At 40.3% G+C, this 288,358-nt stretch overlaps 8 protein-coding genes and 1 long non-coding RNA gene across 21 annotated transcripts in view; 2 read left to right on the top strand and 7 right to left on the bottom strand.

Moving 5' to 3' along the window:
* Positions 1-2,449, bottom strand: part of LOC120433412 — a 101,503-nt gene extending 99,054 nt beyond the window's left edge. For all 4 annotated transcript variants that reach the window (XR_005608536.1, XR_005608534.1, XR_005608537.1 and 1 more), the window contains exons 1-2: positions 2,131-2,449; positions 1,443-1,527 (exon numbers count right to left, since the gene is read on the bottom strand). This is a non-coding gene — a long non-coding RNA (uncharacterized LOC120433412). The remainder of the gene's footprint in view (positions 1-1,442; positions 1,528-2,130) is intronic.
* Positions 2,450-28,443: 25,994 nt separating this feature from the next.
* On the bottom strand, positions 28,444-50,274 carry kcnj3a (potassium inwardly rectifying channel subfamily J member 3a). Its single transcript, XM_031743248.2, has 3 exons — positions 49,130-50,274; positions 47,915-48,131; positions 28,444-29,515 (listed from the first exon to the last, which is right to left on the bottom strand). Exons 1-3 carry the CDS (start codon positions 49,805-49,807, stop codon positions 28,920-28,922), a joined length of 1,491 nt encoding a protein of 496 aa, XP_031599108.1. The 5' UTR covers positions 49,808-50,274; the 3' UTR covers positions 28,444-28,919.
* Positions 50,275-58,862: 8,588 nt separating this feature from the next.
* Positions 58,863-97,110, bottom strand: galnt13 (UDP-N-acetyl-alpha-D-galactosamine:polypeptide N-acetylgalactosaminyltransferase 13). Of its 4 annotated transcripts, none has more exons than XM_039600476.1 (12): positions 91,162-91,303; positions 86,743-86,911; positions 84,216-84,382; positions 83,136-83,343; positions 79,948-80,118; positions 79,213-79,330; positions 77,071-77,251; positions 75,251-75,390; positions 73,155-73,253; positions 71,336-71,470; positions 67,986-68,208; positions 61,902-62,022 (listed from the first exon to the last, which is right to left on the bottom strand). In XM_039600476.1, the coding sequence occupies exons 1-11, from the start codon at positions 91,301-91,303 to the stop codon at positions 68,023-68,025; spliced, it is 1,716 nt and encodes a 571-aa protein (XP_039456410.1). In that variant the 3' UTR covers positions 61,902-62,022; positions 67,986-68,022. The 4 variants fall into 4 exon arrangements, with proteins under 4 accessions (XP_031598911.2, XP_039456410.1, XP_031598910.2 ...); XM_031743050.2 differs by lacking the exon at positions 61,902-62,022 and adding an exon at positions 96,721-97,110 and having other exon boundaries at positions 68,023-68,208; positions 91,162-91,442; XM_039600477.1 differs by lacking the exon at positions 61,902-62,022 and adding an exon at positions 91,584-91,644 and having other exon boundaries at positions 68,023-68,208; positions 91,162-91,442.
* A 2,217-nt stretch (positions 97,111-99,327) lies between these two features.
* rprma (reprimo, TP53 dependent G2 arrest mediator candidate a) lies at positions 99,328-100,484 on the top strand. The gene has a single exon (XM_031743065.2). It carries the CDS (start codon positions 99,595-99,597, stop codon positions 99,901-99,903), a length of 309 nt encoding a protein of 102 aa, XP_031598925.1. The 5' UTR covers positions 99,328-99,594; the 3' UTR covers positions 99,904-100,484.
* A 22,956-nt stretch (positions 100,485-123,440) lies between these two features.
* Positions 123,441-151,234, top strand: prpf40a (PRP40 pre-mRNA processing factor 40 homolog A). Of its 3 annotated transcripts, XM_031743167.2 has the most exons (27): positions 136,881-136,997; positions 138,440-138,520; positions 139,521-139,664; positions 140,430-140,513; positions 141,137-141,155; positions 141,248-141,267; positions 141,395-141,436; positions 141,551-141,661; positions 142,005-142,125; positions 142,431-142,455; positions 142,578-142,793; positions 144,202-144,307; positions 145,437-145,501; positions 145,602-145,766; positions 146,762-146,870; positions 147,027-147,177; positions 147,305-147,438; positions 147,600-147,714; positions 148,069-148,160; positions 148,287-148,403; positions 149,131-149,268; positions 149,402-149,497; positions 149,594-149,680; positions 149,940-150,030; positions 150,131-150,192; positions 150,292-150,447; positions 150,677-151,234. In XM_031743167.2, exons 1-27 carry the CDS (start codon positions 136,995-136,997, stop codon positions 150,764-150,766), a joined length of 2,640 nt encoding a protein of 879 aa, XP_031599027.1. In that variant the 5' UTR covers positions 136,881-136,994; the 3' UTR covers positions 150,767-151,234. The 3 variants fall into 3 exon arrangements, with proteins under 3 accessions (XP_039456501.1, XP_031599027.1, XP_031599028.1); XM_039600567.1 differs by lacking the exons at positions 136,881-136,997; positions 138,440-138,520 and adding an exon at positions 123,441-123,458; XM_031743168.2 differs by lacking the exon at positions 138,440-138,520 and having other exon boundaries at positions 136,885-136,997.
* A 983-nt stretch (positions 151,235-152,217) lies between these two features.
* Positions 152,218-204,782, bottom strand: fmnl2a (formin-like 2a). 4 transcript variants are annotated; one of them, XM_031743121.2, is made up of 27 exons: positions 204,067-204,782; positions 187,613-187,696; positions 184,254-184,334; positions 178,868-178,944; positions 173,934-174,017; positions 172,185-172,340; positions 168,835-168,943; positions 168,567-168,643; positions 167,670-167,763; positions 166,390-166,464; positions 165,020-165,130; positions 164,606-164,755; positions 164,186-164,287; positions 163,719-164,040; positions 163,418-163,615; positions 160,715-160,839; positions 160,423-160,625; positions 160,061-160,295; positions 159,892-159,960; positions 159,722-159,802; positions 159,507-159,636; positions 158,265-158,428; positions 158,012-158,113; positions 157,788-157,883; positions 157,237-157,360; positions 154,570-154,666; positions 152,218-154,131 (listed from the first exon to the last, which is right to left on the bottom strand). In XM_031743121.2, coding segments are annotated over exons 1-27 (3,261 nt in total). In that variant the 5' UTR covers positions 204,181-204,782; the 3' UTR covers positions 152,218-154,130. The 4 variants fall into 4 exon arrangements, with proteins under 4 accessions (XP_031598981.2, XP_031598982.2, XP_031598980.2 ...); XM_031743122.2 differs by lacking the exon at positions 154,570-154,666 and adding an exon at positions 156,050-156,169 and having other exon boundaries at positions 204,067-204,180; XM_039600565.1 differs by lacking the exon at positions 152,218-154,131 and adding an exon at positions 156,050-156,169 and having other exon boundaries at positions 204,067-204,180.
* A 4,916-nt stretch (positions 204,783-209,698) lies between these two features.
* On the bottom strand, positions 209,699-213,771 carry sumo3b (small ubiquitin like modifier 3b). The gene is made up of 4 exons (XM_031743254.2): positions 213,616-213,771; positions 212,921-213,049; positions 212,747-212,818; positions 209,699-209,875 (listed from the first exon to the last, which is right to left on the bottom strand). Exons 1-4 carry the CDS (start codon positions 213,634-213,636, stop codon positions 209,813-209,815), a joined length of 285 nt encoding a protein of 94 aa, XP_031599114.1. The 5' UTR covers positions 213,637-213,771; the 3' UTR covers positions 209,699-209,812.
* A 1,019-nt stretch (positions 213,772-214,790) lies between these two features.
* pttg1ipb (PTTG1 interacting protein b) lies at positions 214,791-218,929 on the bottom strand. Of its 2 annotated transcripts, XR_005608575.1 has the most exons (8): positions 218,752-218,929; positions 218,375-218,430; positions 218,162-218,270; positions 217,540-217,642; positions 217,136-217,201; positions 216,571-216,669; positions 215,777-215,823; positions 214,791-215,324 (listed from the first exon to the last, which is right to left on the bottom strand). XR_005608575.1 is itself a non-coding variant. In XM_031743253.2 (7 exons), exons 1-7 carry the CDS (start codon positions 218,870-218,872, stop codon positions 215,281-215,283), a joined length of 546 nt encoding a protein of 181 aa, XP_031599113.1. In that variant the 5' UTR covers positions 218,873-218,926; the 3' UTR covers positions 214,791-215,280. The 2 variants fall into 2 exon arrangements, 1 of the variants encoding a protein (XP_031599113.1); XM_031743253.2 differs by lacking the exon at positions 216,571-216,669 and having other exon boundaries at positions 218,752-218,926.
* Positions 218,930-220,826: 1,897 nt separating this feature from the next.
* myo10l3 (myosin X, like 3) lies at positions 220,827-278,388 on the bottom strand. Its single transcript, XM_039600191.1, has 41 exons — positions 278,120-278,388; positions 264,552-264,650; positions 253,139-253,297; positions 252,160-252,347; positions 251,550-251,684; positions 251,175-251,299; positions 251,060-251,073; positions 250,831-250,915; positions 250,536-250,642; positions 250,191-250,320; positions 248,863-248,981; positions 245,780-245,926; positions 244,640-244,740; positions 244,246-244,312; positions 243,574-243,666; positions 241,713-241,781; positions 240,118-240,200; positions 239,916-240,024; positions 239,004-239,084; positions 237,118-237,242; positions 236,875-236,989; positions 234,019-234,125; positions 231,972-232,412; positions 231,220-231,250; positions 230,302-231,114; positions 229,369-229,492; positions 228,847-229,090; positions 228,631-228,726; positions 228,350-228,443; positions 228,014-228,069; positions 227,734-227,876; positions 227,028-227,222; positions 226,660-226,817; positions 226,168-226,291; positions 225,479-225,776; positions 224,790-224,997; positions 224,490-224,626; positions 224,194-224,317; positions 223,652-224,107; positions 222,729-222,920; positions 220,827-222,545 (listed from the first exon to the last, which is right to left on the bottom strand). Exons 1-41 carry the CDS (start codon positions 278,138-278,140, stop codon positions 222,441-222,443), a joined length of 6,318 nt encoding a protein of 2,105 aa, XP_039456125.1. The 5' UTR covers positions 278,141-278,388; the 3' UTR covers positions 220,827-222,440.
* Between the last annotated feature and the right edge of the window lie 9,970 nt (positions 278,389-288,358).

Genomic DNA, 288,358 nt, shown 5'->3' with positions numbered 1-288,358 from the left:
TGCTTTTCTTGAGAGATCCATTTAATTCTTACAAGTTGCTAAGGGCCACTTAGATACGCAACTTCACAGGATTAAAAAGCATGTGTACCACCTCTTCAAAGAATGGTTCTGACACGTGTTGATAGCTGGGTGAACTTTAACTCCATCTGTTAACTGGAATTAGTTATAGCTGTACTAGAGTCTGCTAGCCCTCTGTTAAATGGTGAAATGGACCTCTCCACTGCCTTCGTGCTTGTGGTGCCCTTTGGAGCAATTTGGAGTCATTTTACAAATATATGGCCTGCTGTTTGGTTCAAACTGTCCAAGAATTTTACTTTACTTGAAAAAAAGAAATAAAAATGAGGGACTTTTGTTAGCTGTCCTTGATTTTACTTCTACTACTACTTTCCAGTAAGGGTGGCAAAAGTACAGACTTCCTTTACTTAATTAGAACTACAGATACCTGAGTTTAAAAATACTCGATTAAATATTGAACTACTGAAGCAATTTATTTACTTAAGTAAAAAAAGTACAGGCTCTGAAATGTACTCACAGTAGGAAAGTAAAAAGTAGCTCTTTGAATGACAGTTCTAATAACCCTTTTTGTAAAACAGTAACTGAACTTGTGCTATAGTAATATAATATAAAACAATATTAGTACATGGAAAGGAAAATATTATTTCAATCTAAATTCTAATTCTCACGAAAGCTTCAATCTGTTATGTAGGACTCATATGGTGAAAGAGATTTTTTTTTTTAAACAGCTATTTTCTGTTGCCTGTGTTGTAGAGGGTGACTCTGCCTCCACAACTAAACAGGAAAATTTGTACAGTCAGGGGTTACAGTTGGATGCCTCAGCATAGGGAAGAGAATCACAACTCACAGTAATTTCTAATGTGAGCTTCAACTGGTTTTCTTAGTGTACATGCTGTGATCAACTGACCTGCTGCTCTTTGTGGATTTACAAAGCTAATTTCAACAATATGTAAGCAGTTTCATGAGCCAGCTTGACTGATATCCATCCCCTAAACTGACACTATACTATTTATACTATCTTTATGCTAGATAATATACAGTTGGTATAAAGTTGCAATTCAGTTAATTAATGGAAGCATCATCAGCGTAAATGCAAATTTATCTCTGCTACACTTGATGTAACCAAAATCTGACCATCAGCACCACAGCCACTGTGTGTCAGTCCAACACAGAGCTTTACTGTGAACTCACCACGGTATTGCAAACTACCCTGTTCATTTTGGAAAAACCTACCCAATGTTTCCATGCAACACTGAATAATAAAGTTAGTATAGTTTGTTTTGCAGGACTTTTGACAAAATGAACATACATAATTTATCAAAACACATGATATAGAAATCAAATATATGAAAATTTTAAAAAGTCTGTAAAAATATTTAAAATTTTAATCTGCAGATTTAAATCACGTTTGACTGAGTAGTCCTTACCATTAAATACAACCCTTCTCTTCCTCTCCAGTCTTTCTTATCTTTCTCCAACTCTGATTGAAGTTAGCTCTTTTTCTTTCTCTCCCTGTGAAATACAGCAGATGGACTTTTAGCTAGCAGCACACTGTGCGAGAAACTGCACACAAACAGTTTGCTGAGGTTTCTTGAGCAGACAGAAACGTTACATTTGAAATTACAGTATCGCCTAATTTTAAAAAAACTCCCCTCATGCATCCCCAATCTTCTGTAGAGCTAGCTAGATGCTAGTAGCGCAAACACAACTTGGACACCTACACTCCTTCCTGCCTCCTTTAACTGCCCAATATAAAAGTACGAATGATACTGTTGAAACTAAAGTAACAACTCCGCTTTAAGGAGTAGAAAGTACAGATACGTGTTTAAAAATGTGGGGAGTAAAAGTAAAGACTTGTCAATAATGCTCAAGTAAATACAGATACCTGAAAAATCTACTTCGTTACCTCCCATCTCTGGAAGTATGAAATTACTTCCGTTGTAAGTTTCTTCACTTATCTGAGGGATGGGGATGCACCCTACAACGTGCTGATTTTAGTTCCTGTGTTCAGGATGGTGTCACCCTTACACTGTCAACACAACTTTGCACAGACGGAACGCTGACTCAAAAGTAACCTAAAATCCAGAATGATATTAAAGCTCCGTGATTACTGACCTCAGCCCAGCAGTCAGACCATGAACTTCAACAGGCAACGAAGGCAGTGATGAGCAGTCAGGTTTGTAGCATAGCCTCCATTTCCGCCTGTTCAGTGCATGTTTCTACGGAATCACTCTGGATGTCGCTTTAAAGTCTCGGTGGGCTGGTTTTAAACTTGGCTTTTTGTTGGCCGTTTTGTGTCCACACTAAAAACTAACAGACAGCTATGTTCCCTCATTAGTCCTCCTCAGCAACAATTATGTAATCGGCATGACTGAGGAGGACACTGAGCAGATGCGCCTATGCAGGTCAGACTTTTGGTAGTACTCCTCATCAATGTTCCCTCTAAGCTGCGCACGTGCGCAATTGCGCACTGTTGGCACGGTCTCTGCGCAGAGAAAATCTGCGTTGCGCACACAAAAAAAATTCTAACCTGAATTGAAATTAAAGTAAATATGTGCCAACACCGGTGTTTTAGCTAGCAAAGCGGCGTGGCTGATGTGGAGTTAAGCCACATTAATGACAACGTGTACAACCATTGGAGATGTGAGCAGGACAGACGGAACAATTGACGGGAAAAGTGTGGACTTTATACCAGTTTTTAAATTGTGTTGATAGGCCACGTAAAACCAGAGTTATGATAAAAAAAAATGCAATGTTTGGTTTTCTTCCTGAATACTATTGTTGTTCATATTTATTGCGGGAAGAAACGGTAAAAACGGTGTTTTATAAGGAAAACGCTAGAAAGCACTCTCCGCCTGTGAGCAAACCAAAACACCCCCCACCCTTTCCCACTGGTCGAAAAATGTACCATGTCGACCAATCAAAACATGGCATCTAGTTGTTAAGAAACGGGAGGAAGTTTTAGAAGTGACGGCGGTGTTTTGAGATGTAAGAGATTTGCGACGTTTAGCGCAAATCTTGTGTAGTTAGTGTGTAGTGTAGTCAATAGTTTTGTTGTGTGTGCCAGAACAATGAGGCGGCTGCTGAATGTTACAGGTGTTACAGGAGTGATACATCTGTTGTCAGGCCTGCAGGTATCAGGCTGTTGTTCTCCTTTATGTCATAGTGGACAGAAATTATTTTTTGGAGTGGCACAAATAATTTGTGTGGCATCAGATTTGATGCAGAACAGCTGATTGTTCTGTAAATAGTTTTAAATGTTTGTTTAAAAAAAACCGCCTTGGCTGCATTTTTAGGCAAACAGCTGCAAAAAACTTTGTTGTTTGCAAAACTCAGTTACTTTTTTGAAGAAGTAACTATATAATTAATTGCCCAACATTGGTCATTATATACTGTATTTTGCAGACAGAGTTACAGGACTCTCTCCCGGACCACAGACTCATAATACAAGTCAGAGCTTTATTTTTTTTAAAAAAAAGAAAGTTGTGTTTTCAAAATTGGAGTTCAAGTTATTTTTACTTCCAATAGTGTTAACATACTACACAGGTCATGAACAAGATTTTTTTTTAAACTTTCATTGTAAGTGGGCTAAAGCAGTTAATTAAAAGTAGTCTAACATAAATGCTGTAATTTGATTATTTTAATAAACCATGTAACTTGGATGGATTCAATGCTGGCGTGACCACAGTGCACACGTCTGCTGTTGCTCACAGTGGTCCAAGGGATCGCTCAGGGAGTTTGTGTGTTCGCTCAGACACATGAAAAATTAGAGGGAACATTGCTCCTCATAATTATGCAAATTCTCATGACCATTGATCAACAATCACTGACCAAAACCCACTGATCAAAGACCACTGATCAATGGCCATGAGTACCATTCACAGAGATTTGGAGAATGGCTGCAATCACAGCATTGTAAGATGGCGAAAGATGTACCCTTAGGCCCCCTCCTCGATTCAGAGATGGTCTTTCCCTTTTCACGTAAATGGCCTCCTTGACTCCGTGCTCAAACCAGCGTTCTTCCCTGTCCAGGATGTGTACATCCTCATCCTTGAAAGAGTGTCCACTGGCCTGTAGGTGTAAATACAGGGAGTGCAGAATTATTAGGCAAATGAGTATTTTGTCCACATCGTCCTCTTCATGCATTTTGTCTTACTCCAAGCTGTATAGGCTCAAAAGCCTACTACCAATTAAGCATATTAGGTGATGTGCATCTCTGTAATGAGAAGGGGTGTGGTCTAATGACATCAACACCCTATATCAGGTGTGCATAATTATTAGGCAACTTCCTTTCCTTTGGCAAAATGGGTCAGAAGAAGGACTTGACAGGCTCAGAAAAGTCAAAAATAGTGAGATATCTTGCAGAGGGATGCAGCAGTCTTAAAATTGCAAAGCTTCTGAAGCGTGATCATCGAACAATCAAGCGTTTCATTCAAAATAGTCAACAGGGTTGCAAGAAGCGTGTGGAAAAAACCAAGGCGCAAAATAACTGCCCATGAACTGAGAAAAGTCAAGCGTGCAGCTGCCAAGATGCCACTTGCCACCAGTTTGGCCAGATTTCAGAGCTGCAACATCACTGGAGTGCCCAAAAGCACAAGGTGTGCAATACTCAGAGACATGGCCAAAGTAAGAAAGGCTGAAAGACGACCACCACTGAACAAGACACACAAGCTGAAACGTCAAGACTGGGCCAAGAAATATCTCAAGACTGATTTTTCTAAGGTTTTATGGACTGATGAAATGAGAGTGAGTCTTGATGGGCCAGATGGATGGGCCCGTGGCTGGATTGGTAAAGGGCAGAGAGCTCCAGTCCGACTCAGACGCCAGCAAGGTGGAGGTGGAGTACTGGTTTGGGCTGGTATCATCAAAGATGAGCTTGTGGGGCCTTTTCGGGTTGAGGATGGAGTCAAGCTCAACTCCCAGTCCTACTGCCAGTTTCTGGAAGACACCTTCTTCAAGCAGTGGTACAGGAAGAAGTCTGCATCCTTCAAGAAAAACATGATTTTCATGCAGGACAATGCTCCATCACACGCGTCCAAGTACTCCACAGCGTGGCTGGCAAGAAAGGGTATAAAAGAAGAAAAACTAATGACATGGCCTCCTTGTTCACCTGATCTGAACCCCATTGAGAACCTGTGGTCCATCATCAAATGTGAGATTTACAAGGAGGGAAAACAGTACACCTCTCTGAACAGTGTCTGGGAGGCTGTGGTTGCTGCTGCACGCAATGTTGATGGTGAACAGATCAAAACACTGACAGAATCCATGGATGGCAGGCTTTTGAGTGTCCTTGCAAAGAAAGGTGGCTATATTGGTCGCTGATTTGTTTTTGTTTTGTTTTTGAATGTCAGAAATGTATATTTGTGAATGTGGAGATGTTATATTGGTTTCACTGGTAAAATAAATAATTGAAATGGGTATATATTTGTTTTTGTTAAGTTGCCTAATAATTATGCACAGTAATAGTCACCTGCACACACAGATATCCCCCTAAAATAGCTAAAACTAAAAACTACTTCCAAAAACATTCAGCTTTGATATTAATGAGGTTTTTGGGTTCATTGAGAACATGGTTGTTGTTCAATAATAACATTATTCCTCAAAAATACAACTTGCCTAATAATTCTGCACTCCCTGTAGACTGCAGAGTCCTGGCCTGACGAGGTACCTCTTCTGTGTTGTGCTATGTTACTCTGTTTGTGTCGGGGGACCCCCAAGGATCGGGTCCCCCGACACAAACAGAGTGACATAGTGTACGCTGTTAAGTGCCAGGAGGATTGCCAGGATTTATACATCGGGGAAACCAAACAACCTCTAGCGAAGCGGATGGCACAACACAGAAGAGCTACCTCGTCAGGCCAGGACTCTGCAGTCTATTTACACCTACAGGCCAGTGGACACTCTTTCAAAGACCATCTCTGAATCGAGGAGGGGGCCTAAGGGTACATCTTTCGCCATCTTACAATGCTGTGATTGCAGCCATTCCCCAAATCTCTGTGAATGGTACTCATGGCCATTGATCAGTGGGTTTTGGTCAGTGATTGTTGATCAATGGTCATGAGAATTTGCATAATTATGATTAAGGAACTGACCTCCCAGCCCATTGTTCCTTCAGTGGGCTGGTTTCAGTCATTATGCAAATGTACTGTTTATAAGATTGGGGAAACCTGCAGTCAGCTGAGACTGAAGAAGTCACTTGGATGAGTGACGAAACGTTTCTCCCACAAAACGCTACGTCCAGATGAACAGAATCAACTTTTGGAGATTTACTTTCCTGGATGATTGAGAATGCATCAAGACATTGCTCCTCATATGTCTTTGAAATCAAAAAGAGGTCATTCATCAGAGGTATGTAAACCTACTGTCATATAAAATTATTTTAACATTAAAAATACTAACTAATTATTACTGTGCTGAATTTGTCTTGTCCTTTGAGAAGCTTTGAAGATAATTTTGTTGACTTGGACAAACTGAGATAAATATCTCTGAGACTTTCCATCACATCATTAAGCTGTAAATGCAGTTTTTCATGTTTACATTCTTGAAAATCTAATTGAGAAACAGTGGTGGGGACTCTTGAACCAGCAACCTGAGACTGGTAGAACAAGAAAATCATTCATATCTTCGCACTCAAACAACAGACACATTGTAAGTGCCTGATGTGAATGTAATGTTTTTGGTAGATGAGGCATAACGTTTGTGTGCAAAATAGTGTCTTTTGCTAGCTCTGTGTGAAATTTCATATAATCTGAATTTAAAAAAAAAAAAAAATGTAGACAGGGTTATTGATTCTACATTTACCACATACTGCAAGCTGAATAGATTAAGTTGCATCTTACACATTTAAAAATTACATTTGTTGCAGGGTGAGAATATAGTGGGTTAATATGTAAATCCCACTTTCCAGTCCAGGTAATGTCTCCTCCTGGAAAACCAATGTAATGTGAAATTTCACTCATAGGTTTGTCTAAGGTGTTCAAAGCCTCAAATTAGTTTCAAATGCCTCGGTGTGCATTTTACAGTTGTTAAAATAAGATTTGGGTTTTATGTACCATGTTTTAGTTGAAAGATTTATGTCAACTTTAGCGAGGCTTTCACTTTGTTGATCCAGGAGACTACAGGCAACAAAAGGAAAGCCTTTGCTGCAGCAGTCCAAATGAAAAATTAATTAAAAAAAAAAAAAAACAACAAACCAGAACCCAAACAACACAAAGTGTGACAGCAAAAACAGAGGGGAGCATGGCAGACACTTTGCTAAAGACTAAGGGGAAGACAGGAACATAAATACACTGAGGAGTCATTAATCAACAAGAAACACGAGCAGAAGACCGGTGAAAGTAATTAACACATGAGAACAATCTGGGAATTCAGCAGAAAACGGAGACAGGAAGTAACAATTACAGGACATGAAAGAAAAAAGAACCTTCAAAGTAAAAGCGAAAGCAACCAAAATACAAATCACAAGGAAACAAGAAAACACAGTAAAAAGGGAACACGAGAGGGCAAAGAAACTAAAGCTAAAACAAGGCAAAGAGGAGGTGCCAGACAATAAAATCAAAGCAGGTCTAGAAGATCTAAACTCAAAAGACTAAAACTCGTAATATTCAAGAATAATAAAGAAATCCAAACAGGAACAACCAAGAAATATGACAAATATGACAACAAATATGTATATAAACACAATTTTTACATCAAAACCTGAAAAAAAAAAAAGTCCCACGATATCGATTAAAGTAAAGCCTAATTAGCCTAAAATTACTATATATATATATATATATATATATATATATAATATATATATATATATATATATATATATATATATATATATATATATATATATATATATATATATATATATTCTTTGTTAGAATTAGATAAGCTTTACTGTGAGGGATCATCACAACTGCGAAGGTTTTTTTTCTTTACAAAACAGCATGACAACAATGAGTGAATATCAAAAATAATAATATTCAGAAAATACAATACAATACAAATCCATAGTTTCAGCCTTTCACATTGACTTTCAAATGTTTAATTTTTAAACTTGTGACAGTCACACAAATATTCTTATTCATCCAAAAGGGCCTTAATTCCATCAGTTTTCAAGAAATTCCACCTCAACTTTACACATTACCTGCAACCAGAGTGTTATGATAATTGTGACCACATGGTGGCATTAGAGGAATATTTGACTGAATCTTCAGAAACAAAACATTTCATAGCACCTTTCTGAAATCTCTGCTTTTAGGCCAACTACTTTTTTGGTTAAGGACTATTTTAATTTCACTCACAGGATACATTACAAACTGCCCAATAAGGGCAAATGTTTAAATAATTCAAAAAGGTACTGTACAGTAGTAATTTAAAAAAATAAAAAAAAGAGAGAGAGAGAGAGAGAGAGAGAGAGAGAGAGAGAGAGAGAGAGAGAGAGAGAGAGAGAGAGAGAGAATCTTCTAATAACTATATAACATAATCATAGTATTTTTTTCTGTGCATACTTTTATGGAATTGAAACAGCAGTTTGTTGTTACAGGTAAAGATATGAAAGTAATGATCACAAAATAGCAAAATAATCCCAGGAGATAAACCTATAAGTACTCATGTGCTCATTTGATTGTTTAATTTAATTTTATAGAATAAAATACTTTGGGTTTGATTCTGGAATCAGATAGATTTTTCTAAATAAAATCTGTATCTATAGTGAAATATTTACATTTTAAAACTCCTCACTGTTGTTGGAGAATCAGCCACAGCAAGAAAAGATGAGAAGATCCAAATGATTTAATGAAAATACAAAGAAAATAGTTTCCTGCTTGGGTGATGACCATAGTCGTGCAGGCTGCAAAAGAATTTGAAAGTTCAAAGTAGGCTGCAGTGGTCTGTCTGGTATATACTGTGTCAGAATCATTAACACCGGATAAGTCATTTAAAAGCACCTAAGGTACCACTTTTATAAATATATATTCCTATGCCTTTAAAAATCTTATAAGAACTAAGAATTTCAATTGACTGCATTTTTAAAAGGCATTTATAGGAAATTACCTGTCTGCCCGAATGTCACTCTGCGTTAGCCCTGTGACAGACTGGCAACCTGTCCAGGGTTTGTGTCATGTGTAAGCGGTGTGGCAGGCAGGAGTAGGACCCAAACGCAGGACTCAAATGAAAAGGTTAACTGAAAGAGGCAGCTTTATTGGCTGTGCAAAAAAACCAAACCCAAAAACTAGAGACTGGAAACTAGGAACTAACTAAGACTAGCAAGGGACCCAAGGTGCAACAGCAACACACAACAACATGACAACAAGCAGAGGAAGACAGAGCACTAAATACACAGAGGTTAACAAGGGGATGGGAAACAGGAGGGAAACACAGCTGGAACTAATCAGACTAACAAGCCAGGGAAACAAAACTGAACATAATGCACAGAGGATGGGAGACTATGAAAATAAAGCAGGAAACAAGAGACACACAAGGACACGGACTGACTGAATGCAGGGAACAGAGGAACAGACATTGACTAATGAATAAACATGGAGACAGAACTTAGCATACATGTTAGACATGACAGACTACGCAGGGAGGCACAAAAGAGAACAGACTAAGATGAACAAGAACCTAAGAACTAGGAACTAAACTGAAACTAAATGAGAACATGAGGAACATATAACACTGGTTCATAGACTCCGTACCATGACAGTTTGCCTCGCATCTTGCTGGGATTAGGCTTCAACTGAAATCCTAAAAAGGAAAACTGCAGAAAATAGATGGATGGATGCAGTAAGAGAACTGGATATCTTCGTAGTAGCAAGACTGTCAACAAGTAATCAGAAAAAACCTGCGATAAGAGATGTTATCCAAACATTTTAAGGATAGTTGGAGAGGTGTTGTCAACATAACTAGAAGCTTTATTAATCATGCAACAGTATTTAAAGACACATGCTTCACAACATGATATTGCACCACAAATGAGGTGATTTGAAAAAATGACAGGCAACACCACCAGCTCATCTACCTCGCCTGAGAGTGAAGTATTGTATCAGACACTAAAAAATTACCTCTAAGGGAGGAAAAGTAGTGTGCGTGGCCACATAAATATAAGTCCAAAATAAAACCAAATAGAAGAGAATGATGGCATAGATGGTGACAGACAAGTACCACATATTGGTTTAGACAAATGATTAGGAGAAACTACAGGTTGGTCCTAAAAATATGTCCCAGATTACAGTTTGTCAATTTTAAAATGGTTGGGGGAAATGGGATTTGGTAGAAGCAGAAAAGCTGCTACGCCCACATAATATCCAAATTCAGCTAATAACGTAAAGAAAGGAAGTGAATGACAACAACTGAGGAAAGAACTTGGCAACCTTGTCACACTCACAGGAGAGTGCTGTCAAGTCATACTACTGTACTACCTGTCTGGAATGATGGAGAGGCAAATGATTAACAGCGACGTGATTTGAAGCCAGCACACACTGCATTCAGTAGATTACACAGGACGGCTTCAACTTTGAAGTGGAAATAGACAGGGAGATTCAAGGAGACTCTTCTGTAGGGCTTAAGGGAGCCTCCTGCCGAGGTCACCAGCTGAGGTCTTTGACTGAAAAACCCTCTAGCCCAAAAGACCTAAGATAGAGATCATAGATAAATACTACTGATTCCAACAAGAAGCTTCAAAGAATAGTAGGTATCAATGTGTTTTAGTTTAAACTCTTAAATATTTCCCCCATTTTCTTTAAGTGCATTAGATGGCGCCATTGTCCTTTTCTTGTGGTTATTTTCAACCTACAGTCATATTCACATATATTTAATCACCAATACTGATTAGAGCACTCTGCAACATTGATAACATTAGGCTGAATATGGTTTCTATTTTAATTTAAAGCATGTTTCATGACAAGCTTTGGATGTGTGACCACTTTTTTCTATAATTATTAATACTGTATGTGAGCAGGAATTGATGTTGGCTTATATAACAACCTGACAGCTGAATAAATATTGTCACCAGATAAAAGAATCAGTAACTACATCACAAATAAAACACCAAAAATTAGCTTAAGGTTATTTAGAAGACTACCATGAATATAAGTATAACTGTATGACAATACTTATGCTCAACTGCACGGCCAAACCATGCAAGAGATAGCTGGATCCTTTTGTGGATGTAAATAATTTGACTTGCCTCTTTTCTTGTGACACTTCCTGACTCTGTAAAGGCTGATTTGTTTTCTTCATGTACCTGCACAAGCCCAATGTTGTCATCTTAAATGAAGATCCATGGCACTAACAGGCTTACATCCTGCAGCCGCCTTAATGTGTTCTTGGTGCACTGAAGGATCACCGTGCATTCTCTATATGTGTATATGTGTATGTATATATGCTATATAGCTTTTCCCACTTTTATGAAGGGTATCAGTGGTAAGTACACAGTGTCTTAATTTTGTGTAGGGTAAAGTATAAAGACTGCCACACTTAAAAAGTATATGGAGTATAAAACAATATTATAAGTATAGACACACAAGTGGAAACATCATCACAGAGAAATTCCTTTTTTCCCCTTTTGGTTCTGTTGATTTCTTTACTTTTTGACTATTAACCTGCACTGAAAAGAGAGATGGTGCTTAATGTAACAAGTAAAGTTTTTTATCCAAAGCCCTTTGATCCTGAGCACGCCTGTATAGGATGTATCCAAAATGGCACATGCATATATGTCGTTAATAGCGGCCGTATAAGCTGCTGTTTGTGGTGATGTTGAAAGGCAGGATCTGAGAATGCGAGATTTATTTGCTTCTGTAGTTCGAATTGTTTCGATATGAATTTAAAACCAGTCCCCGGTGTACAGTACGAGCAGCATGAGGTGTTATGGACGAAAGAGAGAAGCACTTTTTCACAACCCCTGCAGAGCAAGGTGGCCTGCGCTCCATATCAAAACGGAAAATCTTCTACACCTGACAGAGCTTGTCTGACAGGAGAGCAGTGTGTCATTATAGGTGACTCATTATCTGCTCTCCTTGCTGCTTGTGTGTGTATGTGTGTTCTTCCCTGCGCATTAGTTTTGTGTGTGTATGCACACGTTTGATATGGCATTTTCCCTTTTTGAGTATACATAGCAATTATGGAGGCATCGTGTTTAATACAAACACTGTGTTACCAACAAAAGGGGAGGCAAGTTTCATAAAGGTAAAAGACAGCAGTGAGAATTAAAGTCAGCATTTCACAAAACACAACAATTCTCTGACCTTCACCGCATGTTCGGTAATTATCCTCGTATGTTCTGTCAAAGTGTGACAGCGTCTCTCTTTCTCTTTGCTCTCCCTCTGTATGTTTGCAGGTGTTTAACGCACCTGTAATATGACTAAACCTTCATGTGACTCTGTCTTTACCTGTCCTAATCCCTCGTCTTATTATTTAAAAAGGTGGTGTGGACTGAAAAACACAGCATTCTTCACTGGAGTGGCTGTGAGGATGATTTTAATTAGCATAATTGCAATGACCATGTGGACTGAGATTATTGTGTGGCTGCTAGGCTGTCTGTTCTATTGTAGCTCCTCTTAGAGCCTGTGGATTGCTCATTGACTCACCCAGCAGTAGCGTTTCCTAGCAACGCCTCTTGAATGTACTGTACAGTACTTCCCCATCTCATGGGCGCCTTTAATAATCTGCTTTGCCATTTCCATGTAAGCTTTGTTAAAAGATTTACTGTACGAAGCATTTGAAAGTGTGATTTTCTTGCCGCTGTCCACACAGAGTGTGTGCAGCAAACGGTGCTGATTCGTAGGATAAAATGCCGTTTACAGCAGGGCTTTTCCATGCGTGCAAGCGAATTAACGTGATGCAGGAATCCAAGGACTTCAGCTCATACAGTGAGGGGGGGAAATGCTGATTGCTCATAATGAATTGCCGTTAATGATAACACTGTTCTGCTGAAGAACAGCTTTGACCTGGGCAATTTTATTAACTGTACCACATGCCTGATAGACAGTTTTAATAACTGAGGGTAATTTCACTGAAAGACCTCACAGTCAAGATGAAGCTCCCTGAATGTAAATGTTGTGGTGTTACACAACTTAACCATGCAATGGCCTCAGTTTATGCTGCACAATTTAACTAACAAGTAATTGCGATACTCCACAAAATCAGTGCAAAAAGGAGTGCATCTGACAGCCAGGAGCCGAGGGCAGCAGCAATTGAGAAAGGTTATCTGTGTGCAGGTGATGAATCCTGGTATCACATGTATTGTTGCTGCCTGAGTTCTCGCTGATGGACAGCTTATATTCTCTGGGACAGGAGATCATGAGTCTTGCTGCCTTGTAAAATTGTGACTGAGTTGCTCTAAATCACTGCACAGAGAATGTGTCTGCGTGTGGGTTGATACGTAGACCTCAAAGCTTTGGTTTTGGCATGGAATTAAAGTGCGTATGCCCTTTTGTTTTATATTTTTATTTTCCATCCCCCTCACTTCTATCTTCTTACCTTAATCCTGGGTGATGTGTTTGTATCTTACCACTGTTATGACGCATCCCTTCATGCACAGCCAGCTTATTCAGGGTTTTGACAAATCAGCTGTTATTGTGTCTTATTAACTGGACACATATGAATATTAGCATCCACAGCGTCAGGAAGAACCCTTTGAGGGGCGCAACATGTTTTCCCTACTTCCTTTTCACTTCTCTGCTCGTCCACCCCTTCACATTGTTTTGTTTTATTCATGTCTTTCTCTGAACTTCCGCGATTTCCTGGCTGCCACATCCGACATCCTTGTGTCGCGCACACACAGCGTTCCTCTAATTCTGCTTCAGTTGCTTTTATATTCTTTCTTTCTCTCTTCACCTGTTTCTGTTCACTGCTTTTCCCTGCGGTGAAGATGTCTCCCATCTGGCTGACTTCACAGCAGACTGACAGTCTCTTGCAGCTCTCTTGTGACTCCTTGCTCCTAGTGCCCACTGCCAGAAGCTCTACAGAAATAACACAGGCAAATTTCTTTTAATATAAGAAAGGCCAGAATTGCAAAACTTGGGTTAAAATCTGCTGATTAGAGAACATAGCCTTAAGTATTCTAACACAGGTAAAACAAAGCACATTACTTTCTGGAGTTATGTAAATAAGGCATTTTATGTCTTTTGTAATATAAAGTTTTGGTCAGAAGGTTTCATACACTTATCATGGGCATGAATGTCATGGTAATTTTGGGCTTTTCATGATTTCTTTGCCCTGTTCATTTTCCAGGGTGGGATGAGTGTACAGCATACATCTTGAATGACCTTAAAAAAAACAAAATCTGCATGCACAAGTTTAAACTGGTAGCCATCAACAAGCTTCTGGCTTAATTCCTGCTCAATATTTGAACAATCCTCTTGGCAAAGCTGGTTTAAATTGGTTGGTTTCCTGGCGTAGACCCAGATGTTTTAGTCCACAACGTTCCTATAGGGTTGAAGTAGGTTATTTGAGAAAGACATGTCCAGAAGCTTGATGTTAGCTTGCTATATCCATTCCAAAAGTTGAAGTTGAGGAATTTGTAAGAATTGCTCCTTCATTGCTCCTTCATTAATTTGTGCAATGTACCATTCCAAGTCGCAGCAAAGCAGCGCCACAGCATGATGCTACCAGCACCATGCTTGACAGTGGGTACAGTGTTCTTAGGTTTGAGGCTCACCATTACTCCTCTAAACATAAGAAAACCCAAATAAATTTAAACTTGTGCACCCAGTTCTTGTTTTTTTAAGTTCTACAGTTCAAGGAAATCATTCAAAGCCAAAAATTGACATGTCATTTATGCCCACGATTATTGTATATAACCTTCAAACCACTACTATAAATATGTTAGCCACATAGAAAGTGCTTTATTCTATCTTATAATCATTCTTTATTTTCAGCAACAGCAGGGAGGAAAGCTGACACTGATGTGACCCCACTAGGATAAGCTCACGGTAAGATTCATACATTCTTTTCCTTAAGTAAAGTTTTATTGTATTTTCATAGCACAGCAACTAAATATTGCATAGAATATTCAGACAGTTGTAAAAGTAAGATATATGTTTTGAGAGTAGGTTCGGTTTCTTTCATATAAACAATTTCAGGTCGAAATATTGCAGCACAATACCTGCAACCCCACACTATGTCTTAATTAAGCCATTAGGAAGCACATTTCCTAGACTTGGACATGTCTGGTGTTAATGAGCCACCTCAGCTGTCCACTGTGGTTACTTTCAAGGCTAGGTGGTTCTCTTTGGGCAAGGATAAAATGGAATGAGGAAGCATGAGCCAGCAGTGAGAATTCGCAGTGAGGTGATTAAAGGTAGTAGTGAAAGCCCTTTCTGGGAGCAAAAGATTAAGATGATGCTACTCTCTCATCTTCCTCAAAGCCAAAGTCATTTGATGTGGCCCCCACAGGCTAGTTGCCTAGAGCCAACGTTTTTCGGCAGAAGATCACAAATGAAGATACACATATTCAAATATGTTTTGATGAGAGTGGCTGCCATTAGACGATAAATTGAAAGATTGGCTTGGCACATCACAGAGTGCATTTGAAATTCCTCCTGTGGAGGAATTGGCAACACAGAAGATTTTATGTGTCCAGAGCCAAATATTTGCAAATATACAAAGTACTGTAGCTCTCTAGACAGTGGTGTATCAGACATTTATGTAACACTTTGAGCAGATTTTCAAATAAAAGTGGAAGCAGAGGACGTAAATTTGTATCAGAGTTAAAAAGCTCAGTCTTTACTGGAAATATTAAAAACAGGTAGACAGTTAGGTATGGCAAACAAAAGAAGAAGCCAGAGCAGCACATGGAAGTGTGACAAACACTGAGATGTAATCTCTGACATACGGATGAACATGAAAGGTATTTTTAAAGCAGCTACTGTCGCATGAAAAAAAGAAACAGCTGTTACCAATGACAATGATGAAGATTAGGTGTCTATTTAGGGGCAGTGCCTTGATTAATGTAATTAGTAACACCTGTGTTTACCTACTAATTTGTGTCAAAATGTCTGCTGTGAAAAAAAGTGTATCTGGCAGAGGACAAAGGGAACACATGAAACTTGTATAGCGTGGGAACGAGAATACAGTTGGACACAGGTGCAGCACATTAGGGTGGGGCAAGAGATCACACAGGAAGGGCAGCAGGTGAAGGATTTCAGAAGGTGTGAGCACGTTTAAAACAGAACATGACAGTGATAGTCCAAGGAAACAAAAACATAACTGAACTAATTAGCTGCATGCAAACAAACAAAACGCAGGCAGATAATGCCTGTGAGGATTTTTTTGCCTTGTTTTGCAGATTGTATTCACTTTAGCTGGAAGACTCAGAATGACCTTTTTATTGTCTTTTTTTTCTTGTTTGTTTGTTTACAATATTTATAATGCAAAGAAAAAATGCCTGATGTCATATTGTTGAAAACTTTTTTAATGAAAGGTTGTTTTTCCATACTGCCTCTAATATAAACAGAGTTAGTATTCATGGGCATTAGGCTTACAGCATGACTGAGACATGCTGGGTGTAACTAACGGTCTGCTGTGTGTGTGCAGAGACGGAAATTACCATAAGAAAAACGTGACTCAAGGGCACTGATCTTTAGTGGTGTGCTGCTTGACCTCTTGTATGTACAGAAACATTTGTATTCAGTTCAATTCAAGGCAAATTCACTGTACTGTAATGCCACAAACTTAGTTGAAAGTGCGAGTGTCTTTCCTCTTGCACGGTTTATCGTAGAGTATATACACATCCCTTAAGGATTTAATTTTCTAATCACTGAGTTGGTCAGAGGAATGTTAGTGTTTGGGAAACCTACACATGTAATTTCAGTTGCTTCTGTGTTTAATTCTTAATTGTGTATGTGTACATATACTTAAAGTGCAGCATGTGTGTGGGTGTATGTGTGTATGTGCATGTCTAATACAGTATATGTATAAGCAAATGTGCCTGGAAGGGCCATTAGATATTCCACTTCCATATGTCCCTCATATATTACTCAAGGGAATGATCTTATTAACGTCAGTCAAACTTAACCTTGCAGGCTAAAGATTTAAATAGATCTTAATACTGCTGTAGCGTGGTCATCTTACTGATATATAACTGTGTGTATTTAATACTTTGCAAGGCAATGTATATTTTAGAAGGTCGATTATGTATGGGCATTGTCCGTTTCACCGGCGATGAAGCAGTTTATTCAGATAAAAGGTCATTTTGAAAGCATTCATGCAGCCAAGGTCTCCCTTTTGATTGCTTTCACTGATTTCCTGATGTAGAGCAGGTCATTGTGCTGTACATGGATGATGCTATTATCACAGATACATTAAACATGAGCCATGAGCCAGGCACTGGAATAAAATGGAACAGATGGTAAGCATATTTTGAGCTGAGCCAGAATGAATAATTCCCCCAACTGATGACACAGCAAAGCCTCAACAGCTTTGAAAACTTCAAAATTGTTGTGGGAAAAGTTTTAGTTTATATATTGGAGTGATTTGTTTATTTTTCTTGGCTAGATGTCAAAAGCCTTGGAATAACAGATTTTTTAAGAGATGCTTTGAACAGATTGAAAATGCAAAACTATGAAAGAACACTGTGTACAAATCGTAACAGCAAAAAGCTCATTCTCAAACCGATTCCCTCTAGTTTTATTCCTCCTCTCGCTATGATGATCTTTGGTTTACCTTTGTAAACAAGCCGTTGCTGTGTGTGACATTCTCCTTTTACAGCAGCTTAGCTTTCCAGGTCCAGATGCCGGATGTTTGTCCTTGAGGGGACAGTTGCCCTCAGACCTACCTGTCAGTTTAAATAAGAGGTGGCAGGGCACTTTGCACAGAGGTTATAACCCATTTCAAAAAAGTAATAACAGACTTTTGTCTGCAGTGAGAGGTGTGTGTTTTCAAATTGTTATGCATTTATGACTTCTTTCACTAGGAGTCCTGGTTTTTGTTGACCTTTTTGCTATCCACAGTTTGCTTTAGCTCACTGCTGTCCATAAATCACAGTTCAGACCTAATGGCTCAGTCATGTTTTCTCTGCACAGGTTACTTCTGTCTTTTTTTTTCTTAGTGATCATTAGTTTAAATGGCAAGGCAGTACCACCAAACCATGGTGGTCATTAGTTCTGTAGCATAGGATTATTTTTCACAGCGAAGTTTTGTTATTGTTTTATTTTTATTATTTTTTTGACTGCATCGTTCATTACAGTTGGCGAATGATTTATTGTGTCTGAAAAGCAGCCCATAACTGAACGTAACTTTTAAATGCAATCTTGTGAAAGCTATCAAATTCACCTGCTTTCAGCTTCATTGCCTCCAGGTAGTGTCCTCCCCATTATACCCTAATTAAGACTGTTTCTCCATGTTATTACTTTCAGTATGACTTTAAAAATGAAATGCAGGGAAACAGAAAGAAGGGTCAAATGTACGTTTGAGTAAATCAGTTAGGATTTGTTTTTCTACAGCTATTACCCCCCACAGGAGATTTAGTTTATAATTGACAGGCAAGTCAGTCAATCACTTGTCGGGATGTAAAGAGATGAAAACATCTCGTCCTCTTCTGTATCTACTGTGAGCTTTCTATTCCTCTTACTCCATAAGTCATTAATTAATTCATCTGAAGTCAAGCTGAAAGGCATGTTTTCCTTTTCATGGCCCGCACGCGTCACTTGAAAAGTGGCCTTACCTTCCTCAGCTCATGTTAATCTTTATTGTCCTTCCTCTTGTCACCTATTGATCTTACCGGTCCTTCAAAATAACAATTGGGCAAGAAAATTAAGCTCTTGTGTGCTTACATGACCCTGACAAAAAGGAAGACAGAGGGGGGGAGAGAAAATAGTTCTTCATTCTGCAACATTTAGTCCAATCAGCTTCCTGAGGCTGAAAGCCGACGGGTGGTTCGGCTCCCGTGGTGAAAGAAAGTGGAGGCTGTAAGCCTGCTCCATTTTTCTATAGCATCAAAAATGCATGGGAGTGAAGTGCATTATGAATTACATGCAGGGCTATGTCTAACAAATTCATATAGCCAATAAACACATGGCTGTTCAGCGTCTCATAACTGGCATTTTCATCAGATTCAAACATCTGGCATGGATTAATAATGTATTTTTAAAGGAGACTCTGCTTTAAAATTACCCTGAAGAGACACAAATCTAACATTTATTGTTATATATAAGTGCTTAGTTTCTTTACAATGCAGGCTAGATTTCTTTAACAGTGTTTTGATTCCTGCATGTTTATTTAAAACTAACACATTTTAGAGTGGAAAATAGGTGAACCAACTCAGTTCAGATGCATAAATTGTACGGTAATAGCATATTACCGAACAGCCAAGTGTTTGTGTAAAGTGAACAGAGTTTTTTGGCAGCATGTAAACACCATGCTACCTGGGGAGGAGTCCAACACTGTTTACAACCAAAGTAACAAATGGAACATAGTGTAGTCTCCTGAAATATTCATCCCAGAGCCACAGCAGACGCTGCAATGGCAAAGAAAAGACAATGATGAAGTGAATGACCAACAGCAGGGCAGAGACTTTGCTCAGTCAAGTGAAACCACCCTTCAGTCTTCTCCTGGTTTTTACTCCTGCTGCTCAAAATGGAGAGAAATCATCAGTCGGCATGTCTTTCCTATAGAAATCAGGCGGTGTGCAAAATGAATCTACGTTTACATTAAAACATGTTAAGTTGTGGGAACATGCAGATGTAATGTATTCCGGTTGCAGTTGCTAGGTAACAAGTGTTTCACGGGGAAACCCTCATTATGAAGTGTTTAAAATGCGTCATTAATTGCCAATGTGCAGATAGAAGTATTTGAACGCTAACCTTCAAAACTAGTGCAGTACACAGCGATTGCTTGTGTGGATTGTGGTTCATGCGCCTTGCATAGTTGTCTGAAATGATCCAAGCATTGGTCACAAATTGTGAGTTTAGGTCATATTCAGGACAAATGACCGGATGGGGGTAGCGTATTGTGTGCTGGGTCAAAAGCCTTTATGTGCGTGCAGTGGAACAGAGGCACACCGTTATATACAATCTCTTTCTCATAGCTCTACACTTATCAAACAGTTGCCTCCACAGCCACAGAGCAGAGGATGCAGCCGAGAATCTGCCACCCTCGTCTGAACAGGATTATTTTTAGCAGGCATGGATTGTGAGAGAGCACTTGTTTTATTTCAGTCCTACTGGCTGTGCCTGAAGCACCACAATTATTTGGTGCCCTTCGAGTATGCAGTCATTTTCCTCAAGCGTACATCCAACACAGGGATGGACAAAAGGTGGCAGGTTTTATGAATCCTGCTATCCTCTATAAGAGCTGTTCACTGCAGCTTTCAAAAGCATTCCTCGTGGCTAGTTTCTTGGATAGCGTCCTTTTTTTTGTCTTTTCTTTAACAAGTTAAATGCGGGGTAATGTGTTCGATACTGACTTAAGCGGTTCCCACATTAAAATCTATTTATTCTAGTTTTTTTGCTTAAAGGCCCAAAAAGAAAAAAACAAAACAAAACAAAAGGCATACTCAGAGCATTAGCATTTCAAATGATTCTTTAGTCCCAAATTTCAGCTGTGAATCACATTTGGTTTCTCATAACTAAAAAAAAATAAAAAATAATAATAATCCTTCACTGCCCATCCTCTAAAAGCAATAGTTTTGGCAAAGGAGGGCAACAGTCGCTTACTGATCTTAAACCAAACATGAAATGGAAGGGAGCAGATAAAGCGAGCATCAGGCAAACAGGCTCAGTATTCTACAGAGAGAGTGGGCTTGGTGTGATGTGTCCTACTCAGCTCCTTTTCCCCTGTGCTGTTGGCGACTACAGCAGAGATGGATTTTGACTCAGGTGCAAACTGAGCTGTTTTGCAGACGCCCACACCAGCCCGTTATCGTACAAATACAATACACCAGAGACGAGGCATCTGTTGTGGCTTTTTGTGTGCATGTGTGCGTGTGTTTCAGAGTAAGTACGGAGAGATGTGTTTTCATCTCCGTGAGAATGAGCTTGTTTAAAATGATGGAAGACAGATGATACTGATTTTTTTTTAGCATCACTTGTTCTTTTTTTCCCTAATTTTAAACAATGCACTTCAGTAAAAAAAAAGAAAGAAAAAGAAATGGTGGGTTATGGACCCTTTATAAATGCATCGCAGTATGCTGCCTCGACAGAACTTGCATTAGGCTGTGGCAGCTGTTTCCACACCGAATTATCAAACCTATTTGTATTGCCAGGAGAGGAGCTGAGGGATAAAGAGGCAAAGTGTAAATGTAAAACAAGTCATGACAGAATCTGACAAGAGACAGAAATATTCTCTATCCCCCTCTGGTGTTCTCTTTTACACTCTCTCAACCATTTTAATCTCCCCCTTAATACCATCCCTTCCAGACTCAACTTTGATCACTGTCATTTTGAAAACTTACAGGATTGGAAGGATTGAGACAAATGTATTATTCATCCCACACACCAATTCGGCTCTCCTCTGTTGTCTGTAATGCACTTCTCTCATCTTCCTGTCAGTTTTGTCTTTTGTTCACTTTGCTCTGTCGAAGCCTCATAGGAAGGTACTGATCTTTGGGGATCTGTAATGGACTACAAGGAGGAAAATGTCACAAAAGTCACAAAAAAAATTTCAAATATAAAAGATATTGTAAAAAAGTCATAAAATCATAATTTGCAAGTATATACAGTCTTGGGGTATTGACTCGCTAACTATGAAGAAAAAATATTTATATATCAGTAAAATATGGACACACTCACTCCCAGAAGCAGTGGGGTTCTTCAGTAGTTTGTCTTGGATTCATGGTCATTGAACAACGGAGAGAAATGCCACCCTCGTATTTGTTTCATGAAGCAGATATCATGATCACCTTCAGCTGGCGTAAGCACTAAGCTCCCTAATCCAACCGGCACCTCAGAAAATCACACCCAGAGCTCATGAGTCAGGAGCTATGGCAATAAAGATGAATTGGAAATCACTACGAAGGCCTTAAAAAGTTGATTTACTCTGGCCAGAAGGGTTTAAAAGTAATCTGACAATTTGGAGGAGGAGCAGTGCAAAAACACTTGGCATTCCAAAGTCTGATTGTCAAGCCAGCAAGTTTACATTTACCCACTGCAGCTAGGCTCATAGTGACAAAACTGAATGCTATGGTCATGCTGGATTTTTCAATATGTGTTTAAACACAAGAAACTTCTGCTTTAGGAAGCAGAGCTTAGTAAAAGGAAACACTCGCCTACATTTGCTTGCATGTTAGATAAAGTGAGTAAAAAAAATAAATAACAGACACTTCATCAGCTCACTAAGCCTCTTTTTCCCTACTTCAGTATATACTGTGTGCAGTTACCTATGCATGACAACAAGCGGGGTAGATTTACCACTTGGAGCTTTTCGATAGCAGACATTTTGACTTGCCAGAGCAAAAATAGCACAGGTGAGACTAATTTGGTTTGTGATGGCTCAGTTCCATCAAGTGTCCCATTATGCTATGACTGTGAGCCAGAAAGCACTAATTTTTGCTCCAATGGGTCTGTGGTTTCAGAGAGATAAAGACAGCCTTCAACCTTTGATTTTTGTCAGCAAAAATTGCAACCGTACATAACATGCAGACATTGTTAGCTGTAAGTAATCAAGGCTTTAGGCTAAAATTAACTTCTCAAGCAGAAGATGTATTAAAACACGTAACTGCTAATACAATTTAAATATTGTCTTAGTGTAGACAGTCCATAAAAGACTGAGTCAAAGGGATACTATATTTCACTAGAGTGCTTTTTAAACAGTGAATGACTTCACCCTTTATGCATGCAACTTTCCAGCATGGAAACCAGCAGCTACTTCCACCACCAATCTTCTGAAACTGACAGCCACTTCGTGCAGTGGCGCAGTGTGTGTAGGTGTGAAAGTGTTTTGAATTCACAACTCAGTTTTTACACATAAAACCAAAAAAACAAGTGTGGCTTTTTTAGTTTTTACTGCTTAACAAATTTAACAAATCATCACCCACTGTAAGGTTTATGCTACAGCTGCCCGAAATCAACAGTATTGGTGATTACCAAAATCATTTCTTTCATGTTTCTGTAATGGTTAATACGAGGGCAATCCCAAAAGTAAGGTCTCCTATTTTAGAAATACAAACAACTGTTTATTTTCTCTAATATTTACATCATTTTAAAGGTTGAAGAATCATTTCTTTTTCTACATGATCACCATTTTGGTTAATGCATTTTTGTAGACGCTGTGGCAATTTTAGAATGCCGATGTTATACCAGCTTGCCGCCATGTCTTTCAGGAAGCGTTGAACTTCGTCTTTCACCTCTTCTTATGCCGGTAAACTCTCTACTCCACTTAGTGCTGAATTTCAACCGGTTTAATGCCTTTTGAGTTCAAAAATTGAATGATGCGCTAACTTCATATTTGGCTGTAGCGTTCAAAGGGAGCTCCATTTTCAAGGGCTGCCAATCCAAGACTGAGCATCCCAGCGAAACCGTGCATGCTCGTTTGGGGATGGAGAAAGCACCAATCGCAACAGTTTGCCGTACGAACAGTTTCTCTACGTCCCCACAGCTTTGGATACCTTACTTTTGGGATCGCTCTCGTAAATAAAAGTATAATTTTTAGTTTTAAACAAGTTTTTGAAAGAACTCTAAAATATTTGCTCCTTGTTTGTGTTACAGGTGATCTGATTTGGTCATTTGTTAAGCACTGCGATACATAGATTGTTGCATGTCGCAGGCTAGAACTCAACATCTGAGACACCTATTATTAATACAACAAGGAAAAAAGTAAGATAAGCCTGTTTAATTCAAATTAACCCAGCTTAGTTACCTTGGATTTAATCAATACACAAAAAAGAAGTTCATTTGACAAGTTTTTCTAATTATCTCAGAAATTCAGAGAAAACTTGTTTTTCTGAATTTACAAAAAAGCTTAAAATCCTGAAAGAGCCTCTGTTGACTTCAAAGCTTGATTTAATGAGCAGTAATGACCTCCCCTTCCAATTAGTTTAATACACCTTTCTTTTGGTTTAGCTTTGCAACATTGGGATATACAAGCGTCTTTGAGTCACCACAGAGAAGCCAAATTGAATTTTAGATGTGTCATCTTGTATCCTGGAGCCGTACAGGTTCAGTACCAGCTCTACTATTAAAAAACTGTATCTCCCAATCTTTTCAAGTATGTCCGCAGTGGGACAATTATTGCTCGTGAAAGCGTTCAAGTCCAAAAAGACTCTTTTGGGATTTTAAGTTATATCGTTAATTTAGAAAAACAGAGTAAAGTTTTCAAATTATTATTCAAATTATCTCTGAATTTCTGAGATAATTAGGATAAATCTTTTTGTTTTCATTTGCTTCCATAGCTTTTTGGCAATGCATCTTAAATGTATATGTCACAAGTTGATGGATTGAAATTTCCTGAAAAGAACAATGAGCTAGCATAGAACCAGCAAAGTAGAAAAAAATGTATATAATATAGTATAATTATATAGTATTAGATAGCAAAGACTATAACTTTTACTAAAATGATGTTTAATATGCTATTAATAAATTATTTTTGTTAGCTTAAAAGAGTGATTTGGATGCTAAAACTCTTTTGGCCACACAGTTGGCATTGGTGGGATTGGTAAGGAGATACACTGTGAGGAGATTTGTTTTGCAATATTTTAAGCAGTGCAAAACCACCAACAGTTCAGTCTTATGTCGCACCACTCATCATGTGTGATGTGTCATATATCATCCCATCTTGATGCTGGCACAGAGTGAGTGTTCAAACAGCTAGTCAGCATACCATATTTAACTTTGAATGTTCAATGAACTTTCACTGTCACTGTATTTTTTCCCAACAAAGTGTTAGATTTGCACATTTCTTGAAGTTTGAAGACATTCTCTTCTCGTGTGTCTTGTTTCTCTTCTTCATTTTGGAATAGTTGAGAAATTTTGCAGGCAAGCTGATATTGTTGAAAGTCTGAATGTACAGTTGTGTTTGTCTTGCATTTATGTAAGTGATGCCAGTTGTTTTCTTTGCCACAGGTTGAGTTTGTGACAGATTTTTATTGGTCAAGGATTCTGAAAATCTCTCCAAGACTTTATTTTTTCTGGAATGCTAACAAGATTTTCAGAGAAACCCTTTTTCTGCTTCCTACTACAGTCCTCCTACATCTTCTGAATCTGCTCGTGTCAATTATTTTAGCATTTAATTACTATGTTGTGGAGAAACATTGGCAAAAGAAAACCCCACCACCATCATCACCACTCAAAAGAAAGGCAACATCTAGATCAAAGATCTCTTGATGGTGATAAAGGGCGATTGTGTGTTTTGGCTGTTTCGAGGTGGCCTAGAAAGATTTGAACCCTGTTTCCAAGATGTTTAAGGATAATGACTTTTGCAGTGTTGATATACGGATTCATCCATGGGCTTAAAGACATTTGGGGGGGGGAAAGGTTATCTTAGGATAAGGACAGCATTAACCCAACTTCCTGTGATGCCTACAGTAACACCACTGACTTTATCTCCACAAGTCCTTTAAGGTACCTCTCAAAATATACTTATTTCCCATAGCATATTTAACGGCAACAAAGGCTGTACTGTGAAATACGAACAGCAGCAATGATTACACAGGGTATGATCGAAACAATGAAAGATGCTGAAGAAAAGACTCACAGTGTCACTGGCTCTGTCGATGTGGAATCCTTTATCTGACTCAATTTTTGGACCGATTTAGAAATACATTGCATCACTTTGCAGCCCTGAATGTGTCCTCGGCAAAAAAAAGTCAAATGTGCAAAAATACCACAATGCTTGATCTCCTGTTAGTATTGTATCTGTTTTTTAAAGGGCTGAAAAATGTGCCACTCACTGTAAAAAGGTCCTCTCGGTTCTCAGTTAACTCCTATGGCGATTGTCATTATCAATCCTGCACAGAAATCTGAAGTGATCATTTAAGTATGTAATTTTTAACAGCGTTCTCTGAATCTGCTGATTAAAAACACACAATACATGTCCCTCTGAGACATTTACAAAGAAAACAACTGGTTAATGAAATTGCTGTAGAATTTACCTGGAATACAGAGGCATCCTTGCTTTTCAGGAAAGATTTGCATGCATTTTGATATCGCAACCCTAAGCATAATACTACATTTTACACCAGTATTTGAAAGTTTTTACACTTCACGTTAAATTACAAATGGAAATGTAGAGAGCTTATACAGCAAGTTCAATAATGTTTCTTGTCATGCCGTGGCAAGTGGACCTTTTTTCATCTTGGAGTGGAAAAAGAATGGGGGTCATATCAATAGTCTCATCTTACTCTTGGAAAGTAACATATTTTCCCAAATGTCAAAGCATTCCAAAATTTAAAAAGAAAAGGTTACATTACCAGCCAAACTGAACACTCCCCAGACACTTTATTAGGTACACCTTTCCATGCAAAATTGGATTTTGCACTCAGAAATACTTTAATTCTTTTTGGCATGGATTTAGCATTCCTCATAGATTTTGTTCTATATTGACAGGGTAGCATCACACAGTTACAGCACATCCATTGATGTGAATCTCCTGCTCCACCATATCTCGAAAGCCCTCTATTGGATTGAGACCTGATGACTGTGGAGGCCATTTGTACAGTACAGTGAACTGACTTAAACTTTGTGACATGGCGCGTTATCCAGCTGAGAGCAGCCCCATCAGAAGATGGGGAAATTATGATCATAAAAGGATGGACATGTTAGCAATGCTAAAGTAGTCTGTTTAAAATGATGCACAGTCAGTACTAAGGGGCCTAAAGTGTGCAAGAACGTATTCCCACATCATCACATCTGAACCAATGCTGAAAGGAAGGATAGATCCATGCTTTTATGTTGTTTACATCAAATTATGTCCCTACCATCTGAGTGTTGCTGCTGAATTTTAAAGAAGTCCAGTCGCTTTTCTTTCCAAGCTCCTTAGATTACCATGACCTGGATGACTGAGAACCTTCACAGACAATCATCACATCAGTTTTCTATTGTCCAATTTTGGTGTGAATTATAACCTCAGTTTTCTGTTCTTAGCTGACAGGAGTGAGACTCGGTGTGGTCTTCTGCTGCTGTAGCCCATCTGCTTCAAGGTTCGTTGGACTGTGCATTCAGAAATGCTCTTCTGCACACCTTGGTTTTAGTGAGTGGTTGAGTTGCTGTTGCTTTCCTTTGAGTTTTAAGCAGTCCGGCTTTTCTCCTTTGACCTCTCGCATCAACAAGGTATTTTCACCTGGAAAACTGCCACTCAGTATTTTCTCTTTTATGGGACCATTCTCTATAAACCTAGAGATAGCTGAGTGGGAAAATCCAAGTAGAAACACTGTCCCACATTCATGAAGTCTCGTCAAAGTTCAAAGTCACTGCATTCTGATGCAAAGTTAAAATTTCAGCATGTTGTTTTGATCATTTCGACGAACATTTGTGCATTTTGCTGCCATGCGATTGGCAGATTAGACATTTGTAGTCGAATAGTTGTACCTAATGAAGTGGCCAGTGAGTGTACACAGCTTTGGGTAACTACCATGGCAGTAGATGCAGCCACACAGGTCAGCTATTAACAGTAAAGAAACAATGGTGTTGGTCTTCCATTGTTTTGAACGCCCTTAACACGGTGACATTTTTTCACCAACTCAGTAAAGTATGCATTGTATCAAGTCAAAGGAGCAAGATGCTCAACAGTTACTTTAGATCTTTATTCCTGAAGAGACTGGGTATCATACAATGTCTTTGATGCATTTAGAGAAAACCAGATTTCATGGCATGGATTCAGTCAACAGAATGAATATGGGGCTGTGGTAGACCCTGTGGCTATATAAAGATTATAGTCATTATAATATTATTGCTTTCATCACAGAGGAGGGATATTATGGGCCCCTAAAACAAAGGTTATGATTTTCTTATAGGCCCGGTAAATCTAAGTAGTAACACCTAAGTTGAAATTCTAAAGGAGTGTCTTGTATGACCACACAGGCCTACTATAGATTGCATTCTGTTATATAATGAAAAAAGTGATTGCACAGTACTAGACTACTGCCCTAAGCAGTCAATTTAAAACAGAATGCCCATAAATAGGTTTTAATATCACAGGGTATAATATAATGATTGTTTTGTGCTTATCAGGAACAAATATTCACTCTTTCAACTTAAGTGTTACTTTAATAAGTGAAACTCGTATAGCATTGTGCCCAGTTTCGATAGGTCATATGAGGCTGATAATGCACTCCTACGTAAATGTAAAATGCATCATTTAGCAACATATTTTGTATTTGATCATCTAATAAATTCATAAAATCGCACATGGTAAAATAGTCTATATATGAAATACCAAAAATACAGCTGTGAACAAACATGAAAATGGAAACAAGGTAATATAGTTAAGGCTAAACATCTTTGTCTATTACCTTTGTATAGCTAAGTCAATAAGAGAAGCATGCAGTTAACATAACATTGCCACGATTTTACATTAAACAACAAAAGCAATCAACTCAAAACAAATGTATGTGCCTGTCGTCACCACAAATTAGAACCATGTAATGTAGGTTTTCCATGTTGTAAATCATATGGCTTTGTGCAATTGTTCCACCGTCTGCAAATTCACTAATGAAATTCTTTTTGTAAAATAATATATCAATAAATGTCATGCCAGAAATTATTTAGATTCTGTTCTACATGCGCTGTTTCTTACATGCCAGATTGTGCTAATTGTACATCATCCTTAAAAAAAACAACCCAAAAAAATCAGAGGTCTTTCATCAGAGCATGTACACTTACATCCAGAGACAAATGTGCTCAATTCCATCCCCGTACTTTTGTGCACATATTCTACATTTCGTTTAATATAAGAATATTGTCCATTAATAAATTAGGAATAGTACAAGGACTTCAGTTAGGGAAATAAAAGTGGATGGCATAAGTTAAAATATGTTGCCTGCTTTATGTAAAGCGATCTGAATTCATCTTTCTAAGTTTAGGCGGCAGGTGTCCGTCCATCCTGCCCGCCCCTCCTCCAGCCAGTCGCTGCAGCTTTGGAGGTAGGTCCGCCACTGACTTACTGATGGGCTCTGTGCTGATCTTGGAGGCCTTCCCACCCTGCTTGTCGTCGGAAACGCCAGGAACAGAGCTGATTCGCTGCAACTTCATGGGCAGGTCGCCAAAGCTGTAAGTCATCTCTGAGGTGGTGGAGCTCATTCTTAGTAGCTTCTTAGGCAGGCCGTCCCGCCCTGTGATCTTCTGGAGCTTGGTAGGCAGCTTGGTGGTGCTGTCATTGTCCTCCAGGGTCTCCAAGCAGTCCAGAGAGCTGTTCTTCTCCCCGCTGTTGCAAAGGGATGGAGCCATGAGGGGCGAGGAGAGAAGCAGGGCCTCCTCCTGTTCCTTCACGCTGTAAGGAGGGGTGGGCACCTCGAATGTGGCATGAAACTGAGAGTAGTCCACTTTAAAGAAACCTTCTTCCAAAGATATGACCGGGAAAAAGCGATGTCCCCACAGAACCTCGTCCTCCGTGTACGATGTCCTCGCTTGGCAGGTCATTCCTGTGAAGGAAAGACAGAAGACCCTTTAAGTTTCACAAATTATATGTCACTGACTTATAACAGTACAGTAAACCCCAAAAATTTAAATATGAACTATTTCAAGACTCCACTATTATACTGCAGAGCCCTGATTTAATTATGTGCTTGGCACTCTTCCATAAGAGCCAATATGTTATTCACCAGTGCCATTTTTAGATGACAAAGCAAACAATATTGCAAACAAAACGGCCTCAATGAATAAGCATTTACTGTATTACAGAGCCAGCTGCCTAAATAAAAAGCTTAATTGATTTTCACTTCCTAAATGTGATGTTTATGAGCAATTTCCAGGCTAACATGAACATTAATTAAAAGTATAGTTGAGTAATTGGCCGCATGTGTTTTATAAGAATGAAAAAAATATAATTACAAAAGTCCAATTTTAATTAAAAATTATGATTAGTAAGGAACTTCCACTGCACCTGTCATGTTTTCAAAGAGTACAGTGCATATTAATATTACGTTTACTCTTTGGTTTAGCATAATCTTCACTTATGGCAGTCCAGTACAAAAATACAGAAAAAAAAGACCTCAAATCCACTCTTATTTTACTTAACAGCTCTGTCCACGCCTTGGATAGCAGCTACAACAGATAGAAGTAACATTTCTTTTTAAGACATTAAAGGGGAATCAGATGTTATGCAAAACACACATACACACACACATGCACAAAAAAAAATGTTCATTATCCTTTTTCATGACATTGTTAAGCCAAAACCAGTGTGACAATTTGGGTAAAAGTGCTCAATTCTGTCCTTTGGAGATTACAAATTAAACCACAATAGCCTTATTAGCATGTGTCTGGCTTGTGTGTGTACTTGTAACCGTGCCTTGCAAATTTGGCACATGATAGCAGACTATTATACATTTGGAATAAATGTTCCCTCACTGGGGAATTAAAATCCTGCTTTAAAACTCCCCTCGCATCCTCAGAAACAAATTAATGCAATTAGAAAAATCCCAAGGTTTGAATTAAACAGCATTAAACATTTGTTTTCATCCAAAGTTATTGGATGCTTATAAGTGATTACTCATCGTCATTATTCAGCAGTAGCTATCAAAGCTGTGTGTGCATTATGTCACACTCCCCTGCTTACAGGAAAGCCTTTTCTATCTTAGCATAGTTAACATTCTGCTGAATAAACAATTTTAATTTCTAACTGAAAGTGAGTGCGGAAAAACTATAATTAGGTTTACAGCTTGAACAAAATACTAAATTGGTTATATCGGTGCAAAAGACCCCCCATTTCACACAGCTGAATGGCTGGGACATTCATGTTAAAACTTGTTGAAATCCATCAGGAAATCAGCAACTGCGGTTCATAATTATCACACATTTTAATTACCAAACTAATATTGTTCTAGCAGCGACATTTAGGTCCAAACTAAGAGAAGCGCTTATTCACAGTGAGACACTGCTGCTGATTGCGAGGATGTCATCATCGAAACTAGCAGCATCTGCGATTCCGCCTGATTCCCAAGGTCATAAAATAATTCACTGATAACAGCTCTGTACACAATCACAGATGTGCGAGAGACTGAACATCAAGTGCGTTTAGGGTATTCAGTGTATTACTTCTGCACTATTGCTTCAAAGTCCCCGAGCCTTTTGGGCATATGCAAGTGTGCTGCAGTGAATAAAGTGGGCAAAGCTAATGAGAAGTGTAGGGCCAGAGCGATAGAGAGTTAAGCCTGAATGGAAATCTTATTGCATAGTGAACCTGTTAAATTTCCTCCAGCCAAAACACAGTCGCCATCAACAGGCGTGCAAATACCGATTGTGAGAAAATTCTGGTGGATTATAGCTTGTGACAGCTACTTAATCACCACCACAAATGAGCTGCACCTTCTTTATCAAACATTTCACTCAGTGCTAATTGGACATTGATACTATATCTAAAAGACTACAACACTCTTTAGAGGTTCATAATTATTATTTTTTAAATCAAAAGGAGTGAAAGGGGTTGCTACAGTAAAAACAAAATCCAAATAGCATCATCTTACATCTATTAATAACACTCTACTGGCCCTGCAGATGGTGTAGGAGTTACTGTAAGACCTCTGTCTCTGGAAACCCATGAACCCTGCAGGCCTGGGGCCGAATCCCTGCTCAACCTGTTCCCCTTCCTCTCAACCCACTCAGCCCACTACGGTAGAAACCTCTCTGATGTCAATGATCTAATCCGCTGTATCATCCTTCAAAAACTAACAATAGCACCAGGCTTAATCATGATCATTAATATAGATTTAAATTCCATACATTATTCAAGAACGGATACTTGAGCCATTGCATAATTGTAGACACGGTTGCATCAGATATGTACAATTGTGTTGCTAAAGACCTGCTGTTCTGCAACGCCCACATTCATATGGCCACACCATAACAGACACAGCAGTGATAATGAACTGTGCACCTCGACTTTCAGTAAGGCCAAGACACTGCAAATTTGTATGGAAATTTAAACATGCTGTGTATATCTAAGTTTCGTATCAGTTAGAGAGACACCCCTAGATCGAGTAACAGAGTGCAGTTACACAGCCTAAAATAGCAGCAGCAAGAAACCATAAAACCTCATTTAGATATTTTTTTACAGTTACTATGTATCATTGCTAAAAATAGAAATCTACTCAAATGAGAATGCCCATATTGGATTGTACAATGTATTACTGGTAAAGCCTTATGTAACTCTTAAACACACGCCTGCCCAGAACTCAGCGTTTCTATGGAAACAAAACTGTAGAAATGTGTGCATGTGACAGCCATAAAGCTTTTTCTCTGCTTAGTTTGGTCAAAAGTAACAGTGACACAACACAAAAGTCTCTCAACAGATGAAAAAAGAAAATGCACAACCCAACTGCTCAGAATGGATTTTCCATTGAGGACGGGCCCAGATCCTCAATATGGCTCCAGAGCCAGACCAGAATAGTTTTATTGTCACTGAAATGTGACCTTTTACAACACAAAACCACACAGCTCAAAAGTGTCTGCCTTTTGGTAAAGTGGGGAAAACATATATTCTGGTGACATCTCATCAGCGAAGCCCAAAACTCATAATACAAATGTCATTTTTAATAAAGCACAGAGCAATTTTCTCATCCCCTTTCATCCATCACTCGGGCGGAATATTGCACTGTTTCCCTCGGATGATCTTTGCGGCACATAAGTTCTGTATCACACGAACAGGTCATAAACACACGCAAAGCAGGGGTAAAAGAAAAAGAACACAACAAGCAAACAAACAAAAATAAACATATCTGTTGTGTTCTGTGCTGCTGGGAACAACAGCAGGACTTCACAGCAGAGAGGGGGAGAAAAAACACCTCTGATATGTGGTGTGCAGTGTTGTCACTGAAACTCAGAGGTGTTGGTAACATCAGTAAACCTATGTCAAAAAAGCTGAAATAATTTTGTAGTCACGGTTTTTATACTGTGTGCTTGATATTGTATAGGCTTCCCAGTTATACTGAGTCGGTACCACTGGAACTACGCTACATGGATTTTTAACCACTTCTGGGAAATTCAGATTATTTTTATTCACCCCATTACTTCAAAAAGACCAAGTTGCAGTTAACATCCATGGCTTTCCTGATTAAAATATTATTAAAATATTATCTTTTCTTATTAAAATATGTACATTCTGAGAGAAATTTATAGGTGGATATCAAATATTATAGCCACCATTTCAGCATCTGCGAAAATGTAAAAATAAATTGTCACAATCTCCCTTTCTGTTTTGAGTTATAGCATTTAATAATGGTGAAAAAAGATCATCATGCCACAATGAAGTTAATAAAATTCACTTATTCACTTCACTATTTCATCCTATCAGACATTTATGTGAAATTATTTTAGTTTCACATTTACAGCCCAAAAGTTGTTTTGTGAAATCGCAGTGAGCATGACGTTTGACCTTCACCGCCAATCAGTTCCAATCAATTGTTGCTTAACTCCAAGTAAAAAAGACTTGAGTAAATTTAGGGGACATTTAAGAATTTTCACATATGGACAGATGGGGGATCTAAAACCATAATGCCTCCAGCCATAGCTGATGCTGTCATTAGCATCGAGGCATATAATGTTTCAAATTTATTAATCCAAAAATTACAAAAATAGCACTTTCCAGCTTTTCCAGTATTTCGATTTTTCTTTCTTTTTATGATTTTTATGATAAAAAAAAGTAATTTGAATATGTAGAAATTTTTAACTGTCTTTTGAGGAGACACGATGACTGACAGATTTATTTATTACACTAATAATCATAATAACATTAATTCAACCTGTGGTCAGTGTCAGTTTCGTTCATTCTTCAGTTCATGTAAACAGAAAACCGTCAGGTTTCACCAACTCTGTTAAAGAAAAAGAGAAGCCAGAAGAAACTAAGTGGGGAAAAAAACATCACTGGAATCGGTAAAGAGGCAATTCCTCATTCAGCCCATTAGGAGAGAAATTTGTAACTGTGTGGATCCATTACACTTCTAATTTCAGTAAATCGTTATCTGTTCCCCTCTGTGACTCTGTATAAGGCAATACCAGTATATTTCAAATCCTCTGTGGAGTGGCTCTTCTCTATAAAGTGCTCCACAATAAGAGATTCTGAGCACCCCTCTTACAGATTCTCTGGAAGACAAATCAGAGTCTGTTGGCTGTTTTATCAACAATACACAAGTTTCACAGAGGAAGACCTCTCTGTTATCGACTTAGAACATCTTAAAAAATGTATCTCTCCTTTTGTCTGATTTTTGTGTGTGTGTATGTCGATAATGCTGTTGCAAATTACTGAACCACCTCAAAGGCACTTATGCTGGCAGGCAACATATGAGGGAAGAGGGTAGACTCGGATCAAATTATTATCTGCTTTCAGTCCCTCAATTAACCTAAGTGAGTGGTGCAAGAAGTGCAAAGTCCTTCAGTAAAAGTAGCCATTCGACTAAAGACAAATACAACATTAGAAGCAAAAGTCCTACATTGAACACCAAGCATCAAAACGCAGACAAAGTTAGCAACTGACTGCTGAACATAGTTAACAGAGCTAAAAGATGATTTAGATTTTCCATCTCCACAGCTGTGAACTGATGTCATTGTTGGTAATATAATGAAGCAACTATAACAAACTTAAGGGTTAAAAAATGTAATTAATGAATGCGTGGTTACATGCTTTAATTCTTACTTTATTATGTGTTGCTGAAACAGGGGTAAAAACTGTGTCTCTCTTCAGTTTTGATTGTCAATCTTTCAGATGATCAGAAGGAGAATCGTTTCCCATTGTACCTCGACATACCAGCATATTAGTTTTTGAAAAAAATCTTAAAGTTAAAGTCACAGAAATCACTTATCGCTGACTTTTATGGCACAGCTTTTTGAGAAAAATCATACATTCCCAAATAATTGCAAAATATAAACCAGTATTATTACCTGTGAACTTTTAAAAAACATTTTAAGGACTTCTCTATTCTTAAAAGTATGCCTACATTGCACAGTCTGTGTGATATATGGTATTTTGGGGCCAAAGTTTATCTTAATCCTGCCAAAGTATGAAATCCCATCAGAAGTCCCCCCCCCTCTTCAGAACAGGGCTCACATGATATGTAATATTCATGTAACAGCATGAATAACATTTGAATAATCCTCTGCTGAACTCAGGAATGTTGCACAGATATAAAAATGCACCTCATTAAAATTAAATTTCAGAGAGGAGAGAACATGGAAAACCGAACGAGCATGCAGATGTGTTACATGGTAAGATTTTCTTTTGTCATCTCAGCAACAACCATGTTTGAAAATCAACTCACAGGTATTTTGCAAAACCCTGCGGAAATTACTAGAGAGCAGTGAGATGTAGAGACTGCCTGTGCCCTATCTGCACTATATTTAAAATATTTCACCGACTGACTCCACAATGGAATGAAAAAAAAAAAGAAGAACAGGAAATTGCGTCAAGAATAAGCTTTGAGATTTAGGTGCCCAGAAAGCCATCTCAGCTTGAGACTCTAAATAAATGCACTTTTGTGATAAGACAGAGCTAGCTTCTTCTCTGGGCTAACAAAGTGAAGCGGAGTGACAGCAAAGATAAAATGGGTTCTTTGGTGACTGGAACAGAAAAGCACTGTAAACTCACAGGCAGCCTGCCAGTGCTTCTTGATAGTAGCTGAAAAAAACAAGAAAAAAAACAAAAACAAGTGGTATTCACAGACACGATGGTCTAAAAGAAGCTTATCCAGGTTGGAAAAGCTGCAGGATCATATCCGTTTGGTCCTCGGCTCTGTAAAATTCACCGCTGCAAATCTGCACTTGACACACTGAGGACGGAGTAGAGTCAAGGGGCAGACGTGAGAGCAGAGGCCTATTAATTTCAGCTCTGTCAAATTATCTAGGCAGAGTCTCAATCTAGATTTTCAAATAAATAAATCAGAGCTATTGTATGATTAAACAACCCACAGCCACCCGGCAAACGACACTCAAAATTGACGGCTATGTGAAAATGAAGGTTTATTCAAATGACTTCTCATCTGAGTGCTAGTCACAGAAGAAAAAAAAGGGAAGGTGGGTGTCAAAGAGTTCTTCGCAACCTCATATTTAGTGACAAAATCACAAATAACCTCCTTATCCCTCGCTCGCTCTCTGTCTGGCTCTCCCTTTCACTCAGTCACTCAAATGGTTCTACACACACACACAAACACACACACCAGCGCAGTGCTGTCAGCAAAGTCCCCTGACAGTCTATCACGGCTGTGGAAACAGCTCAAGTGTTATGTATGAGAAAAATGCTAGCAAAAACAAGCATGAGAATCTGGACGTTGCACACACAGAGCACGGTCACACAACATTATTCAAGATTCAGCCTTTTATCTGTGCGCTGCTCCTGTCAAACATTTGCTGCAGCCAAGGCTATCCGCATCATGTCTTTGTCTGCAACACGCGATTACGAGGTATAACAATTAATTCATAATAACTGCTCTGTTCTTCAATGAAATCAGGGAGGAGCATTCCCCTGGCTGTATTAGGTAATGAAAAACTGAAGAATATCAGAGGATGATGACGATGGATGCCATATCTGCTTGCTGAAGAAAGACAAGTGCAGTTCACAGGTCTGAATAACATGTTTTTAGAGTTTGTCACAGCTATTTATTTTTTTTGTAAAATTTGACTATAGTATTAAATTTTTCCTGCAACACAATAAAATTTCTCATTTGATAGTGATAGTGATAGTGCTATTGCGGCCACAAGTCCTGATCAGCTGTTTCTATGGTGACCACAATCAACTGGTAAACTGTAGAGAAATCCAGAAGCATTCAGTGACCTGTTTTTCACAGTTGGACTTTTCAAGGATGCAAATAAGTCCCCTCCCTTCATTAAATACTGTTTTAGTGCGTAATCCCTTTGTGAAGATGGCTTCAAGTTGCTTGCAGCTCTCAGATTCTATTCCAGCCCCACAGCGCGGGGCTCAGCAATGAGAACAAGAAGGAAGCTGATGGAGGGAAAAGGCAGGGGAAGTGCACTGCTATGGGGGAGGGGAGAGTCTGGATGCTGTGGCAATTGCTTGAGTGTGGAGGCTGTTGGAAAGGGAAGGAAGGAAAAGGAATAGGAGCGGGGCTGCCAAGCATCTCCACACAAGGTGGGGTGTCGGGCAGGCTACAGGAACATATGGCTGAGGGCCATTAACACAGCCAGAAGAGCGCATATTACCAAATGAAGGCAAAGCTGATACTGTCATAAAGGGACCCAGTTGAGCAAAATGCCAATCAATGGATTTCCTTTAGGCCAAACAACCGTTATTGTTCATACAGGAGAAACCACACTGAGTAGGTGTCCACACCAGCTGAGAATATGAAAGATTTGCTTCTCATTATAAAGTATATTGAGTTCAGAAATGATCAGAAAGCCAATTTCTTTCCTTAAAACAGACTGAATGAGTGAAAGAAGCTATAATCTCATATTGATCGCCACTATTAAATCTTCTTAAGTCATGAAAAGGAGTTACAGCTAAGAGGGGGGCAGACAAAAGAGGGATTTTCAAGCCTTAAGAGATCTCGCTTGGATGGTATTAAAAAGGAGTAACTGTTAAGAAAGAATCCCTTTTGTTTTTTTCAAGTTTGTCACTTAAGCTTGAGAGCGCATTATTCCAGTAAACTAAACCATGTCTGAGTGGCAAAAATAGAAAGAGACGTCCCAGAGGAGGGCCTTGCAAGAAGACGAGCCTTCAGAACAACATGTTCATGGGGCTCTGTGTTTAGGCCTCGGGATTGATTCCCCTGCACTTCAGGGACGGTCACAGCTCCACAAATCAATGCTGCGAGTGCATCACAACCTTCTTCGGGGTGATAACCTCTTAAACAAGCAGAGCGCAACATAACAACGTAACGCTTGCCCTGAGCGTCTATCCTCTATTATGGCTGGAGTCATGTCAATGTTGAGGTCTCCAGTTTGTGTTATTAATCAAAAAAAGAGAAGTGTCCTCACAACAAAGTGGCACACGCATCTTCTCAGAGACAACAGCTACTCAAACCAAGTCAGTTATTTCTCGCACTCGGAGTAGAGGCAAAAACTGAGGTACTGCTATTTCATCACGCAACAGGTTCATTCCAGGTCTGCCACCACACCTCTTCTAGCAGTGATTTATTGCCATCCAACAGAGACTTGACAAATCCCTAAAGACACAATTACCGTGCTCACCCCTTGGGATGGCAGCATCTGAAAGGGATAATGAATCCGGTATGTCATAGCTAGTTCGTTGCAATGTCCATTATGAGGGGTTCAGCCCCAGAGCAATTATTGTATGTGCAATAGCCATAAGATGTTAATCGTACACATCTTCCTAGAATATCCTTGTTTACCTAAAATTTGCAATGCTAATGTCGCGATACGACATGAAGGAAGACGCATTTGTGCAGAGCAGCAGTTTCACAGCAGTAGCTACAGGTGTTGGACAAAATACGCTGAACACATTTTAAATATAACATAAGCAAATCAGCTTTGAAGTAAATCTGTCTGATGCCTATAAAGCTTAGGCTACGAGACGCTCTGACTTGTTTCTATGATGAATATGAAGCTTCGGTTTTTCCTGTTGTTGTAATGAAGTGAAATATATTGCAAATAAAACCCAATTACCCAATCCAGTGCAACTACAGCATAATCTAGACTCAGACATTAGCTGAACCAACACCTCTCTGACATTCTCATAAAATGAAACGGTTTGCTTCATAAAGTTAGTGCTTATTGTGGGACTAGTGTGATGCATTGCATTAAATTTATAGAGAACTTTGTGATTCTGTGTCATTTCTTTTTTCTTGGGGATGAACTGGATGTATCACAGCTACAGATCTTTGAAATTATCCATTTTAAGTGAGAAATACATGCAAAACCTGATTCTTTACTCAGGTACAATAAAGCAGTTTACAGTAAAGTGGCTTTTGAAATACAATACATAAATGAAAACACAATTGAATTCATTAAATATAAATGCAAAGTGAAGCTATACTGTAGGTGAAGTTTATATAGGAAAGTCTCATTGAAAATATTTAAACAAGAAAGCTGAAAGGCATCCAACACGTGGTTTATCTCCTCAGCTGCACAGGTGGATCTCTGCGGGGACAGACACCTCTCTCAGGAGCTCTCACCCTGAGCACGTTAGATTTAATTGGAAAGTCTTGCTCTCACCTGAGCTGCGACTCTCAACTTCTCCACCGAACCCACTTTAACCCTTTGACCCGCAGGCCCGAGACAGGGAGCATGACACTGAGATGAGAGGACATGCGCTCGCTTTAATGACTCAAAATGAATTATGGTCAGCTCCTCTGATCTTTCACAGCTGGCTCATAAACGGGGTTTGCGTCTGTAACTGACGTCAGGTGACCCCAGACCTCCGGGGCAATGGCCTCTTGCTCATATGAATGAAACTGTGAGGCCTCTGGCGTAAAAGAAAGGTCTCAGTGTTCATTTCAATTACTGCTGCTGATGATAAAGCACAGATCAAGCCATGACATTGGCTGCTCTGCTAATCAGTGGCAATGAATGTTCCCAATTAATTATGCTGGCTGGCTTTACCACTAGACAGAGTCTACATCAAAGTGATTATTACTCTTAATTTCATTTTCCAAGTATGTGTATTTGTTGCACAACAACTTAATTGATGGTATGACATTCGTATTATATAACTTAATAGTTTTTCCTCCACACAAATCAGTATTCATTGTTGTTTATTTACATAAAATGAGTGCCAAGCCTTTTTAATTCCTTTTTTATTACTGATTCCACAATCTGATGATAAATCTCGAGCATCTGTTTATGTAGACGAATCCAAATGATAAGATTTTCCGCATCGTGTTTTAAAACTTTAACGCATGCCCAAACACAAACTTCATTTAAAACAGACACACTGCTGTTCCAACAAACTGAAGGTAGAAGATTCATTATTCAGGGCTGATCTCTCCAGTCAGTATTTATACAGTATTTATGCATACAAAAGCACATGAATAAACATTAGTAGCTGCTCCAGTCTATAAGCAACCACCCCTGCCACCTACACTCATTTTTTAAAAAAAATGAGCAGATAGCTGGGTTATTCTATTTTTTATTCCATAACAGTAATTCATGACAAATCCTTGTAGCAGTATGAAAAAGAGGGGGCCGAAAGAAACCTCTGCAAACAATCCAAATCATTGCACGACTTAATCGATGAAAAGAGAGTGTTTTTGATGTTTTACCCATAATTTGCCTCATAATCGGCCTCAAAACCAAATCAAGAGATGAAGCGTGATTCAGTGTTTCATGTACGACACAGAGGAAAATCATTTAGAAACACTGAGATTATTAGTTAGTGCAGTAAGCTGAATGCGTTTGTGCCCGCGGTACAAAAGTGATGCGTCACCAGAAGAATGAAGCAAAATCTGAGTGAAAACTAAGAAGAAGAAAAAAAGCAATCCAACCAACTAAATGACGACTAAGAGCGCCGAGTTCATCATGAAGTATAAATCCTGAAAAACCTTGGCAACTGTGCTTAAAAACATTTCTAAATATGACTTATATGCAGCACTCTATGAATTTCACAACAAGTATAATGATCACACTCCACACATTTGCATGAAAGTCACATCTCTCTGAAAAGATAAAGGGTTTATGCTGATGATACACTTTATGCTCATGAATCATTGCTTTTCATAGCCGATGAGTGAATTTAGAAACACTTTTGAGAGGTTGCGAAGATTTCAACACTGTGTTTTGCCGCCATGTTAGACTGAAAACATAATACAAAATTTCAGGGACAGACTAATGTGCTGACTTTCGCTTCTGTAATGAAAATGAGGCCCCGCGAAATAAATCATTAGCTTGTTTATCGTTAGTTATTACGTCTCTAATCTGAAAAGTGCATGGTCTTAAATTACATAGATGCACATTAGCTCCGTGGGAAAGAAAAAAACACAGCATTCACACAGGAGTGCTGTGGAAATCATGAAATAAAATTTATTTGCAACACGCTAATGAGTTTCATGGCTACAGCAACCTAAACGTCTGTTACTGGCAGCTACAGTTTATTTTGAGCTCTCGAGATTCACCTCCACTAACGAACAGATTGCCTCTGGCTCGGTATTTAAGCCTTCGTAGTGCTGAGCAGCATTACTGGTGTTAATGGGACACTTATCTAAACTTCTGATGTATTTTAAGACTGTATGTAGTAGTTGTGATTCATCTGGCAAGTCAAACTCAGGTCACCATCCGCGCTGCAGCAGAACAGTGAAAATGACCTGCAGCGCTATTAATATGTCATTATATCACAATTTGTTTCTATTTTTCAGACATGCAAGATCAACTTTTTTATATATATTTAGAACAATACTTGTCATTTGCTCTGCTGCACAACAGCAGATGTGTGGCATGTCATACCAGGAAAAAAGTGTGACTGCAATGTATTTAGGTGGGCTGGGTTTTGGGCCCTGATATTGTGTATGCTGGCTCTCAGTAATGACTTAATAGGACACTTGATCAAAGTGTTGGGGGTTTTTTGTTACTTTGCCTGGTATGAGATAAACTGTTGGCCATGAAGAGTATGATTTCAGTCAATATGGGTGATTCAAGGTCTTATATGGTAAAAGATAACGGGAGTCATACCGGAAATCATGTCACAAAGAAAGATAACAGGGTTAGCTATCAGATTTTTTTAAAAGCAGCTGTGCACATTCACATTCTGTCTGGTGCCTATACTTGTTTAGCACAAATAGTAAATGGGCTGGTTCTTTTATAGCACGTTTCCACTTGCTCTACTTTCCTATCTAGCATTCACACACACTTGCACTCCAATGAAAGCACTGGAGAGCAACCTGGGTTCAGTATCTTACCCAAGGATACTTCAGCATGCAGACTGGAGCAGTCTGGGATTGAACACCAACCTTCTGAGTTGTAGTTGACCTGCTCTACCTCCTGAGCTACAGCCATCCCTGTCTCAGCCTGTAGAAACTACATTTATGTAAAACTAATGCGAATTATTTCCTTAAAAAATATGTTTTTTCTAACCTGTGATTATATGTGAGACTCATTTTAAAACACATAAACAGATTTTTCAAGAGAGGTCTGGTTCAGTTCTTCACCACATCTTGGAGGTAATTTAAGTGAATGGTTGAGTGGAAGGATTCAAAGTGAAGGGCTTTGACACTAGAGTTTGCATCCTGCATATCTTGTTGTTCAAGCCACTTTAACATTATTCTGTATGAAAGCAAATCTTTCCTCACATTCAATTAATCCCAATGAGTAGTTGCACGTTCATTAAACTATACAGCCCATACTGCAGACCAGGAGCAGGTATTGCAATCAGATTATATGCCTTGCAAGTTAACAATCTGCAGATATTTTAATAAAAGTCTCCAAAATGCATTTATAGAAAACAATCAGAATGTCTTTGTTTATTTATTTTTAACTAATTTCATATTTGAGGTAAGTTCATAAGTAGAATATCTTCTGTCATATTTCATTTCCTCCTTATGCAATTCCTTTTAATTGAGTTTTATGCATATATTGCCCCTTCACAACAACAGTCATGTCAAGGTGTTTAATACCATAAAGTAAGGACCCTGCCCAACTAGAGTTAAACTCTAAAGGATGATCCTGTATGATCAAGCACTCGGCAACTGTGGGAAGGAAGAACTCCCTTTTAACAGAAAAAAACCCCTCTAACAGAACCAGGCTCAGGGATGGGCAGCCATCTACTTCAACTGCTTGGAGGTTGAGAAGAAACAAAATGAGAGCACAGAGTTACAGTGTCAAACATTAATGCTGGGAGAGAGAAGACAACATTAAACGCAAAAGTGCAAAAGTGGTGTAGAAACACATGAGGAGTGAAAAATGGTGACAGAAGAAGGAATGCTCAGGGCATCGTGGGAAGTCCCCGACAGAGCCTATTGCAGTGTAATTAAGCCATGATTTAGGGTGACCTGATCCAGCCCTAACTATAAAAGGGAAAGTTTTAAGTCTAATCTTAAAAGCAGAGAGGCTGTCCATCTCTCAAATTCATACTGAGCCAGTTCTTCACAGAAAATGAGAGGAACTTTGTAGCTGAAGGCTCTGCCTCCTATTCTACTTTGAGAATGTCTGGAAACCACAAGCCTGCAATCTGAGAGCAAAGTGCTCTATGGTGGGGTGTTGGTGGCTCTATGGTGGGGTGTTATTGAGAATGATCTCAAATTCAGTTAGATAGGTCATACAAAATGCCTGAGTCAGGCATAGGTAGATGATAAATGACAAAGAAAACATTTTTTATGTTTTGTTTGTTTTTGATTGGATAGATTGCAAGTCTGCTTTACAGTCCTAATTCTAGATAGTCAGGTTTTGGGGAAGTTTAACGTATTCAGCCATTCTTCTAGAAATGGGAGCAGCACCATCCAAAGCGGGACGGATGTCATCTCTCCTAATAAGACCAGGTTTTCCCCAGAGAGTTTGTCAGGTGTCTATAAAGCTCACATCATTTTCTGGACATGCTCTAGACAGCCAGAGGTTGAAGGACAGCATGCAGCTATAAACTTCATAACCTCTATCTGACATGAGTCTGACATTGTCTTGGCAAAGTTATACAACATCTCTATATTAATTTCAGTCACCATACTGGGCGTCATTACTGCCGATGTGAATTACAATTTTAGAAAATCTACATTTTCCTTAGCCAGCAGTTTTAAATTGGATTCAGTGTCTCCTGCTCTGCCCCTGGAATATACTTAGCTATTGTCACCAGAGTCTCTAGCTTCATGTTTCTGAGTATGGAGTTGCCAATATATATATATGTATATATATATATATATATATGTATATATTTTTTTTTTTTTTTCTCAGCGGGTGTGTCACCAAGTGGGGAAAATCGATTGTGGTTATATGGGCTATTCTTGCTGCCCTGTTTTCTTCATCGCTTCTGTTTTCACACACTGTCATCCAAATTGTAAACTTACTACTTCTTTCCAATGATTTATCTGCCCACATTGTCCAAATCAATCCGTCCCTGTTCTTTTAATTCCTTGCGATCTGTCAATCTCCCTTTCGAGCTGTCCTCACACCCCTCTCGTCCCTGTCGCCACCTCTTTCAGGTTGTCCAGAGCACCTCATCCAAAGTCTCGTCACTCATCTGCTTACTCTGCCTTCTTCTGAGACTCACTGAAAAGGACTTTAATTTTGCATATTCACATTTTTTAGTGAAAAATCTTTCTTGTTGATTCAATTATAAATGGTATACTACTAACTAAATCTTGTAAATAAAGAAAAAAATTATAACGTGACCACCAATATCTTTGGTTATGAAAAAAGACAAAAAAGACAAACAGAAGCTATATGCATATGTATCTGTATTATCAGATAAATAAATTGAGACTGTAGGCAGGATGGGTTTGTTACTGTCTTGCTATATTAACAGTTTCTATGAGACAAACCCTGAATAATCACAAATGGACAGCAAGTGTAAACGGCCACTAGACCACTTGCCAGGATTGTTCTGCAACTCATTAAACCCTACGTCCTCTGAAGGGTTTTCTCTGCTTTCTCTGTATTATTGCAGGGTCTTTACCTTTAAATATAACACACCTTGAGGAAACTGTTGTTGTGAATTGGTGCTATATAAATAAAACTGAATTGAAATGAATTGTGCAAATACTGTTGTGTTCTGAGGCAGCCTCAAAAAAGACAAAAAAAACAATACACGGGATGTATTAGTGCGGGATGTGGTGGTCCTTTTTTGTCCGTTTTCTCAGTACCCTAAATAGCTGGAATAACCCGCACATCTTGAGCCATTTAGTCTCTTTTTGCTCACCCTTGCTAAATAAATTTTTTGCTTCACTGGCGACGAACAATAAATTTGACCTTCTAGCGGAAGTGATGTAGAAAAAATCTGAGCACGATTGGTCAGCGAGACACCTTGGAGACACATAACGACACATGACACAGGTCTATGGTGACAGAGCCACGCTTTTCACATCTAATTACTCTTCAGTCTGACTGTTCGAAATGCATCTTCACATCCAGTTTAAACAGAGTCCAGCATGCATAGAACATGCTTAACCATATAATAATCACTTTTTCCAGCAGACTCTACCTTATTAAAAGTTAGCAAATATTTCTGCCCTACAGTCTTAGTCTATGACAGACTGTGCATTTAATGTCAAATGTATAATCACATATGTACAAAACGTTATCAATATGCATTTGTATTTATTAAGCATTATACCAGAGTCGCAAACATCAAATATTAGCTGGTTTGTAGTCATTACTTGTTATCCACTCCTGCTGCAATAAATTCCTCCTCTTTGATCCAAGCACCTGTCAGGCCTGCAGTGCTTGAATAATGCTGAAATAACTAAGCCGAGTATTATTTTACAGAGATCCAGTAAGTAATAGGTGGATGAAGCACACACAGACACAGAGCCTGACGTGTACTGCTCTGTAGCCCATCACACTGCTAAAATTTCTTGCTGGGAAGTAAATTGGTGTGTGTTGCTTCTATTGATTGTTTGACATTATTCCTGTTAGCGCCATTAACTCATCCAAAACTTGTTACTACAAGCCTATGCTGTTTTTTCTAAAGCTGGTCTGCTCTTCTGGCAGCATGCACAGTACATTAACTGCAATTTATCCTCTGGAGCACAACTGGTATTACTGCGGGAAAAAAAAAAAGATAGGATGCCACGAGACAACCTACACGTCTCATCTGGAAGCTGTATCACATTGAGGCAGTGATTAAAAACACCTTAGGCTCTTGTTTAAAAGAGAAGAGGGTAAGCTTATGCCTTTTTGCACAATGTAGGGGTTTTCTGAGGTTACAGCAAAATGGAACAATTCTGAGTTCCTTCACGCTCGTCTTTTCTTCTTTTGTGCGGAAAAAGAACTGACAAAATATTTTCGTGTGATCTAGAGGAACGAAAGGTTAGTGTGTCAAAAAGGGTACAGTGTTGTGTCTGTTATTATCTAGTGGGAAGCCCAACGGCCCAGTGATGGCGAGGCTTTAATCTGGAGAGTATTTTAACTCGTGTTCCAGACAGTGTTTTTCCACGCATAACAAGAGAGAGAAAGAAAAAAAAAATAGTGGGGAGTTGGGCAGCTTCTTCACTAGTAAACACCAAGCCTCATAAATATTTCATCTTATTCTTTCTCTGCTGTATCACCTGTTCTGGAAAGCACTTTATGGAAGAGTAACGCCTCTGTCTGCTTTTCACATTTCAGAGGAGAGCCTCCTTGATGCCAGGTGTTGTCAACAACTGGAAATTAGATTCATGTTTAAAAAACATGTTTACCCAATTTATTACCAAAATTATTATATGATTCCTATACCATAAGAATAAAAAAATATATCTAAGTTTAGTTGCAGTGCTGCAATCCTGAATACTTAAGGAGAGGTTGCCATGGAAACAGAGTTACACTGGCCAGAAATGAAAGCGTCTGAGGATTTAGACTTTCACTGTACATCAATTTTTAACTATAGATTGTTTCTACATCACCCTTCCCACCAACTTCACGTAACCGCAAGTGCTCCTCCGTACAGACACTTCTGTGGAATACAAACGTGAGCACAACAATCCCCCCCAAAAAACACACGGATGATGTGATGACACATGCTTCAGCGACAGCGTAACGCTATAAATATCTGCAAATATAACAATGATGATTTTTATCGCATTGCTACACTGCAGATTTTCCGCACTTGCTTAAAACAGCAAGTTTTAGTTGTCTAGCCAAATGTGCAACAGTCGCAAAAGATGTACAGTCACAGCAAGATGAAAGATTAAGATTTAGATCATTTTACACCAGATGTTTTGTGATTATTTATTTAATTTATAATGAGACATCCTCAATTTGTCTTACACAGAATTAAGTCTGTACAGATACTGCGTACTGGAATATATTAAAACATACTACAAACTGCAATATATTAACACAACTCAATAATGTGCAGCGCACTTTCATCTGTGCAACGTGCCAGTGAAATGACGAATCATAAATACTGCATGCCCTGAGCTGGAGGGTCACAGTGAGCTCAATCTTTGATACAACTGCAATAAATTGCTATCATGATTATCTATCAGGAATTGAATGTCTATGCTAATTACTGTCTGCAGTGTTGGCCTGCAAGCTTCCCTGTCACATCTCCATATGCTGTTTTCTCTGAACCAGCCTATTACAACTGCTCCTGTGTTCACTCTCTAACACTGAGGGAGCTCGCCCCACTCTTACTATAGCAACTGTGTCAAATAAACCGTCGAATTTAAAATGACCACGGTGGAGAATTTTACTCGGGGCATTGCTCATCTTGTGGAAATGGAATTCCCCTAATTCTAAAGGGACCTTAGAAAGCAAATTATTATGCCCTCTGAGAACAGCAGCCAAGAGGTAAGAGCTGTTCAGGCACAAAGACGGAGGAATGGAATTTACTGCAGATGACAAAAAGAAAAGGTGTAAAACCAAAACGGTGACCTGCTAGAGCTTCAAGTGTTCTGCACTTAAGTATGGCTTAAAATTCTGCCTAACTTCTCAAAGCACAGAAGGTGTTAAAATTCATTTAAAGCCTGCAGACAAAATTAATCATCAGTGATTTATAAATGCTGACCACTTTCATTATTAGCAGCTCTGTGTGTTTGCCACAGAAATAAAAATCAATGAATTGCAATCAAGAGGTCAATACCAAGTCCGTTTGGATGTCAACCATTAACACCTATGAAGAAGCTCAATATTATCCATTTCTGTTACAGAAACACATCAAAGTACTTAAGCACCATTAAAAAGACAATCCAACATACTCCTATACTGAAGATGTAGCCTGCAGCTATGACTTGAAGTAAAACAGGCTACAGGCTGTCATTTTCGCCAGAGCAAGCCAACAAAAATGCATGTTTGCTGTTACTCACCTGTGGTCTCCACTATTCCTTCTAATATAACCACAATTTCAAACTGCTCTGTTTGCATGGACCTCTGGGAGAGGTCGTAGAAGGGGCTTTTGGTGTCAATCACATGGCAGATCGTGAGTGGTGAGACGAGAAAGAGCTGATCTGCCCCGGTGCTGAAACCCACATCCAACTCCAGCTGATCCAGCGGAAGAAACTCGCCTTCGGGGGTCTGGCGAGACTAAAGAAGCATACAGAAAGTGACAGAGAACTCTTCAGTAGAGAGAAGGAAGGGGTAAGACAGCTATCCACAGTTTATCAAGAGCCTTTGTGTAAGCTTTTCACATTTTATATGCAATCAGATCCAACCAGTCTATCAGGAAAATTACTACATTTTTCTTAAATTAAGGCAAAAGAAGGACACATGCTCTAAGAATATCCATTTTAGCATAGATTGGAGGTGTCACTGACTCTTTACATGTGTAATTAAATAAACTGGATTCAGTTTGATCCACTTGATCAAAGTGGATTCACCTGCATTAAACTCACCTGCCGTGTCAGAATATGAAAGCTAGAGACAGGAAAAAGGCTTATTTGCCTCTATGAAAAAAACAAACAAAGAAAACAAAGAAAAAAGCAACTGTGATCATTTACTAACATGGATGTTGTTGCAGTGTGGTTTATCCCTCTTTAATGTGATAGAAGCTGCAGTTTGTTTGGCAATGTTTCTGCTGTATTATCAGCATACTCTTGTCTGTTGTTATAGTAGTGGATGTACATTTATATTACTGAAAGCGTTTATGAAGCAAAGCAGTAAAAGGCATGGAAAGTGACAAATGAGAATATTCTTGTGTAGAGAAATGAACTCATGGACACACAATGTTATTAATAAGGTGAAGGCTGCTTGGAAAAAGTTGTCTGATTATTTTTACTGTTATTGTTCTTTTTGTAATTGTATTATAATTCCTGGAAACCATATGCCTTTTGTGTTTTGATTTAGGGTAGGTAATAATCTTCCTGGAGTTATATCACAAATGTGGTGTAACGTGCATCCACTGCAGTCTATAAAATTTGGAAATACAAATGAGGATTTGTCCAACAGATGCCTCGCGGCCCTATGAACAGTTAGGAGTAGGCTTAAATGTCAGTGTGTAGGCCTTTCTGTATCAGTTTTCTAAACAACTCATGAGGTGAACTATGAGAAACACTGGGGACAAACCCAAAAGTATCATCACTCACTTTTAGCAATTTGCAGCGGATCTGTGCAGAGACCATATGGCTGTTACGCAGGTTCCCGACCCTGAACATGAGAGTTAGTTTTCCATCTCGCATAGAAATCGCCGCATGTTCACTGAACATCAAAGTCTCGGCCCTTTTCTTGGGCTGAGACATCTTGATAAACATGCAGCCGATCAAAAATGCATCGACGATCGATCCGAGGATCGATTGGAAAAGGAAGAGAATGATCCCCTCGGGGCATTTGTCTGTAATGTATCTGTAACCATATCCTATCGTGGCCTCGGTCTCTATGAAGAAGAGGAAGGCTGAGGGAAAGTTATAGACATTGGCCACACATGGAGTGTACTTATCATTGTGGGCTTTGTTGAGGTCTCCTCTGATGTACGCGATGAGCCACCACATAGAGGCCATGAAGAGCCAAGCGACTGTGTAGGTGAGGATGAAAATAAATAGATTCCAGCGCCATTTCAAATCTACTAGTGTTGTGAATAAGTCTGAGAGATATCTGCTGGTTTCACCACCCAGGTTCCCATGCTGGACGTTACATCGCCCGTTCTTGTCCACGAACCGCTGCCTCTTCTTCTTTTTCTCTGGGGGAGGCTGATTGAATCCAGACCCGCTAGATGAGGTGGTCACTACCTGATAATCGTCCCCAAATTTCTTTCGAAGTGCAGACATACTACGATGACAGCAGCGAAAGAAATAACAAATGATTCAATGTTTTTTTTTCTTTTTTTAAAGTCTGGCTTTTAGTTGCTGCAGTCGTTAGTGCCCGTGCGCAATGTCTCCTTTTTGGGAAATAAGGCGATAAAAGTGCGATGTCTTCTCCCCAGTTAGACTTGCATCGTCCTCTTTCGCCACACACTACTGTTGCTACACTCTACAGCCATGAAATATCAATAATGGACGACCAGCTTACAAACCCCAAAGATAGAAGCCATATGAAAAAAATAAAATAAAATAAGCGACGCACAGGATAAGATATCCAAACGCGCCAGTCGCAGTCCTGGTTTTAGAGGTTTATCAGTTGCAGCGTCGTGGATTACTCATCGCCAGTGAAGGTTGGGGGGCTATATCGACTTGTTCAAAACTGTACTCACGAAGTAAGTTTTCATAGGAAAGTTCAAAATCCTTAAGTGGTCTATAAAAGACGATTATCTCTGCGTAATTAGTCTGTGGAAACGGTTTCCAAGATGAAAACGCTCTTTGCGCACTTGCGGCTGTGTTGGAGATAATTCGGTTTCCAGTCCTTCCTTTGCGATCTCTACACATAGAAGATAAATTGCGCCCAAGTATATGACTGTAAAAAATGACGAGCTGGAGGAAGAAAATTACTGTCCCACTGTCGTCATTTGCTGCTGCGCGCATCGACGCTGATTGCCTGGTTCTTTTCGGGCACCTTTCCCCCTCTCTTAGAGAAATATCGACTGGATTCTCATAGTTCAGCGGCAGAGATCCACCAGATGCTCTTTTGGCTGCTTAAATCCTTCTTTCCCTTCGATTTCCCTGTTCGGCTCCTGCGCACTTCCACGATTTCAGTGATGCACTCACTGTTGCCTAGTGGTACTACAAAGACAGACAATTTGGAGGAGGAGGGAAGAGGATTCGCCTGATTTGACAGTTTTTTTTTTTTTCGTTTTTTTTTCAAGTGATCAAATATGGGAAATTGCAGTCGAGATGTCTTGATGACTTTCAAATAATTACACCGAAAGCAACATTTTAGACTCCAATAATGGAAGAATGAACCCCTGGCTTAGTGATAGATTGCCAATAACAGTTATTAAGGATATTATAAATGCCTTTTGCGTGTTTTAAAAATTATATATATGAAAGCTGCATTTTTCTCCTGCAGCTCTTTATCTCTATTTTGCAAAAAGAAAAAAGAAAAAAAAGTTGCCAAACAAATTTTGTGCTCATTAGTCTTTTTAACCACATAACCAGTCTAAGGAAAAATCGTCCCAATGCCAGTGAAGATTTTAAAATGTTTAGTGGCTATTCTTCTGGGTCACCTGTACTGACAGCCACAGCTGACCCCCACATTCATCGATCCCATGGGTGACTGCACCCGATCTATGCTACACACAGATCTCTTAACCGAGTAACACCTTCAGCGGGGTAGTTGCTGTCACTCCCAGCAAACTGTTTTAGATCTCAGGAGGACAAAAAAGCTGAACCCAGAATTCACCCATCATATTACCAAGATCAAGGCCACGGAGGAATACACCCACACCATAGTTACCCAGGCTTTCTCTCAAACACATGAAGCAGGGTGAGCAGCATACCACCACCTCTAAAACAAACTATTTTATTTTTGTGATTATGTCTTTTTTTCTTGCTAAAATCACAATTACCCCTGTTGAAGTCAATGATGTGTGCTTCTTAGATATTAAAGCATTAAAGCAGGATACACGCTGCATCATCAGTGCAACAGCAATGTGGATTGATTCGGTTGTATTCATTTTCACCCCAGAAAGAGTAAATAGATCAAATGAATAAATCACCTTCTGAATCAGGCCTGACAGTCACCTACACATCTTGTTGCATCCGGTGTAGTATCACACACAGTCATCTGTGAATATCAATCATTCGTTTTGTATTTACTGCCATTTCATGCAGTATCTCTTGATTTTGTAGTGTAAATATCCACAATGGCCTGTTGCTCCCTTTTCTTTAACCCTTTCTCAATGCAAAGTCTCTGCTAAGTCAGTCTGGTTCCAGGCGAAATCTACCTCCCCTAATATCTTTTATGTCCCTGTACTTAACCACATGATATTCCTTGTCCAGTCAGAACCCAGCAAGCCCTACTGTACCAATGGTAGCTTCTAAAAACAGCACTAAGGCCTGACATAACTGTTTCCAAATGAATGATTGCATGGCAGCACAGAGCAAAGTTGAGATGCCTCTGAGCACTGTCTGCAAGGCACTATGATTCAGTCCTCTTGAGGAGAATACACAGGAAAAGATTTCCCCATCAGTCACCAGGCCATCATAATTGCCAGGTGAACATTGGCTTCAGCTTCTGCACGATTCTGTGCTTTTATAATGAGTGCAGGGGGACACAGGTCACCCAATCCCTGCATTCTGGCCCTCATTAAGAGGAAAAGGCTATTCACATATTTGCAGAGCAAAAAATAAGGCTATTAGTTTGGATTGGCCAACAGCCAGCCAGCCAGCACCATGAGCTAGAAATTTTTAATTGCTGTATTTCATACATATGCTCACTGAAACAAAAGTCTGTACACTACTTTTGTCAAAGTGTCTCTCCTGCATGTACTTCCAGAAAAAGAGCAATTAACTCCAGGATACAGTGGAGCTTTTTTATGACAAAGTCCCTTTGGATTATCTTCAGTGTTCATGATTTAAAAATCCCCCGAGGCCTCCAAATCAAGAGAAAATTAAATGTTCCTGATTAAATAGGCGCTGCTTAAAGTAAGAAAAAAACACTTTTTTTAAGAATCGGAAAGAGCCAAAAGCCTGTGTGCTGAACATAGCACCCTGCACACAATGCACCCAGTGGCTTACTAACGATGACTCTTGTTAATGCTTACATAGTAAAAGATCAAAATTCTAAATATTTGGAAACTGTGGCACAGTCAGTGATACTGACAGACAGACAGATATAGAAACTGGCTTTAAAAGTTTGAAAATGTTAGTTAGTCCATTTCAAGCAGGGCTTTGTTATCAGATTCGACCAGCTGTCTGACAGAAAGACAAGGTTTGAACACTTTGTGAACATGTACAAAAAGCATTCACCAATCAGAGAGAGAGAGAAGAGAGATTTGAATCCTTATCAACTGTTTGTCTGAGATGTGAAATGTGCTCGCCACTCCTTTCATAAAATTGTTTGCATAGCTCAAACTGTAACTCAGATCAACCTGGGTTAAACATCATGAATCCTCTTGCCTTTATTTTGCTTTGTTTTTGTTCTTTATGTGTGTGAGCATGTGTGTGTTTAGCCTGTGATTTTCATGGAAATGCTGCTAAATTCTAGGAAGTAGAGAAAAGAAATGTTTCATCACTCATCCAAGTGACTTCCTCAGTCTCAGCTGACTGCAGGTTTCCCTAATCTTATAAACAGTACATTTGCATAATGACCAAACCTAGAACCACTGACTAACAGCATTGTGAGAAGGTGAAAGATATACCCTCGGGCTCCCTCCTCAATTCAGAGATGGTATGCAGGAACCTTTTAAACTGCACAGTCCTGGTTACTGGAACCATTTGTCATTGTGTACCTTTATTTTCATGCAATTCACAACAAAAGCTCCCATTTCCACATGGATTGATTTCAGGTTAACTTACAGCCACAGAGACAATTACAAAAAAAATATCATGCAGTGTTAGAAAGTGTTTTTTATGCAAACATGCAGAACTTATCAACTGTAAGGGAGTCTATAGAAACCATTAATTGAAACATCATTCAAGCATCCCTAACCCTGCAGACACGCTTCTTTAATTCTGCTCAGCACATACAGTAGGCCTTGTCAGTGACAGCTAAATACAAGAAAGAGGTTAAAGTCCGGGCTTGTTCTTGTCACACACCAGGAGGCAGCTGATGTGTAACACTGTGCACTAAATTGGAATATATGCAGATGAGTTCTCATCTAATAATGAGAGAATTTTAAAAAGCAGTGCGTTTTGCTTCAACAAAGAAAAAGGGGTTTTCTCCACCAAAAGCACTTCTCCCATTTGCCATCTATAACCAGCGCTTTCCATGCAGATGTTAGTTATGCAACAGCTAGTGTCATGTGTTAGTCAGTGATCAGAAATACTTTGATGATCTTCTGTAACCCATTTCTTAAAAATAGCCTGGGCAAAACCTGATGGGCGGGTGAGGATGGGATTGATTTATTAATCTAATCAGACCAATGTAGGACACTAGATGCATTTGTCCCCCTCCCTAAATCAGCTAGGATAGCACTTGAGGTTATTCTCGGAAGATCAGCCATCATGTCAGGCAATCTTCTCTTATTTTCTATCTTCCTTTATAATCTCTACAATCAAAGACAGTGCAGGGAAAACCGCCTCAGCTTTGATGCTGGCTTTGATGGATTTGTTCTTCTACGCCCCCCACAAATTTACGACTTCCTCACTAAAAATTCTCTGTAATCTTATTTAGCTGCTACAGTATTGATTTCTTGAATTTTGAACAAGCAATCCTCTTCTTATAAAAGATGCGTGCTATGTCTTTTCTCCCTGCAAAGATTAGGCTTTAACATGATCTGAAGCATGCTCATTGGATGCTGAAGCATTATCAGACTCTCCTCTATACTTGGCATGTAATGTAAAACCATGTGGTGGATAAAAAGAGCAGCATCTCTAAACAAAAGGGTGCCCTGGGAGTGCATTCAATGAGCCCATGGGGCAATGCCCTATTTTGCAATTTAAAAGAAAATGATATATTGCAGACACACACCACACACAAAAACTGAATGGCTTCTTCCTTTGCTACACCTCTGCACCGAGTTTCATGACATTCACCTCAGACCCACCTCAGCCCTTGTTTTGGTGGAGAAATGGCAGTAAAGCAATTGGGTCACAATGTGGTGCCTCCAAGGGACATATGAAATTGTCAGCATCTTGTGGTAATCAAATGACATTACAGCTTTTTGTCAGTGACTGAAAGAGATGGCAACATTTAACCGCAAAACAAACTATCATACCTCTTACAGCTGCGCAATCATAGATTTAAAAAGAGATAAAAATTGTAGGTACACTGAACAGCAAATGGGAATATTATTCTGCGTCTGTTGGTTTTTCTGTCCCTAGCTGAAGCGAGACCTTATTAGTTGTTGCCTGGGTCAAAAATAGCATCTGAACAGGAGTGCTTTGTCGAACAGCTCCTGGAGATTGATGATTGATTACCACACAATTACTGCTGAAAGCAGCGGGGCCCTTCCTCCTAATCACTGCTTTCGTCGTAAAAAGGAGATTATCACATAGGAGAAGCTTGTTAGAGCCACTTCCTCCCTGAAAATCAATAAAAATTACTCAAGAGATGGCAAGCATACATCAGAAATGTCTCAGTTGAATCCCTAGGCTGGCTCTGCACATCTACAGGCAGGTACTGTACATTATTCTCGGTATGTGTGGGTGTGTGGGTGCCTCCTGTGGCAGTGGATGTTACCCCATCTGAGATATTAGCCTCAAACTATGTCTAATTAAAGCTGCTTTCCAATGTAGGCGCTCTGGAACTTTAGGTCCCCTCAACAATTAAGTGCAGGATTTCTCCTTTGGTCTCAAGCGAGGCGAAAAGACACATCCAGAGGTTTGATTATCCCCTCTCTCTCTCTTCTACTACCCTTTATTGGATTCACTTAGTTGATGGAAACCTATATATAGTGCAGGGGAGAGCCAGGCAGACCGGTATACAATCAAGCAAACTGCAGATACTTGGAGGGATAGGACACAAAATGTACAGCCTTGGATTTGAAGTCGGGGCACGAAAGTGTTGAGTTTCTTGTCATGATGGTTTAATGGAAACGGGTTAGGGAGACTATCAGACTTTAGGGAGACAAGAGGTTCAATTGCTCCTGTTGCGTCCTTGGAAATTCCACCAGGATGGGCTTAAGGAAAAAAAACAACAAACAAAAATGAGCTTTTCTATAAGCAACAGTAGTCATGATTTATAGGGAAAAAAACTCAAGTTAATGCTTGGATTTACCTTTAAAAGGATAGCATTTACCAACCTTATTAATAACACTATTCATAATAACCCACTAAAACACATTTTTGCACTTCAACACAATTATTCTATTGTTTATACTGTTACTTTTGTATTAAATATAACTAACTGCAACACACAAGACTAAAACTAGTGCGCACAAATCACACACACCATCTTCTTTTATTGCCACATGTTGCTGAGTGCACTGCAGTAAGTCTCACACACCAGTGCTGCAACTTAAAGAAATACTTCCTTTGCACTGATTTGATTTTGCTGGTGACACAAATACTACTGTAAACCTAAGGTACTTTTATAGTGCTTATCTCTTATCCTTGGCTTCTAAATAAAACATTACAAAACACGAAGGAATTATTTAAGCAAACAGTCTCAAGAATAATAGGGACTTTGTTGTGTAAAATGGGGGAATTAGACATGGTGTAATATGGTCTTGGGTCTCTAGATAAAACCACCTATTTATACAGTATTTCCTGAGCATAAAAAAGCCCATGATTTAAATAGCTGTCTTCATGATGAGGATGTTCTACCTTCAAGAGCAACAGAAAGCTGCAGACAGCAACAGATAAGGCTTCCATTAGGGCTATTGTTTTAAAGCATCTCACCCCTTAATGGACCCTCCTGGTGTGCCCACAAACCCGCTATCTTATCCTCACAGGGCCCGTTAACCAGCTTGGGTTTCGCTTCCTACAGGTGTGAGACTGTCTGAAACCACAGTCAGTCCCCTCAGGGCAGCTGCTGGGAGTGCTGGGAGGCACTGATGTTTTGTCAGCCCCACAACAACAACTGTTAATACCTCTGCAGTGGGCACCTTAGAGAGCTTTGAGACATACTGATCAAAAAGCTACCATAAGTGAGGACAATGAAAATGTACAGTATATCTGCTAAGAGTGTTTATCATTTTAAAAAAGACTTCTTTTTTTTTTACCCACTATGTCTAATGAGACTTTAAGTACAAATAGTTTGTTTTCTTTTTAATTTTATGCTTAAATGGTTATTCTTTCTTTTATTTGGTGAAAAAATGAAGACTTACACCAATCTCATGACTGTACTTTAAATGTGAAGCTGAGCAGAAACAAGGAACATCAGCACACCCAACACAGTCAATATACACTGTTGATCTATTTGTATATTTTTTGTACAAATAGTTACAAATATCTTTGTGCGGACTTTGTTCTGGATTTTACTTAGAGCCAAGACATCTCTATGAGGCTGTCAGGTTTTATTCAATGCCCCTCTTTGAGCGTGATCCTGCCAGAGGTTTCTTCCTGTTATATAAAAAAAACAAATTTAATTGTTTTGCTGGATTAATCATGCTATACCCAACAAGTTAAAAAGTTAGCTTCAGAGAGTCTTTGTTTCATGTAGATGTGAGAAAGGTGTTGAGACTCACATACTTGTTAACACCATATCTAATCAGCCAATCACAGCCAGTGAATTTAGGCAAGTAGTCAAGGACAGGATGATCTGCTGATGTTCAAACCGAGCATCACCAAGGGGAAGAGATGTCATCTGAACATGGCGTTGTTGTTGGCACCAGGTTGGCTGAAATTACGAATGTACTGGAATTTTCCCGCACAACCATCTCTGGGGTTTAGCAAGAATGGATCAAAAAGAGAAAACACCAAGTGAGCGGCAATTCTCTGGTCCAATGTCAAACTGGAACATGACAGTTCATTGTACTTAAACGGCCTTCATAGGCACCTGGTTACAATCTAATATATCTCATGTGGTGGAATGAGGAAGTTGCATCATTGATGTGCAGCAAACAAATCTACGCAATAGCAAATTCAATTAGTTCGCAAGGCAAAAGTGGGTACTAGTCAAGTCTAACTTACTGTGTAAAGCAGTGGTTCTTAACCTGGGTTCGATCGAACCCTAGGGGTTCGGTGAGTCGGTCTCAGAAGTTCGGCAGAGCCTCCGCTGTGACATGCACGGCTCATTTTGTGCACCAGTAAAAAACATATCTATGTCTTGAATTTGAAAAAAATCATATTTTATTTTTCACTAAAGAGGTTCAGTGAATGTGCATATGAAACTGGTGGGGTTCGGTACCTCCAACAAGGTTAAGAACCACTGGTGTAAAGTGATGAGTGTAAGGATGTTCGTCAACATGTTCAAATCGTTTTCTAATTCCCACGTTCTGTGCTAACGAGTGGCAGCATATATTGTGCTGGATAAAAATGCCCATTTCAAACACATTTACAGTGAGCAAGGTGTTTTATGCCATTTTTAGTCGTTTTACTAGTTTTTAGTTGGGTGACTACACTGATACCAGCTGTTCTTGAAAGTATTATCATGATTTGCTATGAAGTCTATTATGAAGCCTGCTTTGATAGCTATAATAGAAGAAGGTGGAAATGCTACCTTAGTGTTATATCATGGTGGCCACTGGACTGTGGGCAGCACTTTGGAAATCCTGGTTCCAATCAATAAGCCTGACATTTATTGAATAAGTCATCAAGACATTTTTTTCTGATTCCAGCTTCTGAAATGTGCAGACTTGCTGTTCACACAACTTTGCCTGTAAGAGGTTTGAGTATAGAAAACAAATATTTAAAATATATGCTGTCCTTTTCAACAACTTAAGGCTTCAAGGCTAAGCCATTAATTAATCAACTGAACAAAAATCAGAGAAATGAATGAATATTTCAAATAATTAGTAAAGTTGTATAATTCATGACGTCCAGTGTCTGCTGGGTATTCTGCTAGCTTTATTTTTTCAAAGCTTTGTTCAAAAAGAACAATTTTGCGTCTCAGACTTTTTCAGAGTCACCTGAAAGGTCAAGCCTTCTGTGATTAAACGTACACAGAATAATGACAAACTCCTTTACACATAAAGCATTAAACCAAAAACTAACATTCATTACAACGTAACTCTTATAGTATCCTGTTGTATTGGTGTTTTTTTCTAGCTCATAATAAAAGAGACGGTACAATTTGCTACATTTGAAAAGCACAGAGTAACCCCGGGTAATGAGATGTACGGGAGGCCTTAAAAGCTTATTAATCAACCGTATATTTTGGTGCGACAAGCTGTCAGGTGCTCAACAGTGAAGCTAATCGTTATTTTATGTTCAGAAGTTTTATTTTTTCTACAAAAAGGCAAAATGTACAAACAGATGACAAATGTGCAACCCACACATTGAAACATTACATTCCTGTTCTAACACCATGCACTTTAAGATAATGAAAAACAATAAATGTGTGTGCGTAATATCAAAGAGGTCACTGAATTTCAATCTGAATGCCAAGCAGGCACTTGGCATCAGTTCAGTATTCAAGCAGCATGGGCAGTATACCCCCCACCCCACCCCTCATGTACTTAGTCCTTCAGGTTGTCTCTGAATTGGTTTTTGTGGGACCAATGAGGATTTCCAAAACACACAATTTCAAAACCCAGTGTCAGCACTGTTTTTATTACTTCCAAGTCTATCCAGTGATTTTGTTTAATCATCATTTAATATGTTTTGCAAGAATATTCCAGTTTTACAGCATCTTAGAAAAATAATTGGTTCTGTATATATAACAACAATGGGTGCTAGATACATCTGAACAGCATTATGTACAATACAATTTGTTTGCCGAATGTGGTGAAAGATATCTGTAAAGGTAACGATGAGTACTGATATACTTCATATTCACTTAATGCTATGATCAAGACTTTGTATCATTTATTTATGAGATATGATAATTATTTAATATCAATAAGCTGCAATATTTTATCTCAAACCATCCTTTTCAAACAGAAAACGAATCAACCATCCAAAATCACTAAAAACCAAACATGTAACAACTTTTATAAAGAAAGATTTGCACCCAGATATGTCATGATTTCTCCAGTGGAAAGAATTTGAAATGTTTTGGAAACTGACTTAAAAATAATCTTTTTGATGTAATGATGTTTTGATAGCTATAATATTACAGTGTGATTTTCTCAAAAGTACCTGTTAAAATTTACATTCATTCAAAATGTATCACTTGTATTTCTAGTCCAACACCAACATCATATTTCTCATCACCTGTAATAGATTAACTTCCATGATGTAATTCCTGTTGGAGTAATATGGAACATCAACAGCTGCATCAGTTAACAACAGTCCTGGAATTTCAAAGATATGTTTCAGGTATAGAGCTGTGCAAAAGTCTTGAGTTGCCCCTCATCTCCTTTTGCTTTGCATCCAAAGTAGTTAGAGTTTCTTGCAATTTTTAAAGTGGTCTTGAGCAATAATTATCAATAGAATGTCTTTAAAATTTTGTCTTTGGACATTGACTGCTTTTTTTTTACTAATTTCAGACAAGTTATTGTACCTGACCATTTTCAGACTAATGTTTTGGGGGGATTTTGCAGTTTTTGGGGGTTTTTTTGTCAATCCACTTAATAATAACCTATGACTCATTCAAGCATAAGACCCTAACCCAAGGGATAAACCAGTATTGTTCCTACACATAACAGACAACTTAGCACAGAACCAACTTTAAATTGTATCTTTAGGCACTTTGTTATTAGCATTCTGTTGAAAAAAAACATATGTTTTCCCCCAATTTCTTTAAACCATCATATACTTCAACCTTCAATAGTGAGTCTCTATAGCAATCTGTAAAACAAGGTGGCGGCTCTGTCATGGTTTTGACTGCAATTCAGCCAGTATTACTGGGCGATCTTCAAAACTCATTAAAATTGATCAGATTTAGATCCCCCATCCCCAAACACACTGCCAATGTAGTAAAAGCATACCTGGATAGAAAAACACACAATGAAACACTGTCAATCATGGACTGGCGTCCCCAGAGCCCAGATCTCAACATTAATAAAGCAGCGTTGGATCAACTTGACAGAATGGAAAGACAGGCAGCCAGCATCCAAAGACGACCTTTGAATGTCTTTTAAAAAGCCTGGAGAACTATTCCTGAAGACTTCCTTATGGAAATTACAAGAAAGCTGCCTAAGAGAGTTCAGGCTATGTTGAAGAATACTAAAAACTGATTTACTTTAAAGCTCCTTAGAATTATACAAACTGTTTTGTCTTATACTGCATCTCCATGTATGTTTGCATGTCTCAATAAGGCATTGCAAATATCAAGAAGTTAAGGGTGGCTCAAGACTTTCTGCACAGTACTAGAAAGCATAACTTTAAAGAGATTAGTACAACTCTTTAACCAGGTTTAAGGGATCTTTATAAAAATGGTACTCCTCTTAAGTTAAACTGTAACAACTGATATGGGTGTCAGGGTTTCAACTGAAATTTGACTGTTCAGTTTGTTAAGGTTGGGCTTCCGTTTTCTCTCGAGCAGATTTATTACCACACAGTCTCATGAAATGTGATAACAAGACACGTCCTAAATAGCTAATGCTACAGTGGGCTTGATAAAGAAGAGGAAAAGCGTTAGTAGGTTATACAGGGCTACGACTTTATCCCTTCAGTAAATCACCTCAAGAGGGTAACACCTATCAGTGCTGATCTCCATATGTCAGTCAACAGTTGCAGTTAAAATGACCACCATGCTGCTTGAAGCATAGACACAGTAGACGCCGACATGAAAAGAGAATGAGCAGCAAACCAGTTGTTTTCTTTTACTACTGTACCTATAGTAGATACATCAATGCAGTGTCTGGATACAGTGTTGGTTATAGAATCTCAACCATTGCAAAGATGCATCTCAGAAAATGACAAATGGTCTCCTGTTTATGTTTTTCCAGAAGCTAATCAGCAGTCAGTGCAGCAGATTCACAGCTAGCAGGTGTCCATCACAGTGTGACTCCTTTGATGTGAGTGTTTTCCATGCACGACCCCATACGTCATTATCCTAGTTCAGATCTGCAAAAGTTCCCAAAGCTACAGCTCATCATATTTTTAGAAATGCATGTGCCAGTGCAGTTTATCCTCAAACCTGTGTTGAACTGTAATATGATCAAATGGAAGATAAGCCGCTGCTGCCCAGTTCTCTGCATTTCTTGGCCAGGCTGTTAAAAGCAAGAGGTGCATGATGTGTGGTAAGAGCCATCTGGTGAGGGTAAGGAAAGCCAGGACTGGTTTGGAGGAGAAGGACAGAGGAGTGAGGTGAAGAGTCAGACGCTAAGGGTCATGTTACGGAGCAGCCACTGCTGGGAACGGCTGCCATTGCAGTCTCTCAATGTGGGGACCATCTTGTCGTCCTCAGAGGGCATGTCCAAGCACTGGTTGCTATTCACATGCAGCAGAGTAAGTCGCTGGAGAGAAAAGACGAAAAACAAAACAAAAACAGGCATTTACAGCTGATGTAAATATATACACATGACATTAAACAATTACAAGTTGAAGGCCAACCTTCCCTGTGTTTTACAGTCATGTACCCTCAAAGATGCAGGTCATCACTGAGGGCATCAGGACCAGCTGCCAGTGTCTGACTGCTTCAACGGTGGTCTGAAGAAAAGCTGAATCTATGCGCATTACTCAAACCAACCCTCACAGATTCATTTTAATTACTAATTTCCCAAATTTCAGCTTTTGTTGTACCATTGACCCAGTAAATAAACTTAAGTCTGTGCTTGCACCATTTATTAAAACAATAAAAACAGAATGACAAAATAAGGAACATCAAGAGAAAAAGACTTGAATAAAAAAGGGTTACCCCTCATACAATGCATCTCTCATTGTGAAACGCTGTGGAAATCGAGGCTCCTGTCGAGGGAGAAACTTGTCATTGGCACTTTAACAAAAGGATGTTTCTGTGATTGACTGAGCTTCAAAAGCATCAACTTCTCTAGAGGTTTTTTTTTTCTTTTTTTTCCCCCAAATTCAGTGGTAATGGGAAAATGAGTTGTTTTAATGTTAAAACCACTGCAACAAACTCGCTGCAGTGTTTTCGGTTTTATCATTATGTTTAGGTTTGCAAACTCCTATATGTTCATTGAATAGCAGGTGAAGACACATCATGAACAAGTGGATTACATACAAAGTAAATGTAGACCTCTGCATACATTTGACCTTAACAAGGAGGTCTACTGAGGCGTTTTCTAGTCTTTAAAGGTGATTTTTGACCATTAAAAGTGATTATATTCTGTGTTATTTACATTTGTAATCATTGTTTACGCATCCAGAAATTACAAAGCAACTTTAAAAATGAATGTAGGGTCTGTTTATACTCTGTTTTTATCTCTGTTTTGGTCTGTGCCATCAACAAAGGAAAAGATCCGGTCCTGTAGCTCCTAATTTTCACCAACCATTCACCGCAGGCCAGAAAATCAAACCAAAGAGCTGAAATGATAGCGATGTGAGGTGATAATAATGTTTGTTCCTCTGAGTGACCCTTATCACATACATGTGGTGATCTGGTCCATTCTCACGAACAATAATAAACAGTTTTAAATATTTATTTATTCCAATTATTAAAATAACCTAGGAAAAAGATTTTATTGTTAACACTGCAGCTCATTATATTTACTTTTTGATCAAAGTGCTACAGTATAATAGGCACCATTAGTACCAGCAGTAATACTGCTGGTGCTTGTTAGCACTAACCACATCACGAATATTTATTCAACACCATGCTTGGGATAAACTGTGTTTTTATTGTTAATGCGACACATTATAGTAGCATCTTTTTTCAGAACAGATAACAAGTAACCAGGGATCATGAGGAGAGGAAAAAGGTTACAATGTGACATTAGTTGCAACAAATATCTCTACCCTAATGATTGTGTGTGCCTTAGTCAGTACACCACAATGATCGCCTCTCAGTTGCAAATTGTGTAAAATCTGATAAAAATTTTCCACTTTTGTTACTAGGGTTGCTGTAGCTCAGGGGGTAGAGCAGATCATCTACTAATCAGAAGGCTGGTGGTTCGATATCTGGCTCCTCCAGTCTGCATGCCAAATATCCTTGGACAAGATAGTAAATCCAAGTTGCTTATATGGATGGGTGAATTAGGCAAGTTTTATAAAGCACTTTAAGTGCTCAGTTAGAGTTAAAAAAAAAAAAAAAACTATATAAGAACCAGTCCATGTACTAGCAGCGTGTCACAAAAAAAACCACACAATTTGTTGCCATTTTTCAGCTGATTCAAAGATAACACAGTTTGACAGCATTACATTTTTGCACCAACAAGGTGATTTGTAAAGAGTTATTAACAGAAAACCTGGCATATTTGAGCAGGGTGCGCAGTGTGTCCTTAAAAATTTTGAGGAAACTGGACAAGTGAAGGACAAAAGAAGTGGCTACAGCAGATTCACCATATTTGAAAGTCGTGTCCTTATAAAATAGGGGGAAAAAAATCCAGCAAAGACCTGACACAAAACCAGAGAGATGCATCTGGCCATTGAACTGATCCATCTCTCGTTCACTGACACCTCATAACAAATTGTTTCTGTGGAAGGATGAGGCAGAGAAGAGAAAAGGCCAAAACATGCCAAATTATATTTATAGAGTGATAAATCCAGTTTAGAAAATTTAGGTTCAAATCATCATGAACAGAGGAGTTCAGGAGAAAGCTACAACAGGGAGTGTCTACAGTTATGTGTAAAACACGGCGGAGGATCGGTCATGGTTGAGGGTTCAATTCAGCCAGTGGTGCTAGGGACCTTGTCAAAATAGATGGAATTATTGACACAGAAAGGTAAAGTCAGACTCTGACCCACCAACAACTATAAGGCATCTGATTGGCAGCAGCTTCATTTTTCAGCGTGGTCCCAAACACACTGCAATGCAGTAAAAGCACAGAACAAAAGAAGAGCTTTGACTGTCCTTCAAGAGGCCTTGAGAATTATTCCCAAAGATTATTTTAAAAAATTACATGGAAGCTGCCTAAGACAGTTCAGCCTGTGTTAAGGAATAAAGTCAGTAACATGAAATATTGACTTTCAAGCTCGTTGCAATTGCACAAACTCTGTTGTTGCCTTATAAACTGTAAACTTTCTATGCATGTTTGCACATTTTTTGATAAATCACTGCACTTAGTTCCCTTTTTTCTAGCAAAATAAAAAGAAATAAGAGGTTGCTCTAGACTTGCACAGCATTGTATACCAGTAAAAACACCTGCACAGAACTATCAATATGAAGGTGTGTAATTGCAAAGCTTATCATTATACAAGTATTTTAATAACCTTACATTTCTCACAGTGGCTTCATTACACATCACAGGCCAAATATGCCATCATCTGCTAACTAAATGGACCGTGGGACAAGTTGGATCGGGCTCTGTCTAACTGGGCTCAGGTGACAATGACTGATTAACTGGCTTTCTTCATGAAAGACATTTTAGTAAAATAATGATGAGTGAAAACCATTAACACTCTCAGGGATCTGGTACTGTGCATACTGGCTCACTGTCACTGCCATAGCTCATCAAGACACTTAAATAGAACAGGGTCCCTGTTAATGTAATTACAGTATTCCTTCTCCTGCTCCACTCCATCGCTCCTGTCTGGTCATGTGTGATGCTTTTTGTGGAAACCAGAAAGCCTAGAAAACAGGACAAACTGGACCAGACTGGAAATAATACACCTGTTGTGATGAGCTCGAACTCAAGCACCACACAAGTGGTATGTACCACAGGAGAGAATCTGTGGCTATCTGCCACACGTCACCAGAGATAACACCCCCCACTAACAACTGTAAGAGAGCCCTCAATAGCCTTGATTAACCATTTATGTTTAAACCCTCAGTAGTAACATGCTTCCGCAATTTCATTCCTCACTTGAGTTGCTTTTCTCATCCTAATGATCACATGCAGAGGAGTAGGGGACTTGAGAGTTGGTTTGTAAAGAGAAGCAGAGCCTCTGCAGAGAAAAACAATGCCACGAGAGAAATTGGGAAAATTATGTTAGGAGCTACAAAGATGCCATGTAATATATGAAAATGTATAAGCGTATAAATGAAAACCAAAACAGAGATAGCCTCAGGTTTAGCAGTTTGCAGTTTAACACAATGTTATATTGGCATAAAAAATAAAACGCAGGTGAAAAAGTAACCTAAAAATACATCATGGCATAAAAACTGGTCATTAAGCATGATTTTTTTTCTTTTAATCCTGCAATCGAGGCATAAATCTTCATTAAAACAAGACTGTGCTTTGACTGTTAACAGAGGATATTCAGACTAATGAGCTCACGGAGACGCTCAGGCCATGTTTGATCTCAAGCTATAAAACACAAGGGCCCAACACTATCTGCCTGGATACAAAGAAGTGCAGGCAAACACAGCCATATATGCATGCACACACACACACACACACACACACACACACGTGTATATCTTTCCTGAAGTACACATTGCAGACTGCCCTACAGGGCACATTTGTTCAAACAGAGCGAGAACAAAGAGAGCAGGTGGCACACAACCTCACACACCTGTCTAAAAACAAAGGAAAAGAACAATAAGCTTGCGCTACACTAGACTTTAATTTTAAAAAGTATTTCTTTAATAGTAGTTGTAACTTAGTAGCAAAGTTCTCCCTAAACTATTGAGAAGAAGAATAAAAAAGAAGCAAAGATCAACAATTTTTTCCTAATCCAGACTGAATGAATACTACATTTTTGTGCCATGCGCAGGACATAATCATTTACAAAGCCTTTCTAAACAGCCTTAAATCATAAGGATAATATTTTTCCTTTCATTCAAAATCTAAACTTACCCCAGTGGAACATGTGGCACAAGAGAAGTATAATTTGGAAAAAAAAAAAAAAAAAAACCCATTCCATGTTCAATGAAATTACTGGAAATATGGAGGTCCTGTCCTTTGCTCATAATTATTTCATGCTTGCTTTGGGGCAGAGAAAACTCCCATCTTAGCCTCCCAGCAAACCAAGCACCGTCTCCAGAGCAAGAAACCCAGTGTGTGCACAGCTGAGACCAGCTAATTAAATGATGACCGTTTCTAACCATAACCCAGGTTGAGGAATAGCATCCTCTTTATCACCACACAGCACACTGGACTTGCTGAAAGGCAGAGAGGTTCTTGTTTTGACGTGATCTTCTGTGCTTACTGCTGGGGATCTAGATAGAGGAGTGGCTTTTTTGTGGGAGATACAAAAACAGCAGATACTTTTGTATCTCAGGACAGATTCAGCAACAGTCTCATTTGCTTTAATGGAGCCCTTCTCTTGTGTACGTGCTCCTCTCTGCTTGCTATGCTAGGAGGACGTCTGAGAGTGAACAGCAAATCAGGCCATCTAACAGCAGGTCACTATACTGCCACAACTCTGACACACACCAGCAGTCCCGGGAGCTCCTTACCCAATTTGCCCTGCTTGGACACAGAAACTGTGGCATGCTACAGTGAAATTGCTCTTTAGCGTTTTGAGAGATACAACAGTACAGGATTCTGAGGTGTTCACTCCAAATTACTCAGCAGAACAGAATTGGCTACAGAGAGAATGACTGACAGACACAAAGCCTGGAAAAGGCAGGAAAATAACAACTCCGAAATAGACAGAAATGCTGAGCTGAAGAACATTCCTCACAAAAGTATGTAAATAAGAAGGCTTAGTGGTGAAAAAACACTGATAATGGGCGTTTTTACAATGTACATGGAACACGGTGTACACAGCTGCTTTTGGCCAATAAGAGAGTGGCCTGAGCAACTACAGCCATGAAAGGTAGGTTCACAATGAAGGATCACTTCAAAAGAACTTGTAAACAATGGCGAGCCCATTTGAATAAGGCTCTGCATGCAGATAATCAGCTAAAAATAAGCACGTCCTCCATCTCGGCCATCATTCATCATGTGCAGGCAGTCCAGGGGACAGCCAGTGAATTTTCACATCAAAATAAAATATTTATTTTGGAAAATAAATGTCAATTGAGATCTAATTTAGCAAGAAGATTAGCTAAAGGTCTTCCAGATAGCATCTTATACACAGAAGCATCTTGACAGGACATCTGTCATTGCGTAATGAAGCTCTTCCCATGTCTCTGTGCACTCCCCCCTTGAAAGGTCACCAATAACAAAAAAGTGTTAATGCTTCCTAAAACACATGCACATTCAGGGTACACCTGGAAGAACCACAAATCTACTCTCACTGACAAAAATCACAAAGTCAAACATACTCTCAAAACTTGAGAAAACAGCCAAAGTTGCCTAGTAAAGCCCAAACAGGTCTAGTGAATTCTAACAGTGTGAAACTACATTGCTACAGAGCAACTATGATGACCACCAACCTCTATTCTAAGCCTAACTTGTGCTAATCTGCTCACCTCAGGCCCCCCGTAGCCCCCAAGAGCAGACTTGAGTTTAGAGAAAATAATCCGTGGGACTGAAGTAGAGGTGTCTAGCGACCTCCAGACGAGTGTAGTTGTGGAGGATCCACGACTGTATTGGACTGTTGTTACAGTACTCCACAGTGGGGCCATAGGTGCCGTCCTCCAGACGGCCGATGGTCAGACATGATTGGGTGATGATGTGGAGGAAGGTGTGCTTCTGCAGTGAGCCAGGAGGGAAAAGGGACAGATGGTTTTCAAGGTAAGTCACAGAGTCATAAAGTAATTCTTAAACTGATGCGTCTGTTCTTTGCAATAAACTTTCCCAGACACTGACTAAATGTCTGAGGTTATTTAGGCCATTTCTTATTTTATTTAGTTATTAGATAGACCATATTTAAGTGATCAGGGTAATGTTTCAAATTATTCATGTGGCTATTGGCTCAGTCACCCACACAAAAAGGTAACAGGATGGCAACCTCCTTGCAAGAAATCAGTAGCAACAATCACTTGTAGGCAGATCTCATTGATGTGGACAGATTTCCAACACGTTAAAATCTGTCTCCATTTATCAATCTGAGTGCGTTTGCACCAATAAGCGCTTGCCCACTGAAAGTTTTCTGGTTATATTCCTATATAAAAGCAAGCAGAGTGCCAGAGTGTCATTCTTTAGTTAAACTGCCATTCTGCAGCAACTACATCACAGTTTAATGTTTAATATAAATGTGCCATATTCTGCTGATTTATCACAGTTAATCCCTCTGTTGTCACAGATTGCATGTAACTGCCAACTTGACCTCATTCAATGGCACACTGTTGACAGACTGATAGGAGACCCACTTATTTTTAATCGACATCTTGATGCACAAAGTTGCTTTGAGGTCAGCAACTGACTGCAAGTAGTTGCAGGCCTGGTTGCTGTCGCCAAAGCAACCACTGAAACCAATCTCCTTGACTTTCAAAACCCCTGAGAAAATGACCACATCAACAATTTGAACATATCCTTAAAATAAGGCAGACAACATTTGCCAAATTAGCACAATACAAATAAAATTTTTTTTGTAATTTATAAAAAGAGATGGACAATGAAAAAAAAAGTTAGATATTTAGTAAAAACATGTCATCTATGTGCTAATTGGTGGCAGGGCGTGGTCGGCGGTGCCGCGACAGGAAAAGCGTACCCAGCTGCGCGGCATCGCAATCACGCCTCGCCAACTTAAGATCAGTGTAGAGTCCTGTTGTGGTGTTGCTGTTGTTGTTGGTATGTGGCTGGCAGCTGGGAAGCTGAGCCGACTTGTGTGAACTTCAAGCGTAATAAAGAATGATCAAGAGTGGTGAAACGTGGTCGTGTCATGCCTCTTACCTGCCACATAATTATAACAGGAATTTGAGTGTATCTATTTGGTTCTACTATTTTACTCCCTAATACAGCCTGTGGCTTAGTGTGCTTCACTTGTAAATAGCTACTCATTCAATATGCCAATCCATGCCTCAAACTCTGTATCTCCAATAAACTCATTACTTGCATTTTGCTGCAATAGTTCAAGTGTGAATTAAATAACGATTAGCTCAAATATTTTAAGTCTTAAAAAAATAAAGAACATTTTGGGGGCTCTTAAGCCAGAAAACTGGCTGAAAAAAAAAGTTTAAAAACTACAGTAATTAGACAGCAAAGTAAAAAAGGACAAATAAATTGGTGAAAACTTCAGCGCACTTATAAATTTTGGCTATCATGTGTTTGAGTGGGATATCCATATGAGGGAAAGCACAGTAAATAGAACTTATTACTGGCTGAAGCAGCAGAGTAGGTGAAAAGGAAAGAGGGATGTCGGTCACAACTGTAAATGAATACAGGAGGAATATGGAAAAGCCAGGTATTTCTGTGAAAGTGAAACTGATGACCAGATGAAATGTTAATGGTACTGTAGTCATCCAGGATTCAGTCCCTGTCAGTCACACCTGGGCTAAAAATAACACCGGCCACTGACAGCGATGAAACCCCAGAGCTGTTTACAACAGAGACCGGTCCTCTTCGTTATGAATTATTCATTTTATTCTCTTTTTTCCATTTTAAGAAAAGCACACAGAGAACAAAGTGTAATGAAAGGATTTCTCCATGGATTTGTTCAATGCTCGATGGAAAGGCCTCTGAGCTTCCTCACTTTGTCATATCGACATGTCAGTGATAGGACATCTCAATCACTCATAGACAACTCTGCATGCGACGCTGCATCGTCTAACCATCTCCCAGAGGATTAAAAATGCATAAATTGTTCATATAAAAATGCTTTTTGAGTTGTGTAATCCATAATGTATTTTGAGTTCTGAGGAAATAAGGCTTGAGAAGAACATTTCGTTTTCCTATGAGATTCAAAATGTCTTTCTGTTTCCTGCCCACAACATCTGTTTCTTCATTTGACTGAATATCAAAAATGCAAGCCTATTACCGCTTGCATACCCAGGAATATTAAGTAAAGTGAAACCCTGGTGTTCGATATGCAGCGTCTAGCTTTGTCGATTTTTGGTATTTTCTAATTCAGTGCAACAGCAAAACAAAGGAAAAGACTTTGATACACAAATATGTACAAACATATACCTGTAATGAGCCATAGAGCTAAAAAAATATACATAAGGTTATTATTTTTTCACCATTTTGCACCTAATGCATGCAATCATTTTTCTTTGATATTTGTAGGTGATACTTGTGTTTTGGGTTTTTTTTTGGGGGGGGGTTATAGGTTAGACTTGAGTTTCTCTCTGTGATGTAAATTATTTGGTGACTTGATTGTTCTGCTGCACATAAGATAATTAAATCACTGCTGCACATACAATATATTTTTATACAATATATAAAAGGATAAATGGCAATGCATGATCCCAGGTCACGAATGTAGGAAAAGGTTTTCAGTACACATCCAAAAAATATATATATATTTACATAAACGATCTACCGTACTAACCACTAACCACACACTCCTACTCACAATACTAAATCACAATGTGGCACTTCAGGAGGGACAAATTGAACAGCTTACCTCAAAATCATATTCCCACTTGCCAACATACTACATAATGAGACGAGAAAAGAGAAACAGCTGCTGGGTTGAAATAGCAACTCAACTTCCTGGTGCTTTAAAAAAAACAACACACAGCACCATCTTGTGGCAGAAAACAGTCATTCTAATTTCCCACGACCAAAAATCCTCGGTGTCCTATTGGCTCATGAAATTACCTTTTGACAGGTAAAGGTACAAACATTAAATTGAGGAACAGGGGAAAAGAATGGCCACTTGCTTTAGAACCCTTATTTTGAATTATTTGGTTCCTACAGGGGCCACAGATCCTACCTCAGCATCGTACTCAAACATCTGATTGCCCTTCATGTGGTGACACTTGAGCATGACAACAGGCCCGTTGAGGCGGGAGACATCCAGGCAGAGGTCATCTGTTCTGATTTCTTTATCCGCAGTGTACGAGAATACCTGCAGAAAGAGGTTTTTATTAAACTCTTGAAAAACATCAGTAACACCAACATCACAAAAAATACAAACAACAGTATTGTAAGGGTTTTTAGTGATACATGACTAAACTGTACCTCTTTTTTGTTTTTTTTATTTACACTCTAGAGCTGTACTTTATTGGGTATTTCCAGGATGTTCTACAGATATTTTTTGTACAAGACTGGACAGATATTCTGTCTTGTGTGCTGCAGAAAAAAACTATAATGAGACTCAAGTATAAAGAATACTGATTGGACCAAAGCGAATTCTGGGCTAAAAATTAACACTGGACTTCAGAAATGAGAGAGAGAGAAAGCATTGTACTGAAAATCTGCCCATTGACTTAGAAGTTGGAGATTAACACACTCCTCGCTTCCAACCTGAAGTCAAGTTTTTGAGCAAGATAATGTACTGCTAGAGGCTGCACTTTAAAATTAAGTACACCCCATGATTTAGTAGCTTGGAGAACCACCTTTAGCAGCAATAATTTGAAATGACTGTTTTTTGTATGACTTCATCATTCTCTCTGTGGGGAAATTGAAGCATTTGTTTCTGCGCAGCTCTCTTAAGGTCCTGCCATAACATTTCAGTCAAGTTGAGGTCTGATTTGACTGGACCATTGCAACACCGTGATTATTTTATTTTTCAGTTCTTCTGCTGCAGATTTGCTGCAGTGCTTGGAGTCATTGACCTACTGCAGGGGTGGGCAATTCCAGGCCCCGAGGGCCGGTGTCCCTGCAGGTTTTAGATGTGTCCTTGAACAACACAGCTGATTTAAATGGCTAAATTACCTCCTCAACGTTATCCAGAGGCCTGGTAATGAACCAATCATGTGATTCAGGTGTGTTGACCCAAGGTGAGATCTAAAACCTGCAGGATACCGGCCCTCGGGGCCTGGAATTGCCCACCCCTGACCTACTGCATGACCCAGGCTTTAGCTGTCAAACAGATGGCCTCACATTTGACTCTAGAATACTTTGATACGGAGAATGGCTCATGGTCGACTGAATGACTACAAGGCGCCCAGGTCCTGTGGCTGCAAAACAGGGTCAAATCATCTACCGTGCTTGACAGCTGGTATGACGTATTTGTACTAATGTGTCGTGTTTAGGTTTTACTAAACATGGTGCTGTGCACCTCCAGTCTTGTTCAAGAAGTCCTGTGCTTTGTTCAGATACAATTTTGCAAACTAAGCCATGCTGCCATACTCTTTTTAAAGAGAACAGGTTTTCCCAACAAGTCATCCAATCAAGCTTGATTAGTTCACGCTAATTGTACCATCATGAACTTTAACATGCTAATTGAAGCCTGGATGGTCTGAGATGTAGTTCTTGGGATTGTGCTTTTAATATCTTTAAGTATTACATGCCCTGACCTTGGAGTAAATTTGCTGAGATGTCTACTCCTGGGAACATTGTGTTAACACCTAAATGGTCCAGATCAGCAAACTGCAAATTATAGAGGTGCTCACACCTGCTAATGATCAATTAATCAAGTACGTTTAGTTAGCAACACCTGGCTGCTACCCAAGTAGAACACTTAAGGCTGTGCTTAGTTTCATTCAGATTTAAAGTTACATTTGCAAATATTGTAATATAGACAATAGTATTTCTTTTCACAATTAAGTATAATGTTCTAAATACAGTATTTACTGTTATCTCCTCACCTGGTTTCCACCCATCCCGTGGCAGTTGAAAAAGCCAACCTTCTCGTTCTCCTTTCTCCCCATGTTGTCCATACACTGGTTGGTCTCAACATTTCTGATCTATAGACAGGAAGTTCATATTTACAAATATGAAGTACAAGTTTAAGACTTCAGTGTTACAAAGTTAATAAAGTGTTACATCATAGCATTTTATTTATGTTTCTTTTGACAACAGCTAGGCTACAGGAACAGAAAAAACATAAATTACCAGAATAATGAGGTCCCATTTAATACATCAATAAAAATTATTCTTTTCTAAGTCTTTGTTTTTTGTCCTCCCTCATTGTTTGAATTCTGCATCCAAGGATCTCTTATACAAATTGATTATCAATCACTACATCTTAAATATTGCCTTCCAAAGAAATTAATCTGTTAATATATAATCAGCAACAGCATTTTAGTTCACTCAGTTGTACTGAGTATCTTTAGGGTTTAATGAGTTTCTTAATTAACCTTTTAAACCCAAATGTATTATATTTGATCCATGAGTTTTGGAAACATATACATCAGTGTTTTTTTTCCTCACAAAACAGCAAAATAATTTGCACAATATATTTTTAATAATTTATTTTTTTAGTTTTTATTTTTAGTCAGAAGGTTTAATAATCACTCAATTATCAAAAATTTTTAATTTTCTGGCAATTATTTCATGGTTCAGGCTTTAAAGGGTTAAAAAAAATAACATATTTCCTGGCATTTGACAAAATAATCATATAAGTAAATAACAGAGAATAATCTTAGTTGCCACCCCAGGTTTGCAAATATTGCAGCATGTCTGAATTGCTTCACCTTAATAAGCTAGATGCTAATGCCACTAATGCTGAAACTACTTTAAATGCAAGTCACAGATTTAATGATGCTTCCTTTTAGGAAACTGGAAAAAGTTTGTCACCATCTTCCATAAATGCTATAGCTAAAATCACATATATACCACATCACTGAGTTAATTTAGTCCAACCTCTACTCGTTATATCCACTTTTAAAGATGAAACTGAGCTAAGTTGACTGCACACTTCTCAATAAGCAATTATCACAGCTCCTACTGACATCCAGTCAACTCAGCTATCTAATGAACTCCTACATTCACAGAGCTAAAGCGGAGCTGACTATGTATGTTGCCTAAGCCATTACCATGCCTATGATGCAGGAACGGAATGGCATTCATAATAATTAAGTGATATAAAACCTAATGGTTCCGGCTGTTAAAGAAAGGCTGACTGTGTGTTATGGGGGATGAGAATCAGCCAGAAGTAGTCTGGTATAGAGGAAAATAGGAGAAAAGGTGCTGCAGTGGCTAAAGGGAGATAGAGAAAACCAGTTTTTACTGCAGTATAGGAGAGCAGTGCAAAGGAGAGAAAAAAGTCCCCTCATCCTCAGCTGTATGAATGTTAGAGGATTACAACCTCATTTCACACTCAGTTCGTAGACTGACATTACTTTTACATGACCTCCATCCATCTCCAGATAGCACGGTCCATGTTAGCACTGAGATGACCCCCGCTTCAATGCTTCCCACACAAAGCTATGTTCATCAAGAAGCTGATTGTGGTCACTTTAAAAAAGCGAGAGGGAAATAACTAAAACATCTCTCTTAAAATAAGCTGTGTCAAAACTGTAAATTAGTAGTTATCAAACCATACTACCTCCTTACAATTTCTACCCATTAACAATCCTAAGAAAAATCAGATTTTTAAGGTAGGTGCTTGGAAACAGTCTTTCTTTGTTTTTTAAAGAGCAGAATACAAAACTATTTAGAATGCATACATGAGCTTTATCTCACTGCCTCAACATGTGAAGGGGATCAATACCGACTGCTTTAACAGCCACACGTCTGTTTATTATGCACGTTCAATACAAACTTGGTTGTTTGTTTTTCAGCTTTTTTTTAAGCCTTTCCCAGATCCTGATATTTTCAGGCTGTATCTCAGAGATATTGTCTTTCTGAAAGAAAATGAAAAAAATAAGCCCAGGCGCTAAAAGGATATATCTGACTGAATGCAGAAGGAGCCGGTGTATGCGATACATTATAGAAGATTAGAGTATAAGAGAGCTCATACTTCACCAAGAGAGTAGTATCTTCTTGGGATCTGGGAGTCTGGGTAGATGTTCTCTAGATACCAGGAAAACGGTTTGCACTTTAAGGCCTCACGGAGGGCTTTGCGAGAGGAGACGTCTCCGTACTCCACCCGCATCACGCCTGCAAATGAAATGTCAAGACAGGGAATGCAGCCATATGTATCAGTGAACATCATCCGTCACATTAAGAGCCACATTTTCTGCTCTGAAAATAGGATGGTTCTGTTTCTTTGCACCACCGAGACCAGACACCAGGGGGAACCTTTATGAAGGAAAAACAAAACGCTTTACCTGAAAATATCCCAATCATAATGTTAGCCTGCAATCCCATTTACAAACAGCGTAATGTGGAAGATGCATCTCCTTCAACTGCGTACAAGTGCAAAAGCTGTGCAATAACTGTGGGCCATGATGTAAGTCACTTTAGCCAAATGTGAACTGCCTGATGTATCAGCGTTGATGAAACTAAAGACTGAGAAAGGATTAGACAGCGACTGGGCACAGACACTTACAAACACATTAGACAGATGGTTTCTTCCTAGAGTGCCGCTTAAGGACTCGTAGCTTGAATGCAGATAGACTCAAGGTGGTAATTTAATATGAAAGAGCATGATTGCAATGAGGGAAAATAGAGGACAGCTTTCAAAAACCAGTCAACATGTAAGACGTATAGCACTGTACTGTATCTATCTATCACACAGGACTAAGATATTGCAAACAGCTTACCAATACCAATAGTATCTCAGGCTTTAATGTGGGAAACAGAAATATCAAGTTGGCAGATAAAAGCAGTGAGCTGAAGGCTACTTTTCTCTTCCTCTCTTTTTTTCCTATCTGCGGGGGCTAAGCATCACATGTTATAGATCATGATGAATAGCCTCTTAGATCCAGTGCAGAGGAAGGACAAGGAAAGGGGTACACTTTTAATAGGATCACTAGATGCCACTCCCAAATTCAGCCTGAGCAACATACTGTGTTCTTCTGCACCAATAAGGGAGGTCTGGCAGCAGCACAACCCAGATCATTCTCCCTAATGTCCTGGAGGAACAGACAGTCATCGCGGGGCCACAATACACAGAGAAACTCATCCATCACAGCCCTGGCTCTGTCTGCACACATGCCCGTGGAGAATCCTGCCCGACTGAGAGGAAGAGAAGGTCACAATTTGTGCCGTAAGATCGAAAGATTACGGATGATCCCTTATAGGTTGGCTGGCATCTAAAACAGTTAACCAGAGATTTCCGGGATACCGCTCCCTGCAAAAGGGTAATCACATTACTAAGTCGACAGATGGAGGGGTACTCATCTCTCAATCTGCACAGTCGTATTGTTCTAGTTTGTCCGTATGTGTTTGAGCTCTGTTTGAAAGATGGCCGTTCGTGACTAATTTCTGAACCCAAGTTCAAGAGAGCACTAAAGAAATGTATCTGAGAGAAGGAATTAATTAATCCCAATTTGAGGATGGCAAAGCTGTGTTAAATTCAAATATAAAAGTAAAAGAAAATGTACATTTGCATAAGAATAAAAAAAGAACCTTGCAAGAGAATGAAAGACTAAAATGGAAGAGACATGTCTTTCCTTTTCACACCAATTTGCTAAATTAACCACACTGGGGTAACCACACAGGGGTCCAGCAATGAGGTTTGTTCACATCTTCCTTTAACCAGCAGTGCACACTGAAACTTTTTTTTATAACATGTAAAATTCGCAGAGCTGATTTAAACTCTTGGTCTTCAGCTCTCTGCATCATTTCAGTGGCTGAGAGTAGTAGTGACATGGTAGCAGTTTCATTGCTCTGTACCTGGTGATATGATATAAAAGAAGTCTTTGAAATCATCCATCCAGACTTCGGCCAGGCGCCTGTTGTTCTTGTTGATGACTTGGCCCGTTCCTCCAGGGAAACTGTATGGGGTGGCCTTCCGGAAAACATGGCCCACGTGTGAACATGTTACAATTTCCAAGGAGCCACCGCATTGCCAAATCTGCAAGCGTAGAGACAAGGCAGATTTATGTAGTATGTGACAGGAAAGCAGACAAACAGGCTGGATACAAACTGATGAAACAGTCAGTGAATGCCTGTTCCCTTTGTTCTACCCCCTTGATGCTTAGGTGACCTACATAAATGATAACGTTTGTTACCAATAAAAAGATTTGCTCTTAAATTTTAACAGCGTACCAACGTACCACACACACACTTACTGCAGATCTGTTTGTGACTAGATGCTGCAGCTCACAGGCATGCCTTAAAACAGCACTTCATGTTTTCTGATTACTAACGACAAGCTGTGACAGCAAGACAAAAACACCTTCTATAAACTGCCCTTGTCATAGTTTCTGGTACAGTAGGTGTCCCCAGAACTAAAATTTCCACGATAGCAAATTCAGAGAGACTCATGAGGTGAAGTACAAACCACACTATCACTAACTGGTAGCAATAACATATACTTTGTACAATAAACTGTACAAACATAAAGCAAAGAGACTAAATATTTTTTCCCTTATGTTTGTGTAAGCTCAAAGCTAAGTAGACACCAACATGTAATATGAGCACACACATCTAAGGCTTTCATGTGATGTCAGTTCCACATCTGCAAGGTTTCATGAGTACATCCTGTACAGTTGTGACATTACAACAATGACAAAATCTGCCAAAGTGCTCAAACCCATCAATGTACAACAGTACATTTGCCAGGATGATGCACAAAAAGAGACTCTCACAAAAAATCAGCAGCAGCAGCCACATGTTTGCAGCAGGTAACAAAAAATGTTTGCAACAGTGTATTTTTTGTAATATTCAGAAAGATCATCCAATTTTATGTGTAAATATCTACAAAAAGGGAATATCGCAAGTAGGTAGGGATGGGTATTGATAAGATTTTCACGATTCCGATTCCATTTTCGATTCTGTTTAACGATTCGATTCTTTATCGATTCTCTTATCGATTCTTTTTAAAAAAGGAGAACACTAAGGTCGATTAGCTTAGAACTTTGTTTTATATCTTCTCTTTGAACAAGATAGAAATTTAGGAGTAACATGGCCTTACAAACCCAACAGTGAGATCTTAAGAGATCCACAGCCCATGGCTCTTCAGCGGTGTCACAGGGTCCCCAGGAAAAAAAAAAAAATTGTAAATGTAAAATAATAAAATAAATATTCTTCTGTAGCAATAACAAAGTATAACATAAATTATTCTGTAGCAATTACACAAGAATATCCAGTAATGTCCCTGCCTACAAACACATTCACTTACCGAAGATCGGGGGCATCTGCTGTGGCAAATGGGTGCAAGCCTTTGACCACAAACTTAGTCACTGCTCGGTGACATTCGTCTATCCTGGCCTGAAAGGAGACGCTACCGGTAGACTGCAGCGACAACTGCCAGCATCTGAGCCAGCCAGACTCTGTCTGTCTGTCTCATCATGGTCACTTAAATGCACAGTAATGGCAGGTTTTGTAATAAGGCAGATCGCGCTAACATAATATGCACTGTTAGTTGATTATTTACATGCCGTATTACCGCTGCTGCTGGGTTGAGATTCACGAGTCCGGAGCGGAATTAAAAACACGACATTCATTTAAGGTTATCGCGTGTTTTGTGAGCAAATGCTTTTGCATATTCGTAGTGTTTCCTCCTTTAAATGAAATATCTACTTTGCAAGTATTGCAAGTTGCCCTGTTGTCATCCGTTCTCGTAAAGTATAACCAAACCTTTGAGCGTTTGAGCCGCTTAGGCGCCGTGTTTCCTGCCAGGTAAATGACGCTCCGCAACGTGGTGACGTCATTCGGGGCGACGGGAATCGATAAGGGAATCGTTTGCAAAAATGGCAAACAATTCCAAGGAATTGAAACAGTGGGAACCGGTTCTCAACAAGAACCGGGTTTCGATACCCATCCCTAATCACAAGGCAGAAACATGTGCTGGTATACAGAGAAACCACTCACTCTAAAAGACATTTCCAGGTTTTCTCCTCCCCAGATATCCATCCCTGGATCATAACTCCCAATTTCTTCAAAATACGTCTTGTCTATAGAGAATAATCCTCCTGCCATGGTGGGAGTCCTGCAAAAAACACAACAAATTAAGGCAACAACACAAAACCCTTTGTAATATTTCATTTCCTCATACTGAATTCGTTAGCATCTTTTTGTAACTAAGAGGAACATTGAAGATATAATAACAGGCCAATTTGTTTGACAATTTGAAACAAAGCCTTAGAGGGGCAATTACTTTTATCTTTTAATTCATTCTATACTCAAGTCAGTCCTAAATAAAGGATATTGTTTGCTGCTTGGAGTGATTTGCATACAGATGAGTTTTGTGAAGCCAAAAAAAGGCAGCTCTAAGCAGTTTCTATTTTCCTGTTTCAAAATACATGGATACTTATACTACAAAGAGAAACATCACAACTCTGTGGATGCTATTTAGGCAGAAGCTGGCATCAGTGGGACACAGAGGGAAAGATGCTCTATTTCTAGCTCTAGATAAAAATGGAGCTTTTTATGTAATATTTTGTAGAGAAATTTAACTTTCAGCGTTTCCTCTGTAGCCTGCTGTACAGAAAAAAGAAGCACTTAATTAAGCTTACAAAATATTACCAACTTTTTCATGCGTTTAATCTGATCTCTCCCCTCTTATTTCAAGACGATATGCAAGTGCAAAGTCACACACAGATGTACCTGACAGGGAGTGTTCTATCCCCTTTGCGTCGATCCATCTCCCGCTGGGGAACAGGATACCATCGAAAATTCAGCTTCCAGTTGAATCCACCGTAAGTCATATCTGAGCCTGCCATGTATTCAAACGTCTCATCGCTGATGACATCTATGATAGGGCACACCACTGCTGTCCTGAAACACACAAAGTGCCATAATGTTCACATGTATGATGAAACAGGCTGGACTTAAATTAAGCATGTGGTGCATTATCATATTCAACGTGCCTCAACCATCATAAAATCGACCACATACTGTGAAGAAATCAGGTTCTGGGTTGTAACTGCAAATTCTATGCACACCATGCCAGCAACTAGCTATTATTCACACTATTAAATGTTCTGAAGAAAATGATCATTAATCATAATGCACTGCAATCAGCTGAACATTCACATTTTGATTAATCAATTAACTGGTTAGTCTTTAAAAAGTTACAAGAAAATATGAAAATTAAATCATCAAATGTGTTGTTCTCTTGTTTTGTCCACTCAGCTGCTGTAATATAAAAAAAAACATTTCTGTGAAAACAGAGATGAATTCCTGTTTCAACTTATAAAATACAAAATAAAAACAGAATGCAAAGATTTGTAAGTCATTTAAACCCTAAACGCAAAATAAAGACAATATATTGAATATTAGGTGGAATATATAATAGCTTAATATGTTGAATTTATATCCAACAACATTTATAAGGTGGAGCTGGGGGGAAAGAAGGATTGTGTAACAGTTTGAAGGGCAGAATGGCAGAATAACACTGAGTTTTAAAGGACAGGGATCTGAGAGGCTGATTGGCTTTGGAGAAGGAGTCAAGAAGATTACAGGATCAGAGGGGATGACGACAAAATTAAGAATGAGTGGAATTTAAAACAGTGGGAAAGCGGAAGTGACCGAAGAAAAGATCAACAGGGACAAAAACACCTAGAAAAGCAGGCAGATGGAATAACACAATAATTTCATTTCTGAAATTATGCAAGCAATATTCAGAGAATCCAGGGAGATCTGGGTACACAAGGGAGACGGTGAAAACCAATATTGAATCTTGAATATTTTGAATTTGCCCTCAGGCAACACTGCAGTAGAAAAAAAACACAAAACAGCTACAATTCTGTAATGGAAATCACTTCACGGGCTCTGTAAATCATTGCAACTGAACGCAATTTTATCGCAACTAAAAATTTACCATGCAAAGAAAAAACACAAACAAGGTCCAGAGCCTGAGCTCATTTAAGATGGATTGAGAGGAAGTGGGTAAACTGTCAAGTAGTGTGATGGAAATCACAGATCCTGCATCCTATGGGATAAAGAGGAAAAGGACCACCCAACTTATTACCAGCACAGAGTTGAAAGGCTAAAGTCTTATGGGATATATTTTTTAAAAGATATATTCTATGTTTTATATGCTGCCATCCAGACAATGTCTATGTTTATTTAATCAAGACAATTCCATACCATTTTCTGCATGAATTACAAAAGCACAGTAAGACTGTAGCTACCCCACAATAAGATGTTTTAGTTAAACATTTTACATATTATACATCGAACAAAATAGAACACAGGACCACCGAAATTCTTGGGCAGCTGACAAACAATGATAAACATTCTAAGTTCTGTGTGTTGGAAGACAACGTAAATACAGTGTCTTTAAATGACTGCATTGTTTTTATTGAAGGGCAGTGCATATGTGTAGGAAGTAGGGTTGCACAGGTATTATTTTGTAAGATAAATGCATGCATTTCCTATCAGGATAGCCACATACAAAATTATTTCTTTATCAAACAGAACGGGTCTGGAAATTTAAAGGATAATCTTTGAACATACAGTATAATTTCTGCACCATCTCAGCAGTCTGCACTCAGACTTAAAGACATCAATACATGTGCAGCAGCATTCAGTAAAAGTGTAATGGCTCCATAATACAATATTCTGAGTCATATGATACCAATTTCCTCCTGAGGGTAAATTAATGTGTCTGACCTCAGATAAGGTAAGAATCACAAGAGGATCATCATCATTCATTATTGTCACTCAGAAACAGTGCATGGCATAATGGTGTCTACAGAGCGTGGGTAAATGCCTTAAGTAGTATTTTAATATTTTGATAAACAGCATAAATTAAATGAATTCTTCATCACTTTGAATCAAAGCCATTTGTTTAATGGTTTTACAGACACAGCAAACTCAAACCTTTGGCCACTTAATACCGATACTGCATAAGTCATATAGTGTTGACATGATGATGGTGTTACTCTAATTGTCATGGTCCCAGGATTCTTATTTGTTGGTGGTTTTGTTTATTATTACAGTTTCTTTTTTGATTGTGTGATTATTTAGCTTTCATGAGTTTCTTGTATAACTTTACTGAAATTTCCCAGTATTGGCCTTAGTGTAAAGCCGCTGTGTGTAGGTGTGTGTCTAATCTCTGCATTTGTTAGCTACTTCCTTTTTTTCCAGTAATGATTCGTCTCCGGTGTTTCGGATTTAGTTTTACTTCCCCTCCTAACTCGCTGTCTTTGATTATCTTCACCTGTGTCTCATTACCGACTTTCTCGTTACTACTTTCCCTTAATTATAAATACTGTCATATAAATGTTGTTGTCTTCCCTTCTGTCCCTGTCTGTGATCATCACCCGGGTGGTTTTGTCTTCATGCTCTTGCAGCTTAGGTTTTGTTTCTCTTCGTGTTTTGCTCTGTGGACTTCTGCCATCAGCCTAATTAAATGGCTTACCTTTTGTTAAACCCTGCTGCCTCCTGTGTCTGTTTTTTGGGTTCTCAACCTTACACTCTACACAGTTTGCATAACCTGCAGACTGACAGAAGCTATCTTTTCCTCTGAGGTTGCAGCATAATTATTATCTCATATCAGCAGTGCCAGGCAGCATATTAATAACTGAAAGTTTGCTTTCCCATCAGTATTCAGATAGTTTTGGCTCAAGTACCCAGTGATGCAACTAAGGCGAAATATGATAACAACTGCAGTAATAAAGCCTTTTTAAGGCTCAACAGTAACACTAAATTGTCAAAACAATAGGAGGTTTTGCAGCAGTGTGGTGCACTGCTCCTAAAACGTCAAACGTATGTGTGATTTCCTATCAGTGGCTTCAAAAAACAGCATTAAATTCAAAATACTTAGTGATGTCAATTTTAGCTCCTACCTGTCCTCTTTGATGCGAGCCAGCAGGGGCTCTAGCCAGCCAACAGTACACTCGCAGTGAGCATCAAGAAAGGTGATGACCTGACCGGTGGTGGCGGCTGCCCCCCTCAACCTGGCTCTGATTAGACCTGAACGCTGCTCCATCCTCAGGATCCTCACCGGCACCTCCAGAGTACGCACATAGTTCTCCAGTTTCTTCTTTAGGAAATCTGAAAGAAATTATGCAAAAAAAAATTCATAACAAGTTAAATATAGACAATATGATGATAAGATTTTAATCAGGTCATCAAATTATCAATTCGAGCTAGTCAGCTTATGTCCGCTGAGAACTTAAGGATTCCAAAAGAAAATAATAAAATTTGGAAACAAGGTTTTGAGCTACTACCCATTGGGGTAGGATTATATTTCATTTTTATGGGCTATAGAACTGGAAATTAAAAAATAAGGTAAAGACAGTAAGACCATAATTACTTGAGCACATAAATATTGTTTCTTGACTCATCAGAGGTGGATGTGCCACCTAAAATAATAGCATAACCGATACAGAGAGAAATGCTTTATTTGCATATGTCTTTCAATATTTCACGTTTCTTAAACTGTGATATGGTAGAATCAAAACCTGGAAACCTGACCATTATTTCTATAATGCTCAAAAATGTACTTATCAATGTGTTTTTACTTGAGTCTTCAACATCACACTCCTCATTTGTTTTTTCCAGGGATTAGTGAGGAGTTCTCAGAGTAAAAAAAAAAAACACAATTATGTAAATTTGAACCACAAACATTGCATTTGGCTTTTTTATTCATCTAAAAAATCTTAAATGGTTATTTGAAGATTACAAGAACAAATGGGACTTACAGCCTTACATCGAAGGTTAATTGGTGTATTTATTCATCAGGTTCTAAAAATAAATACTAACACCATAAAGTGCTTATGTTGTAATTAAAAAAAAGCTAGATTAGTTTTAATTTATCTTGCTACACAGCCAGAAACTTGGGTCCCTTTTATCATAATCATCCTACAGTACTCCATCACATACATCCTGTATGTATACTTTGTTAATGTACACAGATTACAAACCTCGCTCGCTGGCATCATCAACTAGGATAATTTCCACTAGCAAGTGTTTGGGAGAGCGGTTGATAACACTGTGAACAGTTCGCAGCAGCGTGCTCCATGCCTCGTTGTGAAACACGATGACAATGCTGGTGTTGGGCAGGTCATCTGAGTACACTTTGGTCTTACAGCTGAAAGAGTAACACAGGGGGGGGAAAAGGCAAATCAGTGACATAAGACTTTACAGAGGAAAGTTCCCTTAGATATGCAAAGTCACACTTATAGTTTTAGAGTTGTACTTTTGAGTTTCAGAGCTTTAATAAACCCCATTAATTTAAATCCATATCTGCTGGCAGTTATTTAAAGAGTGTTTTTTTCTTTGTTGATAAAATAACATTAAATCTTTTTTTTAAATTCAGTTCAAAGTTCAAATATTTCACAAATATTTTAACTATACTGGATGTTTTTCATACTGACAATTATTAGTATGTAATCACTATTTTACAGTATATTAATCTTAGACTGTTTAGTTTGTTACACTGACAATTACTGGAGATTACAGATTATTGTGTAACAATATGTATTACTGTATGACAAATTTTAAAAATGTTATTTCATTTTTTGAAAGAAAAACAATTATACTTTTAGTCTCAAATAAATAATTTAGTCCTGTAAAATTACAAGCAGTCCTAATTAAAGTTTCAAAAAGGTTAATATATGGTATAACTGTGATGTTATGATAGCTGATGATCTGTTTATCATTTGTCATAATCTTTGATATTCTGTTTATTAAAGGATTCATACTTTGAAAATTTATCCCAAAACTAAAATGGTCATTTACAATGACAAACATAATTTCTCAATATGTTTGAACCACTGCACAGAGCATCTAATCTGTTGCTGTAATTCTGCTGAGTTAGTTTCAAAATGCAGCTCATTATTTTGTATCAGAGAACATAAAGTTCCCAAGTGTTATCCAGTTTCGCCATCAGTGCAAAAACACTGTCACAATAGGTTTACTGAAAGATATTGAGAAAGAAAGTAGAAAAAGTTAAACCAGTGTTGACAGCTATGTCAGCATGTCCTTGGATTAATGTGACGTCTGTCAAAGCCAAAGGCTGTGAATGTGGGACGGTGCTGTAGTCAGTGCTGTTGAATAAAGAATTAGCTACATTACAGAAGAGGATGTGGACAGTGAAGGCAGCATGTATGGCTGGAGGAGAGGTGGGAGGACGTGATGTAGGGGGGGGAAGTTACCGGAGCAGGCAGCATTGCTAGTTCTGTCCTGTCGATTCAATGTGACAGCACTGACTGACATAACTAGGCCAGGAGGCTGCCTTGAAGACATAATGCCGGTGAAATTTTGCACAGCTCAGCTGTGCGCTGTAATAAAGATGCTGTATTATTTATATGGACCCATATTGGGCAGAAACACAGAGTTCACATCATCTGAATGTTCAACTTTTTCTCTCTAATATAGATCTTCTTTTGCACTGTATAATTTTTAATGTATTGTATTTTATTTTATACAGTTTTTCCACAACCCAGACAATCTGGAGTGGTCTTCTTGAAACAATCAAAAACAGGAGCTAAAACAAAAAGAATGTAGGAGTTTAGAAAGATAATTTTGTGGCTTATTTCTCATTTGACAGGTAGAGACTCTGATATCCACTTAATGAAAAGTGCCGTGGAGAACTCAACTGGAATAGTTAAACATGAATCACTTGGATATTGTCTCCGCACTAGGCAAACGTCTGTGCATATCAGCAGCCTTAAATGAATGTGCCCATGTTTCATACAAGATGCATTTTGAATTTTCATTAGGTGTTCAAGAGGCTCTTGAATGACAGTAAACAAACCCTTCTCCCATTCAAATGTCAAGCCTAATGCAAAACGCGAGGGACCTAATAGAGCCTGCATGGAAATGATACTCATTATTAAAGATATCTTTCACAGTGGGTACAGTTGTTATTACTAATAACATGTAATGGACTCAACTGTTTAAATTTTATTTAAACTATCAGAAAACTGTACTTAGTTTAGCACATTTCCTTAGTTTCTGCAGTCCTTATGAGACTATGTTAGTATCTTTCAATCAATTTGATAGCATAATTTCTTGATTTCACTTTCAGATATCATTAAGCTCTCTCTGCAGTCTCCTTCGCACTCAAATAGTCTCCGTACAGCTTCGTTCAGCTCTTGCTCAAAACTGTAAGTGTGTCACATACTTGGCTCTGGTTTTTGTGTAGCAGCTTATCACTATAAAAATTCCTCCAAGAACAAAATGCCAGATATGGTGTCGACCATGGAAGTCACCTCTGCATTCTTACCAGGCTGTTTGCTTTGAGTAGGGTGAGTCAGTCTTGTTCTATTATTCTCTGTTGCTTTCTCAGTAACTAAGTTAATTATATGTCAGTAAAAATCTGACAAAAAAAAAAAAAAAAAAAAAAAAAAAAAAAACTCTTAGCAATGATGGTAAAAAGATTATGTGCCATAAAATGTGATAGATATAAAAGATCTGCTGTTGGTGAGGACACACGAGCCTACGCACCCATCCAGCCTCACATCTGGCAGACTCCTGTTGAGTGCAATCATATCACTGGCCATCAGATTGAACTGGTTAATCTTAAAGAGCTCCTTCATTTTCTCCTGGTCATCCTTAGGGATGTTTACCGCTTTGCCCATCTCACCTGGACCCTCGTGGCTCCGTGATATCACTGCTGTAACGTAACAAGGACACCACAGAAAAATATTTGATAAGAAAACATATTTTTTCTCACCAATGAGGCAAAAAATTAACATCAAACTGCATCATAAAACAAATCCTCCTGCATAAAAAATGGACTCTGTGGAACTAGGAGAGTGCAGAAAAGCGTGCGTGTTCTATTTCTGTCCACTTTGTAAATTTTCTAAACTCATATAGTACCCAGAGCATGAAAACCTAATTTTCCAGATCAATGTGCATGTGCGTTTGATAACAGAAATAAATGTACTGGCAGCTGGTGTTCACATATGAACAGTACATCATGTTCACATTTATTATATTATTATAATACTGGATATACAAAAAAAATGTGAAAGCCTTTAAAAGCCTGTGCTATTAAAAGCAAGGAAAAATGTGTTTCTTCAAACATCAGTGCATGCTCAGCAGAGAAAAACCTTTAACACAGCGACAGTGCACGCACTCCGCTTAAGCTCTCTCCTGGTGGTTCTGGCTTAGGCTGACGGGGTATTAAGCACTGTACACTTTGCCAGCTATATTTAATTTAAAAATGTAATCTATTAGGAGGTTTTGAATTCAGAGATTTAGGCCGATGTATTAATAGGTGAAAAAGCAGCATGACAGCAAAACAATTGCTACAGTTTTTGCTATCAAAGGCCTGGAAAATATCAGAATTGCTACTGGTGCTGCACAACGCAAGCTCCCTTCACCGAAGGTAAATAACCACCCATTGATTTATGACTCTGCTCTCTCTCACTCTCTTTCTCTCTAATAATCTCTTAGAACAGAGGCTGTGATTTCCATGAAAGGGGGACACATAGTTCACATTAACTGCATGGCCTCCTGCTAAGAGGATTTCCTGAGACCCTTTGTGGAGACGGACTGGGATCGGTCGGATTGTAACCTCAACTGATCCTGGGTTTTCTTTATAATGCTGCTGACACTCTTCATTTGGACACCAGCTGACATCTGATGGACACAGCTCGAGAGCTGAGCTGGATGACTGAGCATCAAAACACATTCTCAGCCTGCTCCAGCCATACTCCAATCCATCATTCTTTGTGTGTGGATAAACATAGGTCAGGTGACGTCTTGCAGAAAGAGAGAGAGCACCAAGCAAACCATCAATAGTAGTTTGGGTTTCTAAAGAAATTGTAGTGAAATTGCCAGCTGCAAAGCTGAGACTGTGCAATATTGCTTGATAGATGGATGGTGGCCAAGCAGCAGTGCAATGACTAAAAGCTGGAAGCTGTACAGGACAGGTTCGTGTTATCTGAAAGCTAATTTGTACTGCCTAATTTATAGCTGCTGACAAAGTATTAGATATGCTAATGTGAAAATAAGGTTAAAGGGGCGAATGAAAGGCAGAGAAAGGTGCTAAAATGAGAGTTAAATGTGTAATTATGTTTAAATTCTCAAGCTTCAACTTAAACTATACAGGTAAGAGTTGTCATGTTTTGATTGTTAGCTAAGAACCATGTGCACTAAACACATGCGTAGATCTTGGTTGTGAGCTTTGTGCTAGGCATTTTTTCCAATGCCCTCAATGGTCATAAAGCTTGTCCTAGTGGAAAATGCAAGCTGGAAGGGATATCTTTTAATAGTCTTCCCCTACTCTGTAGGCACCAATTAGCTTCACTTCACATCATCGGTCACTTTCTTAAAGGAGCCCATAACATTTGAAGGGCCTGATAATTTATCAGTCTCTGAATTATCATAAACTGACACTCCCTAATGACACTTCTTGACCTGGTTTCCAAGTCCTTATCAGTTGATTAGGGCCCAACTTCCTAATGACGTTCTGAGCCCGAGTCAGTGTACGCATGGATAAGTGTTGAAACAGCCTGAACCCAGGACTTTAACAAAAGACAGAACCTAGAGGCCTAAAGAAACACTTCAACAGATCAGTGCAATTAGCAATCTAATTAAATTGCTTAGTTTTGTAGAATATTTCCAACCTTCTGTGGTGCTGTGGTAGCTAAATCAGAAAGAAAGGTTCTGGAAGAGAGAAAGATGTAAAAGTGGAATATCAGAACAGTAGCCAGCATGCTGTTTAGGCAGTGCCAGGTAAGAGAAGAAGCCACAGCTGAGACCAACACACAAGTGAGCGTGCAGATTTTGTGAAGTCTTCATCAGATGGCTCCTAAGGTTCCCCTGTTGTTTTCATTCTCGTTTACGTAGAAAAAGATCTGTGTAGTGTTACACAGTTGGAGTCTCCTCCTTAGGCTCAATCCATTCTTTTTCATCCAGACATTACTCCTCTTCTTCCCTCTGCTGCTCTGCTCCGCTTCCTGCCTGCATGTCTGGCACAGCTGCCATTTCATTAAAGATCAGAGAAGCTCCTCTTGAACACACAACCACAGAAGACCATGAATACACATCACACAGAGTACTACTACACGTCTCTGATATGTACTTTAACTGTAACGCTCTCTGGTGGTACATGACAGGTAAGGAGCTTTGTTCATAGAAAGATTCCAGCCAATTAGAATAAGAAGTTCAAATGTACCATCTGTGAAATGTAAGTACACAGAACTGGCTTAATTATTCTTGGCATAGACGTAACAAGATGCTACAAACATTCCTCAAAGATTTTGGTCTATATTGATATGACAACATCACACAGTTGTTGCACATCCAAGAGGAGAATTTCCAGTTCCACCACATCCCAACTGTGCTCTATAGTATTGAGATCTGGTGACCATGAAGACCATTCACAGCTTGAGATGATCTGAGCTTTGTAACAAGGTGCACTGTCCTGCTGGAAACAGCCATCTGAAGATGAGCACATGAAGGAATACATATGATCAGCAACAATGCAGAAATGGAGATCCATCAAGCGAGACCATGCAAATTATAGGAAAACAGGAAACTGAGGCTGAGTTGACAAGAATGGCACCCGGTGTGGTCTTCTGCTTCAAGGTTTGACATGTAATAACGCACCCTGGTTATACCAGCCTAAACCAGTGTGGCCATTTTCCTCTGACATAAACAAGGTATTTTCACAAAGACAACTGCAGAGTTTATGAAATCTGCCCATCTGCCACCAACAACACCACCAAATTCAAATTCATCTTGACCATGTCTAAATGCACTGAGTTGCTACCAATTGATTGGTGTGATTGATTAGACATTTTCTTTATCAAGCTGTTGCACTGGTGTACCAAAGCAGCCATACCCCTGATCACCTAAAACCGCCTCATGTTATGGAGACATATACAAAACTTATTTTTATATCAAACTGCAAAAGATATGAATTTTCTGTCTGAAGTTAAGCATTTTTAAATCATATTCTATGGGGAATACTTAATCAGCCTCAAGTAGCCATTCGTGGAACCCCAAGGGCTTCATTATTCAGCCTCAGAGGTTGTTTTGTCTACTTAACATACTAACACGTGTTTTATTGTGTTTGAGGCAGGTTTGCAGTACTGGCAGTACTGACAAAGCAAATTTTTCATGCAAGACTTGTTTTTACTAATGTGAATCCAAGCAAAGAACTATTTTAAACCCAAAATATAGCAGGGAATTTGTGCTAAACTAAAAATTATATTTTCATTTGACAGCTGAAAAAACAAAATAAAACAAGATAAAACTTGAAACACCTGCAGGGACACTGCAAAATCCAGTGTTTGACAGCAATCCTAAGATATAGTTCATATACACAGAAAGTCCTGCGATTTTAAATGCAAAATAACATCCAATGTAACTTCCGACTTTTGTATGGTAATGAGACAGTAACTTGGAGCTCAGCATCATTCTAACCTTAAAAGCAGATTACTAAGCTTCTTAGAAACCTGCTTACTTGAGGACATGTGAGGAAATGAACTCTCCTAGAGGAAGTGTGTTAAAGTGATTTGAGCAGCACACCTTTATACAGAAAAGCACAGTTTTACAACAACAAAAAAACTAAATTTCATCAGTTTCGTTTCATAGTCCATTTAGCAAAAAAGACAATACATCAGAAATGTCTAATTCATATAAATGTATTAATTTTTTGTAGTCATAAAACCAGAATTCTTACCTTTTGTTACATTACCATCAACTATTAACTGTTTCATATGTTTTATGTGTTTTTCTGCTTATTCAGGCAAAGCTTTCCCCTCAGTGAACACTGTTTTAATAGGATTTGTCACAGATGATGAATATTTTACGCTCAAGTGAAATTTTAGATGGTATTATTGTCTCCAGCTTACATTCTCATGCAGGTTTGATACAAAATAACAGGGAAATTCTGCAACATCAACTTACCTCGAAGCGCAGGGAGCAGCGAGCGGTCCTTCCTATCATCACATTTGTTACACTCGCTGAAGTACAACAGCAAGAACACATCCACCAGCACCCACACTAAAGAGGTGGTCAACACCACCTTGCAGTAGACAAACCGTCGCATCACCTCTCTGGGATGACAGCCAGGCAAGTTGATAGCGAGCACTTAGGAGCGCTCAGGCTGCCAGTGAAACATCTGAAGTCCGATGACAGGGTGAAGTAACAGGGACGAGACCAAGCAGGTTTGACCGCGGGGCATCATCCTTCAGGAGATGGGAGAAAAATGTGAAATGACATCATAATAGTTTAAGTATTCCTGCTATGAATCCAACTGATATCAATCCTTACAATAAAATGACATAAAATGCAAAGGTGGAACTACATTAAAGTAGATCAATATTAACCTCTTTTAACCTTTCTCAGGCTTCACTTTATCAGTTCCATTGCTCTGTTAGCATCCTCTGTCAGAGGTTTCCAGTAGCTACTTAAGAGACCTGCAAAAAGATGAGGATTTTTGTACCATTTCTTCCTGCTAAACTTTTTAAGTCAAATTTCTATGATCTTTCTAGGGTATTGATTGATCAGCTATAATCTAGTCATGACATTGCTTTTTCACTGTTTTAGGAGTCAGACCATTATAAAGCTCAAATATTTCCTTTTGTAATTTATTTTGTAATTGATCTACTTTTTTGCTTTGAGTTATTGCCCTAGAAATGTTTAAAAATATCCAGGGGGTCTTATACACGCTGCAATTTCTTTTTTTTTTTTTACTAGTAGTGGTTCAGTTTGTGGCATAACAACAATGAAGTTCATGCATAAGTTCAAGAAGTAAGCTCTCCATTTACTCATCTGTGTGTTTGACCTGCTAGTCCATTCTAACACTTGAGTCTGTCTTCATCACTTTAGCCCATTCATTTTCCCACCTTCTACAAGCTAGTGACCCACTTTTTCATGTCCTTCTGATCTCAGTGCTCGTCTATCATTCTGCCTTTCAGAGTCTCATTCATGCGACCTGCTTCCTCCCTGCCTCCACCTAACTACAAGATCTTCATTCAACTTTTCATTACTTCTTCTCCACCGTCACCAGCATCTGGGTTCCAGGGGATCCTGTCCTACCATTGTTGGGACTCCACTCTGCTATATGGGGTCGCAGTAAAAAAGAAAGTACACTGCTCTTTCGGTTCAATGGTTTTCATGTCAGGACATAATAAACATATCAATCTCAGGTGAGATCTGCCAAAATTAGCTGTTAGTTCCTGTGGAGCAGTAAGGATGCACTTGCATGTGACACAGTGCAACAGCTGAGAGGACCACCAGGCTACACCCCATGAAAAATGATCTTGCTTGACAGTAGCCTATTTTGAACTAAACTGTATATCGCACTTAATTTTTCATTTTTTCTAAGCATGACCTCCCTGTACCAATTTTTGCAAATCATATTTTCTTCCTGGGAAGTATAACTGACAGCATATACAGACAAAAATATACTCCTCTTCAATGCAACAAATTCCTTTGTTGGATTATTTTTTCGTGTTCAGCTACATGAGTGTGACTTCAGTGTCTGATCAGGTTTTTTTGATAGGAACATTTTTGTAGTGGTCCCCTACGCTTTATTTTGGTGAACTTTGGGTCTTTCCTTACAGTGAAGAGCTTTCACGCTAACAGCATGTAAGTGTGTGGCTGTGAGTGAACACTCCATGTTTTTTTTCACTACTTTTTCCACCGTCCACATGTTATGCAGGAAACCCACGAGCTACATCTCAGACTCAGTTAAATGTTTAAGTTTATGACAATATGTTTAGCAAAAGACTGAACAAGAATGGCTTATTTGGAATGGCTTTTTCTCTCTAAAAAACATGTCAGCACAGCCTAGCTTTGCAAAAACTGGAACAATTTCCTTTGGACAGATGAGACCAAAGTGGAGATGGTTGCACATAACCACGTTTGGTGAAAACTAAACAGAGCAAATCAGCACAAACATGTCACGCCAGCTGTCAAGTACGGTGATAAATTGGTGATGATTTGGGTTTGTTTTGCAGTCAGAAGATCTGGGCACCTTGCAGTCATCGAGTCAACCACGAACTCCTCTGTATGCCAAAATATTCTAGAGTCAAATGTGAGGCCATCTGTCCGACAGCTAAAGCTCAGCCAAAATTTGGTCATGCAACAGGAAAATCATCCCAAGCACAGCAGCAAATCTACAGAATGGCTGAAAAAGAAAACAGGCTGTACCTTAGGAAAACCGTGCATGAACAAATATCTGCAAACGTGAATGAACTGAAGAAACGTTGGAAAGAACAGTGGGCCAGAAATCCTCCACAGTGATATGAGAAAGTGAACAAATAATACAAAGTTATTGTTGCTAAAAGTTGTTCTATAAGCCACTAAATCATGTGGGTATGTAGCTTTTCACACACCGATCTGCACTTCAGTTTATTTTCTGTTAAATAAATAATAACACGGCGTACTGCAATTTGTCATGTTTTATAGGTCATCTGAGGTTGTATTTACTTAACTTTATGACCTGGTAACATGGTAACATTTACATGCTATGTAAAACCATAGAGTTTAAAACCTTAGGGCATCCTTTCCTTTTACAATGACTCTAGGTTCAGCTGAGTCTAATTCACTTTAATTCAATTTTATTTATATAGCGCCAAATCACAACAACAGTTGCCTCAAGAAGCTTTATATTGTAAAGGAAAAGACCCTATAAAAATAGAGAGAAAACAGAGAAAACCCAACAATCAGACAGCCCCTTGTGAGCAAGCACTTTTGTGACAGTGGGAAGGAAAAACTCCCTTTTAACAGGAAGAAACCTCTGGCAGAACCAGACGACCTGTTGGGGGTCGCCCCTGGAGAGGAAGACAGGACAAAGACATGTGGTGGAAGAGAGACTAGATTAATAATAACTAATGATTAAATGCAGAAACGTGTATAAACACACAATGAGTGAAAAAGGTGAGTGAAATAATAGACAAATAGTTTATTACTCAAACTCTGTGCTTCTATAAATCACAGTCAATTCTCAAGTAATCTTTGCCTTCTCTGCAGGTGTTTAACTTTACTTTACTGCAAACATTTTCTAATTATAACTAATAATGACGAGAAACATATGAGACAAATAGCACTACACATAGTATATTTTCTTCATACACGGTGCTCATTTTCTATGTCTCTTCTTTGTTGCTTTTACAAGAATAATAAATAAATAAAGATTAAAAACTGAGGAACGAAGGTCAAATCCAGCCTCCCACATTGGACTGACCACAGTCCCTTCGCATTCTTCCATTTGAGAGGATGAGTGAATGCTCATTTCCCTTGTACAGACTTCACCCACTTCATCAGTAGTGCTGCTAAGACCATCTGGGATGCTTAAATACCAGAGGCAATTTGCAGAGGTTAAATATCTCATTGGCATGGAACGTGCGCCTCACAATATTTCTGATGAAAGACAACATAATTTTCTGTCAAAAAGGATACTTGACTGAAATTATAGGTTTTTGTTAACTGAAAGACTTATGAAAGTACAATCTGGATGATATTACAGTCTCATGAATAACGCTTTCATTCAAATACACAAACCAAGCACAGAAATGGTCAGGAGTTTTTTGAACATCTGTAACAAAATATAGCACAGTGCTTTTACATCACTCTGGGTAGGAAAACAGATCAAAAAGAATAGATGGTCTACCGATTGTTTCCAGCCTAGGATGTTGTGGTACAGCCCATGCATTAAAGCCACATGAGCCTCTGGATATTCTCAAAATGTAAAACAGATTAAACATAGTTTCCATGAATAAGTATGCATTTAATTGCCAATGCATTTAGATATAACTTACCTGAGCACTTACTTTCATAACTAGCGGAAAAACGCCTGCAGAGGAATAAGGACAGATTTCCTTATCTTTCACATGCAGCATGGTAATGACTTTGCGCTACACACACACACGCATCTCTCAGTCCAACTCTGTGCCCCCTGTCTAAATGTCCATCACAGAGGCTGACACGGCTGCCTTAGGCTAACCCTTATCTCATTCAAAAACAAGGCAGCCTCTATCCAGCTGCATCAAGACCGAAATCACAGTGCAGTGGATGATTTCAGTTACTCAGACAGAAACTGCACACCACTCAATAAAGTAGATGGATGCAGTCTACACTTAATGACTGTAATGAACAAAATTGTGTCAGTAAAAGCGAAACACAAGTCTGCATCTAGCATATCACCTCCACTCACACGGTAGACAGATCAATGAGGATTCTGCCTTTATGATGTCTGTTTGCATTTCTAACCATCTGCTTTGCTGCATGTGTGTTACAAACATATTTGGGTGACTATGACTGCACCAGCCACACCACCAGGAGTTTGCTGGTCTGAAGAAGTCTGACTCAATTAGTCCCACCATCTGGATAGATGAATATTTCCTGTCTGCTGTGCACAGCTCTAAAAATACATGTCTACATTCTCGACGTGACGCGTTTTTTTTTTTCCTTTCAATCTTTTCAATAGGAGTGTAAACCACTGGCCATTATTAACTGCTTCTCAAGTGACACTTAATTGTGTTGTTAGCAACACTCTTTGTTGTGAAATGTCTGGTGCAATGCTACAAGTTAAATTATGTATTCCTCGTCCATTCAACAGGAGTGCTTCTACTGTATGCAAATGAAAGGCTGTACACTTAAGCTGCCAAACTGCATTTCACAGTAATATAATTGGATACGGCTCACATCAGCATCTGACAATGGAACTGTGACAGTAACAGGAGACTAAAAATTTAATAAATTAAAAAAAAAAACATAACATTTTTGCATGAATCTTTTTCTCATCCACATTTACAGTACAAACCCTGCTGACCATTAAAGCACCCACTGAGGTTTGGGGGCCATCGTTAGGAGTAAGAGATACCAGCCCAGCTAACACTTGACTTTGATATTTTCCCACCACACACCTGCATCTAAAAAGTCACAAGCATCGTGTAAAGCTGCAGTACTTCCTTAAGTGTTAAATGAAAACTGTATTTGTTATTTATGGTTAAAAACCTGGCATACAAACAATTAATAATTGGGTTAAACATACTGGTACAAACTGGAAGTCACATTGGCAGTGGCACTGAAAAATAACAATACATACACTAATCTTAGATTGCCCACTATGCATATGCAAGAGATTGTGGCAGCAGAAAATCATAGCCTTACTGGAAGAAAATACTCCACCTATATAGCTCACTGTGGTGGTCTTAAAAGTGTTGATTACCCTCAATCTGTCAATCTTTCATTCATGTTCAGGTACATTAGGCCTTGGCTTCAAAGACTGGTTTATTAATTGTTAGATGTGACATAAACAAGACGGCCAATTCTGTAATAGCAGCAAACCAAAACCACTCATTTTATGGTAATATAGATTTAATCTAAACTATAACCAAGCTCTCGGCCACGTTAAGATTACCGTTTAATGTTGTGATGTGTAACCACAGGAGCCAAATTTTTTTCTTGCTATGCAAGGTGTGCACGCAACAGAAAATGGGGACACTCTTTGCTTACCTAAATTATGGATGGAGTGAACCATTGACCTGTTCCTGCCTCGCTCCCGGGCAACGTGTTGAACGTGGACGACATACCCAAATCTACTGCTAATTACTGGTTTAATGAAACGGGGGCAAATTTACCGCGCGAGCGCATAACATCTCGTAAAAAGACACCTAACTTGCAGTCCATCTCAGCGCAGAGTAGTCCAAAATCCAGTCCGTCCAGTAAACATTCTCATGGTACCTGCGTGGACTCCTTGATGTGATAAGTCTCAGGCTGAGCCGCACTAAACCGGTCGATATGAGGAGTCTCCATTATTTTTCCCCTTTTGCGTTTAAATGGATATGCGGTCACTGCAACAGACGCCTCTCTCCGCGCACCTGTTCCCCGAGTGAATATTGTAACGGTAAGAGGACAGGCTGAGATAATAGTCAGCACAATCTAACCTCAGCTCAGACCGACCTGCATATGTACCGAGTCTCCTCTCTGATTGGCTCACAGCGACGTCGCTCACGAAATCCCTTTGAAGTAGGGCTTCACGGGCGTCTGGTAAATGTAGGCGCGTGCGTGCCACCAAATACAGTGTTTGTTTGTTTTTAATCATATATTAACATACATTTATCGAAATACGCTTAATTTGATTTTAGCTACTTTAATTGTTATTTTGTTTTAAATTCGTTTTCACGAAATCTTCTCAGACATATACTAGGAGGTCAACTTGATGAGAGTTATTTTCCATGTATACTTTTCATTTAGCATAGGTTACCTGCAGCAAGAAATACAGCAAGAAAAGCAATCAAAAGAAACGCCCAAATGCCTTTGATTTTTGTGAAATGATCTTTTATTGACATGCTCGGTTTTAACTTTGTCCAAATACTCTACACTAAGCCTGATTTCTCGTGTGGTTTTGTAGTTTTGCCTTTATAAAGCTTATAAGCAACTATTAGACCGTTTTCCTGTTTATGTTTCCCAGTAGGGACAAGGAGAAAGCTGGTTAAGGTGCACTCTAAGGCAGATTACACCCGGTCAGGGTCTAAAGGTCAATTCACTGAAAATTTCCAAACGACACAGACACTTGTGTACATCACAGCTATTTTGAAGCAGACTTTTGGTGGATCGTGTTGAGCAATGCTGCCATCTACTGTTATTGATAAGAAACTCGGTTTTGCCCCTGGGCAATTAGCCAGATAAAATCTAACCGAAGCATTTAATAAACATTCAGGGAATCATAATAACTTTGATGTACTGTCAACGAAGTGCAGCCACAGACTCTAAACTCTCCTTTATTGCTATTTCATTTACCTCAGCGACAATAAAGAAGCTGCAATAAATACTGCAATCTGTTTTCTGTGAAATAAAGCTGACTTCCGTTCATATCTGCAGTGTATGCAGATAAACACTGGCTTCAGATCAGACCCAAATTATCCACCAGATGTCACTACACACCCTCCTTGAGTTAGAAAGTAATAAAATTTTAGAGAATACATTTATTATCATTAGTAGTAGTAGTAGTAGTAGTAGTAGTTTTAAGACTTTGATTAACTAGATGGCTTTGGGGAGTATGTTTTCCAACAACAGCTGATGTATAGTATAAAGTTTTTCTCAAGTTTTAGAGTGAGCTCTACTGGCTGGGTAATTGTGGGGGAAATGTAAAGGAAAAGTCAGTGGAAATAACCTGAGTTTTGAACTCAAAACTTTATTTCAAAAAAACTCAGAAAGGATTCATTTTATTGTTTATGACTGGCCAAAGCTGTGAGGTGTGAGGCATAAACCTCCTAAAGGCAAGATAGGAAAACACTGTGCTATAAGCAGACCTTTTGCATGTGGAGAAAACACTGATTCAAATTATTAAATTTGCCTCCAAGCTATTTCAGGGTCCTCATACTGTGCATGTTTGTTCACTGTCATGAACAAAGCCATTGTTACAATCATCTGTAACACTTATGTTCTTCTCATTATCACCGGGAGGCCAAATCAGCCAGCTAAGGATCCAGTCTGGCCGGCTTTGGATCATGTGTAGCAGGGAATATATTTTAGACTTTTAACTTATATTCATAGGTTTCAGCTTTTCCAACTGATAATCATCGTTGCCATCCATACAAAGGAATTAAGTAACAGATCAACAATAACAATTAAAACTACATAAATGTCTCTCTCTCTTTCGTTTTTGTTTGCTTTTTATTTATCAGGACTTGTTCTGTAATTTTACGCATGTATTAACTACATCTTACTACATTTACTACATCATTTACTTTATCATGTAGAAAAACTGAGACGTGCTGTTTCAACTGCGACACGCATTTGTAAAGCTTGTGAAGCTCACTTTGCATTCGTATATTGAACAGTGCTGGTCTTCAGTATGGCTGTAGGAACACGATGCAAGCTGCTCTGGCCTCTCTCTGACACGGGGTCAGCAAAGACCTGTCAGGGTTTTGAATGAACCACCAACTCATTAAACCATGCATGCATACACGCACCAACACACAGATGGCCGCAAACACCCAAACATACGTAACAGACAGTACGTAATGTCCTACATACGTGCACATTCGTGGCACGCATGCGGTCCGGTCGTATGGTGGCGCTCTTGCAGTGTCTTCCTGCCACTGGAAAACAGCGACAGTCTGGCTATTTAACGGCGGGGCTGGTGGCTTCATTCCGCTCTGAAACTGGCAGCACACCACATGAAATCCCCAGTAATGCGATGCCAAAGCAGCTTGTTAAACTCAAGAAGAGCGCTGACTGATCTGAGGGAACTTCTTCAACTCGCCGCCTCCTCATCTTCACTTTTCACTTGATGACAATTTCTGCGGGATCGTGCCCAGCGCGTCTTTCCCTCTCCGCCTTCCGCATCTGTCGCACTGAAAGTTTGGTTTTGCGAAAGTAGACATGAATAACACCGGCTTCAACCAAACAGAGGGCGGCCTATTCAACAAGACAGAGGAGTTTTTTTGCTGCAACTTTTCATCCGTGGTGACTGATAATGGCTTTGTGGCAGCCGCTCCGGATGAGAGGAGCCTCTTCATCATGAGGGTGGTCCAGATAGCCGTCATGTGCGTTTTATCCCTCACGGTGGTGTTTGGCATATTTTTCTTAGGCTGCAACCTCCTCATAAAGTCAGAGGGGATGATTAACTTTTTGGTAACGGACAGAAGACCGTCAAAAGAAGCGGAAGCAGTTATTGTTGGAGCCTACTGACTGATAAAGACATATACAGTGATCATACTCTGATCAGATGGTCACAGATCGGAGACAGTGTGATGATCAGCCGCCAAAGCCGGGCCCCGTTTTCATAATGTACTTAGACAAAGAAACAAGAACTCAGAGGAGCGGTCACCTTGCAAGAGGTAACTGAGCTCTGCTGGTGACTGATACTCACGGGGTGGGTCTACCTTATTTCTGGTGGCCTTTAAAGGCAAGAAAGATTCATTCATCTTCAAGAGGTATAGTGCGTTTTAAGCCTATTGTTGTATTAAGTACTGTAGGCTGTTTAATCACGCACTGTTGTCATGTCAGTATAGTTTCCCTGTTTGTCAAGCAGCATCCTTTGTCAAAATAGTGGCAAAGTGTTTGTATTTGCTGCTTAGAAATACCTCCTTGCATCGCAAATGCAATGGGCAAATTACATGAATGTTGTATGCCTCTGCATGCAACATGCAGCTCTCTATTTTCTGGTGACAGTTGTTTGCGTGTCTTTGTGGGCGGCGGTGAAAGTCCGTAATACTGTGTATCATGTTCATTTGAATAAATTCATTCTGTAATTAAAGTTATCCTCTTAAGATCTGCTTTTCTGTTATCGTCATGTCCTCCGCCACGCCCTCTGCCAAAGTAACTGAGATCTCAGAAGCTAAAATTACAGCAGGAGAAAGAGCTCTTTGATTGATACTGTGATAATGACATGATGTTAAAATACAACAGAGGGTACTGATCCTGGTGAATATATATTTTTAAGCTTTATATCTATGAAGAGTTGTACAGTTACAGGGAACCAAGAAATAGCTGCTTTTCCCTCTTTTGATTTTTTAAATTAGATTTAGATTTAACATCTAAATATGAATTATTTTACCCAAAAGGACGCCTTAAAAATGCTCTAGAGTCCAAGAAAAAAAAAAAAAGCCTTCCCGCCTTCCCAAGAGAGCCCTGTCTGGGTCAGATTTTGATCCATGCAGCTTTTTACATCCTTCCTCCTTCTGCCAAAACATCTGTTATGCTCATCCCCTGCTTCACCTGGATTCTACCTCCCCTGGAGCCTTAAAAATGACTTGCTTTCTCAGTTCAGAAAGGATGAAGCTATCGGACAATACGCTGCTGTCTGATTGCCCACCTGTGCTCCGCTCGCAGTTAAATAGAATCAACTTACTTACTTTAAAATGCCCTTCACCCCAGTTACTCCCTCCATCTGTTTTACCCTTTCTGATCTATGCATCTCATCTAACACGGCCTTACTCGTCTGATGAATGTTTGTCAAGGTGGAAACAGTCTCAGGCCACATTTGCTGTCCTCATGCTGCCTCTGAAGAACTCAAGCAAGCACTTATTTTACTAATCATGCTGAGGAAAAATAAATAAGTCAGCAGTAATTAGATTTTATACTCTTATAGGTGAAAGACCTACACATGGGTTACATTAAATTAAAACAACTGCTATCAAATATGGCACAATCCAGCAGAGTGGCAATAAGTGCTGCATTTGTGAAGCTTATGATGTTGACTTTACTGGGGCTATATTTTATAGTCTTGAACAGTGGGGAGAAAATATTGCCTAGATTCTTTAGAAGAGAGGAGTTTAATGAAAGACCACCAAAAACAACAGCTTGAGAAATTGCCACAACTGAATCAACACCTCTCGGAGTCAGCCTCAACAGAAACCCAGGGCTGGAAATCTTAAATATACAGCTGAGCTGGGTTTATAGGGTTCATATTCTGTTCTTGTCTTGCCTTCTTCAAATTTCTAATAAGAAATAACTGCAAAAGCACACAATCCCGGGAGGTTATTAATAGCAAGTTAATAGGCTTCTTTACATGTAAAATTCACACCCCATAAATTTACCTCTGAATAATTAAGCCACATTTAGTTTTTCAAACTGAGCAATATATTTTTTCACGTTTTCACCTCAGGTATGACTCTCTGTAGTTAGAGCAACACATTAACACAGCAAATGATGCAAAGAGAAACACGTCTTTCTCTGTTAATAACAGCATGAAATGTGATTAATATAAGTAAACATAAAACATATAAACACAAAAAAATGTTTTGGCCTAACTGAATATGGAATACAATAACAGTAAAAATGCAGCAGGTATAATTGTATTTGTATATATGACTCCACGCGTTTCTCTCTACTTTTCTGTGATTGCTTCTGTTAGGTAGTGCTGAGAATAGCTCTCAAATATTAAATATCCAGCAGAGAACAATCTTCTCTCTGCAGCTGAGCTGTAGTTAGTTTATCCCGCAGTGCTTCATACACATTTATATAGGCTGAAAGCTGGCTCATTTTAGAGATCCTGAAAGAAGCAGATCTAAAGTTGGAAATTAAAGTTTAAATACTATAATTTTTCTTCTTATTTAGGATTCTACTTGGGATTTACCACTAGAGGCCAGCTCAAAGAATATACACACCTGTCACACACCAATGCTCAGGGAGATTTAGGAGATACTAACAGCAAACAGTCATCTATACCGCCGGCCTTCCTGCTGTCAGCAATCTGATAGTTCCCCGCAAAGCTTATGTTAAAGTCCTCTTGATAGATTTAGGCACGCTTAAGAGTTTTACTCTGTGTAAAACAAAAGCACCAAGCAAGGGCTTCAGTTTATAACTTGATGTTACCTGGTTTTTTGTTTATCATCATTTATTCACAAAGTGTTTGGGATTTTTTTAAAAACATGTTCTTATTTTGTTAATACACTTGCAGTCTGGTTAGAGTAACTTATATCACCACCGCAGCACAGGTAAAAACAGCATTAACTCACTTTATCCCATGCGGACTGTATGTCAGCTTTGTTCAACTGTGACTGCATCTGCGGGGTGTTGATTGTGGGCTAAAAGAGGCTTCGGGTCCTGATTCGCTCTCGTATGATTGGCTGGTAACCAAAGATTCAGTCGATGAACTGGATAGTGACTAAAAGCTCCAAATAGCAGCAAGGCACCACAGCCACCTCCTCGGTTTACTCCTATTCTCCCACAGCTTTATTCCCATTCAGTTTATTTTATTGCTGTGATGTGGGAGAAATAAAGCTGTTAATGTCGTCTTATGTTTATCTGATTGAATTGTGGTTTTATGAAGTTTTCCTCTGCTGTGTCTCTAAAGAGTGAGATGTTTCTTCTCAAAACTACTGAGGCTCAACGTAATTCTGTATTACTTTCCCATTTGTAAAGAGTTGGTACACTGAAATAAGAGTGAAAATTAAAATGTAAGACACATTTTAAAAAGAGGAAAAAAACATAAGCAAATTTAGCAAATTGTCTAATGCTGAACGTGATTAATTTAATTGTATTTAAAACAAAATCTTGTTTGTGCCCATTTCAAAACAGTTAGGACAGGGGCTTGTTTATATCTACAATTCACTTCTTCTTTGAAAAACCTTGCATAAGCATCACAGGCAAGAGATTTAACTCGTACTATATTTTTATTACAGATACATGCTGCTGCAGCATGTGCAGAATCTGGTTTGACATTGTCGTTTAGAAATAAGCAAGCCTCATCTGTAGGGTACCATATTACACTCCTAAATCTGTATATAATGCAGTTTACACCCAGAATATGATATTATTTTAATGCAGTGTTATCCAAGGGGCTTAAGATCAACACCTTCTGTACTGGTTTTCACCCATATCCCTTGTGTGTGGACAGATTTTTAAAGATTTTACATACCACAGCTGAAATCTACTGAAATCCAGACATTTAGACATTTTATTTTATCTTTTATTTTCCTAAAATCTCAAAGTATTTACCCACTCCAACGTTCATGGAGACCTGAACACCCCTTTATCTCTACTTCTGAAAAACACAGGATTTATGGGATTTTCTTTTTATATCCCATCATTTTCCTAATTAGCGTCATTAATTGTGAGACGTTCTATCAGGTGTTTCTTTTCCAGTATTTTCATACCTCTGCTCCAGCGTTTTTACAATGTTTGTCTTGCACCCAATTCAAACTGAAAAACATTTTGCATTTTATCTTTGTTGTGCTATTAATTCAATGTAGGGATTTGCCAGTCATTTGGTTAGGTTTTTTTTTTTAGCATTTACCACAGCCTTCTTGCTTTTCTGGAAACATGGTTGGAAAAAAAGCTGAATGCAGACTATGAAATGCAGATATTTTCATCAGCAGTAAAATGTATTCAGTCTGAACCAGCTGGTGCAGATGTCATGAGATGCCAAAATTTAACGAAAGCAATAATTGTGGAAGACAAGCTGTGATAAATCCACGAAGACTAGTTCTGAAGACTGATTCCATTACTTCACATCTCGAACAGCAGTTATAGGATGAGTCATGGCTCTGTTGTACTGTTGATTGTTTCACACTGAAGCATCACTGGGATTTAACATCTGAGGAATCCTGCCACTAACACTTTAGTTTAATCCAATGTGTGTGTGCATACATTACTGAATGAGTAGGAGCACAAGTCTGTTCACTCACAGTCACTCACTGAGGAGGACTGACCTCAAGTATACAGACAAGTACCCCTTTGAAGGTCATAACTTGTGGTTGAACTTTAGATTACTCTCAAGCTGAACAACTCATTCACTTTTTGTTTCTTGGAGTGTAGCTGGTAATGAGTAATGCAAAATCCCAACTTGGCTGAACATCACAGCTCCATGGAGCATCATTTTCAGTTTACGGCGCGACTTTAACTGCTTATTGCTGTTGTGTTCATTCACGTCAGGTTTCTGTGAAAAACCTCTGATTAAGTTACCATTCAAGCAATTTTACCACTCAATGTAAGGTTTATGGCACAGCTGCCTGAAATTAACAGCATTGGTAATTATTGAAATAATTTTTTATGTTTCTGTATGCCAAATTACAGCTATTTGCTTGCACTCCTGAAAAGGAAGAAGTGGATGAATTTTTGATTAATTTAATAGAAATCCAGTGTGCCTGCTCAAATTTGGGTATAAAAACATGAATTCAGTTTTTTTTTTTGACTAATATATAACAATATGATTTGTAGTTTTAAACAAGTTTTTGACAGATTTCTAAAACATTTGTCGCAGAAATGTAACAAATGACGGGTTGTTAAGAACTCTAACTTGGACAAAACAATAACTGACTGACAAGTCTGGTAAAGGATGACTATCTCATAATATAAATGCTACTAGAATCTATTTATTAATCAACCAACGGGAATACCACATGAGAGATACCCTGACAGTCATGTTGGTGTGAAAAAACAAAGCAAGTCCAAACCCAAAAGCTCATACACTGCATATGCTAAACAAGATAGAAAATCTCATTTAGTTTGGCCAGCAGACGCCTTGTTCGTAGAATGCGTCTTCCAGCTGTTATCATGGCTGCATCAAGGAGGAGATAATACAGGGGATAGAGAAACTGCATCCATGCATGCTAGCCTACAATTTAATAAGTATTATCATCTCTCAGTCTACTTACATAAAACTTGATTTTGTGTACGCAGGTTTGTTATCCATGCTGGACAGCATGGCCTGCAATAAACTTATAAGACTTCTGAAATCTAACAGTCAGTTGGTGCCTTAAAAAGTAGGTTAATATGAGTTTAAGGACAGAGTTGGGATAAAGGTGTGTGTGTGTGCATGTGTGTAAGTGTGTATTGAAGAAGTAATCAGGTATTTCTATCTTCTAAATAGACACTTGTTAAGTTTTGTAACAGGATCTTACACCGGTTGTGATGCTATCATGTTGGGAAAATCCACAGTGATAATAAAAAGAACCTGTCAAGGTACTCAAAACCTCTTTTGTGACCACGGCCATAAAACATCAATAAGTGAAAGACATAATAAGATACATTATCATGTAAATAAATGTTTAAACATTTGATAAAGTTACAAATACAGTCAAAATTTAAAAACAATGTGGGAAGAAATGTGAAGTGTCCATTTGTAAAATAAAATATCCCCTTACTCAAAATTTATGGATGCTCTCCGTGCTCTCTGCCAGCTCATATTTGACCTGTAACGCAACAAATGTGCCTTTTTTGAAGACCTTCAGAATTTACTAAAATGGTGAAAATGTGAAAACACATTTTTGTTGTTACATCACTGTTAAGAAAACCTGCTTCTGAAGATTGTCATGAACCCTTGTTTCAAAAAAAAAAAAAAGCAGGGTGCTTTTCACATACCTAAACTTGAAAACAAGTCAAATTTGACCCAAATATAATATAAGTGTTCCTCCCTTGTAGTTTTAGGCTGATCCACCACCTTAATCTTGATCATCCTCACTTCATGAGGCAACATCTTGCATGGACCTACAGGCTGAGGGCGATTGATGGTCATTTTATATTTCTTCCTTTTCCGTATAATCGCACTAACAGTTGTCACCTTCACACCAAGCTTCTCACTGATGGTTTTGCAGCCCATTCCAGCTTTGTGCAGGTCTGCAGTCTTGTCCCTGATGTCCTTTGACAGCTCTCTGGTCTTGCCGGTGGTTGTGGAGAGTTTGGAGTAGAAGAAACTGATTTTGTGGACAGGTGTCCTTTATGCACATAGCATTTTTTATTCATTTATTTATTTATTTTTTGCGATTGATTGATTGTAATCTGTGTCACATTAGCAAACAGCTGATATGTGGGATTCTGGATGAGTTGTAGGGGATCAAATTTCACTCAATGAAATACAAATCAGTTCATAACTTTTAATTTAATGTGATGTTTTTTTTCTGAAATTTTTGGTTAATATTCCGTCTCTCACCATTAAAATGAAACTGCCATAAAAACTAGAGACTTTTCATTACTTTGTAAGTGAACAAACATACAAATTCAGCAGGGGATCAAATAATTATACCCCCCACTTGGAAGACAGACAAAAATGCACCTGCCAAAGTACTCACAGCCATCTTTGTCATAGATACTGCTGTGGTAGGTATCCAACACAGCACAGTCACAAATAGACTCACAAGGTAAAAGCAATACCAGCTTTGTTATGGCAGCTTGTAATTAGAGGATATTTCAGATGATGCTAAACCAAACAATTTTCACACTAAAGACAAGATTCATGACAGACAACAGAGGCTTTTAGCAGGAACTCATCATTCATTGCAGTCATGCAAGCACAGTGCAGCACAATATGTAATGAGTCTTTGTTGTTTTAAAATAATAGTGGTGTCGATGTGTTATTGAACCTGCAATCCGTTTCAGCTGTTGTGTGAGTGTGTTTCAGACTTTACTGACCTTCTAATCATGCCACTCTCTGCCAGCTACAATCTGAACAGTGTTGTCACCGAAAGGGAATTATTACTTGACTTTCGGGGGGGAAGTTTCTCTATACACCATTACCACCAGGTAATAACCTTTTCAAGAGACCACTCTGACAGAGTATCAAGGGAGTTGTTTTTGGCTTTTTTGCTTTTTTCTTAAATTACATAAACTTTGCGGTGCACTTTCAAACTCATTTTTGATGACTGAGAAGACTTTGCTATCTTTCATTCCTGATATACAAACTGCTTTAGTGTAGTAATATTTCTGGGTAATGTTTTGAATCTGTAATCTGTTCGTGTGGATGTAGTGTTTTCAGCAGCGAGAAATAATACTGTAACATGACAAAATGTGGAAAAAGTGAAATGTCGTGATTATTTTCCACACATCGACAGTCAAGGAGTCCAGCTCACTAACAGCTCCTGTCAGTCAAAGCAGCCACACCCCTAACTTAATGTCTTATATATAAGACACAAGCGAGGGATATCAGTGGTTGCAAAAAGACCCTCAGTTCTGTAGGAAACATCAAGATGGTGATTTCAAAAACACTCATTGTGAAGCTCACAAATCAGTGGATGATCTCACAGTAGGATCCATCTATTATATACCTTTAACACAATGGACTGAGCAGGAGAGAAACTACAGTTTTTGCCATTTTTGCAATGTCTTCATTTTTTCAACCGCTTGATTCTCCAAGAAAACTCATGCATTTGAAAACATTTGGTAATATATGAGGAGCTGGACAAGTTTTAGTCTGTATTTCTACTCATAGGTTTTTCCTGAAGCATTCATCCAAACTACTTGAAGCTTGGCTCTGCATTATCAGCAATAGGCCTAAACCCACCAAGTGTAAAGTAGACTGGATGAATGGTACACAACAAAAGCTAAGACCAGCCCCACACAGACAGATTCTTTTATTTATTAATGAGATGGTTTCAACAGAACAACAAAAGACCTTCTGCGCTCTTCCTGCTTTTACACTTTGCTGCATCACATTTTTCCTGACCTGTCACCATGACCAAAGTGTATTTTTAATCAAGCGGTCTTTATTTTGAGTCAATTGTGTGTGAAGCTGTTTGTGCACTTTCAGTGGCCAGGAAAACAGCTGAAGACCTCAGTTTGACATCTGGCTCACACTGGCATCACACACCCGTCTGTGGGCTTTCATCATCACCACCACCTGCTCTCGTGAGACCTGAATGACATAGAGGAGTACTCATTCGACTGCTTTACTGTTTGAAAGGATAGAGAGAAACAGTGATGGTGCAGTGCAATAAAAACAAGCAATTATAAGGTCACACAACCTCTAATTAATAGAGTTAATAACTATTCTGTTTTCAAAAGTACAAAGTCTTCTGCAGCGTTTATGTGAAGAGCTAATCTTTTGGCTGAGCAAAGATACACTGATGAGAAGTGTACTCTTCATTCCTGACCGTAGAAATGAGCCGTGACAGTTTTGGCCTCCCTGCCAAGCACCACTGTCCTGTCTGCCTATGCAGTGCACTCCCATGCCCCAGCTGTCAGCTGCACTCAGTCACTGTACCATTAATGAACTACTTTTGGCCGAGCCATACTTTACTATAACATACAGTATTTCTTAACCTGATCATCTTCATCCAAACTGCATCATTTCTATGCTTTGGCCACAACAGACTTTATATACAGCTATACAGTTTGCCCCATCCAGTGTACAGATATAGAGTCAAGTCATTTTATTTATATAGTAAATGTAAATACAACAGATGTTGACTGAAGCGCTGCACAATGAATAAAATCATCAAAACACAATGTAAATGATTTAAGGGCAATAAAATGAATACAAATTATAATTCAATATTTAAAAAACAAGTAAAAATATGAAATTATCACAGTAAAAATAACAATTAAAATAATAAAAGTAAACAAGAAAGCACTAGGGGAAATGACACAGCAAGTTCCAAAGTAGCATGAAGCTCAAAAAGCTATTGAAAAGAAATATGTCTTAAATTGGGATTTTAAGAATTTTAGCGAGGTAGATGGCGTAATCTGAGGAGGGAGAATATTCCAGAGTGTTGGTAATGTGACTGAATGCACAGTCACCTTTACAAGCCAACTGGGAATTCATAATAATAATCAGGGGTGCACATAAGTGGTCCACAGGTGCGCATTCGCTGTCAAAATAAAAGACGTGCACCAGATAAGAAGTTGCAACGCGCGCTTGCGTACATAAGATTTTCTGGAGGAGGACAGACGTTTGTTTAGAACTCTTAAAGATGTCGAAGAAGCAAGCTCCTTTAGGCAATTACTTTGGTGTTCCTCCATCTCCAAAGAAATGTCAGAAGGAGTCCGAACCGCAAAAGAAGCGCATATTCTCAGAAAAGTGGTTGCAGGAGGTGAGCTGGCTTCAAACAAATGATGAACGCACAGAGATGTGGTGCAGAATATGCAGTGAAAATCCCACTCTAGCGGACAAAAACAGTGCCTTCTATATGTACGTGAACGCACGTTGCAACTTCTTATATGGTGCACGTCTTTTATTTTGACAGCGAATGCGCACCTCCGGGCCACTTATGTGCACCCCTGATAATAATAATATATTTTATTTATAGGCACCTTTAAAGAGCCTCAAGGTCACCTTACATTAGTGCAGCAAAATAAAAACCTATACAATAAATAGAATTACAATTATAAACTTAATGAAGGTAACAATAGACTAAGATCAAGAGATACTGGATGATGATCCACAAATCTAGGTGAGCAGTATGGGACATAGGAATGTAAAAGAAAATCCACTAGATAATCTGGGGCAAGCCCATTTAAGCACTTATATATCACTTTTATATGAGCGACAATATTTTAAAATGGATCGAAAATATTATTACAGGACAGATCTGAAAACAGAATCACTACATTTGTAACCTATTCTATGCATCCAATATGAACAATAGGTCAAATGTGACTTGCCAGCTGGGCAAAGTGTCCTTTCTTTCCGATCTGATGCCGTACCTTGGGAATTCATGCCTAATGGTGCACCTTCTGATTCTGTCACAGCACATGAAAGTAAGCCTGAATGCTGCATGATAAAACCTCTACAGGGTCATGACTTATTGAGCTACCTCAAATTGCTTCTCACGGTGCTGCAAGCTCTTCCTCCCCCAGGCCTGGCTCCATTATCGCCTGACTCTGTCTGCAGGTTACGGTCACATCCCTGACTTCCTCTATTTAAGTTATACTGCAGCTTAACTCCACAGTGCATGCGATTGATTTGAATTTAGAATAGAATTTGGCCAAAACTTTTAAATTATCACAGGAAAAATAATAATGCCACATGGTTCAGTATAGGTGAACACATGAAAGTATACTACAGTAATCCTTATGAAAGAGAGTAATTACTCTTATGTATGACTTTTCTATTAAAAGTATCATATTTTATAAGAAAAAGACAGACTCTTTACAAAGGGAGACTTGGTGAGTAAAGATAAGTTGCGTTGACAGAACGGATCTATCATATAGCAGAGGAGACGTGGAGATAGAGAGAGCGAGCAAGAAGAAAAAAATAAAGATAAGAAAAAGAGGGAAGTTGAAGCAAATGAGTCAGAAAAGCAGATGACTCGAAGTGCTCTTTCTGTGCAAATGATTTTTATCTGAGCGCAAAAAAAGAGTGCCAATCACTCAGTGTCAAAATTATCCAGCGCACAAGTAATGTGTGTGACATTCAGAAATGTCACTACTATAACATATAACAGTGCTTCTCCCACATACAGTAAGTGTATGAGCAACAACCACTGGGAAGCTGTTGTTGTTGTGTTGCCAAAATAGAAGTAAATAATCTGGCAAATTGATTTTGACTACAGCCGTCCTGATAACATCTTCCTTTCAGGTCTCTTTTCTTCAGCTTGAGCTGCAGTCGCCGCAGTGTTATCTCCACCATGTGGCGTGCGTCTTTATGTGTGTGACACCTTTCTCTCCTCTGCTCATACACTATAAGGGTCTGCATCGCAGGTGCAGCTGCGACCACAAAGTGTTGCAGCAGTGCGTGTGCGAAATGACTTCTCGGCCTAGCGGAGCCGCACCTTACCGCACAACAGCTGTCACAAAAGATCAGCGCCCAGCTTGCCACACTCCAGGAGCTGCTTTCTGAAAGACCTCTGCTGTTCTGTTGTCCGAGCTGCTTATTCTTACAAATGAAAGGTCAGCTCCATCATATGACAAATAAGCGCCCACCTGTTTGACTGTGTCGGTTTGCATCAGCTCAGGTGTATGGTGCCACAAAGAAGTGTTTGTGGGCTATTAACAGTATAACATCCAGGTGAAATTAATAAAGAAATGAAGTTTTTCTTCAAAATTATCAAAACATGCTTTGAAGTGTTTAAGGATATTAAATATAATGTGCAATAAACGCCTTATCTAAAGCATCAGTCATCCAATCAGCCACCTCAGATGCTCAGATATTATTAGCCTATAAATGACTATGGTGAGTGACGTCACTGCATTTTAATTGCCATAGAACCACCAATTTAAAAGACAAAGTCTGACTATAATATTGTGAATTAGCTACACATAAAAGGTTTGATCCCAGAGCTTTGCACCTGGCTACTGTTAGAGACGCTTTGATCTATTTCTCTGCTTGTTTTCCGCTTTTTTGTAACCATTAAACAGCTCTCTGGTTCCTTTGAGGGGAAATTGATTAGCGATTAAAAAAAGAAAAAAAAACAGGAAAGAGGAGGAGAGGCGTCTTTGTGTCTGAACAGACTCCCGGGTCTGTGGGTGGCTTTTACAGTGCAGAGTCACTGTTTGGAGAGGACAGCAAGAAGATGTCCACAATATAACATCTATCTGAAGCTGCTAAAGCAATCATTGTATGCATACGGTGGTAGTGAAACATTTCACTGTATTTCACATGTACTCTTACTTCCTCTGTGTTAGAAAATTGAATAAAAAGAAACTGATGATGTGATCTCGGCTCATGCAGTAGACAGACTGTGACGCTGGCTGCAGATTCTGAAAGTATTCAGACCCCTGCGCATTTTGCACTAGATTTAATTCCAGATTGATGAAGCTTCCTTTTCAGTAGAAGGCTTTACACATTTGATTTTAACAGCAGTGTAGGTGCTTTTTGCTTTAATGATTCTGTGCAGCACCTTCAGTTTGGGTGGCATCAGTTGTTACATAAAATCTAAAAGTCTGCACACTAAGGTTCAGTTTGCTAATACTTCCACACATTACCTATTATGTGGAGATTTGAAGAAACACTTATAGAACAAAGCGGACAGAAACAGAAAACAAGCTGTAAGAATTTGAATGAACTGTTCAATAAAGTGCATGCCTTAAATCTGTATGAATTATCTGATCTCTGCATTGCACTACAAACAAATGAACAAAGCTCAAATTAAAGTCAGTTCAAACTGTATTCAAAGATTGTTTGAAAGTATGTAAAGTATGAACTTGGAGGAAAAGATGTGTTTAAAAAAGCATGAATCTGGACAATTATTTAAATTATTTTCTTTGGTCTTAGTTAGAAAAGTGTTGCCATTTGGAATATGCTGTATGCAAAAAAGGTTGTTGTAATGTAGAGTAAGTTTTTACACTTCCACCTTTTACGTTAGTTTATTTTCACTGAAGTTATGTAGGAAACAGTTGGTTTAATAAATATGGTTAATTTGTCTTAATACATTATGACACTACACTACACTTCAGTTATCCGTCTGATGCTCCAATCCTTCTTGGTTTAAATAAAAGAGGAGGCTCCTGGTTTTCTTCTTCTTCTTGTGCAGAAGGTCCCAGCATTTACAACCTCTTGCAACAAAATACCCCAAATTAAGTATATCTTTATTTCTCTGTTTCACCTTGAGAACTTCTATAGCTGTTCTATAATTCATTACATTTCAGTAACACTGCTACACTTTTCCTTTTCTTATCATTTTTCACAGTGTGCTGCATAATGCTTTTCTAATAGCTGCATGGTTGAATTGAACCCTGCATGACCCAATCAAAACCGAGAGAATATGACTTCTTCCTTTCTATTCTTTTCAGTTGCTTTTCATTGCCCCACTTTTTCTTATATATTATATAAGTGTCTTCGCTTTGACCCGTTGTCTCACCTGTGCTGCCGCTTCTTTTTCATTTTCAATGCTGTCAATGCTTTTTGCTTCCATTTTATTAAGTGCCATCTCCACCGTTCCCTGTTTAAGTGCCTGTTTGGCCCCAGTTTCTGCCATTTCATTTCCTCTAATACCAACGTGTGCAGGTACCCAAATTAACTTAATTACCTTCCTCTTCTTTACCAGGTGAGAACACTGCAGGAGTGCTTCGTGCAGTAAATCTGACCCGCTATTTGAACTAAAGTTATGTAAGCTAGTCATGTCAACATCTGGAGGAGTTTAAGTACAATAGTTACACAGATAATATATAGATTGAGCCGTCTCCCATTTGGACAGGTCAGTGTGTTCAGATATTATTTTGTTAAGCATTATTTCTTAGTGGAGTTCACTTTAGGTGACTCATTTATGAGCCCACTTATTTCTTAAAATAGTTTGTTCATGATGATGTATTTATTTATATTATTTTGCCTTTTTTAAGTGTATAATAAAACCCTTATTTTGAAAATTATACCTGTCCCTGTGCATCCTCGGTTGCTTATTCTCTGGCAAGTAGAATTGTATCTTTCATTTTATTTTATTTTAATTTAATTACTGTTATTATCAAGTATTGATACTTTTGGCTTGTCTGGATGTACTCACACATCTCAACTATTTTCTGAATTGTCAGCCGAGCACCGTCTTCAGTTGTCTTTGCAGACGTTCTTCAAGCTCACGAGAAACAGTCAAAAAATTGTTTTTGCGAACTGAACTCAGGACGAAGTAATAACAACGAATGTTTAGAGACAAACAGGTAAGAATATGCAGGGCCCTGAGCTATGCCACATGAGCTGAACAGTCTGATGACAAGTGGAGGTGAGAGCCAGGTTTAAGTACTACCAATAATTGTAGATGGAGAGCAGGTGCACAACAGACTTCCTGAGACCACTTCCGCCAGAGAGTGGTTAGAAACACCCACATCCACATTCACACTGATAGAAGGAGACAGAGAGCAAAAAGAGGAAGAGAAAGGGAGAGAAGGAAGATCCACACCTGGAAGATAAGAAGGGACCATGACAGTTTTCACATTGTCTTTTTGGCAGTGTGGATTAGCCGGGAAAAATGGCAACTTTAAAAAGATCTTCAAGCATAAATGGCCATGAATCCTCTTCATCACTGCTAAATGACAAGACAAATCCAAATGTATATTTAATCATGATGATATCAAGATTTATATCTTATATATCAAGATTTAAGGTAGGAAAAGAAAGGACTAAAATGCCTTTGACTGATAAGCCCCCTCAGCTAAGTCAGTCTCTGTTTTGGCTGGAGGGGGGTTTGGTAAGTATGAGCAAGAGGTACATGTGTGTTGAACAAAAAGTTGTCTTCTAAAGTTATTTCCACAAAGTGTCAGTGAGACAATATTAGCATATTTTATCTATTTTCAAGAGCTTTGTTTTTCTGTGTCTAAAGTTAAATCAAAGACAGATGTGTCAAGTGTTTTTAAGAGACTCTGCTTTGGGGCGAGAACAAAAAAAAAAACTTTAAATGTCTGTAGTGAGGGGCTGTGCTGGGGACATATTCATAAAGTGTGAAAAGAGGGATCATTAGAGTGCTATCAGCTTCCTACTCTCCTGCTGCTGTCTCCTGATGCAAAGGGGTCATGGCTGCCATTAATCTGTGCCCTGCAGTAATGTCAGAAACTGCAGCTGGTGTCCCTAAGCCAAACTCTGACCCCCTCTGCTCCACCATTTGCAAAAGTGATCACATCCCTTGAAAATGCCTCACTTTTACCTGTGAATGCAAATTGTTCTGGTGCCTTTTGCAGAAATATGTCCTGCCTGTGCTCTTTTTAAAGTTTTTCTTAGCTTGTGGATAGCTCTAAATTCTACATGAAATTTTAATTTCTAGGCACATTGTTGCATAATGATTGCATTATTTAGCATATAAATTCAATATAAAATAAATTTGCAGGAACATATTAATTAAGGATAAAATTCCAGAATGAATGCTGCTTTCTGGATAACAATTTCAGTTCAGATATTCTGTCAAACAAAGCCACATCCCCTGCTGCTGCCACGCCTCCTGTTCATTCCAGTCGTTCTCATTTACGAGACTGAATTAAAATCAATGTGTATGAATCCATGGGACTTTCCACTGCAGACAACGACAGCCAGCCTCTCACATGTGCTGCACACTTCAGAGCATCCTGTGACAGTTTCACCAATATCCCAGTCTTCCTCTTACACTGGCAAAGACATATATGGATTACCTCAGTACGCTCACCAGGTTAGACCAGCTCAACACAAATTCCCCGAGCTGACAGCCAGTAAAGGTTGAGCAGGTCCTTGCTGAAGCCGCCCAAGGGCAGAGGGGAAAGTAGTGCTCTACTGCCCCCAGCTTTTATCACGCAACGCACATCAAAGCATCTCAAAACAGGCAGCCTGTAAGGGGGACCTCTTTGTCATATTCAGACACGGGCATTACTTTGTCTGGTTGTTTGAAAGATTATCGGAAAGGTAAATTACTTTTCAAAGGTTTGCTCTAAAAATATCTCAGTCCGGATGGTGCCTTGTCATGTTAGGTTATTTTTACATAGCAGATGTGATACTGGCACAAAATGGATGGAAAAGCCTGGAGATGATCTGATAATATCACTAGCTCCTTTAATCTTTTTCTAACCTGATAAGATACCAGCACAAAACAGGGGCTGTGGAAATCTAGAAGAAATGCACTGTTCTTCTTAGACTTGACACTGCATTTGCGTTTTTATGATTAGTACCCTCTGACAAAGATGAAAGTGACAGCTGTCGTTCTCGGAGCCCTAAAGCATTCACTATATAAGGGTTAGTGAACTCTAAGAGCTTTCAGTACCAGCAGCACACATACACAGACACCTGAGAGTGCATGAGAAGCCGTCTCCATTACACAGACTATTTCAGCTGGTCAGCTGCTGATGGATGAAAGCCCTGAAAACTACAGGTGACATTTGGAAAGCTGTTCATTTCATGATGAAAATGTAATAACAGAACATGGTCAGCTGCCAGATTTCTCAGGTAGACGGTGCTGAAATGGAGCTTTTTTAGGCGACAATATGAAAACTTCATCAGATATAAAATCACATGTGGCTCTCTCTCTCTCTCCGTGGATGTTTACCTGTGCATTTATCCCTCCTGTTTTAATGGTCTTCAGTCCTCTCCTCTCTACTTTTTCCCCCCCCATCTCTGCTCTGTCACTCTTTCTGAAGTCCTCAGTGGGACCCTGTTTGCTTTCAGCTTGCATTTTGGTGACACTAGTGTCAAAACACATCAGCTGTTTCAGCATAGGTTTCAGTGCCACCAGGCTCCACAGCTCTGGCTCTGTAAATGCAAATCTCTCACAGGGGCTACAGACACCCACATCTCTCCCTGAAACCACAACATTAAACCTGCTCCTTCATCCTGCAAAATAAATGCATTGTTTTTGCAATCAGAGCCTGCCAGACTGCTCCGAGCTGAAAGGAACATAAATTGAACTCTAATAATACCTATAAATGGGATAATGTTTTTTGCTGAAGAACGATAGGACTGTAGACAGCAATGTGCACATTCACAAGATCCAAGGTGTCAGAACAGGGTGCATACGTATAAGACTGAAAGTGTTACACGAGACATGTACTGGGATTAACTCTGCCATTAAGAAGCGGCACATTTTTCTAGGCAACTGAGAAATTGTGACGCTCATCCTTGTTGGCTTTCGAAAAAAACAATCTTAGCTGCAAGGTTTCTGTCTCTAATCAATCATTCTCATTGTGGGTGAACTGAAATACTCACTTCTGGCGTCTGGTCAAGAATGAGACAAGCACACGCTGCGAATGACTGTCTCGGTATTGGCTAGCCTCATAATCCCCACTTGATTTTGTAGCATCCAATTTCAGAGGCTCTTCTGGAAATACTCCACTGTGGGCAATGCTCTGATGGAGATCTCTAAGAAGAGAGGGGGGACAACTGTGGTATTAAAAAATGAAAATGACATCAAGAGGCTGCATCTAGAAACTGCCAGTTGTTGGTCTGCAAAAACATAGCTTGTATTATGGCCACAGTGCTTTGGGGTACAGACTGAAGCTAGCTGTTTGCATACTAACAAAGCAAAACCTTGAATTTACCCTCATTTGTATAAAAAAAAAAATCTACTTTTGCACTAATCATTTTTGGGGGGTTTTATTTATGACTGATTGAATAAATGTGAATGACAAGAATACAAAACGCTTCACTCTACCAGCAGACACTGGACCACACCTCAAACACATAATGGCTCAAGTAAATATGGGCCTTAATAGCACACGTTACAGTTATCCTCCAACTTCACGTAAGAGCTGCGAGTTTAATGTTTTTTGAGAAGGCATGTGTAACAAATCCGACCACATATTCGCACTTTTCAGCACACTTTATTACGTTTGTCGTTCTTTTACACTCAGCTGCAGCTTTTCAGCTGTCAGCCACACACACACACTCATTCTTCTTAAGCAGGTGAGGCATAACTGCTGATGCAGCTCAGGTGTGTCAGCCTCCCCGCAGCGGCGCCGCAGACCACGCCCCGCCACAGCATGCTTTGAGGATTCAAATTATTTTTGTAAAATAATTCAAAATCATTTTGGGAGGGATGCATGTGAGCTAAAACTACAATGAACCCAAAGGCAGTCTCTTTACAAATAAAATTTAAAATGTCTTTATTCTCATGGCGTGGTCACATTTATCCTAAAAAGCTCCAACGTGTTTCAGATTACAACCCTTCAGCGATGAGTTAATTTGATTACATGAAAACGCCAGTTGTGAATTTCCACAGTTCCAGGGTGTGAGTGTTATATTCAACCAGTGATGCTCCACCAATAAGAGGAAAAAGGTGTTAACACAAAGCCCACAAAATGTAACAACTTTAAATCAAAATTATCCATCAACCACAGATAACATGAAAAAAAAAACTGTAAGATCCATGTCATTATTTAAACTGGGATATTTAGAGGTTTTTCATTAAAAAATATAAAAAGCTTGCCTTTGGTTACAACTCCTTTGTCTGTCACCGCTTCATAAAGTCCTTGTAATATGTTAATATAAATATATGCCATTAAAAAGTGTACAAAATAGATTTTTTGCATTTTCAGTACATTAAACCAAAATTCTATGTAAAATATCAGTCATTCTAAAAGCTGGTCACAAGACAATGGTCAGAAACCTCTTTTTCCATGTCCGTGCACAACGCTGAACAGATCCAATTTCTACAGGGATGCCACAGATATGTAGCTGTGAGCTGTAAGGCTGTGTCTTCTGGAAAGATGCGGTGGGTGACATGGTGCATCGATTTGACAACTGTCACGTTGCATTAGCCTTTGAATGCAGGCACTGATTACTGGCAGGTTGAACAGGTTTGACAGAAGGCAACTGACACTTTGAGATTCAGTTTTGAGCAGCCAGGACACTGGAATGTAATCTGAGAGCTGGCTGTTAAATATGTGACCGTTGCCTGCGTGATTCTTAAACCATGTTTATGTCCCGCCACAGCATCACGTGCAGAACAGGGAGAAGATCGGTGGACTTCTTTCCTTTCAAGCCCTTCATAACTGAATTAATGTTGCTAGCTCCTGACCTTTACTTCCATGTTTAGGTCTAGAGATAATAGGCATCACATCCTTCAAAGATTCCTGTTATGGAAATGAGCGTGTGAGTGGGCCAGCAGAATTAATAAGTGACTCTAATAAGGGGGCAGCTGCCACTCAAACAATAACAACACAATCTTCAGTAAATTTCACTCACTACTCAGATTATTTCATGTTGAATTGAACTGCGTTGTACACAACTGCCTTTTAGTTAATGTTAGGATTTATTTTTAAATGGGCGAATGTGAATTTTAGAGTATGTTTCATTGTTTCTTATGATACTCGGACTCAAGATGAAATAAAATAAACACATGACAATGTAAAAAATGTAACAACAGCAAACGACTAAATGTACTGTATGATAAAGGAATGCAGTTATAACTTTATGAATATCAGAGAACGATATGGGAAACCCAACAAAAGGAAGGGATTCAATGAAGGCTTATGGGAGATCCAGAACAATCCACAAAAACAGCATTGGGAGACATTTCACTAAGAGTTTCATTCACAACAAAGCATAGAGGACCAGAGTTTCCAGAGGAGGAGTGAAAGTGTTGTATTTAGCCATAGAGCCAGCGCCATATGTAAATAAAGTGGCTTTTCTGCTTTTAAACGAGAAGGTCAGCATGATCAAACACCAACAACACAGCAATACAGTACATTAACCTTTCATGAGGCTGTTAAAATTGCTAATCAATCAAAAAAGAAGACAACAATCACATGTAGGAAATCAGTGAACCAGTTAATTTTACGCATCACACAACTGTTGCTCGTGTTGATTGATTTCTACATTTTATCCCTACTTATTTCCATACTTAATGAAGGTATCTACTGCTTTGTGTGTGCACAAAGGTGGTTGATATGTGTTACCTGGGTCTGTCTTGGTGTAACACTGAAGATTTATATATTCTTTCTGAATCCTTCCAACATTGTCTTAAAATAATAAAATGCAATATTTAAAAACAGGCAGATCTTTTTAGGTTCTGTAGTCTTAGGAAAGAGATGTGTTTACTCTATTGGTTATTATTTGTTACTTTTGTAGTAGTGATGTCAAATCAAGGCAGATAGCATACACTATATTGCCAAAAGTTTTAACCCACCCAAACAAATCATTGAAGTCAGCTGTTCCAGTGACTTCCACAGCCACGGGTGCGTAAAATCAAGCACCTATGCATGCAGAGTGCTTCTACAAACATTTGTGAAAGAATGGATCCCTCTCAGGAGCTCAGCGAATTCCAGTAAGGAACCAGGATAGGATGCTGCCTGTCCAGCTGAAATTTCCTTGCTAAATATTCCACAGTCAACTGTTAGTGGTATTATAACAAACTGAAAGCGATGGAGAATGCCAGCAACTCAGTTGCTGCCCACAAAGTAAAGCAATGCTGCCACTGGACACTATATTGCCAATATCTGGCAATATAGAGTGTAGATTGGTTTATACACTCATCTGCCATTTAATTGGGTACATTTTTTGTCGGTATTGACATGACAGCTGCAGATTTGCAGTTGCTGCAGATTTGTCAGCTGCACATCCTTGATGTAAATCGTCCTCTCTATCGCATCCCAAATATGTACATAATCCACTGAGTTGCTACCATGTGATCGGCTGGTTGGTTATTTAAATTAATTAGCAGTTGTTAGCAGAACAAGTATACCTAAAAAAGTGGCCATGAGTGTACATACATCATGATGCTGAACAGGCTGAAAACCTTTCTCAGGTTTCAAGACTATTTTAACTTCTGTGCAACATATACATCAGCCATTTGTAAGCGATGCAATAACTTCAGTCCAAGTAATTGAACACTGGGGAAAATGGTGTGTCAGCAGGCATTTTATTGTTGTTCTTAATTGGCTGTTTGTGCACTTCTATAAATTAATCTGCATAAGTGTTTCTCCTGGCACTCTCATTTAATCTACTACATTCACTTCAAGAATCACTTAAATGTGCTTTAAATCTCGTGGCCTTATTTTCAATCTGTGATCACAAACAACTTCAGAGTGAGTCGAGGGCTTTTATCTGCGCTCAGTGATTGGAGAAGTGCAATTACGGCAACATCTAGGCATCTGTTATCTAAACAATTAAACATTTTCGTGCTGATAAGTATCACAACTTTGCAACAGAGTACAGACGATTGAGAGCACTGTTTAATAATGGTAATGCTCTCAATTTACATTTGAATGTGATAATCATAGATTCGGTCCAAAAACTGATCCGAATGGGCTGAAAGGTTTAGCAATATTAATGAAACTGGAGCTGCATTTAAAAAAGATGAAACACCAGACGTTTTTTCCTTAAATACCACTTGACCAATTGAAGGGAAAGTGATACGGCTCAATGCAAGACAGTGAAAAACAACTAAGCAGTGGTCTTTTAATTAAATGCCTGTCTAAAGTCTGACAGGACAGACCTGTGGTATCACAGCCTCTAAGAAACGGCACAAAAGGATTGCTCCATGTGTGAAGTCAACAGGACTGCAGCAGCCTAAATGAGAGCCAGTGGAGAGATGGCTTCAGCCCAACTGTTTCCTGGAGATAAGGGGGAACAGAGCACTTGGGATGGAGCAAATTAAATAAGTCAGGCAAACAGGGAATGACAGTTTAACATGATATCTAATTAACAATCGGGGATTGCCAGATGCTGACACGTTCAAAAGTGTCCAATTTGGCTCAAATGCGGCACTGAGGAATTGCGAATTTCCCCACATCGTTAGCAGGTTTGATTTATCACAGAAGAAGAAGGAATTTTTTTTCCTTAGAGAATGAAAGAAGTTTCAGTGAATGTAAATGACAGCAGATCCCAACTCTAAGATTTAACAGCAACATGAGTCAAGGCTATAAATAAATTTTGCTCTAATGGAACAACAACTATCATCCTGAACCCTGGGTACACATAATTATACATCTATTACCTTTCATCTGTTTAAGTTCAAAGAATCTTTTAGATACTATTCAAATTTTGCCATGTGTTTCCACCCTAATTCACATCAGTGATCACAATCAACCTGAGAGAGAGTCGAGAGCTTTTATCCATACTCTGTGATTGGAGGAGTGCCATTATAGTGTCATTTAAGCATCTCTTATCCAACAAATTAGATGTTTTCATGCTGATAAATAACAACATTTTACAATGGACTAAAAAAGATAGGAGACAGCAGTTAACAGCATTGCAATAACATGTACACAGTGTTGGGGAGTAACGGAATACATGTACCGCCGTTACGTATTCAGAATACAAAATATGAGTAACTGTATTCCGTTACAGTTACCGTTTAAAAAGGTGGTATTCAGAATACAGTTACTTTGTTGAAATAAATGGAATACACGGCGGTACTTCCCTGTTTCATATTGTCGCGGGTCAGGATTGTTTGGGTTTGTTTGACAGCTACGTTCTGTTGTTCCAGGCGGCAGCGTTACGGTTGCCATGGTTACAGGGTGACGCTCTCTCTCTGCGTGTTTCCTGGGTGAGAGAGCGCTTTTTGTTGTTGTTGTTGTGCTAAGCTAAAAGGCAGAATGCTACAGGCATAGCTCTAAAGCATGTAGCCTCATGGGCAGTGTTGGGAAGGTTACTTTTAAAATGTATTCCACTACAGAATACTGAATACATGCCCCAAAATGTATTCTGTAACGTATTCCGTTACGTTACTCAATGAGAGTAACGTATTCTGAATACTTTGGAATACTTAATATATTATCATGCTGTTTACAACTACATGAATGTCCTATTGCTGTGATTTATTACTGTTACTGAAGGTCCGCGGCTCCGAAACGTAGTAAAGGGACCTCTGGCTAATACGTCGGGTTCGTGTCGGGCTGGTAGCCGAAAACTAGCTTTACTTTGTTGTCTGGGTCAACTTTGCTTGCGGGAGACAGAGAGAGGCGTTGAAAGGCTTCTCCAACGGAACTTATTTTTCCGGAGGAAAACACGAACACAGTGTACAGTTGAGTCTTAATAGCTTACTTACAGCTGGGCTCCTCAGGCACTCTTCTTGGTTGCTGTGGTTATTATTATATTTACATGCTTCCAGCTCCCGTTTTTGCTCCGTGACAGCTCGGACTTTTCCTTTCTCTCCTCCCTCGCTCACAGACACATAACGTGTATGGCAGTCCATTCTCCTGCAGCACGGACTACACTGCCCATGAGGCTACATGCTTTAGAGCTATGCCTGTAGCATTCTGCCTTTAGCTTAGCACAACAACAACAACAAAAAGCGCTCTCTCACCCAGGAAACACGCAGAGAGAGAGCGCGTCACCCTGTAACCATGGCAACCGTAACGCTGCCGCCTGGAACAACAGAACGTAGCTGTCAAACAAACCCAAACAATCCTGACCGCGACAATATGAAACAGGGAAGTACCCGTGTATTCCATTTATTTCAACAAAGTAACTGTATTCTGAATACCACCTTTTAAACGGTAACTGTAACGGAATACAGTTACTCATATTTTGTATTCTGAATACGTAACGGCGGTACATGTATTCCGTTACTCCCCAACACTGCTCATGGGCAGTGTAGTCCGTGCTGCAGGGAGAATGGACTGCCATACACGTTATGTGTCTGTGAGCGAGGGAGGGAGAGAAAGGAAAAGTCCGAGCTGTCACGGAGCAAAAACGGGAGCTGGAAGCATGTAAATATAATAATAACCACAGCAACCAAGAAGAGTGCCTGAGGAGCCCAGCTGTAAGTAAGCTATTAAGACTCAACTGTACACTGTGTTCGTGTTTTCCTCCCGAAAAAATAAGTTCCGTTGGAGAAGCCTTTCAACGCCTCTCTGTCTCCGCAAGCAAAGTTGACCCAGACAACAAAGTAAAGCTAGTTTTCGGCTACCAGCCCGACACGAACCCGACGTATTAGCCAGAGGTCCCTTTACTACGTTTCGGAGCCGCGGACCTTCAGTAACAGTAATAAATCACAGCAATAGGACATTCATGTAGTTGTAAACAGCATGATAATATATTAAGTATTCCAAAGTATTCAGAATACGTTACTCTCATTGAGTAACGTAACGGAATACGTTACAGAATACATTTTGGGGCATGTATTCAGTATTCTGTAGTGGAATACATTTTAAAAGTAACCTTCCCAACACTGCATGTACATCATCTAATGTTTAAGCATATTTAGTATAGGTTTTTTTTAGATTCAGATTCAAATGTTGTTTTAAATATCTTACTTCCAGTCTCCTCTAGTATTATAATATGGAAATGTATGATTGCCCCCATTATTTTTTTTATTTTTTTATTTATTGCTCACAAAATAATAATAATGTTAAACCATGTTTTGAGAATTTGCCTTGTAGGTTGGAATAATCATGAAAACAAACCTCTGCAGAGAGCGCACCACAGAGAACTGCAGTTTCTCACATTACAGATTAAGGCAACGCTTAAATGAAATATCAAATATGTCACTGAGCTAAAGTGGTTAAGGGATTTTTAAATTAAGTCACCACACGAGCATCAGACATGCGGTCATTTTACCTGGGCTCACAGTTTCCATCAGGTATTTAGTATTTGGTTGATGTGCAGCAAAGCCTGCACATATACATTGCAGATACGGAGCAGGTGCATTCAGCAAGCTCAATATCATGATGCTGTGCCAGTCACAACATATGAGATAGCAGTGTCTGACTCTGAGGGTATCATGGGTCCCTGGGAAATTGAGAAATTGAGTTTTTATATGGGGCAGAAAACAGAACCCAGAAGGGAGGGGTGAAAACTGCAGATAAACAACATTTAAAAACTGCAGTCATACATATAAGTGACATTGCACTTTGCATTAATATTACCATTGTTGACTATCAGTGTTAATGATCAGCTCAGTCGCCTATTTGTCAGCATAGCTTCTTGGAGAGTACTAACAAATTACAGTCATGTGAAAGAGAAAGTTTCCACAGGACTGCATAGAGTGCACTGCTTGATTCAGTAGTCTATAGAACTACCTTCTGTAATAAGAAATGGAAGCATTTCTCAGTCTCTGATGCAATTGTCGAGGAATTTTGGCCCTCTCTTCTATACAACATTGGTTCAGTTCATTGAGTTTGGTGGCCATTTGTTTATACATAGCTCTCTTATACAAGTTCTGCCACAGTATTTCAGCCAGGTTACATTTTTTCTGACGCATTGCAACATTGCACCTTGATTCTTCTCTTTTTTACCCTGTTCTGTTTTGCAACTGTGCTTTGAATCATTTTCCTGTTGCCTGCCCAAATTTTGGCAAAGCTTTTGCAGAGCACATTTAACTCTAGAATACTTTGGTATACAGAGAAGTTCAGGGTTGACTCAGTGACTCAATGACTCCAAGGTTCCCAGGCCCTGTGTCTGCAAAACAAGCTCAAATCAAACACTCCACCTATGCATTGGCTGTCTGTATGAGGTGTTTGTGCTTTTACGCTGTGTTTAGGATTTGCCAAACATCATGCTACACTTTATGGCCACTTTGGTCCCGTCTGACCAAATGACAAGATTCTAGAATACTTGAGGTTTGCAAACCTAACCTTTCCAAATCTAAGCAAAGCCATGTTCTTTCTAGAGAGAAAAGACTTTCTCATGGCTTTGATCAGTGGTTGTTGATCAATGGTCATGAGAATCTGCATATTAATGATCAAGGAACGGACCTCCCAGCCCATTGTGCTAGTTTCAGTCATTATGCAAATGTACTGTTTATAAGATTAGGGAAACCTGCAGTCAGCTGAGACTGAAGAAGTCACTTGGATGAGTGACAAAACGTTTCTCCCACTGAAAACCTTATGTCCAGCTGAACAGAATCAACTTTTGGGGATTTACTTACCTGGATGACTGAGCATGCATCAAGACGTCCTCATGGGTACCCTTTAAACAAGCCATACAGTCCAACCAAAGCCTGTAGCTTTTGTTTTTCTTCTTTTTCTTTTGCAATTTCTGCACAGTCTGACCTTGGTGTGAATTTGCTAGAACATCCAGTGCTGGGAAGAGCGGGCCATTTTCTTAACATACACCTCAAATTGTCAAAACCTCTGCTTTTATAGAGGTGTTCACACTTGCTGATGAACAATTAATCAAATGCTCTTGATTAGCAGCATCTGGCTGCTAATCAAAAGCAGTGAGGATGTGCTTAATTTTTCACAGGACTGCATGGAGTCCTGTGAAAACGTGTTTCTTTTTTGTTTTTGTTTTTTTGTTACATGGCTGTATGCTCAGAATCACATGTCAGCATGCTATTTCCTGATTAAATACAAAGTATATTTAAGGCTGGCTGAAATATCACCAGTTTCTCAGAATCACTGACATTCTATTTTTAGAATCAGAATCAGAATCAGAATCAGAATACTTTATTGATCCCTAGGGGAAATTATTTTTTTTTGTTACATTGCTCCATAATAAACAGACATTAACAAGACAGACAATACACTAACTAAGAATAGTTAGTGTAGATAGCTATAGATAAGATAGCTAAAATAGATAGCTATATATAAGAAAGTGTGAAATGTAAGGTGAGATGATTTGGTCACACATTCTACTCCCGAGGTCAGCATTGAGATTTTATGCCTAAAATGATTTTTCTGATATGATAAAGTAATTTTCTGCTTTTTCTCACACATTTTGCTGTAAAAACTCACAAAAACAACATCTTGTAGCGCATGCTCTAAGTGCAATATTTATTATATTAAAAATCTCTCTATATATATATATCAAAGTTTAATGCGCAAATGTATATTTAAAAACTAGATTAACATCTGACAACAAAACTCCAAAACAAAATGTTCTGCTCTCTTGTGGCCCCAGTGGTCAGTCTTGCATGTCTAATTGGTATTGCCAGATGTTTAGAAGCATTCCAGTGTGTTACAGAATTAGTGCTGTTGCATAACAGATGTCAAATGTTTCCTCTGAATGAGCATTTTAGGGAGGTATTTATCTCAAGTTTGTCAAGTGCTCTGGGATTTAACAAGGTGTGGTGAACCTGCCATGACGGCCCCATTTTACAGTAGACTACTCACAGCAGCCCCCTTTGGGATGTGTGTGTCTTTCCACACCTGATGTTGGTTACCCACCTGATCTCAGCACTTTTTCAAAACAACTATGCTCAGTTTCACAAACAGATGTCACGTCAGCCCTATAGATGGGAATCTTTTACTTCTGATTGTATAATTCAGAAAGTTTAGTGAGCATCATTATCTCCATGGAGTCTCTCTGTCTGATTGACAGGAAGGGTATTAATAACACACAAATGAGTACTGTAATAGCTAATTGACCGCTCATTCGTGTCCTGAACACAATGTTCCGTGAAGAGAGGAGGGACTATACTAGCAATTACATTGAGCAGTGTAAGTCAATGTGCTTATCGATTCTGTGTATTTTCCCCTTCCTTTGGAAAAGAAAGACCTGTGCTGTTCCTTGGAGATAGGACGGCTTTAAATGGGCTTTGGTGTTGAAAGAAGCTTAAAATTTGAAGTAATCTTGTGAGAGCAGTATGGAGACTTTGGTAAAAGCCATATCTGATCCAGAGATTACACTGTAACCCATTCCCTCTTCATAGAGATAAGCTGAAGATCCTGTGGCAAATATATTCATCTTGGGTTTGAGGATAAGTCCTATGTATGTGACAATGTATGTGATGTTGCACCCCATGGAGATCTCATGTGTTAATTAAAGCTGTGGAGTTTACAGATGTGTGTGGCTGCATAACGCATAAATTTAAGTAATATGCTTCATAAAAAATAGGAGAGTTGAAATGATTAAAACTGCTGCACAGACAGAATAAGAATCAGCTTATGAGCTTTATTCATCATCATCTTCTCATTTATATGACAAACAAGCAATTACAGTGGACACATCTCTATGCACTGTTAATTTCTAGCATGTCTGTGATGACATTTTCTTAAGCAAAAAACTTATTTTTCATTAAATATTAATTTGTGATTATATTTAACAATGTGTTGAATTACAAACAAAAGCTGATGAACACACTTTAATTCAATTTACTATAAAGAACTTTTTTCCTTTCTTAAACTTAACTCGTAGCTTCATCAGAACGAGTGTTCATAGAAAATATTCTCAGGAAAGAAGCCATCACAAAACAGACAACAGCAAACTACTGTATGTGCACACGCAGATTTACTGGTTTCATATAAGACAAGCGATTTTCCAGCAGCCCTTCATTCCTGATGAACCCTCCACCACCTCAAATGATAAGAACACATTTCAGCAACAAAATATTCTGCATGAAATTTGAAATATGGGACATTTCAAAGACTGCTATTACACATAAATCCCCTGGCATCCTCTTTGCGCCTCCAACGCTCCCCCCCATTTTCTCCAGCCATTTCCCCTCATTATAGGCCACAGACACGGCAGCGAGTGAGTGCCACTGGCAACAGCTGGACATCAGTGCTCAAATGAAAACAACTCACCACCTTTATTCCTTCCTCAGATGAATCAAATGAGAATCTATATTATATCCTGCCTCTCTTAATGGAGACAGGCAAACAAATACTGGATATAAGGACTGACTGAAGACAAAGTGAATGACATCTTCAGTATCTAAAGGTGAAATTTAAATAATTTAATTTAAAAGTTTCATTGAGAATTCAGATAGATAGATAGATAGATAGATAGATAGATAGATAGATAGATAGAATGGAGGGCAACAAAGCCATTTCCAGTATACCACAGTGAGATCCATTATCCACAGATGGAGAAAACTGGAACAGTGGTGAACATTCCCAGGGGGTGACCGGCCTACCAAAATTACTCCAAGAGCTCATCAATGACTCATCTAGGAGGCCACAAAAGAACCCAGAGCAACATAAAGAACTGCAGGCCTCAATTGTCTCGGTTAAGATCAGTGTTCGTGATACAAAACAAAGTAATAGACTGGGCAAAAATGATATCCATGGGGTTTTCCAATGTGAAAACCACTATGGACCAAAAAGAACACAATGGCTCATCTCACATTTATCCCCCAAAAAACAACTTCTTGATAATCTTCTATAAGTCTTTTTGGAAAAATAAAGAAAAATAAAGAAAAAAGCTAAACATCTAGTGTAAAACTAGAGTCAAACATGCACACAAATATGCAAATATAGATAGACAGATTGGCCTGCTGGGAGTAGCCATCAGAAGATCAGGTCAGGAGTAATATTCAGCTGAAATTGAGATCTATTAGAGTAGGCAATATTTTTTTATTTTTCTTTTGTCAAATTTTGGTGAGCCTATGCAATTTCTAGACTCTGTTTCCAGTTTTTAGCAGACAGAAGTGGCACCTGATGTGGTCTTCTGCTGCTTTAGCCTATCTGCTTCAAGGTTCAAGACATTCAGATATACATACCTTTGTTATAGAGCGTGGCTGTTTCACTAACTGATGCCTTCCTGTCATCTCAAAGCAATTTATAAATTCTCCCAATTCTCACAAAGAACTGCTGCTCACTAAATATTTTCCCTTTTTGGGACCATTCTCTTGAAACCCTGGAGATGGTTGTATAGGAAAATTCACCAGCAATTGCTTTAGCAGCCCCGCAAAAAATCAACACACCAAACTAACTTCTGGTAGTAACTTAATACCTAAAGTATTCCCAATACTTAAATTTAATTGATATGTAATAAATTTCTTAATTACATGGGAATTGCAATTCAAGTCCAGAAAGTCCGACCATCTACTATAGATACCATTCTAATACAGCCAGGACGCCAGGTCAGGGGGGAGATATCATCACCCGAGATTGGGTACCAAGCCCCAAGTGCGATAGGAGAGTTGAGTGCGAGAGGAACTGACCTGAAAGATAGGATCATGGCCAAGCTTGAAACCTGGATCCCCCGTAGCCGGTTACCAAGATTACGTGAAGTACCCTCAGAAGGTCTGCTAGATGATGTTAATGCAGCACTACGGACGATACCTACAGCCACGATGAGTGAGACTAACAAGCTGATCTACAATACGGCAGCAGTGCTTGGCTACAAGTTGAACAGCCACAAGGGGCAGTACCCTCCATGGAGAAGGAGGCTAAATCAAGGTAGCACGGAGGGAGGTCAGCCAACTATCGGAGTTGCAGAAAGGCGCAATGAAGAAGGTGCCTAAGAAGTACAGCAAGCTGTCCATACCTGAGGCCTTGGAAACTGCCAAGCAAAGACTCACAGCCTTGGCCAGCCGCTTGAGGAGGTACACCAGAGAGATAGAAGGCAGGAGAATAAACCAGCTGTTCTCCACAGAACCAGCAAAGGTGTACTCTCAGTGGCAAGGGAACAATAAGAGAACAGCACCACCAAGGCTGGAGACGGAGCAATACTGGAAGAGCATATGGGAGAAGGACGCAACCCATAACGGCAATGCTCAGTGGCTAGTGGATCTGAGGGCAGACCATAGCAACCTCCCTGAACAGGGTCCAGTAACCATCACGGTGGCAGACATCCACGAAAGGGTCTCCAGTATGAAGAGTTGGACAGCACCAGGCCCCGACATGGTTCACGCCTACTGGCTGAAGAAGCTGACTGTACTCCACGAGCGTCTGGCAGCACAAATGAACCAGCTGCTAGTTGACGAGAGACACCGGAATGGCTAACGAAGGTCGGACGGTCCTGATCCCCAAGGACCCCAAGAAGGGACCGGTCCCATCCAACTACCGACCAATAACCTGCCTCAGTACTACATGGAAGCTCCTGTCAGGCATCACATCGGCTAAGATGAACAGGCACATGGGTCAATACATGAGCGGGGCACAGAAAGGGATTGGCAAGAATACCAGAGGCGCAAAACACCAGCTACTGGTAGACAGAACAGTCAGCCGAGACTGCAAGATCAGGCTGACCAACCTGTGCACTGCCTGGATTGATTACAAGAAGACCTATGACTCAATGCCCCACAGCTGGATACTGGAATGCCTAGAATTGTACAAGATCAACAGGACTCTAAGAGCCTTCATCAGGAACTCAATGGGGATGTGGCGTACAACACTAGAGGCCAACTCCAAGCCCATAGCACAAGTCACCATAAAGTGTGGGATCTACCAAGGAGATGCTCTGTCCCCACTGCTGTTCTGCATAGGCCTGAACCCCCTCAGTGAGATCATTAACAAGACTGGCTACGGATACCGACTACGAAACGGAGCGGTTGTCAGCCACCTCCTGTACATGGATGACATCAAGCTGTATGCCAAGAGTGAACGAGACATCGATTCACTGATCCACACTACCAGGATATACAGCAATGACATCGGAATGTCATTCGGGCTGGAGAAGTGTAGTCGGATGATAACAAAGAGAGGGAAGGTAGTCAGAATTGAGGGGATCGAGCTACCAGAAGGCAACATTGCAGACATAGAGGACAGTTACAAGTACCTGGGGATCCTGCAGGCGAATGGGAACCATGAAGAGGGCGCTAGGAAAGCTGCAACCACCAAGTACCTGCAGAGGGTCAGGCAAGTCCTGAGGAGTCAGCTGAAGGGTAAGAACAAGATCCGGGCTATCAACACCTACGCCCTGCCCGTGATCAGGTACCCAGCTGGTATAATAAGTTGGCCAAAGGAGGAGATAGAAGCCACTGACATAAAGACAAGAACGCTCCTTACCATGCATGGAGGGTTTCACCCCAAGTCCAGCACCCTGAGGCTGTACGCTAAGTGGAAGGAAGGGGGCCGGGGACTGGTGAGTGTCAGCACCATAGTCCAGGATGAGACAACAAACATCCAAGAATACATTGGGAAGATGGCCCCAACTGACCGAGTGCTCAGTGAATACCTCAGGCAGCAGAAACCCAAGAAAGAGGAGGGAGACGAGGAACCATCATGGAAGGACAGGCCCCTGCACAGTATGTACCACCGGCAGATAGAGGAGGTGGCTGATATCCAGAAATCCTACCAGTGGCTGGACAAAGCTGGACTGAAAGACAGCACAGAGGCACTAATCATGGCAGCAGAAGAACAAGCTCTGAGCACAAGTTCCATAGAAGCTGGGGTCTATCACACCAGGCAAGACCCCAGGTGCAGGCTGTGTAAAGATGCCCCTGAGACAATCCAGCACATAACAGCAGGGTGCAAGATGCTAGCAGGCAGGGCATACATGGAACGCCATAACCAAGTGGCGGCATAGTGTACAGAAACATCTCTGCCGAATATGGCCTGGAAGTTCCGAGGTCAAAATGGGAGACGCCCCAAGGGTGGTGGAGAATGACCGAGCTAAGATCCTGTGGGACTTCCAGATACAGACGGACAAAATGGTGGTGGCTAACCAACCGGACATAGTGGTGGTAGACAAACAGAAGAAGACGGCTGTAGTGATCGATGTAGCGGTTCCGAATGACAGCAATATCAGGAAGAAGGAACACGAGAAGCTGGAGAAATACCAAGGGCTCAGAGAAGAGCTCGAGAGGATGTGGAGGGTGAAGGTAACGGTGGTCCCCGTGGTAATTGGAGCACTAGGAGCAGTGACTCCCAAGCTAGGCGAGTGGCTCCAGCAGATCCCGGGAACAACATCGGAGATCTCTGTCCAGAAGAGCGCAGTCCTGGGAACAGCTAAGATACTGCGCAGGACCCTCAAGCTCCCAGGCCTCTGGTAGAGGACCCGAGCTTGAAGGATAAACCGCCCACAGGGGCGTGCTGGGTGTTATATATATATATATATATATATCAGTGTTGGTTAACATATTAGATCACCCATGCAGGGGCTTGCAGATGAGACAGTGTGAACGTGTTGTATGCACATGTTTGCTTTCAAACAAATAGTGGTATTTCAACAACTCAGACAGTCAACTTTTTCGAGTTGTCTCTTTACACTATAGACTAATCTTTCAGAGATTTTCTAAGTGAAGTCTAAAAAGTGTACAAATAACACCAAGTACAGTGTCTGACATTTACTGTGACATTCAATGAGATGCCTGCTTACTTTCCTCTGCTTTGACCTGATGCCGTGGTCATAGGTTTTCTGTCATTTCTGTCTGAGAAAGCGACGAACGCATGCGTGTGGGTGGCATTGCAAAAGGAAAGAAACAGACCATTTGACCAAAATGATTGATATCTGTGAAATCAGCAACTCTTTCAGAAGCAGAGACTGTGACTAGCTGGTGCTCAGCAATCAACAGATTTGTGTCGTGTGAGATAATTGCACCCCAGCCAAGAATCTTGCCAAAAATAGTTTTTCAACTCCTGCAATAAATTTTCTCTGCAGAACACGGGGTGAGAAAAATTACATCTCTAATTTGCGATCTCTTGAATTGCTAGAAGCAGTACAATGTAAAGTCACGGATAAACCAGGCAGCATATAGCATGAATGTCATATGTCATGTTTGACTTTTTTTTTTAAGAGCAGGGCTGAGAGGTCATGATTTCATTGATTATGTGGCTCAATAATCACCCACAGGTTAAAAAGGCTTTTAGAAAGAAAAAAAATATTTTCTCAAGAAACATAAAAACCACAAGAGCTTTGGTTAAGCAGCATGCCTTTGATTGTCAAAGAAATAACTGGAGGCAATGTGAACATAAAAAAAATCTTAACTAAAAAGAGCCGGTTAAAATAAACCATAAAAAAATCTATTAATATGCGTCTGCAACCCCAAATTGTTTTTTCTTTGTAAAATCTGTGCAGCTGAGAGAAGAAAAAAACAAATCTTAACAAAGCTTCTTCTGCTCCTTTATTTTATGAGAGGAAATGGAAAAGCAAACTGGAATTGTAATAGTGTGTTTTGTTGATAGTTAATGTGACTATGGTTGACAGGAAGCCAATTGTCAGATGAGAGAAGAGTGCCTGTAAGGCAGGTCAGCAGCAGGCTGGGCTCAAAGCTCACTGGGTAAAATGGCCAGAAGCAAACATTGACCACATCAAATATTGTGAATCAATCACAAACAAACAGACAGACACACAAACACACACACACACACAAACACACACAAACACAAACACAAGAATGAGGTTCTGGCAAACAGTGAAACTATGGAACACCAATGCGCATAAAAATACAGAGTATAGGACTGAAGAGTGGAAACTAGTTTAGAAACATCATAGCATTCTCAGCGGGGATTTTAAATATAATACGTCTTTATTCATAAAAAATAAATCAGTTTGTCAAAGCAGCTATGTACAAGTGATGCTGACTCATGGCTGTTTTTTTGTTCATGTGTGATGCACTGTGGTTGACTGACTCCCATCATTAGACTGAAGCCTGATCCATCTCTGCCCCTCACTGTCACGGACTTTTTTTTTGTTTTTTAGCTTGTTAAGATAATCGATAGGGAATTCTCCTGCGCTTGTCAGGAAATGCATCAGAGTTTATTGCAGTCTGCCTCAAGTGAGGGCTCATCTGTTTTCCAACTCTTTGTTGCATGCTTCACACCTCAGTAGCACTCTAAATCCCAGGGACAACTCCAGTAAACAACTGCACTGACAGGCATAAAGATAAACCGGACATCGCGTATACCTGTATAATCGATTTTTCGTTTTGAAAAGATCTGAACACACACGCACGGATCTGATTGTTCAAAACCCTTAATATAGAGTCCAGGCCATCTGCAGAGTAAGAACAGCAATAAATGAAAACATGTTCATTAGGCCATCAAACTAATTTTCTGTTTGAATAAACACCTTAATGGGTGAGCTACTCCTTAACCTTGTTTTGTGTGGAAAATATATGACCGGAATGCAGAAGCAAGAAGGAAAGGAGAAAGAGTGAGCGCTGCAGCCATGTGAAAGGCACTTAAAGGTAAACTGTGTAGACTGACTGCTTTATAATTTCCGCTGTCATGGGGAGTCTTTGCAGCACCACAGAGGCCTGAGAGCTGTGTCACAGAAGCCAATAATTGGAAAATCACAGCCGGTCCTTCAAATGATCCCCAATACACCGAGGTAATTTTGCTGTGTCTGAACACCAGCTACCTCAGCTTCTGAAATAGGTACCTGTTATAACATCAAAAATAAAAAAGGGAATCACTCTCTGTTACGGTGTAAAGAGCAACCTGATCGGTATTCATTCATGAACACTAAAAGTTAAAAATAAGGATTTAACAGTTCATAAATTAGTGCCATAATGACAATTACCTCTTACCAGACGTTCCTAATTATTTAAGGCTCTGTGAAAACCTTTGCATCAACAACAGAATAATTTATGTCATCTGTGTTTTAATTTATTTAGAGTAATGTGCAAAAGTTTTTGTATGACCACCTTTATTCTTTAAAACAGGCTGAGCTCTCTTAAACAAGCTTTTTGTTACTTCCTGTAAGTAGTCATCACAAATTATTTTACAGGCTTTTTGAAGGACTTTCCAAAGCTCTTCTTTGGAATCTCTTCTTCCATTTCTTTTCGAATCAGGCATACGGAGGCCCCTAAGATCAGGTGTACCAGTACAAAAAGGGAAAGGGAAAAAAATATTCAAGCTCCAGCAGATTTTTCTTTTTGTACAGGCTAGTACAATTTTTCATTACAAGTGTTAGAATGACCTGTGGTGCTACTCTGATGTTCCCTGCTCTTCGAGGATTTAGCCAACTGAATTCACCAAGATATAAGCAGATGTTTCATGAGCTAAATGATAGAATTTGGTGGTGAGTGAATATAAATGTGAATATAAACTGATGCCTGCTACCCTTGATGTAAATCCTAACATTGACCATGAACGCCACATGTTGCTCTGCACCAGACCAACAGTGTCATGGCTGTAAACTTCAGGACAATACTGCAAACCAACCAGCTAGTCTTCACACTGGTTAGTTTGCAGTTAAAGAAGTTTAATCTGATAGGCACTAACTTCTTGTTAACTGTATGAAACTGCCTGGTATTTTTGTGCAACCTAGCATAAATGTCTATAGGTAAGATCCAACAACTGATTTAAAAATGCTAAAATGAATTAGGAAATTAGGAAAGATTTACATTTCTGGTTTACAAAATTTCATTTACTTACTGAGCAGTCCTTTTCTTTAAAAATAATCTCATATCTTCATCTTTCTTGTCTTCTTCTTTTTTCTTTTTGTTCTCCTTTTATCAGTGTGGCACATTTAGACAAATATACATTTAGCTAGCAGATGCATTTTGTGACAATCTGCAGAGAAATGGTTTATCTGAACATGTGTATGCTAACTAAATATACAAATGTACGCATATACATATTTGTCATATTTATTGTGCTGTTTGAAAAGTTGCACTTGAAATTACCTGCCACGTGAAAAAAACAAACAAACAAACATTAATCCATTTGTGGTTTTTCCTCTTCTGTACAACCAACTAGATCGCAACTTTATTTACATATGCACCATCACAGGGACTGAAAAATGGTTGTTGAAGGTGTAAGCAAGGATGGGATGTTGTTTTCTTATTACTGAGCAACTATCTCCATCCCATCACTGAAAGCAATGCCAGGCTTCAACACATGAAAAATAAACTAATTGATCAGTAATATGCATTAATCTTCTTATCAGATTTGATAAGCAGTTGAAAGTTGAATACTGTCAATCATGGATTGGCCTCCCCAGAGCCTCGACCTTAACATAATTGAAGCAATGTGGGATCATCCTGACAGATAACAGAACAAAAGGCAACCAGCATCCAAAGAAGAACTTTGAATGTCCCTCAAGAAGCCTGGATAACTGTTCATGAAGACCTTCCTGAAGAAATTACAAGATAGCTTGCCTAAGAGATTTCAGGCTCTGTTGAGTCAAACCAAATATTGATTTTCAAGCCTGTTAGAATTATTCAATCTCTGTTTTTGCCTTATATTTTTTTATTTCCATGTACTTTTACGCAGATTTCAATAAGTTGTTGCACCTATTGCCCATTCTCCCTTTCAAAATATAAAGAAATGAGGATTGGCTCAAGACTGTTGCACAGTACCATATATCGTATTAATGAGACAAGTTATAAGTATATGTGGCTTTCTCTATATTTGCATATATTTTATGGCATAAATTAAATTTCATAATAGAAAATAGAATTTGTTTATTTATTTATTCATTCATTCATTCATTCATGCAGCTGCAGGGATATTTTTAGTTTAAGCTATTTAATATCAAGAAACATATAATTTTATGTTTAAGTTTGACTATTCCGTATTGACTTAAAGTGGACTTTTTTTCCATCGCTGTTTCTTCCTTGGTTAACACGCTAGTTTCTTTTGGAGGAAACGGTGGTGTTGCGCACTGGTGCGCATTTCCAACGCAGAATGACGCTACAGAATTGTTACCTTTGACCTCTGAGCGCTAGGCGGAAGCTCAACCAATCGTTTTGCTTGTTGTTGAGAAGTGCTCAAATTTCTCGGAGGTTCTTCTCTTCAACATGGTGAGTGCAGGCGTTCAAAAAATAGTTTATAGCGGTAACGAAAAAGACAAAAACTGTTTAGACTTGGTGTATGAATTTTTAAGGCCTGGATAGCAGCCATCTTCTTCTCTAATCTATACCGTAACAATGCTGTGTATCAAAGACCACGGGTTAGCATGTCTTGTTAGCAGTAGGCTAATAAAGCGGTATGTGCCTACCTTCGTGTTATAAACGGTTTCCTTTAGCTGAAGCTTTTTTGGATATAGCACGCCCTTTGCTTTGTTAATGTGTAAAAACAGCAAAACGTGTTACGATATTCGTGAAGTAAAATTACGGTGGTGAAAGTGTATTTGGCTAGTTGAATAATTAATCAGTTGAACTCTTGCGTTAGCTTTTTACGATTCATTTCCAGAGATTAGACGGAGCCTGTAGTCATTCATCACAAACAGCAGCAGTTATTTCAGATTTTTACGATTGTTAGCAGTCCACATAATTTACATTAGCACAGCCAACGTTACTGGTCAGATTAAGTCAGGAATTAAGTGAACTTTATCTGTTAAAAGTAGTAATTTTCGTGGTAGTAAAATAGAATATCCCACTCATGCACCCAAATGAGTGGACTTGAATAGACCATATTTCACATGATGATCATCGTAAACAATCAGTACTATGCTATTTCATGATAATATGTTGTCTGGTTAAACTACAAGGCTTTCCTTATGGTTTATTACTCAGGTACAAAAAATGTTAAAGCTTCACGCATGAATTTGTTGTTACCCAGGATATAGGTAAATTCATGTGTTTGCCTGTACCATATGTAATGTTGGTGTCCGCATTAGAGGACCCTCATTCATTCTGAATAAGCCGGAAGTCCTTTTGAATATTAGTTATGTAAAAAGAAAAACGAAGCACTTGTTCAAAAGGTAGAGATTAAGGTAGGCACCGTTTCATCCTAAATAAATACGTTTTTTAAATAAACCAACTGCTTGGTAATTTGTCCCCAAACGAGGATTGTGTAATTTTTCTAGTCTTTTGTCTTTCGACATTGTAAGCTTTATATATGTCAAATTAAAACTGATTTCATATAATGTTTTGATTACTGACACCCCGATTAGTACTACCTCATTTAAACTTTCAAACCAAATATTCACGCACTCGTTGCGGTTTCATGTAACTGCACTAATTGAAATGCGCAATGTAGCCATTACTTTACGTTTTATGTGCATTTAAAAATGGAGGGGGGTTATTTAAAAATGCTTTATGATCCACATTTTTTATTTGGGAGCAACCAAAAGAAGAGTAAGGAGTCATTTAGAGTGATTTATTAACTGTAAACTACTTAATTTCACAATTAAACACATATCTGGAGAAATGGTAGTTTTCATGATTGAAGCACACTGCTAACTGCAGAACTGGCTGTTGGGAGTTCACTAACTCTGTGTGGTGTTTCTTACTCCTCACAGTCTTCATCGGAAGCTAATAATGGGCCGAGCCAAGCACCACCTTATCCAGGTGTACCGCCCGCGGCGATACCTCCCCCATTTGTAAGTCATCAAAATGCAGTTTTGTTTACAGATCTAAAAGAACATCCTTTGAATTTCTGCATTGATTACTTATAAATTTGCTGGGGGTTAAAGTTAGAATAATAGGCAGTTATATGAATAAATTACTTAGGCAAGAATATTAGTAAACTCTTGCTTCCTATAACAGCAGCAACATCTTACAAAAATTGTTTCCAATAGCTGCTTAAATAATGATACAAACTCCCTTTTTTTCCTCTTTTTTTTAAGGAAAGAAAGAACGGACCTTTCCAGACATTGATTTTATCAACTTGCACACATTTCTGCAGATTTCCAATACTGCATATTGGGCTCATTGGGCCCATGTCTATTTAAAACAATAAATTTACTATAAATCACAATTCTTTTGATTTTCGTATTAATCGTCCTCCTGTGAACTTGATCATACATTCTTCACTTGCGTTTCGCGTGTCATGTTCAACAAGTGTCGCCCATACGTAACTTAAAGGTTGCCAAAATTTGTGTCTGTGGTGGAATTTTCACCACTAAATGTGGAATGAAGACTTGGAAAAAACACTTGCTAGATCCCCAAATTTTTAGTCAGTTTGTCTTTGATTCAAAGAACTTCCACATCTGTAGATTTGATTTATTTTTCTGCTCTTTCCAGTTTAGCGCATGTGTAGTGTTTCTCCTAAGGTCCTGTGAAAGTTAGTGTGACTGAAGCACAGTTCCCCCACCATGTTCATCACACACTGTGGCAGCGAGTGTTCACACACTCCCTATTTTATCTCTTCAGCTAGAACACCTAACTTAAATTAGCCTTTGAAGGAGCAGAGAGTTGTACTTGCTTTCTTTCATTTCCCCCTATTTGGTCTTACTCATTATGTGTAATTAACTGTGATTCAGAATAATGTTAGATTGCATATTATGTGGAACACTGCAGAGATCCAGGTAATTTCAGAGGGTTAAGAAACTATTTCTTCTAACTACAATATAATGTTTTTGTCTTCCTTCTTTTATGAAGATGGGACCACCTGGAATACCACCTCATTTCCCTCCCATTGGAATGCCCCCTATGGGACAGCGACCTCCCAGCATGACACCAATGCCTCCTGGTATAATTCCCCCGGGTATAATGCCACCAATGGGGGCACCACCAATGGGACAGGTGAGCTTTGTAGTAACCTCATAGATTTGTTTGTGTTGGGGGTTTTTTCTCTTTTCTTTCTTTGTGCCTTATGAAGTCTAGGGAAAGAAGTCTAGACTGTTTATTTCTCCCTCCACTTTAATAATTTAGGGAGAAGCATAACCTTAAACGAGACTTGTCTCAAAATGTTTTAAAGTGAAAGAATAACATTTTTTTTCTAGTTATTTGCTTGAATTGTTCTGATCATTGTTTCATGTATCAAGTGGTTATACTTTCATGTTAGTCACACTTAGCCACATCCATCAACATTTACAGACCAGGTATATTTTCTTATCTTCTAACACTCCAAATGCTTGATAGGGGTGCTAATTAACTGAAGAAAAAATGTTGTTCATCGGTTTAAATCTCTTTCATTAGCTGACAGTTAATGAATAAATAGGCATGATGTAGCTGTAGTCTTCTTTCTTTTTTTTTATCTAGTGATTAAAAAAAAAGTGGATCATGCATGTAATCCTGTCATGCATAAATAGGCGTGATCATTGGGAGGAGTGTTTGATCAGAGTGCCAGAAACGCAAGTCTGAAGAGGTGGTGAAACACTGTAGTTTGGCATATTGCTGCTTCACAGGTGTCAGGCTGTGGCATCACACTTTCAGTAAGCGCAGCATAATCAGTCAAGCAGCCTTCTACACACCAGCAACCTGTTTCACACTGTGTCTAAATACCTCTGCCTGGATTAGGTAGCATGGAAATACCAGATGAATATTTCATGGTGCCTCTTTTATTAGATGCCAGGCATGATGCCACCCATGATGCCAGGAATGATGATGCCCCCTCGCATACCAGCTGCGGCTGTACAGCCAACGGGACCGGTAACTCTTTTCACTATGTTTCTTGAGTGCTCTGCTTCACACTTCTTAAAATACACTGCAGTCTGTGAAATGCCTAATGAAACATTTGCACAGCCATGGAACACTTCTGTTGGCTATAAATTTATATCATTCCATAAAAAATATATTTTCATGTTGAAACAAAACAGCTGAAAAACCTAATTAAACACTAGCTGATGAAAATTTTACACTTGCATGCAATGTGTCTATTATTGTCGCATTTTCTTTTGTGTTTTTGTTTTTTGGCTTTGGTTTTTCTGTGAATCGCTTATCCAAAAAAACCAAAAAAACCCCAAAACACATTAACCCTTCACTGCTGAAGTTCAGTTGATTTTTCTTTTTAAGTAATAGTTAGCGAGTTATGCAAATAAGCAGAACGATTCACTGTATTTATTTCTAACAACATCCAGATGGGTTTAGTGATCATAAGACACATCTAACCAAACACTAGCTATACATCTTGAGGTTGTGGAGTAATGTACTGGTTAGGAAAGCTGTGTCACTTACTGGTTTGTTGTTAATAATGAATCTGTAGATGTGCACTTTAAGACTGGGGGGAAAAAAATAATCCACTAATAACATTACTATTTTTTTCCTTTCAACAGCCTGGTGTTGACTCCACAGGTAGGATTTTTTACTTAATGCAGTAAAATTAATGTTTAGGCATATTTAGAAGTTTAAAGGCTGACTACTTTCTGTCTTGTTTATCTTCATAGCTGCTGCACCTGGAACATCTGTAAGTATAACATTTTTTTGATATGTAGTAATTGGAAGTCTACAAGCTTTGACAATTTTGAGCTACCATCATTAGCTCCAGTATTTTTCCTGCTGTCTCACAACATTTATTTCCGTTCCCCCTGCAGAGTACCACAAATGGATCCCCGCAGGAAGAACAGCCAAAGAAGGTTTGTGCACATGAAACATTGAAAGATTAGACACAATTAACAAGGAACTATAAAATCATTCAAACTGCAACCAAAATAATTATCTGATTTATCTGTCGTGTTTGTTTGCTTCAGAAATCCGTGTGGACTGAACATAAATCACTAGATGGAAAGACCTATTATTATAACACAGAGACTAAGCAATCCACATGGGAGAAACCGGATGAACTCAAATCTCCTGCAGAGGTACAGAGCTTTTAATTTGAACTATTTATATTACTTGCATATTCACATGCATTTTATTAATTTGGCACTTAGCAATTGCAGTGCTCACATATTAAAATTACAGTAATGGTAAATGTACCAGATTAAGCTAAATTGGATTTTTCCCCACTCATTTTGGGGAATTATTTAAATGCTTTGTGTGCATATATTAAACAGTTTTATTTTTAAAATATGTGCGTCATCTATACTTAATAAAAACAGATTTGTCATTGGACTATGGATATTGACTCACACTAATTAAGGCCTTGCTGTTCATTTAAACTATTAAAAAAAAAACTTTCCCATCATTCTTTGAATTCTTTAGCAAATGCTGTCAAAATGCCCCTGGAAGGAGTACAAGTCAGACACAGGGAAGCCTTATTATTACAACTCTCAGACAAAGGAATCAAGATGGACAAAACCCAAAGAGCTGGAGGACCTGGAAGGTAAAGAGCGGTATCTGATTATATCAAAGCTGTTGTATGAAAGGTAGGGATTTTATATTGAAAAATGTTGCCTTCTAAAGAAAAGCATTTAATGGCACAATGACTGGAAGGATGCTGACTTTGTCATCAGATCACTCCATACATTAGGGGACGTGGTGTGATTGATATGCAAACAAAGGACTTACAAAACACAGGACACTTGATAGCTTCTTTAGTACATTTATCCTTGAAAAGGTCTCTTGATCTGCTGCATGATTAAAAATGAAAGCAAGCGCCTTAACTGCTATCTCTTTTGTCAATTCCAGCTATGATCAAAGCAGAGGAGAATGGGTAAGAGCTTGCTGTTTACCACCTGTTACTGTTGATGTCTTCATTGTAGTATGATTAACAAATACAGCAGTCATCAACAATTATTAATCTCGTATGGCTTTTTTGTCATGATCTTACATTAGGACTGCAGAGGCAGCGGCTCCTGGAACCACTGCAGCTCCTGCTGTGCAAGCAGATAATGTAGCTCCTGCGGCGACTGTAGTGGAGGCCGAAACTGCGGTAGTAGTCTCAGAGGAACAACCATCCCAGGCAGCAGTGACTCAAACAGCTGAGGTGAAGACGGCTGATGCACCTGTGGCTTCCTCTGAGACTTCAGTGGCTACTGAGGCTGTAGCCAGGTAAACAATTATGAATCTAGGGTTTAACTGCGCAAGCGCAATGACATGTCTGCCTGTGTGGCTATCTCCAAGCACACCTGCTGTTGTGGTTGAAGTGGATTATGAATCAGAAGGTGTAGTGATTAATAAATGGACTCAAAGCCAGCCACATTGCTGCTCTCATCGATCTGGAACAGCTGTGCTGGTCAGAGTGATGCATGACAACAATAGCTCGGCAAATGAAAAGAGGCCTCCAGGAAATGGCATTATTGTGAGAATGGTTCAGAGCAGTGGAGAGAGACCACATAGCGCCACAAATCTGCAGCAAGATGCAGATGGTGGATTTTTTTTTTTTAATTTAACTTGTACAATATTGATGTAAATAAATAATAAAAATGTTGATTAATTCTCACACTGATATAACCACAGCAGTCTGAGCTATTCTAGTTTTATTATTATTAAACAGTCACATCATAAGATATGACTCAACGGCTGTATCATAATCCATTTCAGAAAATAAATCATAAATGAGCTTTGGCTTAAGAAGAAGTTGGAAAGTAGGCTGTAATGCACAGTGATCTGCTGATGTAGCCAGAGACTTTCCTCAGTTTGGCTATTTTGTTACATCTTCCTGTCATTTAGTTAAACACAATAGATACTATGTGTATGGCAGTGTATTCCATCATAGTAATCCTAGGGTTCTGATTGATTGTCGTACATCCTGCTGCCTTTTGGTGGCTACAGGGAATAATGAAGGAAAAGCTTTTCATACAGTTTTATGCAGATGTTAACATGAAATACTCAAAGTATCAGTTACAGTATTTAACATTTTAAACTTGTTGTAATTGAATGGAAGCCTCTGAAGTAATTCTTTTTTAAAAGTTTGTTTAGTTTAAGAATTATTAAAAAAATTGCTGTTTTTGTTTTCATAAAATCACTATAGTGGTGCTAGAATCCCATGTGTTTGTGAGGGGTTAACATAATGCAAGCTTGTAACACATCTGCCATCAAAATACTTGCATTGCGCTTCCTCATTTAAATGAACCTGATGGCCAAAACACATATTTAAGTGGACCTGTTATGCTTTTCCTCATTTCCTGTCACATATTGTTAAACCGGTGCTCTTATTAAACATGGGTAAAGTTCCAAACAATGACATCAGTGCATGTGCAGATGATTCCTGTGAACCAAAAGCTCAGTCTTCAGACTGCTCTCCACCCATAGTTTACAATAGATCCGTATAATGTCAGTAAGGGTATCCCCATTATAGTCATCTCAGGCCACCACAGCTCTATTGTTCTATATTGTTCACAGAGCACTTTTTACTTATAATATTGGTGTAACAAAGCAGTTTTTTAATGCATCTTTTATTGCAGAGAACTACACGTGATAAGTGCTCAGTGTCAATAATAATTTTTTTTGCTCTTAGTGTCGAGGTTGTAAAAGAAGAAAGGCCAGAACTTCAGAAGAAAACATACAAATGGAATACAAAAGAAGAAGCCAAGCAGGCCTTCAAAGAGCTGCTGAAGGAGAAGGTGAGTCAGGCTGTTAACAAGCTGTAGGAGAGAAGGCATGCCTTTACTGCGGGGGAGTACTGAGTGGTCACAGTCATTCTTGTTTTCAGATTCTAACTCTAAAATGTTCTCTATTTTTCAGTGTAAAAAATCTATTAATTATGTGAGATGTTAGGCAGTCAACAAGTGTGCAGCAAAATTTGATTCATGAAGTTGCATGAATTTGGTTCTTTAATCAAACAGTGTGTTTTAAATCAGAAAGCAAATATCTGATAATTTGATAATTGTTCTGTTTTGTGCCGAAAAAGTCGTCCTACAGCTTTTAAACTGTCTCCATTGAGGGTGTTTTTTAATGTGTGTGTTTATTAAGTATCCAGTGACTGCTGCTCTGTTGTTGGCACTGGAATGCAAATCTTGATTTGTTTTTAAGAGTACTTTTGCCACCTCAGTGTTCACTAGCGCCTGATGTGTTCATCATCACATCATTTGCATTCAGATCTGGATCTAATCCCTGTCCCTGCTCTTGAGCCCCTGGGAGGCCTATTAAACCTCACCTCCTGTTGCTGTGGACGTGTTGTGTGTTCGGTTTGCACGGCGGCCTAGCACCACCCACCTTGAATGTTGCTATATTTAGGAGCTTTTTAATTTTGTGCACAAAGCTCTCCTCTGAGATTGCTTGCCATTTCCTGCAAGATCTTAATGGCTGTGTCTTTATGATTAGCTTTATTGGATCAAAGGCACGAGGACTGGCTGGGATTAAGACAGTGAGAGAAAGTGGCATGCCTGAGTGAGTTAGAATAACTGTGACAACTGACAAGACCGAGGCACATAGTGGAATCAGTCATAATGGATGAAGTAGTCACTCCTTGGGAGAGGCAAGTGGCAGAAAGGGCACTTACAAAGGTCCTTGGTGGCACTTCTTGATTTATTGCCACTCCACACCTTTTAACCCACCATCTATTAGTAATTAAGAAAATGTGTTCTTTTCTAGACCAAATCAGCAAAGCCCCATGTTCTTATCCAGGTTGATGTACTTTTTTGTACTTAACACAGGACAACAAGGCAATCCATGTGAATATTTTTGAAATATTTCTTGTGTGCAGATTTTATTTGAAACCATCATGAATTTTTCTTATCCTCTGTATTTCAGGGCGTATCCTCCAACTCCTCTTGGGAACAGGCCATGAAATTGATTATCAATGATCCTCGCTACAGGTACAATGCTTTCCAGAGATCTGTTTATCCTTCATACAATAGTAAGTTTAAACTGTCACCATCTCTGACTTACAATTTGTTGCTTTTCTTATCAACAAAGTGCACTTCCAAAGCTGAGCGAAAAGAAGCAGGCATTCAATGCATACAAAGTCCAGACAGAGAAGGAAGAAAAGGAGGAGGCCAGAATTAAATACAAAGAGTCAAAAGAGACTTTTCAGAGATTCTTGGAGAACCATGAAAAGATGACGTCTACCACTAGATACAAGTAAGTGTTACTGTGATATGGCAATAAAGTATTTTGTTTTTCCCCCCTGCATTGATTTGCAGTTCTCTGAACTGTCAATATGATTATGCAGACTGGTTGAGTGAGAGGACATCTGTGGCGCTTGCACACCATCGTGCAGTTACAGCACTGTTGACTTCCACTTAAGCTACTTTGACCTGTTAGTGCTAGTCACGTTGATATTGCTGAATTTGTTTACACAATAACAAATTGTTACAAGGTCAAAGTTTTGCATGTGTAATGAGTTCATTAGAAAGTTAATGATTGATGAATCTATTCAAAGTCAAAGTGCGTGTGACATAAAGGTTGTATCTAATTCAAAATCTCTTAGCTTTTTTATGGTGTTGATTTTGTTCGCTAATGTCTGCAACATCTTTCCAACAAACACACTTATTGGAAACTTACTCGATCTCAGTGAACAACACATAAAACCCCTAAAACACTTAAAATATAAAACTTCTTAATAAATTCTTGGTGCTGCTTGGAACATCTTTTTCATCGGCACTCTTTAGTTTTTGGGTGAAAGTCGTGATGATGGGCAGAGGAAAAGGGGTAATCAACTGGTGACCTTGACAACAAGCCAGCTTCGATGTTCTGCTGGCACTGGGTTTGTAATCTGGGGTGGCACACAACAGGCAGTTGGATGGTGAGAGCAAGGCTTTCTGATCCTGTGTGGGTGTATGTCCTTGCATTTAATACCTTATTTTAGCCCGTAACACCTAGTGGCTCTTCTGAGCACCAGTAGTTTCAACAGACGTCAAGAATATTGAATGTTTTCAGCACACATCTTGAAAGACATGAGAACTTTTTCAGCTTTTATTAACATCTGTGTTGTGCCTAGGATGGCTTGCAAAAAGCCATAACAACTGGTGCCTTAAAGCTAAATTTGGCAAGTGAAATGGTGCCCTCACGTGGCTTTGTGGGAAAAATATTCTAAAGTGTGTGTGTGTGTCTGTGTGTGTAATCTTGCAATCCAGGAAAGCAGAACAGATGTTTGGTGAGCTTGAAGTGTGGAGCTGCGTGCCAGAGAGAGACAGGCTAGAGATCTATGAAGACGTGTTGTTCTACCTTGCTAAAAAAGAGAAGGTAAGGGCTCCAAAGTGCATTAGGAATCTTTGATTTTATTTTTAGTTAACATGTTTGGCATAATGATTGGGTATAAGTCCTCTTTCAGTTTCCTATTTGGGAGTAGGAGCTTTATGGTCTAGTGCAATTCCAATCTGCTTGTATTCTCTACTTTAGGAGCAAGCTAAGCAGCTGAGAAAAAGGAACTGGGAAGCCCTGAAGAACATTTTGGACAACATGGCCAACGTCACATACCGCACCACCTGGTCTGAGGCCCAGCAGTATCTGCTAGATAACCCTACCTTTGCAGAGGATGAGGAGCTGCAAAGTATGAGATAATACAACGGTTTTAGTAGAATTAGAAGAAAAACATTTCTTATCAGGTCATTGTGCTTCTGCATGAATGTGTGTTTGTATATGTTCATCCTACTGATAGTGCTGTTATCTGCTTACAGATATGGACAAAGAAGATGCCCTTATATGTTTTGAGGAGCATATTCGGGCTCTGGAGAAGGAGGAGGAGGAAGAGAAGCAAAAGACGCTTCTCAGGGAAAGAAGACGGCAGCGCAAGAATAGAGAGGCCTTCCAGGTGAGAAGCAAAAACAAAGAATTGATATCTCAAAAAGAAACAAAAAAATGCCCTGAATGTAATTTTTCACATTATTATTAATCAGGTTAATAATAATGTAAGCCAAAAGAAAAGGCCACATGTACTTTCCCGATCCTCATCTCTTCTTGTTGTTTTCTCAGAAATTTCTGGACGAGCTTCATGATCACGGCCAACTTCACTCCATGTCTGCTTGGATGGAGATGTACCCGACACTGAGCTCAGACATCCGCTTTGCCAACATGCTGGGCCAGCCGGGTAGGACAGCAGGCCACACGCACACATGTCTGCATGAGCTGAATGTGACAGTCGGACTTGATTCATAGCATAAACACAGAAATAAAACATTCACAACTGACAACATAAACGATTTATGAATCACAGTGTAGCTCTTTGAGGTTATGTTTTCTTTTAATTTCCTTATTATTTCCATATTTTTTCCTTTTTATTGTTCATACTTGTTCCAATAATACACTAGTCTCTAAATCTTTAATTATTTGGCTTCACTGTTTTGCATCCTTGTTGTGGTCCACTGATGCTGTTGAACCTTGTTTATTCACTGCAAGGATCAATATTTACACATTTTTAAATTTAATGTTGTCTGTTGCGCAGGTTCCACTCCCCTGGACCTCTTTAAATTTTATGTGGAAGACTTGAAAGCACGCTATCATGATGAAAAGAGGATAATCAAAGATATTCTTAAGGTATTACTCTAACCTCATAAAATGTTATTTATATTTGGTATTTTTAAGGAACAGTCCGCACTCGTGCACCTTCCTTGCGTTGATCCAATTATACATCTAATAATTATCTGATGTGTTCTTTCCAAGGACAAAGGATTCCTGGTTGAAGTCAACACCAGCTTTGATGACTTTGGATCAGTCATCAGCTCGGATAAGAGAGCTACCACGCTGGATGCAGGAAATATAAAGCTAGCCTTCAACAGTGTAAGACTCCTGCTCTGCATCATATGCTTTGAGTTGGCACCTGTTCGTAAACATTAATGGACACAAATATTGATATTAAAGTTGGGTGAACTGTAGCTGACCCTACAGCAGCTGGGTTTAATCTATTAAATCAGCATATTAAATGTAAAACGGGTCACACAGTTTAAATAACCAACACCTCTCCTTGGCTTAGAGAGCTTTAAGTTTTATCTTGTTGGTAGGTGTTAAAAGACATTCATCATATCCATTTGAATTAATAATTATTTTAAAACTCATGTTAGATCTTTCCACACAGTTATTTGCAAGTGATCTCATCAGAGTTCTGTATCCACTTGTAATCCACCTATCCCCATCACAAGATGTGTCAGTGCTGAGTTTACTTGTTTCTATGGTTCCCACATACACAAAAATATGTTATTACAGATTATAAAATTATGGAAAAAGGGGAATAATACACCTTTCATGATAAACAGGCCCAAATTAATGACATTTTAATCAGTATACATAAGCACAGGCCTTGGCCTGCATGTTTGAGGATGTATGCAAGTCTGAATTGGCTGTAAGTGTGGATGTGGTGACCTTTCCTGGGTGTACCCCACCTTTTGCTCTGTGCCCTGTCCAATCTGAAAGACTTCACTTGGGATGAAAGATGTGTGCGTTGAACCATGGCTGTTTGTTTTATTTCATTATAAGATTAACTCACTTAGAAACCCCTTTTCCTAATTAGTTGCTTGAGAAAGCCGAAGCCAGAGAGAGGGAGCGAGAGAAGGAGGAGGCCAGGAAGATGAAAAGGAAAGAAGCTGCTTTCAAGAACATGCTGAAGCAGGCCACACCGCCACTGGAGCCAGAAACTGCGTGGGAGGGAGTATGTACTTTCAATGCGGATCAAATTCATGTGGTTTCGCAACACCATTTATTTTCTATTTTTATCCTCATCCCTATTTTCCAGTCTTGATTGTATTTAATGTTTCCTGATGACTGACATTTTACCATTTCAGGTCAGAGAGAGGTTCCTAAAAGAGCCTGCCTTTGAAGACGTGACTCTGGAGTCGGAGAGGAAAAGAATATTCAAAGATTTCATGCATGTCTTGGAGGTGAGTCATGACGCTAGCAGGGGCATGAAGTTTTTAAACTTGATGACGACTATAATGATGTTTAACCTGGTTTTTATTTTTTATTTAATTCAACAGCATGAGTGCCAGCATCACCACTCGAGGACCAAGAAACACTCAAAGAAGTCCAAAAAGCACCACAGGAAGCGCTCCCGCTCTCGATCAGTTAGTACCACCACAAGAAAATGAACATTTTATACACTTGGACCACAGATCAAATGTATAAAAAAATTTGAACATGTGTTTAAAAAAACGTGTTTTTTTTTTTAAAATACGTTTTTAATCAGATAAAGGGTTTAACTGAATACACGTCATTCCATTCTGTATTTTATGTAAAGATTTACTGGAAAAATGATGTAGCAAAGCGCACTTTACAAAAAGCATTGCTCATATCATGCACTGCTAATCTGTAATGTTTTAATAGGGCTCTGAGTCTGAGGATGAGGAATACCACAAGAAGAAAAAGAGATCGCAGTCCAAATCCCCCTCAGAACGTTCATCTAGTGGAGAATCTGGTGAGTGTTTTTACAGCTCAGATCAGTTGATTTGTGTATTTAGGAAGGGGAAAAAGTGCCACACTGTGTGTGTTCATTGACATGTTCTACCTGAAACCAGAGAGAAGCTATAAAAAATCCAAGAAGCACAAGAAGAAGGGCAAGAAGAGACGCCACAAGTCTGTAAGTGTGCAGGAAGAAACAAATGTGTGCGCTTGATGTCTTAAATACATATGTACTGGCAACACTGGTGTGTGCACTAACTGTAATTATGACAAACAGGCGTCACCAGATTCTGACAATGAGAAGAAAGGAAGAGACCGTGATGGGAAGCGAGAAAAGGAGGTAGAGAAGGAGAAGGAGAACGACAAGTCTCGGGGGAAATCTCGCTCAGAGTCCAAACAGAAATCTCCCAAAAGGAAAGCAGCCAAAGAGGAGGTGAATGTTGTTGTTATTATTATTATTATAATAAAAAAATCGCCCCAGTATTGTGAGATTAGCTGGGGGGCTCAGGTCAAAGTTAGTGTGTTTTAAAGAAGTCTCGAGCGTATATGTTAGCTTACAGTTTCTAGCATGAGATAAAAGTCTTGTGCTTAACTAGTTATTTAAAAAGATCTAATTTTCATTATTACTGAATCTTTGTATTTTTTTTAATGGTGCATTTAAGGGTGGCTGGGACACGTCAGGCAGTGAGCTGAGTGAAGGAGAGCTCGAGAAAAGGAGAAGAAACTTGCTGGAACAGCTGGACGCACCTTGATGATAATTCGTGCTGCTTTCTCCTCTTACTTCTCCAAACATGCATTCCCCTTCAAGCTCATCTGACCGTGCTGGTCATACGCCCATAATGGACTGATTTGTGGTATTTATGGGAATGCCATATACTGAGCTTTTACATAGACTTTGACTAATTTGATATCAGGAAACTGATCAGCTGTTAAATACTGAGTTGTTTTTTTTGTTAGCTTACCTTTCTTCAGTTGGCTGTAGTTATACATGTTTTCCATTGACAATTTTTTTTTTATATTCACTTAAAAGCATATCTTTATGACACACTGCAAATGTGTAGAAATACAAGAAACTTGTCCACATGTCCAGGAATACTGGAGGTTACGTCTGATTTGAAGTAATTTAACTGCAGCTGGTTTGAATGAATGAAAGGTTTTAATTGGAGGATTTGCTGAAATCGATACTTAGTTAAATGTAATAAAACATTGTTTCACTGGAAGTTGTCTGCAAGTGTTGCTGTGACTTACTTAGACGATAAGTTGTTGCCAAACCTTCCAAGATTGTAGCATTGTTGCCATGCTGTTGCAGATTTACAAATAGCCCACAAAGAAGACTAATGGGTGATGCCATTGTCGTTTTATTAGGAACACCTATGCTGTCCAATGTCGTCTCAGTCTTTGCATTAACTTTTTGATAATTTTCAGGGATATAGTTTGCATTGCATTGCAGTTGATTTGTAGTGTTTTTTAATTCTGGGAAACAAGTGGTCCAATATTATTGACATTGGGCAAACATTAAATGGCCTGCATTTGTATAGCGCTTTACTTAGTCCCTAAGGACCCCAAAGCGCTTTACACTACATTCAGTCATTCACCCATTCACACACACATTCACACACTGGTGATGGCAAGCTACATTGTAGCCACAGCTGCCCTGGGGCGCACTGACAGAGGCGAGGCTGCCGGACACTGGCGCCACCGGGCCCTCTGACCACCACCAGTAGGCAAACATGGGGTTAGTATCTTGCCAACATTAAGTGGGTGAATATTAACTCCTTGTGTTGTGGAAACACTGTTTCTGGTGAATGGATTAAGAAAATTACATCTATTGCTAGTTATTGGTAACACTTTACCAACACAAATGCAGTTTTAACCACTTAATGTACCTTTCTGCTCATTTTAAGGGGCAGAGTTTGTATTGTGGTTCAGTTCCGATGTGCTTTACTACTGGTTAATATTCAGTCACTGTCCTTAATACGAATAAGTAAGACAAACACTGAATATGGAGTGTAACTACTTACAGTTTAAACACATAAAATAAGGTTGAATTAATGTTGCTTAAATAGAACAAATGTAGAAGCACTGGTTAGCTTTTTAATGTGAGGTTCTGCACTTCCCAAAAAAAAGGGTAATGAATGCGTCTGCACTCACAAACTTATATTTTCATAGTTTTGATAAGAATCAGACAACAAATCACAGAGAGTAAAGAACTTTATATTTAATGTAAATAGTTTATTTGAACATATTGAAAATCTCATCACCTAATTTAAAAATTGTTATTTTGTTATAAGCACAAACTGCCTAAAATACATTTCTGGTGAAAGTTCCAAGATAAAAGCATGCCGGTAATATCCAGTTTGAGAAGTTACGCTGCCACAGACAGTGAAGTTCAAAGAAAAGGAGCCGATGGCGTCACATGCTTCAGTGGAGACAATGAACAGAACTACTTTTGATTGTTAGTGTAGCCATTAAGTTGGCGTGTATAAACATCTGCACATCAGAACCTTTTCCAGACTTTTTTTTATGCACCTCTGACACCCTAACAAGCAAAGTGCGTGACCCCACTGCCTTCTGCATAACAGTAAAAGATGATCAAACACACTACTGTAGATATCTGGCTGCATTTGGCTTAATTAAATATACAAAAATGGGAAAAAACTAAGTTAAAGTAACATTCAAGTTGTATAGCACAAGGCAAGGAAAACTTATGTTTAAACAATATGTACAATATTAACCATCTGGTGATGTGAATTAGGTAAAAAAAAAAAAAAAAGAAGGAAAAAACAGTTTGTAGCAAAATATCTGTACATTTAGGAAACTTTTTATGTTGTATACTTTTTTTTTGCCCTGTTTTAAAACACATTAGATGACGACATGAGCTTAAATGAATCATTTAAGTGGTTAAATACTATACATTAAAATTACAGTAAAGCGAGTAGACTCGGTGACCTGGAATGTTGTTAGCCTATAAAACGCTCACAGAAGCACGACGCTTAGTTATGTCCAGTTCTGACAATGAGATCTTCCAGTAAAGTTTCGCATCTCGCGTGCAGTTTCTACCCTCGATAGAAAATGTATTCGATTTTCTTGCTCTGCGTAATTCCTTCCACAAAACCAGCTGTGCAGCTACAGATATGCACAACTTGAAAATAAGTTGTTTTTTTTAATGGATTAGAAGCTACAAATTCAGCCCTTACTGATCACTCGTAATAAGACGTGACAGAAGAATCAGTATGGAGATACCTGCTATAAACAGAATTCACATTAAACTGGTCTTTTTCTTTATTTACTTTTATAGTTGCTTTAGTACAAATATAGAGTTCATACCACATTAACAGCCCTTTAATTTGAGAAACCCTCATGAGATGTAAGAAGAAAAAAGAAATATTTTTAAAAAGTGCAGGTTGAGCATGTTCGTGTTGTTAGAGGAGCGGACTAAAGGGCCGTAACAATAATATTTGTAACAGCTAAAAAGAGAACCCGTCCTGTACATTCTACATCATCTTTCCCCATGTAACACCATTTCACGTGGCTCTTAAGGCCACCGCATGTCCAGTTTTACACATCTGAAAAATTAAAGCCAGGTCACGTTGTATTGCTCAGAGTGGGATTATTAAGAACAAACAGTCATTAGACAAACACGGCAACGTGACGTGAAACCGCAAAAAAAAAAAACAACAACAAAATTCAGGCACTTGGCTCGTCAAAGGTTTTTAAATCAACCTTTCAGACACTTTAAATTCAGTCCCATATGTGTCCCAGTCCTTCATAGTGAAACGCTGCTAATACTATAGCACAGATGTGGAATATTGAGTATTCTTATGTAATATATATACATAATCATCTCACATGTTGCTACAAACACCTGACTTTCACGCGTCATCCTTCACTCTGCTTCAATCTTTTTGTCACTCCTTACTCTCTTTCTCTCCCTCTCTCTCTCTAGCCCCCCAATACCTTTCTCCCTTCCCCCCATCCCCAGCCCTAGCACATGCAGTATTCCCTCGTCACATGACTACGTCGCCATTGTTGACCGGCCGCAGGTTCTGATCATCAAAGCGTCTCCTGACACTCCTCCGTACGGCGTCCGCCCTCCTGTAAGGCTGATTCCTCAAATCTGAGAGAGAAAAGAAGGGTGGGGATGGGCATGGATAAAAAGATGGTGTCAGGCGTCTTCATCGGGGTGTTTTGATGAGCTCACATGTTCACAGTGCTGGCAGCCTGTCTTTCAAAGCAGTGTGATGTCTACACAAACAACAGCCAAACAACCTGTCTTTGGTTTTTAGACATGAGACAGTCCACTGAATTTTTTTAAAAAACCTCTGCCGGAAATCTCTCATGCATATTGTGAATGCATGAAAATGTATTTTTTCTCTACAATGAAGCCAAAGCGACAAGTGAAGAGAGTAAAGTTATGTGCTAATCACTACACACAGAAATTTACTGCTACAAAGGAGCACTAATGACAAAATAGATGAACAGAAGGAGGTCAATGATGAGTGGACTTCAAATGAAAGAAGTATGACAGAAACTGAGGTAATAAAGAGATGCTTGCCAGGTTTGGGGCACATCCACTACAGGGGTGCTACTGGAGGAGTTCCTTACCCTCGAGTAGACATTGGGAAATTTAGTAATATTATTCTTCTTTAGGGCTAGATGAAGAGAAGACAAAATGAAGGTTAAAAATGGAGAAGGAGGCTGAATGGTGCACGTCAGCCAACAAATTCACACTGGCTTTGCTAAAAGAGCGCTGCAAGAGCCAAGCGGTGTGGCAGTAGGCTGGATGTAGAAAAGCTAGAGCTGGGTAAGGACATGAGAGAGGACAGAGCTAGAGGTTGTTAACTGTTTCAACTGGCAGAGGAGGGAGTGGAGAGAAGGATAAAAGCTTTTTTTTTCTCCTTGTTACTAGACCCAGACTGCTTTGCAAAGTGGCTACCAGCAAGATGGAAGAGAGCCCATTTCTACCTTTCTGTGCAGCACAACTGTAAACTGAAACAAATACAATTCATCACCACCAAAAAAAAAACTGCAGCATGCATGCAGCCAGGGAAAAACACTGACAACCAGTGATTCAAACACCTCAAAACCTTCAGTGAAGCAACCTGGTTGCATGTTAGTAGCACACACAAACTCCTGAAATGCACCAGATGATCTATATGCACACACCATGCAGAATAGCAACGAGCCTGACAGACCACACCAAGTCACCGAGAAGTGACCCAGAGCGGGCGGCGAAGCGAGCGTGGCACATGGACTAACTGGGAGAGCAGGGGGTGCAGTATGAGCAAGCAGCAGGGATGAAGCAATCAGCATGCACAACTATGAACATGTGATAATGACATGTGATAGTGAACAAACATGAATTTTGAATGAAAACACTCTTTGACAACACACAAAAAAAGCAAGGTATAATGCCACAGACACTTCTACATCATAACGTTATTCATACCTGCTGTGAAGATGATGACCTTAGCTTGTATATTGCAAGATGTAGCGCAACATGTTAATGTTATAGTGACCCAATTAGAGGCTAAGAAGAGAAAAACTTTTTAAGTATGTAATTCATAGCTCACTAATTGTTTTTGAGTCTTGGCCACTAGATGGCAGCAGCCAGCTTAACTGTGTTTCTTTACTTCTCAGCACTCTTTATGTCCTGTTAGATTGGAAACTGCTCTCTCTGTGACATTATGGTTTGCTGTATTTGATAAAATAATGATGATCAATGTGGGTGTCACACTCCATGCATTTGTGGAAAGAAAACTTTTACCCCAGCACCTTATGATGGTCAGTGAGGGAGAAAATATGAACACACGGTGGGGAAGATTGTTTTTTGGAAAAAGACAAAGAAAAGAAACACAACACCCGCACTCGGGCATGTGAGCGTGTCTTCAGGGCCTGTCACAGTGCACATGCACAGGTCCGAGGTGTGAGAGGTGAACTGTTAAAGGAGAATCGTGGGGGGGGGGAAGGGGGAAGGCATGCAAAGGAGGAAGGAGAGAAGGACACCAAGAAGAGAACTGTTTGTTTCCAGCAACCTTTGAGAAGATAGAGAGTTCTACAAGCTTAGTAATGGTACTCCTCATTGAGAGCGGACTCGCAGAAGAACCGAGAGCCACGCTTGGCTGTGCGGGCGGTAAAGGGCACGGTCTTCAGCACTGCATTGGAAACGACAGGGACAACAGCCAAGACAAAACAAGACAAATACAATGTAAGAAAAGCAGACTCCTACAGGGGTTTAGCACTGGTTAGCACTAAGCAAATACCCAACAACAGCATCTCGGTGCAAAGGCGAAGTCTATCTTAGAGAGGGTCACAGAGCGAATTCTACAGCCGAGTTCTCCCAAAAACAGTTGATATCAAGGTTATACTGTTAAGGACACATCAGTAACATTTTACTGTTATAGCTCCTTGATAATGAGCCAACTGTCACCACTTCATCTTTAAAGCCTGGGTTGTTACTGTTACAATCCATTAGATGTTTTGTATTTTTCTAAAAGTAGCTACATTCTGTAGAAACTATCTAACATTTCTCTCTAAAATTTAATTCAATATAAAAGATAAAACTAAATAGTTAAAGTTCATCTTTTATTGCTGCTTCTCAGAACTTCTGTTTGCCAGGAGCAGCCAATCAGTAGAGAGATGGCTTAAAGGGAGGTTGGTGTTAAACTGAACTGAAGAGGTTCAATGAGGCCTAGTTTAAGCTACACAAAGACTATAATAAAAGCTACAGAGTGCCTAAAAAACACACTGAAGCTTACTTAAATACTGAACTTGAGTTAATACCCTCAGTTGCTCAAGTTTACTCAAGTTTTATCTCTCCCCAGTAAACAAAGGGTGAATTTTGTCCCTGTTTTTTTATTGCTGGAGATAGTCATATCCGGGCTTGCCTATGTACAGATGGTGTTACAAAGCAAAGACAAAGCAGATAAGCCACGATGAGACACATTTGAGTTGAACAGATTGCCGTCAGTGCATGTTTGGACTAGTCAGGTATTACCTTTGGTTCTCAAGCACCTGACAGTTGAAACTTAAAAGAGCCAAAGTCATTGTGTTAGTTTTGAATCCTTTTGTTAATGACTGCTTTTATAGCAGAAAAGGACCTTCATGCAGGGCACCAAGTGTGTGTGTGTGAGTGTGTGTGTGTGTGTGTGTGTGTGAGTGTGGATGTGTGTAAATATGAGTTTAGCCACAGACTGTAGCCACATGACCCGGGCGACGTTACCCGTAATGATGTCCTCAATCGCTCCGTCTTTGCCTTCGTAGACGTGGCGACTGTCTTTCACCTGTTTCCTTCTGAGCTCCTGGATCAACTCTTGTTGCTGCCGCTTGCTCTTATGGGATGGAGACTGAGGAAGACACAGACACATAAAAGTGTTACTGCCAGTAAGTAGAATATATTTGACAAAGGATTCTCCCACTTGTAATTTGTTTCAGCTCAAAAAATGCCTCGGTTCATTCAGGCGTGTGTGAGTTAATTGAACCGTTCAAGTCGTATAATCGCCGATTCTGAGTTGATGTGATGTGACTCAGCAGGGCGTAAGACTGCAGAACTAGATACAAGCGCGCCCAGCAGGCAGTCGGCACTCAACTAATCCTGTGATCAAGAGTCTGGAGGAAATTAGGATGAAGCGGAAGGGGAGGAAGTGGAGCTGTCTTACCTTCTGGTCATTGTGATCCTCTGTAGACTCCTGTCCTAGAAAGTAGGGGGTTGGGGATAAGTAGAAAAGGGTAGTTGGAGAACTGGGAAAGAAGGGTGGGAGGTGGGGTGCTTACCTTCTGGTCTTCCTCCATCATGGCTTCTTGCTCCAGAAGTTTTTCCAGCATAATCTGCTCCTGTCTTTTCCTTTGCTCATTGTCCTCCTCCGCTTGCTGAGAAGATTTTACATTCATGTTCAAATTCCATTCAATTAAATGAAGTGAAGACTACTATTTATTATGGAGAGAAGTGTATGTTTTGTCTGTTTCTGTCCAATGTGTGAGACTAATATCCAACTCACCCTGTAGGCCTTAACAAATCGCACAAACACAGGGAAGAAGACTGATGGCGGTGTGGTTTTGGCGTTCTCTCCGAAGAATTTCACCACCTCATCAAAAGCATCCTTAAAAAAAGCAAAAACGAGAGCGAAAGGCACAGATATCCGTCAAATGAAGTAACGCAGACTCATTGCCTTCACTGTACGTGGACCAATCACGTTTGCATGCAAATACATGTCCCAGTGTCTGACAGTGAGCCACGGATCACCCTTTTACCTGTGCGATCTTGGCATCATCCTGCAGCTTCTTTAGCTTGCTCTCATTGTGTGCAATGAACTCTTTGAGCATGGTGTTGTGGCCGTGCATGCTGTATTCTCTTTTGGTCAGCTCCATCCCTCTCTGCAGCTCCTTAACATCCAGCAGGACGTTCTCCAGCGACACTGTGAACACAGAGAAGTTTAGCTTACATGACACAAACCTGTACATGTAAAGTGTGTATCATCTTCTGGATCAAAATCACATTGTTCTCATGTGGGCTGTAGTGTGGTTTGAGCATCTAGATTGTTGTGGCCTGAGTTGTCTAGCTTTCTACATCTCTGCTATTTTCTATCTATTCCCGTCCTCTCACAGTCAGAGACATGCATGGAGTATATTAACTTCTTCTTCCAACTGCTCCCTTTAGCAGTCGCCACAGTGGATCATCTGACTCCCTCTCACCCTAATCCTCCCATCCTCCACTGTCACACTAACCCTCTGCATGTCCCTCCTTCACTACATCCATGAATCTGCTCTGCGACCTTCCCCTTTCCCTCCTGCCTGGTAGCTCCATATTCAGCATGGTTTGTACTTTATATCCACTATCCCTCCTCTGCACATGTCCAAACCATCTCAGCCCTGTCCCCCTAACTTTGTCTCCAAACCGCCCTGATGTACTCATTTTTAATCTCATCCATCCTGGTGGTCGCTCCCACTGAAAATCTTAACATCTTGAGCTCTGCTTTTGTCAGTGCCACCATCTCCAAACCGTACATCACAGCCGGTCTCACTACCATCTCGTAAACCACTCCTTTTACTCATCCTGCCATCCTCTGACACTTGTCTCCACCTGCTCCACCCTGCCTGTACTCTTCTTCACCTCTCTTGTGCACTGTGGTTACTTTAGATGGTTGACCCCTGATATTTAAACTCATGTACCTTCACTACCTTTACTCCTGTTACACTTGTCTCTATTCTAAATAGGTGTGAATCGCCCTATCATAGACAGCTGACCTATGCAGGGTGTACGGTGCCTTTCACCCTAAAACAGACTACAACTCACATCTGCACAGGTTGGCAACTCACACTGCACTAATCTAGATGGATAAATTGCACCACTGGCTAGAGAAAGAAATACACAATTAAATTCTGGAGTTTACTCCAAGAGAAACATGATAAGATTCTGTCTCTGTGGCACTGACAGACGCAGTCAGATTATGTGCTGTTCACTTCCGCCCAACTTAACTTCACTGTATGACTCACCTGCTGCAGCTTTCTCCACATAGTGCATCTCATTGTAGAAAAGGGAAACTTGTGTGTATTTCTCTTTAACCACATTGGCTATGTAGTGTAATAATGTTTGTTTCCGGTCTGTAGACTTGGTATCAAGTAGCTGCAAAGAAAAAAAAAACAGACATGTTGAAACATTTTCTAAAACTCTTTAAAGTTTTGCTAAAAGGTAACAAAATGCAACTTACCAAGTCTAAACTCTGCAGCTTGAATCCATACACCGCTCCTCTTTTGCTGCTGTTCATGTAGTTTCCAAGTGCTAAGATAATCTGCAGGACAGGAGCAAACAAGAATGAAAAAGGAAACCACGCATGCATTCGACACGATGCGTCACAACAGATGCAAATGGTTCCGTTACCTCTAAAATCTTCTTCAGCTTCTGTGATGACTTGATGGACACTGATGCTGCAATGACTGCATGCAGTTGCTGTGGGTGAGAATGAGACATCAAATCCAGCACAGCGCTGTTGCTTTCTAAGGTTGCAGCATAAAAACATTAAGAATGACAACGTAGCGTCGTTATTCACCGGTGTAAGCATCTGCACGCTTTCGGCGAAGTTGCCGATGAAGGCCATGATGGTCATCTTCTGCATGAGCCTCTCGATCTTACTGAACTGCATCATGAAGCGGTCCTCATCCGTCAAGCTTTCGAGAGGCTTGCGCTCCTTCTCGAACTGTCGCAGGACTTTAATCTCGTTCTCCGTGGGCTGGAAGCGCATTAGACACTCCACAAAGTCCACCGGCAGAGTCCGTAAATCAAACCTGGATAATGAGGAGTCACGAGGACACGTGTTATGAATCATTAGTCTATTTTATAAGAAAAACAGGCATACAGCCATGCGAGTTTAGGAAAACAGACTGCATGCAGGAACACCGGTTGAAGGCTTACAATTGAATGGCTTTGCAGATCTCCTCGGGTGTCTTGCCCACTTTCCTCAGCGTGATGGCCAGGTTCTTTGCCCTGTTGGAGTCCAGCAAAGCCACCTTGTTGGGCCCCTTCTGGATGACCTTCTGCTTGCTTGCAGTGAGGTCGATGGGCGGGCCCTGGGCTTTCGTCTTAAACATCTCCTCGAACTCATCAACATTCAGGTCCTAAAAAGCAACAGTCAATTCGTGATTCATTTTCCTGGGATATAGGCAGGAAATGGATGCGTAACCTCTGAATCAGCGGAGAGCTTTACCTCCAGTATCTTCTCATCATCAATCTCATTGAAAACAGTCCCATTGATCTGGTTTGGTTTCAGGGCCACCCAGTTGAAGACGGGCATACGGAACTTGGTCTTTATGGGTTTCTTGATCTTAACAGCTTAAACAGAATACAGACAAGTTAGCACAGGGTGTCTATCTACAATCAACAGTTCACATAAGCATGCAGGTGAAAGGGTAGACAAGTACCTGGGACTGGTAACACACATGGATATGACTCTCTGGGTAGCTAGATGCCATATCTGTCTAATCTCTAAAAACAAAGTCCCACTTTGTGTTATTTACATTAACTAAATGCTTTCTGTAAGTCCTTCAAAACAAAACAGAAAGTACACTGCCTTGTATGTATTTTTTCCCCAAATAGAGCAAAGCTTCTTAGCCTTTGGCTGGACAATAAAGGCCAAAGGGGATCGGTGTATCTGTTAAGTAAACGGTGTATGCGGTAAGCCTGATGACAAACTATTTATTGGACAGATTATAGCTATTTGTAGCCACCACTGCTGCTTCATTGAAGCTGAACATTGACATGGTGCCCTGATTCTCCACACGGACAAGGTGTCAGCAGGGACAAATAAGATAAGGCTGTCATGGGAAAGGTAAACAGCATTCCGGTATGCACGGCGCCTATCGCTTTAATCATCTGCATGCCACAGCAGGTCACTGCGCCCCTGCATGCACTAAAGTCTTTCTGATGTTGCCAGATTTCATTCATTTAAACACTTAAACAAACACAGGAGTAATACTACAGAAATGTGGAGATTGCTGTGTTTTTCAAGGGAAAACTAGTTTTGGGATGTGTTGCTTTATATAGCATGTTGGCAAGCGTACGATAATGAAAATGGTGAAAGAAGACAGAAAGTGTTTGAGAAACGTGAATATAATAATTGTGAAGATGGATGAATACAGCAAACAGGTTTGTGTTTTTAACTGGGGGAAGTGAAATGGGGGACACTAGAGGGGAGGGGTGGGGACAAAACAGCAAACACGACAAGCATAACCTACAGAAGAGTTTGATGGGTCCCTCTGGTCGGCAAAAAAAAGGAAACAATTATAAGACAAATAAAAAGGAGGGTTAGTGAGAATTAACGCACATCTCAAATCACACAGTACAGTAAAGAATCTTCGCTCCAAGGGAGAAATATTTACCCCCATCTACATACAGTAAGATCTGATTAGTGACAGAACTTAGTCATCAAGTCGCACAAGGGTCACTTATCAATACTAATCCACTGAGCAGAGTAAATAAGTCTGAATGTGTATTGTGGCGTTCTACTCAACACAGACGGGAAACCAAATATATAATAAATATGTTCCTGTCTTTCTATTTATCTGATTGCCATTTTTTAATATTCTGTTTGAGCCCACCAACTAAAATGAGGCCAATCAGTGGCTACTGTCTAACTCAGTACATCACAAACTGGCAGCAGCTCTACAGTAAAAAGCCTCCCAGCAGTATCTCTGGAGTTAGATGGTCCTTTCAGCTGCTCGCTTATCTCCCAAGAGGTCACCACAGCAGACGATTTGGCGTGTTTAATCTTACGCCAGATGCCCTTCCTGACATAACTCTTGACCACAATGTAAGAGTGACACTGCTGAAAGTATTACTTGTTAAGATAAGGAGTTTTACAGGAGAATCGGTACAAAAAACCCCACATTTTTATGCAAAGGAGACACATCGGTAACAAGATTGTTAAGATCATACGGAGCTGAAGAATTCAGCCAGTCCTAGGAAACACTTGTAAGTGACTGGTGATAAAAATGTTTAAAAAACTGGCACAAAGTAAGAGGCAAAAGTTCCTTTAGGGCTAAAATACATCTTTAAGCAACCAAGGTTTTCCCACATGCTAAATTGTTAAAACTCACTGTGGTTTTTCTTTGCATTTAAAGTAATCGCCATATGATTCCATATGCAGTGATTTCTGTGCACTTTATGAAAAGCAAGGGGGGGTTTTGATTAAAAAGTAGTTCAGAGCAGCTCATTAAACAAAAGAGAAAAAATGAACCAGCTGATTTTTTAGGGGGGACAGTGAGCTAAATCTAAAGCTCAAAACTTTAATGTCACGACCCGAGTCAAGCCTGACACCAGAGTTTGATGAAACCTTGGTTTTATTTTAAAAAATACTTAATAATCTCAGCTACAAAGACTTATCTCCCAGAAAGCACGAAGGCAAGAAGTGGTGTCTCCTCAAAAGCCAACCTCAGGCTTGCCTTTACCCAAACTCCCTCACCCATTAATTAGAAATTAAGCCGTAGTGACACCCCGAGACTTCTGCACGGCCACTGCAAGGCGAGTAGAGGTTGCAGAGGATTGCAAACCTTGAACTATGAATTGAAGCTAGCTTGTTTGAGTCTGTATGAGAGTGAACACTGAACACAAGGTCTTTACTGTGAAGCAGCGGCAACATGTATCAGATAGCCTCAAGCTAAACTAGAAGCAGCTGAGTACATTAGCCGCTGTTATGTAATATTCCAAAGTTTGTGTGTACAGCAGCAAACATGTACTAAAGCAAATCAATAATATAATACTGGGGGAATAAATAATAAAGCAGTGCTAAAGCAGAGCCACATAAACACCACGTCTTGTATTATCCTATATGAACAAATTGTGCATAATCCCTATTCTACACATTTTCACAATGCATTAAAGAACATTGACTCAGTTGATTTGATGACTTTACCTGCTAACCCAGAGTTCATGATAACGGTGGGCGTCCCACAGCCGGGCAGTGGGGGGGCCACTGGAGGAGGTGGAGGAGGGAGAGGGGCTGATGTCTCTGTCAGCATTCCTGGGGGTGGCGGGGGAGGCGGAGGGGGTGGTGGCGGAGGCGGGGGAGCTGCTGCTGCTGCTGGAATTGTTGACGTTGGTCCGTTTGACACTGGGAGAGGGGTAAGAAAAACAGTTCAGGCTGACAGAAAATGATCCGCTGTTATCGGCTCGGTTATCTTCAGCTAATAATTCTGAGCTAATATTAAACCTACGTGTGCCGTTCATTGGAAGCGGCGGGGGCGGAGGAGGCGGTGGAGGTGGAACAGTCGTGCCCGCCGTAAGTGCAACATGGTTTGGACTGATGGCTACACCGTTTCCGCCGATCACGGCGCCCGGCGAGCCCTCCGTAGCAGAGGGAGGCGACGTTAGGATTGAGATGTCTCCGTCTCCTTTCTTGTGGATCTTGATGGTGCCCTGCTTCTCCAGCTCGTGGATCTTCTTCTCGAGTTTACTTTGTCGCTGGATGGCCTCGTCCTTCTCCTTCAACATCAGTCGCAGCGAGTGCACCTGCGAGCTGGCATCTTTATAGACTTCCTGTGTGGTACAGAGAAACAGAAAAAGGGAACGTATGAGAAAAACAGAAAAATATGTGTGGCAATGTTTTACATTTTTTCTACGATAAGCTTAACTAGCTATCACCAAGTTGAAGGACTGATGTCAAGGTAGAGAAAGGGCTGACCCTGATGGATTCCAGCTCCTTGTTCCTTTGCATCAGCTGCTTCTCCAGCTCTACAATTTTGGCCATGGCTTCATTCTCCATGTCCTGCAGCTTCTCTGTCATCTATGGGAACAGTATCAGGAAGAAAAGATTACACAGTGATTTGAACTAACTGCAGAGACACCATTCAAATCAACATGTTAGCACAGAAATATACTGAGGCACTACGAGGGTTTCATATTTTCATGTATCTGGATTAAAAATGATCTGTCAGGGCCTAAAAGTTCTGCATTTTTCAAAAAGAAAACCTTTTGCACCATATCAAGTTGGTATTCCATCAACTTCCTATTGTTAATATTCAGACTGCTGCAAGAGAAATAAGATCAAAAAGGCAACTTTGCCTCAAGTCAAAGGGTACAACCAATACTAGAGGGTTCTCACATGTGATATGTTCTCCTCCAGCTCCTCCACCCGCTCCAGGGCAGCATTTTTGGTCTCCGCGTCCTCCAGCAGCGCTCCCACGTCAAACACATTATCCAAGTAAGCCTGGATCTGGACCTGCAGCTTATCACTCTCTGTGTGCTTTAGTTTCTGCAGAGCAGATACAACAAGTTGGGGAAGAGGAGCTGTAGTTTGATTTCAGCTCACTGCATTGGGATAACATCGATCTTTCTGCAGAAAGTCAGTAGACAAAGGACTACAAAGCTGACCACTGTTTCTAAAGTAATGGAAAAGCCATTATTGACTGTGGTTGCTGTCTCAGGGGTACTCTAATGACAGCCTATGCTCTGGACTGTGAGTGTTCAGAAGAATGTCTGTCTAGCCATTTTCCTGCAGCATTATGTCTCAACTCACATCTAAGTAGTCGTCCAAACACAGCTTGGTGAAGTCATACTGTAGATGAACCCTGAAGTTCATGTCCTCCACTGAGTGCACGACGATGTTGATGAACTGCATGCACGCCACCTGGGGAATAGCAGGTAGGAACAGTTAGCGGAAGAGAGAGTTCACTTCATATACATTTTCTATATTACACTGTTTATAGGACTGTAAAATACCTTTATAGATCAGTGTGCAACAAGCTTGTGTTTTTATACACCAGTCTGCTACTTCCACGATTTGGTTTTTATGCTCATATATCATATATGTTGCCTTTTATTATGTCTCGGGTGTATAAATCCTTATTATTTTGCTCGCTTAGCTGGCGGGTAGCTTATCTGGCAGATTAAAATGATCCGAAAAAACAAATTAACAAAATCTGCCAGTTCAACACTACTGCCTGCCTTATGGGAGCTTGCATAAACAGATCAAGGGGGATCTACTCACAGTTTCTAATGCGCACACACGCGCTTCCCAATGCTAAAATGGGCTTAATGAACATCCTACAACAAGCTCAGCTGCCCCAGTGTGAGAAAGCAGCTTTTGGCAAAGTCTGTTTGCTTCAGTGCTGCTGTCAGGTGACGACTGCCTATCGGGAGGACTGCAAGGGAAACTTGTGACACAAGTCCTGTTCAAAGTGAAGCACTATTCAAGCACAGCCCCTGTTGGTTTTCACTCAGATTAATTAGAATTCACAGAGATGTGACGTATAAAATCAAGCATAAGGTGGCATGTCCTTCGATGTTCTTAAGTCTTTTCTGTCAGATTAATTAACACTGCTGAGCCTTGCTAAAACAAAAGGTCTTTGCTTAGGGATCCTCAGGTTTGATCCACTGCAACACACATCTGTAGCTTATGCAGTGACCTTGCACAGAAACTGATAGTACTGCGGGTACATATCACAAAACTGGAAGAACAGTTTGTTAATTTTTTCCGCTGAACTCCTGCTCTACCTCCTGGTAGAGGCGGGGCAGGTCATCTACCAGTCGAAAGGTTGGCGGTTCACTTCCTGGCTGCCCCAGTCTGCATGTCAAAGTAATCTTGAGGAAGATACCAGACACTGAGCTGCTCTCGATGTGTTCATCTGAGTGCAAATGTGTGTGTGAATGCTAAAAAGAAAAGAGCTGTATAAAGAGCTCATTTAAGAACAAGTCTGTTTACCATTTAAGTTCGATTGGGGTTTAGATAGGTATATGAGGACCTGTTTCTAACCTCTTCTGCCCACACATTACAGTTCACATCATTTTCTCTGAACTTTTGACACTGAAAAATCATTCAGCTTCACAGAAAGGGTTTTCGGGGATTGCAGCACAATTAACAGTCATCACAACTGTGTGTGGGCTGACCATGAAGTCAATGTTGTTGTCCTCATTCTTGAAGTACTCCATTAGCTTCTCGAATCGCTGCTCCTCCATACACACCTGCAAAGAAAACCACACATTGATTTACTTGATTTGTTTTAGACCAGCTGGAGAAACAAAGCCAGGAATTTAGCCAAGAATGGCACCTCATAGACTTATTAATCATGTGTCAATATGTGGTAAAAACTACTGATGTAAGCTGCGAAATACTTTACAGCTTCCTATGATCTCACAGAGAGCTGTTTTCAAAGCGATAATTAATAAGATACGTTTTTACGAACTGCTGCAGGATCATTCTTTTATTTTATTTCAGCTACAGTTTGCACCGTGCATCTGTTTTCAATGTTACTCGCAGTATGTTAAAGCGTGTTTAGAGTGGAATTTGGGAGATAAAAAAGAGGGAGTAGAGAGATGCTGTGCAGTTCAGGGAGTTCATGTGGATGTCAGTGAGGCAGACAGAGGATGATAAAGAATTGAGAAGGAAGGGAAGAAGGAAAAAAAAGAGGGATGCAATGCTGTGAGCTTTAGCCTGCAGCCCTCATCATTCAGCAACATATCTAAGTTACTCAGAAAAATAGATCTCACGTTATGGTAGACAGTGTCACTTTTCATCTGAAAGGAAAAAAAAAAGAAAAGAACAACTAAACCCTGCCTCCACCAGAATAGAAAAACATGCTGCCGTGCTTCCAGCACTCACATTATCCAAATGCTTTCTCAAACTTCGTCTCATTAGACGGGCAACGTTCTCTCTATGCCTTAATCTCCCATTAATGCCAGTGCCGCTGAGAGCAACGCTCAATATTTCATTCCGGGAGTGTAAATATTACATTAACTGCAGTCAGCCCATGTTTGCGGGCCGTATGCTACAAAATGGGGCTGCTGTTAGCGCTCTCTCCATCACAAACCTCCCACCTCTTTCTCCAGCAGCCAGAATGCCTCATCCAGACAGGCGGAGGTCAGGCAGGGCTATCTGTTAAAACTGCCTCACTGCTTTTCTGAGCTTTGAAGCTACTGCCAAATCCAGTTAACACGCATATAACTGTTATCACTTGCGGCTGTGTGGGTCGTCCTATGCGACGCAGCTAAACTGGTGTCTGTAATCTGTTGACTAATAGAATTCATTCCTAGACGCTATCCCTTTGAAGCAACGAGGAATATGCCGGCCTCACAACTGCCAGACGAGCATTCCTCCAGGGCTGAGTCACTGTTTGAAGCAAAACGTAATGACATACTCATCTCCTCCGAACCATCTTTGCAGCTCGTACCTCCTTAAAGTTGTCGAACGCAGAGAGAATAATTTCGTGGCCTCCTCTCACGAGGCAAACCGCCGCCAGGAGCTCCAAGACCAGAGCTTTGGTTCTGAAAAACAGGGAGAAAATGATGTCAGGAATAATTAATGAATGAACAGAAAAGCAGGAGATAACCGCAGAGGAAACAAAGCGGAAAACTGTGTAATTTAGGATCATCTCGCTACTGAAACGTCTGCATAGGACAGATCATAAACAGCAACCACTGTCACAGCGAAACAAATTTTCATTGTGTATTCATTAGTTTAACCTCTTGACAGTCAAAAGCCCAGAGTTAAAAGGGGGTTAAAGGGCAGGTATAAAAAAATGAATACTTCTTGGCCTGATTCATGTGAGTTTATTAAAGTGCACAGACACTGAAAGTGCCAGCTCATCCCGTCTCCAGTTCATTCACGCGGGATTTCTATGTCTGGATGAGACGAAATGTGACAGGTGATGCAAAGTGGTTCCACATCCACTTTAAGAAAATCCTTAAACCCTGGGGCATGAAGTGAAAACACGACCACACACACACACACACACACACACAGAGTGCTCCTCGTAGCCATCTCAGTGAGCAGCTGCCAGTGTGGTGGACTGTGCCAGCGGTGCCTTGACCCATCTGTCAAGATGAATGTGCCTCTGAGCAACAAGGGCTCCCACTCTCAGACTGTGCAGGTGCACAAAATCTAGCGTTTGTGCTTTTATGGATGTGGGTCCAAGTTGGTAAAACATAAAACCGATCTTATTGAATCTTTTATCCGACAGCTCTTTTTTTATTTGAAAAAAGAAACTTGAGATTTTGTTCTTTATTTACTTACCTTTTCATTTTTGGTTCCTTTTTTGTTTTGCTTTTCAATCTTTGGTCGAACTTACCTCGGGTTTTTGTTGTTGAGGCTTAGTGCAATTTCATTCACAGCATGAGGGTGTGACATGACCATGTTGAAGCCATACTGGAAGATGAAAGACAGAGACAAAGCAGTTCATTAACAGAGAAGATGAGACACAGAATAAGCAAGATGGGACTCGTAACAATAAAAACAACTTAGAAAACTGAATTTAGCTTAACAAAATGTGGCTCAGCTCAGAGAGACGTGCAGTCTGTGTGGACTGGATGGTCCCTGCAGAGGCCTTGGGGGCTGACCTGGTAGTTCATGATAGCACGCAGGCACATGATGCAGACGTGGACATCATCTTTTTTGCAGACCAGTCTGGAGTTTTTCAGCGTTCTCCGGCTGGGCAATGTGTTGAAACTAATAAATAGAGATCAGAAGTCAGTATTAAAGGGAATAAAGCTATAGAATAAAATGTTAAGCCTATGTGACTGAACAAAAGAGTTCATAAGAACTGGATAAACAAGATAACAGATGCCATTTGTAAACAAGCCCTCATTGCACACCATCTTCTCCACATAATGAGGCTGTTAAACTGCCAGGGCACCTTATATTAACACACACAAAGGCCATAAAATCTACAACCGAGCACAGGGCCACCGGATGCCTCCTTTCAATTGTTTCAACAGACCTTCACGGAGATATCACTTACAGCTAACACAACAGCAGCCAGTCATTTGCATGCAGCACAGTGATTGTGCAGCTTTATCTGGACAAAAACAAGGCCTCTGCTCCTGGTGCAGCTCCCACACTAAAACAGAAATGCTAGAGCAGCAGTCTAACTGAATAATATGCAAAAAGAGTCGGAGAAAAGGAGTTCATTTTCAGACTTATCACGAGGTACAATTACCAAACCCAAGTTCTGGGGAAAAAATGTGTCTTCGGGCTACTGACAGACATGCCAATTCGTGTCATCACCCATGCCTGTAGGCGTGACTTCTCTGTGAGTCAAAACACAGTGTGTGAGTGTGCATGTGTGTTTGTCTGAAAAGGAACGGAGCTTTCAAGGGAGAGGCAGCGGTTTGAGGATGAAGACGGCTCTAAATTTGCAGTAAAATGAGCTAGAAAATGAAGTTGAGGCATGATTTTTCCTGCTTACACAAGTATACACATTTGCTATGTGAGTATTTCTGCATATTGCATTCAGTAAAGTGCAGCATTAAAATAAATAAATAAACAAATGAAGTAGATAAACAAGGCTTTTCCTGACAGAACAGGAGCACCTGCTTCAAACTGCAGAAATAATCTTCCATCCAGGGGTTTTTCCACTCCTGATTAGGCAACATCCAGGAAATGACTAATCAGCGCTTTTTAATCTCAAACCAGTGAATAGATACATTATTATGTAACACCAACAACATGAGGGAGAAGTTTGAGAGAAAAAACACAAAGAAGAAGGGAGACAAGGAAAGAAAAAAGAAAATTACATAATGAAAAGAAGGTAGAAAAGATACAGAAGAAACAGAAGAAGAAGGAGGAACAAGAAGAAAACATGAAGGAACAAGAAAGAAGATGAAGAAGGAGGGGACAAGGGAGAAGAAAGATGAGACAAAGAACGAGAAGAAGCAAAAAATAGAGGAGAAGAAGAACAAAGAAGTAGATGAAGCAGAGGTAGAAGAACAAGAAAAAGCAGAAGAACGGGAAGAAGGAAAAGGAGACACAGAGTGAAGCAAATAGAACACCAAAAAAACCTAAATGTAATTTAGCTAAGAGAACATCAATCACTACAGCTCTATTTACAAGCTATCAATAACAGCTCTAACACGGCTACATGTGACTAGCTAACTCTTCAGACATACCGTCTTAATTGAGAACACTTTGGACAGCTCAGTGCACTCGGTGTCCTTCAAGTTGGCAGTTTCAAGAAGACATATAGATAAGACTTAATGTGGGATCTAACAGTTTCTCAGTATTTATCATTCTACTTCAAAGCCAGTCTAAAAAGCATAAGGGAAAATATTCTGTATAATGGACAAAATCGATATTATTAGGAATTATAAAACCACTTGAAGGCCCAAGCAAAAGCTTCATAATTCATTTGCCATTTAAAAAAAATAGAAAACAGAAAAAAAGCAACCAAAATACAGAAGCTTGTTAGAAGCTACTTATTCTACTCATACTGGTTGTAGCCTAGTGCTGAGCTTTTAATGGTTGTTGTAGAAACTAGGCTAACGTCTGCACAGAATGGCATTTAGGGAGCCACACAAGCAGCACACAGACACACAGGCAGGAACAATGAGTGCAGTAAAACCCATTTGCTCCAAGGAAAGGAGAATTCAGTCACAAGCGCAGGAGGGGGGTGGGCAGGCAGTACAAATAATTCACATCCCCGACACAGACAGCGGGACAAATAAACTGGGCAGCTCTAGCAGGGAGGTAGAAAGTACAATGAGGCCGGGGATTGTGCGTGGACGTCCATGTGCATCTCTGCTCGCAGCATTATAAGTGCATTTGTTTCTCTAGAAGGGACGGGGATGCTGGGGTTAGAGCCGAAGAAAGCTCACTCTGAGCCAGCAGAGCGAAACTGAGACCTGCCTGCTGTCGAAGACTGGCAGACAAAAGAGCAGATGACTATAGGAGGGTGGGGGGGGCATTAGGACAGAACAGAAAAGACAGTCAGCCTCACTGAAGATGCATGCTCAAGAGTGATGTCACATCTGGGGCCAGCAGATGTGTAGGTGAGGTGACATGACATGGGAATGTGAAGTTATTTATGGGACAATAGTGATATTTGACAGTCATTTAAATATCAGTAAAGCATGGATGAAATATGTGCAAGTAACAATAAAACGAGACCTCATCATGTGGTCTGTCTACAACTTCCACATTTAGCAAATTAGCATCTAAATTCCTGGTGAAAAATGTGCAAAAGCCAAAACACCAAGTCAGTTTGTATGGTCTGCATTTCTTCCATCGCATCTATTTACATATTTATCAAGAAAACACTGCTACTTTGTGACACCCCACAACAGAAAAAACAACAAAAAGTGGCTGACTTGATTATCATTTAAGGATCTCGTATTAAAAAGACATGTGCTTCCATGAATCAATAGTGCTCTTTGTGTGCAGTGTGTTCAAGTTAACCTCTTCAGACTAAAGGCTTAGAGGCCACAGAAGTCAGCAGGAGTGCTGTACCAAAACATTAATGGAATGACGGGCAAGATTAGAGAAATAATGCACATTTAATAGGATTTAAGCACCTATATTGGCATGGGTTTGTAAATAAACTGCCCTGAAATCCTCTACACACTGGATTTTGAGTGAAAAGGGTCTGTTTGGTGTTTATAAAAACCTAAACAATAAAACCTAACGAAACCCTATTTCCATAAGAAGATCTGTCACATGAGAAATTACTGTTACTCATGTAATCACAGATTATCACAGTCAAAAAATCCAGGCAAATGGTACTTCCCCCCTGCACATATCTTAAGCCATTTAAAGACTTACAGACCTCATGACTACACAAAGGACGTGGCTGAGGCATCATATGAAATGTGTGACTTCTCAAAATAATCACTATTCCCCGGCCACACAAACCTAACTGTTAAAACTGGCTAGTCATTTCGTCAGTCAGAGAGGACAGTTTGTGTGTGTGCTGTACCGTAACGTGGAATGTCGCCCGACTCGGGTGATACCGTTCCCAGTGATGGGAGATGGTAGGGTGCTTCCTCCATGGAGGTCTTCTATAGAGCGGCTCCAGGGCTTAGACTTATCCATCGCAGCCTCTGGGTTGTTCTCCAGGCACTCGCCATCGAAACTGTTGTAACAAGGAACATCAGCGTTTACTCGGATTGCTTTACATCTGATGCTGTTTACAGGCTGTGAACAACAGGTCATCTGATTTATAAGACTGCAATGCCAACGCAATGCAATCAATCTGAATCAGTCTGTGGCGATAAGTGCAACTTCTCTGCAAAGCATCTGTTAGCAATAATGACTCAACTCAACTGGCTGCCAACTAGTTGTATTCTGGTTGTTCCTGTGTCATTTTGTAGTTAAACACCATCCTGTAGCAGCTAAGTCATTTGGGGAAGAATTTTTGCTTCAAAATTACAAGGTTATGGCTGGACTCTGAATGTGAATTTTAATGTGAATTTTTCTGTATGTAGACAGCAACTGATTTGTGAGTTTCAGCAATTACAGCTAATTGCTGCATTATCACAAACAGAATGTAATTGTTAGCTTGAACCCATCCTGTGACTGGATGGGTTCAAGTGACTATCAGTCATTTGAAAACTGCGATTTTTTCCTTGGTGTGACTGTAGCATGAAATTGTTATTTCCTACTACTACAACCAAATCAATACATGGTGTATTTTTTTTGTTTAACCATGCTTTTAAAATACATTACAACTATGCTCTGCAAAGTGTATGAATTAGCCTATTGCTATCATGTTATGAGCAATGTACATGTAGTCATGAGCATATTTCCTAAAACAAAAATATAATTTTTTTCTAGATGTGGGTGTAAATACACTGAGGAGTACAGCGAGAAAAACGGGCAGTAAATTTTGAAGCAGTGGCATTAATAGGAAGTGAAAAATGCTAATAATTAGCCAGACTCTTGCTAAGCTAATCGAATAATGCTAGGCTAGCCAGCAGATTTTAAAAAAAGCCACACTGACCACCCGATAACAGATGAGGAATTCATTAGTAAACCACAAACCCTGCTTCTGCCTATTACATATTCAAACATAACATATGCAATCTTATTATCTTATATATTAGGGCTAATTATAATTATATATGAGGCTAATTCTTTTAAAAGTAAAAAAGTGTTCAACTCCATGTTTTTAAAAAAAGTAACAAATGTTTTAAAGGGTTTTTGTGTTAGACATGATCCTGTATATTAGAAAGGAAGCTCATGTTTTGTTGTACTTGGCGCAAACTATGGAAAGCTGCTTGTTAAATCATACCTTTTATGATCTATTTCAGTTTTTAGACTGGTCCTTTGACTTTAATTTGCTGCTGCAGTGGTACTGTGTAAACACAATTTTACGGCTAACCATTCATAATTTCGACAGACTATAATAACATACGGTGAAGTGGAGTGGTGAATTAAAAATTTAACTGTGTGGCACTCTGGCCCTGAACAGCGACTCTGTGAGTGACTAATAACCACACTGTCAATCCATGAATAGAAGCATATGGTTAGTATAACACACAGTGCCTATGTGTCAGCACCGGGCATCGAGTGACTCAGTGTTTCTAACAACCGTGCAGCAGCGACGGTGGTGCTGGCGCTGTGTGGAGATGCATCAGCGGTTGTGCAGAATAGCATCGTTGTGTTGATTATGAGTTCTGCATATAGACCATTGTGGTGCAAAGAGAAAGAGCTGCTAGAGACTTACGTGACAGCATACTGTGCGAAAGAAAGATAGTCCACCAGCACATCCAGGCCTTTGTTCTCTTCATTTAGGAATTCTCGTACCCACCTGAAGAGAAGAGGAAACTATTAAACTAGGAACACTTCAAATGTGTTTGATTAATTGACAGTTACAAATCAGGCAAGTTAAAGCAGGACTTTTCAGAAACATGACAGTTGTGAGTCTAAACTCTAAAATAAAAAGATGGAAAGGGAAAGTAATACATTGCTTTTTAAGAGTACACAGTATTTTAAAAATGTTTATTATCGAGTGCTCTCCATAATGTTTAGCACAAAAACACAATTTTTGTAGTTTTGCCTCTGCACACAGTGGTAAATCAAAGAATCAGTATGTGATTGAAGTGCAGACTTTGGGCTTTAATTCAAGGGGTTTTACAAATATTACACACATTTTCATTCACCCCATTTTCAAAGGTTTAAAATTAATGGGAAGGACTAACATAAATGTGAAGACTCTTTTTAACCATTTAAAGCCTGAACCATTAAATAATTGCGAGAAAATTCAAATATTTTATTGAACCATATGACAATATTAATTCGCATATATGAGTTTTATTTGTATCATTTTACTACATCTGGCATTTTTTTCCATTTATTGCTTAAAAAATACAATTTTTGTGCAATTCTTTCAGGTTTCAGGTTGCGTGAGAAAAAAATATCACACTGATTATGTAATAGCTGAAAAAATGCACACAAAAAAAAACCCAGGTACCAAATAAATACTTTAAAAAACTTGACACCCAGTGTCTGCCCGAAGTCTAGAACTCACGGACACCAGTTGATGCTTGTCTGTGGGTCTCTCTGCATTCAGTTTTGTACTTAGTAATGGAAAAGCATGCTCTGTTCAGTTGAGATCAGCCAACTGACCATTGAAAAGTAATCTGTCTGGTACAAAAAAGTCTGAGCTGTTTTGCAGCATTTGGCTGAATCTGAGCAGAGTTTAGTTCCGTGTACTTCAGAGTTCATCCTGCTTCTTCTATCAGCAGTCATATCATCACTAAGCACTAGTGGCCTGGTTCCACTGGCAGCCATACATGCCCATAATCGCATAACACTGCCTCCACCATGTTAGATGTAATATCTGTTCTCTCCTTCTCTACACTTTTCTCTTCCTGTCATTCTGATACAAACTTGTTGGTTAACCTTGTTTTATCTGTCTGAATAATTCTTTTTCTGAACTCTGAAGGCTCTTTTGGATGTTTCCTTGCAAAGTCTAATCTGACCTTCCTCCTCTTGAGTATAATCAGTGGTTTACAACACAAACTCTATACTATATTTCCATTCATGAAGGCGTCCCTTGATTGCAGACCTTGACAATGACACGCCTACCTCCTCGAGAGTGTCCTTGACTTGGTTAGATGTTGTAAAGGTTCTTTTTTTAAGCATAGAAATAATTCTGTCATCATGCACTTTAGCTGTCTTCTTTGGTCTTTCAGGTGTTTTGGTGTTGCTCCCTGATAGATTTATTTGGGTTTTTCTGCCTAATTTTGGCCTTACTCATTTGCAACAACATCTCTTTGTGCCTCATATTTGAAATCAAATCTTTGTCCCGAACATTATGTATAACATGTTATGTGCAATTAGTTTTTTCTAAACACTCTTCCCGGGCTGTAAACTGGCCTTGGTAGATGTTTTCAGATTATTCACCCTGTCTCCCTCCTTTGCAGAGAAGAATTGCATTGACCATTTCAAAGCTTCCTGGCTCAGAGGAACAAACGTGTTCACAAATACGCAAATAGACTTTCATTATTAATCTTTTATGTATTTATTTCTCTATCGCTCAGACACACTGATAAAGACAAAGCTGAAGAATGATCAAAAGCCCTTTATCGCCTGCCTTACAGGCACTACAGTGGGCCACCCATCCAGCGCTTCGCCCGCTTTCTAGTTTTTTATTCTGCACAGAAAAGCTGAGCTTTTCACAGGAAAGCTCCCACCACCTTTGGTATGTGCTGCTCTCCTTTCGTATTTATAAGCACAGTTAGCTGAATCACAGAGGATCTTTATTTAATCGCGTCTTGTGGAGGTGCCGTTTCGTTTTATTGGTCCCACAACTGCTTCGATGGGGCTGATTGCTCAGCGATTAAATAAATTTGTAGGGCATAAACATAATGACACAGGCAGGGTTCAGAGTGGTAGCGGACTGATGAAAGCTAAACTGCTTTAAAAATCCACTAGCTGCTTCTTTATTAGCTCCCCTGTGGTGTAACTACATAGGACTGAAAGAGACTAACAAGATTGTCCAGTGAAGTAGTGCCTAGTGGGGTCGGTGGTGGTTTAAGTAGGCTCAGGGGTGTGGTCTCATAGTAATTATTACCAAAGGACCCTAACTAACAATCCTCCATTCACTGCATGTTGATGACCAAGTCAGAAGCAGGCACACATCAGCCGTGCTTGTAAAGGGACAATCTGTCTATTATACACAGCCTGCATAATTAATATCTGTTTTAACCTCTGACACTGCGTTCCAACATCATCAGTCGCTTCTACCCTCCCAATCTCCCTTTCCCTGTCCTTTTGCTATTATGGTACCGCCTCATTGTTTAATCTAGATTAGTGAGACTATTTGTGTAATCTAGTTACCAACAATAAGGTTTCTAAAATAACTTAATCCTTGTAAACATAGCTTCAGCTCTGAAGGCGGACATCGTCTCTGGCTGTGGTTGGAACGTATTTTTGGTTTGACGAGCAGAATTTGACTATTGTGTAAACAGCGTGTAGGAGTGTGAGAGACAGCGTTGTCAGACACATGAGAAAACTTACGTGAGTGTCGCTGACATGGACACACTGAACTAAAACAATATGTGTGTGTGGGAGGCAGGAAAAGAGAAAACCAGAGAGACTGAGAGATGTAGTTTAGGATTTAGAGTATTGTTGCTGTTACAACAGCCTGTGGGCAGCGGATGTTCTCAGGGTTGCTTCATCCAATCCTCGACAGGGTGTCCATGTCTTCTGTGACCATCCAACCCACCATTCTGCTGTGAGCCGCTAGCTTTCATTATTCGTGCAGTAAATCCAGGTGCCTCATTCATAAACAGCACAGGTTTTCCACATGGTTATACTAAAAATACTCACATGTCTTAAGCACAGCCGTGAATCATTCTCCACTGAAGCCCACAATACTAGTTTTGGTCTCTATCGCATATTTACTATGTAATAACATGTAAACGGTGGTGTATTTATAGTGTAACCAATTTAAATTTTATTAAGGCTTAAAGTAGTGCATTATTAGAGACTTAGATACCACTTTTGGGTGACGAGCGGGTGCTGCAAGCTGACTGCAAGGCCTCACCTCAACAAACTGGAGTCACGGAAATGTACTTATCTTTTTTTCTCCTTTATTATCTTAAAGATTTTTAGTCATTTTTGCCTTTATTACATAGAAGACAGTAAAGTTCGGAGAAGAGGGGGGCACATAGCAAATGACCAAGGCGCATATTCAAACCCCGTGCCGCTGCACTGCAGCCATGCGGCACGTGGTCGCCTACTCTATTAAAATGGACTTTTCAGACATGTTTGTTGTGCTAATGCTTGTTACTATGTAATTATCTGACAGATAACATGGCTTGCTGTGCAGGTAATGGTACTAACAAACCATCCAAAAAGTTTGGTCTCCAGTGTTTGAGAGTGAAATTCTTATATTTTCTCTGCAGTCTAATTCAATCAGACACAAAAAACAATCCACAGGTGAACTTGTGTTTTTAATAGGAAAGCAAAGCGACTGGGAATCTGTCTCTTTAAAAGAAAAACTTTGAGCTCCATTCAAATTCAGGTCTGTGTGTTCTATTGTGCAGAAGAGTGGGTCTGCTCTAGCTCTGCATATTTCTGCACAATTTTCCCTCTTCCAAACTTTCACCCTTCAGCAATAACCAACGATCAAGCATCCTTATCATTTACACTCACTTTATGCTAGTATTTTCAAAGAGGAAGCAGTGCTCTTGTAACGCTCCCTTTAAAGTACATTTCAAAGGATAGCTGCTTTCGGCTGCTTCCTTGCCACAAGGGGTCGCCACACCAGGTAGCGCTGCATGTTTGAGTTGACAGATTTACACCAGCTGCTGTTCCTGATGCAACCCGAAAGGGGATTTGTATGATCATACCTAATTACAAGAGCCTCTAATCCTTGTTTTGGTTGTTATTTGTTTCTCTAGTACTGCATTAATAACCTCTTAATTCTTTTAACCAAGCAAAGAATATTTGCTGCTTAACTGACAAGCAAAAGAAAATTAAACTGTAATTTTTTTTGTGTCTTTCTAAGTGTTTGCACCATCTTCATTTATTTAAGTAGTAATGGAAGTCTCCTGAATCCAGCATGTCCCAGAATTCAGTGGGACTCATTAATGTCGAGCAGGCCATCGTTATCCTTATACAGGGTCTCTAGTTAGTGACTCAGGCTCTGATCTTCAGCAAGACAAAACACTGAGACCTTGTATGACTCTCACCGAGATATTGATCTTGCCTCGAGGCTAAACATACGGCACTGAATCAATAACAGCTGCAGCCAGTCGAGGCTTGTTACCCTGGAATACCAGAAAATGCAGATGAATGCATCAGTGTTTTATCTGTTACAACATCAGTATCTCTTTAGCAACCGTATCAATACGTCTCCAGAATCGCAGACTGGCGAGCAACTATTGCAAGAGAAATGTGTTTCCCCTCCAGACGTTTTGTGTCAGCTGCCCCGAACAATCAATTGATTCATCTTTTCTTCGTCGCCACATGGCTTTCGATGTAATATTAGGTCAGAGCACAGATAGGAATGGGGGATGGTGGTGGTTAGTGTCAGTGTCTGCGTCTCCGGGTGTCTGGAATGCCAGACTTTTCCCCTTAAATCTAATATAGGCAGGTCGCGGACATGCAAAGCTACACAAGCCTCGCGCACTTTCTGCGGTGACTCACCCTATATGATTGGTCCGTAACGAAATTTCCAGTTCTCTCAGGACTTGGGTGGACTCCTGTACTCGTCGTCTGAATTTCTGAAGGAGGAAAGAAAGTGGGGGAGGTAAAGTTTCATCATACTCCTGTAAATCAACATGTGGTAGCACAGAGATATTTTGGCTGGAGAAAGCTTTGTTTCTGACAGAAAGGTCAGACAAACAGACAGAAGGAACCACACTGGCATTTGGATATAAAAGCAGGCAGCCTGTGCACTGATTACAAAATAAAAGAATGAAAGATGAGATGGAGCTGTTCCCATAGGTTTCTAAATGATGCTTTTATTTGCCAGTAACCAATAAAGAGGCTAAACAAGAAGGCCGGCTGAGTCATTGGAAACTGTGAAAGTGCATGAGTTGGATTTTTTTTTTTTTTTTTTATCCACTTATGTTGCTTCTGTTTGCTCATGTTGGTTCTGTAAATAGCAATAATCCCTCCTGGAAGCGGCATGATAAAATCAAGTCACCTAATTGGTTACCTCTCAAGCCTGGCCAGGAGCAGCAGCAGCTACATAAACACAATTGTACACACACACACACACACACACACACATTCTCAACCCCGTTACTGTGGCTACAGATAGAAGACAGCACGCATGAAGCTGTGAACTAACTAGTGAGGGAAAGAGAAACGAGAGAACAGAGAAGATAAGCGGGTTCCTCTTTTCTTTCATCCTCTAACGGGAGGTGTTCTGCAAAACCAAAACCAAAAAGGCCCTTCAGGCTGTTATACAATCACAGGAACAAAACAAGAGAAGTGAGTGACCGGTGATGATCAAACAGCCTCACAGTGCAACAGGAGGGCGGGGGGGATGCCTGATCAGAGAGAGGGAGAGAGAGAGAGGGGGAGAGTAAAAGTGTTACATCAGAGGAGCGAGGAGGAGAGGAGGGGAGAAAATTGATTGTATAATAGAGCACTGGCACTGGAGTTTGAAACACAGCGTGTCATAAGGTGAAAACACCATCTCATATCCTGTTGCCGTCTTGTTAATAAAAACTTCAGAAGAGCGTAATCGGAGCAGTGCTTGAAATCAGGCAATTTCCAGTGTTGCAAAGAGCTCGTGAAGTATCACCAAACACAAACGCTTGACTGCAAGTTTAAGTTTTGGAGGGAGGAAAAAATGTTAGCACTTGCTCTAAGAGATGGAGAAAGATATTAAAAAAAATAAAGGACAGGAGAGGAAGATGAGAAAATAAGGACTGCTCAGCAAGGAAAATTTGATAAATTGGAAATTCAAGTTTCGGTAGATTATAAATGTTGCTTTAAATATCTTTTTTAATCAGTTATTGGATCGATACATTTTGTGACGAACTTACTTAAGTTGAATGACTTAAAAAAACAATTTAAAGTATATAACGTTTGTATTATTCGAACGTTGCATGAAAATGATCTGCAGTTTAGTGCAGGTTAAACTAGTTAGTTTCCAGTATTGTGATGGATTTTGCACTAATGCAGCATATTGGACTGTTACAGGGCAAAATGGGGTGTTTATGGTCGATGCTTGGTTACATCGAGGGTCGTTGAATTCAGTCAAATCCACAAAAAGCACACAGCAGCTGCACAGGTCAGCTGATCACATCCTGTATGCAGAAAAAACAAACCCAGTGCAGCTCACAAGCCAGTTTTTCAGTCTTATTTCTAAGTGATCACATTTTCCACCCTGCACTGCTACACTGGATATTACGGTACCCCCACCAGCCAAATCCCACTTTAACCCCTGGTCTTATAACACCCAGGTATATTCATGCTAATAGTTAGACGTGTAATCGTTTAGGTATTTTTCCTGACAAAACAGGATACTGTAAATTCTACTGTAGACTTTTCACGCTGTTTTATATTCAAGTTAAATTGAAGATAGTTCTGCATTAGTGCCGTCCTGTTTTTCCTGCTGTATATATATACAATATACTAAACATTGCCAGTGTTTCAAATAACGAGGTCAGCGGAAGTGCAGGCAATCCCCATGAGACTAAAGCAAATACAGTTTTTTCTGCTGTTCTCCATATGATGTCACTGAGAGCGGATATCCCTAATATGGTCATCTTGGGCCGATAGCTGTGGCTGAAAAGAGAGAAGAGAAGAGAAGAGAAGAGAAGAGAAGAGAAGAGAAGAGAAGAGAAGAGAAGAGAAGAGAAGAGAAGAGAAGAGAAGAGAAGTCCATCGAGGGTTGGAGGGCCTAGTCACTTTCCATGATGCGTTTGTATCAGGGAGGAAACGAAGCTCAGTCCCACGTTAACCTATTATTAACATTCACAAGAGCTGTTCCCATAGCTATGGCCTGTGTCTTTGGGCTTAGGCGGCGTGTGTCTGGAACATGAGGAGATGAGAAACAGAGTGTTTTTATTAGGGAGGAGTCGTTTGTGCGCTTGTGTGGAAAGCCGAGCAAATTTCGGGGGAACTGCGCAGGCTCTCGGAGCCCCCACCAAACACCCCGCACTCCACACTTTAAGTGCTACCAGCTGCAACACGGAGAGAGCAGGAAGAGAGAGGAGCAGACAGTGGGGAGGGAGGGTGAAGACGACATGAGGGGAAATGAGAAAAAGGAGGAGACGCGGAGGGAGAAGTGAAAGGGGAAAGTAAGCGCATGGAAAGCACTGAAACCAGGAGGGAGGGTAAAAAAAGGGAGTTTTTAGGGAAGTGTGAGCTCAGGAGGGGTCATCCTGGAAACAAATCAATAGCTGATACATTCTTGGGGACTAGTTGGACTGCAGCTCTTCCTCCTTGGCTGCCTATTGGTTGAGAGCTGCCCCGAGGAATGCACCGGAGCCTGCCTATGGAAAAGCAGAGGCAATGACCTCCAGCTCTCTCACAGTGGCACAAAGTGGCAATTGTTTGAGCTTGAAGAAAAGGGGGATGGAGCAGGAATGTAGAAAGAAGCCCATAACTCTTTCTTTTCCTCCACACTCTCTCGTGCTTCTTTCTCTCTCATTCACTGTCCATCTCTTTCAAATCCCCCCACACCCCTCCTTAACCCGCTCTATTATTCACTGTTTCTTGTTCCCTCCCTCGCCATTACCCGACTCACTTTCTGTTTTCGTTTGATTCCCCTGTGCCTGACCACTTGAGGTTTCCGATCAGGGCAAAGAACAGGCAAAGACTTTCCAAAATCCCACATGGCCCACTCAGCCTATGAGACTAATCGGTAAAAATATAATGGTAAATAAATAAAGAGAGGTTTGGACAAGTCTCTTTTAGATGTTGTTTTATTTAAAGGGGTTTAATATAGACCAGTTAGTCATGTAGAGACAGATGACTAAGATACAGAGAAAAGAAGGAGGATGCGACTTGAAGCAGCCCTGCTAGGCACCAACAACGAGTGTGCTGAGTGTTTAAACTGCAGGAGCTTTAAACACCAACTCCTTCAAGTATGGCACTGTGGAAAATTTGCTTAGTCACATTTTACGGGAGATTTGGAGGAGAAAGTTGAGACACCAAATTTAAAGCTGCAACTAGGAGGTGGACAGCTCAGCCACGCTTACAATTACACCTACTAGCACCACTAAAGCTCAATCAACAACATTGTTTTTGACACCTCAGCTTTAGGCGGATAAAAAAAAGTTAATTTGAGAGCTTAAAAAGTGCTGGTAGGTGGATTTTGTTACCTTCGGCCAGAACCAAGCTTATGCATTTCCCAGCAACTACAGCTAAACAGATTTATTACACACCTGAAAACATTCTTCCGGTTCTCTTATGAGATAAGAAATGTGAAAATTAAACACAGTGATAGCCAGTAACTACCTCATACTAGGCATTCATGTGTGAAAGCTTCAGCAGCATGTGTGGAGGAAGGGAAGAGGAGTACTTCTCCATCTATAGTTTCAGAGTTGGTGTCAGTTACCGAGGCAGATTTATACTAGCTGTCAACAAACCTGCACCTCTACCACTGACACAGCCTTTCAGTGTTTTGTCTATCATGTCTCCTTTGACATGCGTCACTTTCTTCGCGCTTCCTGCCTTTATCAGATCTTCTATAAGTGCAATCTCTCAGGCATTACATTAGCCATTAAAATCAGAGAGGTGTAGCAGTCTCCGTGTTGGTCGATACTCCAGACGACCTATCAGATCAGCTTAACTAGCGCTTTATCGTCACCATCTAACATGCTGCAAATACGGTTCTTTGTGCCAAAAAGCAAATAAAGTCCCAACCTGGCAAGGCCGAGAACTAGGAGTCAAACTGCTGAACTTATCATTGAAAAGCATATATTTTGCAGCCTAAGCCACCATCACCAGTCAGTCTTAACCTCAGTGGTTGTAAATTAAAGTAGCATTCAAAATGCTCTTAAAATTGGCAATCTGTGGGAGCCTTGATTGGCTCCTATTATTGAACTGTCAGCATTTCAACAATTTAGGTGTACTAGGAGACGCAGTATGTGCAGAGAAAACTTTTATCGCATTAATTTTATGTTCTTTCTCTTTAAAGATTATTGAAGCTACTCTTTCATTCCTGACTAAGCTGCATAATTTACCATTAGGAATCACTCCTCACTGTACCCATTAATAACACTGATTTTGGCTACACACGGAGAATGTGCTGTCTGGCATATTTTCTTACACCAATAAAACACTGCTGCTCCTCTTTTTACCTTAGTCATCACGGCTTTTGTTTGTGCTGCTAGCTAACCAGTTGTGCTTTAACATCCTAACTCCAGTCAATCCAAATTGAATTATTCAGCGATTTGTTGTTATTCTGGCAGAGTCTTCTGGTTAATTTGTTTATCACAGACGCCGGTCTCCCAACCTTCCCCCCACAGCTCGCTCAGCCAGGCCAAAAAGACTTCATTTTGGCAAACCCCTAAGAGCTGGCTGATACTTGTCTTCACGAAGCTCCTCCTTTTACTCCCTTCTCCCTTCCAAGCTGCCAGGAAAACAGCCAGAACTGGCTGCTCAGATGACATAAGGCCATCTTTATCATGTTGCTGGGACGGTCCTGATCTCTTCAGTTAGTCCCTGCTATGCTGCAAGGTGATGTGAGTGCAGCGCTTCATCTGACTGCGTCGCTCTGCATTCAAGTAGCTTGTTTCAAACTTTTTTTTCCATTGCTCTTTCTCGCAGTGCATGGTGAGTGCAGAGCATGCCCTCAGCCACAGAACAGCACCGCTAAGCATTGGCCAGTGGTTTTCTCAAACCCGGGCGGTTCCAGATAAACAACTGTCTCCTTTCTATCTAAGTCACTCTGATGCCCGTTTTGCAACTAGTTCCCAGGCTATCTCCTCCAGAACTCATGTGCACAATTTTTCCTCAGTTGTAGGGATATCCTGGACAAGAGATAGGGGGGTCAGAGGGGAAGGAAAAGCCACAGCACTGGAACGGCCAGTGGAACAGGGAAGCATGTTTTAGCAAGGCCGCTCACCTTTCTTGTGACCGCTGGATCTAGATAACTCCTCAGCTTTTGGAGGTACGTGTGAGGCGGGTTTTTCACTTGGAATCGCTCCTGTAAAAAGGAACAAAAAACAAAAATACTGAAATGAGCAGGGGTGGGAGGAAACAAGACGAGAGGAAGAGGAGAACAAGAGCACAGGCAGAAGCTAAACATCTGGACAGTTCTCGTGTAAAAATAGTGGAAGTTATATTCACAGTTTCACAGTTTTGTTTGACAGAGCCACTTTGTTCATTCAGATGACTGCACACACACACACACACACACACACACACACACACACACACACACACACACACACACACACACACACACACACACACACACACACACACACACACACACAACAGCCTCACAAGTCTGAACTCATGGCTAGTAAACAGCAACCAGCCTTTATATGCAAAACAAATTTCATTGATGATCTTGTCATTAATTTCAGTGTGCTATAAAGAGCTGCCTGCCTGGGAAATGTGGCCACACCTGGCTCCATGAATGTTTAAGTCTCCCAAGTTCAACTAGCAAGACTTTTGAGGCCAGACTATTGTGCTCTAAATATATACGATACAGCAGATTAGTGCTGGATTTGGATCAGTGTGTTGAGCAGGAAAGAGCGTTTGGATCAGGCTGAGTGCCGCATCGTAGCCCACACTGCATCAGTTTGAGACTGCAGGCCATATCACAGAAAGGAAAATGTGTTCTTCATGCAGTGTGGTCACATGTCTCCAGTGTTCTTCCTAATTTTGAATGCTCTGATCTTGTATAGTTTTATAGATCGGGAGGTGATGTAGACGGACTGCGAAACATCGCGTGTCCCCGGCGGCTCGTTTCACTTCCTAGCAAGAATATTTAACCAGAAAGAAAGAAAGAAAGTTACTATCCAGCGTCAGATTCCCCAAAAAGAGGAGTGAGAATTTACCAGGCAGTGAAAAGAACTTGATCTCCCAGTGGCTTTCCTCTAACGGACAGCCATATCTCTTCAAACAAATGTAAAAGGATACAGTGATTCTGATCTTGTTAAAGGTCAGCGACAGTTACAGGTTGGCAGTACACGTGTGCGAATTACTGGAACACATACACTTACGAACCTCCCTCACTCGTAACCAAAAAAAAAAAAAAAAAGAGTCATCCATATCACATGCTTTTATGCAAACAACTTCAAACTGTCAGCTTCATCAGCGCAGTATTTGCTGTGCCGCTTTTGTCACGAATCACATCCTGGAAAGGTGTCCACCCTCTGTACACAGATACAGAGAACGGATCGACAACATCACATTTGTCACTGCCACAGGGTCTGTCGCATAAAAACAGGAAAGACGAGAGAGCCGTCAGGAAAAAGAGCCGGCTCTCAGCGGACAGCAACATGCAGGCGGACAGCTCGAAAGTTTGGAAGCTCGAACTGGAGAGTCTGCAAAATAACGAGTGAAACGGTACGGTGCGAATCATGACGAGTGCAAAGACGTGTGAGGTGTGCAAATACCTCACAAATATAAAAGTGTGAATTTATAAAGACAGGTGAAATCACAGTGAGCAAATATGTTTGGTATGTAGAGGAACATAAGCGGGTTTCAACATGCTATGTGGCAATAAAGAGTCCAGAATAGCAGGTTTAAGTTAAGTTTGAGCAGTGAGCCTTACTTCCTGCTCTGCATCTGAGAAACCTTTTAAAATTAGAGTTGCCAAACAGTTGTTGTACTCTCACAGCAACTCATCTATATGAACAACGCCAACGCTCCGATGGCTAGAAATAGATCACAACCACAGGATCCGACTGGGAAGAGTTGATCGTACCGATCTCCCTCTTTGTACTCGGGATGTTTTAACCTTGTGTTCACCTCAAGAACAACCTCAGCATTTCATCAATATTTCATAAATCCTCCTAATTGCTGGAAAGAAAATGTTTAATATTTCAACCTCAGGCATCCGCAAGGGCTGTTTTCCAGAGGGGGTGTGTACCTGTCGTCTCTGCTTCTCTCTGTTGCCATGGTTACATTAAGGGCTTCACTGTAGCTATGACACAGAAAGTAACTTAGTCCCACAGCTGCCTGCAGTGTCATGGGTATAGGTTTATTTTGATAACAAAAAATGAATAAAGAACTGGAAGAACTGGGTTAGCAATATTCTTTGATGTCGACAGTAAAACTGAGGAAAATGCATTATTTCATTCTATAACTTCAACCTAATACCAAACAAAGTGTAGGAAAGAGATGGAGCATACTTTCAAATGACTGATGTCCACCTGTAGATTGTCTGAGCAGGTTAAGCTTCTAAATTTGGTTTTCCAAATGTAACCTTTCTCATAAGAGAGAATTATATAACTAGATGTTCCCACAGGATTGAAGAGTTACCATAGTAAATCTATATTTGGATGAATTTACAGTGGTTTTTTCCTTGCTAATTTCAGTACCACACAAATTCATTGCTGTAACTTTCCTGCACTGAAAATTAGAGTTTCCTTTCAGAACCGATTTTCTGGCTGGAAAAATTTCCACCATAGTTTTCCAGCCCAAAGCGGTCTGTCTCAAGGTTCCCATCCTCACAGAAAGGATAAGAAACTTTAAATTCGCAATATAAAACGCTTATTATGAACATGAACTGTGGCGAGCCTGTTCCCTTCTTCTGTGCGTGACCATCGAGAAGCCAAGACTGTCAGCAAAAATCACTGCGCGATGTTTTTGCTTCAATGAAAGCGACTATTTTCACTTCAGCTGTGACAGTTTGCAGTCAGCCCCATGAAGATCTCTGACTGCTGGTCAGCAGTCTGGTGGGTTCTCTCTGTTACAGTTCCTCTCAGGGTCAGTAGCTATCAATACAGTTTTTGGAGGGTGGTGGTCTTGATCTTGTCTCTGCTTTTCTCCTCTGTTCAAGGAGGCAGAAAAACTGTCTGGCACAGAGGTTGCGGACTGAGTGGAGCGCTCAGACCACAGCTCATTGCACAACGTGCACCCTCTGTTATTTCCTACACGCAGCACTGACGCCAATAAGAGGCTGAGTTTTTTTAACTAGCTAAGTGATATGCGCTCCCTGCTGTGCCGCTTAACACACTTGACCAAGGAAGCCAGGGTGGTGTGTAAAGATGGCAAAAGGCTTACTGGATAAAGGCAGGGCAATGGAGCATGGGTGTTGCGGTCACGACACACAGTGGGGTGGGACCTTCTCCTGGATTACATGCTCAGTTGACAGCCCAGACAGCACATATAACATCATTCTGTGTGAACCTTACCCAGATTGACTGTTTTCAGCATTTAAACTGATTTAGTAATTAAGCAGCTACAATTAATTAAATGTGACATCTACATCGGATCACATCATTTAGATGAGTGGCTGATGCTCACCTGATCGCAGATCAATTCCCACTTCTTTTCATTGTCATACTGCCGCAAGAGCCGCGCTTTGTCTGGAGGAAGATTCATTGAGTTCTGAAAGAGAGGGAAAGGTCACAGTTAATCAAAACGATGATCAATGTAATGAATAAATAGCATCATTAATCCCAAACATAAAATCAAACTAAGAAACCTATCATCATTGGTAAGATCCAAGCATCTATACACTATACTCTGCACCAACAACATCAGGGTGTCTGTGGCTTCCAAATAGAGTAATTAAGAGATTGCAAGCTTAATGGACCTCCGACCTAACAGCTGGTTACGCGCTCTCTCGTTGCTAAACATAGCAATGAGCAGACAACAGAAGAGTTACATTAGCCAAAGTGTGAGTGAGGATCATTGGGGAAAGGTCACCAAAAGTGTTTACGTGTGCTCTTCCCTCCTGTTCATTTGGGATGATCCAGCTGTAAATGAAACTGACCCCTCCCTGTTTCTACCGTTTGTTTTTTTAAAGGCATCTTAGAGGTTTCATAAAAATGGACCACAATATACAAACAGAAAACAAAAGGAAAGTTTAGAGAGAAACACAAAAAGTTCCACTTTGTTAAGAAGAAAATATTCTGTTCTGTAAACAAGATTGGACAAACAGTGCATAGAAAAAGATTTTCTATGATTAAAGAAATCTGACCATGAATTTGTTTTCCACCTACTTCAGCACTGAGGGACACTGTGGCCTTCACACTGTATATATGTGTGTGTGTGTGTGTTAGTTTGAGCCTGTTGCTAAGTAGAATTTTTTTACTTTTCTTACAAGATTTTTGCCATCAGTCTACAAATAAAATATCAAGTCTTCCACTAACCAAACAGCTGATGGTTTATCTGTCTTGCCGGATACAGGAATCTGCTGAGGCAGGACAGGAGTAACATCTAACCCTGCTTTCTAAGTTACTGCTATGACTCTTCAGCCAGTTATCCCAGGACAAGAAACGAAGGTGTGAGCACAGAAGTGAGTCTGAAGTAAAGGTGGATGCTCTGAACATCTTTCAGTATTTTGCTTTGAAACTTTTTTTTTAAAGCTGTTCCTCTTTGATGAGGTTAAGCAAGTGATTTCCTGTGAAGAGCCTGTTGTTCAGTCACACCTAATGTGACCCATGTGTTGGCGAACACATTAAGACTGAAAATAAGCTTCGATCGTGCAAAAAACCCCAACTCTTGCACAACTCTTTTTCTTTATCCGGTTTTACTTTATCGACATCTGCTTCATGTACGAACACCTCTGCAGCTGTCCAAAATGTTGCACTTTCCAGCATTATTCACCACACCCTTGTGTGGATTTAGAAAGGCTTCAAACAATTATCCAGCGCTCCCAGTATGCAGCGCAAAGAACATGGAAACACAAGTGCGACCCAGCTGGATACTGGTTAACCAGCTATTCTTATAGAAATAAAACAGAAACACATTAAAAGCACAAAAATAGCATAGAGGTGTATAGCTAAACTGAGTGTTTCTGCAGCTTTCGGTCATAGAGAATACACAATAATACATCTGTATAATAATACACAATACAGCTGTGTGAGAGAGAGCCATTCAGCAAAGAGCAGGGGAAAAAATTAGAAAACATAACCATTAGAGTTGAGGTTGTTTTTCCCATCCACACTGGTTGGGCTGCATCATCTATCAGAGCGGGTACCGCACTCAGCTTCTACTTTTCCTTCGCTGGATTTTCCAAAGAGCACGAGGGGGGGTGAGAGGAAGATGGATAAGAAATATCTCGAGATCAGACCCAACTCCATGAGTGAGTAACACGATAATCGAGTCAGACCTGCTCTTAGAGCTATTGTTTTGTTGTTTTAGAATTTGCTTGAGATTTTTTTGCATAATAAAGTGTGGCAAGCCTATTCGTCTTTATCACCATTTTAATTATGAAATAGTCCATTTATAAAGAGAACAATCAATGCGATGCCGGGATCGGGCTTAGGCACATCTTTGGATTTTACTACAGCTATCGAGAGGAAGGCTAATATACATAAAATAAAGCTCATCCTAATAAAAACATAATATCTAAGCCAGTTTTTTGGACCTTTTTTTTAATTCCATTATGTTTATTAGGTCATGTTTTCCCCCCACATATTCTTGTGCTTCAGAATAGTAAGTGATGAGCTGAACTGATCCCAGTAGACCTATAAAATGAATAGAAATCCAACTGACAGCTCAGTACTGTGCAAGAATCTTGCGCCACCCATTATTTTTTTTGTTTTGCCTCCTAGAACAGCGGTCCCCAACCTTTTTTGCGCCACGGACCGGTTTATGCCCGACAATATTTTCACGGACCGGCCTTGAAGGTGTCGCGGATAAATACAACAAAATAAAACTAGTACCGGTACCGAAAAAAAGATTTATTCATAACACACGTGAAAAGACCCAGGAAAACCGAGTTAACAATAAAAACGATAACAGAATAATGCTGAAAACCGATAAAAACCCTGAAAACCATACATTTCACACCTGAGCCTCAACTCTCGCGGCCCGGTACCAAACGACTCACGGACCGGTACCGGTCCGAGGCCCGGGGGTTGGGGACCGCTGTCCTAGAAGACAGACTTCAGTCAGCAGTGTTGGGGATCTTCTGGAAACTGATGGAAATATGAACATAGAAAAGTATCCTCAGAGTCTGATCCACCAAGTATCATCATCTGGAAAGCTTTTGATTTTTTAGCCAAACATTGATCCCAAACAGTGTCAGTGCAGTGAAAACACACCTGGATAGAACAAACACGCAGTGAAACACTATCAGCCGTGGATTGGCCTCCCCAGATCATGGACCTCAACATTACTGAAACAACGTGTAATCATCTTGGTGACGAATGGAACGAAAGGCAGCCAACATCCAAAGCTCTGAATGTCCTTTAAGAAGCCTGGAGAACTATTCCTGAAGATGACTTAAATAAATTACAAGAAAGCTTGTGTAAGAGAGTTCAGGCGGTGTTGAAGAATAAATGTGGTCATACTAGATAGTGACTTTCAAACTTGCTCGAATTGCACAAACTATTTTCTCTTATATACTGTTATACACTCTTATATAAATTGTTCACCCCTTTCCCATTTTCCTGGCAAAATAGTAAAAAAAAATTTGGGGTGGCTAATGGATATGGTAAAAACTCAGGTTGTAGCCTGTAGAGATTTCCCTAAAGGAAATTGAATTAGTATTCTGCCGAAGCTTTGAGTCGAATGATGGCTGCTGTGCTGACTGCAGGGAATTGGGAGTCATAAGGGTTCTATTGACTCACTCTGGCTGCTGACCAGATGACTAGGCTTTGTATCCATTCGTCTTCCCTAAACACATTAAAATACAATCTGACGCCTGAGCGGACGGTCACATTAAGTGACAGAAAACCGCCGGCGGGTTTACTATGTTACACACAGAAGTGGTTTTACATTTTGGAGAGAGAAACCTGAAGGAGGGTAGACTTTTACTTCTAAACGTCTACCTTGTTTTGTTTGGAATTAAGAGTACCTTTGGCCTGGGTGCTTGTGTGGCTTGGGTGGTTTGCTGAGTCGCTGTGGGTGCACTGAACTGCTTGGTGAGGCTCCAACTAAAGCAAAAGACCACTTCTACCAGCCTTCATTTCATCCCACTGCTAATGAGCTGTGACAAGCACTCAGCTCACTGGGTTACCCCATGTCTACAACCACACTGGTATCTGTGCAACTGTGTTATTAATGGGGTGCAGCTGAGGAGGGTTGGGCAGCTTTTAACCAACACCTGATGGCAGACCACCCTGACGAATACACACCTAAATTTAACTGGTTAGTAAAACAGGAAGGGCATAACAGAAATTTGAGACACAGGCAAACATGCTAAAAGGATGCACTCATTCATGCTGAAAATTGATAATAATCTGATATAAAATGGTGGCAAAGCCATTTTAAGTATTGATAAAGCAGATGCGTGCAACCAGTGCAGCTGCAAGGAAGTTTAAATCCTGAAAAAGCACAATGAAAAGGATTTAGTCAACAAGACAATCCTGTTGGGAGACACTGACAAAGCATCGGAGACTCCCTCCAGACAGCAACAAAACACAAACGACAAGAGGGAAAAAAAAAAATAGTGGAATTCACTGTGCTGGACGACCATCCCCTCTCAGCGAAATGTGGGGTTTCAATGCTCTCCAGCCTCCCTTCATGCTGCCAAAGTCACATTTCATCTCCAAAGCAGCTGTCCCACATCTGTACAGTTACTGAGTGAGTTCCTTTAGAAACAAAAATGACCTGAAAGCTGTAGCCTGAACATGAATCCAGGTCATTAATAACTGTCAGTACTGTGGAGACAACGAGCCAGTATGTCGTGCTAAACTATGCCATATTTACTCAGATATAGGGGGCCAGTTTTAGTGTAGCTCAACTTTAACAGTTGCCACTAATAACTTTATGTCAATGTTTAACTCACATCAGGTCTTAAGGTTCTTAAGGTTCATAAATATAGAACTTATTAGAGCCCACGTATCCTATCATTATCCAGCTTAAGTCATAAAAGAAGTAAAAATAGACTGCTGGCTCAAAGCCCACCAACCACCACTACCTACCAGGAGGTCTGCTCAGGCACAGCCTTCACAGCACAGCTGGCTAGAAAAGCAAACACACAGCCCACATGAAGAACCTGCTTCAGTCAGTAATGCTGCTACAAGATCTAAACTATATTGACACAACTGGCTAACTAACTACTTGCTTTGGAACGTGTCTAAAATGTAGTGTTTTGCACCTTTAGGTGTGCAAACACACACACACACAAACAAAACACATCTAACCAGGTCAATCATTTTTATTTCCATTTTCTTAAAACACCCTGCAGGCCTTCAAATTTGTCACAGAACACACTAAGAGTAAAACATATACTGTAAAGTATACATAAACAAATAGTTATAAACTGTATAATGTCTTTGATGGTAACTGCAGTTGAAACATAGATCGGGGATTAAGGAGAATCACTTGAATTTTCTGTGACAGCCAACAACAAAAAAAATGATAAAGCACCAATTTTACATCAGATAGAATCCACAACCACATGTTCACATCATCACTCCACATGCTGCCTGCTGTGATCTCACATACCAAGCAATTTTGGCTTGAGCGAATGCAAACAAAAGAGCTCGATCCAACTAGGAAAGTCGAGAAACCCTGGTAGACCACCTATTAAAGAAAACATCCACTTTCAGAACATGCTCCGCTGCGTTTACTTGTGTTTACTACACAACAACACGAGACAGAACCTGACAAAAGTGTGCAGTACATCACCTCACTGTCACCAGCTCTCCTCTCAGATATCTTTCAGCGCAGTAATTGGTTTCTCCTTGAGGATTTGGGTTGCCATGAGTTGGTAGCACACCCACGCTCCCCTCTTTCTTCCTCTGTGTCTACCTTCTCCCTGCTAACGCACCACAATCCAGAAGAACTTAAATCTCTGTGTTCAAACCAACAGATGCAGCATAACTGTTTTGTCAGCATTAATGAAACCAATGACCTTAATAGAAGACGCGTCTTTCTGCTGTAAACAACCAATTTGCATCATTCAAAGCCACGTTCCGACCTCTAATCAATTTCTTTTCTCTAAAACGTCTCACTTGTCTTTTTAATTGAACATACTGATGCCACGCTGCGTGCCACAACAAGAAAACCTCACATTGCATCAGTTATTAAAAACTAGTCAGAGCAATAATCCTCAAATTGCTCAACGCTACGGAAATGACTGGATGCTGTACTGTCCTCTCCCAATGCTTGCTTCATCGAACGCTGGGGTGTTTTGTTTCTGAGGCATTTACAAATTTATATTGAGGTTAATGCTGCGCTTCAGGCTAGTCTGAGTTGTAAAACACCATCCCTATGAGTATTAATATGTGACGGCAAAACTGCATAATAAATGATTCACTTCACTTCTTGCTTTTCACGTTAACCTTCAGGGGAGCGGAGGAGCCCCGCGGCTCAGACAGAATCGAAATCTGTCATATTCATAATGGAGTGTCAGAGATAAGAGCCTACTTAAAGGAGAAAGGAGCTGCACAGCCCCGAGGCGTGTGCTGTCCAAACCGAGCTGTCCTCCACTCATTAGCACAGCGTGGATCTGTAATCCCTGGCGTTCTTTGGGGGCACAGGTGTCCCCTGTCTGTCCTCAGATTAGTTTTGTAATCCCCAGGACCCCCCTGACCCGACAGTAGCGTTTGTGTTTGTGAAGCTGTTCACTAGAATGCCTCTTGACCACTCGGTGAGTCAAATGTTTTTGCCTCTCGTTTTACACATTCCAACGACATTTCATCCATTTACCTCACTGCGCTCACCGATAACATGACATACTGGATTTAGCAGACCATCTGTCAGCTTCACACTCTCTAACAAGAGTGGGTACTCGCTATTCTCATTTTATCCACGCTGCTCACAATGCCATCAAAGTGCCTTCAGCAAGCCTCACCACAAAAGCAACGAAATGCAGAAGAAGTCAAATGATCAATGTTGAAATTTGAGCCCGACAGCTTTGTTCGATTTTAAAGCATGACACGGACAAAAAAAAAAATCTGTAACACTTTGTGGGTAAAATACACAAAATATTGCAAAAATATGTTTACGTTGTGGATTAAAAAGAAAGAAAAAAAAAACTCTGGCTTGAGTGCTGGATGCTATCCAAATTCCGGAAACATCATGGAGGTGGTGTGGAGCAGCAGGAAGCTGTCCAAATAAAACAAGTGATACATGAACACAGAGGCGCTCTGGCCAGACCAGATGTTGTGAGGTTGCGAAAGTGTCTGGACTGAGGTGGAGTCCACGTTCCAGAGCGAATATGAGCCCGAAATGTTGTTTGTTCAAAACAGTTAATAAAAAAAATGGCTCAGCTGAGTTAAAAAAGATGAGAAAAATTTGTTTACATGGATTTAAATATCTAAAAGCACCTTTTAAATCTTCCTCCTGTGGCAGGAAATCTTCAATGAAATGAAAAAGAAGCCGAACGATTTAATACTACTGCTCAATAATAGCATTTAATTTGTCCTTTATTAACACAAGCCTGACAAATACAACCAGCTTAGTGCCTAACTGTAAGCTGTGACAATGATGGCCACATTTGTGTCACAATGTCACAATCTAAATGTGATCTAAATGTCACATTTAGATCTGTAATAAAGTGAAAGTCTTCTGCATCCTGTTTTATGTGTGCATTTGGGTGGGTGGGTTTTTATCCTGTTATACACACTTATTCATTAGTCACAAGTGCGGAATTGAAAGGTTAAATGCAATAACGAAACTGACTTACATACAAACTTCACAAGAAAAAGTGATAAAATAAAAAGCCTTTCTGATGGCTTCCATGATGTCACCCGCACACACTCATGGCAGGCATGATGTAACCTGATAGCTGAGTGCGTTTGCTTTATTTTCACTGGAAAACCAGGAAGCTTTGCCGTTGCTTCGAAAGAATTACTGTCCCCTAGTTCGCAGTTTCAACGCCTTAGGTGGCACCACAGCTAAAACATTAGTTTCCTGCTCTGTGGCACTTCTGGAAGGCGTGCAAACATTTCTGACAGAATCATGATTACCTCCCCCACAAAACCCCCCCAAACACACCTGTAAAATTTGACCCTGCAATCCCACCATATCTGAATCGGCATCCCTCAAACGCCGAAGAGCCGTACACTCACTTTTTCTAACGAGACGACAGAGGCACTCTGAACAGCAGGTGCCCGCCACAAAAGTACACTTTTGCATCATCCAGTGAAGAAAGGCTAAATGGGAGCTTGAAACCACATGATTACTGAGCACACAGCTGCTTTTATGGTATAAAAAAAGGGCTGCAAGTGGCAACCCTGTCGAGCACACGGACACGGTGCCTACAGACTTAACAGTGTGGCTCAAACTGTTCAAAGCTGAAACATCTGAACATCAGCATCAGTGATCAAAGGTATTATGTGTTAATTGATACACCTGTTCAACTGTCCTATGGTGAGCATCTTAATACAAGATTTTCATAGGACAGGAAAATTGCCTGCTCACCTGAATTTGAAGGATTCAATCTATTATTATGTATCATATATTATAGATTTATTTTATAGGTGCATAAAATAAAAATTCTTTACCATTTGTTGGTAATGTGTTTTTTTAATGAAACAGCAATCTGAAGCCTCTACTGTAGGAAAGAAACAAAACTGATGTTTTGCCAATTTCCTATCTCTGTTTTTGAGATTTACTGGAAGCGCTTGAGTAGGTACTGAATCCAAATCCTAACCCCGGATAGGCTGGTTCTCCTCTGTGGCTACTTGCAAAGAGTCTAGAGTAAAAGGCAAATCTTCTGTCCAATAAAACCTGAAACAGCAGACTGCCACATTGTCTTCAGGTCTAATGGAGTCCATTCAAATTCAACAGCACCTCCCATTCTGCTCCGCAGATGTTAATTCTGGCAAGTTGCTACCAGACAAAACCTGCCTTTTTCAATGTGGCAATTTCAAAAGCAGCTTATGTCTGCTTTTGAAAGAATGTTAAAGAATGTTAAAGTTAACTTTTGAGACAAAGTGTTACATCACATTACAGCTGAGGACAAAAATTAAGCTCAAGGCCCATGAAACAGGATTGAAAAGTGTCAATGCCAGAGGATAAAGCGTATCCTTGTCATATTGACACTAATAACTGATGAATTTGCTGGATGTTTCAGATAAAACTGAACATCATTAACATTAACTAATTCCTAAGAGGTCACAACACAACACCCACTCTTGTGCAGAACTTTGACAGACCAAGCAGAATGTCTTTCTAGTGCAGCTGCCACCTTGGAGCCTGGACAGATCCTGACCATAATGCACTTCTCAAAAGAGCTGCAACTCTGTTGCTCTTTTGTGTGAATTTTGGACTGGTCCTGGCAATGGACTGTTACCCACATGAAAGGATCAGACTGGTCTTTTTAAGACTCCATCATCATACACCTGCAGGAAGAATTACAGCAAATATAACTATGGATGGCCAAGTCTAAACAATGACTCCAGGCTGATGTCAAAACTCCCAGGGACATTTTCTTTTTCTCTTAACACAGTTGCTAGCTGGCATTCAACCTTTCATTGATGCCAAACAAAGTGTTCGGCTGCTTTATTAGTCCACAACCACTCAACTGAAACTTAATTCAGCAGGTAAACAAAAGCAAAGAACAACTGTACAATCAAAACAAAGTCCAGCTGACAGGTTTAAAGGTTATTTTAAAGTCAACGATTTCCTTTGCCACCCACATAGTGGAGCAGAAAACCGAACCCCCCGAATGTGCACATGTCAAAACTAGAGATGGACCGATCCGATATTATGTATCGGTATCGGTCTGATACTGACCTAAATTACTGGATCGGATATCGGAGGGAAATAAAAAATGTAATCCGATCCATTAAATATCAAAAAAGCACCTCACAAAACTTGCAACACGGCGTAACTCTGCTCATAACCGTAGCATGTCGGAGCAGTATGCGTCATGATAGAGTGGCTGTGTGTATTTGTAGCCTCGCTACCAAACCAGCATTTCATCTCCGAGGAAGTTATCCCAGAGAGAAGTAAAGCAAGTGTGTAAATTCATCTCTGAATGTTTGTAAAGCATTCCCATGTTAAGCTTAACAATATACGGAGCGACTGCCTCTTCTCTCTCTCTCCCTCACCTTCCTGCGGCTACTTCAATCGTGAAACTGATCAATGATCAGCTGATCGGCTTTTCTGTCGCGAGTCCGTCTCTCTTCTTTGTTTTTGGCCCACTTTGCACCAGAAAGAGGAAACCAGTGGCTGAACAACAGCAGCACGTTTAAGCTTGATAAGCTGTTGTTAGAATTTATTTAATATTACTTTCTACACCAGGATCCTTTTCTACGTAGCTGACGGCTGGTAACTGTGCAGGGGCGGATCTAGCAAAGGGGGGCGATAGGGCATGAACAGGGAAAAGGGGGCACAAAGACATACTTTTCTTTCTTATTCTCATTTAAAATGTCTAGCTTTTAATAAATAATTATCTGAATCTTACACCCAAAGTTTTAATCTGATGTAAAATGTATAGAAGTCCATTACTGTATATAGTAACTGTTAAGTCTAATACACCCTAGTAAGCTATAGTACTTTTTCCTTTGGGAAGGTACCATCTGTGCAGTCTGCAATTCTGTTGAAGAAAGATGTTGAATCTATTTAATTATTCTTGAAAAATAATTTATTTCTGTGCATTTTTTTTTTCACACTGCATCAAATTAAAGTTGATTACGTCGATTAAGCATCATGAGGTGGAGGGTGGGGGGTGGTCCCCTTTTTTTTATTTTGCTGGGAGTTTGCAACCCTATTAGTTAGGTTGCTTAATATTTCTGCTAAGTACTCTTTAAAATACCAGAATTGGGAGGATGGAGTAGGTTTAAGTTTATTAGATTGATCAGTGTTGCTGAACTATGAAATATTTTGGGTGCAGTGTATTTTTTACATACAGGTATAACAGAATAGCTTTAGTGTTGTTGTTTATTTAAACTTGAGTATGAACTTATACAAAATGCAGCAAGATATTAAAAAAACAGTTTTATTGATTAAAAAACACACTATATCGGATTCATATCGGTATCGGCAGATATCCAAATTTATGATATCGGTATCGGACATAAAAAAGTGGTATCGTGCCATCTCTAGTCAAAACTGAAGCTAGAGCAACAATAATGATTGGACCCTCAGTAGTTTCAACTCAGTGGTGACTGCACACAGCTGAGAGACTTTTTCTCTCATAATCAGCTGAGCCTCTGCCAGCCAGCCAAGATGCCTCCAGGCTATGTTTTGGGATCTTGAGCAGCACATTGTCGCTTCACACCGCAGTACCTCACATCCCCTCTGAGATTTCACAGGCCAGAGCATTGGTTGCAGGATTTCATTGCTCCCTGAGCATAACATCCTCAGTGCTGTTCTGGCTAATTGGTGGGTGAGTATCCTGGGGATCCAGCACAGCAGAAACCAATACAAACACACACACACATAGAAACGGGTATGTGTGGAGGCCTCTCGTGGCCTGTCGGCTCTGGGTCCAGTGCCAGGCTCCGTCTTGGGCTTCACACAGAATAAAGAGCAGCTCTGTCTGGTGGTCCTGACGCACGGGATTCAGCCACTGTTCATCCTCTGCACCATAGACAAAACCCATTGTTCTATATTATTAATGAAGAAGAGTCAACATGGAAAAACCTAAGAGGTTTAGCTTAGTCACTTCCTGGGTTTCATGTAGCACTGTGAGAGATGCAGGGCTCAGTGTCTTCGCACATTTAAATGACATCCTAACAAAAAGCCACAATTTGCATATTACCACCAACGTAATATCTTAGGGTTTTTTCTTTCATTTTCTCACTGTAACGTATAAAATTGGAAATATTGAAGAAAAAAATAAGCATTACAGCAAGTGAACAACCTTTGTTTATATTTGGAGATGTGCAACTCTAAATATTCAACCTCCATTCAGCAGGAGAAACATTTGTCTCTTTAGCCACTACTTCCTCAAACTGTGCCTTTCTACCACCGAGAGTAAAGTAGGTAGCGCGTGGTGGATTTATCAGAGCTTCTTTGCTAAAAACAGCTGCCTGCTGTGGCTGGAAATCAGGCTGATGGAATAAAACCAAAACAATGACCCAACAAGATGCATAATAAGCACTGCCCATCACTTTATACATATTTTGTTTAACTTTGCTTATCTAACAGCACCTTGGATGCACCTTAAGCCTAGGAAGTACCAGAAAGCATTTTCCAGGTAAAAACCCCACTCTGCACCTGCCGATGTGACAGATTAGACTTCATTTAAACATGAGGGCTACTCTTGTGATTAATCTGCTGGAGTAGATTTCAGATGTGGTACCTCACAGCAGAAATAACAGCAGATTGTGGTGCGTCGCAGCCTTTAAACAAAGCGGCTTAGACGTAATCTGGGCAGACTACTGAGAAGAGCAACAACAGCATCCAAGCTACAGTCCCCCCCATATGGCATTTAAACAAGTAATGACTCTGAACTTCTCTGTCTCCATGACAGCAGGCACGATACTCAGAGATTCAACTCGACGGTCTCCTGGATGTGGGTGCAATCTAATTTGATTGTCAACTCTGTGGTTAGCTGAGGCAGAAGAGCAGACATGAGGCCTTGGCTGCATTCCTGTTACACAGAGTCATTTTCCTTTGGTTCAGTGTGAAGCATATAGACTGACTAATACTGTACATGTGACTCCCAAAGACTGATTGTAATCATTTCACGTGCTTTCAGCTATTGTGCGCTCAAAGCCAACAGACATGTTAAAAATGCCGTTCAGAAATTTTGTCTGGATCTGGCAAGTGTATGGTTAACTGATCAGCAGCACACTGACATGACAGAACTGTGCCGTGCAGATTAGACATCAAGAGGGCTCACTCATAATCATGTGGAACTCATCTGTGGTTGACTTATGTTACCAATACTACGACAACAAGTGAGCAAAGATGCTTTAAAAGAACCAGCAACAATGAGAAGTCATAGAAAGCAGAGAGCCATGGAATACAAACAAATTCCTATTTATGTCTCTATGACAATCTGCGCCGTCTAAACAAAGATTATTTGGGTTTAATCTTCTCCTGAGTGACGGCCAAGGCTGCATGTGAATCAAGCAGTCCTATCACAGCAGAGGCCTCAGATTACTATTAGCTCAAGTCTGTTTCAGAGATCAGTTCTTGGCCTAATGAGCCACTTCACTGGGAGCTTTTCATTTGGTAGAAACTGCAGACTCCACCAGAAGTAAGCCACTTGTATGACAATCACACACAGTGAGAGCAAACAACCATATCTAAGAAAGGTGGGTTGAAATTTAACTTACTACAGCTTTGAAGGAGCTGAAGCCAGTTAAAACTACACCATTATAAGTTAGGGTTAGCTCACTGAGCACAGGCAAAGGTTATAGTTTCTATTATTTCTCTGGGTCTTAAATACAAACTTTGAACTATTTCAATGAGATAAATGCAATAAGTGCAAAAACGCAAGCCAACAAGATATTACAACGGCCAAGAAGTGGGGACTTCTAAGTATAATTTAGATTGGCACATGTACACAAATCCTTAACTACAGACATAATATGGTGATAAACTTTAACAACACTGAATTTTGCATTGATCTTAACAGTTTATTCTTGACCTTGGAAACATTCTTGCTAAAACAATCTCCAGTGAAGGACCATTTAATGGCATTGACACATTAACTCATCTTGTTGACTGTGCCAAGATCCCGGACTTCCTGGATCTTCTAGCATTCAGTGGGTAGTTTAACAGAACACCGTGAAACCAGTTCCTGTACAACACAAGTCAACATTACTTGTGCAGCTACACAAAATCTTTACTGTAGAAACTAGGTTTATTTTACATGTGTGGTTACACAAAGATGCGGTCTGCTCAGATGATTTGAGTCACGAGTTAATACTTGAAAAGCTTTTCACATCACACACCGTGCAAATTTTAATAGAGTGTAGTTCTGTGCAAAACTCTTGTCGCCCCTCATTTCTCTTTATATTTTGCTTCCAAGGAGCTAGACTTTCGTGTAATTTTTAAGTGCTCTTGAGCAACAGCTCTCCAGGCTTGCTGAAGGTTTTTCTCTGGACATTAACTGCTATTTCACTCGGTCTGTTGCAAAAGCATATGTCCTCATTTCTTTAATCGAATTCATGAAAAATGCCAAAGATAACACAGTTTGGAGGGTGGATGAAAGGGTGGTTGTCACGCAGATACTCATAAGGAAGATAAAACACAGAGTAAAGGCTGAGTTGTTATATAAATTACACTAGAACTGGACTAAGAATCGGTGGCAACAGGTCTTATTTAGCGATGAATCCAAATTTGTAATTTTTGGATCAAATTATCATCATGTGTACGGAGGAGCTCAGAACAAAGGTACTATGTTCAATGTCATGAAACCATACCTGGATAGAAAAAAATAAATCAGTGATGGATTGACCTCCTCAGAGCCAACACCTCAACATTATTGAAGCAGTGACAGAGACAATGACGAAAGGCAACCAGCATCCAAAGAAGAGCTTTGAATGTCCTTCAAGAAGCCTGGAGAACTATTCCTTAAGACTAAGACATAAAGTGATGGTCAACCTCATTAGAATAGTACAAACTCTGTTTTTGCCTTATATGTTTTGTTTTTAATCTTTCATGTTTGCACGTTTTAATAAATCACTGTGTCTATTTCCCATTTTCCTACCAAAATATCAAGAAATGAAGGGCAACTCAAGACTATTGGACAGAACTATATGTCCTTGATTAAAAAGAAAAAAACAAATACAAAGCTGTGGACCACTTGAATGTGGTTACATACTGTGAAAGCCTCTAATCCAAATGGTTCCCTGCTGTGATCCAAGGCTTGCCTGTTGATCAAATCTATTAAGAGTGGCAAGTAAACAGTCCTGCAGCTATTATTTGACCAATCTGGTGACAATATGCAACAAGAAGACTACTATATATATCATCAAGTCCAAAAGCAGTCATTTGGTTATAGTTTACATAACTGATAAGGGGAAACCAGCCAATCAGATTGATAAAACTTTACGGGTGACTAACAAGGGGCTAAATGGCTCACTTAAATCTTGATCAGCTCTGAAGACCTCTGTTAAGTCAGGACACAAAGCAAAGCGAGGGGAATCATCCTAATCGTTTGCCACTCAAACTGAAGTGAGGTCATCAGAGTCACGTAGTGCCACTTGATAGTGCCAACTGCCATGAGCCACAGCTGAGACACATTAGGGTTTAAACGGCAGTAACTAACACTAAATGCTGTGATTATAGAACTAAGTTCTTTTAATGCTGGAGGGCTTCCACCCCGCCAAGAGATGAGGCATCATGCTGGCAGCAAGGAAGAGGAGGGGAGTCAGCGGGGGAGTTCCTGACATGGTATGAAGACGGGTGTTTCAGATAGCCATCCTAAGAAATTTAAGGGCGTGGGTTTGTATCCTGGAAAGCGTAATGATGATGAGTTTTATAATCAACAAACGAAATTTCCTAGATCCCAACTGTTTTGCTATTTCTCATTTGAGAGGGGAATTCCTAATGCTTGTAAAATGTGGGAAGTAGGTGGTTCTAGTAGCAGATGTGATTAAGAAAAGGGTCTAAATCCCTCGGCAGTGTGACGTCAAACCTCTCTCTCCGTGCTACCTCCAGGACAGAAAGGGATTCACCAGTGTCTGACAAGCAGCAATCACACCCCAACACAGCACAGCGAATTGACTTCCACCTAAACTGCTTTTTGTGATGTGCTTACAGGCTAAACGATCTGCCCCGCCACCATTAACATAACAAAAATGCTCTGTAGCGAGTTGAAAAAACTAAAAGACAAGATCGAAATGAAAAACCTTCTCCTCGTCTCCGTGACGAGTGCACGACGATGCAGTGATAAGAACCGGCCTGCTCAAGTCAAATTCCTTCTCCTAAAGCAGTTAATGTGTATGAGGGCGCGAGGCCAGGCGACAATCACGTTTGACCCACATTTTGCCAGCTCTCAAATTTCACCTCACTGTTCCTCTGTGCAGGTTTTTATTCACTGACTGGGGCACAGAGCCGGAGAGCAGAAAGTTATTTGTTACTCTTTGATGGCTTAAATAAATAAAATTGTCCAAGAAGATGGTAAATAACACTTTAGTACACAAGTACACCGAGAAATGAGCAATGGAAGTTTTTCCACACATCTGGCCAAACAAAACCTATTATATACAAACCTTTTGTGAATCCCTGCAACACGATCAGTATCTTGATCAACTGTTTAGAACTGTTTATGCATGGAGGACTCTTTATGTTGGTGCCCAGGTAAGGTAACTGTTGACAGATCCGCTGCCTGCCTATGATGTGACAGATGTTTCAAAGGACCTGACATGCTGGGCACTTAAAGCTTCAATGGGGAGCTTGTGTCTGGACTCATAAAGTTGGGGGAAAATGGCAATAAACTCAATAACTTACCACTGCAGGTGTCTCATGCATATACTTGTGGAAGTGCTACAATATTAACATTTTATCTTTTTTTATTATTATTTATTTAGGGGGCCAAAACGTAGTGTCTGATCTATTTCAGGACTGTGTGGTAAAAGTTTAAAAGCTGACTCAGATACTTGTTGAATCAAAAAGAAAGAAGGCATCAATAAATTCCCAGTCCTGCTACAACTTCATCGCTACTTTGATTAGGGTTAAAAAACCCACAACAAAGTTTAGAAGTTTTGCCAAGCTCAAAAAATGTCATATCAGAGGAACAGATGCAGATCTTGTGTAAATAAACAAACACTTTTCTGTTTGGAATGACTTTTTTTTTTTTTTTTTTAACTGAGCAACAAAGAGAGGATCGGGGCGTGCAGGACGACAAACAGAGGGTCCAACCTACACACACAGCTGTCCCGTCCCGGGGCACCGGAGCATGGAGGGAACAAAGAGAAGACAGATGCAAACGACTTTTTTCTTACCAACACGATTGCAAATCTCTCCTCCAGTTCACCTGCGTCTGGCATGGGGAGTTTCAGGGGCATGTTGTGTCCCCTGAGATCAGTGTGGTGGTCCATGCTCCCTGCGTTCCCCATGATTCCTCTTTTTGACCAGAAACCCCAACTTTTCCCCCCTCTTAGTCCACTTGAGAAAAAAAAAAAAAAAACTCTGCACGGCGATAAAAAGGGGAAATATCCACACGCTCTTCGCTTTGCTCAGTCGCCCTGGCAGGATCCTCGCAGGTTTATCCAGATCACTTCTTCTTCTTCTTCTTCTTCTTCAACATAAAGCACATGTGAGGGAAGTAACATAATGCGACGGGTCCGAGCGCCAGCAGCAGCGGCGGCGGCAGAGGAGTCCCTGATGAAACATTTTCACGGCAAAGGGAAGAAACCTGGAAACGTGACTCCTCTTACTCACTCGGACCTTTTCTATGCAGTTATCCGTATCTTGCACAATTTCGGCTCCACTCCCAGCCGGTAGTAATGACGACGAGCATGATTCACGATTACTGCAACCCTATCTGTGACTGAGTGAGTGAGTGAATGAGTGAGTGAGCGGGTCTGGCTTTCCTAATCCCTCCACTGCTGACCAGCTAGTTAAGGAGGAGGGGGGTGTCCACACGCTCACACACACTTGGACACACTCGCAGCCTGCGCGCACACTCTCATCCCTCTTTTACAATGAGTCCTTTCAGGGGGGCGAGCCTCCCACTTCTTCTTGGGGCGTAGCTCCCAAAGCCGTAGCTAAGGAGATGCTCGGTGTTGCATTGTGGTACTTTGAGTCCAGAGTCAGGGGCCAGTAATCAAGGGACGCCCTCACGCAAAAGAAGAGCAAGTGCAGGGGCTCTGTGGAGTGAATCCATCCTTCCCACGCTGTGTGTTTTTCACTTTTTGTGTAGATAAACTTGTTAATTTGTTACCTTTCAAACTCTGTCACAATGACTTCATTAGTCAAGCGTTTTCTACTCATGTATGATTATCAGTTTTGATCTTGACCAGTCATCATATTGAACAATGTTTTCCAAAAACAGCACATAAGTGTAATAAATCAGTAACTCCAGGCATCACAATTAGTCACAATGAGATAAGGCTATTTTAATTTACACCTATTTCTAAATTTTGACCATGACAGTATTTGAGGGAAAGAGTTTGCACACAATGACCTTTTCCCTCAGAACAGTCATCTTATTAGACAGTATTTATAGCCTGCAAATGTGCAAACCAATCACTGCGGTCAAAGCAACAAACACACTCAGGTGTTTTTAGTTGTGCATACTTTTTTATAGCAACAGCAAACTTATAACTTATAACTTATAACTTTTAACAGGAAGAGATCTCCAGCAGAATCAGGCTCCGGGTGGGGCAGCTATGTGGTGACTGATTGGTGGGAAAGAGAGACCTCTAACAAACAGGACAAATCACAGCTACACAATGATGAGAGCAAAGTTAATAATGGATGGATGGAGAAGTGCCCAGTACTTCATGCAAAGTCCCTCAATGTGACTAAGGGGTGGTTCAGGGTCATAACATCCAACCCAAACTATAAGCTTGATCAAAATGGTTCATCAGCTATTTCAAGAATTTTTTTCCCCAATGAACTTACATTAAAAAAAAATCAAACCTCTTGAACATTGGATTCAGTGTAAAATGTGATGATCAACATTCAGTGACAGTAGTAGCAGTCTGCTCAGTTGTGACACCTTAATATTTGTGTAATAAACATATATACATATATATCTGTATTATACTAAGTAAATACTGTGTGGTGAAGGGCAGTCAACATCCACTGTAGAGTTCCCATCAGATCCAGTCTGTTTTTTTTAAACAGATTAGGATCTTCAACATGGCTTAAAATGAAATCTGATGCGGTCAGGGTGGAGACCACATTACGCACAACTGGGTGACATCAGCATGCAACTTTTTGGAGATAATCCAGAGGTTCTCCAGATGCACAGTGCTTTCATTCAGCCTGCTGGACTGACCGAGTAAGGGAGGGTGTCACATATGAGGTTACTTGGCTGGAAACACCAAGGATGCAAAACACAGCTGACTGACCTCATTCACTCATTACGTGTTTAAAGTTGAGTATTGTTATTTTGCTCTGTAAGAACCACTCCCCCCTGCACTGTGTATGCTTATTCAAAAGCCATTTATGCTCATTTTGATGTCTGAAAATACTAATTTACCAACAAATTTATTTCATACACCAATTCAACTGCTCAATAACACAAATAGCTTGTCATATGGCAGCTCAGTGCATTTAGATATGTTGACATGGTCAAGATGACCTGCTGAAGTTTAAACTGAGCATCAGAATTAGGGGGGGAAAAGGTAGTTTAAGTGACTTTGAATGTGGCATGGTTGTTAGTGCCAGGCGGCCTAGTGAGCGGCAGTTCTCTAGGTGAAAATGCCTTGTTGATGTTGAGGTCAGAGAAGAACGGTCAGACTGCTTTGAGCTAATATTACAACCAAGGTACGCAGAAGAGCATCTCTGTACACACAATATGTAGAACCAGTAGCAGAAGACCACACCGGTTGCTACTCTTGTAAGCTAAGAAGAGGAAAATGATGCTGTATTTTGCACCGACTTACCAAAACTGGACATCAGAAGATTGGAAAAACATTGCCTGGTCTGATAAATCTCGATTTCTCCTGCAACTTTTAATGGTTGGACACTAGGACCACAATTTGATGTAAAAACCATGAAAACATCCTGCCTTTTATTAACGGTTAAGACTGGTGGTGTAATTTTGTTGGAGATATTTTCTTCGTGTGCTTTTACAGACTTTTGGGGCTCCATGTTTTTTATGGCAATATACATAACAATGGCTTTCATATGCAGAAGTTAGATAATAATGTCAACATAATTTAACTTTGAATCTTGCATTTGTTCTCTGAAAATTGTTTCTTTTTCTCTACATAAATCTAAATGTGCAGCTCACTTGATAATCCACCTATTATCTCAGACAATAAACAGCCCTTACTTTACAATGAACAGCACATGACACGAGCTCAACAATGACTGAACATTAAGACAATGACAATAACACTGTGTGTCGATTAAGTGCAGTGTCAAACAAATGAGGTTGTGTGCTGAAATAACAAGCGTTCCTGACACAGCAGATGGTGACACGGCAGCAATAAAAAGAAACAGTGAGGAAGACTGTGTCATTCTTACCCCTTACAGTAAATAAGGGTTTCATTTTTAGTAGATATAGAATGTGCAGAAAGGTGATTAACATAAACTTAATTAAATTAAACAACTGATAATTTTTCTTTTACTCATTTAATCAATGCAAAACAGCACCTCAGTTTTCTACCCAACACAACTTGCTGAATATTCTTCCAGAGACTGCATTAGATGCCAACAGGATGTTGCATGTGTGGGTGGAGGCGGCACCTTGCAGCTGCATTTCTGAAAAATCTTGGTGGGGTGGTATGATGGCCTCAGATATGTCCATGAGGAAATCTAAAATGCAAAAGAGGTGCCAAAAATAAAAGCAGCACAATCACGCCAGTGTGTGAGGAACCTCACAGGGAGTTCACTTGGCTGCTCATTTTAGTAACATCTGTGAAATCAAGCTCTCTTAAAAGGAGACTCATGAAGTTATAGCCTTCATAAGGCTCGAGTAGATTAACAAATGCGTCTTTGTACTTTAACTTATGGGGCTAGAGGGTGCAGTGATTGAATCAAGTACCAACAGATCGTAAGGATAATGGTGCCATCTAGTGTATATTGCTTCCTACTCTGGAGCAGATTAAGACAAAGCTAAATGCCCGCAACCCTTTAAAGACTAAATAACCTGATCATTATGGTCTAATGGTCAGGGGTACCAAACATATGGGCCAGGGGCCAGAACTAGCCTGCCAAGGACTCAAATCTGGGCCACAGGACACCTTTTGAAAAAAAGTGTCTACTTAAGGAGGGCATAGTCTTTGGACTTAACTATATTTATGTTTTATAGGTTTTCCTACTGACATTCATATGACACCAATAAAAGTAAATAATTTCCAGTTTTTCCACGATCTACAATAGAAAAATTTGTTATGGTGGGTTCACAGAAAAAAAAACAACTATTAAATAAATGTAATAAAAGTTCACTTTTTTTTAATAGTAAAAACTTTTATTACAGACTGGGCAATGAGCTACCTGAAGTTTCTGTAACTTTGCATAATTATTTCTTACAATTTAAACCCAAAGAACCATGCTGGCAGATTCCTGCCATTAACTACAGCAACATTTGTCATCTGAGCTTTTTTTTTTTTTTTTGGGGGTGTCTGGACTTGTGAAGTCTTTATTTTACAAGCTCCTTAGACTATGATGACCTAACATAACATTTACTTCCCATGAGTTCCCATCATAATCAGTGTCCAGGATATGTATTGTCACATGTACTTTGATGAGGAAAAACCACAGATAAAAAAAAAAACATCGTTGTATTTAGAAATTCAGGCACAGTTGTTTGCCCACTCTTTTAAATGAGTTCCTGTTTATACCAAAGATGCAAATGTTTTACACCTGCTCTGCACTGGCAACTAAAGACGTTACAGCACTAACACAAATGAAAGCCAACAGGGTTCAGGCAGCTGAGTATCAAACTATATTTATTGTATACAGTATAAGGAAAAAAAAAAAAAAAAAAAAAAAAAGAAAGAAAAAGAACATTTGCCAACATCACCATGCAAATCTAAAATGTTTAAATTTGAAATGCAGGTGAAAATGAACAAAAACAAAAAAAAAGGTTCCATCAACACACAAGCATAAAACAACGTTAATGTTTGGATAGACTTTTTACAAACTTATTCAAATTGGCAACATGTCATGTATGTATACAATGAGTGAAATACTTAATCTTGGATGAGATAAAATGTCTCTGATAAAAGGTGAGAGGTTTTCCCCCTTTTAAAGTCCTGGACAGGCATAAAATCAACTTTACACATGAAAACAACCGTTTTTCTGCTGTGCAATACCACCAACCACTGAGTTACAATAACTTTTACATCTACATTTTTATATTAGTCAAACCCTTTTATAAAAAGAAACCTTTTCATTTAGCATTTTTGGTCCAAGACCCTTACTGTACTACCAGTCAGATAAATCTACTTTGAAGGTAACAGTATTGAGGTAAACCATCCATATGATGCTTTCCAAGCACAAGTATTTCTTCTGTTTAAGATAAACTGTGCATGGACAGATTATTTCTAAATGTTCTTTTAAAAATGTGACTAAAAGCTACATGAGAATAATGTCACAAAATCTCCCATCTATGAACAGATCACTACTGACTATCCCAGCAGCATTCCTCATAAGTACATGAATATTTAAATAGTCAAGTCCATCCTGAATATGAATTCTTACCATTATCTGGAAAAAATTAAACAAATATCAAGAAACAGAAAAGAAAGAATGTCATTTAGCTTACTCAGACATCTGAACATCACAAAAACCCACGATGATCCGGTCATTACAAGCCATAATATGAGATGTATTCTGTCCTTATGAATTTCAAATCAGTTTTGGTGAATACAACATTAAGAAGTTACCTAGACTCAAAGTTGGGATTTGGCCCCAAATTATCATTATTATTTTTATTTTTTTTTATGTGTGTGAAGTCTTTCATTTAGGGAAGCACAGTCGAAAAACCCAATAGAAAAAGAAAACTGAATTGAAAAGGGGAGGAAAAAAAACAAAAACAAACAAAAAAAAAGTGTTGACTCTTTCCACTTAACAGACTCCTCCCGTCTGTTGCTGAAATACATCAATAGTGTCTTCATCCTCCATCTCCAGCTGCAACAAAGACACATGCACATTAGTCTCTCAGACCATAAATGTCTTGACAGGAAGTTTTCAGTAATGCTAATAATATCATGTAGGCAGGTTTCCCTGCCTAAATTACCACTTTTAAATTACCATGTTAGGACTGTTTTGTTTGTCTGTCTTTTCCCTGAGGTGTGATATATATTATTAGAGAGTTAAAAGGAACACTGACAATTTGGTGCACAAAAAGAGCTTTCTGAAATAAACAAAATTTACACATATTTTGTACCCTGTATATGTAAAGCACAATATTGGACAATGTTTCCCCGAAAAAAGGTCACTGCAGACACTGGACTTTTACCATAATCCCACTTTTTTTTTTTTTGATAGGTTTGAGGTCGTTGCACTTTGAAACGATTTCTACTGAACAATCCTGAGGTAGATACAACTTCCAGTCTGTTCAATGTACCAGCTCCACTGGTAGCTAAACAGTTCCAGATCAAGATGCTACAACCTGCATGTGGAACAGCTAGTAACAGTTCCTTTGTTTATGTCTGAAGGATGTCTCCTCCAGACATACTTCAGGTAATTCTGCTCAGAAACACAGTTTTGTCTAATCTGATTAGCATCTGATTAACATTTGTCTGGAAAACATTTGTGCATGTGGTCAGCAAAAAGCTTTTGTTTAGCTTTGCATGTCCTTTTTGGATGGCAGCCTCAGTCTACAGCAATACAAACTCATGAGTGTCTCCAATGGTCCAGCAGCTTCCAGTTCATTATGGGTCTATGCCTTGATGGGTTCACACCATCCAAACCAGCTTCCATTCAGCCAACCTCTTTGGTCTTTTCAGACGTTGGCTAACTTGTATATCATTTGAACCGATGGTCTTGTAATGTTCAGCTGTTCAGGAATTTGTCACATACATAAATATAGGTTTCCCTTTCTCAAATCTGCACTGAGGGTTTTTCGGACTTTCATTCTGCTTTTTGTCAGTCCAGTGGCAAAAAGCAAATGGTTTGTAACAAAGTATGAGCTTTAGTCAATCACAATTATTAACAGAAGGCTGGAAGTTTTTCAGGAAAGAGAATTTAGAACTTACAGCATCGCCAATTTAAAACAATGAAAATCTGTTGAACGCTCGCTCTGGGTTAGGGAAGACAAGCTGCCTCAAGCAGAGTTCAAATATCTTGGGATCTTATTCACAAGTGATGGGAAGGTGAAGCTTGAGTTGGACTGCTCAACTGGTGTGATGTCAGGAGTAATATGCGCTTGTGCTGGCCCATTAATAAAGAAATGGGTTAAGTTGAAAGCAGCTTTCAATTTACTAGTTCATCTACATGCCAACCCTAACCTGTGGTTATGAAATACGGGGTAGTGACTGAAAGAACAAGGTCACAAATACAAGTGGCAGAAATGAGTTTCCTCTGTAGGGTGGCTGGGCTCAGTTTTAGGCCTGATTTATGGTGTTTTCATGTTCACCACACACCCTCCGTCATGGGTGGTGTGTGCACAGTTTGACGTCACATTGCCTGATGTACACCCACAGTATTTGTAGCGCCTTGACTGGTCGTCCGCCTCTCAACTTTTGCAAACTGGAACATTGTGCCGCAGCTAAGCTGAAGACATGCATGTACAGTCATTTAGGTTTTTACAGCCATTTTGATGATATTCCAGTACAGAAGCTCAGATATATCATTCAGGAGAATACTGCACCGGGTTCCTGCACTTAACAGCGGGAAAACTGACTGCGTGATGATGATCTATACTTCTGGGGGAAATCTACGTCGTAACTGGAAACCCCTTTAAATCCTACCAGTAACTTCCCAAGTAGCTTGATGTGAACCTCCTGACAAATGTAACTACATGTCTGGTTGATGCACCTTGAAGCAACTGAATGGCTTGGAAGGTTACAGCATAGGGTTAATAGGGGTTTTCAGTTACGTCATAAGTAACGATGTAGATTTCCCACAGAAGTCTAAATCACGCTTTAAAGATAAGGCAAAGAGCACAGACATCTGACAGGATCTCTGGAGTAGAACCACTCCTCCTACAAAAGGAGCCAGTCGAGGTGGTTAAGTCCTCTTTTTGCAAGGCAGGCCCAACTGGGAAGAGAACCCAGAGTAGCGCCAGAAACAGCTTCCTTTTTTCTTTCTTTTAAATGTCAAAAAGGTTGCTTAAAACTACTAGAAAAAAAAATTATATTTTTATCTATCAGGCAAATAAACTAAATCCACATTTTAGTGGATTTACTATTTTTTCCTAATTTTTTAGCATTCTAAATATTACTGATTAAAAAAAAAAGGTTTTACATCTTTATCTTTACTTATTTGGCCAAGTTTGTGCAACAAACATAGAATTTGACTTTAGTTTACTTTGCATTCAAAATATTTGTTAAGCCCTGTACTATTTCACACTGTTGCAACTATAAAGTAGCTAAACACAGAGCAGAAAAAAAAAAGTGGTCTTATGCTTCACACTATGTAAACGTATAAAACTGATACCTAACCTGAATATCTTTTCATTACGCATAAAAACACAAGAGGACAAGTAGATCTTATCCTCTGATTTGGCTGTTACATGCCATTTTGCATCAGTTTAATGACGACATTACGAATATCCAACAAAATACATTAACTTTATGATTTATAGCTGTAAGTCTTCACTTTGAAGTTGTGATTGAGCATTTTCTGGAGAAGCTGAGATGTACACCACACACCACACTTGGGCCGAGGGCTGTACTTGTTGTGCTGGCATAAGACTTGTACTTGAATATAGTTTTTAAAACACACACACACACACACACACACTTGACTTTCTAGTTAAAGAAAACAAGGGCAATGCTATTTTGCATCTTCAAACCTCCACAATGAAATAAACTGGGCCTTTAGTATTTTACCAACCTGTGCAGGTGTGTCTGTTTCATTAATTGGTTGTCCATCAAACCTAAACCTTATCTGCCGAATTGACAATCCCTGGAAAAGACAAAGGAATTTTCTCTTAGATTCTGGATCTAGTTAATCATTTACAAAGTAATACGCAATAATATCAGCAAAAAAGCTCAAAGGGTCCCATACCTGTCTTTCGCAGTATGCCTTCATTAGCTTGCTTAATGGAGTGTGCCTTTTAATTTTGAACTGTACAACCGAGCCATCCTGACCAGCTACCTTGAGGTTAATGTGGTCGTTCTCCGTCTTCACTCCTTCCTGCAATAAAAGCAAAAAAGTCAACAACAGAAGCGTCCGGGAGTAAGCCCCGATTAGTTCAAAGTAGCAGCCAACCTAAGTTAGCCAACTACGTTTACAAGAAAGCGTGATCACGGAGGGAGGTAGGTTTCAAACCCAAAACCCGCACGCATACACACTTTCTTTCGCCTTCTCCCATCGTTAGCATAGCAGGCTAGTCCGTGCTCAAACTGGCGCAGAAAGCCACAATGGCGCAAACAGTAAGGGGGAAAAAAACAAGCCATTCATTTCACTAGCACTCTCTGTAACCGACATTAGCAAACATAGTTTAACTGAAAGGTAAGCCGATAGGCAGGAGGCTGGATATGAAACATACAAAACAGGGCAGGAACAAACTGCGCTTAAAGCCAAAATATCCGCAAATTGAGCAACCTTTGTTTCCCCCGTCTACCCGCTCAAACTAGGAAACTGCAGCCTTAAGCAGCACTAGCTTAGCAGAACATGCTAACGGCTGCTTGCAGCGGGCATGATGAGCACGTAAAGGTGAACATGACCCAGATGTGGCTCTGTAGTAGCGCGGCACCGACCTTTGGCTTTTCTTCAGACATTCTGCTATTTCCTCCGGTATTTAAGAGTAGCGTGGACTCCGGCTGATAATGGTGAAGCGGTTTATCAGCTCCTCCGGCTCTTTCGTTTGGCGAGGGAGCGCGCAGTGATATTTAAAATGTAATTCGACCAAAAACGTCACGTGATCCATTTTTCGTCGGGGTCGCGGATACGTGAGCGTCCGCTAATTTGCGCACTCCCGTGACATAGGGGAAACAACAGGGCCCTGATCAGAGAAAACGCGGGAGCTCAGGACAGAAGCTTTCAAATGGCAGCTAATTTACCATGGAAGCTGGCCACACTCATCTCATTGCCATAGTAATTATAGAGTCTTTATTATTTATCCCTCGAATCCAAAAGTTGTTTACTTTTATTTAATTAATCTTTAGAGATCTGCCATATACACTTAGGTCTTTAAGTTTTGGATAGTGACACCTTTTCTTGTTATTATGTCATGGATGAGCAGTGATTTTGCAAAGTGTTGCATAAACTGTTTTGTCAGCTTTGAGATTCAAGATTACAAATAAACATATCAGAGCGTTATCAAAAACTCGGAAAAGGACTAAAGTGCATAATTACAGAATTCTTTCCATGGATAAGAAAAACACCTCCACAACATCTAGCTAAGTCAAGAATGCTCATGAGGAGGGACGTGTATTACTGTCAATCAAGACACGCCTTCATGAACGTAAAGAAAGAGAGTTTAGTTTAAGGTGCAAACCATTGATTACAGTCAAGAACAAGAAATCCAGAGTAGACTTTGCCAGAAAAAGCATCTAAAACAGCCTACACAGTTCTGGAAAAAAATATTCGGGCAGATGAAACCAAGATTCATTTGTACAGAAATTTGGGGACTGTATAGAAAAATGTCTGTAATCAAAATCCACGGTGGTGGTGTATAAGAGGCAAAATTACAAAAATGAGTGATGAATCACCCCAAAACGTATTATCCGTTTTGTTATTGTCATGGTGGGGCTGGACCAGAAGACCAAACAAATGAGCAGAATAGCTTAATTTCCACTGTCAGTTGGGATATTTAGGAAAGTTAACTTATTAAAAATATTTTGAAATGTGATTTGTTCATAGGCCAAAACATAAAAGAGCATGTGTGAGAGAGACAGAGGGAAAAAATAAAACAATTTTTAAAAATTTATGATTTTTTTCTTTTATTTTTTTATTGGCAGATGATTCAGATGCAGTTCAAAAACACGCATTTTCTTTTGTGCAATAAAAAATTGAAAATAATTCTGGAATGCAATAAAACTGGAGAAAAGGACAACTATGTTACATGAACTATTTAAAGAAGAAGAAGAAGTGTTGAGCTGCAGACATGGATGAGTCAAATCGAGTATACTGTAAATGTAGTATGAAAGTGAAACTGCTTGTTACAGAAGAAGCACCACAGCACTGGTCAGCTTGGGACTTTTACAAACTAAACCGGGGATGCTTGCTTTTTAAAATTCAATTGAAATTAATCCATAAGAAATATTAATCAAGCAAAACAGTGCAGCATCAGGCTAAGAGAGTATTCTGAAAACACTGTCGCGCTGAAATCAGACAGTCACAGTTTATCATGAGCTCCTTGTAGGCTGTATCTCCGTGTTACTGGCTTCAATAGGATCAACTTAAGGAACGGCGGCTTCTCCTTAATGATCATCCATACGGGCGTATGGGTTATCCTTTGACAAACCTGAGAAGAATAATTGAAAAGAAGGATGTGTAATCAATAAAACTGAGTCCAGTTGTTTATAAGAATATAAATTATTCAGGGAAGTTTGGTTTACATTTCATTAATGTGATTTAAAATCGAAGTCTTTTGACACTGAATTCTAGTTTATCAAATATATGCAGTACAGTATTTCTCCAGTAGATGGCACTCAATGATAGTTTTTTCCGCCCTCTGTGTATAAATGGATTTTTTTAATTTTCACATTTTGTTTTCTTCTGCTTTGATCCCATTATCTTTACCTATTCCTTAATCTATCTCATCTTTAGTGTTGTGGTTTATTAATTTTTTTTTCTATTTTGCTGCTGTTTGATCACTGCACATATAAACCGAGCGCTTTCAAAACAAACCTCTCCGATAATTAAAATTTACATTTCATAACCCGTTCAAGCCACACGAAAAGGAATTAGTCTCACCGTATTTGTGCCTGATTTCATCATGCCTCATCTGCATTTCTGACCTCCTGAGAGGGAAACAAAGACAAATTGTTAGGCAACAGAGGACACTGACACTGTCACATGACACTTATTTTAGTTTATGAAGTAGAAAGCAAAATTTTCACAGAAAAAAAAAAAAAAACAACTTTCCTGCCTGTCAATCTTTTTTGTTCTTTTTTTTTTTGGCACCGTCCAATTAGTCTAATTTAACAGTTGTGATAAAACACAAAGCCAAAGAGTAGCGCTGGATTCCCAGAATATTTACTTTTCCAGCATAGTGTGTAGGAGCAAAATGAACCAGCACCCCGGGAATAAGATCAGCCTGCTGTTTATCTAATGAAGTTAAATTCATTTTCAATCTCACCAATAAACAAGTGACATTATGTTTCTTAAGTTTGATGTAACATCAATGATTTTATGCCGCATAATAACATAACACATTTAGTTCCTTATGGATGAGGTCGACTTTTACACACGATTACCTTAAAAGTTTCACATGCCAGTGTTTAAGTCCCTGGTTAGAAGGTTTGTGGTAACATATACTACAGCCTAACGTAACATTAATTTTATGTTTAATGGCTAAAACCTGATAGTTGAGATTGTACAAATAATCTGTGAATGTTCATGTCCATCAAAAGGATAAATGTTAAATTCGGTTTAAGACTTAGATGTAGAGTCTCTGCTTCTGTGTGAAGCAGACATGCAGAGCTACAAAAGCTTTCATGGACTAGTGCCTCTCAATCCAATGGCCATAAAAAATGAGCAACATAAACCTGCAGCAACAGATAGAGCGATGGACCGTGGAAGAAGAGAGCCTGAGAAGAAGGTAGAGATGTCCTGGGCATGCCCGACATCACAAGACAGTTGCTGGCCTGGAGCCCATGAAGAAAAAGAAACAGGGGAAGGCTGTGAAGCACCTGGCATTGGTTTTTGATGGCCTTTGCTCCAGAAAGAGCAAAGAGCCTAACTAGATTTATTTCATTATCAGGGTGTGGCGTCAGAGGAGGGTGACCCACACAGCTGATCTCTATTACTTAATCATGCCTCCCCTATATGAGCAGGATGCCAGGAGTTGATGAGAGAGCTGTGTGCTGCACTGGAGTGAGGCAGGTGGAAAGCTGCACAAGCAGGAAAATTCAATAACACTGCACCTTTGCGTGCCTTGGGTCCTTTATACTACAGTATATGGATCAACTTACTCAAGACCTTACACAGAACTCTATATTTTGCCCATCTGAGTCAGGCACAGTAGTAAGGTTAATCGGTTAATCAAACAATCTGAAACTCTGTTATATGCATGAAGATTTAAGTTTAAACACATACTCCACAGACATTCACCTTGTTTTCTGGCGGTCCTTCCTCAGCCGAGTTTGTCGCTCCATCTGCATGTCTTCTCTCTTTCTCCTATTAAAAAGACTTTTTTTTTTAACATCAATTCACCACCTTTATGTTTCTGCACATAGACATTTATATTAAAATATGAAAATCAAAGATGAGCATTTGCTTTTAGCTTTATACATTTACAGAGCAACAAAACTGAAGGCAGTTATAAAATCAGAAAGACCAAAGTTACTGCAGCCACAAATTCTGGCAGCCTTCTGGAGATAGCCGTATCAGCCTAGCCTCACAGAATAACAACCCATTGTGTTCCCATCCTCCTCGTCCTCCTCCTCCTCTTCCTCCTGGTTCTGCTTACATTTTGATGCAGATTTAACAGCGAGCACTTCATGTGACTTGCTTACCCAATTTTTTCACACTTGCAGCAGCAGAAGCAGCAAACAAGAACAGCGATGATGATGATACCAGCCAGCACCGACACGGTGATGATCAATATCTGGAAGTTGACTGTAAATCAAACGTGGACACAAGGACAGCGTAAAAAAACACCAGCTTGCATGAGCAAATCTTATCATTAAGTAAACATAGCAATGAACTGCTAAGTGGAAAAGATACTGATGTCTTTTACTTAGAAGATGATTATGATTTATGAAGAAGACATGCACCACAAAAGAGAAAAAAAAAGCATATCAATCTCACTCATAGGTTTTTCTTTCCTGGCTGACATGGTACATTATAAATTATTTTTCTTACTGGTTAATTTTGCCATCTGGGCTTTTTTTTTCACTTATTTGTTCAAAGTCTAAAATGTCATAAATGTATTTTACAGACAACTTACAGCTGCAGTAACATCTTCAAACTAGACTCAAAGTCCAAACTCGTATATTCATTTTACCGTCCAGCAAGAAAATGAGAAAGTCATCACAACTGAGAAGCTTTCCTGGACAATGTTAAAAATATATTTCCTCCATGCATACATCCTACATTAAATAATAATAGTAACAACAGTGTGTTTGCCAGTCTTACGCCAGCATAGCCCCCAACGTGCATCATTCAGTGGACAAACGCTGTTGGAGGGCAGGATGCTCTTCACCGGGTATTCGATGCATTTTTTGGTCGTTATGCACCACAGGCACTGCAACAAACAGTCATAAACAGTTACATTTTATCTTATAACTTCCCCTTTTTTATGGCAAACAGTTACAGAATATGTTTTTGGCTGAACTGCAGGAAACTTACTGTCACATTCTGCAAGCATTCATCACAAGTGGTGTTGGATTTCAAGGCACAGGGAGCTGAAACAGAGATAAGTTATTGACACACACCTACAAGAAGTAAACTAATATAACCCTGAGAGAATTTAACTTTCTGTGACATATTAAGGATCCTTGCAACAAAAGAGGTAACATTAGCCTAACTGAGGCAGACAAAAGAAACTTTTTCTTTTGTGTTTTTGTGTATGTGAAGATGTATAAAGCCACTGAGGATTATCTTTACATTTGCTTCTACGATTACGATAAGTCCACTGTGTAGATGTCATGTGACTGCCTCCTGACCCGTCTCTGGCACTCCAAAACAAAGCGCTGTACTAACACATACAAGAAGAGCAAACTTACTGTCCGCTGGAGCAGGAGTCGGTGTTTGCGCTGTAACTGTAATAACACAAATACCGCAGGAAATTAGGACAAAAACAAAGGCGGACGGACTGTACATGGTGACACGAGCGCTGGACTGCATGGAAAAAACAGAAAGGCTCGAGAGGAGTGAAGCTGAACCCCTGGTTTACTAGCGGTGACGTCACGAACTCCTGACGCTGGTGTCATCAAGCAGCTGCAGGGTGACACATCTCATTGAAAAACATGTTTTATTATTGGGAGGGAGCGCGGAGAGTAAGGACCCACTGTGCTCATTAGCTCTCTGAGACTCAGCACATATCAGATATAAACACTTATATTATTTATACTTCGTATTTGACAGACATGGAAAATCTTTACCACCTCACACCACAATGCTTGCATTCATTTTAGATTTAAGCTCCTTATCGCATAATATTGACGTTTTAGTGAGATTTATTGGGATTTTGTTGTGTTTTCTATCTTCTTTAGATTAATTTTGTGCCTTTCCAAGCTATTCTGCTTTGGTAGATGGTATTTATTTATTGAGCTTAGTTGGTTTTCATCTTTTAGCTATTGTAACACCGTGATTTCGCTGTCGTTGGGATAAATAAAGCATTTCTTGTATTCTCTTGTCTTTTAAAACTTTGCAGATTTGAGTATATAAAACAAAAATACAAACAGCAAATAATTTATGGTTAATAATTACGGATTTTAATACGACTTTACTGAACCCAGCACTACCAACCAGCAGTAGTCCCATCTATCTATTAGGTTCTACTAAGGATTAGCTGATCATCAGCAAGTGTGAGCACCTCTATAAAAGCATTACTTTTGGCAGTTTGCTGCTCTCAGGTGTGTATTAACACAGTGGAAGCAGGAAAGAAATCAGTATTGATCTTAGAGTAGCAATCTGGGAAAGGTTATTAGACCATTTCCAAGCAATTTAAAGTTCATCATTCTACAAAATGTTATTCTCAAGTGGAAAATGTTCAAGACAATTGCCAATCTTCCGGTGCCACTAAAGTCACTCCAAGATCAGACTGTGTAATCCTCAAAGAAACTGCAAAAATCCTAAGAGCTACATCTCCGACTCTACAGGCCTCAGTTAGCATGTTAAATTTAAAAGTTCATGGCAATACAATTGGAAAAAGACTGAACAAGTATTGCTGGTCTGGAAGGATGCCAGGAGAAAGTACCCTCTCTCTTAAAAGCACATGGCAACACAGCTTAGCTTTGCAAAGTTGCATCCGAACAGACCACAAGACTTCTGGCGCAATGCCTTCAAGACAGACAAGTTTAAAGTGGAGATGATTGGTCATAATGCACAGCATCACGTTTCTTGAAAACCAAATACAGCATATCAGCACAAACATCTCATACCAACTGTCAAGCATGATGGTGGAAGGGTGATGATTTGGGTGTGTTTTGCAGCCACAGCATCTGGGCACCTTGCAGTCATTTAGTCGACCGTGAACTCGTCTGTAAAGTATTCTAGGGTCAAATTTGAGGCCATCTGTATGTGTGCTACAGAGCAGGACAATGTTCCCAAGCACAGCAACAAATCCACAAGAGAACGGCTGAAAGAGAAAAGGATCAGGGTGTTGCAATGGCTCAGTCAAAGTCCTGAGCTCAACCTGATTGAAATGCTGTGGTGGGACCTTAAGTGAGATGTGGTAGCGTTTTGCAACATTTTCATGTCATAAAGTCTTGTCTTTTCTTTGGTCTGTGTTTTGTTTCATCTCCATGTGCTGTTTTATTTTTCCTCTTTCTTGTTTTTTCTTGTTCTTTTTCCCCCGACCCCCCAACTGGCCATGGCAGTTTGCTGCCCCTCCCCAAGCCTGGTTCTGCTGAAGGTTCCTTCCTGTTTACAGGGAGTTAATCCTTCCCACCATCAGGAAAGTGTTTACTCATAGTGAGTGGGTCTTTACCTTACAGTATAAAGCACCTTGAGGTGACTGTTGTTGTGATTCGGCGCCATTTAAATAAACCTGAATTGGACTGAAACCTGAGGAGCAGAACCATATCCCGTATGATGTTGTCAGGTAGATATGATAAAAAATAAGACAGATTCAAACAGCTTTTGAAATACAATAATTTATTAAAGCATCTTTAAATTCTGATATAAAACATTTTCTGATTCTTCCTCAAAACAATCAGAAATCTCAGAAATACAGTCATCATCGATGGCAAGATCAGTCTCTGGTTTGGCTGCCAGCAGCTGACCAGAGCGCCTAAGTGAGTATGATTGGAGAGCTATGGAAGACAGTGATGTAATGTGAGGTAAATACTAAGTTTAATATGTTGCGATCACATCATCCTATCATGAACTATACTGTAGGTTGGCATAAGCTTGATTCACTCGTGTTCTTTTACAATGGCATAAGCGGAGCAAACGTCTTCTGGTTAATGAGACAGTAACAGAAACTCAGCGAGTTGGGTGCTGAGGGCAACACACACAGCAATTACTTCAGCAGTGGCGAAAGCTCAGAAACATGACAGAGTGGCTAAAAATCAACAGTAAGTTATGAACAGCTCGTCCGCTTCTGAAACACATCAGTTTTTCTGCGTCGCTCGATCCACAAATAACAGACACAGAAAGTTACAACAAAACTGCGTCACTGCATTTCACGCACACTATTCGCTTCTCCCAAACAATTTTTACACTTCAATAAATAAATAACCCATCCTCACATGGCTGCTGACATCGCTTAAAAAACCCCCCAAACAAACAAACAAACAACAACAACAAAAAAAAAAAAATCAGAGAAGGCGTTTTCATGTATGCTTTGTCAAACACGTCCGCGAACATCAGCTTTGGCTTTTACGTACACTCAGCTCAAACATGACATCAGCTCAACCCCGAGTGCCTGTTTGAGGACAGAAGCACAAATATTATGACCGATTTATTCATCATCGCCTTATGAGACAATACAGTGTTTATAGACACTGTGGTGCAGTTGATATTCACATTTAATTTCTCTTTCTTGTCTTACACGAGGCAAACTGCAGTTAGAACTACAACTCGCCATTTTATATTATGATCCTGCAAGGCCACGTCTACTCTTAAAACTATTACAATAGCCACAAGGCAAAGTGAAGAGGCTAAACTTTCTGCTTCCTGGGAGAATGACAGTTATTTTACACAATAACCTGAGGGAACCTCCATTTTAGGGGAACATTCATCACAACGGATCGCAGTATTCAACAGAATAACCGCTTTTAAAGGTGCCAGTTCAGTCAGTGTTTGTTTTCCATTGCAACACATTTACGACCTCTAAATGGGGAAGGAAAGCACTATAGTGGCAATCAGAGAGTTGAACTGTTGATTTTGCAACAAAATTTGGGAGGAAAGAGCACGTAAGCTCCTGCGAATTACTCTGTGCATTAAAATAAATCCGTGAAAGGATACCTGAATAGCTTTTCAAGTAACGTGAGAAAGGACCAGTGTAAAGAGAAATGAGATCAGCTGACATTTTCGGAGACTGCACGGAGGGCTGCAGCACACCATCGCTTGAATGGTTCCCGCATGTGCCTCAAGCAGTAAAGAATCAACATTGTGTCATGGCAGAAAGGAATCTTTCTGAGTGGAGATTGTCCGTGTTGCTACATTGCTCAAGTCAAAATCTCTGTTGCCTTTCCTTTGCCAGGTGTCGGTGGCTGAGTGCGTGCTGTGGTCCTGCCCAGCAGAATCACCTGATCCAGCTGGTTCCATAACTGGATACGGACTTCACACTGCAGCGCTTCTTCACGATCATGTTTATGTAGGCTTTCATGATCTTGGTGATCTCTCCAACCTGCCAATGTACAGATAAAAGTTATTTTTTTTAAAAGCTGCACTAATAAAGTAATGTTTAAATTAAGGGGAACAGACTCCTCTTTGTCTAGAACTGTGGCCCTTTTTGTTCTCGCCACAATGTTTTATCACTCTGGGAAAAGAAGCTGCCGCTAATGAAAACAAAGAGGACAAACATGTGTACCTGCGGGGTTTCAAAGAACATTTCTCTCTCATCCACAGTGATCTTGTAGGTGCAGGGCTGTGGAGCACCAAAGAAGATGATGTGTTCATAAGGAAAGGTCTCCAGAGGCTTTGGCTCCCCTCTTTTGTAGACGGACACATTCTCAGCGCTCACACTTAACCACAGATCATGTGGGAATCCTCCTTCTTTGCACTGCCAAGACACAAAAATACAGTATTAGCAATTGTCAGTTTAATATTGCAGGCTGATAATGAACTAGGCAGACTGGGTATAGGCCATGATAACCCATGTAAACACAGTTTGTTTGCTGAGTTACATTCAAATTACACCAGCTAACCAAAGGCATCAGGATCATCTTTGGAGCTAAGACATCACACTACTATGATGACATGGCTTTGAAACTTAAGAAAAAAAACAGCTAAGCACAGCTCCTCGTGTAATGGAAGACAAATAAAACAGAAAAGTCCACTTCAGATGAGGCTGGGGTTGAATGAAAGGTTTAAATGAAGGAATTTCACCCACAGGTTGAAGATTTTGCCTCACATGAGACCAAATATGTGAAATTTGTATTTGTAAATTTACAGGACTTTCACTTCTATTTCTAAATGTACATTCAGATTTTAATTGCAGATGTTAAGGCTTTTTTTTTTTACGAGCTGAAACAATGTATCAGGTCAGTGTCAGTGTTCCTGCTGGAGAAACATTAATTATGATGATGTAGGAAAAGCAATAGCAGGGCAATTAATCACACTTCAAAGAAATCATTTCACATAGTGAACTGAACAAATTTTAGATTTTAAGAGAAAGAAAGCGCTCGATCAATACTTAGCATCTACAGAGTCCCATTGTTAATGTACCTGAAGTGATAATGCAGGGAATAAAAACTCTGGTCGATTACTGACAGCAATGTGGTTTAAGCTTACCTCAACATCAAACAGTGTGGATCCATATCCAGGCCACTCTTTGATGATAGTCATATATTTGAGCATAGCCTGGTGCTGGTCCAAACCGTTGAGGCGGGACCATTTCTCCATGATGCTCGCCCTGGTTGCAGACATCTCCTCCTTTATCCACATCTCCAGCATCTGCTCCTCCTCCATGCGCTGCTTCTTCATGGAGCCCGTCTTCAGCCCGCGACGCAGCGTCCCATCCAGGAAACTGGTCCTCCGACGCTCCAGAGTTTGGCCCGACCCCGAGGCTCCACCCACCTTGGTAAACTGTAAGATGCGATTGCGCAGGCGACCCACGGGGTAGACGTTTTCCAGGTTCCACGTGACTCGTGTTTTGTCTCCATACAGAAACTGTAGGCGGAGAGCGGCAAGGTGCTGCAGGGTCTCTTCACGAGCAGGGAAGTGGCCCCTGGTTAAACTCTCGTGGGCCTGAAGGAAGACGAAAAAACTAAATGATGCAAACTATGCACTTGATTTTCTCTAAAATAAACCAGAATATGAATGGTTAAGCATACCTGCTCAAACATGAATGCAAACTCTACTCCTTCCTTTGGCATGCTTTCCACATCCAAGAAACAGTAGAGTTTGAAATATAGTTTCCATTGGCCTTCATCCTGGGCTTCCTCACTGCCAGCCAGTCTGAGGAAGAACACATAAATCCATCACTTTCACATCTGTTTTTATCTATCACTGCAATATCTTCTTTTCTTCTCATCATGTCCTGGACATAAATGTTTATGTACCTCTTAAGGTGTTTGCATGATAAAACATATTATCTGTTAAAAATGTATCCATGTGGTGTAAAACATACCTTTCAAATTTAGCCAAAACATCAGCGACAAGGACCCTGCTTTCCACCGCTTTGTCAACACTGTTGTTGTGCTCAAAGAGGGCAAACATGTTCCTGCTGTCCTCCATAGCCAGACCTCTGATTAGCTTCTCCACCACCTGAACAATAAAAGACAAGATTAAAACCACGCCTTTAGGGCACATTAGTATGGTTCTTTCCCCTGCTGTGCATGCTAAGGTAAAAAAAAAAAAAAAAAAATCCCAGCGCCGGCTTGCAGAGAAACCTTAAAAAATTTCTATGTTGCAACTGCAGATCGCTCACCTCTCCAGCAGTGGTGTGGGAGTTAATAGAAATCTTGCAGGAGCCTCCCCCATGGCAGTAAACTGTGGTGGTCATTTCCTGTCTGTTAAGCAATGCAATGATTTCCTCTTGGGAAGGAACAAATTCTCTGGTCTTAGTCTTCTTCAGAGACTCACCGATGAAATGGGCAAACATTTCGATTTCTGTGCCTGGGAACAGCTCCTTAATCCTGAGGAAACAGAAAAAGAGAGTGAACAATAGGTTTCAGCCAAAGTACATCTTCCCATTGAGGTTAACTGAACCACATCCATGATGGAAAACTTTACATGTTTAGAAACCATAAAGTGATACTTAATATAGGGAGTGTAAAGTCTGCAGGACAAGCCGTCAGCTCCAAAGGCCCTATAACTTTTACGTTTTTTTCTTAAGTCCAACTATGGGCCTAACTGGACCCTTATTTTGATCTCAACTACAGATATATGTCTCCTTACTGTGACACTCATCTCCTTTACAAAATCAGAAGACACATGAACTCAAAACAACCTCCTTGGTGGTTTTTCCCAAGAAAATAGGAGTCTCCAGCACCACATTTTAACATGAACACCCACACACATAAGCACTCATAAAATAAAAACAATATCAGTCATGCTGTCACGGCTGGATGGTTTGCAACCAGGTGTTAATTTTTTCTCCCTGGAACATGCCCATACCGTTTCAGGTGAAACTTGAGGTAGCGTAGGATGCCTCGGCTGGGCAAGAAGGTGCAGCTCATACAGGTCAAGAGATGCCAGTGGGCGCGATTGGCAGGACTGTTTGGGTGCGGGACATGATTGGTTTGCTTGATCAGCTGACAGTAAACCTCATCCCTTAATGGCCTCAAGTCTTGACAGGTCTGCAGGATTCCCTGGATGATTGGCACAGGGTCAGACACAGCCTCCATCTCCTGCAGCGAGTTGAAAATCTTCAGGGCCTCATCCTGCAGGCTGGTGTAACCCTTTTCTTTTTGCACTGAGGGAGACAGAAATGGGTAAAGTTAACCTTCAGCCTCAGTACTGAACTTACTCAGTTGAATAAAGTAACCAGTTATTTTACAACTGAGCACATCTGTATAGTTTTAATGTATTTGAAGTCTAAATTAATGTGCAAGATTTGCAAGAAATGTTTTTTATGGCTCTGAAACTCTAAAAACAGCTTTATATCCCAAAATAGATATTGTGGCAGATTCTGCTACTTACTGAAGAAATATACAACAATCTAAATTCAAAATATCCATGAATAAAGGTACATTTTTCAACCAAAAGCTGCTCAGCACTGAATATTTTAAATTTCCTGATTCTCGACAAGCAAATTCATCGACTGCAATAGTTTGCATGCAGCAGCTACAGGACAGCACACTTACAGTGGATGCTGACGTCTCCATAAGGCAGAGGTAGAAGAGGGGAGTGCAAAGGATGCTGGGTATATCTCAGGATAGGGTTCCTCCAGTATGTCTGCTCCACTGCCTCCACGTTCAGACTGCTCTCCTGGTAAGACAGAGGAGCAGATTAGTTATCTTACCTTTCAAATCATCGATTTTTCTTAAATAAAAGAAAGATTACGCTTGATAAGAAAACAACAGAGCAGCAATAACGGCGATGATGCAGACTATCACTGCGGTAAATCGAGTACACGGCCAAGTGTATGTATGAATAAGAGACTCAAACAAGTACTGAAGCAGGAAAAACTTAGGCCAAGAGAAGATCACAGCACACAGATAGTGAGTACAAGTACCTCACTTTATTACAGTGTGTGTCCTTGCCAGAGGTTTGCATGACTGAAAAAAGTTTGATTTACAATAATGTCAATGAAATGTGATGTAGTCTGTAGTCAAAATGGGGAAAACAGTGAATACCTTGATGTCTCTGATGAGTTGCTGTGTTGGAGTTTCAATGGGAACTTTGCTGTCTATGGCAGCCTGTATGGCATTCGCCCACCTCATGGCTTCATTTAGCATTTTGGTGTAAAGTCGATAAGAGTGTTTACGCCCATGGACAATTATATTCCAGTAACCTGGGTGAGAAGGAAAGATAATTATGCACAAGACAATAAAATTTCAGGAAATATCAGAAGTATTTTCCTACAAACATAAACCATAAAGGTTAAATTGTGCACATTGGGGTTCATATATTTTCTTAAATGTTAAAGCTTAGGACCCAAGGATAACTTATGTCTCTATAAGCATTAATTTATTAAGATGACACTGAAGTAAGTTTAACTGACCAGTGTCCTTGAAGACTTTCTCATCTGGCTGCACCACGGAGCAGAGGCTGTTGAGGACCAGTGTTCCCAGTTTGGAAGCACTACGCTCCGACGACTTGTAATAGTCCAGAGAGTTAGTGGTGAGAACAAACCAGCGCTTCTTGAGCTTCAGAGAAGTGCTTTTGGCCCCAGACTTCATCTCTTTATGGAGCCAGCCTGTGGGGGTAAAATAAGAAATAAAGCCCGAGTTTTAATACCTTCAATATTCTGTCCACCAGACAATCACATAGCGCACAGCTGTTAAACCAGCACATATAAGAGGGCTATCAGGACTGATCTTCCATCAGTGAAGCACAACACATCATCCGAGCCTGCCATTGTCCAGGTCACAACCTCCTCAGACCAAAACAACCAGCATACAGCTTGAGACGCAGCAGAGTGGGCAGTTTGATCATACACACAACACACTTCCATAGTCAAACTGATGGCAAATACAAAGGAGGACCACCTAAAAAAAATGCGATAAAAGTGTAATATATATTACAATAAGATGTGCAGTCTCTTTGTATATTTACATTTTCATATTTCTACTTTTTTACTGGGGGTCTTGTGTGGCCATGTGACTTTAGCTTTGACTCTAAGCTCTGCACATGTGGATGTGTACAAATGGCAAATAAAAAGCTTATCTTATCTTATGTAGATTAATCCAATATCAAAATCCTCTTACCTCTGACTATAAATTCCTGTCCATCAACCTTAGAGTCTCCCTTAGATTTTTGCAGCAGGCCTATCCAGTGGTGCATCTCCTCAGGTGTGTCTGTGTTGCAGTGGATCACTCTGTTAGCAGTGATGATCACAAACGAGTTTGGTCTGCGAAAGAAAACAGCAAAATTGGGTTTTTTTGTCGTTGTTTTTGTTACTCATGTATTTGCTGTGGGACCACAGGCCAGGGTTTTAATACATATATGTAATCAGGCAGGCGTTGGGGAAAATTGCTCACTTCTTACCTGTCTGGGTTGTCCGACGCACAAACAGAATCAATCAAGCCAACATCTAATGTGCCCTGGACAGAGAAAAATGGTGTTAATGGCAATAATTGTCAAAAATTTATCATTACTACAGGAGTGTAAACATCTTTATATAAAAATATATGTTTTTAAATCTAGCAATCTTTTAGGACCAAAGAAATGGATGGTGGTATGTGCACTTTTCTTCTTCAGTTTAGATTACTATATGACCCAGAACTGGACTGCTATGCGATTCAATTTCATGCTTCTTCACTGCTGCAGAAATACGGAGTTGAGGCTGGGGCCCAGGCAGGAGAGAGGTAAAACAGCACTAACCACTGCATTCTTTGGGTTGGCCTGTTCGTGGTGCATCTCCATGAGCTGCTCCGGACTGGCGCTGTGGACCCGACTCAGCACATTAAACCAACCGCTAAATGGGTCAGAGGGAGTTCAAAAAGCAAAAGTCAGCAAAAGTGTAATTGAAAATGACACCGTGAACTTCCACTGGCAACCACAAGGGGGAACTTTATTTCTACACATCAATTTTACAGTGAAAGGAAAACACTATTTACAAAATAGCTGCAGCCTGTTCTGAGAAATCTGTGGATGTGATGTACCTGGCATCTTCAGGAGACTCTGCGTAGATGTGGTACGTCCTCTCCTCAGTTACGATATTCAGTGCATTTTCCTTCTCGTGATTGTCCACTATTTCCCTGCACAAACAAAAAGAATAAACCATTACTGCATGTGGCTATGTTTGTTTCAAGCTGGTAACAATGAGTTCAATCAAAGCTAAAAATAAACAAATCAAGAAACAGAGAACTGAGTCTTACTTGGCTGCACGGATGTCGATGGTGCCCTTCAGTTTCTCTTCGCTGTCATTCTCGAAATACATGAGCTTCGACTCACGCAGAACGAACCAGCGCATCTTCCAGTTGCGCCGAGACAAAGTCGACATTCCTCCTCCTTTCTTGTAAAGCCAGCCAGATTTGAGGGAGTCCTGCTTTGCGCGGAACCACATGAAAGTTTCGTCTTTGAGGACGCACCAGCGACGGCGCCACGGGATCATCAAACCACCTGAGAGGTGAGAAAAGGATGATAATTTATTTTGTTTACTGTGAAATCTCTCCACTTTGTGCACACAGAAAGATGCACCCCAAAAACACAATGCATAAAAGCTCCCTCAGTGAGTTAAACTTTACAGCCCTGACATAAACCCGAAAACATCAGCAGAAAACAAATGCGTAAAATACAAAAAGAGCCTTCAAGAAAACTCACAAAATGGACATTAAAGCTGCACAAAGACAATGTGCATGCCTGCTGGTCAGTGTCTTGTTTTTATTAGCTCTACTCACTCTTCATGTAGAGGTAGCCATGGAAATATGGAGGCCCGGTGCCGTTCAGCAGATTCACTCTGCCATTGCAAACTTCTTCATCTGTGTCCACATATCCATCATTGTCCTCATCGCTGTCAATGAACTGCAAAAAAAAGACACCAGCATTTGAATAGATTAGATAGACTTTTAAACAGAAATTTTAAAGTAATAATTACTTCAAAAAAATCCACAAAAGCAGAAATTTATAGCAACAATTTAAGTTAAGTTCTTTTTTAATTTTTCTGATGGTGAAGTCGAGCTGTTATTTTGCACTTTAAGGGCCTAAAATCTGTCTGACTTTGTAGCCACGGTGCTGCCAATCTCCTTTAAACTTGGCTCACACGCATCCACCCACACAAACACACACGTGCCATTACATGCACCCATCCTTCTTTCCCTTTGACATTTTGCTGATCTCACAGTGTTGGGTCTCTGAGTGCAGATTCACCTGCTTGTCAGCAGAGCCAAAACAAACATTTTCAGCATTGCTGCTCAGCGATTCTTAAACAAGCCTTTTGATAAGACGCAGCCTTGCAGAAATGCATTTTCTAACCAACTTTAAGACAATCTCTCTTGAGGCAACACGAGGAAGTATAATAAGCGCTGAGGAAATCTAGGTGGGTTTTGGTGTACCGGAGAACAATGGCTTAAGTTAGACCGGATATGGAAACAGAAAATTCAATGTTTTTGTAAACTCTGTGACCAAAAATTTAAAAGATTTTAACAAACTATCCAATTTCTCCAGAGGGGATTTCCCGTCTTGGTTAGATTTACTGATTTACTTTCTTCTTCCACTGGACCTCAGAGTTCGTGCCAAATGTCTAGCTATTTAAAAGTGAAACTCTGCACAATTTCCAGTTAAAACAACTCCATAGAATTTAACAGCCATGACTTTTTGTTGTTATTTCTCACCGAGTCCGAGCTGCCTCTGAAGGAGTCCAGGCTGTTCTGAGTGCATGAGGATTTTCGCAGCACCTCCTCGTCTGTGATATGGCCATCATTAGTGCTAGCACCTGAACTCCCATGGGCCTCCTCAAACTCTTCCTGGTCATAGTCTGACTCTACGTCTGGCAGGTTTGTGTGAGTTGACTCTTCATTTACAGGCTCAAAGTCTGAGGCCCTCTGGCGTGGCCGCTTTTCTCCATTAGTAACCAGTGGAGGAGGTGGAGGGTGGGGGATTTGGGAGTCTGTGAGGACAGGGGCATGACTCAGTCCGTTGGGGGTATCTTGGCTTAGCTTTCCTGCTGCAGGGGAGGCTGATGAGGAGGAGACCACTAATCCTCCTGCAAAGGCAGGCGGAGGAGGGGGAATACTTTGGAATACTTCCTTATCAAGAGGAACTGCAGCTGGAGGTGGGAAGTCAGGCAAAGCGATGCGCTCATCCTCCGCATGGAAACCCTCATCTACCTCCTCTTCAGCTAGAGGAGCGGTAGATTCAGCTGGGTCGTGGAGGTTCTCCTCGCTCGAGAGGGATGGCTCCAAACCGCCAAAGTCCAGCAGTTCCAAGAATTCAGTAGCCACACGAGAAGCCTCCTTTTCCAGTCTGTAGATCTCGGCATCCCTCATCTGACGCAGCTCCTCACGTGAGACGTCCCCAAGAAGCGACACGCTGTCTTCCTGCTGCTTGTGCAGACGCTCGATCTCCCTCTCAAGCCGCAGGATCTCCTCCATCTGACGGCTTTCCTCCTCAGACGAATGGCTGTTGGACAGAGTCTGGGACAGCTCCTTCAATCGACCACACAAGTAAAGAAAGTGCAGAACTGTGTTATTTATGTGAATGCATTCATGGGCATTCTTTATTTTCGACATTGGAAGAGAAACTGAAATTACCTTTTGACAAGCACCGTTCATGAGTGAGTTCCTAAAAATAAAATATGAATACGTTAGTCATGAAATGAAGAAAGAAAATGACTTGACAGATGACTTGGCTCCTCCTGGAAACTCCTGACGAATCACAAAAATGAATTCAAAATTATGTTGTCGTGAGATCATTCCAGATGTGACTGTTGTGGTTTAATTAGTCCCCTCACACGTTTATTTAGCATTTTTCTATTCCAGTAACAGTTAAAGCTGTTATTTCAGGCGCTGTTTTGTGTGTTAGTGCATACATAGATCTGCACATCTCTTTCCGAGCCACATTATTCTTGTGAGACTCATGACTACTACATCCCTTAACATCAGAATCTCCGCGTAGCTCATGACTATATGTTGCCTCTCAATTCTCCCTGTTTAGCGTGGTGTAGGCGGCATGAGATGTTGACAGGTTAACCTGCACTTGACCCCGCGATGACAGCCTTTCCCTGCTTTTTCACAACCACTGAGAAAAAGCCGGAGCTTAAAAAAGCGTCTGTCCAGAGCCAATCAAAATGGTCCCTCTACTCGTGAACCAACCAAAACCATCTGAACTCTCGACCTTAATTGTGATGGCACATCTGTAAAGTTTCGGCAGAGACATAAATGCCTGCTAAAGGCCTCAAAACTGCCTTTGTGGCCGATTCTCCAAAAGATGGTGTCACCTGCACCAGCTGCCATCACAACACCCACACCCATACACAGACTGCGGTAAACACAGGGCATTGTACCTTGTCTTTTCCCCGTTTTCTGCTAATTTCTGCTTTTCCTCTTTCTCCTTAATCAGTCTTTGCTCCTCCTTCTTCATCAACTCCTCCTCCTCTGCCCTCCTCTTCAGCTCCTCTTCGACTAGCTTCTGTTTCTCCTCCTCCTCCTTCTTCCTCCTCTCCTCCTCCTCTTCCTCCTGCTTCCTCCTCTCCTCCATCCTCTTCTTCTCCTCCTCTACTCGCCTCCGCTCCTCTTCCTCTTCTCTCCTCCGCCTCTCCTCCTCCTCTCGCTTCTGCTTCTCCTCCTTGAGCTGTCGATGCAGGGCTCGGGCCAGCTGGCCCCTGTGATGTTTCTGCAGGACAGTGGCAGCCAAGCGCAGGCGCAGAAAGACGCGTCTCCAAAAGTGAGCGCGGTAGTTCTTCTGGATGGTGACGATGCTGGACAGAGCCCTCTTATACTGTTTCCTGAGGACGAAATCAAAAATTGACATTCATAATTGAGACAAATATCATATTTAATCCAGCTTCACTGAGGAACATTGTGCCTCGCCACAAACATATTTGTAAAGTTGGACAGCCCTACATGGCCTCCTCCTAACGCCCGCTGCTATTCTCTGTTTAAACAAACACACTGGTAAAAAAGCCAGTTGTGAACTGTGCAATGTTTAGAGTCTGACGAGCTTGTGCTCTTCCATTGTGGTGGTGTGGGCTGCTGTGTTTAGCCCTCTGACTAAGCCCCATCACCCACACACAATACATGCATTGAATACACACACATATAAACACGCACAAATACACGTGACTTTCTCAGGACCACACACACTGCTCCGACTCTCTGACCCTTAGTCCGACCTAGCCTCCACGGTAATCACTTCATGGCCTTTATCAGGTCTCAGGATGGACCCAGACTGGAGATAAAGTTACACGTAATAATACAAAGGCTTTACTTGTGTATTTGGGGAACTTTTCAAGGCCCTTCTTTAGAATGAATGTCTCTAAGGGGAAGCAAACTCAGAACCTGAATGCTGTCATCAGCCCCATTATAGTCTCCCAGTAGAGCCTTTCAGAGGACTGTATGTAACGTTATACTGTATATGGCAGCACGCAGGTGGAGTACGGCTAGATGCCCCTGGGTGTCTGCGAATGCAGCTTCTTAAACCACCACGGTGATGGATGTTCTGCCAGTCAGGCGGAGTGGACAGGCGAAGAACTTGTTGCTTAGGCTGAAGACAGATTTACATAGATTTGCTTAAGAAGAAGTGCACTTCTGATAGTGTAGGAATAAATGACATCTCTGTTACGCTCAGAAAACTGTCTTTTTCAGAGCAGTCTAATTATCACGAACATCATTAGAGATGTAGTAATTCAAGGATAGCCATTTATAACTTGAAAGATGACGGTTTTGGCCTTTTTCTCCTTGAAAGGGTGTTGAAATCATGCAATTCCTCATCTTTGAAGCTACAGGACAGCAGCACAAGTGGGTTAATACTTCATTAGATTGCAGGGAATCATCGGGATGTTGTGTAATTTCAATGAATGCCAGCGCACTCTTAACCACGTGTCCTCCCTTTGATAGGAATCTTTTCTTTCATCAGACTTTTAAAATAAATGTTCATCTTAAAGAAATAAACTTAAAAAGATCTAAAGATAATACTAAAGTGACTAGAAAAATTCACACTTTGTTTGGGCTATTCTGCAGTCTCAGTTCATCAGAGTTTATGAGTTTCCCTTCCAATCTACAAGGCTTTCTAAGGCAGAAACTTTAAAACAGTGCATGTGAGATATTTCTACACGGTTCTGCATGCCCGAAAACGGCTTCCTATGTACAATTTCAACACTGTGGTAATCGCTGGCCATCGCCAAGTCAGCAAGGTTTAAGCCCACCTAACACACATCCACACACAGGCACACATACAGAGGTAAACAAATGTGCAAATGATTCCACAAATGCACTTAATCCCCCCCGCCCTGCGCTCCTATACACGCAGGTTGTACTACAAAACAAACAATGACAACTGTCTCTGCCACTCAACCATCCATCTGCCCCCCACCTCCACACTCCACCACTCACCTTGCCACATAGCTCAGGATGTGGGCGCGGATCACCATGCCAGCCCTGCGCCGCACCTCTTCCCTCTCCTTCTCCAGCCTTTGCTCCAGGGCCTCCTTCAAGAACACCTGCGGGAAGAGCAGCGCCACGGCCGACAAGGAGTGACACAAACACAGAGAGACAGAGAAGGAGGTTGAGGGAGAGAGGGGGGAAAAATGGGATGGGTTAGTTCCTCTTCCTCTTGGTAAGGCTGTAAAAGAGGGCCCACAGAGATGTAAAGGGCCCCTGTTGTCTGCTGGCAGCACCCCGTGCCCACTGCAGAGGAAGCTGTGGTGCAGCTGAGGCTAGCAGGCTAGCTGCCCTCCCTGACTGCAGAACAGAGCAGAAGGGAAAACTGGCACTGAGACTGCAGTGTTGCTGCTACTGCTACTGCTGCTGCAGAGCTTCATTGTGTTCAAGCGTCCTTCCTGAGCATTTCCCTTCTGCTGCTACCGCTGCGTTGGTAGTTCGACTGACGTGCACAGGCAGAAAGGCACAGAGAGGGAGGGGAGAGGTAGGGAGAGAGGAGTGATGAAAGGATGAGGGGGAGGGATGGTGGCTGGTGTCCAGATAGAAAGCCACACCCCTCTTTGCTCATATGAAGGAAAGAGAAAGAGTTTAGTTAACCCTTCCCTCGCTACTGGAGTTTTCGCGCAACCTTGTCTTTGTATGACTTTTGACAGCTCGAAAGTCGCACTCGACTTAAATGAACATGCCTGCATGAAACATAATCAGATTTTCACTGTACGAATATGCTGTGAGGCTGGGAACAGCAGCCAGCTTAGACACGGCAGTATCTGTCGCTCAACTGGGTGATCAAGGAAAGACCCTTGCTCGAAAGTGTATTTGTGTCCCAGATGTTGCGCTAATCAAAGGATCCCACAGCTGCAGCCCTGCCTGCCTGTCTCGATAAAGTCTGTGAGAGGAGGAAACTTCCCCTTCATCCACATCCTTCCCTCGTCTGTAAAACAAATGGCTCACAAACACACATACACAATCCATGCAACATCACCAAAGCCCCTAATTCTGGGTACACGCTTCCTCTGCACACAATCAGCACATACATAATTACACGCAGATTGTTTCTCCAAAGGAAATGTAGCCCCCTTCTCCGTTTCAGTCTCTTTCCCACAGCCCACACTACATTAACCTAAACCCAAAAATATTGCCCTGCCATGCACAAAATGAAACATACTCAGCCACACTATGTCTTTTTGGGTTTTTCTTTGAGAAACTAGCCTTTTTTTCCTTCGCCTTCGATGTGTAGATACGCTTTGCAGAGCAAAGAAGTGAGCAGCGGCAGCCAGAGGTCAAAGGGCTGATCACAGAAGGGAAGCTTTACCCGCACGGTGACTTCGGGGATGTATACTGTGTACATGTGCGAGAAATTTAATATAGATTGGCATGTGCACATTAGTGGTTATGGACCAATTCAAAAGGAACCAAACATGTGGCTCGCATCAATTATTTTCTGTCTTGATGTATATTACAGCATGCCATGTGTGCAGCTGACACTATTCATAGTCTGCCAGCCAAATTGGGTATTACAACAAAAGTGTCCAAAAAGAAACCAACAAATCCGAAATGTCTCAGTGATTTTTACAGCCACGCGGGAACCACAACTTAAAGCAGGAAGTTGAATGTGGATTTAGCCGATTTTGAAAGAACTCCACAAAAACTGCTTTATTTGTGTCCTTTCGTGTAGCAATACTGACGCGTTCATGCTGAGTATTAACACAGGTTTTACTGTCCAGTTCAAAAAAGTCATTAAAGGTTAATCATTCAGTGATAGCATGGAAAAAAGGGGCAGTCTGTTGGCGGTGGCGGTGGGGGGATTGATGATTGTTGGAAAATGAGAGCAGAAAAGGAAGGACAGCCATTGATAAGCTATGCTGCCAACAATCATATCTGTTACAAGTTTTCTGAGATGAAGCATGATTTGTAACTTTCTACAAAGCTCTGCTTGGCTGCAACATTTCACCAGCGCCGTCCGCCTCGAAATCACACGCTTGCAGTTTAGTTTATTAAATCAGCAGCTCAGTCGGTGTCGACGCTAACGCTCTGCTAGCTACAATAAGTTTGCCTCAGGATTACTGTAAGCCCCTCGGTTACAGTTACAGTAACAGTGTCAGGGTTTTTAGGAGCGGCCGAGTAACTCTGCGGTTGTCAACAAGAGAGCCGTAGATTGACCACAACCGGTCAGAAAAATCTTTGTGACATGAGTCACAGCAACTGTGGTACACATTAACAGCTCGGGAAAGACAGCAGCTCGACTTCTTGGGAAAGATTCGCTCCCAGATAATTACTGAGTGAAGCCTTTCAGTGCACTGTTTCATCTTAAGGGAACTGCGTGTACACCATATAATATTTTTTTTAAAGTATCAAGTGGCGATTTATTGTTTTTTGAGCATGCTATCAGAGCATGTAACTGACAGAGGGGTGTACTGGAGAGTCATTCGTAAAAGAAAAACAGAGTGGCAGTTTATATAATCCCTCAGGCTGCCCAGTTGTGTCTGTGTGCATGCATTTGTACTGTATTTAATACACTGTGGGGCCTGAGATCGGTTCACACAGATAAGGTGTGGGGATTCGCCTCCTATTTGGGTAACAAAAAGCTCATCTTCACAAGGTAAAACATTAAAATTCTTTAAACTTTCTGCATAATATTAGGTATATCAATTAAAATTTAGATTCCTGGTAGGGGCAGGGTCAGCTTAGTGATTGTGGTCACTGAAAGATCTCAGGGCATAAGTTAAAGTCAGTGCCATGTACTGCTAAGTGACATAAACAAGTCTGGGCATGTGTATAAGTGAGTCCATGTGTGAATGCGTGCTGCACCTTTGTCTTCCCCAGCTGCCACTCTTTCTTGTCTTTGTCGTGAAGTGTGAGAAGCTCTAAGCAACTCTCCTTCTCGTCCTCTGAGCGGATTTTGTTTGTCAGGATCATCTTATACCTGCAAAAAAAATAAATAAAATAAAACGCATACACCACAGATCTTCTTTCCTGATTTTTTTAAACAGTTTTCGACTACAATATTCAGCCAATTATCTCAGTTTTATTGTGTGCACATATTTTTCCAACCTGCTGTAGAAGTCCTGAAAGGTTCTCCGGACAGGGAATCCAGCCCTGCGAATCTTTACAGTTTCCAGCATCCCAGAGTACCTCAGCTGGTTCAGGACAACGTCAGGATCAAACTGGTTGGCCTTCTGTATTTGGTAAACAACAAAACATGTTATTCATCTCAAATAATAACAGTAAGACATATTGATGCCATTTTTTTTCCTGTTATGTGTTCTATATATAACCTTCCTTATTGTAGGTAGTGCAAAATGTGTTGCCGCTAAAACCTGCAGGCACACCTAGTCAAACAGTTTTACTGCTGAGTCGAGTTAAACTTGAACTAAAAAGTAAATTACCATGGCGAGGACTATCATTTTACATTAACAATCAGGTTACTGAAAGGAAAACGCACACCACTGGCGAGAGAAACCTGAACAGTGTTGAGCAAGACATAACCAGACGGAGTTGCCTTTTCTTTGAGGAATAATCAGCCGCATTGTTCACAGTTCTGTGTTACCAGTAATCCTCCGGCCTACTTATCAAAAAGGATCTGTGATGTCTGCCGCCCTTCTACACAAGCTGCCTGATCGCTGCTCTCCACACGAAGGCCATTTATCACCCAGAGGGCACAGAGTGCTGGATAAGCCCCACACGACCACAGCATTCCTCGATGTGTCAATCTAATTACAGGCTAATGCTACTACGCATGGAAACAGGCATACTTACAAAGGCACACGCACGCTTTGCATGTGCTCGTGCTCATAATCAAACACACACGTGAAAGGGCAGCTCTCCGCGCTCTGAACTCTGCTCTTTAACGGAGGATTTAGGTGGCTTGAAAAAGGTACGAAATGTTGACTTGCTTGAGTGAAAAACAAGCTGACCCTTGCCTCGGTGACATTTATTCTAACAAAAGCAGGAGCATGGAAATCGCATAAATACATTCTTGGTGTGTGCGTGTCTGGATGCATTTGCATGCATGTAATCATGTCAGAGGATTGTGCATGCCATGCCGTCATATTGTAGGATTAGCAGAGGCCCGGCTTGTTCCATCTTGACCAACCAAAGCTAGGTAAAGGAATACAAGACAGAGCCAATGAGAGCAGGGGACACATGAGACAGAAAGGCAGGGAAAAAAAGGAGATGGGTGAGGAAAAACAGACAACAGAGCAGTTTCCATCCAAGCAAGCAGGCAAGAAGCTGTGGAATGACGTATATGGAGTGGGAGGTTAAGAGTAGTGAGGGAAGGACAACCATCGCTCTGTGTACAATAATAACAGTAAGAAGGAGAATGTCCCTGGATTACACCACAGTCATTCACAAGGAAAACAAAGAAGCATGATATAGCTGACACTCCAACTATCTAATAAACGATAACACAGATTAAGAAGCAGCTTGCAGTTCTGTGGTAAAGAGCAGTAGGAGAGCACAGGACTAGTAAATAAATACCCCGCTAGCTAGACCGCAAATACAGTTATGTGGTCTTATCTTGGCATTCCACTGGTGCAGCCAGATCAGCGGAGCATTAGCCAAGCTGCTGCAGCTGGAGTGGCCAGTACTGACCTTTGACCTCTGGCAAAGAGGCTAAAGTGGTAGGAATGTGCTGGTACACAGCCCTTTTATTTGAGGAAGTACAATGAGAGCCTTTGCACCAATGTTTGTTACTTATGAACGTTTGTACTTGGAAAAAAAAAAAAGAGAAATAACTTTTCAATACGGATCATTTAAATGACTTTGAGGCAAAGTGCGATTACGATGTGGGAGGCATAAGAACATAAACACAACAAGACTAAATATTAACCCCAAGCAGTGAATAACACCGAGGAGGTTTGCCTCCACAGGCGGTGACCTTGAGAGGAACTTTTTTTTTCTTTTTTTATGCGATGAATAAAAATGACATGACTTACCTTGTCCATGTTAGGTTTGATGCAGCGTACAAAAAAGGGGTTGGAGGCACTTAGTGTGGCCATCAGGGAATGGAGAGAGTCCTGAAAAGCATCAAGCACAAGAGCATATTACTGCTTGTTTGGTTTTTTTGGTCTGCCGAACAATATAAACACTTGTCTCACTGTTCTGTACTTTGTCTACTAAGTATAAGTGGGTTGTTATTAAGGTATTGGTGTACGCAGTATTGGTATAAAAATAAGTAAAGGTACTGAGTAAATGTACTTTGGTACTTCTCAACTCTTGCAGGATTACTTAGACCACATTTATCATAAGAGACACAAATGTATATACCAAGCCACACTCCAAGGACCCCTGAACCTCACAGACTCCTGTAGCCTCATTTTCCTTCCTGCCTCAGACAGACTGTCTCCAGTAAGGCCTGGCCTGGCAGAGCTGAGTGTGATTGGCCCCTGGTTGGCCCCTCTCTGCCCAGCCATCAACCCTAATCCCCTGGCTTTGGGAACTGTAGGCCAGGGCAGCCAGCCAAATCCTTCTCCGCTCCTTCCCTCCACACTACAGTTAGAGCATGCTAAGCTAAGTCCTCCACTCCACCCCCTCCTCCACCCGCAGCCCAGCTCACAACAACATATTTCACACAGCCCATCACCCATCATCCACTGCAGATCAAGTACACATACGGCATTCTCCTCCCCATCTGCGTCTCCAGGATTTCAACCCTCTGTTCTGCATTTACGCCGCTGCACTTGCACTCACCATGCCAATATAAAAAGTGTAGTGTTAAGGGTTAAGTGATCACCACACGCAGCAGTATTTGGGAGACAACTGGCTCATTGTTAGTGTAATGACGCAATCACGGTGTCATGTGCATAGAACTGAGAGAGATATTTAGGTCTGAGGAGCTTCAGTCTCACCCTGAACTGCGAGCTGACGGTAGGCTTGCGTCGGGCCGTGCCCATCTTTAGGGTCTCATCTCCATTTCTGCTGCCAACACGCTCAAAGAGGTCGTAGATGAAGTCAAGCCTGCACAGACGAGTGCACGTGATTATAGATGCATGAGCTCAATCACATAGGTGTGCATTCAGAATAAAAAGGAAAAGAGCGTGCCCTACTCACCTGCTGTCTTTGAGAATGAACAAGATGTCATCTCTGAAGGTGTCTCGGTTCTTCTCCAGGATTCCACGCACATCATAGAGCACCTGAGGAAATGAAAACCAAAAAGACTGAGCGTGTTTAGATTGAGGAACAGCATAGGAGACATAGGAGTTAGGATACAAAGAAATAAGATGAATACAGCTGTTCAAATGCACAGTGGATGGGAACAAGTTATGACTTCGCTGCATTAGCCAAAGATATTTAGATATGCATGATCCAAAAAAACAACCAGAAAAGCCACTGGCTATTGTGTAATATTACAAAGACATAAAAACAAAATGCCAATAAAAACATGAATAATTTTTGCTCCATGTTCAAAATTTGAGGGAAAAAACCCCCTGAATTTATGAGTATGTGCATTTGCAAATTCGTTCTCACTAACTTTAAAATACAAAGTACCGTTTGCACCTTTAAACTGCATGTTCTACGCTCACGAATGCGACACGAGTGATTTACAGCGACTATGAATATCCGTTTGAGGCTTGATGTAAATAAAGATAAGGGAGCAGGTGGCGGTGGGGGTGACTCGTCGAGCTCAGTCGAGGGCGTCACCTGTTGTGTCCCGTTCAGCTCTGCGGCATTCCTAAGCTCACCCTGATCCACAGGGATACACTCAGAGTTTATGTTTGTTGCAGACACACTAATTACACTCCAGTGCAGCTTTAATGGAATAATCTCATATAGGACGCTCTCTGCGTCACTCAATTTCAGATTCGTTAACTCAAACAGTAAACCAGGGGTGGTCTCATGATTCTAAAGCAAATTAGGTTTGTCTGGAGGAATTACAGTTTAATGCAATACGTTTGCATACAGTAACAAACTGAATACAGTTTACTTATATCCAACACTGCATTTGGACTATCAATAAACACTTAAAGCTTAAATATCAGACAGTAAGTTTTCTTGGACAACTTCCGTCTGTTTTTCAAATTATCTGTCTTTCTCTGGCACCGAGCAGATAATCCAATCTGTGGGAAGATGCTACGATTTCCTCCAGAAAACTCAGCAACATTTCAAATAACAAACAGGGCTTTCAGAGAGGCGAGTATACTGTCTAGAGAGAGAACAACTGGCTGCCCTGGCAGCGCCTGTCTTCTCTGGACCAGGTCATTACCATAGTCATCCTTGCCAGGCTTGTGACTGAGCCACCCGGCTTGTACTAAGGAGACCTTGTCCGAGGCAGGCTTCATAAAGCCATTCTTTATATGAAAGCGAATCTTTCTACTCTTGCTCCACATTACATCCACTGTCCCACTCAATCACTGCAATTGTTCCCTTGCCCTGGTGTCTTTTTGGCCTTTCCTACACTCACATCAGGAGTAACCTCCCTCATCTTGCAAAGCAAAGGGAGGAGAAGACGATCATAAAGCAGCTTCTCCTGACTCAGGGAAAAAGACGGCGGAGGAGGTGTCAGGCATCAACATCCTGAAGCAGATTTTGGCCGGGAAGATCCCACTGTCCGTCCAACAGCTACCTCACGTCCCCGAAACTAATAATTCAGGGAGCAAAAGAAGCTGGTGTCATGTGTGTATGTATGTGTAAATGTTGTTAAATACCTCTCCAGCATAGTGCTTGATGCCAAACTGGTGATCAGTTACTCTTGGTTTGACATAGTATGGGTTTGTCTGGGGAGAAAGGACAAAAAGACAGATTATAGAAATTATCTTGACATCCACTCATGTAGTTATAAAGAGATTACGTAGCAGACACTGTGCACTGAATCCACCAAGACAATAAAATGCCATTGCAATGTGACAAGCTAAACATCAAATATAACATCAAAGCACATGAAGCAAAATAATACAAGGTCACGTTTATGAATAGCAGTTACACAGTTACAGTTTAATCATTTAAGGGCAAAGTTCACAAAAGCACCTAAATTTTCATTAATGTGACTGTTGAACAGTTAGGGTAATGTTGAGTGCACATGGTAACAGCTGAGTTTTCAGTCTGTGTCCAGATTACAGTACTTTGTGAATGCTTTGTGTTACCGCGATACACCAAAAATTCTCTTCTTCTATAAACCATTTGAATTATGTCTGTAGCACAAATGGTAACAGAGTTATAGTCATTTAAAAAGCCGTTGTAAAATGACCTGCTACCAGGACAGTGGTTAAAAAAAACGCCCACGTTCCATTGAAACCATTGCCGATGAGGCTTCAGCGAATAGTCGGTGGATAAGCTGAAGCACCAGATAAATCTCTCCGGTCCTTTTTTTTTTTACTTCTTAATGATTTTTCTTAATGACACTGTTCATCTGCTGTTGGTAGTGATTTTTTTCTAGGTCTTCCACCATTAGCATGTCTCCACAAGATATGCTAATAGCTAACAGAATTTTGAGGCAACAAAGAGCTAATAGCCAAGCGGCTAACAGCTCTTTGTTGATCCCAAAATTCTATTTTTGAGCACGAGCCTGTGAAACTGTGCTATTTGTTGTCAATTTTCTTGTAGATTCAAATTAAAAACTGAAAACACATTATGTGCTTTTTATGACAGTGTGGTACATTTTTTAATTGCTTCCTTGCTAGTTGTCGGTTATGTGTAAACACAACACTTTTTCTTCCCTCGAGTTAGGTAGAGGTTTTTTTTATGGTTAAATGATTCATAGGTCAGTTTGGACTGAAAACGAGTAAAAAGCAGCCAGTGTCCAAAGAAAAACTTCGAATGACCTTCAGAAAGCCTGGAGAACTATTGCTCAAGACCACTTTAAAAAAAAAACTACAAGAAAGTCTGTGTGCGTCGAAGCAAAATACAAAGAAATGAAGGGTAAGTCACGAGACTTTTCACAGTACTGTATATAATGAGTTTCTATCTATTGTGCTGAAGATACTAGAACCTGAGTTTCCAAACTAATTAATAAACAAATCAATCAAAAAATACAACGTACTCGCTCACATGTGTTGATTCATTTACGTTGTTTGCAACTTCCTTACATGATGTGATACAAACATCTTCTGCTCTAATCGCGACCTTAAAACGTAACACACGGATCCGCACCCAAGCAAACACCTCAGGGCGAGGTCATGCGGTTCTTAAGTCTCGCTCTGTATCGTTCTTGTTTTTTCCGTCAGCCATAGAAAACTCTTTTCTCCTGCACACAATGCTGGTCAGACCCAGAGAATGGCTGATCACATTTCAGTATTATTGTGTTCATGTGCCGGAGCGCCCGGGGGTGTGTACGAGTGCTGCACAGACATTCAATGCAACAGGCGATTCATCAGCCAGGACAGAGGTTTAACTCTTTGAGGCTGTCTGAGCTGGTGGGCGGTGAAGGCATTTCCCCAGCTGGGGTTAAGAAGCTTTGGTGCACGGATATGGGTCATTTTTATGGCTTTGCTGTCTGTCGGGGAGGGATAGAGTGTGCTGCTGCATGTGTAAAGGAGCCATGTAAGTTTTCACGTGTGCGTGTGGACTCACTGCGTGTCGACTGTGTAGTTTCTCCAGAAGGGTGTAGTCGGTGCCTTTGGGGAAGCGACTCTCCTCATTGATAAGAGCCAACATGCCCAGTTTCTAAAGGGGAGACAGACAGAAAGAGAGAGGGAGCAAAGAGTTTGAAACACACCAAAGTCATGATGGAACTAGTTCTAATCCCATTGGGGCACATCTGGCAGCTATAACAATGCATACAGGAAACAGCAATGTTATTCATTCAATACGCTTTTTTTAATTGAGAAAGAGAGAGGAGGCACTGCGCTCAGCAGAGCAGTTTCACGTGGTATAATGAGGTAAAATCAGACAGATATGTAGGGATAAAGTGGTTGTAGTGTAGTGTTTCCTCCAAACTTGCCAAGTTTGTGATTTTAAACCAGAAATCTTTCAAACACTTATGTAGAGGCTCAGTTTTAACGTCATTATAAGTATGGTGGTAAAATAACACAAATTCATGCCTTACTCTAACCATACCTCTAACCGCTGACTAGTGTACATTACTGTGCAAACAACATGCAAAATGAGACTATATAATGATAGACTGCGAGATGGGAGTCAGTGTAAGCACAGCGTGGCGTCTGGGTCAGCCCCGCTCTGGCTGGTGGTTAGCGGTCTGTCCTGGTGATGACTTTGCTCTGTCAGGGTCTGACTGTCTGTTACCTTTTCTATGAGATCCAGACACTCAGCGTTATCCATCCAGTCTATGGCTTCCCACTGGATCCCCTCCCTGTGAAGACAAACACCCACACAGACAGACACACCATGTGTATACATAAACATCAACAACCAGGAAGACACAATGGCAGCATTATCCAGTGTGAGCATGTGATGAAATGAGCCATGTCCAGGCTGCTGGCCTATTGTACCAGAAAACAACTGGCTGCGGGAGAAAGTGAGGCATTTCCAAACGTCTGGCAGTTTGCCTGTATGATCATGAAGAGGCTCAACCCCCATCCCCATGTGTGTTTGCGCTGTCTGCTTTTTCCACTGTATGCATCCATGTATGATGTTAAGCTGTGCAAATACATTGTTTAGATATGTGAAGGTTTCTGACCTGTTGTACTCCAGCTGCTCCAGGGAGAAGATGTGCTTATTGAAGTACTCTTGGAGTTTCTCGTTCGCGTAGTTGATATTGAATTGTTCAAACCGGTTCACCTACACAATGGAAGAACATGCTTTCGGTATACTCTCGGAGATTTAAAACAAAAAAAAGCACACACTCACCGGCCACCTTATTTAGTGAATTTGTTCAATTGCTTATTAGCGCATGTTTCTAACGAGCCAATCACATGACAGCTACTCAGTGCATTTAAGCATGTAGACATGGTCAGGATGACCTCCTGAAAGTCAAACGATTCACTTGAAGGTGATTTAAGTGACTTCAAAAGTGGTTTTATGGTGTCAGACGGGCTTGTCTGAGTATTTCAGAAACTGCTGATCTACTGGGATTTTCCCACACAACCATCTCTAGGGTTTGCAGAGAATGGTCGGAAAAAGAGAAAATATTCAGTGAGTGGTAGTACTCTCAGAGGAGAATGGCCAAAGTGCTTCAAGCTGATAGTAAAGCAACTAAAATATGCAGGGTTAGAGTATCTCTGAACGCAGAACAAGTCAAACAGCAGCAGGAGACTTCACTCTGAGTCACTCCTGTTGTTAAGAACAGGAAACTGAGGCTACAGTTTGTGTGTGCTCAACAAATTTGGACACAAGATTAGAAAAATGTTGCCTGGTCTGATGAGTCTTGATTTCTACTATGACATTCAGATGGTAAGATCAAAATTTGGCATAAACAGCGTGACAGCATGGCTCCATCCTGCCTTGTATCAGCTTGCTTAAGGCTCGGGATGGTGGTGTAATGGTGTGGGGGATATTTCCTTGGCATATTGTCGTTCTAGGAAATTGTTAAATTGCAGATCTCGTTATCAGTATTAAAAAAGATGTAATACTCTCAGTGCAAGTGTGTGCTACTACTGCAGATATGACTCATGTTTGTAAATCCTGACTGAGCTATAGGACAACATCTTTTGTCAAATGCACGTGACTAAAAAGTGCACAGATAAGGAAGAAATACAAAATGTAGCAAAATGCTTTGTTAGAATATTCATTGTGCTGGTATTCTCACAGTAAGAATGCACCAGAGAAGATAAGTTATCTGCAGATTTAAACCAGGATTTAATTCTTTTGGTGCTTTCACCTCAAAGTTCTCAAAGCCAAAGATGTCCAAGATGCCAATGGACTTGAAGTTGTCTTTCCCTTTGATCTTCTGGTTGATCCTCATTATGATCCAGGAGAAACACTGGGAATAAAGCGCCATGGCCACCGAGTCCCGCGAGTCCACGGCCTACGGATCAGGGAAAAAAGAGATGGAGGGAGTACCATGCAAACCACGTCAGGCATAAATAAAAAGGAGGGGGGGGAGAGGAAACTGCGAACTGTACCCTAAACACAACATTTATGACCACACAGTAAACATTTCATCGGTTCTATCAGGTGGCGGTTGAAGAAGTTAAAAACAAAAGATATGTTTGGACTGCTTGAATGATAGTGTGTGTGAGGCCTCAGTTCCATAAAACAAATAGTGGCTTGAAGACAAAGGTGTGTTATGTCAGCGTCTGTCTGCAGTTGAGAAGACGTCTGTTTTCACAACAGTCGGTGTTTTTTATCGCCTACATATCTTCAGAGTGACGCACTGCACTGTAACATTAGAAAAATCCAGTGGAAACAACGGCAAACTGGAATAAAGCGTAAAAGTTTTTTTTTTAAAGTATTTTTCTTTTAAAGGAAATGACACCTACAGAAAAATCCCAAAGCCCACCCGGCAGAAAGAGGCTCATGGTGGCAGGCATCCAAGTTCACTTGGAGATTTATTTTAGCTGCTTAGTAGTTTATATTTCCATTCCACTAAATTTCAGAAAGAGCTGATGTTTTGTTTTCGGTACAATGCTTATCTGACATCTATTGTTTAATAAAAGTAAGATTTTACATAGAAAGAATGACCATGTGCCCTTTTTTCTGACTTCAGGTCCATTTCCCTGACATTAGATCTTCACAGCTATCCCTCAGGAGGTAAAGCGAGTCATTTGTTAACTGGAAGCTCCCACAGCCCACATGTTGCAGCATCCTTGGGCAAGATACTGAACTCTAAGGTGCCCCTGATGCATCCACTGGAGCATGAGCGTTACATAAAAAGTGCTTGTATGAGTGTGTGTGTGAATAGCTGAATGAGGTTTGTAGTTGAAAGTGCTTTGAGTGCTCAGATAGAGCAGAAAACTGCTCTATAATTACTGATACAGTTTAAATGTATTTAGCTTTTTTCTGAATTGTTGGCACTTTTACTTCAGTAAGAGGCCTGACGGAGGCCATGTGCTAAACTCTTGGTGTCAAGCTTTGTGCATTCATGGGCCACATACAGCACATACAGGCCGGATTTGTTGGCCAGACCCCTGAAAACGACAAAGAAGTACATTCTAAAAACCTTCAAGTTAAATGAACCATCCATTTACAAAACAGATGACGAACAGTCTCAGATGCCCTAAGAAAAATAAGAATGTCTCAGTGTTTCCACATTAAGCCAGCGTGCTGTCATTTCGAGGAAACTGTCCCAGTTCACAAGAACACATCCACAGGACTCCTTGGCCTTCGCATCTTACATCAGTGTAATGTCTTTGTCATTAGTAAGGCTGTGAAACCGATGAGTCAGCCCTCAGGCTGAGGATGAAATTAGCAGTTCGGACAAGGACTCTCATGAAGGATTCATTCCTAACGTAAACACAATGCTTCCTTCTAAAATATAGTGAAAAGTTTCAAAATTACACCCTGCTCCTCTGCAATTTTTACACTCTGGATCCAGTCTGCTGGATCCTTCAGCAGTCTGGTTCTGGCCTACAGGCCTTGTGCTTGGCATAAATTCACAAGTAAAGACTAAAAATGAAACTGTCCAAATCATTACTCAAACTAAAACTGATGAGAAGTCCTGTGGGCTTTTTAGGTACACGCAGTTTCACAGAAGAACATGAAAAGAACAAAATTAATAACTACTTCTCAGTGGTTTGCAGGACAGATGCTACAGTGTGAACAACAACAAAAATCTACTTCCCATCCACATTTGAGTCCAGGGTAATTTTCTCCAGCTGCCACTAAGGCAGCTTTACAGCCTGTGTATGAATATACAAAGCCTGAGCTTGCCAGCTACACTTCCTCGACAGGTATTGTGCTTGATTTAAAAACAAAACAAGAGTGCGACCGTGTGTACTTTATTCAGAACCACAATGCTCCTGGGCTTTTCAGTAATCCATCACGCCCGGTCACCTCGTACGACTACTGGGAGCGAAAGGAGCACTGCTGGCTCCAGGATCTCCGTCACGGGGGTGAGAAGAATGGCTGCTTGTCCAGGACAAGGGGTGGGGAGGGTATGGGGGGGCCTACTGCTGGCAGTTGTGAGGGGGAGTGACCCCTGGCTGTTGTGAGAAGAGGTCTTTCTTGCCGACTCTAGGTCTGGAATAATGAACTCTATTAAGAGGCAAGTTGCTTCAAAGGCCAGGCAGAACAAGCAGCAGCAGGGTGACAGCACAAGACTCTTTGTCTGTTGATGAAAAGCTTTCTTGTAGCTTTCGTGTCCCGGTGATAATAATAAAGGTCCTCCCTGCATATTCGCTGACATTTATGAGCATGAGTGGGCCGACGGGTTGAGCCCAGCCGAGAAGGGATTGTGGCATGTGTGTTCTTGTGGCATATGGTGAAAAGCACAACACATGCAGATGAAAACTTGTGCAATGTTTACAGTATTACAGATGTCAGCGCAGACATTAGAAGCTGAGGGAGACACAAGTGGATTTTTATGCCAGCGTCTCAGTGCCTGGCTGCACTGCCTCCAGAGGAGAAGACTCTTACTTCACCCCCAGTCATTGGTTCTATTGTGCTTTTGACTCAGATCACTATCACGATGACTTTATTGTGCCTGAAATCTGGCAGACAAAAAGCAGGAAATGGCTGGGAGTCACGCAAGGGGATCTGGAAAGGCATGTGGTGGAGCGCGTCAGAGAAAATTGTGTGTGAGTGAGTGTGTGTGTGTCACCAGGACAGGAGAAGGAGAGGGTTGAGGACAAATATGGATCCACTGCATGATTAAGATTCTTGACAGAGCAGGGTGCCTGAACTTAAAAATATACGCTGAATTTTGGGAAGTGAGGTTCAAGTGCTTCGTTTCTATTTCCGTGTTAACTGTGTGATTCATGTAATGAGCAACAGAGGGGGAAATTGGGCTGGATGTGTTGTTACCTGCTCCACAGTGAGGGGGGAGCAGATCTCCTCTCCTCTGAGGATCATGGAGCGCTGGGTCAACACCTCCGACAACTGGAAGGAGTCGAGGCCGAGCAGCTCGCTGACGTTACTCACCACTGAAACAAACACAAGCACACACAGATGTACACTTCAGGGTATCTATCACTTATGCAAACAGTTCAGGTGACTCCTATTCATGTTAAACAACAGACGTGGCATATACACAGCAATCCTATACCATCTGCAGGAAACTCTACTCTGCAGGCTAGGCTGTAGTGTTGGCAGTCACCGTAGTTCACAGGTTCTTTGGAAAAGAGGTTGGACACGGCAAACAAAGGAGCCTGAAGCTCATGTTACAGCCTGCTTGGCGCTCTGTCTGCTGGTACAATGTCAGTCAAACTCAGGGCCGTGAGGAATACTGCAGAGCAGTCCAAAATCGCTGATAACCCAGTTCTCTGCTTCAGAAATTTCACCAGAAACAATTGGACTGAGTTCATTTTGGAATTTTTTTTAACTGCTTGATAAAGCCTGCATAGTTTGTGTATTTGCTTTCAGCACTAAAACCACTGCTTGGATCATTTTTTTTTTCATAAAAGAATTTCCCTTTCACTAAAGTCTAATAAAGGAATCAGCAAAAGAAAAGAAGCAGCAAATAAATAAACAAATACAAGTGTAACACGCAGTTCATACACATTGTACCGTATCTTTCTGTGTTTGAAAAAATTCTGTTTGAAAAATTTCCTGTGTTTGCATTTGTTCATCTAAGGTATGCTGACTGAACTGTCTACAAATTAAAGAGTGTGATTTCTATTTTAGCTTATTTAGCTGAGGCACAGTGGTGGGGTGGTTATCACAGTGGCTCCTCCTGCATACCCTGACTCTGAATTAGATCAGCAGAAGAAAGTGGATGGCCTATTTGGCTGTCCCTTTTTTTTACTTTGAAAATTATATAAAAAAAGGTTTCAAAACCTTTTTTTACCGTAGAGTTAAAGCATTTCCAGGGTTTTTATACTGCTTTTAATCTGTGTAATTCAAAGCTTCAGTAATATGGTTCACATTGAGAATGTGTCATCAAGAGCACACACCCAGGAAGTGACTCTGTGGTGCCGAGAGACTGTCGACTGAAACTCGACACCTTGGATACCAATGACACACAAAGTAACCACTGGCATTACTAAGTGCACCGAGCTCAACTTTGAGGCAAGCAAATGAAGCAACAACAGACCAAATATTCAGTAGTGTGTTCTACACAAATTGATACATGTACATAAAGTTTAACACACCACCAGATCTTTTGTGATTTTGGTATCAATTTCTTTTTCTACCTCCTTTGGAAGTTATCTGAGCTCCACCAGCAGTCATGAACTCAATGTTGCCCATCTGGAGGACTGCCGAAAGCAGCTTGAACACGTCCCTGATCTCCTCCTCATTGAATTCCATCACTTTCAAAGCTTCCTGCAACACAAAGTTATAATAAGGAATCCTAAAACAAATTAAATCCATTAATTAACATGCAATCACCTACAAACCAGACCCAATGTGAGATTATCAAATAATAAGTTCACCCAAGGCTCATGTTCTATGGAAGCAGGTCTCTGACTCATGAAAAAGAGTTACAGCGCCCTCTGGAGGGGAAACAAATGATGTACAAGAGTCCTTTTCATCCTCACCATCACACTGTTGAAGAGCTGCTTGTCGTCCAGACTGCTGTCTTGCACGCAGCCCGACTGGCTCAGGTAGTGATACGACTCAGGACCTTCAGACAAGAGGTACATATCTGTGACACAGAAACAGACAAAGTAGATGTAATAAAACACTTCAAACAGACAACACAGAGATGTCATTTCAGAGATAGCTATTTTAGCTATTTAGTAGGATTAATAGGATTTTCACATAGTAGTCATATGTCTTCACTAAAGAGGTGTTTATATGGGTGTCATAGTCAGTCACAGACTAAAAACCAACCTCTGTTGTCCTTGTCTGCCCCTGCTAACAGCGCGTAGAAGATGTGATAGTTTCTCTCACCGGGATTCTGTCGGACCACGCGGTTCTTGGAAAGACAGCGTGATTAGAAAAACTGCTACAAGTACTTTACAACTGAATGAGTTATTGCGATTTCTTATTTAAACACTGGTGTCATCGAAGAAGACTTGCTGAAGATACTGACTGTATCACAAGCACAATATAAACTTACCTTTTCCAGCAAGTCTGACAGTTCAAAGTTAAGGAAAAAGTTACAGCGACTCGATCATCTGTGCAAAATACAATCTTTATAGTATGTGAGAGTTGATTTACTGTATGAAGGATACAATCAATGATGCAACCTCCCTGGATGTTTCCGTTTTGGGAAAAGTGGAGTTGTATGAACTTCCCGAAGCGACTGGAGTTATTGTTGTACACTGTTTTAGCATTCCCAAAGGCTTCCATGATGGGACTACAGAAAGAATAAAGACAATCAAGCAAATATATTACTATAAAGAAGCCTTTAAAATGTATCCGTTGACCACACACTGCAGTGACGGTAATGTGGATCCAGATTATTTAATAATGTCTGAAACTGATATTTGAAGGTAAGCTCATAACAAAATTTTTGTCTTACCATGCAAATAATTTTAATTTAAAAATCAAATAACCTAAACATTAAAATAATGACTTGCACCTGGGGAGATGTATTTATACAGCACCTGCTCTGGACGAGGGCCTGCTCCACCCTGGTTGTCCTCTCTGAAGGAGGAGTACCTGCTGAGTTTTGACTCATCACTGAAAGAAACTTTAGCAGCAGCTTGGTGCTCTCTGTCTTCCCAGCACCGCTTTCCCCACTGAGCATGCAAAAAAACAGAGAAGATACATAAACGGATCTGCTTGAATCTCTCCATGAATCCATTTTCTTAACTGCGTAACCAGTTCAGAGACGCGGGAGCTGATCTCAGCTATCACAGGGTGAGAATCATTACGGGGCTAACCCAGACAGACAGGTAACCATTCACACTCGCATGTACGGAAACTTTAGAGCCACTGCTTAACCTAACATGACTGCAGGAACCCACGCAGATATGGGGAGAGCATGCAAACTCCACCAAAAGATTTGAACCGAGGATATTCTTGCTGTGATTCGGTCAACTGTATTCTTTACTATGTCTATTCATACAGTATTTTTTGGAAATGCAAGAGAACATTTTTAAGATAGGAGTACCTATTTTGCAAAGGTCAAAGGAAGACTACAATATTCCTTATTTCATATACTGTTCTTAAGATTTATAGTGCAGCCAATAATTTTGCAGGACTCATCCTCACCTGATGAGAACACACTGGCTGTCGTGTCTCTTCCACAGGCAGCGGTAGCACTCGTTGGCCACAGCGAAGATATGAGGAGGCAGCTCCCCCATGTGATGTTTGCTGTACAAGTCGACAGCAGCGCCATCGTACAGGCCTGCTATCTGCTTATAGGGATTTACTGCTGCCAGAATTGATCCTATGTTGGTCTGAGAGCAGATAGATGAAGAAGATAAAAGAAAAGAAATAAAGTCAGAGGATAACACAGGTGTTACGAAAGAACACTAAAATGTATAATTCACTAATCGCTTTGCTATTCATTGAGCTCTGCAGTACAGTTAGTGAATACTCCTAGTTCAGTGGATTCACTGAGTACCTGCATTCAGCAATAGTGTTAAACTACTGCCTATGGCCTAGTTTGCTGTAAGGATGATAATATTTTAGGATCCATTGCTTCTGCTCGGGTAATGCGCTTTGGGAAAAAAGTCCCCCACACACACAAAAGTGTGTTTGTGGGTCATCCTTCCACACAGTGATACTATTCTCCAATGCCATGAAGCCAGGCTTGGCGAATGCTCCGAGATGAGCTCAGGAGATAGGATTTCCGAAGGGATAGCTAATGTGTGTCTGTGGGGAGTGATTATTTTAATAATACCTGGATAATATTTCCGTGGAAGCCCGGAGCTTTACTTTGAAAGCAATCCTGGGGGTGAGAGTAGGTGAAACAAGGATAATAGAAATCCTGTTCTGAATACACGCACATTATTCCAGAGTTTATATGTAATGTAAGTATTATTTAATATTATTAAACATCACCCTGCCCCCCAGTCCTCTTTGTTTGTCCCTGTATAACTTTCTGACCATTTTCCAGTATATAAATATATCCTCCCCCGTTCGAGACTTGTTCTACTTTTCACCGTTCCTCACATTATTTATTCCCAGAAATATTGACTCACAAACCTCAAGTCAGGACTCTACTGGTACACCAATGAACACTTACATAGATGTTGTCTTTCTGATAGCGCAGAAACAGATTGTGCATGATTGCTGCTTCGTGCAGCTCTGCCAGTGTGGACATGTCTTCCACTCCATGGACGCTGCTGGGGTGCATCGGGTACACCATCTCCCTGTTCAGCTCCTCTTTTTGTAGGCAGATCACCTGTAACAGCAAAAGGCACACGTGCGCAGACATATATGTTAATATAAGGTATTGTCAGGCTTTATATGAGCCCATACGTGTAATTGTGCATTGAAGCTGCCCCATTTTGTCTCCTCACAAGAAAAGGAGAGTAAACCACATCGATACCTCCTGCATTTAAAATTCAACTGGGATCCTTTTTTATTTTTTAATAACTGATAATTTAGTGGCATGAACTTTGTTATTTTATTTCTGAAGTAGAGAGTACCAATAAAGTTTAAAACCATTGTAAAACTTTAACAACACAATAAATTACCCCATGTTTACTCATGGCATCTCTAATCACGGCTAACAAAGACAGCAAACAGCCAGCTACATCAGGGTTTGAACAAAACACGTCATGTCCGGGTCACCTTTAAGATGTTAATCAAACTCCTGACAGAACATCAGTCTTCCGCTGCATGCTTTGGTGACAGCTAGATCAGAAATATCACTCAGGAATAACTGAAGTAAAATAAGACAGACTGCATCCCTGATATGTGCCTGTCTCTGCCTGCTGCCAGCATACCAGGCAGGCAGAGAGCCCCTGTCTTACTCATGCCCGGACGGCTCTTTCACGACCTCTCTCTGGGTGAAAAATTAAGGGATGGATAAGATCAAACGGCATTTATATAATGCAAGTGAAAGAGTGAGAGCGAATAAGGTTCTTGCAGCCTTCTTTGGCTATCAGAACTCTAATGCACAAGATAAGAGAGCAGAGAGACCACAACTATGTCAGTCACCTGATGGGAAGCGGTGTCCAGATCAATACTGATGGATAAGAGGCTGTGGCATCCCAATGCACTACTGCCGCTCTCCTGGCATGTTCATGTGTGTCCCAGCTGGGAGGAGACAATGCGTCTCAGAGAAACACTGAGTCAGCAAAGGCTGGCTGATGAGGCTGCTAATAGACTGTAGTCAAACATTTGCGGCTCTGTTGATTCTTTGAAAGTAGATCTAATGAACATGAAGTAGGACTATATCAAATCTTTCCTTTAATGGAGCATGTAAATAGTAGTCTAAGTTTTTGTTCTTGTAGATGGCATCTGGAGTAGCCCCTCTGTTTTAAGGTTTGATGTGATGTGCACTCATACATGGTCTTGTTCATACATTGATTGTAAAAGTGGTTATTTGAGTTTCTGTTGCCTTCCCGTCAGCTCGAAGCAGAACAAGAACACTCTCTGTAAACCCCTGAGATTGTTGTGTATGAAAATCCCATCTGACACCAGCATCAATTCCACATTGAAAGTCACTTAAATCAGCTTTCCTCCTAATTCAGATGCTTGTTTCTAACTTCAGCAGGTCGTCTTGACCATGTCAACATGAGCAGATGCACCGACCTGCAGCCACTGGATTAGTCGATTAGATATTTGCATTACTGAGCAGCTGTCCTTAATAAATTGGCCAGTGAGTGCACATTATACCCTTATAAAAGTCAGCTGCATGAAGATAAAGCATATGACCTGCATTTTCAAGCGTGTCTTATTTTGTAAAGCCCTTTCCGGGTTGGCATACGTTAGAGTCTGACTATCTTAAATAATCACATGTGCAGTTAGTAAATCTTTTAAAAAAATGTCGACGAGGCCGTTTATAGTAAGTAACACAACTCTCACTGAGTAGCCTCGTACTTTTCAGCTTTAGAAAAATAACAGAATGGGTGTATGCTGAGATAAAATCACAACAACAATGTAGTCATCAATGTTTCTGTGGTATTAACGTTTATAAATGAGTAAAGACCTTTGAGAAAAAGCAGTTTGTGCAATGATGTCATTCAGCGAGCAGAAGTTTGCAGATTTGCTGCCAGATGTCCTTCAACATTTGGCTTTAACCCCACCCTCTCTGGCAAATTGGTGCAGATTCACTATAGGGCCTGAGTGACTAATAAATCAGACAGGCTTTTCACTTTGAATACATCCACAGTCAGCATTAGCATTTACACCAGTCACTTAAAGGAACTGACGCCATTTTTAAACACCCGGGCTCTGATGGATTTCTTTGGTTTCTTTTTCTTTTTAAGATAATTACTGAGACGGCCAAACAAAAACGTGGTTTGAAAAGCGTTTCTGTTGACACTGATGACAAACCGCAGATATCCACAATAACACTGACTGCTCATGTTAGCATTCACCAAATGCAAGTTCAATGCAGTTGGGAGCAGAGTGTAACACGGGGAGATAATTTACCTGTTGGCATTTTTGTGTATATCGGGACATATAGTGACATATAGTGGGTGTTTGTCTCCGTGTCACATTATCACCTTGTTTCTGGTCTTCTTTAAATAACTTGGAGCTCAGATTTCACAGAGCGAGCTGCAGGGACTTTTTCCTCCCTGAAACATCAGAGATGCCCAGGGGCAAACTGAGGTGAAGTTTTTGGCATCAAAAGGCTTCACATTCCCCTGTTTTGCCCCACTGTGGTCTTGGTTTCATTGTTGGTTGCTTTCCTGTGAGAGAAGTTTGAACTTTCTCCTAATAGCCACAGCTCATCAATATTTATCGTTATTAATTTGTTTTCAAATGATTTATCGACTGCACGAGTTCCTCTTGGGGAAAAGATAAAAGACACCTGAGACGCATTGGCTTGTTTGCTATTTCTATTTTCCTCCTTTCAACAAAACCAAATTAAATCACAGCTTGAATTTATTGTTAAATTTGTCCATTTAACATTTTTAAGTCATAACCTTTCAGATGAGACATCCCTGAGACAATTATCACAACGCATGTTCCACAGAGGGGGCAGCGTCACTGCTGTTAATGATTGGAGTGGTGTAATGATGGAAACTATTTCATGCCACTTACAACGACATGATTGATTAGCAAAGCTGTCTGCGGTGCAAATTGATCTTCTACAAATGGAGGCTGGTGTATGCACAAGAGAGCTATGATGCTGGACACACGAGCAGCACGCAAAGCAGAAAATGCAAAAAGCAAAAAGCCCCGGTGTTCATTTATATGATGATTATATGCAGGGTACACCCTGGTTGGGTCGTCAGGTTATCACAGGGCTAACAGACAAAGAGATAGAACAGCTATTCACACTCATATCCAGACCTACTTCCAACTTAGAATCACCTTTTAACCTAACATGCATGTCTTTGGGATGCAGGAGGAGGCCGAAGTCCTTGTGGAAGGCCTGCGAGGACAAAGGGGAGGCATGCAGGCTTCATGTAGGGCAGGGACTTGAATCCAGGACCTTCTTGCTATGAGATGACAGTGCTAACCACTCCATGTTTCGTTTAGTTTCTCTCTTAATTTAACCTAATGTCCTACACAACTCAGTGAACAGACATATTTTACATAATTTTTGAAAATTTAACAGATTTAAGATTCAGTGCGGACACATAACTCTACAGGTCATGTGTGTTCTGCATATGCAGGTGTTTTGGGTTTCCATGAACTTAAAGTTGTAACTCTGTTTTATGCAAACTGGAGTAATATCTCCAGTTTGCATAAATCATCATTACTCTGGAGAATTTACTGGAGATATGGGATGGGAACCTCCCATAACACATGTGCCAAAAAGCTGCAGGGGCCTGGGTTTGAGTCCATCTCTCCCTACTTTCCTGTCTTTGTGACACTGTGCTTTTAAAATAAAGAGCTATCCCCCACCCCCAAAATATCAAATGCTTTGATATAGACTAACATTTTGCAGTCATGCCAACACTAATGAGTAAAAAAAAATCTTTATTTTGTTTGGGAAAAAAAAAAAAAAAAAAAAAAAAAAGTGTCATTCACTTCCTTGAGCAGGTTACTTTGTGACAAATCAATCTGATACCCCACGTATAAGGTTAAACGACCTGTTAATATGTCAAGATAGCGATAAAGACATAATGCATCAACATACATTATGATTTTATTGCATTACACAGAACAGCTACACTGTTGAGCCTTACATGACATATAAATTAAACAAGATAACTTCTGTATGTGGGTAGCTGCATTCAGGAACACTGCCATAAGCCTCAGATAGACAATCAGGCTCATTTTGTTTGTCATGAAACGCTGTGTGGCAGGCAGGAGTAGGACCCAAAATGCAGGCGCTCAGACTCAAGGTGTAAACTCAAAGTCACAGCTTTATTGGCTGGCAGGGAAAAAGGCATACAAACTAAACTAAACTAAACTGGGAAATATAAACTTACACTTGACGGAGAGGCACACGAGGAAACACACAGCTTGAGGGACGACGCGACACTGACTCAGAGAAACACAGGGTTTAAATACACTGGGAAGTAACGAGGGGAATGAGACACAGAAGGAGAGCACAGCTGGGAGAAATCAGGACTGACGAGACAAGGGAGCAAAGCAGGACACATTTACATAAGACACGGACCTTCAAAGTAAAACAGGAAGTATGACAGAGACATGAACTTGGCACAGTGGAGACAGCAACTAAGAAACACAGAGACATAAACCATAAGACAGAGGACTCTAAGAACCGAAAGACACAGAGGGAAACTCAACATGCAGACAGACTACACAGAACAGAGGGGACACAGAAACACGAAGGGCAACGGATCGAAACTAGAAACGATACAACTCACAAGCACAATACTACAAAAATCATAAAGAATTAAACATGCTGGGTCAGGGGACCCAGGACCCTGACAGTTTCCCATCAACTGAAGACATGATATTACATAATTGTCTGCAAAATGTCCTCCATTTCTGTTGACTCATAAAAAAGTGAGTTGCACTTTTGCAAGAAAACCTCTTTATGGTTGATTTTATTTGGTAGGCTGAGCAGAGAAAGAAGATTATTTTGTTGAAGGCCAAGCTGTAAAATAACGAACATGAAAGAAATTTAATGAAAAGTTTGACCACTGCGGCTGTACTTTTTGTGTCTTGCAAGCCCACAAAAATTTGGCATAATGTGTGCATGAAATACAAATAAAAGTATATGAATAAAATCAGACACTCATCGGTTGAACAGATGACCCGTGTCCTGAAACGTCACTCCAGGGGGCCCGGACTGAAGTTGGCCCCAGGCCATTTCCTCCGTGTCATTCCTCCTGCACTCTATCCCTGCTTTCTTGATAAAATAATACATTACAAATAAAATAAAAATGATTATATAAAAAGAAAATCAATGGATAGTCACATTCATGGTGTCCAGGTGTACCCTGGCTTTCGCTCTTGGGTGGCTGGGATAGGCTACAGCAGATGATTTAAAGAAATAAATAACTGGCAGATTGTTTTGGGGGGTTTTCATCCTTAGAGAGAAATTTATTTTAAGATAAATTAAAATGATACAAAAATTACACAGACTAAAAGGAAGCAACAGCAAATAACTGAGTTTTAAAGTTGTTTTGCAGCTGTATTGCTCTTCCCTTTTGTTTCCTCTTCCTTGAAACCACACCCTGCTGCTGCGCTTTGTCCAAGCAACTCTACTTAATATTCACATATAGGTGGAGTCAGGCTCTGTGGCTCACAGCACTTATGCTTTAATGTCAGCTGTATTCAGGCCTTTAATGGGGCACATGGACAGACACAAAATCACAAGCTTCTGGATACAAACACAGTCTTGTTTGTTGCTGTTTTGCCTCTCTCTGTTTCCCTTTCCCCCTTTTTTTAAACTCTGTCTGAGTCCCTCTGTCTTACAGTGAATCCATCTGCTGCAGGGGGATCCCGCCCAGACCCAAGAGAAGAGAGGCGGTGAAGGGGGTGGGGGGTGAGGCTTGGTGAAAATATGAAAAGAAATAACAGAGAGAGATTTTTTACAGCTCAAAAAATCAGGCAAAGTATCCATGCAAATCCAAATCCTCAAAAACTATTTTATTTATCACACAAACAGATGCTAACAGTAATGTTTGTGTTATTTCTTCCAGCTTACTCGTGAATGTGCATCACTCACATAAAGGCTCACATAATAGCTCCATTGACTAATTATCCAGAAAAGGCTGAAGGGCCATCAATGACCCATTTAAAACTGCAGACAGCATGTCTACAGGCTCTGGACAACTTCAGGATTCACACTGGATAAGAATAGGTTTTTCGCTCGAGTTAAATTCTTAATGTCATGAAAAAGGCTTTTAGTGTACAATCAACTCGGGACAGAGGCTAGTTTATTAGGTAGCCATCTTAAGACCAGTCACCATTAGCTGAGGCCTTCAAAAAGCAACTGTATTCACTTCTTATTAATAAAAATGCCATCGATTTTCTCAGTTAGTCAAGCCACAAGCCACATGCATTTTGTACTGTATGTGTAAAACGATTCAGTGGTGGTCGTAGACTAACACTGGTCAAGTGGGACAACAATGACAGCCCAGCAGCAGGTATTCGGCTCAGGTGGCCGATCCTCTTTCTGCTTTTCTTTACATGTAGACTCCTCTGGGATAACTCACACACCGTTAATCCAGCTTGTGCCATCTGGCCACAAACACACACACGGACACACAGATGGATCCATGCACTCAAACACACAAAGACATTTACTCTGCTGTATTTTACCCGTCCGGCCAGGACTATGGAAGTGATGAATGCTGATATGATGGCTAATATGACAGGAGCCAGGTCAGCCTGTTAAAGCCCAGGCTGTGTGGGTAAAGAAACTCCAGTGTTGCTCTATGGAGATAAGCTGGGCTTTCAGGCAGGGAGCAATGGATAATGGTATATCCCACCCCCCGAGTGGAAAATGCTGCCACAATACATTTAACAAACACCCTCTGATATGGTAGGAAACAGACACAGGCAGGCTGGCAGACAACACATATACACAGACACAATACCCTGGGCTTGATAGAGAAGCTTAATTAAATAAGAGACAAAGACTAGATCAGTAAGTGCCTCAGAAGATACTGTATGTCATCCAGGAACGGGGGATGACATCAGGTCAGCTAGGAATCCTGAGACGGTGGAGACGGTCTGTTTCCCAGTCTCACATTCCTGGCATTTCTGTTACAGCTTTGGAAACAGAGGAGAGACACATGTGCCTGGCTTGATAAGCAGCATCCACTGCTCACATGTCGAGATCATATGAGACCAGCTTCAGGCCACCATCAATGCAGTGGTCCTACTGGCAGTCAAAAAAAAAAAAAATGGAGCACCACATCAACCTAATGCTATGTTTTTTTAACTCCCACTGAGGGTGGTGGAATATTTTGGGAGTAGCAGTCCACTTCATTCTCCAGTCATATTCCATTACCCAGAGTCATCCCTGCCCTTTGGACAGCGCATGGTTGGTTGCATCCCTTCCACAGACCACAGAAACACCACAGAAGATGCTACGATGACCCGAGGATGAGTAAATGGGCCACGTATACAAGTTTCAATCAGCCTGGCATGTTCTGATGATGGGAAATAAAGAGGGAAATTTTTATATATATACACAGATTATTGATTGTGCATTTATGGTTCACTGTCTGAGGTCAAAAAATATCAGCACTGAAGAAACTAAAGTGTTTAGTTGCCTCTATTGCTTCCTGAATGGCAGAATGGAAAAAAGTCAGTGGTTGTGGTAGAGTCGTTGGCAATGAACGTTCACTAGGATCTAAGGCGCCAGCACTCTGTGGAAACCACACTGTGTGACATAGATGTAATAAACCTGAGCAGGATATCAAGTTCAGTGCATGTAGACTAAACGAGAACCAACACGCAGCTGCTAGTCCTCCACTGTTCTTTACTCTTTCTCAACTATATCTTTGATACAGTCATGATGATAACAGACAATAATCCTTCTGTAAGTTTCTGCTGTTTTTTGTTTCTTTACAATTTTTTTTGTCAATTTGATCGCATTATTTCATGGGACATTTCTATTGGGTGGTTAGCAGATGCAGGTCTTAGCTGCAGTCAACTAAAGTCACCTGATTTGTTTGGTCCAGGCTCTCTCTGAGAGTCAATTAAAAGTCCTGAACTCACAGATACAATTTATGGACAAGTACAAGGCCACCTAAACACTACACCCATAGGAGCTGCTCAGCCATTGAAACCAATGCCATGAAGCTCCCTGCACACGTTTTTCATACTGAGGATGTGGTCTGGATCTCTGCAGTTGACTCAGCAGAGCACCTCAGCACTCAGCTCTATAATTTTACGTGGTAACCACCTTGTAGCTGAGGTACTATGGTTCCCCAGCACTTGCTAACAACAACACTTACAGTTGATTATGGAATATATATGAAGGAAGTACTTAATTCCATAATCCATAGAGTTTACTTGAAAGCAGACATCTGTTCCACCTCCAGACCATTTATATGGATGGGAGTGCATTCACAGCTTCTAGTAATAAGCTTCTGTTTTCTTAGATCCACTATTAGCTCATTGCTCTTCTTTGTGTTCAAGGTCAGACTGTTGTTACTGCACCAAGGTGCCATGCTTTGTCCCTGTAAACTGAGTCATGTTGCACCTGTCTGGGCCAACCACCATTATGTCACTTGCAGACTTGATGATGTTGTTAGAAAGTGAACAGGTAACCTAACAGACTGGTCTGAAACTCCAGTCTCCATGTGAAAAGTGAGATGGGGATGCCAAAGTCCCAAAGCTATGAATGCAGCTTGGAAGGTATGATAGAGGATCATGAGAGAAAACTGATGAACAGTGAACTTACATATGTTGTTGCTGTGCTCTGTTGACAGCACCCTTTGTATAGCTGCTGTTGTGTTATAGACTAGTGTGGCTCTAATGTTGAATGTAATGTAAAAATCACCGAGAGCCAACAGCTCGAAATGGTTTGCAATGATGGTGGATGCCATTGAATACCATGGCTAACTGTCATAAGCCCTAAGCAACCAGTACAGGACTGCCAATAGTGGTTTTGTGTGGCCACAATATTAATAACAGTGTGAAAGTTAACAACATCAATGTATAAAGGGGCACTCTTTTAGATAAAAACAGTGGATCCAGAGCTTCACAAAGTCTCAGTGACAAAAAAGCAAGTACTCCTTTAACCAGTTAATGCACGAGCATGAAAAATGCAGCTTCCTTACAATTTAGCGACCTACACTCTACTTTATAAATCAGTATTTTAGAAGGACTCCTCTGAAGGCAAAGCGCATATAAGTACAGATCTATCCCACAAGATACAGTGGCTTGCAAAAGTATTCGGCCCCCTTGAACTTTTCCACATTTTGTCACATTACAGCCACAAACATGAATCAATTTTATTGGAATTCCAGGTGAAAGACCAATACAAAGTGGTGTACACGTGAGAAGTGGAACAAAAATCATACATGATTCCAAACATTTTTTACAAATAAATAACTGAAAAGTGGGGTGTGCATAATTATTCAGCCCCCTGAGTCAATACTTTGTAGAACCACCTTTTGCTGCAATTCCAGCTGCCAGTCTTTTAGGGTATGTCTCTACCAGCTTTGCACATCTACAGACTGAAATTCTTGCCCATTCTTCTTTGCAAAACAGCTCCAGCTCAGTCAGATTAGATGGACAGCGTTTGTGAACAGCAGTTTTCAGATCTTGCCACAGATTCTCGATTGGATTTAGATCTGGACTTTGACTGGGCCATTCTAACATATGGATATGTTTTGTTTTAAACCATTCCATTGTAGCCCTGGCTTTATGTTTAGGGTCGTTGTCCTGCTGGAAGGTGAACCTCCGCCCCAGTCTCAAGTCTTTTGCAGACTCCAAGAGGTTTTCTTCCAAGATTGCCCTGTATTTGGCTCCATCCATCTTCCCATCAACTCTGACCAGCTTCCCTGTCCCTGCTGAAGAGAAGCACCCCCAGAGCATGATGCTGCCACCACCATATCTGACAGTGGGGATGGTGTGTTCAGAGTGATGTGCAGTGTTAGTTTTCCGCCACACATAGCGTTTTGCATTTTGGCCAAAAAGTTCCATTTTGGTCTCATCTGACCAGAGCACGTTCTTCCACATGTTTGCGGTGTCCCCCACATGGCTTGTGGCAAACTGCAAACGGGACTTCTTGTGGTTTTCTGTTAACAATGGCTTTCTTCTTGCCACTCTTCCATAAAGGCCAACTTTGTGCAGTGCACGACTAATAGTTGTCCTATGGACAGATTCCCCCACCTGAGCTGTAGATCTCTGCAGCTCGTCCAGAGTCACCATGGGCCTCTTGGCTGCATTTCTGATCAGCGCTCTCCTTGTTCGGCCTGTGAGTTTAGGTGGAAAGCCTTGTCTTGGTAGGTTTACAGTTGTGCCATACTCCTTCCATTTCTGAATGATGGCTTGAACAGTGCTCTGTGGGATGTTCAAGGCTTGGGAAATCTTTTTGTAGCCTAAACCTGCTTTAAATTTCTCAGTAACTTTATCCCTGACCTGTCTGGTGTGTTCTTTGGACTTCATGGTGTTGTTGCTCCCAATATTCTCTTAGACAACCTCTGAGGCCGTCACAGGGCAGTTGTGGAACTGTTTTGCAAAGAAGAATTGGCAAGAATTTCAGTCTGTAGATGTGCAAAGCTGGTAGAGACATACCCTAAAAGACTGGCAGCTGGAATTGCAGCAAAAGGTGGTTCTACAAAGTATTGACTCAGGGGGCTGAATAATTACACACACCCCACTTTGCAGTTATTTATTTGTAAAAAATGTTTGGAATCATGTATGATTTTCGTTCCACTTCTCACGTGTACACCACTTTGTATTGGTCTTTCATGTGGAATTCCAATGAAATTGATTCATGTTTGTGGCTGTAATGTGACAAAATGTGGAAAAGTTCAAGGGGGCCGAATACTTTTGCAAGCCACTGTAAAACAGCTTTCTTTTGATCTACAGTTTTTGACTCACAAAGACTTGAATGAGAAATTATTTTTGACCTTCCACCTCTGTGTGTGTGTGTGTCTCTGCTTCCCTGTGTCTGTTTCTCTCTCTGCCTCTGTAACAGGATTTCCTCCAGACACAAAGACCATCAAGCACTGCCAAACAGATAAGCTGAGGCCAGTGAATTGTTGGACTCCATTCCTGTCATTCTTACTTTATTACAAAAGGTGTTGATGCCGCTGCAGAGCCCTCAGATGAAACACATATGTGCAAACAATTAGGTCTCCCACATATACACGATGGGAAACCTCCCCCTTTTACTTTATACGACCCTGGACGCGTTAACAGAAACCAAGGTGAGCTTTTAAATGGACACAATCAGTTACGGACACTTAAATACTCTCTGAGCGCCTTTGCTTTGTTCATTTTAAAAGGGAATAATGTTGGTTTAAGCGTAAACTTGCAAACACAGAGTCTGAATCCTTAACCCAACGATAAAAGCTTCATGTTCCAGATATACTGCCAAGGTGGCGAATCAGGGACAAGACTAGTGAAAAAGAACGTCTTCTTACCTTCCCATAGTCGGTGGTGAGGATGAGGGTTGAATCATCACAAGAGCTGACAGTAGAGGGGCGGAGCTGCTCTTTGTGTCTCAGCCACACACGGGCCCCCTGCAACACAATAGCCAGCACAACAACCTTAACATCTGGACACTGGGCTTGTATTGGAGTCATGCGCTTTACACAAAGGTCTTAAACATTTGTTCATATTACCAGAAACAAAGGAAGACAAAGATCGACCCCCCACCCCCCACACGCACAGGCTTTTAGAAGCCAAGAGCAGAGAATTTCTCTAAAAGTAAGAATTATCCTCTCTGCTTTTCTTCTCTCTGTCTTTTTCCATTTTTCCCCCTCAAAATTGCTTACCATTATGTGCCACATACTGTAGCCACCGCTTCACCGAGATTGGATGGGCACAGTTAGTCTCTTATTAAACTATGATTAGAAGAGAAGAAGTTGTTCACCAGATCTGCATGATGAGGGCGTGCCAGAGAGTAAAAACACCACTCAGTCATACACACTGTCAAAAATGCTTTCAGTATGCCTGGTCTCCTCTATAAAGGAAGAGACTATGACCCCAAATGAGCATTTACCACTTTAGCATATCAATCGATTCAAATGTCCATCATCCTTCCTTTGTTTTCTATATTTCAGTCGGGCAAATCGCAGCACACTTCTAGCCATTATCAGATGCCGCTTCCAGACAGACACTAATATCTGATCCCAGCGGCCCGGTTTCCAGTGTTTGCATATCCATACGGAGTCACTGACCTTCCCAGACATGTTTGTTAGCATGTGAGTAACCAGGAGCAATAACAGGAATCTGAGGCTGATTGCTCAGGCAAACTGTCATTTCCTTACAGCATTTGCCACTTTAGCACCGGCGGATACATTTATAGATTTGGCTTTGTTTGAATGACTGTACTAAATGAAAACAAACAGTCGCCTGTCTGACCCTGTGGAATAAAAAGTAAAAATCTTTTTGCATGACTAAATACACATTTGTCTAATAGTAAACGGGAGTATGTAGTTTTGCAGAAAGACAGATGGTACCACCTTCATGTCTGATTGCTTACAATAATCCAGCAACTTTCTGTGTAATTAAAATCTTAATTGTTTCATTAAAGCCAAAATCTCAAATTGAAACTTGCAGTTTTGCAAAGCAGTATGAAAAACGTCCTCGATCTCAAAGAAAATTCCTCATTTAGCATTTTAGTTGATGTGGATTTTAACAAAATTTGACCCAAAAAGTTACAACCTCTTGTAATAAGCTTGTCTTTAAACAGCTGAACACGGTTAATCATCACAAGTACCACCGGTGGGGGGGCCAGAGAAGCAATGAGCATCAGCAAATAAAGTGTGTGACCAACAGAGGATCAAAGTGAAGAGATCAATATGCATGGATTCCACTAAGAAACCTTAGACAAGGTCACCACTTCCAGACATCAATCCTCATTAACTATTAACGACAGGCTGCCACGTGTGCGCACACTTTCATCCACGAAGCACAGATGTGTTTGCCACAAGACCAACATGCTTTTGTTTTATCCACTCTCCATTTACAAGCTGAGACACGGAGACGCTAAAAAAATCTAATAAATGAAGTCCCTCAGCAGCTTATGTGATGACTGATTGCTGATGTTTTCTTTATTTTTTGATTCAGGCCTCTTTCTTAGACAAAGCAAGTCAGTTTAAATAAAAGAAACACTTCCATCATCGCAGATTTTTTTCTTTCAGTCAGCTAATGGAGCACATCTAAATGTAGCTCTCAAACCACGGGGGACAGGAGTGAGTGGGACAAAAGAGGGTCGTGTAAATTAGGAGGAGGAGGCAGAGGGGAAGAGAGAAGGGAAAGAGGAAGGGTGCGAGCAGCTCTTAATGCCCTGCCTCCTATTGTGTGGAATAAAGAGGCAGACAAACAGAAACATCAGGACAGAAATATAACAGAGGTATCCTGCAACACGTGGCCACCCATTAACAGAGACGACTGGTGACTTTCACACCAGTTTCTGCCCGGTACCAGCCTGGCATGCCTGGCCTGTTCAGGGAAAAGCTGATTCACGTGAGTTTGCTCAAGTGCTGGGATTACAAGTGTTTGCTCTATAGATTTCAAGAAGATCAGCCTCAGTTACATAACCGGAATTCAGCAGAATATCGCTAGTTCTCGTCATCTTATAGGGGTTTTTCCTTCTCTCGTGTCACGACTTGACATTAACAGTAAGGCCGACAAAAGAGCCGAAAGTATTTTGTAACAAACAGATGACATGAGATGTACAGCAGAATAAGACAGGGGGCAAGCCATGACAAGGAGAGGACTGTGATGGCTCATGAGATGGCAAATTTCCACACCCATTCCAGTATTGCCGCAATAAAGAAATTTCAGTACTGCAAAAAGTGAAGGAAAGTTTTGAGTGGCTCAGCAGCTGAGTCAGTCTCGGAAGTTTTTCCACTGACATGAACAAAGACCCACTGCATACCAGCTACACGTAGTTTTTTAGATTAAAAGCAATTAGGAATTCACATAAAAAATTGTGACTGTATATGGTAAACCAAGCATCAGTGACAAAGTGGCCCATAAAGATGCTAATAACAGCTCAGCCTGCTGCACCAGCATCTGTGAAGAGTGACTCACACTCTGGATAAATCTCTCCCAGACACTATAATCAAAGGTGGGCAAAAAAACAACCCAACAGGATACTGTGCTATGCTACTGCATAGCTGTTTTATTTATGTACTATAAACAAAAAATAAAACTAATCATAAAGGAAGTTGACTTAATAATAAAGCTAACACCTGCACCATTCATAACAGTTCCAACTTGCAAACTTAACTCTTTCCCCCATAAAGATGACATCTGATGACCAGCTTTCACATCTCGGTTTATATCAGTAAACATGTGGTTTGACGATCATTTAAATAAGTTCTGGGTTCTTCCAAGGGTAACCCTAGTAAGCTGTATAGGCAGAAATCCCTCTTGCTAACTTCTAATGCACAACCAGATAAAGCTCAGTTCAGAAAGGAGAGACTGGGGTTACCCCTAGTAGACGTTAACTTGTTTGAACTACTTTAGCTTTCAAAAATGTCTTATTATGTGATGTGAGGAGCCAAATATAAGCCACCAGCTGCAGAAAACTGTAGAATTATATTAAATATATGCAAACTTAAATAAATAGTGGTGCCTGTGATATACATTGGCACTACTGGACACTTGTCTGCATTTTTGTATGCGAGTCTCAAGCCGTAGGGTATGAAGTCAAGATGAATTGTCTAAGAAGCAGCAACAGATGGTCTAAACAAAACTCCTCCCCCTCATCCTCTCCATCTTTAGGAGCTCTGTCACTAAGTCAGGACAAAGACAATCACCTCTGACTGAGGCCTCAGCAGTTAACCAGGCGGAAATATCCCAAACAAAGACCAGCTGGGACACAAAGGGGCACGGGTAGTGGGTCGTGTTAAATCCCACAGACCTGGGTTACCTCCTGCAGCACAGCTTCCCATTCCGAGCTAGACAAACAGAGTCATATCTTTATTAGTAATCATGGGAAAGTACAGTGTGCATTTGATGATGAAGCCCAGTTGCAAGTGGGATTAATTGCGAAGAGTCGGTTAGCGGCGCTTCTCCGCTTCTGGTAACCAGATGTTTTATTAGCGCCATTAAAAAGCAAAGCAGAAACGCTGCCATGATATCTCCGGCTCAAACTAATTTCAAATTCTTAATGTTGCATGTCACTCAGCATGTGTAGCACTGCTGAGGCAGAACCAGCTGACAATAGTAATCTGACTCCACCAAAACAGGCTGCACGCCAACCTCCCATCATGCCTTTTGACACAGAGACCACTCAGGCTGAATGATGTGATCCTGGAGTTGGAGGCTTAAGTTTCAGCAGCTTGTATAAAGACATCCAGCTCAAGGATTTGCTAATGAATGTCCCTTAAATATTTAAGGTCATACACAGTACAAGGTGCCACGGCTCTTTCTCTGCCGTCTGGCATGTATCAGGTGATCCTATCCGAGAGAACAAGAGAAAGCTAATTAACTCAGCTCGACTTGGACTCGGCTGAACAATTAGTTATGATAAGCTACTTTTTTGGATCATAAAGTGGTTTTGGGGAGTGGTGAATGAACGGCTGCCCTGCAGGTAGGACCGATGCCTGAGAACCTCCAGCTGGAATCCTGACAAGCATATCAGTTGTTGTTGTGCTCACATGTGGAGGAGGATAAAGTTAGCAGTGGAACATGTGCAGCAGCAACATATTCGACTGAAAGGAATATGTTTCCGTTCTCCCTTTTCCACTTCAACTTTCAAAGAATTAATGCGGTGATTAATGCTAATAACAATCTGGTTTGCAATCATGCTTGTTTAAAATCAACACAAAACTCGAGCTCTCGATTAATCTCATTTAGATTTCTCTCCATCATTTTTATGGATAGAAGTGTAGCACTGCATTTACACCTCAGAGATTAAGACTGCATTAGCATAACAAACAGAGTCACGAGGTTGCGTCACTGCCACTGTGCAGACAGATGTGCAGTCCAGAGCATTGACTGGATCTATAGCATTTAATAAGGTCAAGCACCAAATTGGTACTTGCATGCTAACGCTGTGCACTTTCACAGAAACAAGTGCAATAAGTGTTCAACAGAAAATATGTTATTAGCTAAAATATCATCATTATTTCTGTTGGAATCATTGAAACTAACTATTTTTTTTCCTTTCAGAACTAAAAGTAAACATATTTGGACGAGTGGGTGGTTTTCTAGGATATCAGCTGAAACACATATGTTTATAACTATTAAAATATATATTTTTTAAAACCAGCACATCACTTTGTAGCCAAGTGCAGCCAAATTTCAGGAGTTGTAATGGTATCTCCTGAACATCGGGTGAGTGGGATGAGTGGGAGTCTTCCAAGTAGCTGGTGAGATTAATAAGTAGGACTAAGGCAGCTGGAGGGGGAAACTGGGCAAAGCTCCCTCTGGGTTTTTGAGCAGAAGACTTTCCAGTAGGATAAACCACTGTACGTCTGTATATCCTACAAACAGCAAGGCCCACGCTTAACTGCAGTTTCTTTACCATCATAAACACGAGACGCTACTTATTTATTATCTTATTACAGTATACCTGAGAATTATTTTAATGTATACAACATGTTTAGTGTGTAAATGTGTGTGAAAATAAATGTATCTACTTGTGAACAGCTTCGCTCAAAGGGAGGTAATTTAATTCAAGAGTTTTCCAGCAGCGGTTGTTGCAGCGGAAAGGAAAAATCCTCCGTTGCACAGATTTTCCAAGGATTCATGTCTCGGCACATGCCTTTTATGTCTTCGTCTTCCTTTGTTACCTCGTTGCCACTACACCGTCTGCCTGCTGCACACGTTACAGCCTACGACCCCCAGCCAGCATGGGGTGAGGGCAGGGTGTGTGACCGAGGGGAGAAATCAGAAGATTAAAAGCAACCTCTAGCATCTGTGCTAGAAGACGTATGAATTAATGATGGAGACAGCAGCTGATCAGAAATTAGCTAATGGAGGAGGAGGAGTCCCCCGGGGAACAGGGCTTTCCCTGTTTGTGATGATGTGGGGTGGGGGGCGTTGGGTCGCTGGTTGTTCTTGAATCTGAAGAACAGCCTGAACCCTGAACAGAAGATTTACACTGAGGAAACTGTTTTTGTTAACTGAGAAGGACTGTTTGAGAAGTATCCGTAGCTAAATGGAAATCAAACAGTTTTCTGTTATCACTGTCATGCAAGCCATTATCATTATCACACTTAATGGAATTGAAAGAGATGAGTTACAATATTAATCTAACAAATATGCACAAGTCTGTATGCACAAGCAGGATTAAGTGAGTGTTTCTTTTTTGTGTCCAAGTGTGTTTGGTAGTCCATTTATCTGTCAGTCAGCAGATACACGCTGTCTGCAAAGGCGGGGTTCGAGGGCACCACCCCGTCATCCATTGACGCCGTTAATCTGTTGTGTTGCTAATGAGTGTATTGAGGAGAATTTGCATAACAAATTGTGTCTTCGGGAGCGAAAGAGAAAGAAGAGAAACACTTGAATCTCTGCCACATACTCCAGGCACAGTGTCGCGTTTTACCTCCTTATCCTGTGCGAACATATTTTCACTCCACTGCTGATCAAAGCCTGCGCCCTGATCCTGGGCGCACACAGTAGAATAGGTTACAGGATGGGGCAAATAGGCAACAAATGATGTGATTACTGCAGGTTTGATTGGATTTCCAGCAAAGCTTGATGACTTGGAATATCTACCGAGCCACATGCCAGCACCTCTCCCGTCTGGCATCTGCATACCTCTGTTATTCGTCTGATAGTTATGGGGTCACACAGCAGGAAACCCAGAGGTACTCGAGGAATGCTGCTCAGTCAGGAGAGAGCGAGTTAGGGTGTGTGTTTGAGAGTGTGAGACGTGTGGGGCACGGTAAGCGAAGTGGTAGCTTACAAATCAGCCCGGCTACTGTTACGCTGCCATGGACCTTGTAGCTCATGCTGTCCACACTGATTACTAGAAACTCTCCTATCTTCAGCATTTTATTATTTTGAGTGTTTCATACTTCTGAAGCTATTTATGGTTTGATCAAATGACAAAAAAATGCCAATTTGGCAATGATAAGCTGCACATTAGTGATATTGTGGATGTTAAAGTCACTGTTAGGACTCTGTAAGCAAATAAAATAAATACAGTTTTAACCTCTGTCACAAGCGAATTAATTTACATGTCCTGAGTCTAAAAACCTGCAAGGATATTGTTTCACTTTTAAAAATGGTGCTGATTTAGCGCCTGCAGAAACAGTACCACCTCTGTCATCGGTGTATTGGATTGTGAAAGCTTCATGAAACACTTCTGCAACATTATCCTTAAAACAAATGTTACCCATCCAGCAGGAGCTGATGATATGATAGCAACAAACATAAAAGACTCAGAATAAAATAATAAACTGCCTTTAATATCTAAGTTCTGAGTTTACAACTTGTAACTGCACTTCACCTCAAAATTGCCACTAGTGACGTGGAACCATTATCTCTACTTTTCTTCTTTGAATATGCCCTTAAACTTTTATTTGAACTGCATCACATGCTTACAATGCACATTTTACTTTTACCAGTACACGCCCATGCTATGGTATTGTCTGGTCTGTGATTTTCATCAGCTGCTAGGTGATTGCTAGGCAGCATGATGACATCACAGCACATCATGCATAATTCAAGTTTTGTGGCTATAAATTAGATGCTACTGTCATGACACTGAAACGATACGATGCTATTAGGAGGTGCATAAACGCTACAAATGGGTCATTTTAACCTGTTGGTAAGTGGTTACTAAGCAACATGATGGCATCATAATATAGATAAGAACCTTCAGGGAGCTAAGATGTACCTGCATGCGTGTCTTGGTTGCTCAGCTCCTGATGGTGTAGAAGGAATTTGCGGGCAAACAAGCAGACAGGGATTTTGTGTGTTATAGTCAGATGTATAATTTATAACAGGAAGGAGGGAGGGAGGGAGGACTGGAGGTCAGGATGAAGAAACTTTGGCCAAAACTATTAGATCCACTGGACTTACGAATGAGGTCGCGCAGCATTTAAACAGCACACAGACTGATTCCAATCAGAAATCCCAGAACAAATACTGAGTGAAACTGCTCAAACCTCTCCTTGGATTGGGAATGTGGAGAGTGTTTCTTATACAAAGCAGGGGGATGAAGTATGTTTAGCAGTGCGTTCAAGTGGCAGAGATAAACACACAGAGAGTCCTAAAAACACGGGACATTCCTCCTCATGTTAGTCTCAGCTTCTCAGCGTATCATCCTACAAACAGCCCCGGGCCTCTAACCACACACACACACACACACACACACACTTGAGTCTAATAAAACACACTTAGAGTGGATGGGAAAGCTAACATGTCATGACTGTGGATTGTGCCATGCTGTGCTGTTTTCTCCAGTCAGGCTCTTCACACCACGGCAAGCTAGGCTCATGCAGAGTGGGATGTGTACTCGAACTCTACAGGGTGCTCACCCCTGTAATTAGTCCTGGAATTACAGCATTAATCTCTTCACGAGAATCAACAAATTTTACTGTTTTTAAACATTTTTTTCACCTCAGGCTATATTCACATATGGTAGTTGCAATGTGTTTAACCTAAACTCACAGGATGGTGTAGCTTAGAAACACGCATACTCCATCCCATAATAGGCTGACTCTGTGCAGCGTAATCATAGGGGACTAAAAAAGGAAAGTCAACATCTGGACTGGGAGCAGTAATCACAGGTTGGCTGTTATTAAGCTGCCAGACGAAACCTTGGAACCCAGGGGATTTAAGCGACACTCATTACTATCTCACTATGTCCATCAGGTCGGCCAGTCAAGGTGAAGGACAACAAACATTTTTTTTAATTTTTTGCATGAGGGAAAGCGACAATAATCTTTAATTTTGTCTGTGTAAAAATCTCAAATCCTGCACACAAATCTGATTTGTCTTTGGATTTGAGTAGTCCACCTTTACCTCACGGAGATGTACTGAAAATCATTTTGAGATATGAATGACAGAAGGGACTGCATGCCTGACACTTTAAACTAAACGCAGATACCACACCAGTAACATGAGCAGCCCAGGCACAGACATCCAGTCAGCCTACAATATCAACAACCCATCATTCAGAAACATCGCTGGTGACAGAAAGACGCCACTGAGATGTGAAAATAACAGTCTGGGACATTTTGTGAAATACATTTACATATATGACATCTTTCTGGAGGCTACACAAGAAAATCAGTGCAACTAATAAACAGTAAGAGCCAGGACCTTCTTTTTACCCATGCAAGATACAACTGATACAGCTATACTTGTGGTCAGCGGAGGGGTTTGTATGTCCAAGTGATCCCAGGACCGACCCGTAGTAGGGTCTCCCCTTGACAAAATGACCCTGGGTAAGAAGCCAGACAGGGCCAGTCCTGTGTAGGGTTAACTGGTCCAACTTGTAGTACAACTTGGTCCATGCTAAGTGAAAAAAAAAGAATGGATGGATGAGTGTTAGATTTTTTGGGCGATATTTTTTCGCATTTATTTGACAGGATATTAGTAGTAAGCAGGCAGGAAAGAAGGGAGAGACCAAGAGGCTCTGACATGCAAGAAAGGGGTCCAGATCCAAAGTTAAACCCTGCAGCCTTTCAGCCAGTACACTTACTTCCATCAGAGAATGTTTTATCATTGAATAAAGAAAGTACATAACTCAGTATGACTGTATCTTTTCAGCAGATTTGGCATAATAGTTTGAGAGTGTTCTCTGTCATCACCGACTTACTTGCCCAAGTGCCCTGATGTGATTAATATTTCAGAGAACAGCACGCCCAGAACGGCCCTGATGCACACACACACAGGGAGGGGGGCAGGGAGGGGGGCAGGAAGGATGGGCGTTGGAGAGAAGATTACAAGTGATTTTTCATGTGCAGTGCCTCAACTGAGTGAGAGGTCTCTAATCATGGAGGACGGATTTGAGTCAAGTGGGTTGAAGGTCAGCTGTTAAAGGAATAGCTTGAGTGAAGCTTTGTTTTTAATTTGGGGATTTGCTAATTTGCAAAGAGTTAGATGATAAGATTGTCACCAATCACATCTATAGAAGTAGGACTACCCACTGGGGATGTCTGGGGAACCCAATGTTGGGAAGGTTTTTCCATTTGCATCACCAGTACCTGATAATGCACTGTCACCTCCTGTTGCTGTTCTTTACTTTTTTGTAATTCGACTTCATTTTTTTCCCTCCTGTGTGGTGATGTGCAGCAGTGAGTGGAAGGGAAGTTCTTGCCAAGATTTTTATATTTGTGTCCAGTGGGTCAAAATCACTGTGTAGGCAGCATAGTCTCAGTAAAGCATGAGCACTGTTAAGCGCTGCTGTTTATATGCATGGTTGTTTTATCAGTGTTCCCCGTGCTGCATTGACATAGATTGTAAAGATGAGACTGGTAACTATTTCTTTAAAGTTCACGTTTACAGGCAACCAAGACCACGAGAGACTCCACACAGCAACAGTTCGTCCATCATCAGGAGCTAATAGACAGGAAGAGACGATTCTGTGCAGTGTTATTTGTCACTGGTAAAGAAACTGTGGAAAGATGGAGATATGTTTTCCTTTTATTTCCACAAACACAGACGGCTTTGTCTGAAGAGCTCAGTGACATAGCGGATAAAACTAAAGTCAACAGCATGGCGTCAGCAGGAGGTTATGATGGTCAGCTCACTGATAGACGGGGGTCGGGTTACTGCTAGACTCACAAGAAATGCAAACACAAGCTAAAGAGTGAGGAAGGGATCGAGTCAGAATATTGCAGAGCGCTGACTCCGATTTATGTCACGTTAAAACGGAAAATTCAAGAAATCGTTGAATAAGCTGTGGTCTCGAAATCCTGACGCTGCAAATCTGTAACATGATAAGAACGGATTATCCATGTTTTCTGGTGCGTGGTCAGACAATGGCTGCTGGTAATTAGCTTCTGTGCTCTTGTGGTGGATTAAACCACCTCCAGATTGTTCCAAAGCTGCAGGAGTTCTGCTGACGCACACTCAAACCGCTGCCTTAATAATACCTTCCTCTTTGTGATCATAAACAACCGGCCCCGTTACTTCACCACAGCTCCGAGACTCTAAAGAGCATTGTTTGAAAATCCCCTAATTTGATGTGATAATGCAGACAATAAGCACTTCAATTTTAATTACTAACAACCGCTTAGAAGAAAAAAAGGAATGCTGGTCCCATTACATTTCCTTCCTTCCTTCTTCACATCCTAACTGTACTTCCTGGCTCTTTCCTTACTCCATCAGCCAGCTGCATGGGAGCAATGATTCTCGGCTCTTTAAAGTGGCAGCTGGAGGAAGTGACAACTGGGCAGAAAAGTGTCTGTCGCTGAAGGGGGGGAAATAGTCCACCTACTACTATGGCAGGTTGGCCTTTCTCACGTTACCCATTTCACCACAGAATGCCGCCTCGGATACCGATCCACGGCCCCGACTTCGGAGAACCAGACATAAGCGACACATAGAGCTACGAGGGACATTTTTAGGATGGGAAGAATGTGTCTGAGGGTGAAGGGGTCAGCGGTGACGGTGTGAAACCTAAAGCCTTGCAACCGCAGCTCTACAGGATGGATGACATGCAGCCGTGACCAGGAATTTGGGAGGTCAAGGCTGGGTATTTGGGATTCCCTCAGTCAGAGTATCTTTAAGAGGAAGGAATTTGGTGTATAATGCAATGAAGGGTTAATGGGTGTGGAAAGGTCCTCCTTGCTTGGGTTTACAGTGTGTAGCAGCTGCTGCTATAAAGTAACTGATTACCAAGTTTAGAAAATAGCTGGGATTCAGGATGTTCTACAAAGGTATTAAGTATCTAAAGTGTGTGTGGGAGCTCACACATACAAAAGGAGGTCACACAAAGGTATAGTTAATGCTCATATTCCCTGGCAAATTAATAGCCAGGAAGGAAGAGCCCCAAAGGCACAACAGTGTTTCTCATATTTGCTAATAGTCTCCTGTGTACGAAATGGATTCTTGCATAAAACGTTTCACTGGAAAAATGGTTATAATTAGCAGATATTGTGGATAAAGCTAAATAAATGCAATTAATTTCATAATGGAAGCTCTGATTCATCCAAATTTGGGTGTGACGGCGGGCAGGGAGTTTCTCGTATGTCTGAAAAAACAAAATGTGAATATAAAGTCTGCCAAATCCAGCAGCCTTGCAGTATGAAAAAAAAAACACCCTTCGATACTTGTGTGTTTTTGTTGGGTCACTTCCATTAGAATAACGTATTGGGTGTAGAGTAAAGGACACAGTGCTGAGGGTTTTATGGTGGACAGGATGGGCCATCAGGATGAGCACACCCATGTACCGATCACTCCTCTCGGTCCACCATGATTTCTAACCCTTGTCAACGTCTCCACCTTAACAAACAGTGGCCTATAAGGAAAAGCCGATTCTAGATTAGTAACTGGCAAATTGGCAAACATGCAGATTTATTTAATGCACAATCTGCAACAGAATCCTGTGATGCAAAAGGTTAAAAAAGATGTGCTCCTATCTACACAGTTCCAGCTTTATACAACCGCGACATTCACAGCAAAGACACATCCATATCCTGGTGCACTTGTTTTAAGAGTTGAGTTTAATCCTCGTCTTAATTCACTTGCAGAATTCCTGCTTAATTAAATCCAAGCTGTGGCACTGTGGAGTTCAAGACCCTGGCATCATTCCATAACACCGAAATTCACTTGAAAACCAGGACAGGTCATTCATTCACTCTAACACAGCTCAGACTGGAGATCTGAAACAGCAGGTAGAGATAAATATATATTTTTATGCTGTTTTTGTCCATTAGTGGTCTGTAATGCAGACTGGGACTTCCCTTTATTTCAGTTTCATTTTAACAGTAAAAAAGCAGTAGAAAGCACAACAAAGTCAAACCAATATGTTTTTTAGCTTAAAAATTTAAAACACTGCAAATGAATGTAGTCAAGTCCAAAGACGACCAAAGAAATCAAGTAGAATGAAAAATAAACTACCCCAAAAAACTTACACCTATTTGGAGCAAATGCTACAGGATATATTGATCTGTTGGTAAAGGTCAACAGATACAAACCAGATTAAAACTGAGCTGAAATAATAACCTTCCTCTTCGCAGCATATCACTGTAATAAAAGCAGATTATGAGGCAAAATCCAGCTCACCTCCATCTGCTCGCTACACATTCGGTGTGTGCAGCAAATTATTGAAAGCTACGCTCGAGGCTGCTGAATTTATTATTGTATGACTGAAGTCACTGAAAAAAAGAAATGCATCGATAATTGTCCAATCAGTTTGCATTAAACCTGCCTTTGCAAAGAAAAGTGTATGGAGCACCTCCTGCATGCTGAAACTTCTGTGAGTCACGGCATAGTGCATCACTGAGGGGCACGGCTGATAGGGAGGTACAAAAGTAGAGGATGGGAGGAGATTCACTTCCCTGTACTCCATCTGTCTTCTCTGTGAGTGTGTGTGCCCTCCTCTGAGTCAGAGGGGCATGACAAATCAGACCTAAAGCCAGCATGGCTTTCACCTACATCAGAGTGTGAGTGTGCTGCTCTCTGGACTGATTGGCAGATGACACATCCAGCTCAGCAGTCACTGCATTGAGAGATGCATTGTCTAGCCTCTAATTAAAGCTACGCACAGGTTTCCCTGAGAAGCTGTAGTAGTTTTTGTCAGGGCAGACATTTGTATGACTAAGAGGCTTGTGTGGACAGTGAGGTTGCCACTCTGGCTCCATCCTGTAGAGGGATGGGATACATGAGCGGCTGATAAAGGATCACAAAGACCGCAGACTACATCATAATAAGGGCTGCTTTTACAGGGGTGTGAAAATCATGAAGTGGTCTGAACCCATCCCGCACTTATAAAAAGCTCAAAACAGCATGGGGAAACAAAACAAAGGATCATGAAGGTCTCAAAAAACCATTTAAGGCTCCATATTAAAGCAAAGAGCTAACTAAAAAGTATTCATACCGCTATGGAGAAAGCAGGCGAACTCACCTCTAAAAAGAAAGTATTCATCTTAACCAGTGCTCGACCTCACGGCTCTTTGTAGTCTGACTTCAGGGTACCACAGCTGAGGAGGAGAGCGGGCTGTATTCCCAAATTATTCCCATCCGCTTCGGTAAGAAAATAAAATCTTTTCTCTTTTTTTCCGGATGCTTGCTCAGAACTCTGTGCCAGTCATGAAACGAGTCATTCTGCTCTCTGATTTTCGGACACTTTCGGATTTGTTTTCTGAAGTGTCCCGACAAGCCGCGGTGGAGCTGCCTGCGCCGTTTCTGCTGTCTACTCATTTCAATGGACCCGGCATATTATGCAGGGAGGAGGAGCCTGCTGAGCCACAGCCCTCCCCTCAGCATACGCCCTCTTTGTTCCTGTTTCTACAGATTTTAAAAGGATGTGCACATGTATCCTCATGATGTTCAACATACCAGGTTTTTACTTAAAACGGTTTATTATAGCACAGCAGGCCTAATATGAATCTACTTCTGTGTATATCTAGGGTGAGACTGAGTCTGATTCATTATTTTGCTTCCTGGAAAAAAATATACAGGGAAGAAAGAAGCAGATGAGGAGGAGTAAGTTGGTTTTATTTTAGCAGATGTCTTGTCTTTAAAAAAAATCTTTCCGATAAAATAAGCATTTTATCATTATTTGATTTGGGGACCTTCTTGTTAGACTCATATGTTTCCATCAAATGATGTGTCTGCACCAAGTAAAAACTGTAAAGCATATTGAGCACTGAATGCACAATTGGGCTGTCAGTCTTCTATTCTTCAATGTGTTTTTCTTTCTTTTTCTTTACCTAAGAGTCACTGACGGATGAAGAAACAATGGGGCCCGCGGGTACAGATACATAAAGGCCCCACATTCATACTAAGAAGAACCAAAGCATGCATTCCCTTTCATTTTGGCACATTTTGGTTGTATCTTAGTAATTTTGCATGCCTTTGCAGCCGTTCTTTGTCTCTTGTGAAGTCAGTTTGTGTGGTTTTTGCTGTTTTGCATCTAGTATTGTTGCTGTCTGTCTGATTTGGGTTGTTTTACATTTTGCTGTAGTTGGTTTGTTTCTAATTACAGCTCCTTTGCATCTCTGTTTCCATGTAGGGCTTTTTTTTTAATGGTCATCTTATGGTCTTATTTTCTAAACACTAATCGGCTCCCTAATGTGGTGTTTGTTTGTATTTGTTTATTTTTAAGGGTATGCATTTGTTGCAGTTTTTCTACTGGCACTGAATTTGAAAAATATTCAAATACCTCATCACGCCAGGTGATTCATCACCTCCTTACTCTCACTTTATTTTTTTTAAGGATTTATATTCAAGCTGTCATGCTATTAAGATAAATAAAATTATATTTAGATGTGTCATGGTGCCAAATTTAAAAATGGGTAGCCAGTGTGTCTTTCAGCTCATTCTTTTGGTTTTCTGTTGGTTCACAAATCAATAATAATAAATAATGAATAGATACATTTTATAAATAAATAATGATATGAAGTGATGTATGAGTGATTGACAGGGTCCTCAGCAGCCGTTCATAAAATCACAGACAGCTGCTTTACAGTCTCAACACAAAAATCATTTTCTTCTTTGTATTATTTGTAGAAATTGAACAAGGGATGTGCATTTTGCAGCTAATGTACTGCCTGTGCTAACAGGTATGATAACAGCAGATAGACGAATATGTTACTCTATATTGAGCAGTCATGCAACAGACCCAGACTGCAAGCTGTATGCAGTCTGTTATATAATAGATGCTCGCTGTGTGACATGGCAGAATGTTTTGGTCAGTCTCCTGATTTGATAGTGTTGTTCTCACAGCTTAAAATGATTTTATAATTTTACTTTATAATTCTCTTTTTTAAAAACTTTTATGATTTTGAAACACCATGTTTGCAGAGATGGGGTTATATTACCACTGGTTAGTGGGTTTACTACACAGTATTTTAAAGTAACTTATATATGGGATGTTCAAACATCTCTCTAAGCATTTTTGCAATACCCCTCTGAGAAAACCGTTTCCTTTATTTGTACCCTTAATTCACCTCAATACTAGTGACAACATCTACTAAATAGAGCGAAGTGCAATCGCCAAATCTTGTAAATCCTCCTCAATTTTGTCTTTCAGTTACTGATGTGACCTTTGGGTGAACTCAACTTTTGAGTCAAATTGGTGAATTCGATCAAAGTACATTATATGTACTGATCAGCCTTTCTGGCTCCTAATATGTCAAAATGCCTATTCAGCATTTCTGTTGCATTAGATTGTACAAGCCTGTTGTTGGTAGTCAGTTAGTTAGTTGGTACTTATTAATCAAAAGGTTAAGAGCAGCTTTCATAAGAACAGTGTAGTCACTGTTTTGCGTTCCTGTAAGGATTTTCGGGGAGTAATACTTGAACAATCCCATTGTCGTGCCAAAGCTAGTTTACCGCTCACAGACACTTTGACTGGAGGTGATTATACCCTCTCAGAATCACCTGACTCACACATGGGGGCCACCGGGTGCCCTGACTCTCTGCTGTACAGCCCAGGTGAATCACTATGCACACCAAACAGATTCTCTCTGTGTGACTCAGAGCAATTTTACCTGTTTCTGGATAATTATTCCTAACCTGCATCCTTTCCTGATAAAAATGATAAAGCAGTAAATATCACAGCTAGAGCATGAGTGTTTGCTAAGACGTAAAGCCTTTATTAGATGTGTTAAACACACATCTAATGTGGGTCAGTACATGTCCCAAAGAGAAAAAAACAGTTCTGGCTGAACTTAACAAAGGGGGCTTGCTGAGGATGTGCACAATTAAACTCACTGCTTTTAAAACTACATAACAACAGTGGAAGAACTACTCTTTGAGACAGCAGGCAGAGCCGACTATGCTTACTGTCTGCATGAACAAAGAGAGCGAGAACAAAACATCCATTTGGTTATCAAGATCCCCAAACCGACTGCGGGGAAGGGACAGGTAAGACCTGCTGTTCTTGACCCCTGCTATCAACTCAGCCAGCTGATTTGGTCCTTTTGCATTAAAAAATTGACTGTGGTTAGTTAAAAGAGAGTCAAAACACTTCCTTTTAGCTCTTTAAGTTACTAGTTAACAGTAAAAAAAAAAAAAGATTAATTCTAAAAATCACACTTTTGAAATGGGGATTTGTTTTCTTTAAATCTTCAGGCTTTCAATGTCAGTTTCAGGAAGGCATTTGGATACATTATTTAATCAGTTTATATCTCCATTTAAAAAAGTTTTATCCTAGAAAAATCCTACATACCAATGAGTGGAATACCAGGCATACCAGGAAGGGGCCAATGATAAGCTGAGCTATGAAATGTATACTAAACGTTTGCTTTAATAGTGAAATTATGTTTATCTATAGAAGCCTGTTTACTCCTCTCTCTGTTTTTTTATCATGTGAAATTTATAAAAGGCAGGAAGAATACCCAGTGTTTAAGCATCTGTTTAGTGCTTTATTTTACAAGCTTTACAGCTCTTCTTTACAAGCTATGCCCCCAGATCCTGCTCTTACAGTGCGTGGTCTACTGAAGTAAAGATCAGTGGACAGAAATGACCACATGCAGTAGCACCATCAGCAGGGCCAGAGCAATATATACGTCATTCATGAAAGCCATGGACTCCACTTAAAAGGTACCGAGTCATGTGACCATTTCAGATCTGTCGATTGGCCCTGTTATATAAACATCTGGGTATTTGTAAAAAATAAAGCGTCACATGTGAGGAAGTGTGTTTTTGAAAGGTTAATTGGAGATAGAGTCTACGATGATGCCCCCAACCCCCACTGGTGGGAAAGACCTCAGGCAAAGTCATTCAGGTCAGGTGAAGGATCCTTTTTGTAGCCTCGTGTCAAATAATGGACAAGTCGGGATTGAACACATGTGACGGAGGTCCCAGTGATGGGGGATGACTGATGATCCTCTCTACAGCCACAGGCTGTTAGTCACAACCAGACCATGCTAATCACTTAACTGGAGCTGCTTTGATTATGTAAAAAACCTCCACCCATAAATTGATGAGTGAACAGTGGGAGGCAGCTAAACAACAAGCGGGATGAACCCTGGGTTATCGTCAGCTGGAAATATGACTGGTGACCTACAAATATTATGTTGTGTTAACTAAGAGCTGGTTTGAAATCTGTGAAATTAGCACAGTTTATAAAATAATGAAAACTGAATATATTATTAATGATAATACCAAGTCATTTGCTTACCTTAGACACTTTGCACTGGTATGCAAAAGTAGTACTATAAAATTAGGCCTAAAGACAAATCAAAAACCAAAAGCAAAGTGGCCAAAATTGACCAAACTTAAGTGAAGAAAGACATGAAAGTCCTAAAAGTGATCTTTTATAATGTTTTCTCTTTTGTGTGTGTAAATGGTCACGGTCATCCAGGGAACAAAGCAACAGGAAGATGGGAGTTAGGTAAAATTAATTAAATCAAAGATAGTTTAGCCAAGATGGATGGCCAAAGGAGAGCAAAGACATTGAAGTAAAAATGGATCATCTAACAATATCAAACAAAGGTGATTCGATTTTTATTGTATCACACTTGCAGGCAGCATCACCTAAATGTGTAAATATGGTCAATGACAAATCCTGCTGTAGCTTTTATCGAATTATGGTACTGATCCTTGAACCTCACAGAGTCGACCGGTCTCCAGCACAACACATTACTCACAGCAATGTCAGCAACTCCTGTGGTTTTATATAAGAGATGAAGGGACAAAAATATCCTTTAAGTGAAAACGATTTAGTTGATGTTATTGTAATTGATTTTGTTACAATAAAATGTCATCGCTTTATTCTGGGGGGGGGGGGGGTTAATAGGAAGCTTTATATAAACAGAAGGTTATTTAAATTATTAGGAGATCAGCAAGTGTGTCTTTTGCCAATGGCCGCTTTTTTGTACCTGACCATTTTCAGAAGACTTTTTTGTATTTTTTAAGTCATTAAACACTCACCTATCAAGCATAAAACCAGCACCCAACTCAAGGAAGGAACCAGTGTTGTGTCTACACATAACTCACAACTCAGCGTAAAACAAAGTTTGTCAGGCATAAAATAGTAGTTTTATACCAACAAGGTAATTTCCAAACAGCTATTAACTGGAAATTTGGCATATCTCAATATGGTGTCCTTAAAAAACTCTGAGGAAACTTGACAGGTGAATAGTTTCTGTAAGTCATGTCCTTAAGAAAAAAAATAAAGCAAAAATAAAGAAAACAGGGAGTAAAGGCTGAGGTATGCTAATTACGCAAGACCTGGACTGAAAATCGGTGGCAGCAGGTCTTATGGAGAAATGAATCTACATTTGAAAATTTTGGTTCAAAATGTCATCAATATGTGCAAAGGAGCTCAGGTAAGAGTTAGAGACAGAGGTTAAATAGTGAGTGTCTCAAACCATTTGTAAAACACGGTGGAGGCTCAGTCATGGTTTAGGACTGCACTTCAGCCTGCGATGTTGGAGATCTTGTCGAAATTGATGGAATTACGAACACATAAAAGCACTTTTCAGCAGATCCCAAACACACTTTCTGTCATGGATTGACCTCCCCAGAGCCCACACCTCAACATTATTGACCATTTTGGGATCATATTTACAAAGAACAGCATAAAAGGCAGAATGTTCTTCAACAGGCTTGGAGAAGTATTCCTGAAAACTACTTAAACAAGAAAGTTTACCTACAAAGTTCAGACTGTGTTGAAGAATAAAGGCTGTCATACCAAATATTGACTTTCAAGTTTGTTTGACTTGTACAACCACTGTTTTTGCCTTATATACTGTATTTCCATGTATGTTTGCACATCTTTCAATAGATCAGTAAACCTATTTCTAATTTTTCTAGCAAAATACAAAGAAATGATGGTGCTTTTGCACAATACTGTATAATTGAAATTCATCTGCTCCTGATCTAAACAATAAAATCAATTATGGAAAAAAAATGTAGGATGTAACATTCATTCCAAGCAAGCAAATGCTTAATGGGGTCATTATTATCTTAGCTTAGCTTGTGAACATGCTAATGTTAGCTAATTAGAAAAAAACAGACTTCCCCTGCTCAGGCTGAAAGCAATGCCATTCATTTTGCAGATAGTCATTTATCAAATCAATCTGATAGCCTGATTTTATCAGGCAAAAGCAAATAATCTAATGGACTCAATGGCTGATATTGGCGCTTGGATAGATCCCTGCTGCTTGTGTAGCTAAAGATAAAGATACAAATGAGTGTTAAAGTTTAAAGCCTGACAGCCAGTATGCTTTTAGTTAAGGGGGGGTGAAAGAATTTCAGAAAGACATTCCTCGCTGTGATTAATTTGACATAATAAGCCTCACTAACAGCTATTATTGGAGCTAAAGTCCAAGCATCAGGATGTCACAATATCACCACAAGCATTCCTCAGAGCATACTTGCACCCCAAATGCATACCATACCTTCCCTGAGTTTGAGGAATGAGAGCCAACTCACTCTTCCCATGCTCCCCCACACTGTCCATTTCCTGTTTGTTTATAGAGCCTTGTGTTTCAGTACTCCCACAATATGTGACTAAATTGCTTTAAGAAATCTACAATTTTTTTTTTCATTGATCCAAAAAAAGAAAAACTACAGGGTTACATCAGTAATGAAATACAAACATAGCAAAGGTATTTTGTCATGGTACTTTTTTATTGTGTGTTGTTTGTTTCCCAGGACCAGATTCTCTCAGATGCCAGAGTATTATGGTTTGTGCGCCTAACACTGACTCACTGGTCATTCAGAGCCTGAGAAAACAGGCAAGGTACATTCCTCTGCGTAGCCTGACCTCTGGACTGATACAGAAACTTCTCGGGAATTCATTTTGTTCAGCTGTGCATGAATCACAGGCAGCTCAGCACTTAGATTGCCCCCTCGAAGGGTTGCATCACTAATCAGTGAGATTTACCGTATATGTTCAGAACTGGTCATATTAGCAGCTGGTGTGTAACAAGTAAGCAAAGTAACCAAACTTCATAACCATAAGCTTGAAGCTGCATTTAATAAAATATTTAAATCAGGAGCTAAAGATTGAAAAGACCAAGCATGTAAAAGATCACCTAATAAAAGTGAGATCTACTCTTCTGTGTATGAGGACCTCAGGTAAAGAAAAGTTCAAAAGTTCAGTTTATCATGGATTACCTCTTTATCTTTAAGAAGAGACAATAAAAACCCACTGCGGTTAAGCTGTAACAAAACAGAGGAGCTAAACAACCATAGTGTGATGTTTTAGTCTGCACCCAGTGGTAGTAGATGAAAAGTAGTGTGCCTAAAATTGACCCCTGTTGGACTCCATAGTTAAGAAAAAGCTGGTATTTCCTTAAACATCACAAAAGATTAATTTAAACAAAGAAGTCCAACCCAATCTGAGACTATTCAAGAGATTAACATGCCATACTATGTCTAATACTGTTCTCTGGTATTTCAATTCAGTTTTATTTATTTATTTTATCACAACAGTTGCCTCAAGACGCTTTATATTGTAAGGAACAGGTAACCACTAACCTCGACTTCTGGGCAGTGGTTCTTTCTACAGTTTTAGGTTAAATGTATTTATATTTATTATTAATTTTCTATAATTAAATTTTCAATTTATCTTGTAATTTTATACATTGCTGAGGTGTTTCCTCTTGCCTATATGGCACTGTGTTGGAATGTGAGGGGTCCAGGGGATGGGAGGATGTTGATGATCCTAATGTACACAGCTGTATTTTGGTCTTGAGTTGATACAATATATAGGTGGAAAGGATATGAGGAAACACCTGGAAGGTAGGATAAACTGAAACATAAACTACACTACAATCTTGAAACTGAAAACTAAGAATATGCTACTTAGTTATTTAAACCATTCAGTTTTTACACCTGGTCTCTTTAAGATATGAAATATAACATGTTTAAATCACTAGGAAAGGTGTTTCTGTTTAAGAAGATGAACGATATAAAGTTGAGCAGATGATGACTTTAACTGAGAAATGGTTTTTAGTAAATCAGACAGTGGGCATAAGGCCACACAGAGGAGCTGTGGCAAAGGATCTGACACCTGATGTTGTCAATCTTACTTCAAATAATAATAGTACTAATTCTTAAAATAAGGCCACGGATGGGCAAACTGCATTGATAAAATTGACATTTTTGATTTTGTTGCACTTTGTATGAAAATGATTGCTTGATACAAAATACTAACGGCATTTTATTTTGAAAGCTTCCCCACCTCCCATAAATGCAACTCACTGACATGTTTTATGGCCCCATCACATTAATTAATTCCAAGCAAAAGCCAAGATAACCCCAGTTCATGCAAAGCTGATGGAATTCCTAACATCAACTATTCCAAATAGACTGAAGTGGATTTTTTGGAGGTGTCATTTCGGGGGCGGTGGGGATCTGAAGACACCTGCTTCCACCAGAAACAACAAAGAGGGTTTATTCTGGGGGTAGTGGGTAGTGACAGAGGGGATGGTTCAATCTAATTACAGACTCTGGGGAGATGACTTCATTGAGATGACGCCCAGCCCTAGAGCGAGTGGGGTTTTTTTTCTGTATCTCCCATCACACCAGGGACAAGCCTGCCTAATAATTGTAGGGTAGTCTGGACTGCACCTTTAACTTGCACAATAATTAAAAAGTGGAGTCCAGTGCACTGCAAGATGATCTTGTGAGTTAAACAGTTTCTCTAGTGTTTGTATTATTCTAAATCCCATCTTTTAGGCTTACACTTATGCTTCAGCACCTCAGTAATTGGTATGGCCCGCAGTGCATTAGTTTGCTGGGAGTTTTTTTAATGGTTTGAACATCAATTTTCCACAAGGGATGGGGGTGCAAAGATGGGATGTTGACAGGCTTTCCTCAGGCACTACCATGCTCATAACCAAATTATAAGCCCATGCACGTTGTTCTTCCGCTCATTCCCAGGGCAATCGACAGCATCTGACAGTGGGCTAATGAGCCACAGAGTCAGAGCATGAGTCCTATCTGTAGCTGAGATCAGCTGCCATTAGCAATTGTGATCGCCCCCTTTTCAATTTTCTTAGAATTGACACTAATGAAAGAAGAGGCAGGAAATGACATCCGTGTTTAGGCCGTCATTACTGTAAAGTAGATAGAACTGACAAAAAGAGTAAAAGCATGTGGAGAAGCGAATCTATATAACCATACAAGTGCAGTGATGGGCCTGCAGGCAGATGTAGGATCTATTAACTGAAATTGCCAGGATTAGTGTATACATGTCACATGGAGATAAACTGCTGTTCCCATCACACATCACTCCATCAGCCACTTAAGAGCTCTTTCTAACCATAATGGAGTGCACACAGGCAGAAAAAGTAGCCTGGAAGCAACTTTGACTTTTCTATGAGTGTAACAAAACACTAGGAAGGACACAACAGCCTCATAGGAAAAAAGAGTGTATAAAATTTAATTAAATGTATGCAAAACACAGCAGAATGGCTACTAATGTGTTACAGTGTACGTAAATGGTACAGGAACAGGGCTTCGTGTGTTTTACTATAGTAGTTTGAGTACGCAAGGATCAGTACTAATGGATTCTTTTAATCTGAAGGTAAACTGTAATCATCTGTAATCTACCTTAATATCATTAGTGTTCAGTAATGTCCCTGTGAAACTATGTTAACCACATAGGACGTCAGTCGCAGCTCTTTATATATTGCAGCGCCATCTAGCGTCCTTAAAGGAACATAAAGTTATAACACGGGTATATTTCCTATCAAATAGCTCCTGATAAGTTATTATTGTAGCACCAACATCGTGATATTAGCTTGCCTGAGAAATTTTCCAGAGGAAATTAAAAGGTTGATATTAAAAAAAAATAAATAGATAATTCCACTGATGTAGATGTTAGTACTGGTTGACATGCAGTTATCATTCATACCCAGTGAAAAGATACATGGACACAGAGCTTATAGCTTTAGGAGCGGGGTCCTAAAGCTATAATAAAGCAACCCGTTCCTGAACTGGCTGCTTTGTTATTTTGCCATGCAAAACACAAAGGGAATTGTTCTCAGCCTACATAATGCATAGTATGACAGCATGTTGTTAAAAGCAAGGCGTCATAGGGTGGCAGGATTCCCACTCAGTCTGCACCGTTATAGACTTAAATACTTCTATTTTGTCATTTTTATTTTTTTGTATGTTCATATGTGTAAATACCCCCAACAATAGACAGGTATACACACAGGAATGCAGTAAAGTTATG

The sequence above is a fragment of the Oreochromis aureus genome, linkage group 16 (genome assembly GCF_013358895.1).
Source record: "Oreochromis aureus strain Israel breed Guangdong linkage group 16, ZZ_aureus, whole genome shotgun sequence".
Lineage (NCBI taxonomy): Eukaryota > Metazoa > Chordata > Actinopteri > Cichliformes > Cichlidae > Oreochromis > Oreochromis aureus.
Note: the sequence above shows the minus strand (reverse complement) of the source record. Positions and strands in the feature narration are given on the sequence as shown.

Excerpts from the sequence above, each read along its gene's own strand:
- sumo3b (XM_031743254.2), bottom strand. The coding sequence starts at position 213,636 with ATGTCTGAAGAAAAGCCAAAG. Across the intron at positions 213,050-213,615 it reads TGTCTGAAGAAAAGCCAAAG|GAAGGAGTGAAGACGGAGAA; the intron begins GTCGGTGCCGCG and ends CTTTTATTGCAG. Across the intron at positions 209,876-212,746 it reads AAACAGACACACCTGCACAG|CTGGAGATGGAGGATGAAGA; the intron begins GTTGGTAAAATA and ends TCTTTGTTGCAG.
- prpf40a (XM_031743167.2), top strand. Across the intron at positions 147,439-147,599 it reads AGAATAGAGAGGCCTTCCAG|AAATTTCTGGACGAGCTTCA; the intron begins GTGAGAAGCAAA and ends TTGTTTTCTCAG. Across the intron at positions 148,404-149,130 it reads TAAAGCTAGCCTTCAACAGT|TTGCTTGAGAAAGCCGAAGC; the intron begins GTAAGACTCCTG and ends TTTCCTAATTAG.
- rprma (XM_031743065.2), top strand. The coding sequence starts at position 99,595 with ATGAATAACACCGGCTTCAACCAAACAGAGGGCGGCCTATTCAACAAG.
- pttg1ipb (XM_031743253.2), bottom strand. The coding sequence starts at position 218,872 with ATGCAGTCCAGCGCTCGTGTCACCATGTACAGTCCGTCCGCCTTTGTT. Across the intron at positions 217,643-218,161 it reads ACGTTGGGGGCTATGCTGGC|TCAACTTCCAGATATTGATC; the intron begins GTAAGACTGGCA and ends TTTGATTTACAG. Across the intron at positions 215,325-215,776 it reads TGAAATCAGGCACAAATACG|GTTTGTCAAAGGATAACCCA; the intron begins GTGAGACTAATT and ends TATTCTTCTCAG.
- myo10l3 (XM_039600191.1), bottom strand. The coding sequence starts at position 278,140 with ATGAATACTTTCTTTTTAGAG. Across the intron at positions 250,643-250,830 it reads GGCAGACAAGGACAACAGAG|ATATGTACCTCTTGTCTGAA; the intron begins GTTGGTTTTTAG and ends TCTGTGTCACAG. Across the intron at positions 224,998-225,478 it reads CTCAAGTTTCACCTGAAACG|GATTAAGGAGCTGTTCCCAG; the intron begins GTATGGGCATGT and ends CTGTTTCCTCAG.
- kcnj3a (XM_031743248.2), bottom strand. The coding sequence starts at position 49,807 with ATGTCTGCACTTCGAAAGAAATTTGGGGACGATTATCAGGTAGTGACC. Across the intron at positions 48,132-49,129 it reads TCCGCTGCAAATTGCTAAAA|TCTCGCCAGACCCCCGAAGG; the intron begins GTGAGTGATGAT and ends ATGCTTCTTTAG. Across the intron at positions 29,516-47,914 it reads AGGAATAGTGGAGACCACAG|GAATGACCTGCCAAGCGAGG; the intron begins GTGAGTAACAGC and ends TTTCCTTCACAG.
- fmnl2a (XM_031743120.2), bottom strand. The coding sequence starts at position 204,180 with ATGGGGAACGCAGGGAGCATGGACCACCACACTGATCTCAGGGGACAC. Across the intron at positions 164,756-165,019 it reads GTTTGGACGACTACTTAGAT|AAACTAAAGCACACAGAGAG; the intron begins GTGAGTTGAGAC and ends TCTGCTCTGCAG. Across the intron at positions 159,803-159,891 it reads AGCTGAAGAAGATTTTAGAG|ATTATCTTAGCACTTGGAAA; the intron begins GTAACGGAACCA and ends CCTGTCCTGCAG.
- galnt13 (XM_031743050.2), bottom strand. The coding sequence starts at position 91,303 with ATGCGACGGTTTGTCTACTGCAAGGTGGTGTTGACCACCTCTTTAGTG. Across the intron at positions 84,383-86,742 it reads CCAGATGTGAGGCTGGATGG|CTGTAAGACCAAAGTGTACT; the intron begins GTGCGTAGGCTC and ends TTACTCTTTCAG. Across the intron at positions 68,209-71,335 it reads TGTTTGAGTACGATGCTGAG|AAGCACACCTTCCTCCACAT; the intron begins GTAGGATCTGTG and ends GGCTCACTGCAG.